Source organism: Drosophila suzukii, assembly GCF_043229965.1.
Source record: "Drosophila suzukii chromosome Y unlocalized genomic scaffold, CBGP_Dsuzu_IsoJpt1.0 scf_Y1, whole genome shotgun sequence".
In the NCBI taxonomy this organism is placed as follows: domain Eukaryota; kingdom Metazoa; phylum Arthropoda; class Insecta; order Diptera; family Drosophilidae; genus Drosophila; species Drosophila suzukii.
The window spans coordinates 517,503-805,860 of NW_027255895.1; the positions used below are offsets into that span (position 1 = coordinate 517,503).

At 43.9% G+C, this 288,358-nt stretch overlaps 10 protein-coding genes and 5 pseudogenes across 11 annotated transcripts; 6 read left to right on the top strand and 9 right to left on the bottom strand.

Annotated features, from left to right (window-relative positions):
- Positions 1-13,199: 13,199 nt before the first annotated feature.
- LOC139353931 (eukaryotic translation initiation factor 3 subunit J-like) lies at positions 13,200-23,669 on the bottom strand (annotated as a pseudogene).
- Positions 23,670-24,081: 412 nt separating this feature from the next.
- LOC139353914 (eukaryotic translation initiation factor 3 subunit J-like) lies at positions 24,082-24,822 on the bottom strand (annotated as a pseudogene).
- A 9,812-nt stretch (positions 24,823-34,634) lies between these two features.
- Positions 34,635-35,081, bottom strand: LOC139353932 (eukaryotic translation initiation factor 3 subunit J-like). Its single transcript, XM_070998136.1, has one exon. The coding sequence runs from the start codon at positions 35,064-35,066 to the stop codon at positions 34,635-34,637; it is 432 nt and encodes a 143-aa protein (XP_070854237.1). The 5' UTR covers positions 35,067-35,081.
- Positions 35,082-43,295: 8,214 nt separating this feature from the next.
- Positions 43,296-43,742, top strand: LOC139353933 (eukaryotic translation initiation factor 3 subunit J-like). The gene has a single exon (XM_070998137.1). The coding sequence runs from the start codon at positions 43,311-43,313 to the stop codon at positions 43,740-43,742; it is 432 nt and encodes a 143-aa protein (XP_070854238.1). The 5' UTR covers positions 43,296-43,310.
- A 14,982-nt stretch (positions 43,743-58,724) lies between these two features.
- On the bottom strand, positions 58,725-70,963 carry LOC139353934 (eukaryotic translation initiation factor 3 subunit J-like; annotated as a pseudogene).
- Positions 70,964-77,152: 6,189 nt separating this feature from the next.
- LOC118879578 (eukaryotic translation initiation factor 3 subunit J-like) lies at positions 77,153-77,980 on the bottom strand (annotated as a pseudogene).
- Positions 77,981-88,399: 10,419 nt separating this feature from the next.
- LOC139353935 (uncharacterized) lies at positions 88,400-89,262 on the top strand. Its single transcript, XM_070998138.1, has 4 exons — positions 88,400-88,416; positions 88,715-88,923; positions 88,989-89,115; positions 89,207-89,262. Exons 1-4 carry the CDS (start codon positions 88,401-88,403, stop codon positions 89,260-89,262), a joined length of 408 nt encoding a protein of 135 aa, XP_070854239.1. The 5' UTR covers position 88,400.
- A 928-nt stretch (positions 89,263-90,190) lies between these two features.
- Positions 90,191-90,911, bottom strand: LOC139353900 (uncharacterized). Its single transcript, XM_070998116.1, has 2 exons — positions 90,681-90,911; positions 90,191-90,621 (listed from the first exon to the last, which is right to left on the bottom strand). The coding sequence occupies exons 1-2, from the start codon at positions 90,702-90,704 to the stop codon at positions 90,223-90,225; spliced, it is 423 nt and encodes a 140-aa protein (XP_070854217.1). The 5' UTR covers positions 90,705-90,911; the 3' UTR covers positions 90,191-90,222.
- A 22-nt stretch (positions 90,912-90,933) lies between these two features.
- Positions 90,934-93,029, top strand: LOC139353899 (uncharacterized). The gene is made up of 5 exons (XM_070998115.1): positions 90,934-91,327; positions 91,388-91,420; positions 91,719-91,927; positions 91,993-92,149; positions 92,211-93,029. Exons 2-5 carry the CDS (start codon positions 91,405-91,407, stop codon positions 92,264-92,266), a joined length of 438 nt encoding a protein of 145 aa, XP_070854216.1. The 5' UTR covers positions 90,934-91,327; positions 91,388-91,404; the 3' UTR covers positions 92,267-93,029.
- A 165-nt stretch (positions 93,030-93,194) lies between these two features.
- LOC139353966 (uncharacterized) lies at positions 93,195-93,918 on the bottom strand. Its single transcript, XM_070998158.1, has 2 exons — positions 93,685-93,918; positions 93,195-93,625 (listed from the first exon to the last, which is right to left on the bottom strand). The coding sequence occupies exons 1-2, from the start codon at positions 93,706-93,708 to the stop codon at positions 93,227-93,229; spliced, it is 423 nt and encodes a 140-aa protein (XP_070854259.1). The 5' UTR covers positions 93,709-93,918; the 3' UTR covers positions 93,195-93,226.
- Positions 93,919-93,937: 19 nt separating this feature from the next.
- Positions 93,938-95,270, top strand: LOC139353936 (uncharacterized). Its single transcript, XM_070998139.1, has 5 exons — positions 93,938-94,331; positions 94,392-94,424; positions 94,723-94,931; positions 94,997-95,153; positions 95,215-95,270. Exons 2-5 carry the CDS (start codon positions 94,409-94,411, stop codon positions 95,268-95,270), a joined length of 438 nt encoding a protein of 145 aa, XP_070854240.1. The 5' UTR covers positions 93,938-94,331; positions 94,392-94,408.
- Positions 95,271-111,328: 16,058 nt separating this feature from the next.
- Positions 111,329-217,183, top strand: PRY (polycystine-related-Y). Of its 2 annotated transcripts, XM_070998130.1 has the most exons (6): positions 113,354-113,493; positions 113,681-113,931; positions 113,984-114,135; positions 114,187-114,400; positions 114,457-115,091; positions 214,687-217,183. In XM_070998130.1, the coding sequence occupies exons 2-6, from the start codon at positions 113,880-113,882 to the stop codon at positions 217,171-217,173; spliced, it is 3,540 nt and encodes a 1,179-aa protein (XP_070854231.1). In that variant the 5' UTR covers positions 113,354-113,493; positions 113,681-113,879; the 3' UTR covers positions 217,174-217,183. The 2 variants fall into 2 exon arrangements, with proteins under 2 accessions (XP_070854230.1, XP_070854231.1); XM_070998129.1 differs by having other exon boundaries at positions 111,329-113,931.
- An 18,925-nt stretch (positions 217,184-236,108) lies between these two features.
- Positions 236,109-240,988, bottom strand: LOC139353937 (uncharacterized). Its single transcript, XM_070998140.1, has 6 exons — positions 240,199-240,988; positions 239,480-239,907; positions 238,538-239,336; positions 237,667-238,310; positions 236,609-237,582; positions 236,109-236,511 (listed from the first exon to the last, which is right to left on the bottom strand). The coding sequence occupies exons 1-6, from the start codon at positions 240,986-240,988 to the stop codon at positions 236,109-236,111; spliced, it is 4,038 nt and encodes a 1,345-aa protein (XP_070854241.1).
- Positions 240,989-246,187: 5,199 nt separating this feature from the next.
- On the bottom strand, positions 246,188-247,051 carry LOC139353938 (uncharacterized). The gene has a single exon (XM_070998141.1). It carries the CDS (start codon positions 247,049-247,051, stop codon positions 246,188-246,190), a length of 864 nt encoding a protein of 287 aa, XP_070854242.1.
- A 1,970-nt stretch (positions 247,052-249,021) lies between these two features.
- On the top strand, positions 249,022-253,381 carry LOC139353905 (uncharacterized; annotated as a pseudogene).
- The last annotated feature ends 34,977 nt before the right edge of the window (positions 253,382-288,358 follow it).

Here is a 288,358-nt window from a genome sequence, read left to right on the forward strand (position 1 = left end):
GTTTGCGTAGAAACGGACGGTCAGAGGGACAGACGGACATAGCTAGATCGACTCGTCTAGTGATGCTGATCAAGAATATGTCAGGGGCTGAGACATTTGCTGGTTTTTGCAGATGCGCAGTGAGTCGCGGTCAACGTCTTCTCCGTTCAGATATCAAAAGCAAAGTGAAGTCGGCTTCCTTCTGCCGGCTTCTTCTGACACACGTCAAAATGACAAAAGTCATCCGAGTGCAAATTCCTTTCTTTTCCTCTCTCTCTAATTTGCAATTCCTTTTTGGTCCTTCTCTCACTCAGAGTCCTTGACCTTGACCATGACCGCGCCACACTCGGCTGAGACGACACTCTCTCTCGTTCTCAATCCACGCTCTCAGCAATTGTGCAAATGAAAGGAACCACAAATAACATATAGGTTATCCTGCAGGATCGGTATCTCCTCATCCAGACGACGACCTTCCGCACCTTAAACGCTTATATCAGACAGTAAACAATGTTCTTGGAGAGACTGATCCCACCAATACATGGCAGGACGGCACCAAAGGGTGCTTCAACGAGGAACAGTTCTCATCATATAGGTGCATATAAACGATCTTGCAACTCTACACATTAATCGAAGGCCTGCAATTCGTCAACGCGTTGAATTGATACCATGCCTGGCTATCGATAGAGCAGTGTGCATTAGGACTTTAAAGAGTAAGTTTATTTGTATACTTATTAATATTTCTTGACGTTGGGGACATTTTTTTTGTATATCGATCATTTAAGGGCTTTTGCTGATTTTAGGGACAGTCCTAAAAATTTTCTGACATATAGCGTCTATTTCTGGAACATTTTAATATATGCAGTGAATTCTAACCATTTTGGTAAATTTATTTACTGTTATAAAAAGAGCTCTTTTAGCTACAAAGATTTAATAACCTGTTCTTATATATACTCATTTTAAATAATTGTTTTTATTATTTAAGTTGACATATTATAGGTTTATGATTGATTGACTTATGATAAAAGTGCGTTCAATGCAATGACTATAAATGTGGAGAGTTTAAATTTATGTAAATGTGATTTTTGTTCACCATTTCGATGAAAACATGTTAAAAATACTTAACTTAAGACTATATTTAAAAAATTGTATATAATTTTTTTCTGAAAGGTGGAATCTCTGTGTTATATATATGCATATCGTATCAATGTCTCGTTTGGGGACTTTACAAATAATTAAATTATATGAAGTAATCTTTAATGGCGACCAAAAGAAAAAGATAGTCGGCGTAGTTTTCCCCCATTGTATTTAAAAAAAAAAATTTTTTTTAATTTTTTTAGGTTTATTTAGATACAACCAATTTCCAACAAAGGGTTTTTTTTAATAAGCAATTTTAAAAATAAAGTCCATTAAAAAAAATTTTATTTTATCCAGTTCCTGATTAATGTGTTTACTTATGTATCGAATAGTATACGAGACATAGCAAATAAAAAATGTTAAAAATAATATTATTTTCTTAAAGAGTGATCTTGAAGTAATACAGTTTCTGAATTATAATCATATCGATATTATGCTACTGGTAAAGACGCACCTCACAAACAAACGCAACTTTTAAATAAGCGGCTACACAGCCATCCAGATGGAAAAGCCCACGGCGGAACCGGCATCCTAATCAGGGAACGCATCAGGCACTACTTTCACCAAAGGTTTGCAATTAATTACTTGCAAGCCATGTCTATCAAAGTGCAGTCAGGCAACGGAAACCTTCCACAATTTTCTTGGAGATCGTACAAACACAATCACACGCACTGGGGATCACGCCTTGTGACTTCCAATGCAATAATAAAACCGAACAACTAATTAGACTATGTTTCCCCTGGCAGCCCTACGTACTGGCCAACAGACTCCAGGAAAGTTCCAGACCTAATAAACTTTGTGGTGACAAAAAACCTTCCCCGCAATATATAAAGCGCCAAAGCTCTTTCGGACCTGTCGTCAGACCATTCGCCAGTGCTAATAACTCTTCTTGGAAGCAGAAAAACTACAGATCACCCTCCCAGGCTGACGTCGCATAGAACCAACTGGTTAAAATATAAAAAGTATGTAAGCTCACACATTTAATTAACCCCACACTTCAACATCAAAGCGGACATCGGCTGCTCTACCGATGCTCTTGAAGAAGTTTTCGTGGAGGCAGCCACTATCTCAACACCACAAGGCAGGGACGTGCAAACCAAACACCTCAAAACTAATCTGCAAATTAAACGGCTAGTCCTAGAAAAGAGGTGCTTGCGAAGTGCCTGGCAAACCAACAGATCGCCGTCATCAAAACAACGTCTTAAGGATGCCACTCGCACATAAATTCGAGCTCTAAAGCAAGAAACAGAAAATGCACAGCTGCGGTACATTAAAAAACTTTCGCCAACCAGTACAAAACATCCTCTGTGGATGGCTCACACAAATCTCAGCTCTCCAATCGAAACAGTCACTCCGATAAGAAATTTATCTAACAGCTGGGTCCGCAGCGACGAAGAGAGAGCCGAAACTTTTGCTTTAGATCTCAGAAACGTCTTCCAGCCGAAACCTGCCACTGGTTCCTTTGTCCTGTCACCATTGTTTCAGCCAAAGGTCAAAGTCATTGGGGAACTGAAACCGAAAAAGGACCCTGGCGGTGACCAAATAACCCCAAAAATGTTAATTGAATTTCCAAACTCTGCCACTGAGGTTATTTGTAAGCTCTTCAATGGCATCATAACTCTCGGCTACTATCCGAAAAAATGGAAAAAATCTATTATCATTATAATACCGACGCCCGGAAAAGACCACACAATTCCATCATTCTACAGACCAATTAGTTTATTATCTACGAGCACACAATATTACCCTGCTCATCAATTTGGCTTTCTTCAAAACCAAGTTAACAGAATAACATCAGAAATAAACACAGCCTTTGAGCATCGGGAATACTGCAGCGCAATATTCCTCGGTTTAAGTCGCTCGAGGTGCGTTTACTCTCAACAAGCAAACATCCCTCCACTATCATTGAATAATACGCAGATTCCCCAAGTCAACGATGTAACTTATCTCGGCGTCCACCTTGACAGACGACTAACCTGAAAAAGACACATCGAACGCAAGAAAGTACATCTAAAACTAAAAGCCAGCAGCTTCCGCTGGATTCTTAACGCTCGTTCGCCCCTGCGTCTGGGCTACAAGGTCTTGCTCTACAACTCTACTTTCAAGCCCATGTGGACATATGGCTCTCAGCTATGGGGGACGCCAGCAGCAGCAACATAGACATTATACAGCGCGATCAATCGAAAATCCGCAACCAAAACATCCACAGGCACCTAGGCATTTTTACCGTTAAAGATGAAATAGTCAAACAAAAAGCGTGCTTCAATAAAAAACTCTCTGTGCACCCCAATCGCCTCGCAAGAGGCTTGACTTGGATTTCCAGCCAATCCCATCTACAACCAAGCCAGCAATAACTTTCGGGCCCCTTTAGCACAATATCAGTCATAAGACTATTAGTTAGATTAATTAGTTTAGGATTTGATACACTTTTTGTTAGTATTTAATTCAATAAATGAATAAATAGCAAAGAATTAAAAAAAAAACGGGGCAAAGAAGTCAGAACTTTCTAATTTACCTTTTAGTCATTTAGAAATTGTTAAAAGTCTGTTAAGCGATGCGGAAGCATGAACTCAATAAGTGAGTACTACTTCTCCTATGCGGATGTCATAAATCATAATCATATCATATATCATAAAAACGAAAAATGGCTCCAACTTTTTACAAAAACCAATTGCAACTAACTAACTGTTGCAAAAGTTAAAATTAAAAAATATATTTTTTTTGTGGGAGTAATATTTTAATAAATCATAATTTGTTTTTATTTTTAAACGTTTAAGACAAAACTTGTTTTGACCATCCTCTGCCGCTTAAGTACACTGTAAAACCCCAGTCGTACACAAAACAATACACATGCAATACACATATTGCGGTGCCATCTGGTTGTGTTTAATATAGTGCTTCCACTTACATGCTTGCTCAAACGGAAATTCGGGAACGCATTCTGAATCAAAGAGTTCTGGGACGTATCCTTTTTAAGCAAAACATCACGCATGCGAATTTACTAAGGCAAATGTGCGTGCTAGGTGCAGTCTGTTGCGGTGCCTTCTAAATATGTTTCAATATAGTACATCCAGGCTTATTTTGCTGAAAATGTACAAAAAAAAATGAAACCCAAAGGTTGAAGATGTCCGCATTTTTACGATCGTTTTTTTCCGGTACTGTTCTGTTGACAAACAAATAATAGTGACAAAAGGGAACATGCAAGGAAGCTCGCGGTTTTTCTTGTCTCTGGCATTTCTTGTCAGATGCATTTTTATACCCGTTACTCGTAGAGTAAAAGGGTATACTAGATTCGTCGGAAAGTATGTAACAGGCAGAAGGAAGCGTTTCCGACCCCATAAAGTATATATATTCTTGATCAGGATCACTAGCCGAGTCGATCTAGCCATGTCCGTCTGTCCGTCTGTCCGTCTGTCCGTCTGTCCGTCTGTCCGTCTGTCCGTCTGTCCGTCTGTCCGTCTGTCCGTCTGTCCGTCTGTCCGTCTGTCCGTATGAACGCTGAGATCTCGGAAACTATGAGAGTTACAATACTGGGATTAGGCACGCAGATTCCTGAGATTCCTGCGCAGCGCAAGTTTGTTTCAGTAGAGTGCCACGCCCACTCTAACGCCCACAAACCGCCCAAAACTGTGGCTCCTACAGTTTTGATGCTAGAATAAAAATTTTAATTGAAATGTATTGTTCTCATCAATACCTATCGATTGACCCAAAAAAATGTTTGCCACGCCCACTCTAACGCCCATAAACCGCCCACAAACTTCAAAAAATCGTAAGTATGAACGCAGATATCTCGGAAACTATCAAAGATAGAGAATTGGGATTTCAGATTTAGATTCCGTAGCCTTGTACGCAGCGCAAGTTTATTACGCGAATATGCCACGCCCACTTTAACGCCCACAAACCGCGAAAACCTGTGACGCCCACAATTTTTATGCTAGATAAAAAGTTTTAACTGAAATGTATTCGTCTCGTCATTACCTATCGATTGACTAAAAAAAAAGTTTGCCACGCCCACTTTAACGCCCACAAACCGCAAAAACCTGTGACGCCCACAATTTTCATGCTAGATAAAAAATTTTAACTGAAATGTATTGGTCTCGTCGATACCTATCGATTGATCCAAAAAAAAATTTGCCACGCCCACTCTAACGCCCATAACGCTTAAATCTGTATACCGCCGGTAGGTGGCGCATTTTAATCTCGCTTTGCTGCTTGCATATCTCCATATAGCTGAGTAACGGGTATCTGATAGTCGAGGTACTCGACTATAGCGTTCTTCCTTGTTATACCCTTTACTCGTGGAGTAAAAGGGTATACTAGGTTCGTCGGAAAGTATGTAACAGGCAGAAGGAAGCGTTTCCGACCCCATAAAGTATATATATTCTTGATCAGAATCACTAGCCGAATCGATCTAGCCATGTCCGTCTGTCTGTCCGTCCGGATGAACGCTAAGATCTCGGAAACTATAAGAGCTAGGCTGTTAAAATTTGGCGTGCAGATTCCTGATTCCTGATTCCAAGCCTGTGACGCCCACAATTTTCATGCTATATACAAAATTTTAACTGAAATGTATTGGTCTCGTCAATACCTACCTATACGCCCATAACTCTTAAATCTATCTACCGCCGGTAGGTGGCGCATTTTAATCCCGCTTTGCTGCTTGCATATCTCCATTTTCCTTTGGTCCCTTTAGCTGAGTAACGGGTATCTGATAGTCGAGGTACTCGACTATAGCGTTCTTCCTTGTTAATTCTTAAAAGTGAAGTTCGCGCCACTTGTTTTGAAAAAGTTTGTTCCTTTCTGCCACCAATTTTACATCAATATTTTAACAGCTAAGTAAAGTTGAGATAATTTAGTTCAATATGAACACAATAAAATAACATAATACAGTTATGTATTGTGCATTGTACATATGTACATTGAAGATATAAAATAAAAACAAATTTATAAAATAAAATATTAATTATTTGTATGTAAAATTGTGGCCGCCATAGGTTTGAGCGGTTTGTGGGCGTTAAATTGGGCGTTAGAGTGGGCGTGGCACTCTGCTGAAACTAACTTACGCTGCGCAGGAATCTCAGGAATCTGCGTGCCTAATCCCAGTATTGTAGCTTGTACAGTTTCCGAGATCTCAGCGTTCATACGGACAGACGGACAGACGGACATGGCTTGATCGACTCGGCTAGTGATCCTGATCAAGAACATATATACTTTATGGGGTCGGAAACGCTTCCTTCTGTCTGATACATCCTTTTTGACGAATCTATTATACCCTTTTACTCTACGAGTAACGGGTATAATAAACATTGGAAGCATTCAAACATGCATCGAAACATGAATCAATAGACAAAGTGCGAATTATGATGAACAATTAGAAAGGACGAATCTCTCCACTAGCCGTTGAAGAAGTCGCATGCCTCTGACATAATACGATATGTGGGGCTTTCATTATTTTTAAAGTATATAAGTTAAAGTATTTATTTAAATGATTAAATATGGTATGTAACAATGAGAGTATAATTAAGACCGTCGTCGCGTCGTTTTGCTTTTCACACAAGCACATCTTCTTTGGATCAGATCTCGTCAAATACTGCCTCTAATCGTCGTTCTCGTCCTATCGTCGTTGTTCTCGTCCTTTACTTCTTTTGGGTCGTCTTCTTCTTGAATGTGTGTTACTGCTCGTCGTTCTCGTTGTCTAGATCGGGATTGTTAGGGTGATTCTCGTATATATATATATTTTGTGTTTAAGTGAATTGGTATACCTAAGAACAGCCGTATTTTGGTGCAGGTATATTTATATAGATAACCAATATAATATTTTCCAGAGCCCAGGATCCGGAGCGTCGAGATCTCATCGCCCAGAACTTAAAAAGGGGGTAAGTTTGTCGGAACACGGTTCCTTTCTGATAAACATACATATGTCAGGGGCTGAGACATTTGCTGGTCTCCTTCTTGCATATTGTTGCAGATGCGCAGTGAGTCGCGGTCAACGTCTTCTCCGTTCAGATATCAAAAGCAAAGTGAAGTCGGCTTCCTTCTGCCGGCTTCTTCTGACACACGTCAAAATGACACACGTCATCTAATTGCAAATTCCTTTCTTTTCTCTCTCTCTCATTTGCAATTCCTTTTTGGTCCTTCTCTCTCTCAGAGTCCTTGACCTTGACCATGACCGCGCCACACTCGGCTGAGACGACACTCTCTCTCGTTCTCAATCCACGCTCTCAGCAATTGTGCAAATGACAGGAACCACAAATAACCTAGTGACTAGTTTATTTTATTCTTTATTCTATCTCTTTCTTAACGCTCTACAGTTTCTTTTACATTTTCTTTCTTCTTATACATCTCCGACACGGCCATCCTGACTTTCACACGTCCTCGTGTGCATACTGTAACACTAGGTTGGTATCATTCTTGCTTTATTTCTCTTTTCATCTTTCAACATCATTCTTAGCTTAATAAATAGTCTACACATACAGGCAGGCTATCTCCCTTTTTCACATCATACAGTAAGTCAAATCAAACTTGTCACACCAGTCAACCGCGCCACACGCCATGACAGAACACTTCTGGTTCCACACTTGTGCCTTCGGCTTGACCTGGTTCAACTTTCTCTCAGTAGCTCGTACTCTTCTGCGCAAACCCGACCATTTGGCTATCCTTGTTATCAAACCACAGTTACAGGCTCTTGCCGCCCCAGGCGACGCTTTGCACCTTTAGTGCCACGATCTGCTCAGATCCAAACTGCATCACACAATATCATCCATACCAGGCATGACTATTGTTGATCAAATCTAGCCCCTGTGTTTGATGTCTCACGACGAGTGTCTTTTTCACCACTGTCACTTTCCTCAATAGTCTCATCAGAGATCTGCTCGTCCGGCAGCCTTCTCAAACTCTCGTGCGAATACTTGTAGGTTCGCTTGCTAGTTAACGATTTTAACAGGTATCGATCACCTTCCAACAACTCGGCAACCACAAAAGGTCCTTTGAACTTAGGATCCAATTTGGTCTGATGCCGCTCTTCACTTCTAAGCAAGACATGATCCCCAACCTTGTGTTTTACAACTTTGCCCTTATTCTTATTGTTGGGGCGGTGCGGCTTGATCGCTGAAATAATTGAAGCCCCAATATCAAGTGGTACGCATAAATATACGCGGGTAACTTCTGGGGTTTTTACGCGACGTGCGTAGGTGTTTATTGTATCACTTTGAAACAAGAACTGCTTAAGCCTAACTTAACTTAAGCGCTCCAGAGCAGAGCGGAGACTTAGGGGAGAGATGGAGAGGGAGAGCGGACGGCAGTGCGAGCGCGCGAGATATAGAAATCTGGATAAAACTGCGGCTCGACACTGCCTCCTGAAATTAAACGCCCTTTTGGCGTGAACATTCTCCCCCCCCTTGCGAGGACACCCGTAGCAAGAACCTCAGGATAGTAGGCTCAGGAATATGTTGGAGGTGTAGATCGGTCGTCCGTATGTAGGAGAGTGTGGTGGGCCTTTCCACACTTGTGGCAGTGATGACCACTGCGGCAGGAGTCCTTGGAATGATTGTGAGCCAAGCAATTGGAGCAGTACTTCTGGATATGTACTTCCTGAAGCCGATTCTGGGGGCTTAGCCGTAGAAAGTGGTGGCACTTCCGTAGGGGATGGATCTTTTGGCAGACTCGGCATTGGTAGGATTTAATACCTCGAGTACGTCTGCCATCCAAGGCGGGGTATGGAACCCAATATTCGGATGGAGTATTCTTAGGAGGAACTTTTTGTACGGAAATTTGCGTTGAATAGGACGAAATGATGTGTGGAACTGAGGCGGATACTGGCCTTGGAGGGTCGGATGGAATCGTCGGCGTAGTAGGACCACTGTTTCGATGCAGCAATGTGTGATGCCGATCTTGGCAAGTGAGACAGTTGTGAGCGCTTGTGCAATCTTGGAATTGATGGCTACTTGCAAAGCAATTGGAGCACAACTGCTTCCTTTGGATATAGGCTAGGCGATCGTCTACCGTCATTTGTAGGAAGCGTGGACATATACGTACGGGGTGGTTCTTCTTCGAACACAGATCGCAGCCTTTGGGTATCGGAACTAGCCTTGTGTTGAAGGAATTTATTTTTGGAAATTCTGCCTCTCGATTTGTGTCTTTGGACTGGACGTGGTGGAAATTGGAAGATCGGAAGCTATCGACGGCCTCAAGAGTTAGATGGCGCTCCGTCAAATATGCATCAAGCTCAAGCCACGTAGGAATTTCGGCTTTATTTTGGATGGATTGCTCCCATAATGAGAGAGTGAGCTTTGGTAGTTTTGTCGAGCACATATAAACCAGGATAGGGTCCCAATTCTCAATATTAACACCGGAAAATTTTAAGGAAGTTAAGCAACCTTGAAAAGTGTGTTGAAGTTCCTTTAAGGCTGCTCCCGACTCCTGTGCTATGGATTGCACATTGAAAAGTGTTTTCAGGTGACTGTTTACCTGCAATCGCTTATTTTCGAAACGCTCAGTTAGGTTATTCCAGGCTGAGCGAAAGCCATCATTGGTGAGTGGGGATCTTGAAACTATAGAATGAGCTTCGCCACTTGTTTTTGAATTTAAGTGGAATAATTTTTCAACGGGCGTTAGACTCGGATTGTCTATGTATATTGCCGTGAAAAGGTCCCGGAAAGTTGGCCAGCGAAGATAGTCGCCAGAGAAAACCTCTGTGTCGATAGGAGGGAGCCGACAGCCATAAGACGTGGAATTTTGGGACGGAGTTACTGGAGCTTGAGGTATTTGGGAGGAGCCTTTTTGAATTTGTTCCATCAGCTGCGCGGCAAATATTTCGTAAGTGGAGTACGTTTGGTAATACTTGGACTTTAGTATGGATTTTGTGTCTGCGGCGCTCTCGCCTGCAGATATAATGCTGTCGGAGCATATGTCGTATGCTGCCTTTACCGTTTGCCACAAGGAATTGAGGTGATCGCGACGGATTTTATAGGCGGATAACGTTGGTGTAGAAGCACCTGGAGCGTTCACAGTGGCCTCAAAGTGGATCAGACAGTCAGCTGTGGCCATAAATCGGGTTAAAGCGGATTTTACTGATGTTGCCATGACGTTAAATAATTTAGAATTTTAATTCTGATGTAAGGAAACGGATTGGAATCAAATTGGAATTTAGGAACCAATTAAGATTGTAAATATATACGGTCACACTGTCGGATAGGCAATAAATATTTATTATATCGGATGGTCGTACTTATGTAAGGAATTACGGACTTTAATATTGTTTGTTTGAAAGGAACACTTTTTGTGAGCTCTTGACCCACTGTGCACTGGCGATATACGTATGTATGTACCCTGTACATATGTACATATGTGGGGTGCGAATAGCGGAATAACGTTGCGGGAATTGGAAACACTTCGCTTATGTTTGTATGTCGGTGCGTTTGTTTGTCAACTGCACAATTAAATTGCAAACGATTTGCTGGAGTAAATTTGTGGAATTTGTAACTTTGTTCTTAATATTGGAAGTAGTTTAGCCGTATTTGTAGGTCGAGAAAAGTAGTTGGAGTGGACTGTTGTAACGAACTGATTTTTTATTGTCTGCTCGCTACGAGATTCGTGCGGCTAGCTCAGTATATTGTGTGTTCGTCCCACCAAATTTATATTAACGTGACCGCCCAGTAGCTCAGTGAGAAAGCACAGAATTCAGGGGTTCGTATTGGGTTTTATTGCGGGTATATTATTACAAGTGTCTTAGTCGCTTGGTTGGCTTTGACTCGTTGCTGGTGACCCTCGGTGCTTCCGACGGTCCTGGATGACTCTACGACCTCTCGCCTTGATGACTCGGTGCTCCAGTCCTGTAGCTCCCTGAAGATACTCGCAGCTCCCTGAAGATCCTCGCCGCTCCCTGAAGATCCTCGCAGCTCCCTGAAGATCCTCGCAGCTCCCTGAAGATGCTCGCTCGCGGTTCACTTCTCACGCGTGACTTGGTGACTGCTGGTAACGACTCGGACTCGCGAGGGGTATCGGCCGTACGGGCTTAGGGAAGCGTCACCGTTCTCAGACTAGGGTGAACAGAAGCTGCGCTCTCCAGGATCGCTCCTTTCGACACACCGCCGCCTGTCCCTTGCTCTGTCCCGGATGGTCCCACTGGGGTTTCTGCTCAGCCCGCGCGGACAGTCAAGGCGGTAACGCCAGGAAGCTGCCTCGCGCCTTACTTCGCTTCCACGCCTAGTGTAAACGAACGTTCCACCCTAGCCTCACCCTTTTGCTTTTTGTCCGGGACGTTTCCGTGTGGCTTTTGGTACTCGGGGTTCGGGCACGCCGCTCCGGGACCTCGCAAGTCGAATCCGTAGGGCTCTCCTGGACAATTCCACTCGAGACCGTACCGATCGACCGCTCTCCCTTCTGGCTTGTTATATTTGGGGTTCGGGCACGCCGCTCCGGGACCTCGCAAGTCGAATCCGTAGGGCTCTCCTGGACAATTCCACTCGAGACCTTACTGATCGACCGCTCTCCCTTCTGGCTTGTTATACTCTTTCCAGGCGTAACGCCAGGACTTTGTGGACAGGGTTAATCGACCGCCTTGACCTAGCCGTGTGATGCCCTCTGGATCTCAGCTACCTGCGTCTCAATTCGGAGATTCCTGGTATCCCAATCCCGAACGTCTCGACGTAGCAATCTCGCTCCTTGTAGGCTCCCACGGCGCTGCTTCTCTGGCGACTCGACTTGCTGCTGCTCCCTTGTAGGTTATCTGGTTGTTTGATTGTTCACTTTGGTATCTGAGCGATCTTGACGGTTTGACTCCTTGTGATCGACTGATCCAGCTGCCAGCGCTCTGCGGCCTTATATAGGGCCTCCAAGCACCGTTATTCCCCTTTTGCGCACGGCCCGCTGGATCTCTCCACTTTGGGTCCAAAGTCCGTGCCTCCTGGATGACCCACTTGTCCTTTATGTACCGCTTCCAATGGATGTTCCGCCCACTGCTGCCGTTCCGCTGATTCCCGTGCCGCTTGTGGCACGCCTGTGTGCCGCTCCACTGCCGAGATGTGGCACTTCCTCTCCCGGTCCAAAGTTCACGGGAGAGTCCAAAGTCCAGAAGAGTTCCGTTATCCCCTTCTGCATACGGCACTCTTGCTCTGCCCGCGAAGTCTCCATTCTCTCTCGATCTCCATCCTTGGTCTCCAATCTCTCTCGCTCTCCTTCATTGGTCTCCAAACTCTCTCGCTCTCCATCCTTGGTCTCCAATCTCTCTCGCTCTCCTTCATTGGTCTCCAAACTCTCTCGCTCTCCTTCGTTGGTCTCCAAACTCTCTCGATCTCCCCGCCGCGCCGTTACTACGCGAATTCGCCGCGTATCTGGTAAGCGGCCGGCCATCTGCTGCTGCTTCTATTTGTGGGGAGTTATTCAACTCCTCACATTCCCCCCTTACTTCGGGAAACATTTTAGACTGGTTCCTACTCTCCGGCGTTTCCTTGCTTATCCTAGCCTTTGAGTCCTTGTGATTCCCGCGGCGCTCCCTCGTTGCTCCCTCGATGCTCCCTCGACGCTCCTAACTCCCTTGAGTTTCTACAGCGGGGGTCATCCTCCTCGTAGCAACTTTAAATCTCCCGCGCCGATATTTCCTGTGTTCCCACTGGGACATCGATACTCCTGGGCTATCGATCCCCAGCTCGCTGCTCATTGCTGCGTCTCACTCCATTCCGTGTCTCCTCCGCCTGGTCACACCATTCGTGCGTGATCGATATTTATTCGCTATCGACGGTGCGGCGTTGCCACCTGCTCGTTGCGATACTTCCACCTTGGCCGATATTTCCATTGTCGTGTGCCCATCGATCGCACTATCGTCCAGTGCCAATCGATCGCCTATCGAGGCGCCCCCTTCCCTGGCTCATGGTGATTTTGCAACTTTCTAGGTAAGTTTTCGCATTTCCTCACTCCTTTCTATTTCATCCTTTCTCTCTCCACACGACCTCTCTCGCCTCTCGTCTCTCTCTCTCGCCCTTCAATCGTCCTCAGCCGGCTGAGCCTGGCTTTACGCTGGCAACACTCGAACGCTGGTGCGGAGAGGACTTCGCATTTGCTTCGCTGCAGGTAAGTATTTCGGTGTCGCTTGACTGCTTCCTGTATTAACCCAGTATGATTTTCAGAATGCTGGAGCTGCCATGTATGCCCCTTACTTCTGGCCCCTGTTTCAGCTTTTCCGAGTGCAATGTCTCCACGGTCATTTCGACCCTTTTGATGTCAGCGGCGCTCAGGTTCACGCATAGGCTGCGCAACAGATCTTCGACGAACTGGGGAAAGTGCTCCGATTCCCGGAACTGGGCCACCTTCCAGCTGATCGTGGCGCCGAACTCCTTGAACTCCTCCTTGCTTTCCGGATTGAAGGCATCGAGGCCGCCGCTCGTACTCGTCACGCCGAAGGCGTCTTGGGCGTGTTTGAGGTCTGAGGCCTCCTGGATCTTTTGCAGGCGCAGCTTCTCGGCCAGTTTATCCTCGGGTGATAAGTTAGCCAGTCGTTCCGCCTCCGCTTCCTCTTCCAGCCGCGCTTGCTGCTCCAATTTGGCATTTAGTGCCTTGCTTGGCTTGGTTTTTGGCTGGGGCTTCTGTTTTCGTGGGCTTCTCCTCGTCCTTCTTACTACCCAGATCTACGGTACAGCTCTCTGCTCTGTGCCGTCTTTCCCCTTCCTTCGGCAGACTTTTGATGCGTGTTTTTCTTTTCCTCCGATCAGTCCCAATCGAGACCTTAGACGCTCTGGTTCGCTCCCTTTGTGTTCTTAACGTTCTCCTGATGTCCTTTATGTGTTTCATCGCGCCTTTGTAGATGCCCTGTAGTATCCTTGGAGGTATCCTTGGAATTTGTTAGTAGTATCCTTTGGGAATCCTTGCAGGTATCCTTGGACTCTTTCCGTAGTACCCTTTGGGAATCCTTGGACGTATCCTTTGACTCCTTTCGTAGTATCTTTTGGGCATCCTTGGAGGTATCCTTGGACTCCTCTCGTAGTATCCTTTGGGCATACTTGGAGGTATCCTAGGGATCCTTTCGTAGTGTCCTTTGGTCATCCTTGGAGGTATCCTTGGACTTTTAATGTTGTTTTGCATCTGTTGTGTCTGCTTGCTGTAGCCGCTCGCTTGTGTTTTCCGTTTGTTGCTGTTTCAGCTCGCTTACGTGGATGGTCCGCTCTTTCTTTGTGTTTATGTGTCGTATTTTGCAGATTACTGGTGACGCAAAACCTATGACTTGGTAAGGTCCGTCGTATCTTGGGGCCAATTTTGCTGCGAACCCCTCGGCCGCTTTTGATAAATGGTGTTCCTTGGCCCACACGACGTCACCCACCTTTGGCGTCCATTGCCTCCTCCTTAGGTTATAATGCCTAGCCTGGTCCTGGGATGCTTTCTCCAGGTTCCGCCTTACAATCTCGAAGATTTCCCTGAGTTTGTTAGCATTCTCTTCCGGGGTCTCTGTCGGTCGTCCGGTCCCTACGGTTTCTCTGTCGTATAGGGCGCTCGGTAGTCTTGGTTCTCTGCCTTGGGTAATGAACGACGGTGTGTAACCTGTGGATTCTGAAACGCTCGTGTTTACTGCCAGCATGATTTCTGGCCATTTTTCGTCCCAGTCTCTTTGGTTCTGCCCTGCGAACTGCGCAATCATTGTTTTCACCGTCCTATTGGCTCTCTCAGTCGGGTTCTTCTGTGGGGTGTATGGAGCTGTGAACTGTTGCCTGGCTCCCATTTCGGCCAGGAAACTCTTGAAGGTTTTGCTGGTAAACTGGACTCCGTTGTCCGTTATGACTATTTTGGGGACCCCATACCTCGCGATTATGCGTTCTTTGAAAGCTTTCATTAGGGATTCGGCCGTCGCGCTTCGCAGCGGCACCAACTCAGTCCACTTGGAAAACCTGTCTATCAATACCAGCAGCATTTGGTTGCCGTGTTTCGAACGCGGCAGGGGTCCGACGAAGTCCGCACATACCGTAGCCCATGGTTCCTCTGGCACCTGCGTAAGCATTTTCCCAGCCATTTGCATCTGATTCGGCTTGAACCTCATGCATGTCTCGCATACTCGCACGTGGGCTCGGGCGTCTCTGTGCATTCCTGGCCAGTAGTACCGGGCTGCCAGACGTGCTATTGTCTTTCGGCTTCCTACATGGCCAGCCGCCGGTGAGTCGTGGTTCTCCTTCAGCACCGTTTCCCGCAGCGCTTTCGGGACGCACATCTTCCATGTTGCAACATCTTCGCTGCCCGCTCTATGAGGTATATTCCTGTACAGGGTGTTACCCTCCATCACGTAGTCTGGATACTTTTGCGGCTGGGTCCTTATCTTTTCGCGCATTTCCAGAATCCAGCTGCATGCTGCAGAAGCTTCCGCCGCCGACGTCTCCTTGATCCCTCGAAGCGTTTCCGGCAGTGGCTGCCTTGACAAAGCGTCTGCCACCACGTTGAGTTGCCCTTTCCTGTACGCTATTTCGAAGTCGTACTGCTGCAACTCCAGGGCCCATCTGGCGATCCTCCCTGAAGGGCTCTCTATGCTGTTGAGCCACTTCAGTGCCATGTGGTCGGTTACTACTTTAAAGTGGTAACCTTCCAGATACGGCTTGAGCTTTCGGATTGCCCAGACGATTGCCAAGCACTCCTTCTCGGTTGTTGAGTAATTCTTCTCAGCGCCGTTGAGCGTTCGGCTTGAGTAAGAGATTACCTTTTCGCCTCGTTCAGTTTCCTGGGTCAAGATTGCCCCGATGCCGTAGTCGCTTGCGTCAGTTTGCAAGATGAATGGTTTGTCGAAGTCCGGGCATGCCAGTACGGGGTCTGCGACGAGTCTTGCCTTCACCTCTTCGAACGCCGTCTGATGTTCCTGTGTCCACACCCATTTATTGCCCTTGCGTAGCAGATCGTTCAGAGGTTTGACTATTTTTGCGAAGTCAGGTACAAACCGGCGGTACCATGATGCTACGCCCAGGTACTGTCGGAGCTCTCTTACTGTCGATGGTGGTTCTAGTTCGGCGATGGCTGCTACCTTTTCCGGATCCGTGCCTATTCCTTCGCTAGTCACTCGATGACCGAGATATAACAGCTCTTTCTTGAAAAATTGACACTTCTCCGGGTTTAATCTCAGATTTGCCTCCTTTAGTCGTCGGAAAACTTCCTTTAGGTTGGCCTTATGTTCTTCCAGCGAGCGCCCGATCACTATGATGTCGTCCTGGTAAGCAAATGCGTGCGGCGACATTTCTGGGCCGATCACCCGGTCCAGCACCCGTTGAAAAGTCGCAGACGCCGAATGAAGTCCGAATGGCATTACTTTCCATTGGAATAAACCTTTCCCGGGCACTGTAAATGCCGTATACTGCCTGCTGTCCGCTTTCAGTGGGATTTGCCAGTACCCATCCTTTAGGTCCAAGCTGCTGATGTACCGTGCTTCCCTCAATTGGTCGAGAATATAATTTATTCGGGGCATCGGGTAGGCATCCTTCACAGATTTAGCGTTTATTTGCCTAAAGTCGACGCACAGTCTCCATTTGCCCGTCTTTTTTTTAACCATCACGATGGGAGAACTGTATGGGCTTGTTGAGTGTTCTATGTATCCCATTTGGAGAAGCTCGTCCACCTTCGCATTGATCTCCCCTTGAACTTTCGGATTCTTGGGATAGTATCGCTGCTTTATTGGTTTGTCGTCTTTCATCGTGATCTGATGCTCTGCCATGTTTGATGTTCCCTTCATGCTGCTGAAAGTCGATAGCTCTGCCTCCAGGAATTTCGTGGTGTCGTCATCTTCGCTTGCCCGTTGTACGACTGCCACCGACAACTTTTCCTCGAGCCATCCCTTGTGACGCTTCCTGGCCGGTATTATCACTTCGTGTCCAGCGCACTTAATTTCGGTACCGACTTGTGTTAGAAAGTTCCATCCCAACACCAATGAATCCACTACTCCTGGTAGTATCAGCAGGCTCATGCTCAGTCGCTTGTTCCCGAACGCAATTTCCACCTCCAGCTGCTCATCGATTCCGCCACATCTTCCGTCTGCCAACCTAACTTGCCGTCGTATCCTCGTAATCTTTCCGAGGGCAGCCAGGTCGTCCCCCAGCTCTTTGCTTATAAAGCTTGCTGTTGCCCCGGTGTCGATTGTGGCCTTGTATGTGCCCCCACCAATCGTCACCGCTGCGGACAACTGCTGCTCCTCCTCGATCAGCTTTCCCGTTAGTTTGGAGAGGTAGCATCTTGCGACCCCCGCTCGCCTCTCTGCGGCTGAGATCGCTGGGCATTTCCCGCCTGCTGGCAGCATTCAACGCTCCTGACGCCTACTCTCCCGCACACCCAGCAGAACAACAGGCGTTGGTGCCGACATCCCCGCGCCCAGTGTCCATGACCGCCGCACTTTCGGCAGGCCTCCTGGGGGTCTGTGATGTGTGTCGTTTCACGAGGCCTTTGTGTTGTACTTGGTGGCCTCCAAACATTGTTTGCTGGTTGCATCTGTTGCTGTTGTGGTGGTGTCCATTGGCCTCCGCGTGGTGCTCCTGTTGCCTGCTGCCGTGGTACTCGGTTAGGTGGCGACCATTGGTCGTTTCCCCGCGTCTCCTGGATTCCTGTCTCTTCGCATCTTCTGCATGTTACCTGCGCTGGCGATGACGACTTGTTCTTCGAGAATTTGTTTTCTTGCGCGAACGCTTCCCGCTCCTTTTCCAGTTCTTCATACTCGTCTGCTAATATCATCAGCGTGTCCAGGTCCGACACTTTGTATGCCCTTAGGAAGATCCTTAGACTGGGGGTGCAGTTCTCTTTAATGACCCTTAACGTCTCTTTCGTAGAATAGTTAAGTGGCCTCACCATCGTCTGCATGTCGATCATGTAGTCCTTGAACGACTCGCTGAAGCCTTGCTTCCTTTGCCGGACCTGGTCCGCCAGCCTGGTGAAGAAGTCTCTTGGCAGGAAATATGTGTGGAAGCTTTCAATGAATTCTGCCCATGTTCTCCATTGCTTATTGTTGGCGATGAACCATTTCAAGGCCCTTCCTTTTAGCAACTCCGGCATTGCTCGAGGGATCATATCAAGCTCCAAACCGTACGTGTTGGCGGACCATTCTACCTGCTCCAGGAACTCGAATGGTTTTTCCGCCCCGTCGAACCTGAACGACCATTCGCGGACCTGCTTAGCGACCTTTGCATAGTCCGACTGGCTTGGTCTCGGGATCAGCGCTGCTGCTTTCTTTTCTTGGCTTGACTCTCTCCTGTGGGCCTCTTTCTGTATGTTGTCAACGCTCAGGCTTGCCACCAGGTTGTCCCCTTCAGCGTTCGTTAACGTAATGCTTGGGCCGGCTCTGTCGTAGTATGTCGCCTCTAGCTCGGCCCAGATGTCGACGAGTTGTGGATCGTTCTCTGTTTCGGAGTAGTATTCCGATAGTACCTTCCTCATGTCGTCTAGCCTGCCCTCCAGGGCGACGTTGAGCCTCTGTGCGACATGGGCGAAGTCTTCCTTCTTGAGGCGGTAAATCCACTTCTTTCCCATTTTTACTGTGCTGTTCTCACTGTTGGGACAATCACGTTGGGCGCCAGATGTAACGAACTGATTTTTATTGTCTGCTCGCTACGAGATTCGTGCGGCTAGTTCAGTATATTGTGTGTTCGTCCCACCAAATTTATATTAACGTGACCGCCCAGTAGCTCAGTGAGAAAGCACAGAATTCAGGGGTTCGTATTGGGTTTTATTGCGGGTATATTATTACAAGTGTCTTAGTCGCTTGGTTGGCTTTGACTCGTTGCTGGTGACCCTCGGTGCTTCCGACGGTCCTGGATGACTCTACGACCTCTCGCCTTGATGACTCGGTGCTCCAGTCCTGTAGCTCCCTGAAGATACTCGCAGCTCCCTGAAGATCCTCGCCGCTCCCTGAAGATCCTCGCAGCTCCCTGAAGATCCTCGCAGCTCCCTGAAGATGCTCGCTCGCGGTTCACTTCTCACGCGTGACTTGGTGACTGCTGGTAACGACTCGGACTCGCGAGGGGTATCGGCCGTACGGGCTTAGGGAAGCGTCACCGTTCTCAGACTAGGGTGAACAGAAGCTGCGCTCTCCAGGATCGCTCCTTTCGACACACCGCCGCCTGTCCCTTGCTCTGTCCCGGATGGTCCCACTGGGGTTTCTGCTCAGCCCGCGCGGACAGTCAAGGCGGTAACGCCAGGAAGCTGCCTCGCGCCTTACTTCGCTTCCACGCCTAGTGTAAACGAACGTTCCACCCTAGCCTCACCCTTTTGCTTTTTGTCCGGGACGTTTCCGTGTGGCTTTTGGTACTCGGGGTTCGGGCACGCCGCTCCGGGACCTCGCAAGTCGAATCCGGAGGGCTCTCCTGGACAATTCCACTCGAGACCGTACCGATCGACCGCTCTCCCTTCTGGCTTGTTATATTTGGGGTTCGGGCACGCCGCTCCGGGACCTCGCAAGTCGAATCCGTAGGGCTCTCCTGGACAATTCCACTCGAGACCTTACTGATCGACCGCTCTCCCTTCTGGCTTGTTATACTCTTTCCAGGCGTAACGCCAGGACTTTGTGGACAGGGTTAATCGACCGCCTTGACCTAGCCGTGTGATGCCCTCTGGATCTCAGCTACCTGCGTCTCAATTCGGAGATTCCTGGTATCCCAATCCCGAACGTCTCGACGTAGCAATCTCGCTCCTTGTAGGCTCCCACGGCGCTGCTTCTCTGGCGACTCGACTTGCTGCTGCTCCCTTGTAGGTTATCTGGTTGTTTGATTGTTCACTTTGGTATCTGAGCGATCTTGACGGTTTGACTCCTTGTGATCGACTGATCCAGCTGCCAGCGCTCTGCGGCCTTATATAGGGCCTCCAAGCACCGTTATTCCCCTTTTGCGCACGGCCCGCTGGATCTCTCCACTTTGGGTCCAAAGTCCGTGCCTCCTGGATGACCCACTTGTCCTTTATGTACCGCTTCCAATGGATGTTCCGCCCACTGCTGCCGTTCCGCTGATTCCCGTGCCGCTTGTGGCACGCCTGTGTGCCGCTCCACTGCCGAGATGTGGCACTTCCTCTCCCGGTCCAAAGTTCACGGGAGAGTCCAAAGTCCAGAGGAGTTCCGTTATCCCCTTCTGCATACGGCACTCTTGCTCTGCCCGCGAAGTCTCCATTCTCTCTCGATCTCCATCCTTGGTCTCCAATCTCTCTCGCTCTCCTTCATTGGTCTCCAAACTCTCTCGCTCTCCATCCTTGGTCTCCAATCTCTCTCGCTCTCCTTCATTGGTCTCCAAACTCTCTCGCTCTCCTTCGTTGGTCTCCAAACTCTCTCGATCTCCCCGCCGCGCCGTCCTGGGGTCCAGCGGGCTCACCCGGGGACCACACTCTTCCCAGATCCGGGGTTCTTCCGCCGCTGCCGTCTCCTCCGCGGGTCCCTCCGGCCAGGTCCAGACGACCGTCTGTTGTCGCCACCTTACCCCTTCGGCCACGAACGTCCGGGTGCTGTGGCTCACGTGGGCCGCCGGGATATCTGTCCGGATGTGTTGCTGCTGCGGTGGTGGCTGCCGCTGCGGTGGTGGCTGCTGCTGTGGTGGCTGCTGCTGCTGTGGTGGCTGCTGCTGCGGTGGTGGATGCTGCTGCGGTGGCTGCTGCTGCTGCGGTGGCTGCTGCTGCTGCGGTGGCTGCTGCTGCTGCGGTGGCTGCTGCTGCGGTGGCTGCTGCTGCGGTGGTGGCTGCTGCTGCGGTGGCTGCTGCTGCGGTGGCTGCTGCTGCGGTGGTGGCTGCTGCTGCGGTGGCTGCTGCTGCTGCGGTGGCTGCTGCTGCGGTGGTGGCTGCTGCGGTGGTGGCTGCTGCTGCGGTGGTGGCTGCTGCGGTGGTGGCTGCTGCTGCGGTGGCTGCTGCTCGTGCCTCGGCGTGGGCGGTCGCGCTGGCGTCCACCGTGGTGACCCCTCGTACCGCGGTGTGGGCGGGATTTCGGGCAGCCACCGCGGAGGCGAGGACGCCCAATCGTCTGCCACTTCTTGCGGCGTGGTGCAGGGTTCGGGCGCATACCTCGGCGTAGGTGGGTACCCCGGGTTTTCCCACAGCTGCGCCTCCTCCTCCTCGGCCATCCGTAGTTGGGCCTGCCACTCCGGCGTCTCCTCCATCTCCTTCAACCGCCGCTCCTCGTCTCGCCTTCGCGCCTCGCACTTGCGCCGAAATTCCCATGTGGCCGCTACCACAGCCTCGGCATGGCTACTGAGAGCCAGCTGGTCCTGGGGCGACTCTTCGCTGGCCCACTCTACCTCCGCCGCGCCAGTCGGGATGCGGCCGTCGGCCCTGTTGACCGCTTTGCGAAGCCGCCATCGCCGTTGCTCCACCCGTGGGTCCTCCACCAACTCGACGTCGCTGTCGGAGCTGATTACCGGATCGGGGACGCCCCGCCCGGAGATCCGCCGCGAGGTTCGGGTAGGCCGGGCTGCCGACCATCCTTGCCCCGGGCTAGATCCTCCGGACGGCTGGTGGGCAGATGTAACGAACTGATTTTTATTGTCTGCTCGCTACGAGATTCGTGCGGCTAGCTCAGTATATTGTGTGTTCGTCCCACCAAATTTATATTAACGTGACCGCCCAGTAGCTCAGTGAGAAAGCACAGAATTCAGGGGTTCGTATTGGGTTTTATTGCGGGTATATTATTACAAGTGTCTTAGTCGCTTGGTTGGCTTTGACTCGTTGCTGGTGACCCTCGGTGCTTCCGACGGTCCTGGATGACTCTACGACCTCTCGCCTTGATGACTCGGTGCTCCAGTCCTGTAGCTCCCTGAAGATACTCGCAGCTCCCTGAAGATCCTCGCCGCTCCCTGAAGATCCTCGCAGCTCCCTGAAGATCCTCGCAGCTCCCTGAAGATGCTCGCTCGCGGTTCACTTCTCACGCGTGACTTGGTGACTGCTGGTAACGACTCGGACTCGCGAGGGGTATCGGCCGTACGGGCTTAGGGAAGCGTCACCGTTCTCAGACTAGGGTGAACAGAAGCTGCGCTCTCCAGGATCGCTCCTTTCGACACACCGCCGCCTGTCCCTTGCTCTGTCCCGGATGGTCCCACTGGGGTTTCTGCTCAGCCCGCGCGGACAGTCAAGGCGGTAACGCCAGGAAGCTGCCTCGCGCCTTACTTCGCTTCCACGCCTAGTGTAAACGAACGTTCCACCCTAGCCTCACCCTTTTGCTTTTTGTCCGGGACGTTTCCGTGTGGCTTTTGGTACTCGGGGTTCGGGCACGCCGCTCCGGGACCTCGCAAGTCGAATCCGTAGGGCTCTCCTGGACAATTCCACTCGAGACCGTACCGATCGACCGCTCTCCCTTCTGGCTTGTTATATTTGGGGTTCGGGCCCGCCGCACCGGGACCTCGCAAGTCGAATCCGTAGGGCTCTCCTGGACAATTCCACTCGAGACCTTACTGATCGACCGCTCTCCCTTCTGGCTTGTTATACTCTTTCCAGGCGTAACGCCAGGACTTTGTGGACAGGGTTAATCGACCGCCTTGACCTAGCCGTGTGATGCCCTCTGGATCTCAGCTACCTGCGTCTCAATTCGGAGATTCCTGGTATCCCAATCCCGAACGTCTCGACGTAGCAATCTCGCTCCTTGTAGGCTCCCACGGCGCTGCTTCTCTGGCGACTCGACTTGCTGCTGCTCCCTTGTAGGTTATCTGGTTGTTTGATTGTTCACTTTGGTATCTGAGCGATCTTGACGGTTTGACTCCTTGTGATCGACTGATCCAGCTGCCAGCGCTCTGCGGCCTTATATAGGGCCTCCAAGCACCGTTATTCCCCTTTTGCGCACGGCCCGCTGGATCTCTCCACTTTGGGTCCAAAGTCCGTGCCTCCTGGATGACCCACTTGTCCTTTATGTACCGCTTCCAATGGATGTTCCGCCCACTGCTGCCGTTCCGCTGATTCCCGTGCCGCTTGTGGCACGCCTGTGTGCCGCTCCACTGCCGAGATGTGGCACTTCCTCTCCCGGTCCAAAGTTCACGGGAGAGTCCAAAGTCCAGAGGAGTTCCGTTATCCCCTTCTGCATACGGCACTCTTGCTCTGCCCGCGAAGTCTCCATTCTCTCTCGATCTCCATCCTTGGTCTCCAATCTCTCTCGCTCTCCTTCATTGGTCTCCAAACTCTCTCGCTCTCCATCCTTGGTCTCCAATCTCTCTCGCTCTCCTTCATTGGTCTCCAAACTCTCTCGCTCTCCTTCGTTGGTCTCCAAACTCTCTCGATCTCCCCGCCGCGCCGTTACTACGCGAATTCGCCGCGTATCTGGTAAGCGGCCGGCCATCTGCTGCTGCTTCTATTTGTGGGGAGTTATTCAACTCCTCACATTCCCCCCTTACTTCGGGAAACATTTAAGACTGGTTCCTACTCTCCGGCGTTTCCTTGCTTATCCTAGCCTTTGAGTCCTTGTGATTCCCGCGGCGCTCCCTCGTTGCTCCCTCGATGCTCCCTCGACGCTCCTAACTCCCTTGAGTTTCTACAGCGGGGGTCATCCTCCTCGTAGCAACTTTAAATCTCCCGCGCCGATATTTCCTGTGTTCCCACTGGGACATCGATACTCCTGGGCTATCGATCCCCAGCTCGCTGCTCATTGCTGCGTCTCACTCCATTCCGTGTCTCCTCCGCCTGGTCACACCATTCGTGCGTGATCGATATTTATTCGCTATCGACGGTGCGGCGTTGCCACCTGCTCGTTGCGATACTTCCACCTTGGCCGATATTTCCATTGTCGTGTGCCCATCGATCGCACTATCGTCCAGTGCCAATCGATCGCCTATCGAGGCGCCCCCTTCCCTGGCTCATGGTGATTTTGCAACTGTCTAGGTAAGTTTTCGCATTTCCTCACTCCTTTCTATTTCATCCTTTCTCTCTCCACACGACCTCTCTCGCCTCTCGTCTCTCTCTCTCGCCCTTCAATCGTCCTCAGCCGGCTGAGCCTGGCTTTACGCTGGCAACACTCGAACGCTGGTGCGGAGAGGACTTCGCATTTGCTTCGCTGCAGGTAAGTATTTCGGTGTCGCTTGACTGCTTCCTGTATTAACCCAGTATGATTTTCAGAATGCTGGAGCTGCCATGTATGCCCCTTACTTCTGGCCCCTGTTTCAGCTTTTCCGAGTGCAATGTCTCCACGGTCATTTCGACCCTTTTGATGTCAGCGGCGCTCAGGTTCACGCATAGGCTGCGCAACAGATCTTCGACGAACTGGGGAAAGTGCTCCGATTCCCGGAACTGGGCCACCTTCCAGCTGATCGTGGCGCCGAACTCCTTGAACTCCTCCTTGCTTTCCGGATTGAAGGCATCGAGGCCGCCGCTCGTACTCGTCACGCCGAAGGCGTCTTGGGCGTGTTTGAGGTCTGAGGCCTCCTGGATCTTTTGCAGGCGCAGCTTCTCGGCCAGTTTATCCTCGGGTGATAAGTTAGCCAGTCGTTCCGCCTCCGCTTCCTCTTCCAGCCGCGCTTGCTGCTCCAATTTGGCATTTAGTGCCTTGCTTGGCTTGGTTTTTGGCTGGGGCTTCTGTTTTCGTGGGCTTCTCCTCGTCCTTCTTACTACCCAGATCTACGGTACAGCTCTCTGCTCTGTGCCGTCTTCCCCCTTCCTTCGGCAGACTTTTGATGCGTGTTTTTCTTTTCCTCCGATCAGTCCCAATCGAGACCTTAGACGCTCTGGTTCGCTCCCTTTGTGTTCTTAACGTTCTCCTGATGTCCTTTATGTGTTTCATCGCGCCTTTGTAGATGCCCTGTAGTATCCTTGGAGGTATCCTTGGAATTCGTTAGTAGTATCCTTTGGGAATCCTTGCAGGTATCCTTGGACTCTTTCCGTAGTACCCTTTGGGAATCCTTGGACGTATCCTTTGACTCCTTTCGTAGTATCTTTTGGGCATCCTTGGAGGTATCCTTGGACTCCTCTCGTAGTATCCTTTGGGCATCCTTGGAGGTATCCTTGGGATCCTTTCGTAGTGTCCTTTGGTCATCCTTGGAGGTATCCTTGGACTTTTAATGTTGTTTTGCATCTGTTGTGTCTGCTTGCTGTAGCCGCTCGCTTGTGTTTTCCGTTTGTTGCTGTTTCAGCTCGCTTACGTGGATGGTCCGCTCTTTCTTTGTGTTTATGTGTCGTATTTTGCAGATTACTGGTGACGCAAAACCTATGACTTGGTAAGGTCCGTCGTATCTTGGGGCCAATTTTGCTGCGAACCCCTCGGCCGCTTTTGATAAATGGTGTTCCTTGGCCCACACGACGTCACCCACCTTTGGCGTCCATTGCCTCCTCCTTAGGTTATAATGCCTAGCCTGGTCCTGGGATGCTTTCTCCAGGTTCCGCCTTACAATCTCGAAGATTTCCCTGAGTTTTTTAGCATTCTCTTCCGGGGTCTCTGTCGGTCGTCCGGTCCCTACGGTTTCTCTGTCGTATAGGGCGCTCGGTAGTCTTGGTTCTCTGCCTTGGGTAATGAACGACGGTGTGTAACCTGTGGATTCTGAAACGCTCGTGTTTACTGCCAGCATGATTTCTGGCCATTTTTCGTCCCAGTCTCTTTGGTTCTGCCCTGCGAACTGCGCAATCATTGTTTTCACCGTCCTATTGGCTCTCTCAGTCGGGTTCTCCTGTGGGGTGTATGGAGCTGTGAACTGTTGCCTGGCTCCCATTTCGGCCAGGAAACTCTTGAAGGTTTTGCTGGTAAACTGGACTCCGTTGTCCGTTATGACTATTTTGGGGACCCCATACCTCGCGATTATGCGTTCTTTGAAAGCTTTCTTTAGGGATTCGGCCGTAGCGCTTCGCAGCGGCACCAACTCAGTCCACTTGGAGAACCTGTCTATCAATACCAGCAGCATTTGGTTGCCGTGTTTCGAACGCGGCAGGGGTCCGACGAAGTCCGCACATACCGTAGCCCATGGTTCCTCTGGCACCTGCGTAAGCATTTTCCCAGCCATTTGCATCTGATTCGGCTTGAACCTCATGCATGTCTCGCATACTCGCACGTGGGCTCGGGCGTCATCTTCGCTGCCCGCTCTATGAGGTATATTCCTGTACAGGGTGTTACCCTCCATCACGTAGTCTGGATACTTTTGCGGCTGGGTCCTTATCTTTTCGCGCATTTCCAGAATCCAGCTGCATGCTGCAGAAGCTTCCGCCGCCGACGTCTCCTTGATCCCTCGAAGCGTTTCCGGCAGTGGCTGCCTTGACAAAGCGTCTGCCACCACGTTGAGTTGCCCTTTCCTGTACGCTATTTCGAAGTCGTACTGCTGCAACTCCAGGGCCCATCTGGCGATCCTCCCTGAAGGGCTCTCTATGCTGTTGAGCCACTTCAGTGCCATGTGGTCGGTTACTACTTTAAAGTGGTAACCTTCCAGATACGGCTTGAGCTTTCGGATTGCCCAGACGATTGCCAAGCACTCCTTCTCGGTTGTTGAGTAATTCTTCTCAGCGCCGTTGAGCGTTCGGCTTGAGTAAGAGATTACCTTTTCGCCTCGTTCAGTTTCCTGGGTCAAGATTGCCCCGATGCCGTAGTCGCTTGCGTCAGTTTGCAAGATGAATGGTTTGTCGAAGTCCGGGCATGCCAGTACGGGGTCTGCGACGAGTCTTGCCTTCACCTCTTCGAACGCCGTCTGATGTTCCTGTGTCCACACCCATTTATTGCCCTTGCGTAGCAGATCGTTCAGAGGTTTGACTATTTTTGCGAAGTCAGGTACAAACCGGCGGTACCATGATGCTACGCCCAGGTACTGTCGGAGCTCTCTTACTGTCGATGGTGGTTCTAGTTCGGCGATGGCTGCTACCTTTTCCGGATCCGTGCCTATTCCTTCGCTAGTCACTCGATGACCGAGATATAACAGCTCTTTCTTGAAAAATTGACACTTCTCCGGGTTTAATCTCAGATTTGCCTCCTTTAGTCGTCGGAAAACTTCCTTTAGGTTGGCCTTATGTTCTTCCAGCGAGCGCCCGATCACTATGATGTCGTCCTGGTAAGCAAATGCGTGCGGCGACATTTCTGGGCCGATCACCCGGTCCAGCACCCGTTGAAAAGTCGCAGACGCCGAATGAAGTCCGAATGGCATTACTTTCCATTGGAATAAACCTTTCCCGGGCACTGTAAATGCCGTATACTGCCTGCTGTCCGCTTTCAGTGGGATTTGCCAGTACCCATCTTTTAGGTCCAAGCTGCTGATGTACCGTGCTTCCCTCAATTGGTCGAGAATATAATTTATTCGGGGCATCGGGTAGGCATCCTTCACAGATTTAGCGTTTATTTGCCTAAAGTCGACGCACAGTCTCCATTTGCCCGTCTTTTTTTTAACCATCACGATGGGAGAACTGTATGGGCTTGTTGAGTGTTCTATGTATCCCATTTGGAGAAGCTCGTCCACCTTCGCATTGATCTCCCCTTGAACTTTCGGATTCTTGGGATAGTATCGCTGCTTTATTGGTTTGTCGTCTTTCATCGTGATCTGATGCTCTGCCATGTTTGATGTTCCCTTCATGCTGCTGAAAGTCGATAGCTCTGCCTCCAGGAATTTCGTGGTGTCGTCATCTTCGCTTGCCCGTTGTACGACTGCCACCGACAACTTTTCCTCGAGCCATCCCTTGTGACGCTTCCTGGCCGGTATTATCACTTCGTGTCCAGCGCACTTAATTTCGGTACCGACTTGTGTTAGAAAGTTCCATCCCAACACCAATGAATCCACTACTCCTGGTAGTATCAGCAGGCTCATGCTCAGTCGCTTGTTCCCGAACGCAATTTCCACCTCCAGCTGCTCATCGATTCCGCCACATCTTCCGTCTGCCAACCTAACTTGCCGTCGTATCCTCGTAATCTTTCCGAGGGCAGCCAGGTCGTCCCCCAGCTCTTTGCTTATAAAGCTTGCTGTTGCCCCGGTGTCGATTGTGGCCTTGTATGTGCCCCCACCAATCGTCACCGCTGCGGACAACTGCTGCTCCTCCTCGATCAGCTTTCCCGTTAGTTTGGAGAGGTAGCATCTTGCGACCCCCGCTCGCCTCTCTGCGGCTGAGATCGCTGGGCATTTCCCGCCTGCTGGCAGCATTCAACGCTCCTGACGCCTACTCTCCCGCACACCCAGCAGAACAACAGGCGTTGGTGCCGACATCCCCGCGCCCAGTGTCCATGACCGCCGCACTTTCGGCAGGCCTCCTGGGGGTCTGTGATGTGTGTCGTTTCACGAGGCCTTTGTGTTGTACTTGGTGGCCTCCAAACATTGTTTGCTGGTTGCATCTGTTGCTGTTGTGGTGGTGTCCATTGGCCTCCGCGTGGTGCTCCTGTTGCCTGCTGCCGTGGTACTCGGTTAGGTGGCGACCATTGGTCGTTTCCCCGCGTCTCCTGGATTCCTGTCTCTTCGCATCTTCTGCATGTTACCTGCGCTGGCGATGACGACTTGTTCTTCGAGAATTTGTTTTCTTGCGCGAACGCTTCCCGCTCCTTTTCCAGTTCTTCATACTCGTCTGCTAATATCATCAGCGTGTCCAGGTCCGACACTTTGTATGCCCTTAGGAAGATCCTTAGACTGGGGGTGCAGTTCTCTTTAATGACCCTTAACGTCTCTTTCGTAGAATAGTTAAGTGGCCTCACCATCGTCTGCATGTCGATCATGTAGTCCTTGAACGACTCGCTGAAGCCTTGCTTCCTTTGCCGGACCTGGTCCGCCAGCCTGGTGAAGAAGTCTCTTGGCAGGAAATATGTGTGGAAGCTTTCAATGAATTCTGCCCATGTTCTCCATTGCTTATTGTTGGCGATGAACCATTTCAAGGCCCTTCCTTTTAGCAACTCCGGCATTGCTCGAGGGATCATATCAAGCTCCAAACCGTACGTGTTGGCGGACCATTCTACCTGCTCCAGGAACTCGAATGGTTTTTCCGCCCCGTCGAACCTGAACGACCATTCGCGGACCTGCTTAGCGACCTTTGCATAGTCCGACTGGCTTGGTCTCGGGATCAGCGCTGCTGCTTTCTTTTCTTGGCTTGACTCTCTCCTGTGGGCCTCTTTCTGTATGTTGTCAACGCTCAGGCTTGCCACCAGGTTGTCCCCTTCAGCGTTCGTTAACGTAATGCTTGGGCCGGCTCTGTCGTAGTATGTCGCCTCTAGCTCGGCCCAGATGTCGACGAGTTGTGGATCGTTCTCTGTTTCGGAGAAGTATTCCGATAGTGCCTTCCTCATGTCGTCTAGCCTGCCCTCCAGGGCGACGTTGAGCCTCTGTGCGACATGGGCGAAGTCTTCCTTCTTGAGGCGGTAAATCCACTTCTTTTCCATTTTTACTGTGCTGTTCTCACTGTTGGGACAATCACGTTGGGCGCCAGATGTAACGAACTGATTTTTTATTGTCTGCTCGCTACGAGATTCGTGCGGCTAGCTCAGTATATTGTGTGTTCGTCCCACCAAATTTATATTAACGTGACCGCCCAGTAGCTCAGTGAGAAAGCACAGAATTCACGGGTTCGTATTGGGTTTTATTGTGGGTATATTATTACAAGTGTCTTAGTCGCTTGGTTGGCTTTGACTCGTTGCTTGTGACCTTCGGTGCTTCCGACGGTCCTGGATGACTCTACGACCTCTCGCCTTGATGACTCGGTGCTCCCGTCCTGTAGCTCCCTGAAGATACTCGCAGCTCCCTGAAGATCCTCGCCGCTCCCTGAAGATCCTCGCAGCTCCCTGAAGATGCTCGCTCGCGGTTCACTTCTCACGCGTGACTTGGTGACTGCTGGTAACGACTCGGACTCGCGAGGGGTATCGGCCGTACGGGCTTAGGGAAGCGTCACCGTTCTCAGACTAGGGTGAACAGAAGCTGCGCTCTCCAGGATCGCTCCTTTCGACACACCGCCGCCTGTCCCTTGCTCTGTCCCGGATGGTCCCACTGGGGTTTCTGCTCAGCCCGCGCGGACAGTCAAGGCGGTAACGCCAGGAAGCTGCCTCGCGCCTTACTTCGCTTCCACGCCTAGTGTAAACGAACGTTCCACCCTAGCCTCACCCTTTTGCTTCTTGTCCGGGACGTTTCCGTGTGGCTTTTGGTACTCGGGGTTCGGGCACGCCGCTCCGGGACCTCGCAAGTCGAATCCGTAGGGCTCTCCTGGACAATTCCACTCGAGACCGTACCGATCGACCGCTCTCCCTTCTGGCTTGTTATATTTGGGGTTCGGGCACGCCGCTCCGGGACCTCGCAAGTCGAATCCGTAGGGCTCTCCTGGACAATTCCACTCGAGACCTTACTGATCGACCGCTCTCCCTTCTGGCTTGTTATACTCTTTCCAGGCGTAACGCCAGGACTTTGTGGACAGGGTTAATCGACCGCCTTGACCTAGCCGTGTGATGCCCTCTGGATCTCAGCTACCTGCGTCTCAATTCGGAGATTCCTGGTATCCCAATCCCGAACGTCTCGACGTAGCAATCTCGCTCCTTGTAGGCTCCCACGGCGCTGCTTCTCTGGCGACTCGACTTGCTGCTGCTCCCTTGTAGGTTATCTGGTTGTTTGATTGTTCACTTTGGTATCTGAGCGATCTTGACGGTTTGACTCCTTGTGATCGACTGATCCAGCTGCCAGCGCTCTGCGGCCTTATATAGGGCCTCCAAGCACCGTTATTTCCCTTTTGCGCACGGCCCGCTGGATCTCTCCACTTTGGGTCCAAAGTCCGTGCCTCCTGGACGACCCACTTGTCCTTTATGTACCGCTTCCAATGGATGTTCCGCCCACTGCTGCCGTTCCGCTGATTCCCGTGCCGCTTGTGGCACGCCTGTGTGCCGCTCCACTGCCGAGATGTGGCACTTCCTCTCCCGGTCCAAAGTTCACGGGAGAGTCCAAAGTCCAGAGGAGTTCCGTTATCCCCTTCTGCATACGGCACTCTTGCTCTGCCCGCGAAGTCTCCATTCTCTCTTGATCTCCATCCTTGGTCTCCAATCTCTCTCGCTCTCCTTCATTGGTCTCCAAACTCTCTCGCTCTCCATCCTTGGTCTCCAATCTCTCTCGCTCTCCTTCATTGGTCTCCAAACTCTCTCGCTCTCCTTCGTTGGTCTCCAAACTCTCTCGATCTCCCCGCCGCGCCGTTACTACGCGAATTCGCCGCGTATCTGGTAAGCGGCCGGCCATCTGCTGCTGCTTCTATTTGTGGGGAGTTATTCAACTCCTCACATTCCCCCCTTACTTCGGGAAACATTTAAGACTGGTTCCTACTCTCCGGCGTTTCCTTGCTTATCCTAGCCTTTGAGTCCTTGTGATTCCCGCGGCGCTCCCTCGTTGCTCCCTCGATGCTCCCTCGACGCTCCTAACTCCCTTGAGTTTCTACAGCGGGGGTCATCCTCCTCGTAGCAACTTTAAATCTCCCGCGCCGATATTTCCTGTGTTCCCACTGGGACATCGATACTCCTGGGCTATCGATCCCCAGCTCGCTGCTCATTGCTGCGTCTCACTCCTTTCCGTGTTTCCTCCGCCTGGTCACACCATTCGTGCGTGATCGATATTTATTCGCTATCGACGGTGCGGCGTTGCCACCTGCTCGTTGCGATACTTCCACCTTGGCCGATATTTCCATTGTCGTGTGCCCATCGATCGCACTATCGTCCAGTGCCAATCGATCGCCTATCGAGGCGCCCCCTTCCCTGGCTCATGGTGATTTTGCAACTTTCTAGGTAAGTTTTCGCATTTCCTCACTCCTTTCTATTTCATCCTTTCTCTCTCCACACGACCTCTCTCGCCTCTCGTCTCTCTCTCTCGCCCTTCAATCGTCCTCATCCGGCTGAGCCTGGCTTTACGCTGGCAACACTCGAACGCTGGTGCGGAGAGGACTTCGCATTTGCTTCGCTGCAGGTAAGTATTTTGGTGTCGCTTGGCTGCTTCCTGTATTAACCCCATATTGATTTCAGGACGCTGAAGCTGCCATGTATGCCCCTTACTTCTGGCCCCTGTTTCAGCCGCGTTTCCCGTTCTATGTCGGTTTTTTTTTTCCTTTTTTTTCTTTCTTTTAAACTCTGTTTTGTCGGTTTATTTAACTTTTATTTTTGCTCTTCGAACACTCTCATGCCCGCCAGCCCTAACCGGACGCGGAACGCGCGCCTCTCTCTCCACACGCGCACGCTGCGCCTGCCGCCCAGGATGCGAGCCTCCTGCACCACCGGTGTCTCCGCGATCCCTTCGGGCCACTCCGTCTCCGCGATTTCTCGCCATCGCTGTCCTTCCGGCGCCGACACCGTCCGCGACAACTTTGGCCGGGCCACCACCTCGGACACTTCGGGCGCCGAGTGCTGCCGCTTGAGCGGAGGACGGCCGTTTCTCACGGGCTCAGGCCACACCCAGGGTCCTCGCTCCAGATGCTCCGCGGTTCCTGCGCTCCCGGTAGGCGTTGGCGTCGACGGCCCTGTCCTTGGCGTTGCTGGTCCGGTGCTCGGCGTCGGTGGTGCCCACTGCTCCGGTCTGCCACGGGTCCTGGGGTCCAGCGGGCTCACCCGGTCGATCAGAAGGAGTCAAACCGTCAAGATCGCTCAGATACCAAAGTGAACAATCAAACAACCAGATAACCTACAAGGGAGCAGCAGCAAGTCGAGTCGCCAGAGAAGCAGCGCCGTGGGAGCCTACAAGGAGCGAGATTGCTACGTCGAGACGTTCGGGATTGGGATACCAGGAATCTCCGAATTGAGACGCAGGTAGCTGAGATCCAGAGGGCATCACACGGCTAGGTCAAGGCGGTCGATTAACCCTGTCCACAAAGTCCTGGCGTTACGCCTGGAAAGAGTATAACAAGCCAGAAGGGAGAGCGGTCGATCAGTAAGGTCTCGAGTGGAATTGTCCAGGAGAGCCCTACGGATTCGACTTGCGAGGTCCCGGAGCGGCGTGCCCGAACCCCAAATATAACAAGCCAGAAGGGAGAGCGGTCGATCGGTACGGTCTCGAGTGGAATTGTCCAGGAGAGCCCTACGGATTCGACTTGCGAGGTCCCGGAGCGGCGTGCCCGAACCCCGAGTACCAAAAGCCACACGGAAACGTCCCGGACAAAAAGCAAAAGGGTGAGGCTAGGGTGGAACGTTCGTTTACACTAGGCGTGGAAGCGAACTAAGGCGCGAGGCAGCTTCCTGGCGTTACCGCCTTGACTGTCCGCGCGGGCTGAGCAGAAACCCCAGTGGGACCATCCGGGACAGAGCAAGGGACAGGCGGCGGTGTGTCGAAAGGAGCGATCCTGGAGAGCGCAGCTTCTGTTCACCCTAGTCTGAGAACGGTGACGCTTCCCTAAGCCCGTACGGCCGATACCCCTCGCGAGTCCGAGTCGTTTCCAGCAGTCACCAAGTCACGCGTGAGAAGTGAACCGCGAGCGAGCATCTTCAGGGAGCTGCGAGGATCTTCAGGGAGCTGCGAGGATCTTCAGGGAGCGGCGAGGATCTTCAGGGAGCTGCGAGTATCTTCAGGGAGCTACAGGACTGGAGCACCGAGTCATCAAGGCGAGAGGTCGTAGAGTCATCCAGGACCGTCGGAAGCACCGAGGGTCACCAGCAACGAGTCAAAGCCAACCAAGCGACTAAGACACTTGTAATAATATACCCGCAATAAAACCCAATACGAACCCCTGAATTCTGTGCTTTCTCACTGAGCTACTGGGCGGTCACGTTAATATAAATTTGGTGGGACGAACACACAATATACTGAGCTAGCCGCACGAATCTCGTAGCGAGCAGACAATAAAAATCAGTTCGTTACATCTCCTTCATTGGTCTCCAAACTCTCTCGCTCTCCATCCTTGGTCTCCAATCTCTCTCGCTCTCCTTCATTGGTCTCCAAACTCTCTCGCTCTCCTTCGTTGGTCTCCAAACTCTCTCGATCTCCCCGCCGCGCCGTTACTACGCGAATTCGCCGCGTATCTGGTAAGCGGCCGGCCATCTGCTGCTGCTTCTATTTGTGGGAAACATTTAAGACTGGTTCCTACTCTCCGGCGTTTCCTTGCTTATCCTAGCCTTTGAGTCCTTGTGATTCCCGCGGCGCTCCCTCGTTGCTCCCTCGATGCTCCCTCGACGCTCCTAACTCCCTTGAGTTTCTACAGCGGGGGTCATCCTCCTCGTAGCAACTTTAAATCTCCCGCGGCGATATTTCCTGTGTTCCCACTGGGACATCGATACTCCTGGGCTATCGATCCCCAGCTCGCTGGTCATTGCTGCGTCTCACTCCATTCCGTGTCTCCTCCGCCTGGTCACACCATTCGTGCGTGATCGATATTTATTCGCTATCGACGGTGCGGCGTTGCCACCTGCTCGTTGCGATACTTCCACCTTGGCCGATATTTCCATTGTCGTGTGCCCATCGATCGCACTATCGTCCAGTGCCAATCGATCGCCTATCGAGGCGCCCCCTTCCCTGGCTCATGGTGATTTTGCAACTTTCTAGGTAAGTTTTCGCATTTCCTCACTCCTTTCTATTTCATCCTTTCTCTCTCCACACGACCTCTCTCGCCTCTCGTCTCTCTCTCTCGCCCTTCAATCGTCCTCAGCCGGCTGAGCCTGGCTTTACGCTGGCAACACTCGAACGCTGGTGCGGAGAGGACTTCGCATTTGCTTCGCTGCAGGTAAGTATTTCGGTGTCGCTTGGCTGCTTCCTGTATTAACCCAGTATGATTTTCAGAATGCTGGAGCTGCCATGTATGCCCCTTACTTCTGGCCCCTGTTTCAGCTTTTCCGAGTGCAATGTCTCCACGGTCATTTCGACCCTTTTGATGTCAGCGGCGCTCAGGTTCACGCATAGGCTGCGCAACAGATCTTCGACGAACTGGGGAAAGTGCTCCGATTCCCGGAACTGGGCCACCTTCCAGCTGATCGTGGCGCCGAACTCCTTGAACTCCTCCTTGCTTTCCGGATTGAAGGCATCGAGGCCGCCGCTCGTACTCGTCACGCCGAAGGCGTCTTGGGCGTGTTTGAGGTCTGAGGCCTCCTGGATCTTTTGCAGGCGCAGCTTCTCGGCCAGTTTATCCTCGGGTGATAAGTTAGCCAGTCGTTCCGCCTCCGCTTCCTCTTCCAGCCGCGCTTGCTGCTCCATTTTGGCATTTAGTGCCTTGCTTGGCTTGGTTTTTGGCTGGGGCTTCTGTTTTCGTGGGCTTCTCCTCGTCCTTCTTACTACCCAGATCTACGGTACAGCTCTCTGCTCTGTGCCGTCTTCCCCCTTCCTTCGGCAGACTTTTGATGCGTGTTTTTCTTTTCCTCCGATCAGTCCCAATCGAGACCTTAGACGCTCTGGTTCGCTCCCTTTGTGTTCTTAACGTTCTCCTGATGTCCTTTATGTGTTTCATCGCGCCTTTGTAGATGCCCTGTAGTATCCTTGGAGGTATCCTTGGAATTTGTTAGTAGTATCCTTTGGGAATCCTTGCAGGTATCCTTGGACTCTTTCCGTAGTACCCTTTGGGAATCCTTGGACGTATCCTTTGACTCCTTTCGTAGTATCTTTTGGGCATCCTTGGAGGTATCCTTGGACTCCTCTCGTAGTATCCTTTGGGCATCCTTGGAGGTATCCTAGGGATCCTTTCGTAGTGTCCTTTGGTCATCCTTGGAGGTATCCTTGGACTTTTAATGTTGTTTTGCATCTGTTGTGTCTGCTTGCTGTAGCCGCTCGCTTGTGTTTTCCGTTTGTTGCTGTTTCAGCTCGCTTACGTGGATGGTCCGCTCTTTCTTTGTGTTTATGTGTCGTATTTTGCAGATTACTGGTGACGCAAAACCTATGACTTGGTAAGGTCCGTCGTATCTTGGGGCCAATTTTGCTGCGAACCCCTCGGCCGCTTTTGATAAATGGTGTTCCTTGGCCCACACGACGTCACCCACCTTTGGCGTCCATTGCCTCCTCCTTAGGTTATAATGCCTAGCCTGGTCCTGGGATGCTTTCTCCAGGTTCCGCCTTACAATCTCGAAGATTTCCCTGAGTTTGTTAGCATTCTCTTCCGGGGTCTCTGTCGGTCGTCCGGTCCCTACGGTTTCTCTGTCGTATAGGGCGCTCGGTAGTCTTGGTTCTCTGCCTTGGGTAATGAACGACGGTGTGTAACCTGTGGATTCTGAAACGCTCGTGTTTACTGCCAGCATGATTTCTGGCCATTTTTCGTCCCAGTCTCTTTGGTTCTGCCCTGCGAACTGCGCAATCATTGTTTTCACCGTCCTATTGGCTCTCTCAGTCGGGTTCTCCTGTGGGGTGTATGGAGCTGTGAACTGTTGCCTGGCTCCCATTTCGGCCAGGAAACTCTTGAAGGTTTTGCTGGTAAACTGGACTCCGTTGTCCGTTATGACTATTTTGGGGACCCCATACCTCGCGATTATGCGTTCTTTGAAAGCTTTCTTTAGGGATTCGGCCGTAGCGCTTCGCAGCGGCACCAACTCAGTCCACTTGGAAAACCTGTCTATCAATACCAGCAGCATTTGGTTGCCGTGTTTCGAACGCGGCAGGGGTCCGACGAAGTCCGCACATACCGTAGCCCATGGTTCCTCTGGCACCTGCGTAAGCATTTTCCCAGCCATTTGCATCTGATTCGGCTTGAACCTCATGCATGTCTCGCATACTCGCACGTGGGCTCGGGCGTCTCTGTGCATTCCTGGCCAGTAGTACCGGGCTGCCAGACGTGCTATTGTCTTTCGGCTTCCTACATGGCCAGCCGCCGGTGAGTCGTGGTTCTCCTTCAGCACCGTTTCCCGCAGCGCTTTCGGGACGCACATCTTCCATGTTGCAACATCTTCGCTGCCCGCTCTATAAGGTATATTCCTGTACAGGGTGTTACCCTCCATCACGTAGTCTGGATACTTTTGCGGCTGGGTCCTTATCTTTTCGCGCATTTCCAGAATCCAGCTGCATGCTGCAGAAGCTTCCGCCGCCGACGTCTCCTTGATCCCTCGAAGCGTTTCCGGCAGTGGCTGCCTTGACAAAGCGTCTGCCACCACGTTGAGTTGCCCTTTCCTGTACGCTATTTCGAAGTCGTACTGCTGCAACTCCAGGGCCCATCTGGCGATCCTCCCTGAAGGGCTCTCTATGCTGTTGAGCCACTTCAGTGCCATGTGGTCGGTTACTACTTTAAAGTGGTAACCTTCCAGATACGGCTTGAGCTTTCGGATTGCCCAGACGATTGCCAAGCACTCCTTCTCGGTTGTTGAGTAATTCTTTTCAGCGCCGTTGAGCGTTCGGCTTGAGTAAGAGATTACCTTTTCGCCTCGTTCAGTTTCCTGGGTCAAGATTGCCCCGATGCCGTAGTCGCTTGCGTCAGTTTGCAAGATGAATGGTTTGTCGAAGTCCGGGCATGCCAGTACGGGGTCTGCGACGAGTCTTGCCTTCACCTCTTCGAACGCCGTCTGATGTTCCTGTGTCCACACCCATTTATTGCCCTTGCGTAGCAGATCGTTCAGAGGTTTGACTATTTTTGCGAAGTCAGGTACAAACCGGCGGTACCATGATGCTACGCCCAGGTACTGTCGGAGCTCTCTTACTGTCGATGGTGGTTCTAGTTCGGCGATGGCTGCTACCTTTTCCGGATCCGTGCCTATTCCTTCGCTAGTCACTCGATGACCGAGATATAACAGCTCTTTCTTGAAAAATTGACACTTCTCCGGGTTTAATCTCAGATTTGCCTCCTTTAGTCGTCGGAAAACTTCCTTTAGGTTGGCCTTATGTTCTTCCAGCGAGCGCCCGATCACTATGATGTCGTCCTGGTAAGCAAATGCGTGCGGCGACATTTCTGGGCCGATCACCCGGTCCAGCACCCGTTGAAAAGTCGCAGACGCCGAATGAAGTCCGAATGGCATTACTTTCCATTGGAATAAACCTTTCCCGGGCACTGTAAATGCCGTATACTGCCTGCTGTCCGCTTTCAGTGGGATTTGCCAGTACCCATCCTTTAGGTCCAAGCTGCTGATGTACCGTGCTTCCCTCAATTGGTCGAGAATATAATTTATTCGGGGCATCGGGTAGGCATCCTTCACAGATTTAGCGTTTATTTGCCTAAAGTCGACGCACAGTCTCCATTTGCCCGTCTTTTTTTTAACCATCACGATGGGAGAACTGTATGGGCTTGTTGAGTGTTCTATGTATCCCATTTGGAGAAGCTCGTCCACCTTCGCATTGATCTCCCCTTGAACTTTCGGATTCTTGGGATAGTATCGCTGCTTTATTGGTTTGTCGTCTTTCATCGTGATCTGATGCTCTGCCATGTTTGATGTTCCCTTCATGCTGCTGAAAGTCGATAGCTCTGCCTCCAGGAATTTCGTGGTGTCGTCATCTTCGCTTGCCCGTTGTACGACTGCCACCGACAACTTTTCCTCGAGCCATCCCTTGTGACGATTCCTGGCCGGTATTATCACTTCGTGTCCAGCGCACTTAATTTCGGTACCGACTTGTGTTAGAAAGTTCCATCCCAACACCAATGAATCCACTACTCCTGGTAGTATCAGCAGGCTCATGCTCAGTCGCTTGTTCCCGAACGCAATTTCCACCTCCAGCTGCTCATCGATTCCGCCACATCTTCCGTCTGCCAACCTAACTTGCCGTCGTATCCTCGTAATCTTTCCGAGGGCAGCCAGGTCGTCCGCCAGCTCTTTGCTTATAAAGCTTGCTGTTGCCCCGGTGTCGATTGTGGCCTTGTATGTGCCCCCACCAATCGTCACCGCTGCGGACAACTGCTGCGGACAACTGCTGCTCCTCCTCGATCAGCTTTCCCGTTAGTTTGGAGAGGTAGCATCTTGCGACCCCCGCTCGCCTCTCTGCGGCTGAGATCGCTGGGCATTTCCCGCCTGCTGGCAGCATTCAACGCTAGAGGCGACATACTACGACAGAGCCGGCCCAAGCATTACGTTAACGAACGCTGAAGGGGACAACCTGGTGGCAAGCCTGAGCGTTGACAACATACAGAAAGAGGCCCACAGGAGAGAGTCAAGCCAAGAAAAGAAAGCAGCAGCGCTGATCCCGAGACCAAGCCAGTCGGACTATGCAAAGGTCGCTAAGCAGGTCCGCGAATGGTCGTTCAGGTTCGACGGGGCGGAAAAACCATTCGAGTTCCTGGAGCAGGTAGAATGGTCCGCCAACACGTACGGTTTGGAGCTTGATATGATCCCTCGAGCGATGCCGGAGTTGCTAAAAGGAAGGGCCTTGAAATGGTTCATCGCCAACAATAAGCAATGGAGAACATGGGCAGAATTCATTGAAAGCTTCCACACATATTTCCTGCCAAGAGACTTCTTCACCAGGCTGGCGGACCAGGTCCGGCAAAGGAAGCAAGGCTTCAGCGAGTCGTTCAAGGACTACATGATCGACATGCAGACGATGGTGAGGCCACTTAACTATTCTACGAAAGATACGTTAAGGGTCATTAAAGAGAACTGCACCCCCAGTCTAAGGATCTTCCTAAGGGCATACAAAGTGTCGGACCTGGACACGCTGATGATATTAGCAGACGAGTATGAAGAACTGGAAAAGGAGCGGGAAGCGTTCGCGCAAGAAAACAAATTCTCGAAGAACAAGTCGTCATCGCCAGCGCAGGTAACATGCAGAAGATGCGAAGAGACAGGAATCCAGGAGACGCGGGGAAACGACCAATGGTCGCCACCTAACCGAGTACCACGGCAGCAGGCAACAGGAGCACCACGCGGAGTCCAATGGACACCACCACAACAGCAACAGATGCAACCAGCAAACAATGTTTGGAGGCCACCAAGTACAACACAAAGGCCTCGTGAAACGACACACATCACAGACCCCCAGGAGGCCTGCCGAAAGTGCGGCGGTCATGGACACTGGGCGCGGGGATGTCGGCACCAACGCCTGTTGTTCTGCTGGGTGTGCGGGAGAGTAGGCGTCAGGAGCGTTGAATGCTGCCAGCAGGCGGGAAATGCCCAGCGATCTCAGCCGCAGAGAGGCGAGCGGGGGTCGCAAGATGCTACCTCTCCAAACTAACGGGAAAGCTGATCGAGGAGGAGCAGCAGTTGTCCGCAGCGGTGACGATTGGTGGGGGCACATACAAGGCCACAATCGACACCGGGGCAACAGCAAGCTTTATAAGCAAAGAGCTGGCGGACGACCTGGCTGCCCTCGGAAAGATTACGAGGATACGACGGCAAGTTAGGTTGGCAGACGGAAGATGTGGCGGAATCGATGAGCAGCTGGAGGTGGAAATTGCGTTCGGGAACAAGCGACTGAGCATGAGCCTGCTGATACTACCAGGAGTAGTGGATTCATTGGTGTTGGGATGGAACTTTCTAACACAAGTCGGTACCGAAATTAAGTGCGCTGGTCACGAAGTGATAATACCGGCCAGGAATCGTCACAAGGGATGGCTCGAGGAAAAGTTGTCGGTGGCAGTCGTACAACGGGCAAGCGAAGATGACGACACGACGAAATTCCTGGAGGCAGAGCTATCGACTTTCAGCAGCATGAAGGGAACATCAAACATGACAGAGCATCAGATCACGATGAAAGACGACAAACCAATAAAGCAGCGATACTATCCCAAGAATCCGAAAGTTCAAGGGGAGATCAATGCGAAGGTGGACGAGCTTCTCCAAATGGGATACATAGAACACTCAACAAGCCCATACAGTTCTCCCATCGTGATGGTTAGAAAAAAGACGGGCAAATGGAGACTGTGCGTCGACTTTAGGCAAATAAACGCCAAATCTGTAAAGGATGCCTACCCGATGCCCCGATCGGGCGCTCGCTGGAAGAACATAAGGCCAACCTAAAGGAAGTTTTCCGACGACTAAAGGAGGCAAATCTGAGATTAAACCCGGAGAAGTGTCAATTTTTTAAGAAAGAGCTGTTATATCTCGGTTATCGAGTGACTAGCGAAGGAATAGGCACGGATCCGGAAAAGGTAGCAGCCATCGCCGAACTAGAACCACCATCGACAGTAAGAGAGCTCCGACAGTACCTGGGCGTAGCATCATGGTACCGCCGGTTTGTACCTGACTTCGCAAAAATAGTCAAACCTCTCAACGATCTGCTACGCAAGGGCAATAAATGGGTGTGGACACAGGAACATCAGACGGCGTTCGAAGAGGTGAAGGCAAGACTCGTCGCAGACCCCGTACTGGCATGCCCGGACTTCGACAAACCATTCATCGTGCAAACTGACGCAAGCGACTACGGCATCGGGGCAATCTTGACCCAGGAAACTGAACGAGGCGAAAAGGTAATCTCTTACTCAAGCCGAACGCTCAACGGCGCTGAGAAGAATTACTCAACAACCGAGAAGGAGTGCTTGGCAATCGTCTGGGCAATCCGAAAGCTCAAGCCGTATCTGGAAGGTTACCACTTTAAAGTAGTAACCGACCACATGGCACTGAAGTGGCTCAACAGCATAGAGAGCCCTTCAGGGAGGATCGCCAGATGGGCCCTGGAGTTGCAGCAGTACGACTTCGAAATAGCGTACAGGAAAGGGCAACTCAACGTGGTGGCAGACGCTTTGTCAAGGCAGCCACTGCCGGAAACGCTTCGAGGGATCAAGGAGACGTCGGCGGCGGAAGCTTCTGCAGCATGCAGCTGGATTCTGGAAATGCGCGAAAAGATAAGGACCCAGCCGCAAAAGTATCCAGACTACGTGATGGAGGGTAACACCCTGTACAGGAATATACCCCATAGAGCGGGCAGCGAAGATGTTGCAACATGGAAGATGTGCGTCCCGAAAGCGCTGCGGGAAACGGTGCTGAAGGAGAACCACGACTCACCGGCGGCTGGCCATGTAGGAAGCCGAAAGACAATAGCACGTCTGGCAGCCCGGTACTACTGGCCAGGAATGCACAGAGACGCCCGAGCCCACGTGCGAGTATGCGAGACATGCATGAGGTTCAAGCCGAATCAGATGCAAATGGCTGGGAAAATGCTTACGCAGGTGCCAGAGGAACCATGGGCTACGGTATGTGCGGACTTCGTCGGACCCCTGCCGCGTTCGAAACACGGCAACCAAATGCTGCTGGTATTGATAGACAGGTTTTCCAAGTGGACTGAGTTGGTGCCGCTGCGAAGCGCGACGGCCGAATCCCTAATGAAAGCTTTCAAAGAACGCATAATCGCGAGGTATGGGGTCCCCAAAATAGTCATAACGGACAACGGAGTCCAGTTTACCAGCAAAACCTTCAAGAGTTTCCTGGCCGAAATGGGAGCCAGGCAACAGTTCACAGCTCCATACACCCCACAGGAGAACCCGACTGAGAGAGCCAATAGGACGGTGAAAACAATGATTGCGCAGTTCGCAGGGCAGAACCAAAGAGACTGGGACGAAAAATGGCCAGAAATCATGCTGGCAGTAAACACGAGCGTTTCAGAATCCACAGGTTACACACCGTCGTTCATTACCCAAGGCAGAGAACCAAGACTACCGAGCGCCCTATACGACAGAGAAACCGTAGGGACCGGACGACCGACAGAGACCCCGGAAGAGAATGCTAACAAACTCAGGGAAATCTTCGAGATTGTAAGGCGGAACCTGGAGAAAGCATCCCAGGACCAGGCTAGGCATTATAACCTAAGGAGGAGGCAATGGACGCCAAAGGTGGGTGACGTCGTGTGGGCCAAGGAACACCATTTATCAAAAGCGGCCGAGGGGTTCGCAGCAAAATTGGCCCCAAGATACGACGGACCTTACCAAGTCATAGGTTTTGCGTCACCAGTAATCTGCAAAATACGACACATAAACACAAAGAAAGAGCGGACCATCCACGTAAGCGAGCTGAAACAGCAACAAACGGAAAACACAAGCGAGCGGCTACAGCAAGCAGACACAACAGATGCAAAACAACATTAAAAGTCCAAGGATACCTCCAAGGATGACCAAAGGACACTACGAAAGGATCCCTAGGATACCTCCAAGGATGCCCAAAGGATACTACGAGAGGAGTCCAAGGATACCTCCAAGGATGCCCAAAAGATACTACGAAAGGAGTCAAAGGATACGTCCAAGGATTCCCAAAGGGTACTACGGAAAGAGTCCAAGGATACCTGCAAGGATTCCCAAAGGATACTACTAACAAATTCCAAGGATACCTCCAAGGATACTACAGGGCATCTACAAAGGCGCGATGAAACACATAAAGGACATCAGGAGAACGTTAAGAACACAAAGGGAGCGAACCAGAGCGTCTAAGGTCTCGATTGGGACTGATCGGAGGAAAAGAAAAACACGCATCAAAAGTCTGCCGAAGGAAGGGGGAAGACGGCACAGAGCAGAGAGCTGTACCGTAGATCTGGGTAGTAAGAAGGACGAGGAGAAGCCCACGAAAACAGAAGCCCCAGCCAAAAACCAAGCCAAGCAAGGCACTAAATGCCAAAATGGAGCAGCAAGCGCGGCTGGAAGAGGAAGCGGAGGCGGAACGACTGGCTAACTTATCACCCGAGGATAAACTGGCCGAGAAGCTGCGCCTGCAAAAGATCCAGGAGGCCTCAGACCTCAAACACGCCCAAGACGCCTTCGGCGTGACGAGTACGAGCGGCGGCCTCGATGCCTTCAATCCGGAAAGCAAGGAGGAGTTCAAGGAGTTCGGCGCCACGATCAGCTGGAAGGTGGCCCAGTTCCGGGAATCGGAGCACTTTCCCCAGTTCGTCGAAGATCTGTTGCGCAGCCTATGCGTGAACCTGAGCGCCGCTGACATCAAAAGGGTCGAAATGACCGTGGAGACATTGCACTCGGAAAAGCTGAAACAGGGGCCAGAAGTAAGGGGCATACATGGCAGCTCCAGCATTCTGAAAATCATACTGGGTTAATACAGGAAGCAGCCAAGCGACACCGAAATACTTACCTGCAGCGAAGCAAATGCGAAGTCCTCTCCGCACCAGCGTTCGAGTGTTGCCAGCGTAAAGCCAGGCTCAGCCGGCTGAGGACGATTGAAGGGCGAGAGAGAGAGACGAGAGGCGAGAGAGGTCGTGTGGAGAGAGAAAGGATGAAATAGAAAGGAGTGAGGAAATGCGAAAACTTACCTAGAAAGTTGCAAAATCACCATGAGCCAGGGAAGGGGGCGCCTCGATAGGCGATCGATTGGCACTGGACGATAGTGCGATCGATGGGCACACGACAATGGAAATATCGGCCAAGGTGGAAGTATCGCAACGAGCAGGTGGCAACGCCGCACCGTCGATAGCGAATAAATATCGATCACGCACGAATGGTGTGACCAGGCGGAGGAGACACGGAATGGAGTGAGACGCAGCAATGAGCAGCGAGCTGGGGATCGATAGCCCAGGAGTATCGATGTCCCAGTGGGAACACAGGAAATATCGCCGCGGGAGATTTAAAGTTGCTACGAGGAGGATGACCCCCGCTGTAGAAACTCAAGGGAGTTAGGAGCGTCGAGGGAGCATCGAGGGAGCAACGAGGGAGCGCCGCGGGAATCACAAGGACTCAAAGGCTAGGATAAGCAAGGAAACGCCGGAGAGTAGGAACCAGTCTTAAATGTTTCCCACAAATAGAAGCAGCAGCAGATGGCCGGCCGCTTACCAGATACGCGGCGAATTCGCGTAGTAACGGCGCGGCGGGGAGATCGAGAGAGTTTGGAGACCAACGAAGGAGAGCGAGAGAGTTTGGAGACCAATGAAGGAGAGCGAGAGAGATTGGAGACCAAGGATGGAGAGCGAGAGAGTTTGGAGACCAATGAAGGAGATGTAACGAACTGATTTTTATTGTCTGCTCGCTACGAGATTCGTGCGGCTAGCTCAGTATATTGTGTGTTCGTCCCACCAAATTTATATTAACGTGACCGCCCAGTAGCTCAGTGAGAAAGCACAGAATTCAGGGGTTCGTATTGGGTTTTATTGCGGGTATATTATTACAAGTGTCTTAGTCGCTTGGTTGGCTTTGACTCGTTGCTGGTGACCCTCGGTGCTTCCGACGGTCCTGGATGACTCTACGACCTCTCGCCTTGATGACTCGGTGCTCCAGTCCTGTAGCTCCCTGAAGATACTCGCAGCTCCCTGAAGATCCTCGCCGCTCCCTGAAGATCCTCGCAGCTCCCTGAAGATCCTCGCAGCTCCCTGAAGATGCTCGCTCGCGGTTCACTTCTCACGCGTGACTTGGTGACTGCTGGTAACGACTCGGACTCGCGAGGGGTATCGGCCGTACGGGCTTAGGGAAGCGTCACCGTTCTCAGACTAGGGTGAACAGAAGCTGCGCTCTCCAGGATCGCTCCTTTCGACACACCGCCGCCTGTCCCTTGCTCTGTCCCGGATGGTCCCACTGGGGTTTCTGCTCAGCCCGCGCGGACAGTCAAGGCGGTAACGCCAGGAAGCTGCCTCGCGCCTTAGTTCGCTTCCACGCCTAGTGTAAACGAACGTTCCACCCTAGCCTCACCCTTTTGCTTTTTGTCCGGGACGTTTCCGTGTGGCTTTTGGTACTCGGGGTTCGGGCACGCCGCTCCGGGACCTCGCAAGTCGAATCCGTAGGGCTCTCCTGGACAATTCCACTCGAGACCGTACCGATCGACTGCTCTCCCTTCTGGCTTGTTATATTTGGGGTTCGGGCACGCCGCTCCGGGACCTCGCAAGTCGAATCCGTAGGGCTCTCCTGGACAATTCCACTCGAGACCTTACTGATCGACCGCTCTCCCTTCTGGCTTGTTATACTCTTTCCAGGCGTAACGCCAGGACTTTGTGGACAGGGTTAATCGACCGCCTTGACCTAGCCGTGTGATGCCCTCTGGATCTCAGCTACCTGCGTCTCAATTCGGAGATTCCTGGTATCCCAATCCCGAACGTCTCGACGTAGCAATCTCGCTCCTTGTAGGCTCCCACGGCGCTGCTTCTCTGGCGACTCGACTTGCTGCTGCTCCCTTGTAGGTTATCTGGTCGTTTGATTGTTCACTTTGGTATCTGAGCGATCTTGACGGTTTGACTCCTTCTGATCGACCGGGTGAGCCCGCTGGACCCCAGGACCCGTGGCAGACCGGAGCAGTGGGCACCACCGACGCCGAGCACCGGACCAGCAACGCCAAGGACAGGGCCGTCGACGCCAACGCCTACCGGGAGCGCAGGAACCGCGGAGCATCTGGAGCGAGGACCCTGGGTGTGGCCTGAGCCCGTGAGAAACGGCCGTCCTCCGCTCAAGCGGCAGCACTCGGCGCCCGAAGTGTCCGAGGTGGTGGCCCGGCCAAAGTTGTCGCGGACGGTGTCGGCGCCGGAAGGACAGCGATGGCGAGAAATCGCGGAGACGGAGTGGCCCGAAGGGATCGCGGAGACACCGGTGGTGCAGGAGGCTCGCATCCTGGGCGGCAGGCGCAGCGTGCGCGTGTGGAGAGAGAGGCGCGCGTTCCGCGTCCGGTTAGGGCTGGCGGGCATGAGAGTGTTCGAAGAGCAAAAATAAAAGTTAAATAAACCGACAAAACAGAGTTTAAAAGAAAGAAAAAAAAGGAAAAAAAAAACCGACATAGAACGGGAAACGCGGCTGAAACAGGGGCCAGAAGTAAGGGGCATACATGGCAGCTTCAGCGTCCTGAAATCAATATGGGGTTAATACAGGAAGCAGCCAAGCGACACCAAAATACTTACCTGCAGCGAAGCAAATGCGAAGTCCTCTCCGCACCAGCGTTCGAGTGTTGCCAGCGTAAAGCCAGGCTCAGCCGGATGAGGACGATTGAAGGGCGAGAGAGAGAGACGAGAGGCGAGAGAGGTCGTGTGGAGAGAGAAAGGATGAAATAGAAAGGAGTGAGGAAATGCGAAAACTTACCTAGAAAGTTGCAAAATCACCATGAGCCAGGGAAGGGGGCGCCTCGATAGGCGATCGATTGGCACTGGACGATAGTGCGATCGATGGGCACACGACAATGGAAATATCGGCCAAGGTGGAAGTATCGCAACGAGCAGGTGGCAACGCCGCACCGTCGATAGCGAATAAATATCGATCACGCACGAATGGTGTGACCAGGCGGAGGAAACACGGAAAGGAGTGAGACGCAGCAATGAGCAGCGAGCTGGGGATCGATAGCCCAGGAGTATCGATGTCCCAGTGGGAACACAGGAAATATCGGCGCGGGAGATTTAAAGTTGCTACGAGGAGGATGACCCCCGCTGTAGAAACTCAAGGGAGTTAGGAGCGTCGAGGGAGCATCGAGGGAGCAACGAGGGAGCGCCGCGGGAATCACAAGGACTCAAAGGCTAGGATAAGCAAGGAAACGCCGGAGAGTAGGAACCAGTCTTAAATGTTTCCCGAAGTAAGGGGGGAATGTGAGGAGTTGAATAACTCCCCACAAATAGAAGCAGCAGCAGATGGCCGGCCGCTTACCAGATACGCGGCGAATTCGCGTAGTAACGGCGCGGCGGGGAGATCGAGAGAGTTTGGAGACCAACGAAGGAGAGCGAGAGAGTTTGGAGACCAATGAAGGAGAGCGAGAGAGATTGGAGACCAAGGATGGAGAGCGAGAGAGTTTGGAGACCAATGAAGGAGAGCGAGAGAGATTGGAGACCAAGGATGGAGATCGAGAGAGAATGGAGACTTCGCGGGCAGAGCAAGAGTGCCGTATGCAGAAGGGGATAACGGAACTCCTCTGGACTTTGGACTCTCCCGTGAACTTTGGACCGGGAGAGGAAGTGCCACATCTCGGCAGTGGAGCGGCACACAGGCGTGCCACAAGCGGCACGGGAATCAGCGGAACGGCAGCAGTGGGCGGAACATCCATTGGAAGCGGTACATAAAGGACAAGTGGGTCGTCCAGGAGGCACGGACTTTGGACCCAAAGTGGAGAGATCCAGCGGGCCGTGCGCAAAAGGGAAATAACGGTGCTTGGAGGCCCTATATAAGGCCGCAGAGCGCTGGCAGCTGGATCAGTCGATCACAAGGAGTCAAACCGTCAAGATCGCTCAGATACCAAAGTGAACAATCAAACAACCAGATAACCTACAAGGGAGCAGCAGCAAGTCGAGTCGCCAGAGAAGCAGCGCCGTGGGAGCCTACAAGGAGCGAGATTGCTACGTCGAGACGTTCGGGATTGGGATACCAGGAATCTCCGAATTGAGACGCAGGTAGCTGAGATCCAGAGGGCATCACACGGCTAGGTCAAGGCGGTCGATTAACCCTGTCCACAAAGTCCTGGCGTTACGCCTGGAAAGAGTATAACAAGCCAGAAGGGAGAGCGGTCGATCAGTAAGGTCTCGAGTGGAATTGTCCAGGAGAGCCCTACGGATTCGACTTGCGAGGTCCCGGAGCGGCGTGCCCGAACCCCAAATATAACAAGCCAGAAGGGAGAGCGGTCGATCGGTACGGTCTCGAGTGGAATTGTCCAGGAGAGCCCTACGGATTCGACTTGCGAGGTCCCGGAGCGGCGTGCCCGAACCCCGAGTACCAAAAGCCTCACGGAAACGTCCCGGACAAGAAGCAAAAGGGTGAGGCTAGGGTGGAACGTTCGTTTACACTAGGCGTGGAAGCGAAGTAAGGCGCGAGGCAGCTTCCTGGCGTTACCGCCTTGACTGTCCGCGCGGGCTGAGCAGAAACCCCAGTGGGACCATCCGGGACAGAGCAAGGGACAGGCGGCGGTGTGTCGAAAGGAGCGATCCTGGAGAGCGCAGCTTCTGTTCACCCTAGTCTGAGAACGGTGACGCTTCCCTAAGCCCGTACGGCCGATACCCCTCGCGAGTCCGAGTCGTTACCAGCAGTCACCAAGTCACGCGTGAGAAGTGAACCGCGAGCGAGCATCTTCAGGGAGCTGCGAGGATCTTCAGGGAGCGGCGAGGATCTTCAGGGAGCTGCGAGTATCTTCAGGGAGCTACAGGACGGGAGCACCGAGTCATCAAGGCGAGAGGTCGTAGAGTCATCCAGGACCGTCGGAAGCACCGAAGGTCACAAGCAACGAGTCAAAGCCAACCAAGCGACTAAGACACTTGTAATAATATACCCACAATAAAACCCAATACGAACCCGTGAATTCTGTGCTTTCTCACTGAGCTACTGGGCGGTCACGTTAATATAAATTTGGTGGGACGAACACACAATATACTGAGCTAGCCGCACGAATCTCGTAGCGAGCAGACAATAAAAAATCAGTTCGTTACATCTGGCGCCCAACGTGATTGTCCCAACAGTGAGAACAGCACAGTAAAAATGGAAAAGAAGTGGATTTACCGCCTCAAGAAGGAAGACTTCGCCCATGTCGCACAGAGGCTCAACGTCGCCCTGGAGGGCAGGCTAGACGACATGAGGAAGGCACTATCGACATCATAGTGATCGGGCGCTCGCTGGAAGAACATAAGGCCAACCTAAAGGAAGTTTTCCGACGACTAAAGGAGGCAAATCTGAGATTAAACCCGGAGAAGTGTCAATTTTTTAAGAAAGAGCTGTTATATCTCGGTTATCGAGTGACTAGCGAAGGAATAGGCACGGATCCGGAAAAGGTAGCAGCCATCGCCGAACTAGAACCACCATCGACAGTAAGAGAGCTCCGACAGTACCTGGGCGTAGCATCATGGTACCGCCGGTTTGTACCTGACTTCGCAAAAATAGTCAAACCTCTCAACGATCTGCTACGCAAGGGCAATAAATGGGTGTGGACACAGGAACATCAGACGGCGTTCGAAGAGGTGAAGGCAAGACTCGTCGCAGACCCCGTACTGGCATGCCCGGACTTCGACAAACCATTCATCGTGCAAACTGACGCAAGCGACTACGGCATCGGGGCAATCTTGACCCAGGAAACTGAACGAGGCGAAAAGGTAATCTCTTACTCAAGCCGAACGCTCAACGGCGCTGAGAAGAATTACTCAACAACCGAGAAGGAGTGCTTGGCAATCGTCTGGGCAATCCGAAAGCTCAAGCCGTATCTGGAAGGTTACCACTTTAAAGTAGTAACCGACCACATGGCACTGAAGTGGCTCAACAGCATAGAGAGCCCTTCAGGGAGGATCGCCAGATGGGCCCTGGAGTTGCAGCAGTACGACTTCGAAATAGCGTACAGGAAAGGGCAACTCAACGTGGTGGCAGACGCTTTGTCAAGGCAGCCACTGCCGGAAACGCTTCGAGGGATCAAGGAGACGTCGGCGGCGGAAGCTTCTGCAGCATGCAGCTGGATTCTGGAAATGCGCGAAAAGATAAGGACCCAGCCGCAAAAGTATCCAGACTACGTGATGGAGGGTAACACCCTGTACAGGAATATACCCCATAGAGCGGGCAGCGAAGATGTTGCAACATGGAAGATGTGCGTCCCGAAAGCGCTGCGGGAAACGGTGCTGAAGGAGAACCACGACTCACCGGCGGCTGGCCATGTAGGAAGCCGAAAGACAATAGCACGTCTGGCAGCCCGGTACTACTGGCCAGGAATGCACAGAGACGCCCGAGCCCACGTGCGAGTATGCGAGACATGCATGAGGTTCAAGCCGAATAGATGCAAATGGCTGGGAAAATGCTTACGCAGGTGCCAGAGGAACCATGGGCTACGGTATGTGCGGACTTCGTCGGACCCCTGCCGCGTTCGAAACACGGCAACCAAATGCTGCTGGTATTGATAGACAGGTTCTCCAAGTGGACTGAGTTGGTGCCGCTGCGAAGCGCGACGGCCGAATCCCTAATGAAAGCTTTCAAAGAACGCATAATCGCGAGGTATGGGGTCCCCAAAATAGTCATAACGGACAACGAAGTCCAGTTTACCAGCAAAACCTTCAAGAGTTTCCTGGCCGAAATGGGAGCCAGGCAACAGTTCACAGCTCCATACACCCCACAGGAGAACCCGACTGAGAGAGCCAATAGGACGGTGAAAACAATGATTGCGCAGTTCGCAGGGCAGAACCAAAGAGACTGGGACGAAAAATGGCCAGAAATCATGCTGGCAGTAAACACGAGCGTTTCAGAATCCACAGGTTACACACCGTCGTTCATTACCCAAGGCAGAGAACCAAGACTACCGAGCGCCCTATACGACAGAGAAACCGTAGGGACCGGACGACCGACAGAGACCCCGGAAGAGAATGCTAACAAACTCAGGGAAATCTTCGAGATTGTAAGGATGAACCTGGAGAAAGCATCCCAGGACCAGGCTAGGCATTATAACCTAAGGAGGAGGCAATGGACGCCAAAGGTGGGTGACGTCGTGTGGGCCAAGGAACACCATTTATCAAAAGCGGCCGAGGGGTTCGCAGCAAAATTGGCCCCAAGATACGACGGACCTTACCAAGTCGTAGGTTTCGCGTCACCAGTAATCTGCAAAATAAGACACATAAACACAAAGAAAGAGCGGACCATCCACGTAAGCGAGCTGAAACAGCAACAAACGGAAAACACAGGCGAGCGGCTACAGCAAGCAGACACAACAGATGCAAAACAACATTAAAAGTCCAAGGATACCCACAAGGATGACCAAAGGATACTACGAAAGGATCCCAAGGATACCTCCAAGGATGCCCAAAGGATACTACGAAGGGTGTCCAAGAATACCTTCAAGGATGCCCAAAGGATACTACGAAGGGTGTCCAAGAATACCTTCAAGGATGCCCAAAGGATACTACGAAGAGTGTCCAAGAATACCTTCAAGGATGCCCAAAGGATACTACGAAGGGTGTCCAAGAATACCTTCAAGGATGCCCAAAGGATACTACGAAGGGTGTCCAAGAATACCTTCAAGGATGCCCAAAGGATACTACGAAGGGTGTCCAAGAATACCTTCAAGGATGCCCAAAGGATACTACGAAGGGTGTCCAAGAATACCTTCAAGGATGCCCAAAGGATACTACGAAGGGTGTCCAAGAATACCTTCAAGGATGCCCAAAGGATACTACGAAGGGTGTCCAAGAATACCTTCAAGGATGCCCAAAGGATACTACGAAGGGTGTCCAAGAATACCTTCAAGGATGCCCAAAGGATACTACGAAGGGTGTCCAAGAATACCTTCAAGGATGCCCAAAGGATACTACGAACAAATTCCAAGGATACCTCCAAGGATACTACAGGTCATCTACAAAGGCGCAATGAAACACATAAAGGACATCAGGAGAACGTTAAGAACACAAAGGAAGCGAACCAGAGCGTCTAAGGTCTCGATTGGGACTGATCGGAGGAAAAGAAAAAACACGCATCAAAAGTCTGCCGAAGGAAGAGGGAAGACGGTACAGAGCAGAGAGCTGTACCGTAGATCTGAGTAGTAAGAAGGAGAGGCCGATGGAAATAGCGGGATTGAGCAAAGAGGAAGGCTCGGAACCGAGGTGTCGTTAAAGGGAGCCCAGGCTCCAGCTGCACAATCAAAATCAACGAGCAATCATGAGCACACGTGTAACAAGAAGCGAAGCGCGCAGGATGATGGCTGCCCACCAGCCGTCCGGAGGATCTAGCCCGGGGCAAGGATGGTCGGCAGCCCGGCCTACCCGAACCTCGCGGCGGATCTCCGGGCGGGGCGTCCCCGATCCGGTAATCAGCTCCGACAGCGACGTCGAGTTGGTGGAGGACCCACGGGTGGAGCAACGGCGATGGCGGCTTCGCAAAGCGGTCAACAGGGCCGACGGCCGCATCCCGACTGGCGCGGCGGAGGTAGAGTGGGCCAGCGAAGAGTCGCCCCAGGACCAGCTGGCTCTCAGTAGCCATGCCGAGGCTGTGGTAGCGGCCACATGGGAATTTCGGCGCAAGTGCGAGGCCCGAAGGCGAGACGAGGAGCGGCGGTTGAAGGAGATGGAGGAGACGCCGGAGTGGCAGGCCCAACTACGGATGGCCGAGGAGGAGGAGGCGCAGCTGTGGGAAAACCCGGGGTACCCACCTACGCCGAGGTATGCGCCCGAACCCTGCACCACGCCGCAAGAAGTGGCAGACGATTGGGCGTCCTCGCCTCCGCGGTGGCTGCCCGAAATCCCGCCCACACCGCGGTACGAGGGGTCACCACGGTGGACGCCAGCGCGACCGCCCACGCCGAGGCACGAGCAGCAGCCACCGCAGCAGCAGCCACCACCGCAGCAGCCACCACCGCAGCAGCAGCCACCACCGCAGCAGCCACCACCGCAGCAGCAGCCACCGCAGCAGCAGCCACCGCAGCAGCAGCCACCGCAGCAGCAGCAGCCACCGCAGCAGCAGCCACCACCGCAGCAGCAGCCACCGCAGCAGCAGCCACCGCAGCAGCAGCCACCACCGCAGCAGCAGCCACCGCAGCAGCAGCCACCGCAGCAGCAGCAGCCACCGCAGCAGCAGCAGCCACCGCAGCAGCAGCCACCACCGCAGCAGCAGCCACCACAGCAGCAGCAGCCACCACAGCAGCAGCCACCACCGCAGCGGCAGCCACCACCGCAGCAGCAACACATCCGGACAGATATCCCGGCGGCCCACGTGAGCCACAGCACCCGGACGTTCGTGGCCGAAGGGGTAAGGTGGCGACAACAGACGGTCGTCTGGACCTGGCCGGAGGGACCCGCGGAGGAGACGGCAGCGGCGGAAGAACCCCGGATCTGGGAAGAGTGTGGTCCCCTGGTGAGCCCGCTGGACCCCAGGACCCGTGGCAGACCGGAGCAGTGGGCACCACCGACGCCGACGCCTACCGGGAGCGCAGGAACCGCGGAGCATCTGGAGCGAGGACCCTGGGTGTGGCCTGAGCCCGTGAGAAACGGCCGTCCTCCGCTCAAGCGGCAGCACTCGGCGCCCGAAGTGTCCGAGGTGGTGGCCCGGCCAAAGTTGTCGCGGACGGTGTCGGCGCCGGAAGGACAGCGATGGCGAGAAATCGCGGAGACGGAGTGGCCCGAAGGGATCGCGGAGACACCGGTGGTGCAGGAGACTCGCATCCTGGGCGGCAGGCGCAGCGTGCGCGTGTGGAGAGAGAGGCGCGCGTTCCGCGTCCGGTTAGGGCTGGCGGGCATGAGAGTGTTCGAAGAGCAAAAATAAAAGTTAAATAAACCGACAAAACAGAGTTTAAAAGAAAGAAAAAAAAGGAAAAAAAAAAACCGACATAGAACGGGAAACGCGGCTGAAACAGGGGCCAGAAGTAAGGGGCATACATGGCAGCTTCAGCGTCCTGAAATCAATATGGGGTTAATACAGGAAGCAGCCAAGCGACACCAAAATACTTACCTGCAGCGAAGCAAATGCGAAGTCCTCTCCGCACCAGCGTTCGAGTGTTGCCAGCGTAAAGCCAGGCTCAGCCGGATGAGGACGATTGAAGGGCGAGAGAGAGAGACGAGAGGCGAGAGAGGTCGTGTGGAGAGAGAAAGGATGAAATGGAAAGGAGTGAGGAAATGCGAAAACTTACCTAGAAAGTTGCAAAATCACCATGAGCCAGGGAAGGGGGCGCCTCGATAGGCGATCGATTGGCACTGGACGATAGTGCGATCGATGGGCACACGACAATGGAAATATCGGCCAAGGTGGAAGTATCGCAACGAGCAGGTGGCAACGCCGCACCGTCGATAGCGAATAAATATCGATCACGCACGAATGGTGTGACCAGGCGGAGGAGACACGGAATGGAGTGAGACGCAGCAATGAGCAGCGAGCTGGGGATCGATAGCCCAGGAGTATCGATGTCCCAGTGGGAACACAGGAAATATCGGCGCGGGAGATTTAAAGTTGCTACGAGGAGGATGACCCCCGCTGTAGAAACTCAAGGGAGTTAGGAGCGTCGAGGGAGCATCGAGGGAGCAACGAGGGAGCGCCGCGGGAATCACAAGGACTCAAAGGCTAGGATAAGCAAGGAAACGCCGGAGAGTAGGAACCAGTCTTAAATGTTTCCCGAAGTAAGGGGGGAATGTGAGGAGTTGAATAACTCCCCACAAATAGAAGCAGCAGCAGATGGCCGGCCGCTTACCAGATACGCGGCGAATTCGCGTAGTAACGGCGCGGCGGGGAGATCGAGAGAGTTTGGAGACCAACGAAGGAGAGCGAGAGAGTTTGGAGACCAATGAAGGAGAGCGAGAGAGATTGGAGACCAAGGATGGAGAGCGAGAGAGTTTGGAGACCAATGAAGGAGAGCGAGAGAGATTGGAGACCAAGGATGGAGATCGAGAGAGAATGGAGACTTCGCGGGCAGAGGAAGAGTGCCGTATGCAGAAGGGGATAACGGAACTCCTCTGGACTTTGGACTCTCCCGTGAACTTTGGACCGGGAGAGGAAGTGCCACATCTCGGCAGTGGAGCGGCACACAGGCGTGCCACAAGCGGCACGGGAATCAGCGGAACGGCAGCAGTGGGCGGAACATCCATTGGAAGCGGTACATAAAGGACAAGTGGGTCATCCAGGAGGCACGGACTTTGGACCCAAAGTGGAGAGATCCAGCGGGCCGTGCGCAAAAGGGGAATAACGGTGCTTGGAGGCCCTATATAAGGCCGCAGAGCGCTGGCAGCTGGATCAGTCGATCACAAGGAGTCAAACCGTCAAGATCGCTCAGATACCAAAGTGAACAATCAAACAACCAGATAACCTACAAGGGAGCAGCAGCAAGTCGAGTCGCCAGAGAAGCAGCGCCGTGGGAGCCTACAAGGAGCGAGATTGCTACGTCGAGACGTTCGGGATTGGGATACCAGGAATCTCCGAATTGAGACGCAGGTAGCTGAGATCCAGAGGGCATCACACGGCTAGGTCAAGGCGGTCGATTAACCCTGTCCACAAAGTCCTGGCGTTACGCCTGGAAAGAGTATAACAAGCCAGAAGGGAGAGCGGTCGATCGGTACGGTCTCGAGTGGAATTGTCCAGGAGAGCCCTACGGATTCGACTTGCGAGGTCCCGGAGCGGCGTGCCCGAACCCCAAATATAACAAGCCAGAAGGGAGAGCGGTCGATCGGTACGGTCTCGAGTGGAATTGTCCAGGAGAGCCCTACAGATTCGACTTGCGAGGTCCCGGAGCGGCGTGCCCGAACCCCGAGTACCAAAAGCCACACGGAAACGTCCCGGACAAAAAGCAAAAGGGTGAGGCTAGGGTGGAACGTTCGTTTACACTAGGCGTGGAAGCGAAGTAAGGCGCGAGGCAGCTTCCTGGCGTTACCGCCTTGACTGTCCGCGCGGGCTGAGCAGAAACCCCAGTGGGACCATCCGGGACAGAGCAAGGGACAGGCGGCGGTGTGTCGAAAGGAGCGATCCTGGAGAGCGCAGCTTCTGTTCACCCTAGTCTGAGAACGGTGACGCTTCCCTAAGCCCGTACGGCCGATACCCCTCGCGAGTCCGAGTCGTTACCAGCAGTCACCAAGTCACGCGTGAGAAGTGAACCGCGAGCGAGCATCTTCAGGGAGCTGCGAGGATCTTCAGGGAGCTGCGAGGATCTTCAGGGAGCGGCGAGGATCTTCAGGGAGCTGCGAGTATCTTCAGGGAGCTACAGGACTGGAGCACCGAGTCATCAAGGCGAGAGGTCGTAGAGTCATCCAGGACCGTCGGAAGCACCGAGGGTCACCAGCAACGAGTCAAAGCCAACCAAGCGACTAAGACACTTGTAATAAGTGCGCCGCCACGTTGGGCGCCAGATGTAACGAACTGATTTTTATTGTCTGCTCGCTACGAGATTCGTGCGGCTAGCTCAGTATATTGTGTGTTCGTCCCACCAAATTTATATTAACGTGACCGCCCAGTAGCTCAGTGAGAAAGCACAGAATTCAGGGGTTCGTATTGGGTTTTATTGCGGGTATATTATTACAAGTGTCTTAGTCGCTTGGTTGGCTTTGACTCGTTGCTGGTGACCCTCGGTGCTTCCCACGGTCCTGGATGACTCTACGACCTCTCGCCTTGATGACTCGGTGCTCCAGTCCTGTAGCTCCCTGAAGATACTCGCAGCTCCCTGAAGATCCTCGCCGCTCCCTGAAGATCCTCGCAGCTCCCTGAAGATCCTCGCAGCTCCCTGAAGATGCTCGCTCGCGGTTCACTTCTCACGCGTGACTTGGTGACTGCTGGTAACGACTCGGACTCGCGAGGGGTATCGGCCGTACGGGCTTAGGGAAGCGTCACCGTTCTCAGACTAGGGTGAACAGAAGCTGCGCTCTCCAGGATCGCTCCTTTCGACACACCGCCGCCTGTCCCTTGCTCTGTCCCGGATGGTCCCACTGGGGTTTCTGCTCAGCCCGCGCGGACAGTCAAGGCGGTAACGCCAGGAAGCTGCCTCGCGCCTTACTTCGCTTCCACGCCTAGTGTAAACGAACGTTCCACCCTAGCCTCACCCTTTTGCTTTTTGTCCGGGACGTTTCCGTGTGGCTTTTGGTACTCGGGGTTCGGGCACGCCGCTCCGGGATCTCGCAAGTCGAATCCGTAGGGCTCTCCTGGACAATTCCACTCGAGACCGTACCGATCGACCGCTCTCCCTTCTGGCTTTTTATATTTGGGGTTCGGGCACGCCGCTCCGGGACCTCGCAAGTCGAATCCGTAGGGCTCTCCTGGACAATTCCACTCGAGACCTTACTGATCGACCGCTCTCCCTTCTGGCTTGTTATACTCTTTCCAGGCGTAACCCCAGGACTTTGTGGACAGGGTTAATCGACCGCCTTGACCTAGCCGTGCGATGCCCTCTGGATCTCAGCTACCTGCGTCTCAATTCGGAGATTCCTGGTATCCCAATCCCGAACGTCTCGACGTAGCAATCTCGCTCCTTGTAGGCTCCCACGGCGCTGCTTCTCTGGCGACTCGACTTGCTGCTGCTCCCTTGTAGGTTATCTGGTTGTTTGATTGTTCACTTTGGTATCTGAGCGATCTTGACGGTTTGACTCCTTGTGATCGACTGATCCAGCTGCCAGCGCTCTGCGGCCTTATATAGGGCCTCCAAGCACCGTTATTTCCCTTTTGCGCACGGCCCGCTGGACCTCTCCACTTTGGGTCCAAAGTCCGTGCCTCCTGGACGACCCACTTGTCCTTTATGTACCGCTTCCAATGGATGTTCCGCCCACTGCTGCCGTTCCGCTGATTCCCGTGCCGCTTGTGGCACGACTGTGTGCCGCTCCACTGCCGAGATGTGGCACTTCCTCTCCCGGTCCAAAGTTCACGGGAGAGTCCAAAGTCCAGAGGAGTTCCGTTATCCCCTTCTGCATACGGCACTCTTGCTCTGCCCGCGAAGTCTCCATTCTCTCTCGATCTCCATCCTTGGTCTCCAATCTCTCTCGCTCTCCTTCATTGGTCTCCAAACTCTCTCGCTCTCCATCCTTGGTCTCCAATCTCTCTCGCTCTCCTTCATTGGTCTCCAAACTCTCTCGCTCTCCTTCGTTGGTCTCCAAACTCTCTCGATCTCCCCGCCGCGCCGTTACTACGCGAATTCGCCGCGTATCTGGTAAGCGGCCGGCCATCTGCTGCTGCTTCTATTTGTGGGGAGTTATTCAACTCCTCACATTCCCCCCTTACTTCGGGAAACATTTAAGACTGGTTCCTACTCTCCGGCGTTTCCTTGCTTATCCTAGCCTTTGAGTCCTTGTGATTCCCGCGGCGCTCCCTCGTTGCTCCCTCGATGCTCCCTCGACGCTCCTAACTCCCTTGAGTTTCTACAGCGGGGGTCATCCTCCTCGTAGCAACTTTAAATCTCCCGCGCCGATATTTCCTGTGTTGTGTGCCCATCGATCGCACTATCGTCCAGTGCCAATCGATCGCCTATCGAGGCGCCCCCTTCCCTGGCTCATGGTGATTTTGCAACTTTCTAGGTAAGTTTTCGCATTTCCTCACTCCTTCCTATTTCATCCTTTCTCTCTCCACACGACCTCTCTCGCCTCTCGTCTCTCTCTCTCGCCCTTCAATCGTCCTCAGCCGGCTGAGCCTGGCTTTACGCTGGCAACACTCGAACGCTGGTGCGGAGAGGACTTCGCATTTGCTTCGCTGCAGGTAAGTATTTCGGTGTCGCTTGGCTGCTTCCTGTATTAACCCAGTATGATTTTCAGAATGCTGGAGCTGCCATGTATGCCCCTTACTTCTGGCCCCTGTTTCAGCTTTTCCGAGTGCAATGTCTCCACGGTCATTTCGACCCTTTTGATGTCAGCGGCGCTCAGGTTCACGCATAGGCTGCGCAACAGATCTTCGACGAACTGGGGAAAGTGCTCCGATTCCCGGAACTGGGCCACCTTCCAGCTGATCGTGGCGCCGAACTCCTTGAACTCCTCCTTGCTTTCCGGATTGAAGGCATCGAGGCCGCCGCTCGTACTCGTCACGCCGAAGGCGTCTTGGGCGTGTTTGAGGTCTGAGGCCTCCTGGATCTTTTGCAGGCGCAGCTTCTCGGCCAGTTTATCCTCTGGTGATAAGTTAGCCAGTCGTTCCGCCTCCGCTTCCTCTTCCAGCCGCGCTTGCTGCTCCAATTTAGCATTTAGTGCCTTGCTTGGCTTGGTTTTTGGCTGGGGCTTCTGTTTTCGTGGGCTTCTCCTCGTCCTTCTTACTACCCAGATCTACGGTACAGCTCTCTGCTCTGTGCCGTCTTCCCCCTTCCTTCGGCAGACTTTTGATGCGTGTTTTTCTTTTCCTCCGATCAGTCCCAATCGAGACCTTAGACGCTCTGGTTCGCTCCCTTTGTTCTTAACGTTCTCCTGATGTCCTTTATGTGTTTCATTGCGCCTTTGTAGATGACCTGTAGTATCCTTGGAGGTATCCTTGGAATTTGTTCGTAGTATCCTTTGGGAATCCTTGCAGGTATCCTTGGACTCTTTCCGTAGTACCCTTTGGGAATCCTTGGACGTATCCTTTGACTCCTTTCGTAGTATCCTTTGGGCATCCTTGAAGGTATTCTTGGACACCCTTCGTAGTATCCTTTGGGCATCCTTGAAGGTATTCTTGGACACCCTTCGTAGTATCCTTTGGGCATCCTTGAAGGTATTCTTGGACACCCTTCGTAGTATCCTTTGGGCATCCTTGAAGGTATTCTTGGACACCCTTCGTAGTATCCTTTGGGCATCCTTGAAGGTATTCTTGGACACCCTTCGTAGTATCCTTTGGGCATCCTTGAAGGTATTCTTGGACACCCTTCGTAGTATCCTTTGGGCATCCTTGAAGGTATTCTTGGACACCCTTCGTAGTATCCTTTGGGCATCCTTGAAGGTATTCTTGGACACCCTTCGTAGTATCCTTTGGGCATCCTTGAAGGTATTCTTGGACACCCTTCGTAGTATCCTTTGGGCATCCTTGAAGGTATTCTTGGACACCCTTCGTAGTATCCTTTGGGCATCCTTGGAGGTATCCTTGGGATCCTTTCGTAGTATCCTTTGGTCATCCTTGTGGGTATCCTTGGACTTTTAATGTTGTTTTGCATCTGTTGTGTCTGCTTGCTGTAGCCGCTCGCCTGTGTTTTCCGTTTGTTGCTGTTTCAGCTCGCTTACGTGGATGGTCCGCTCTTTCTTTGTGTTTGTGTGTCTTATTTTGCAGATTACTGGTGACGCAAAACCTATGACTTGGTAAGGTCCGTCGTATCTTGGGGCCAATTTTGCTGCGAACCCCTCGGCCGCTTTTGATAAATGGTGTTCCTTGGCCCACACGACGTCACCCACCTTTGGCGTCCATTGCCTCCTCCTTAGGTTATAATGCCTAGCCTGGTCCTGGGATGCTTTCTCCAGGTTCCGCCTTACAATCTCGAAGATTTCCCTGAGTTTGTTAGCATTCTCTTCCGGGGTCTCTGTCGGTCGTCCGGTCCCTACGGTTTCTCTGTCGTATAGGGCGCTCGGTAGTCTTGGTTCTCTGCCTTGGGTAATGAACGACGGTGTGTAACCTGTGGATTCTGAAACGCTCGTGTTTACTGCCAGCATGATTTCTGGCCATTTTTCGTCCCAGTCTCTTTGGTTCTGCCCTGCGAACTGCTCAATCATTGTTTTCACCGTCCTATTGGCTCTCTCAGTCGGGTTCTCCTGTGGGGTGTATGGAGCTGTGAACTGTTGCCTGGCTCCCATTTCGGCCAGGAAACTCTTGAAGGTTTTGCTGGTAAACTGGACTCCGTTGTCCGTTATGACTATTTTGGGGACCCCATACCTCGCGATTATGCGTTCTTTGAAAGCTTTCATTAGGGATTCGGCCGTCGCGCTTCGCAGCGGCACCAACTCAGTCCACTTGGAGAACCTGTCTATCAATACCAGTAGCATTTGGTTGCCGTGTTTCGAACGCGGCAGGGGTCCGACGAAGTCCGCACATACCGTAGCCCATGGTTCCTCTGGCACCTGCGTAAGCATTTTCCCAGCCATTTGCATCTGATTCGGCTTGAACCTCATGCATGTCTCGCATACTCGCACGTGGGCTCGGGCGTCTCTGTGCATTCCTGGCCAGTAGTACCGGGCTGCCAGACGTGCTATTGTCTTTCGGCTTCCTACATGGCCAGCCGCCGGTGAGTCGTGGTTCTCCTTCAGCACCGTTTCCCGCAGCGCTTTCGGGACGCACATCTTCCATGTTGCAACATCTTCGCTGCCCGCTCTATGGGGTATATTCCTGTACAGGGTGTTACCCTCCATCACGTAGTCTGGATACTTTTGCGGCTGGGTCCTTATCTTTTCGCGCATTTCCAGAATCCAGCTGCATGCTGCAGAAGCTTCCGCCGCCGACGTCTCCTTGATCCCTCGAAGCGTTTCCGGCAGTGGCTGCCTTGACAAAGCGTCTGCCACCACGTTGAGTTGCCCTTTCCTGTACGCTATTTCGAAGTCGTACTGCTGCAACTCCAGGGCCCATCTGGCGATCCTCCCTGAAGGGCTCTCTATGCTGTTGAGCCACTTCAGTGCCATGTGGTCGGTTACTACTTTAAAGTGGTAACCTTCCAGATACGGCTTGAGCTTTCGGATTGCCCAGACGATTGCCAAGCACTCCTTCTCGGTTGTTGAGTAATTCTTCTCAGCGCCGTTGAGCGTTCGGCTTGAGTAAGAGATTACCTTTTCGCCTCGTTCAGTTTCCTGGGTCAAGATTGCCCCGATGCCGTAGTCGCTTGCGTCAGTTTGCAAGATGAATGGTTTGTCGAAGTCCGGGCATGCCAGTACGGGGTCTGCGACGAGTCTTGCCTTCACCTCTTCGAACGCCGTCTGATGTTCCTGTGTCCACACCCATTTATTGCCCTTGCGTAGCAGATCGTTGAGAGGTTTGACTATTTTTGCGAAGTCAGGTACAAACCGGCGGTACCATGATGCTACGCCCAGGTACTGTCGGAGCTCTTTTACTGTCGATGGTGGTTCTAGTTCGGCGATGGCTGCTACCTTTTCCGGATCCGTGCCTATTCCTTCGCTAGTCACTCGATGACCGAGATATAACAGCTCTTTCTTAAAAAATTGACACTTCTCCGGGTTTAATCTCAGATTTGCCTCCTTTAGTCGTCGGAAAACTTCCTTTAGGTTGGCCTTATGTTCTTCCAGCGAGCGCCCGATCACTATGATGTCGTCCTGGTAAGCAAATGCGTGCGGCGACATTTCTGGGCCGATCACCCGGTCCAGCACCCGTTGAAAAGTCGCAGACGCCGAATGAAGTCCGAATGGCATTACTTTCCATTGGAATAAACCTTTCCCCGGCACTGTAAATGCCGTATACTGCCTGCTGTCCGCTTTCAGTGGGATTTGCCAGTACCCATCCTTTAGGTCCAAGCTGCTGATGTACCGTGCTTCCCTCAGTTGGTCGAGAATATAATTTATTCGGGGCATCGGGTAGGCATCCTTTACAGATTTGGCGTTTATTTGCCTAAAGTCGACGCACAGTCTCCATTTGCCCGTCTTTTTTCTAACCATCACGATGGGAGAACTGTATGGGCTTGTTGAGTGTTCGATGTATCCCATTTGGAGAAGCTCGTCCACCTTCGCATTGATCTCCTCTTGAACTTTCGGATTCTTGGGATAGTATCGCTGCTTTATTGGTTTGTCGTCTTTCATCGTGATCTGATGCTCTGCCATGTTTGATGTTCCCTTCATGCTGCTGAAAGTCGATAGCTCTGCCTCCAGGAATTTCGTCGTGTCGTCATCTTCGCTTGCCCGTTGTACGACTGCCACCGACAACTTTTCCTCGAGCCATCCCTTGTGACGATTCCTGGCCGGTATTATCACTTCGTGTCCAGCGCACTTAATTTCGGTACCGACTTGTGTTAGAAAGTTCCATCCCAACACCAATGAATCCACTACTCCTGGTAGTATCAGCAGGCTCATGCTCAGTCGCTTGTTCCCGAACGCAATTTCCACCTCCAGCTGCTCATCGATTCCGCCACATCTTCCGTCTGCCAACCTAACTTGCCGTCGTATCCTCGTAATCTTTCCGAGGGCAGCCAGGTCGTCCGCCAGCTCTTTGCTTATAAAGCTTGCTGTTGCCCCGGTGTCGATTGTGGCCTTGTATGTGCCCCCACCAATCGTCACCGCTGCGGACAACTGCTGCTCCTCCTCGATCAGCTTTCCCGTTAGTTTGGAGAGGTAGCATCTTGCGACCCCCGCTCGCCTCTCTGCGGCTGAGATCGCTGGGCATTTCCCGCCTGCTGGCAGCATTCAACGCTCCTGACGCCTACTCTCCCGCACACCCAGCAGAACAACAGGCGTTGGTGCCGACATCCCCGCGCCCAGTGTCCATGACCGCCGCACTTTCGGCAGGCCTCCTGGGGGTCTGTGATGTGTGTCGTTTCACGAGGCCTTTGTGTTGTACTTGGTGGCCTCCAAACATTGTTTGCTGGTTGCATCTGTTGCTGTTGTGGTGGTGTCCATTGGCCTCCGCGTGGTGCTCCTGTTGCCTGCTGCCGTGGTACTCGGTTAGGTGGCGACCATTGGTCGTTTCCCCGCGTCTCCTGGATTCCTGTCTCTTCGCATCTTCTGCATGTTACCTGCGCTGGCGATGACGACTTGTTCTTCGAGAATTTGTTTTCTTGCGCGAACGCTTCCCGCTCCTTTTCCAGTTCTTCATACTCGTCTGCTAATATCATCAGCGTGTCCAGGTCCGACACTTTGTATGCCCTTAGGAAGATCCTTAGACTGGGGGTGCAGTTCTCTTTAATGACCCTTAACGTCTCTTTCGTAGAATAGTTAAGTGGCCTCACCATCGTCTGCATGTCGATCATGTAGTCCTTGAACGACTCGCTGAAGCCTTGCTTCCTTTGCCGGACCTGGTCCGCCAGCCTGGTGAAGAAGTCTCTTGGCAGGAAATATGTGTGGAAGCTTTCAATGAATTCTGCCCATGTTCTCCATTGCTTATTGTTGGCGATGAACCATTTCAAGGCCCTTCCTTTTAGCCACTCCGGCATCGCTCGAGGGATCATATCAAGCTTCAAACCGTACGTGTTGGCGGACCATTCTACCTGCTCCAGGAACTCGAATGGTTTTTCCGCCCCGTCGAACCTGAACGACCATTCGCGGACCTGCTTAGCGACCTTTGCATAGTCCGACTGGCTTGGTCTCGGGATCAGCGCTGCTGCTTTCTTTTCTTGGCTTGACTCTCTCCTGTGGGCCTCTTTCTGTATGTTGTCAACGCTCAGGCTTGCCACCAGGTTGTCCCCTTCAGCGTTCGTTAACGTAATGCTTGGGCCGGCTCTGTCGTAGTATGTCGCCTCTAGCTCGGCCCAGATGTCGACGAGTTGTGGATCGTTCTCTGTTTCGGAGTAGTATTCCGATAGTGCCTTCCTCATGTCGTCTAGCCTGCCCTCCAGGGCGACGTTGAGCCTCTGTGCGACATGGGCGAAGTCTTCCTTCTTGAGGCGGTAAATCCACTTCTTTCCCATTTTTACTGTGCTGTTCTCACTGTTGGAACAATCACGTTGGGCGCCAGATGTAACGAACTGATTTTTATTGTCTGCTCGCTACGAGATTCGTGCGGCTAGCTCAGTATATTGTGTGTTCGTCCCACCAAATTTATATTAACGTGACCGCCCAGTAGCCCAGTGAGAAAGCATAGAATTCACGGGTTCGTATTGGGTTTTATTGCGGGTATATTATTACAAGTGTCTTAGTCGCTTGGTTGGCTTTGACTCGTTGCTTGTGACCTTCGGTGCTTCCGCCGGTCCTGGATGACTCTACGACCTCTCGCCTTGATGACTCGGTGCTCCCGTCCTGTAGCTCCCTGAAGATACTCGCAGCTCCCTGAAGATCCTCGCCGCTCCCTGAAGATCCTCGCAGCTCCCTGAAGATGCTCGCTCGCGGTTCGCTTCTCACGCGTGACTTGGTGACTGCTGGTAACGACTCGGACTCGCGAGGGGCATCGGCCGTACGGGCTTAGGGAAGCGTCACCGTTCTCAGACTAATGTGAACAGAAGCTGCGCTCTCCAGGATCGCTCCTTTCGACACACCGCCGCCTGTCCCTTGCTCTGTCCCGGATGGTCCCACTGGGGTTTCTGCTCAGCCCGCGCGGACAGTCAAGGCGGTAACGCCAGGAAGCTGCCTCGCGCCTTACTTCGCTTCCACGCCTAGTGTAAACGAACGTTCCACCCTAGCCTCACCCTTTTGCTTTTTGTCCGGGACGTTCCCGTGTGGCTTATGGTGCTCGGGGTTCGGGCACGCCGCTCCGGGACCTCGCAAATCGAATCCGTAGGGCTCTCCTGGACAATTCCACTCGAGACCGTACCGATCGACCGCTCTCCCTTCTGGCTTGTTATATTCGTGGTTCGGGCACGCCGCTCCGGGACCTCGCAAGTCGAATCCGTAGGGCTCTCCTGGACAATTCCACTCGAGACCTTACTGATCGACCGCTCTCCCTTCTGGCTTGTTATACTCTTTCCAGGCGTAACGCCAGGACTGTGTGGACAGGATTAACCGACCGCCTTGACCTAGCCGTGTGATGCCCTCTGGATCTCAGCTACCTGCGTCTCAATTCGGAGATTCCTGGTATCCCAATCCCGAACGTCTCGACGTAGCAATCTCGCTCCTTGTAGGCACCCACGGCGCTGCTTCTCTGGCGACTCGACTTGCTGCTGCTCCCTTGTAGATTATCTGGTTGTTTGATTGTTCACTTTGGTATCTGAGTGATCTTGACGGTTTGACTCCTTGTGATCGACTGATCCAGCTGCCAGCGCTCTGCGGCCTTATATAGGGCCTCCAAGCACCGTTATTTCCCTTTTGCGCACGGCCCGCTGGATCTCTCCACTTTGGGTCCAAAGTCCGTGCCTCCTGGATGACCCACTTGTCCTTTATGTACCGCTTCCAATGGATGTTCCGCCCACTGCTGCCGTTCCGCTGATTCCCGTGCCGCTTGTGGCACGCCTGTGTGCCGCTCCACTGCCGAGATGTGGCACTTCCTCTCCCGGTCCAAAGTTCACGGGAGAGTCCAAAGTCCAGAGGAGTTCCGTTATCCCCTTCTGCATACGGCACTCTTGCTCTGCCCGCGAAGTCTCCATTCTCTCTCGATCTCCATCCTTGGTCTCCAATCTCTCTCGCTCTCCTTCGTTAGTCTCCAAACTCTCTCGATCTCCCCGCCGCGCCGTTACTACGCGAATTCGCCGCGTATCTGGTAAGCGGCCGGCCATCTGCTGCTGCTTCTATTTGTGGGGAGTTATTCAACTCCTCACACCATTTATTGCCCTTGCGTAGCAGATCGTTCAGAGGTTTGACTATTTTTGCGAAGTCAGGTACAAACCGGCGGTACCATGATGCTACGCCCAGGTACTGTCGGAGCTCTCTTACTGTCGATGGTGGTTCTAGTTCGGCGATGGCTGCTACCTTTTCCGGATCCGTGCCTATTCCTTCGCTAGTCACTCGATGACCGAGATATAACAGCTCTTTCTTAAAAAATTGACACTTCTCCGGGTTTAATCTCAGATTTGCCTCCTTTAGTCGTCGGAAAACTTCCTTTAGGTTGGCCTTATGTTCTTCCAGCGAGCGCCCGATCACTATGATGTCGTCCTGGTAAGCAAATGCGTGCGGCGACATTTCTGGGCCGATCACCCGGTCCAGCACCCGTTGAAAAGTCGCAGACGCCGAATGAAGTCCGAATGGCATTACTTTCCATTGGAATAAACCTTTCCCGGGCACTGTAAATGCCGTATACTGCCTGCTGTCCGCTTTCAGTGGGATTTGCCAGTACCCATCCTTTAGGTCCAAGCTGCTGATGTACCGTGCTTCCCTCAATTGGTCGAGAATATAATTTATTCGGGGCATCGGGTAGGCATCCTTCACAGATTTAGCGTTTATTTGCCTAAAGTCGACGCACAGTCTCCATTTGCCCGTCTTTTTTTTAACCATCACGATGGGAGAACTGTATGGGCTTGTTGAGTGTTCTATGTATCCCATTTGGAGAAGCTCGTCCACCTTCGCATTGATCTCCCCACGTTGGGCGCCAGCGGCGTGCCCGAACCCCGAGTACCAAAAGCCACACGGAAACGTCCCGGACAAAAAGCAAAAGGGTGAGGCTAGGGTGGAACGTTCGTTTACACTAGGCGTGGAAGCGAAGTAAGGCGCGAGGCAGCTTCCTGGCGTTACCGCCTTGACTGTCCGCGCGGGCTGAGCAGAAACCCCAGTGGGACCATCCAGGACAGAGCAAGGGACAGGCGGCGGTGTGTCGAAAGGAGCGATCCTGGAGAGCGCAGCTTCTGTTCACCCTAGTCTGAGAACGGTGACGCTTCCCTAAGCCCGTACGGCCGATACCCCTCGCGAGTCCGAGTCGTTACCAGCAGTCACCAAGTCACGCGTGAGAAGTGAACCGCGAGCGAGCATCTTCAGGGAGCTGCGAGGATCTTCAGGGAGCTGCGAGGATCTTCAGGGAGCGGCGAGGATCTTCAGGGAGCTGCGAGTATCTTCAGGGAGCTACAGGACTGGAGCACCGAGTCATCAAGGCGAGAGGTCGTAGAGTCATCCAGGACCGTCGGAAGCACCGAGGGTCACCAGCAACGAGTCAAAGCCAACCAAGCGACTAAGACACTTGTAATAATATACCCGCAATAAAACCCAATACGAACCCCTGAATTCTGTGCTTTCTCACTGAGCTACTGGGCGGTCACGTTAATATAAATTTGGTGGGACGAACACACAATATACTGAGCTAGCCGCACGAATCTCGTAGCGAGCAGACAATAAAAATCAGTTCGTTACATCTGGCGCCCAACGTGGATGTAACGAACTGATTTTTTATTGTCTGCTCGCTACGAGATTCGTGCGGCTAGCTCAGTATATTGTGTGTTCGTCCCACCAAATTTATATTAACGTGACCGCCCAGTAGCTCAGTGAGAAAGCACAGAATTCACGGGTTCGTATTGGGTTTTATTGTGGGTATATTATTACAAGTGTCTTAGTCGCTTGGTTGGCTTTGACTCGTTGCTTGTGACCTTCGGTGCTTCCGACGGTCCTGGATGACTCTACGACCTCTCGCCTTGATGACTCGGTGCTCCCGTCCTGTAGCTCCCTGAAGATACTCGCAGCTCCCTGAAGATCCTCGCCGCTCCCTGAAGATCCTCGCAGCTCCCTGAAGATGCTCGCTCGCGGTTCACTTCTCACGCGTGACTTGGTGACTGCTGGTAACGACTCGGACTCGCGAGGGGTATCGGCCGTACGGGCTTAGGGAAGCGTCACCGTTCTCAGACTAGGGTGAACAGAAGCTGCGCTCTCCAGGATCGCTCCTTTCGACACACCGCCGCCTGTCCCTTGCTCTGTCCCGGATGGTCCCACTGGGGTTTCTGCTCAGCCCGCGCGGACAGTCAAGGCGGTAACGCCAGGAAGCTGCCTCGCGCCTTACTTCGCTTCCACGCCTAGTGTAAACGAACGTTCCACCCTAGCCTCACCCTTTTGCTTCTTGTCCGGGACGTTTCCGTGTGGCTTTTGGTACTCGGGGTTCGGGCACGCCGCTCCGGGACCTCGCAAGTCGAATCCGTAGGGCTCTCCTGGACAATTCCACTCGAGACCGTACCGATCGACCGCTCTCCCTTCTGGCTTGTTATATTTGGGGTTCGGGCACGCCGCTCCGGGACCTCGCAAGTCGAATCCGTAGGGCTCTCCTGGACAATTCCACTCGAGACCTTACTGATCGACCGCTCTCCCTTCTGGCTTGTTATACTCTTTCCAGGCGTAACGCCAGGACTTTGTGGACAGGGTTAATCGACCGCCTTGACCTAGCCGTGTGATGCCCTCTGGATCTCAGCTACCTGCGTCTCAATTCGGAGATTCCTGGTATCCCAATCCCGAACGTCTCGACGTAGCAATCTCGCTCCTTGTAGGCTCCCACGGCGCTGCTTCTCTGGCGACTCGACTTGCTGCTGCTCCCTTGTAGGTTATCTGGTTGTTTGATTGTTCACTTTGGTATCTGAGCGATCTTGACGGTTTGACTCCTTGTGATCGACTGATCCAGCTGCCAGCGCTCTGCGGCCTTATATAGGGCCTCCAAGCACCGTTATTTCCCTTTTGCGCACGGCCCGCTGGATCTCTCCACTTTGGGTCCAAAGTCCGTGCCTCCTGGACGACCCACTTGTCCTTTATGTACCGCTTCCAATGGATGTTCCGCCCACTGCTGCCGTTCCGCTGATTCCCGTGCCGCTTGTGGCACGCCTGTGTGCCGCTCCACTGCCGAGATGTGGCACTTCCTCTCCCGGTCCAAAGTTCACGGGAGAGTCCAAAGTCCAGAGGAGTTCCGTTATCCCCTTCTGCATACGGCACTCTTGCTCTGCCCGCGAAGTCTCCATTCTCTCTCGATCTCCATCCTTGGTCTCCAATCTCTCTCGCTCTCCTTCATTGGTCTCCAAACTCTCTCGCTCTCCATCCTTGGTCTCCAATCTCTCTCGCTCTCCTTCATTGGTCTCCAAACTCTCTCGCTCTCCTTCGTTGGTCTCCAAACTCTCTCGATCTCCCCGCCGCGCCGTTACTACGCGAATTCGCCGCGTATCTGGTAAGCGGCCGGCCATCTGCTGCTGCTTCTATTTGTGGGGAGTTATTCAACTCCTCACATTCCCCCTTACTTCGGGAAACATTTAAGACTGGTTCCTACTCTCCGGCGTTTCCTTGCTTATCCTAGCCTTTGAGTCCTTGTGATTCCCGCGGCGCTCCCTCGTTGCTCCCTCGATGCTCCCTCGCTCTCCTTCATTGGTCTCCAAACTCTCTCGCTCTCCTTCGTTGGTCTCCAAACTCTCTCGATCTCCCCGCCGCGCCGTTACTACGAGAATTCGCCGCGTATCTGGTAAGCGGCCGGCCATCTGCTGCTGCTTCTATTTGTGGGGAGTTATTCAACTCCTCACATTCCCCCCTTACTTCGGGAAACATTTAAGACTGGTTCCTACTCTCCGGCGTTTCCTTGCTTATCCTAGCCTTTGAGTCCTTGTGATTCCCGCGGCGCTCCCTCGTTGCTCCCTCGATGCTCCCTCGACGCTCCTAACTCCCTTGAGTTTCTACAGCGGGGGTCATCCTCCTCGTAGCAACTTTAAATCTCCCGCGCCGATTTTTCCTGTGTTCCCACTGGGACATCGATACTCCTGGGCTATCGATCCCCAGCTCGCTGCTCATTGCTGCGTCTCACTCCTTTCCGTGTTTCCTCCGCCTGGTCACACCATTCGTGCGTGATCGATATTTATTCGCTATCGACGGTGCGGCGTTGCCACCTGCTCGTTGCGATACTTCCACCTTGGCCGATATTTCCATTGTCGTGTGCCCATCGATCGCACTATCGTCCAGTGCCAATCGATCGCCTATCGAGGCGCCCCCTTCCCTGGCTCATGGTGATTTTGCAACTTTCTAGGTAAGTTTTCGCATTTCCTCACTCCTTTCTATTTCATCCTTTCTCTCTCCACACGACCTCTCTCGCCTCTCGTCTCTCTCTCTCGCCCTTCAATCGTCCTCATCCGGCTGAGCCTGGCTTTACGCTGGCAACACTCGAACGCTGGTGCGGAGAGGACTTCGCATTTGCTTCGCTGCAGGTAAGTATTTTGGTGTCGCTTGGCTGCTTCCTGTATTAACCCCATATTGATTTCAGGACGCTGAAGCTGCCATGTATGCCCCTTACTTCTGGCCCCTGTTTCAGCCGCGTTTCCCGTTCTATGTCGGTTTTTTTTTTCCTTTTTTTTCTTTCTTTTAAACTCTGTTTTGTCGGTTTATTTAACTTTTATTTTTGCTCTTCGAACACTCTCATGCCCGCCAGCCCTAACCGGACGCGGAACGCGCGCCTCTCTCTCCACACGCGCACGCTGCGCCTGCCGCCCAGGATGCGAGCCTCCTGCACCACCGGTGTCTCCGCGATCCCTTCGGGCCACTCCGTCTCCGCGATTTCTCGCCATCGCTGTCATTCCGGCGCCGACACCGTCCGCGACAACTTTGGCCGGGCCACCACCTCGGACACTTCGGGCGCCGAGTGCTGCCGCTTGAGCGGAGGACGGCCGTTTCTCACGGGCTCAGGCCACACCCAGGGTCCTCGCTCCAGATGCTCCGCGGTTCCTGCGCTCCCGGTAGGCGTTGGCGTCGACGGCCCTGTCCTTGGCGTTGCTGGTCCGGTGCTCGGCGTCGGTGGTGCCCACTGCTCCGGTCTGCCACGGGTCCTGGGGTCCAGCGGGCTCACCCGGGGACCACACTCTTCCCAGATCCGGGGTTCTTCCGCCGCTGCCGTCTCCTCCGCGGGTCCCTCCGGCCAGGTCCAGACGACCGTCTGTTGTCGCCACCTTACCCCTTCGGCCACGAACGTCCGGGTGCTGTGGCTCACGTGGGCCGCCGGGATATCTGTCCGGATGTGTTGCTGCTGCGGTGGTGGCTGCCGCTGCGGTGGTGGCTGCTGCTGTGGTGGCTGCTGCTGCTGTGGTGGCTGCTGCTGCGGTGGTGGCTGCTGCTGCGGTGGCTGCTGCTGCTGCGGTGGCTGCTGCTGCTGCGGTGGCTGCTGCTGCGGTGGCTGCTGCTGCGGTGGTGGCTGCTGCTGCGGTGGCTGCTGCTGCGGTGGCTGCTGCTGCGGTGGTGGCTGCTGCTGCGGTGGCTGCTGCTGCTGCGGTGGCTGCTGCTGCGGTGGCTGCTGCTGCGGTGGCTGCTGCTGCGGTGGTGGCTGCTGCGGTGGTGGCTGCTGCTGCGGTGGTGGCTGCTGCGGTGGTGGCTGCTGCTGCGGTGGCTGCTGCTCGTGCCTCGGCGTGGGCGGTCGCGCTGGCGTCCACCGTGGTGACCCCTCGTACCGCGGTGTGGGCGGGATTTCGGGCAGCCACCGCGGAGGCGAGGACGCCCAATCGTCTGCCACTTCTTGCGGCGTGGTGCAGGGTTCGGGCGCATACCTCGGCGTAGGTGGGTACCCCGGGTTTTCCCACAGCTGCGCCTCCTCCTCCTCGGCCATCCGTAGTTGGGCCTGCCACTCCGGCGTCTCCTCCATCTCCTTCAACCGCCGCTCCTCGTCTCGCCTTCGCGCCTCGCACTTGCGCCGAAATTCCCATGTGGCCGCTACCACAGCCTCGGCATGGCTACTGAGAGCCAGCTGGTCCTGGGGCGACTCTTCGCTGGCCCACTCTACCTCCGCCGCGCCAGTCGGGATGCGGCCGTCGGCCCTGTTGACCGCTTTGCGAAGCCGCCATCGCCGTTGCTCCACCCGTGGGTCCTCCACCAACTCGACGTCGCTGTCGGAGCTGATTACCGGATCGGGGACGCCCCGCCCGGAGATCCGCCGCGAGGTTCGGGTAGGCCGGGCTGCCGACCATCCTTGCCCCGGGCTAGATCCTCCGGACGGCTGGTGGGCAGCCATCATCCTGCGCGCTTCGCTTCTTGTTACACGTGTGCTCATGATTGCTCGTTGATTTTGATTGTGCAGCTGGAGCCTGGGCTCCCTTTAACGACACCACGGTTCCGAGCCTTCCTCTTTGCTCAATCCCGCTATTTCCATCGGCCTCTCCTTCTTACTACTCAGATCTACGGTACAGCTCTCTGCTCTGTACCGTCTTCCCTCTTCCTTCGGCAGACTTTTGATGCGTGTTTTTTCTTTTCCTCCGATCAGTCCCAATTGAGACCTTAGACGCTCTGGTTCGCTTCCTTTGTGTTCTTAACGTTCTCCTGATGTCCTTTATGTGTTTCATTGCGCCTTTGTAGATGACCTGTAGTATCCTTGGAGGTATCCTTGGAATTTGTTCGTAGTATCCTTTGGGCATCCTTGAAGGTATTCTTGGACACCCTTCGTAGTATCCTTTGGGCATCCTTGAAGGTATTCTTGGACACCCTTTGTAGTATCCTTTGGGCATCCTTGAAGGTATTCTTGGACACCCTTCGTAGTATCCTTTGGGCATCCTTGAAGGTATTCTTGGACACCCTTCGTAGTATCCTTTGGGCATCCTTGAAGGTATTCTTGGACACCCTTCGTAGTATCCTTTGGGCATCCTTGAAGGTATTCTTGGACACCCTTCGTAGTATCCTTTGGGCATCCTTGAAGGTATTCTTGGACACCCTTCGTAGTATCCTTTGGGCATCCTTGAAGGTATTCTTGGACACCCTTCGTAGTATCCTTTGGGCATCCTTGAAGGTATTCTTGGACACCCTTCGTAGTATCCTTTGGGCATCCTTGAAGGTATTCTTGGACACCCTTCGTAGTATCCTTTGGGCATCCTTGAAGGTATTCTTGGACACCCTTCGTAGTATCCTTTGGGCATCCTTGGAGGTATCCTTGGGATCCTTTCGTAGTATCCTTTGGTCATCCTTGTGGGTATCCTTGGACTTTTAATGTTGTTTTGCATCTGTTGTGTCTGCTTGCTGTAGCCGCTCGCCTGTGTTTTCCGTTTGTTGCTGTTTCAGCTCGCTTACGTGGATGGTCCGCTCTTTCTTTGTGTTTATGTGTCTTATTTTGCAGATTACTGGTGACGCAAAACCTACGACTTGGTAAGGTCCGTCGTATCTTGGGGCCAATTTTGCTGCGAACCCCTCGGCCGCTTTTGATAAATGGTGTTCCTTGGCCCACACGACGTCACCCACCTTTGGCGTCCATTGCCTCCTCCTTAGGTTATAATGCCTAGCCTGGTCCTGGGATGCTTTCTCCAGGTTCCGCCTTACAATCTCGAAGATTTCCCTGAGTTTGTTAGCATTCTCTTCCGGGGTCTCTGTCGGTCGTCCGGTCCCTACGGTTTCTCTGTCGTATAGGGCGCTCGGTAGTCTTGGTTCTCTGCCTTGGGTAATGAACGACGGTGTGTAACCTGTGGATTCTGAAACGCTCGTGTTTACTGCCAGCATGATTTCTGGCCATTTTTCGTCCCAGTCTCTTTGGTTCTGCCCTGCGAACTGCGCAATCATTGTTTTCACCGTCCTATTGGCTCTCTCAGTCGGGTTCTCCTGTGGGGTGTATGGAGCTGTGAACTGTTGCCTGGCTCCCATTTCGGCCAGGAAACTCTTGAAGGTTTTGCTGGTAAACTGGACTCCGTTGTCCGTTATGACTATTTTGGGGACCCCATACCTCGCGATTATGCGTTCTTTGAAAGCTTTCTTTAGGGATTCGGCCGTCGCGCTTCGCAGCGGCACCAACTCAGTCCACTTGGAGAACCTGTCTATCAATACCAGCAGCATTTGGTTGCCGTGTTTCGAACGCGGCAGGGGTCCGACGAAGTCCGCACATACCGTAGCCCATGGTTCCTCTGGCACCTGCGTAAGCATTTTCCCAGCCATTTGCATCTGATTCGGCTTGAACCTCATGCATGTCTCGCATACTCGCACGTGGGCTCGGGCGTCTCTGTGCATTCCTGGCCAGTAGTACCGGGCTGCCAGACGTGCTATTGTCTTTCGGCTTCCTACATGGCCAGCCGCCGGTGAGTCGTGGTTCTCCTTCAGCACCGTTTCCCGCAGCGCTTTCGGGACGCACATCTTCCATGTTGCAACATCTTCGCTGCCCGCTCTATGGGGTATATTCCTGTACAGGGTGTTACCCTCCATCACGTAGTCTGGATACTTTTGCGGCTGGGTCCTTATCTTTTCGCGCATTTCCAGAATCCAGCTGCATGCTGCAGAAGCTTCCGCCGCCGACGTCTCCTTGATCCCTCGAAGCGTTTCCGGCAGTGGCTGCCTTGACAAAGCGTCTGCCACCACGTTGAGTTGCCCTTTCCTGTACGCTATCCTCCCTGAAGGGCTCTCTATGCTGTTGAGCCACTTCAGTGCCATGTGGTCGGTTACTACTTTAAAGTGGTAACCTTCCAGATTCGGCTTGAGCTTTCGGATTGCCCAGACGATTGCCAAGCACTCCTTCTCGGTTGTTGAGTAATTCTTCTCAGCGCCGTTGAGCGTTCGGCTTGAGTAAGAGATTACCTTTTCGCCTCGTTCAGTTTCCTGGGTCAAGATTGCCCCGATGCCGTAGTCGCTTGCGTCAGTTTGCAAGATGAATGGTTTGTCGAAGTCCGGGCATGCCAGTACGGGGTCTGCGACGAGTCTTGCCTTCACCTCTTCGAACGCCGTCTGATGTTCCTGTGTCCACACCCATTTATTGCCCTTGCGTAGCAGATCGTTCAGAGGTTTGACTATTTTTGCGAAGTCAGGTACAAACCGGCGGTACCATGATGCTACGCCCAGGTACTGTCGGAGCTCTCTTACTGTCGATGGTGGTTCTAGTTCGGCGATGGCTGCTACCTTTTCCGGATCCGTGCCTATTCCTTCGCTAGTCACTCGATGACCGAGATATAACAGCTCTTTCTTGAAAAATTGACACTTCTCCGGGTTTAATCTCAGATTTGCCTCCTTTAGTCGTCGGAAAACTTCCTTTAGGTTGGCCTTATGTTCTTCCAGCGAGCGCCCGATCACTATGATGTCGTCCTGGTAAGCAAATGCGTGCGGCGACATTTCTGGGGTTCGGGCACGCCGCTCCGGGACCTCGCAAGTCGAATCCGTAGGGCTCTCCTGGACAATTCCACTCGAGACCTTACTGATCGACCGCTCTCCCTTCTGGCTTGTTATACTCTTTCCAGGCGTAACGCCAGGACTTTGTGGACAGGGTTAATCGACCGCCTTGACCTAGCCGTGTGATGCCCTCTGGATCTCAGCTACCTGCGTCTCAATTCGGAGATTCCTGGTATCCCAATCCCGAACGTCTCGACGTAGCAATCTCGCTCCTTGTAGGCTCCCACGGCGCTGCTTCTCTGGCGACTCGACTTGCTGCTGCTCCCTTGTAGGTTATCTGGTTGTTTGATTGTTCACTTTGGTATCTGAGCGATCTTGACGGTTTGACTCCTTGTGATCGACTGATCCAGCTGCCAGCGCTCTGCGGCCTTATATAGGGCCTCCAAGCACCGTTATTCCCCTTTTGCGCACGGCCCGCTGGATCTCTCCACTTTGGGTCCAAAGTCCGTGCCTCCTGGATGACCCACTTGTCCTTTATGTACCGCTTCCAATGGATGTTCCGCCCACTGCTGCCGTTCCGCTGATTCCCGTGCCGCTTGTGGCACGCCTGTGTGCCGCTCCACTGCCGAGATGTGGCACTTCCTCTCCCGGTCCAAAGTTCACGGGAGAGTCCAAAGTCCAGAGGAGTTCCGTTATCCCCTTCTGCATACGGCACTCTTGCTCTGCCCGCGAAGTCTCCATTCTCTCTCGATCTCCATCCTTGGTCTCCAATCTCTCTCGCTCTCCTTCATTGGTCTCCAAACTCTCTCGCTCTCCATCCTTGGTCTCCAATCTCTCTCGCTCTCCTTCATTGGTCTCCAAACTCTCTCGCTCTCCTTCGTTGGTCTCCAAACTCTCTCGATCTCCCCGCCGCGCCGTTACTACGCGAATTCGCCGCGTATCTGGTAAGCGGCCGGCCATCTGCTGCTGCTTCTATTTGTGGGGAGTTATTCAACTCCTCACATTCCCCCCTTACTTCGGGAAACATTTAAGACTGGATCCTACTCTCCGGCGTTTCCTTGCTTATCCTAGCCTTTGAGTCCTTGTGATTCCCGCGGCGCTCCCTCGTTGCTCCCTCGATGCTCCCTCGACGCTCCTAACTCCCTTGAGTTTCTACAGCGGGGGTCATCCTCCTCGTAGCAACTTTAAATCTCCCGCGCCGATATTTCCTGTGTTCCCACTGGGACATCGATACTCCTGGGCTATCGATCCCCAGCTCGCTGCTCATTGCTGCGTCTCACTCCATTCCGTGTCTCCTCCGCCTGGTCACACCATTCGTGCGTGATCGATATTTATTCGCTATCGACGGTGCGGCGTTGCCACCTGCTCGTTGCGATACTTCCACCTTGGCCGATATTTCCATTGTCGTGTGCCCATCGATCGCACTATCGTCCAGTGCCAATCGATCGCCTATCGAGGCGCCCCCTTCCCTGGCTCGTGGTGATTTTACAACTTTCTAGGTAAGTTTTCGCATTTCCTCACTCCTTTCTATTTCATCCTTTCTCTCTCCACACGACCTCTCTCGCCTCTCGTCTCTCTCTCTCGCCCTTCAATCGTCCTCAGCCGGCTGAGCCTGGCTTTACGCTGGCAACACTCGAACGCTGGTGCGGAAAGGACTTCGCATTTGCTTCGCTGCAGGTAAGTATTTCGGTGTCGCTTGGCTGCTTCCTGTATTAACCCAGTATGATTTTCAGAATGCTGGAGCTGCCATGTATGCCCCTTACTTCTGGCCCCTGTTTCAGCTTTTCCGAGTGCAATGTCTCCACGGTCATTTCGACCCTTTTGATGTCAGCGGCGCTCAGGTTCACGCATAGGCTGCGCAACAGATCTTCGACGAACTGGGGAAAGTGCTCCGATTCCCGGAACTGGGCCACCTTCCAGCTGATCGTGGCGCCGAACTCCTTGAACTCCTCCTTGCTTTCCGGATTGAAGGCATCGAGGCCGCCGCTCGTACTCGTCACGCCGAAGGCGTCTTGGGCGTGTTTGAGGTCTGAGGCCTCCTGGATCTTTTGCAGGCGCAGCTTCTCGGCCAGTTTATCCTCGGGTGATAAGTTAGCCAGTCGTTCCGCCTCCGCTTCCTCTTCCAGCCGCGCTTGCTGCTCCAATTTGGCATTTAGTGCCTTGCTTGGCTTGGTTTTTGGCTGGGGCTTCTGTTTTCGTGGGCTTCTCCTCGTCCTTCTTACTACCCAGATCTACGGTACAGCTCTCTGCTCTGTGCCGTCTTCCCCCTTCCTTCGGCAGACTTTTGATGCGTGTTTTTCTTTTCCTCCGATCAGTCCCAATCGAGACCTTAGACGCTCTGGTTCGCTCCCTTTGTGTTCTTAACGTTCTCCTGATGTCCTTTATGTGTTTCATCGCGCCTTTGTAGATGCCCTGTAGTATCCTTGGAGGTATCCTTGGAATTTGTTAGTAGTATCCTTTGGGAATCCTTGCAGGTATCCTTGGACTCTTTCCGTAGTACCCTTTGGGAATCCTTGGACGTATCCTTTGACTCCTTTCGTAGTATCTTTTGGGCATCCTTGGAGGTATCCTTGGACTCCTCTCGTAGTATCCTTTGGGCATCCTTGGAGGTATCCTTGGGATCCTTTCGTAGTGTCCTTTGGTCATCCTTGGAGGTATCCTTGGACTTTTAATGTTGTTTTGCATCTGTTGTGTCTGCTTGCTGTAGCCGCTCGCTTGTGTTTTCCGTTTGTTGCTGTTTCAGCTCGCTTACGTGGATGGTCCGCTCTTTCTTTGTGTTTATGTGTCGTATTTTGCAGATTACTGGTGACGCAAAACCTATGACTTGGTAAGGTCCGTCGTATCTTGGGGCCAATTTTGCTGCGAACCCCTCGGCCGCTTTTGATAAATGGTGTTCCTTGGCCCACACGACGTCACCCACCTTTGGCGTCCATTGCCTCCTCCTTTGGTTATAATGCCTAGCCTGGTCCTGGGATGCTTTCTCCAGGTTCCGCCTTACAATCTCGAAGATTTCCCTGAGTTTGTTAGCATTCTCTTCCGGGGTCTCTGTCGGTCGTCCGGTCCCTACGGTTTCTCTGTCGTATAGGGCGCTCGGTAGTCTTGGTTCTCTGCCTTGGGTAATGAACGACGGTGTGTAACCTGTGGATTCTGAAACGCTCGTGTTTACTGCCAGCATGATTTCTGGCCATTTTTCGTCCCAGTCTCTTTGGTTCTGCCCTGCGAACTGCGCAATCATTGTTTTCACCGTCCTATTGGCTCTCTCAGTCGGGTTCTCCTGTGGGGTGTATGGAGCTGTGAACTGTTGCCTGGCTCCCATTTCGGCCAGGAAACTCTTGAAGGTTTTGCTGGTAAACTGGACTCCGTTGTCCGTTATGACTATTTTGGGGACCCCATACCTCGCGATTATGCGTTCTTTGAAAGCTTTCTTTAGGGATTCGGCCGTAGCGCTTCGCAGCGGCACCAACTCAGTCCACTTGGAGAACCTGTCTATCAATACCAGCAGCATTTGGTTGCCGTGTTTCGAACGCGGCAGGGGTCCGACGAAGTCCGCACATACCGTAGCCCATGGTTCCTCTGGCACCTGCGTAAGCATTTTCCCAGCCATTTGCATCTGATTCGGCTTGAACCTCATGCATGTCTCGCATACTCGCACGTGGGCTCGGGCGTCTCTGTGCATTCCTGGCCAGTAGTACCGGGCTGCCAGACGTGCTATTGTCTTTCGGCTTCCTACATGGCCAGCCGCCGGTGAGTCGTGGTTCTCCTTCAGCACCGTTTCCCGCAGCGCTTTCGGGACGCACATCTTCCATGTTGCAACATCTTCGCTGCCCGCTCTATGAGGTATATTCCTGTACAGGGTGTTACCCTCCATCACGTAGTCTGGATACTTTTGCGGCTGGGTCCTTATCTTTTCGCGCATTTCCAGAATCCAGCTGCATGCTGCAGAAGCTTCCGCCGCCGACGTCTCCTTGATCCCTCGAAGCGTTTCCGGCAGTGGCTGCCTTGACAAAGCGTCTGCCACCACGTTGAGTTGCCCTTTCCTGTACGCTATTTCGAAGTCGTACTGCTGCAACTCCAGGGCCCATCTGGCGATCCTCCCTGAAGGGCTCTCTATGCTGTTGATCCACTTCAGTGCCATGTGGTCGGTTACTACTTTAAAGTGGTAACCTTCCAGATACGGCTTGAGCTTTCGGATTGCCCAGACGATTGCCAAGCACTCCTTCTCGGTTGTTGAGTAATTCTTCTCAGCGCCGTTGAGCGTTCGGCTTGAGTAAGAGATTACCTTTTCGCCTCGTTCAGTTTCCTGGGTCAAGATTGCCCCGATGCCGTAGTCGCTTGCGTCAGTTTGCAAGATGAATGGTTTGTCGAAGTCCGGGCATGCCAGTACGGGGTCTGCGACGAGTCTTGCCTTCACCTCTTCGAACGCCGTCTGATGTTCCTGTGTCCACACCCATTTATTGCCTTGCGTAGCAGATCGTTCAGAGGTTTGACTATTTTTGCGAAGTCAGGTACAAACCGGCGGTACCATGATGCTACGCCCAAGTACTGTCGGAGCTCTCTTACTGTCGATGGTGGTTCTAGTTCGGCGATGGCTGCTACCTTTTCCGGATCCGTGCCTATTCCTTCGCTAGTCACTCGATGACCGAGATATAACAGCTCTTTCTTGAAAAATTGACACTTCTCCGGGTTTAATCTCAGATTTGCCTCCTTTAGTCGTCGGAAAACTTCCTTTAGGTTGGCATTATGTTCTTCCAGCGAGCGCCCGATCACTATGATGTCGTCCTGGTAAGCAAATGCGTGCGGCGACATTTCTGGGCCGATCACCCGGTCCAGCACCCGTTGAAAAGTCGCATACGCCGAATGAAGTCCGAATGGCATTTCTTTCCATTGGAATAAACCTTTCCCGGGCACTGTAAATGCCGTATACTGCCTGCTGTCCGCTTTCAGTGGGATTTGCCAGTACCCATCCTTTAGGTCCAAGCTGCTGATGTACCGTGCTTCCCTCAATTGGTCGAGAATATAATTTATTCGGGGCATCGGGTAGGCATCCTTCACAGATTTAGCGTTTATTTGCCTAAAGTCGACGCACAGTCTCCATTTGCCCGTCTTTTTTTTAACCATCACGATGGGAGAACTGTATGGGCTTGTTGAGTGTTCTATGTATCCCATTTGGAGAAGCTCGTCCACCTTCGCATTGATCTCCCCTTGAACTTTCGGATTCTTGGGATAGTATCGCTGCTTTATTGGTTTGTCGTCTTTCATCGTGATCTGATGCTCTGCCATGTTTGATGTTCCCTTCATGCTGCTGAAAGTCGATAGCTCTGCCTCCAGGAATTTCGTGGTGTCGTCATCTTCGCTTGCCCGTTGTACGACTGCCACCGACAACTTTTCCTCGAGCCATCCCTTGTGACGATTCCTGGCCGGTATTATCACTTCGTGTCCAGCGCACTTAATTTCGGTACCGACTTGTGTTAGAAAGTTCCATCCCAACACCAATGAATCCACTACTCCTGGTAGTATCAGCAGGCTCATGCTCAGTCGCTTGTTCCCGAACGCAATTTCCACCTCCAGCTGCTCATCGATTCCGCCACATCTTCCGTCTGCCAACCTAACTTGCCGTCGTATCCTCGTAATCTTTCCGAGGGCAGCCAGGTCGTCCGCCAGCACTTTGCTTATAAAGCTTGCTGTTGCCCCGGTGTCGATTGTGGCCTTGTATGTGCCCCCACCAATCGTCACCGCTGCGGACAACTGCTGCTCCTCCTCGATCAGCTTTCCCGTTAGTTTGGAGAGGTAGCATCTTGCGACCCCCGCTCGCCTCTCTGCGGCTGAGATCGCTGGGCATTTCCCGCCTGCTGGCAGCATTCAACGCTCCTGACGCCTACTCTCCCGCACACCCAGCAGAACAACAGGCGTTGGTGCCGACATCCCCGCGCCCAGTGTCCATGACCGCCGCACTTTCGGCAGGCCTCCTGGGGGTCTGTGATGTGTGTCGTTTCACGAGGTCTTTGTGTTGTACTTGGTGGCCTCCAAACATTGTTTGCTGGTTGCATCTGTTGCTGTTGTGATGGTGTCCACTGGCCTCCGCGTGGTGCTCCTGTTGCCTGCTGCCGTGGTACTCGGTTAGGTGGCGACCATTGGTCGTTTCCCCGCGTCTCCTGGATTCCTGTCTCTTCGCATCTTCTGCATGTTACCTGCGCTGGCGATGACGACTTGTTCTTCGAGAATTTGTTTTCTTGCGCGAACGCTTCCCGCTCCTTTTCCAGTTCTTCATACTCGTCTGCTAATATCATCAGCGTGTCCAGGTCCGACACTTTGTATGCCCTTAGGAAGATCCTTAGACTGGGGGTGCAGTTCTCTTTAATGACCCTTAACGTCTCTTTCGTAGAATAGTTAAGTGGCCTCACCATAGTCTGCATGTCGATCATGTAGTCCTTGAACGACTCGCTGAAGCCTTGCTTCCTTTGCCGGACCTGGTCCGCCAGCCTGGTGAAGAAGTCTCTTGGCAGGAAATATGTGTGGAAGCTTTCAATGAATTCTGCCCATGTTCTCCATTGCTTATTGTTGGCGATGAACCATTTCAAGGCCCTTCCTTTTAGCAACTCCGGCATTGCTCGAGGGATCATATCAAGCTCCAAACCGTACGTGTTGGCGGACCATTCTACCTGCTCCAGGAACTCGAATGGTTTTTCCGCCCCGTCGAACCTGAACGACCATTCGCGGACCTGCTTAGCGACCTTTGCATAGTCCGACTGGCTTGGTCTCGGGATCAGCGCTGCTGCTTTCTTTTCTTGGCTTGACTCTCTCCTGTGGGCCTCTTTCTGTATGTTGTCAACGCTCAGGCTTGCCACCAGGTTGTCCCCTTCAGCGTTCGTTAACGTAATGCTTGGGCCGGCTCTGTCGTAGTATGTCGCCTCTAGCTCGGCCCAGATGTCGACGAGTTGTGGATCGTTCTCTGTTTCGGAGTAGTATTCCGATAGTGCCTTCCTCATGTCGTCTAGCCTGCCCTCCAGGGCGACGTTGAGCCTCTGTGCGACAATTAGACCAATTAGTTTATTATCTAGGAGCACACAATATTACCCTGCTCATCAATTTGGCTTTCTTCAAAACCAAGTTAACAGAACAACATCAGAAATAAACACAGCCTTTGAGCATCGGGAATACTGCAGCGCAATATTCCTCGGTTTAAGTCGCTCGAGGTGCGTTTACTCTCAACAAGCAAACATATCTCTACTATCATTGAATAATACGCAGATTCCCCAAGTCAACGATGTAACTTATCTCGGCGTCCACCTTGACAGACGACTAACCTGAAAAAGACACATCGAACGCAAGAAAGTACATCTAAAACTAAAAGCCAGCAGCTTCCGCTGGATTCTTAACGCTCGTTCTCCCCTGCGTCTGGACTACAAGGTCTTGCTCTACAACTCTACAACTCTCTACAAGCCCATGCGGACATATGGCTCCCAGCTATGGGGGACGCCAGCAGCAGCAACATAGACATTATACAGCGCGTTCAATCGAAAATCCGCAACCAAAACATCCACAGGGACCTAGGCATTTTTAACGTTAAAGATGAAATAGTCAAACAAAAAGCGTGCTACAATAAAAAACTCTCTGTGCACCCCAATCGCCTCGCAAGAGGCTTGACTTGGATTTCCAGCCAATCCCATCTACAACCAAGCCAGCAATAACTTTCGGGCCCCTTTAGCACAATATCAGTCATAAGACTGTTAGTTAGATTAATTAGTTTGGGATTTGATACACTTATTGTTAGTATTTAATTCAATAAATGAATAAATAGCTAAGAATTAAAAAAAAAAAGTGACAAAGAAGTCAAAAATTTCTTTCGGTTGACAGATTTTAGCGTTATGGGCGTTAGAGTGGGGGTGGCATTTTTTTTTTGATCAATCGATAGGTATTGACGTATTTAACCCATTTTTCCGCCAACGTTTGTAGGTGTTTACCTTCCCTTCAGTTCTGCAGTAGGGACGCGGTGACATGGCTCAAGGCAAAAAGCTTTTTTGTCTTTTTTTTGTGCCTAAAACGCTGTGCCGCTGTTGACGTCAGCAGAGCAGTCGGCGCAGCCTAGAAGACTGCCTACGAAAACGGTCGTACAATAAAGAGAGGCAGATATTCGGAGCTTCCCTCTCTTTCTTGTCTTATAATCTGCCTGCACTCCGCGCTCGCAGAGACAAATTTCAGCCGGTCCGTTATTATACCCGTTACTTATTTTAACTAAAATGTATTGTTCTCATCAATACCTATCGATTGACCTAAAAAAAGTTTGCCACGCCCACTTTAACGCCCACAAATCGCGAAAACCTGTGACGACCACAAATTTTAACTAAAAGGTATTGGTCTCGTCAATACCTATCGATTGATCCAAAAAAAAATTTGCCAAAACCACTCTAACGACCATAACGCTTAAATCTGTATACCGCCGGTAGGTGGCGCATTTTAATCTCGCTTTGCTGCTTGCATATCTCTATTTAGCTGAGTAACGGGTATCTGATAGTCGAGGTACTCGACCATAGCGTTCTTCCTAGTTTTTTTTTGCATCTTTCCGTTATGTTCGGCTAGCGACTAAGATTTCGGCGGAAAAATTTTCGTGGAGCAGCGACATGTGAATGCTCTAATATTTTAGGAGCATTATTGTATATCGAAAAAAACAAATAATATTGTTTTATAAAAGTAAATTATTTGATTATAGTAAATTGAATTTACTTATAATGTTATGTTTACTTTTTATACGTTTATATTACAAAATAATTTTTTAGTTTAGTTATAGAAATTGATTTCAATATTTAAAACTATTATACAATATGTATTGTATTTTTTACTTAAGAAGTAAAAATGACGTAGTCGGATATATTTAACCTAGAAAGGGTATAAGTGCAGTGGCACGGGCCAACAGCGAAGAGAAAACAAAAGAAATGAAGTAAAGGGGTGAGAGGAAGACTTGGTGCATTTGCATTCTGTGTGAGTGATTGCAAAAGAAGCATCGGTTTGAATTGGGCGCATCAGCTTACCTAAAACGTGTCTTAAAGTTAAAATTATAAACCCAGGTAAGTGTTACGTTAAGTTCTATACGTTGTGCATTAAACTGACTTTAAAGGTACGTTAGTTTAAAAAGTATTTTATGCGTTTGACAAAATAACCTAAAAAATCGAAATCTATTGGCCGAAAGTGGATTGATCAAATAAATTACATAAAGGACCTAATTACATAATCAGGATCACTAGCCGCGTCGATCTAGCCATGTCCGTCTGTCCGTCTGTCTGTCCGTCCGGATGAACGCTGAGATCTCGGAAACTATGGGAGCTAGGCTATTGAGATTTGGCGTGCAGATTCCTGAGCTTTTTACGCAGCGCAAGTTTGTTTCAGCAGAGTGCCACGACCACCACCACTAACGCCCACAAACCGCCCAAAACTGTGGCTCCTACAGTTTTGATGCTAGAATAAAAATTTAAACTGAAATGTATTGGTCTCGTCAATACCTATCGATTGATCCAAAAATAAATTTGCCACGCCCACTCTAACGCTTAAATCTGTCTACCGCCGGTAGGTGGCGCATTTTATTCTCGCTTTGCTGCTTGCATATCTCCATTTCCCTTTGAGTAACGGGTATCTGATAGTCGAGGTACTCGACTATAGCGTTCTTCCTTGTTTTTATTTACATATTTTTAACAACAATTTGATTAAATATTTTAAATTATATAATAATATTAAAATTGAAAATTACCAATTAATATAACTAATGTTATCAATTTAATTGTATTAATTTGTTGTTTATGTAATAAAAAAAATAATTATTGGAATAAATTGTTTTATATTAAAACAAAAGTGTAATGCCATATTTTGATTTCCAGGTCTCATCTTACAAATAACTTTGTTTTTTTATCAAAATGCCAGGTTCTCGTCAGGTTAGAAAATTAATTAAAAGATAAAGGGATCAGTTGCGTGAAAGATTAAGGTTAGTTGAAGAGAATTCGAACGTACATATTGACGAAACTAGGGATCACGAGGAAATTGAAGCTAGTAGTAGGGAAAGACGGGTTATGGGACAATTAGCATATTAATGGCCCCCGGCCCCCCCTCCCCCCTCATTAACATATGCGGGTTCTGGGACAATTAGCATAATCCAATAAATTAACTGATTTTAATGGGCTTTGAAGTCATAAAAATGTCACGATCATGTCTATAAAGAGTATACTTAACTGCCCCCATCGCCCCCACATCCCCATGTGACAATATTGATCATGTATCCTTCCCCTCATTATGTGCAGTTAATAGGCAGGTGAGAAAGGTGCACGTGAGAAAGGTCGCACAACCATAGTATCCAATGGTTTTATCTTAGAGGAACATATCCGATCATGTTGGGGAAAGGTGTGATCACGTACCCTTTTGCCTCATTATCACAGGTGTTGCTGTGCACACCCAAAGTATTCAAAGATGGTTATCTTAGAGAAACATGCCCGATCATGTTGGGGAATAATGTTTCCTATGATTGTAAAACTAATTTAGAAATCAAAAGAACCCCAATAAAATAAATCTCACAAGTTAATGATTCTCAGATGTGGAATATTTTCAATTACACATTTTTGTTTCCGCCCCAGAACGTTTAACTGGTAAATTGTCTAAGATTCTCTCCTTTCCACAAATGGGTCATAAACATGTCATAAAAGGGATTCAAGCAAGAGCTACCCGAACATGCGCACCTGTCAATTACCTGACCGCAATAAAAGGGACACATGCACAACCCAGAAGGCGCACGCTCATTGACAAGATCATGGGCCTCACGCCAACGACCTCATGGCTGACTGCTAGCTCTAAGACGTTCCCATAATAGGGGTTGAAATCACGACCGCGCCACAACTCGCAAGTAGCCGACATATCTCAGTCAAGGAAATATTTTCCATTCTCCGTACCTGTAATTTTAACTCGAAATAAAAAGTCAGAAGTTTAATTTGTAGCATAATAATACATTTATTCCCCAGTGCACTGGGGAAATCCGATTGCTTCGAATCCTTTGACACACTCGTCCACTTTTTCTGGAGTAAGATAGTCCGGTGACATGAACTCGCTGGCAAACTCAAAAATGAGTGCCCGGCAAAATTCGTGGAGAATTTTGCACACAGTGTTCTGTGCAACTCCAAAAAGCCTTCCGATGGAACGATATTCCGCTGATGATCCCAAGGTGTACAAGGCTATAGCGATCCGCTTTTCAAGAGGAATGGCATTTCGCCGGTTGGTGTCCTTCTTCCGCAAAACACCAAGTCGGTATACCAAAATCGAAAAGGTCCTCTTCTCCATACGAAAGCTCTCTTTGAAGAACTCGTCGTTGTTTTCCGGTATATCCTTCTCCCAAAATGTCCCGTATCGCTTCTGTTTAATATAATTCGCACTCTTTAATCGTATTTTTAATACATTTTAAGAGCACGTACCAGCATCCACACACTTCGTGGCATTTGCTCTTTTGCAGAAAAAATGCTTTCGTACAGATCCAATTCGTCGTCATTCCACTCCTCTGAATTGGCTGCCAATAAAAGCTGATTCAACTTAAGATTTTAATGTTGTACAACAGCCAAAATAATTGGTAAATTGTTCATTTTGGTCTGGCAAAATCCACCTTAACAACTTTTGCTTGTGTTTTTATTAGTAACAGCTGAACTGACAGCTGTTGTCTAATGGTAGATGGTGGATGTGCCCTGTGAGAATCGGAGTTTCACGTTTGTCAAAAATCCCAACCGTTTCTAACGCATGGACTGAATGGGAAAGGGGTATAAGTATGCTCACCTATATGAAATGTATACAAGATTTCATTCTAGTTACTATAATCGTGAATCACAACCATTTTTGACACTAAATTAATTTAAATTGAAGACCCCTATTGTTGTGCTTGATCTTTCACATCAAAATGAATCAGTAAAAATTGGTACTATTCATGTGAGAATTTCAATAGAACTAAAGACACCAAGTCATGAAAATACCCAAGCTTACTGTCTCCTCATACAAGACCGTTTAGTTGAATATAACCCACTAAACGGACTAGAACAACGAGTTGTTTAACATTAGAAAAATGTTGAAAGATACTGTTTCAATTGATGTTCAAGGTTTCTTTGATAATAATAATAATTTTATTCTAAAGGAAATTGGAATTGTATTCGAAAAAGATCCAAACTTGAATAATAGTTATACCCGTTACTCGTAGAGTAAAAGGGTATACTAGATTCGTCGGAAAGTATGTAACAGGCAGAAGGAAGCGTTTCTGACCCCATAAAGTATATATATTCTTGATCAGGATCACTAGCCGAGTCGATCTAGCCATGTCCGTCTGTCCGTCTGTCTGTCCGGATGAACGCTGAGATCTCGGAAACTATGGGAGCTAGGCTATTGAGATTTGCAGATTCCTGAGTCTTCTTACGCAGCGCCAGTTTGTTTCAGTTAATGCCACGCCTCCTCTAACGCCCACAAACCTCCAAAAACTGTGGCTCCTAAAGTTTTGATGCTAGAATAAAAATTTTAACTGAAATGTAATGTTCTCATCGATACCTATCGATTGACCCAAAAAAAGTTTGCCACGCCCACCCTAACGCCCATAAACCACCCACAAACTTCAAAAAATCTTAGATATGAACGTGGATATCTCGGAAACTATCAAAGATAGATTCAGATTTAGATTCCGTAACCTTATACGCAGCGCAAGTTTGTTACGCGAATTTGCCACACCCACTCTAACGCCCATAACGCTTAAATCTTTATACCGCTGGTAGGTGGCGCATTTTAATCTCGCTTTGCTACTTGTTTATCTCTACTTAACTGAGTAACGGGTATCTGATAGTCGAGGTACTCGACTTGTTTTTTACAGAAACCCCATCGGTCTCTAGTGAGTTAATAAATTTGTGTTACTGTGAAATTTTCTAATTTTTCATATATTTTTTAAAAGATTCAACCTAACGGCAAATGGCAGAGTTGAAAGGTATGTTTTATAACCCTACACTAAAAATAGTAATCGCCCTGATTTTTAGTAATTTGTCGTCAATGGCGATTTATTATATAAATTTAAAGTACGATAAATACGAATACTATTTAATATTTTGACTGATACTTACACTAAAAATAGTATTCGGCCGTTTTGCTTGAAAATGTATCGTACTCTAAATTTATAAAAAAAATCGCCATTGACGACAAATTTCTAAAAATCAGTGCGATTACTATTTTTAGTCTATTTTGATGTTTTATTTATTTTTTGTAATATATACAAATTAAAATTGCAGAAGAGGTTCGCCAAACCCGCAGGGAGATCTCTGTAATATCGCAGAAGCTCGACATTTTGGCGGACAAAGTGGCGGAAGTCACCGCGATTTGGAAGGCATCGTTCACTCCAGACAAGGAGATTACGGGCGCGGTACCGTTTCCGTTAAAAACGGAAAAGGAACTAGATGCGTTCGAAAATTCCTTGACCCCGGAGCTCATCGGTTTTTACGTAAGTATCGAGCAAGGCCGACTTGTTTTTGCATTTCTATGTTTCTTTTTTATTCCTATTTGCAGACAAAGAAAATATCCAAAATAATTGGTAACAAACCGCTGTCAAAAAGGTTCAAGCTGGTCATAGCCGAAGAAATGATTAATAACTACAATTTGGACGGGTCCAACGGGAAGAAGTCCCTCCGATCCCGTATATGATTTCAGTTTTTAGTTCTTAAAGGTAAATATACAAATAAACAAGTAAAACGCATTTCTAAACATATGCCATTACATTTTTTCAGGAGCGTTGGCCAAGGACTCCAAGGACCCGGACAAATGTTTGCGAAAAGCTAAGTAGTAAAGAAACGCGGATTCTGGGACAATTAGCATATTAATGGCCCCCGGCCCCCCTCCCCCCTCATTAACGTATGCGGGTTCTGGGACAATTAGCATAATCCAATAAATTAACTGATTTTAATGGGCTTTAAAGTCATAAAAATGTCACGATCATGTCCATAAAGAGTAAAATTAATTGCCCCCCTCGCCACCACATCCCCATGTGACAATATTGATCATGTATCCTTCCCCTTATTATGTGCAATTAATAGTCAGGTGAGAAAGGTGCACGTGAGAAAGGTCGCACAACCATAGTATACAAAGGTTGTTATCTTAGAGGAACATATCCGATCTTGTTGGGGAAAGGTGTGATCACGTACCCTTTTGCCTCATTATCACAGGTGTTGCTGTGCACGTGTGAAAGGTCGCACACCCAAAGTATTCAAAGATGGTTATCTTAGAGGAACATGTCCGATCATGTTGGGGAATAATGTTTCCTATGATTGTAAAACTAATTTAGAAATCAAAAGAACCCCAATAAAATAAATCTCACTAGTTAATGATTCTCAGATGTGGAATATTTTCAATTACACATTTTTGTTTCCGCCCCAGAACGTTTAACTGGTAAATTGTCTAAGATTCTCTCCTTTCCACAAATGGGTCATAAGCATGTCATAAAAGGGATTCAAGCAAGAGCTACCCGAACATGCGCACCTGTCAATTACCTGACCGCAATAAAAGGGACACATGCACAACCCAGAAGGCGCACGCTCATTGACAAGATCATGGGCCTCACGCCAACGACCTCATGGCTGACTGCTAGCTCTAAGACGTTCCCATAATAGGGGTTGAAATCACGACCGCGCCACAACTCGCAAGTATCCGACATATCTCAGTCAAGGAAATATTTTCCATTCTCCGTACCTGTAATTTTAACTCGAAATAAAAAGTCAGAAGTTTAATTTGTAGCATAATAATACATTTATTCCCCAGTGCACTGGGGAAATCCGATTGCTTCGAATCCTTTGACACACTCGTCCACTTTTTCTGGAGTAAGATAGTCCGGTGACATGAACTCGCTGGCAAACTCAAAAATGAGTGCCCGGCAAAATTCGTGGAGAATTTTGCACACAGTGTTCTGTGCAACTCCAAAAAGCCTTCCGATGGAACGATATTCCGCTGATGATCCCAAGGTGTACAAGGCTATAGCGATCCGCTTTTCAAGAGGAATGGCATTTCGCCGGTTGGTGTCCTTCTTCCGCAAAACACCAAGTCGGTATACCAAAATCGAAAAGGTCCTCTTCTCCATACGAAAGCTCTCTTTGAAGAACTCGTCGTTGTTTTCCGGTATATCCTTCTCCCAAAATGTCCCGTATCGCTTCTGTTTAATATAATTCGCACTCTTTAATCGTATTTTTAATACATTTTAAGAGCACGTACCAGCATCCACACACTTCGTGGCATTTGCTCTTTTGCAGAAAAAATGCTTTCGTACAGATCCAATTCGTCGTCATTCCACTCCTCTGAATTGGCTGCCAATAAAAGCTGATTCAACTTAAGATTTTAATGTTGTACAACAGCCAAAATAATTGGTAAATTGTTCATTTTGGTCTGGCAAAATCCACCTTAACAACTTTTGCTTGTGTTTTTATTAGTAACAGCTGAACTGACAGCTGTTGTCTAATGGTAGATGGTGGATGTGCCCTGTGAGAATCGGAGTTTCACGTTTGTCAAAAATCCCAACCGTTTCTAACGCATGGACTGAATGGGAAAGGGGTATAAGTATGCTCACCTATATGAAATGTATACAAGATTTCATTCTAGTTACTATAATCGTGAATCACAACCATTTTTGACACTAAATTAATTTAAATTGAAGACCCCTATTGTTGTGCTTGATCTTTCACATCAAAATGAATCAGTAAAAATTGGTACTATTCATGTGAGAATTTCAATAGAACTAAAGACACCAAGTCATGAAAATACCCAAGCTTACTGTCTCCTCATACAAGACCGTTTATCTGATAGTCGAGGTACTCGACTATAGCGTTCTTCCTTGTTTTTTAAAGAAACCCCATCGGTCTCTAGTGAGTTAATAAATTTGTGTTACTGTGTAATTTTCTAATTTTTCATATATTTTTTAAAAGATTCAACTGAACGGCAAATGGCAGAGTTGAAAGGTATGTTTTATAACCCTACACTAAAAATAGTAATCGCCCTGATTTTTAGTAATTTGTCGTCAATGGCGATTTATTATATAAATTTAAAGTACGATAAATACGAATACTATTTAATATTTTGACTGATACTTACACTAAAAATAGTATTCGGCCGTTTTGCTTGAAAATGTATCGTACTCTAAATTTATAAAAAAAATCGCCATTGACGACAAATTTCTAAAAATCAGTGCGATTACTATTTTTAGTCTATTTTGATGTTTTATTTATTTTTTGTAATATATACAAATTAAAATTGCAGAAGAGGTTCGCCAAACCCGCAGGGAGATCTCTGTAATATCGCAGAAGCTCGACATTTTGGCGGACAAAGTGGCGGAAGTCACCGCGATTTGGAAGGCATCGTTCACTCCAGACAAGGAGATTACGGGCGCGGTACCGTTTCCGTTAAAAACGGAAAAGGAACTAGATGCGTTCGAAAATTCCTTGACCCCGGAGCTCATCGGTTTTTACGTAAGTATCGAGCAAGGCCGACTTGTTTTTGCATTTCTATGTTTCTTTTTTATTCCTATTTGCAGACAAAGAAAATATCCAAAATAATTGGTAACAAACCGCTGTCAAAAAGGTTCAAGCTGGTCATAGCCGAAGAAATGATTAATAACTACAATTTGGACGGGTCCAACGGGAAGAAGTCCCTCCGATCCCGTATATGGTTTCAGTTTTTAGTTCTTAAAGGTAAATATACAAATAAACAAGTAAAACGCATTTCTAAACATATGCCATTACATTTTTTCAGGAGCGTTGGCCAAGGACTCCAAGGACCCGGACAAATGTTTGCGAAAAGCTAAGTAGTAAAGAAACGCGGATTCTGGGACAATTAGCATATTAATGGCCCCCGGCCCCCCTCCCCCCTCATTAACGTATGCGGGTTCTGGGACAATTAGCATAATCCAATAAATTAACTGATTTTAATGGGCTTTAAAGTCATAAAAATGTCACGATCATGTCCATAAAGAGTAAAATTAATTGCCCCCCTCGCCACCACATCCCCATGTGACAATATTGATCATGTATCCTTCCCCTTATTATGTGCAATTAATAGTCAGGTGAGAAAGGTGCACGTGAGAAAGGTCGCACAACCATAGTATACAAAGGTTGTTATCTTAGAGGAACATATCCGATCTTGTTGGGGAAAGGTGTGATCACGTACCCTTTTGCCTCATTATCACAGGTGTTGCTGTGCACGTGTGAAAGGTCGCACACCCAAAGTATTCAAAGATGGTTATCTTAGAGGAACATGTCCGATCATGTTGGGGAATAATGTTTCCTATGATTGTAAAACTAATTTAGAAATCAAAAGAACCCCAATAAAATAAATCTCACTAGTTAATGATTCTCAGATGTGGAATATTTTCAATTACACATTTTTGTTTCCGCCCCAGAACGTTTAACTGGTAAATTGTCTAAGATTCTCTCCTTTCCACAAATGGGTCATAAGCATGTCATAAAAGGGATTCAAGCAAGAGCTACCCGAACATGCGCACCTGTCAATTACCTGACCGCAATAAAAGGGACACATGCACAACCCAGAAGGCGCACGCTCATTGACAAGATCATGGGCCTCACGCCAACGACCTCATGGCTGACTGCTAGCTCTAAGACGTTCCCATAATAGGGGTTGAAATCACGACCGCGCCACAACTCGCAAGTATCCGACATATCTCAGTCAAGGAAATATTTTCCATTCTCCGTACCTGTAATTTTAACTCGAAATAAAAAGTCAGAAGTTTAATTTGTAGCATAATAATACATTTATTCCCCAGTGCACTGGGGAAATCCGATTGCTTCGAATCCTTTGACACACTCGTCCACTTTTTCTGGAGTAAGATAGTCCGGTGACATGAACTCGCTGGCAAACTCAAAAATGAGTGCCCGGCAAAATTCGTGGAGAATTTTGCACACAGTGTTCTGTGCAACTCCAAAAAGCCTTCCGATGGAACGATATTCCGCTGATGATCCCAAGGTGTACAAGGCTATAGCGATCCGCTTTTCAAGAGGAATGGCATTTCGCCGGTTGGTGTCCTTCTTCCGCAAAACACCAAGTCGGTATACCAAAATCGAAAAGGTCCTCTTCTCCATACGAAAGCTCTCTTTGAAGAACTCGTCGTTGTTTTCCGGTATATCCTTCTCCCAAAATGTCCCGTATCGCTTCTGTTTAATATAATTCGCACTCTTTAATCGTATTTTTAATACATTTTAAGAGCACGTACCAGCATCCACACACTTCGTGGCATTTGCTCTTTTGCAGAAAAAATGCTTTCGTACAGATCCAATTCGTCGTCATTCCACTCCTCTGAATTGGCTGCCAATAAAAGCTGATTCAACTTAAGATTTTAATGTTGTACAACAGCCAAAATAATTGGTAAATTGTTCATTTTGGTCTGGCAAAATCCACCTTAACAACTTTTGCTTGTGTTTTTATTAGTAACAGCTGAACTGACAGCTGTTGTCTAATGGTAGATGGTGGATGTGCCCTGTGAGAATCGGAGTTTCACGTTTGTCAAAAATCCCAACCGTTTCTAACGCATGGACTGAATGGGAAAGGGGTATAAGTATGCTCACCTATATGAAATGTATACAAGATTTCATTCTAGTTACTATAATCGTGAATCACAACCATTTTTGACACTAAATTAATTTAAATTGAAGACCCCTATTGTTGTGCTTGATCTTTCACATCAAAATGAATCAGTAAAAATTGGTACTATTCATGTGAGAATTTCAATAGAACTAAAGACACCAAGTCATGAAAATACCCAAGCTTACTGTCTCCTCATACAAGACCGTTTATCTGATAGTCGAGGTACTCGACTATAGCGTTCTTCCTTGTTTTTTAAAGAAACCCCATCGGTCTCTAGTGAGTTAATAAATTTGTGTTACTGTGTAATTTTCTAATTTTTCATATATTTTTTAAAAGATTCAACTGAACGGCAAATGGCAGAGTTGAAAGGTATGTTTTATAACCCTACACTAAAAATAGTAATCGCCCTGATTTTTAGTAATTTGTCGTCAATGGCGATTTATTATATAAATTTAAAGTACGATAAATACGAATACTATTTAATATTTTGACTGATACTTACACTAAAAATAGTATTCGGCCGTTTTGCTTGAAAATGTATCGTACTCTAAATTTATAAAAAAAATCGCCATTGACGACAAATTTCTAAAAATCAGTGCGATTACTATTTTTAGTCTATTTTGATGTTTTATTTATTTTTTGTAATATATACAAATTAAAATTGCAGAAGAGGTTCGCCAAACCCGCAGGGAGATCTCTGTAATATCGCAGAAGCTCGACATTTTGGCGGACAAAGTGGCGGAAGTCACCGCGATTTGGAAGGCATCGTTCACTCCAGACAAGGAGATTACGGGCGCGGTACCGTTTCCGTTAAAAACGGAAAAGGAACTAGATGCGTTCGAAAATTCCTTGACCCCGGAGCTCATCGGTTTTTACGTAAGTATCGAGCAAGGCCGACTTGTTTTTGCATTTCTATGTTTCTTTTTTATTCCTATTTGCAGACAAAGAAAATATCCAAAATAATTGGTAACAAACCGCTGTCAAAAAGGTTCAAGCTGGTCATAGCCGAAGAAATGATTAATAACTACAATTTTGACGGGTCCAACGGGAAGAAGTCCCTCCGATCCCGTATATGGTTTCAGTTTTTAGTTCTTAAAGGTAAATATACAAATAAACAAGTAAAACGCATTTCTAAACATATGCCATTACATTTTTTCAGGAGCGTTGGCCAAGGACTCCAAGGACCCGGACAAATGTTTGCGAAAAGCTAAGTAGTAAAGAAACGCGGATTCTGGGACAATTAGCATATTAATGGCCCCCGGCCCCCCTCCCCCCTCATTAACGTATGCGGGTTCTGGGACAATTAGCATAATCCAATAAATTAACTGATTTTAATGGGCTTTAAAGTCATAAAAATGTCACGATCATGTCCATAAAGAGTAAAATTAATTGCCCCCCTCGCCACCACATCCCCATGTAACAATTTTTTTTTTTTTTTTTTTTTTTTTTTTTTTTTTTTGGACGTTGATGCACTATGGTCAGTACAAACAAGTGGCCCTACGACACCAAGCAAAGCTTGTTACGCGCGGAGCCCATCACCGTTTTGGGCGATTAAACATAATCGCGGACAAAGAAAAAGACAATGTAACAATAGACAATTAAAAATACAGGTCAATATACGAATAGACAAAATACATCAAGTAAAACTAATTAGTTACTAGGGAGGATAGTATTATTGATTTAAAGATAGGAAGTGAGTCAGTAGTAGATATTAGATGATATAGTCTATTATAATCATTGCAAAGTACTCTAAAAGGTTCATGCATTGCGTAATTAGAGATACAGTGATTTAATACTAAAGGAATATAGTTTCTAGTGAATCTATTTGGCACATTAAAATGTAGGCGACCCAGTAACTCGGGACTCTCTACATCACCATGAATAAGATTTCTAATAAACGTAATACCAAGCATAGTTCTACGGTTAGCTAACGATGGTAAGTTAATTAGAAGTAGTCTACTAGAGTAGGATGGTAGTATTAGGCTTGTATCCCAGTTAAGTCTCCGTAAGGCAAATATTAAGAAGTTTTTTTGCACAGACTCAATCCGGTCTAACAAACAGGAGCGCAGTACTCAAGAATTGGTCGGACTAATGAAATAAACAAGGTCTTTGTGACATAGGGATCATCGAATTCCTTCGACCACCTTTTGATAAATGCAAGCACGCCCCTGGCTTTATTTACCATAGTAGTAATGTGATCGGAAAATTTAAGTCTAGGATCCATGTAGACTCCAAGGTCGTCAGCATGCGTTATCCTATCTAACGCACAACCACTCAAAGTATACGTTGAGTAGTGGGGGCTGACACGAAAAAAGGTCATTAGTTTACACTTAGAACCATTTAAATTCAATTCATTATCCATGCACCATGTTTGAAATGCATTTAGATCCGATTGTAAAGCTAAACTTTGTGCGGGGTCATTATATTGCAGGCACAACTTAACGTCATCTGCGTACATAAGAACCCGTGACTTCGTTAAGACTAATGGAAGGTCATTTATAAATAATGTAAACAGGAGCGGACCGAGATGACTTCCTTGTGGTACACCGGAAGTAACTCGGATTAGGGATGACAAAGAGTTTTTAAAAATGACCCTTTGAGTCCTATCATTCAAATAACTTAAAATTCACCTAAGAAGATCACCTGAAAACCCTAAGAGGTCCAATTTCCGGACTAAAATCGGGTGACTTACAGAATCAAACGCCTTACTAAAATCAGTGTAGACCACATCAGTCTGACGATTCTTTCTAAAACCTCCTATAACAAATGAAGTAAACTCCAAAAGGTTGGTTGTCGTTGACCTACGTTTTATAAATCCGTGTTGACAAGAGGAAATAAGGGACCTACAACTGTGTTGTAAATGAGGCGTAATAATGTTCTCAAAGAGCTTCGGTATAGCTGATAGCTTTGAAATACCTCTGTAATTACATGCGTTCAATATACTCCCTTTTTTATGAAGCGGGATAACAAACGATTCCTTCCATCTGTGTGGGAAATCGGATGTTTCTAAAGACAAAGTAAACAGTTTGTGCAATGGTCTACACAAAGTCTCAGCGCAATACCTAAGCACACATCCAGGGACTCCGTCAGGACCCGGAGAGTAGACTGGTTTGACCCTTTGCAATTCTAAAAGAAGTGAGCTTTTACTTATAACAGGACAACAAATAAAGTTTGATTTAGGAATGACATATGGGTAAGACTGATCTGGAGGACTTGATGTTGAATAGGTGGTTTGAAAAAACTGTGCAAAAAGATCGGCTATAGCTTGATCAGTGCTAGCAGCCGAATTTTCAAATTTAAGTGATGATGGGTAACTAGAAGATTTACGCTTTGTGTTAACAAAATTATAAAACTGTTTTGGATCCAGTGTAAACTGGGTCTTGCAACGAGCTAAATAGTTTTTATAACACTGGGCGTTAAGCACGGTGAAATCAGACCGAGCACTTAAGTATCGGGAAAAGGCAGCTTGTGAACCTGAAGCTCTAAACTTTTTGTAGAGTCTAGACTTTACATTTTTAAGTCGTGCCAGCTCTTTGTTAAACCACGGAGGTTGGTTTGAAATTTTAGGACAATACGTAGGAACGCATGTATCAAAAACTTCGTTTAATATGTTATAAAATATATTAACCGCTTCATTTATATTAGTACTTAAGTACAGATTGGACCAATCCGAGCAAGCTATAAGGCTATTAATGAGTGCAAAGTTCGCTTTACGAAAGCAGGGGATGCGTTTAGCTATTTTTTCAGATACTTCATACACTTTTGTACCCGTGTCAATAGTCAGCTCTAGCGTTGGGTGATAAGGGTCTTCTGGTAAAGTAATTGCAGAGGTTCTAGCTATGCAGACACAATCTGGACTGGAAACAAAGCATAGATCCAGTAATCGTCCTAAGAAATTTAATACATGATTTACTTGAGACAATGAAATATCAAGCAAACCGTCAAGAAAATCATGCTGCGTTGAAGGTAACAATATATTTGAGGTTTCGACGGTGGACCATGTCGCCCTAGGTATATTGAAGTCACCTAAAACTATTAACTGATCCCTATCTGATAGTTTACTTGAAATAAACTGGATAGCGGACAGATGATTCGCATATGTCGGGAATTCCGATGATGGCGGAATATATGAACATGTTATGTATATAGAAATACCCGGAAGGGATAGTTTTATACACAGAAATTCAATGTCATTTATTTCGTCGGACGTTATTACTTCAGACGTTAATTCTGAGTCAACTGCAATTAAAACTCCACCTCCACGTCGGGACGGACGATCAAGCCTGTAAGTTGTGTACTTACTTGGAAAAACTTCGGAACTTAGAACTTCCGGTTTTAACCAGGTTTCAGTAAAAACAATAACATGGGAAGACAAGGAAAAACTATCAGTATACAATTTGGTCAACTTACTTTGTAAACCTCTTGTATTCTGATAATAAAGCTGAAGAAAAGAATCTAGTTTTTTGAGATAGATGAGGATGTAGATGTGGATGGCTCTTTAAAGGGATTTCCAACTTCCTTTGAACGAATTTTCTTTTTTTTAGCTTCGTACTCTTTAACAAAAATGCCAACAGGCCAAAAATTGGCTGAGCACATAGTTGCAAAATGAGCACAGGGAACACCGATCTTAAAAGATGATACTTCCCTAGCATATGGAAAATTAAATCGTTCAACCTTTAGATCATCAATCTGAACTTTGTTACGGATATAGGCCGTAATGTCCAGCGATGAAAGGTCAGGATTTAGCCTAGAAACAAAAATTTGTTTCCGCTGCGGTACACAGGTGACTGTTTTAGGTACCACGCATGTGACAGGTTTAGGTACTACGGCATTTACGGCTGCACTACCAGTTTCATTCGGTACTCCGGACGTTAAGTCAACATGCGGCGTTGGAATTATTAAAGTACTGTTTATAGCAGTATCGCGTCCTTTGCATTCGGAAACCGAATCTTTTTTAGCTTTCGATCTCAGTACCATTTGTGCGGCGGCTGAGATCGACTGCTGTGCTGCAGTCCCCGGATCGCCAGAGAGAGTTACACTAGCGGCTTCCGTGGGTTGTCTATCGACCGCGATCTTTTTACGCTTAGGAGAATCGGGCTCAGATAGCATACGGCTAGTGAGCTGCGACTCAAGCGCCACAAGCAGATCCGTATTTTTACGGCTGTTCCGGATTAATTCCGTAACAGTGCTTTTTGTAAGCCGCCTTATAGAGAGTGCCTGGGTTTCATAAGCAATGCATTCATCACAATAGTAGCGCAAGCCACTTCTCATGTCGATTGCATCGCGTACCAGGCCCGAATAGCCAAGGCATTTTGCATGAAAAATATTCTCACACGAATGGCACGGAATGCTCTGTTGTCCAGCCGAAATTAACGACTTGCATTTCTTTAAGTTGCAGACAGCCATTATCGCGATTTTCCGAACCACAGTGCCAAGAGAATAAAGCTACGCAAGTAAAAGAGAGAGTTAGAGAGCGGGATAGAATGAGCGGGAGTAAGTAAGCTGGGGGAGCGTAAGTTTTAGATGTTCCAAAAACAAAGTTATAAGCGGGAGTGCGGGAGAGCGGGTAACTACCGTTTAGACACTTACCGCTCCAAACAGCGTTTGGAAGAAAAGAAGAAGGCAATTAGAAAAAAACAATAACAACAAACACTGCACAGAGATTAGACGTGCAAACTAATTTTGTTAATTTAAACACAAAACAATCACTATGCACTCGCGAAGCGAACGGATGTTGTTAGGGACATAAAAAGTTATATAGACGTATGAAAATATAAATTAAACCCCGATGGTTTATGGACAAAAAGAACAAAAATTCGGAGCGCAAGACAAAAACACGACCGTTCACTAAAAGTTCTCTTAGTTCAATTATTATTGATCATGTAATGTTTCCTATGATTATAAAACTAATTTAGAAATAAAAAACAACCCCAATAAAATAAATCTCACAAGTTAATGATTCTCAGATGTGGAATATTTTCAAATGCACATTTTTGTTTCCGCCCCAGAATGTTTAACTGGTGAATTGTCTAGGATTCTCTCCTTTCCACAAGTCGGTCATAAACATGTCATAAAAGGGATTCAAGCAAGAGCTACCCGAACATGCGCACCTGTCAATTACCTGACCGCAATAAAAGGGACACATGTACAACCCAGAAGGCGCACGCTTATTTACAAGATCAGGGGCCTCACGCCAACGACCTCAACGACCGCGCAAAAACTCGCAAGTAGCCGACATATCTCAGACAAGGAAATATTTTATATTCTCCGTACCTGTAATTTTAATTCGAAATAAAAAGTCTGAAGTTTATTTTGTAGCATAATAATACATTTATTCATTTATTTTGGTATTGCGAACATTTTTGTTATATATAGAAATTAATTTTCTGCTTTGATTCCGGCGATTTGCATAGAAGAAGCAGGCGCACGTTTCCGACGTCATTTCTGGATTACAACATGTAAAGCGTTCACCATAATTCGTAGTTTTGAGATCATGTCCACCTCGATTCATGAACATAGTTTTTGTGTTTAGAAGGTATTGAAAATGCTGACCAATTATATCTCCTTTAAATTGTTCAATAAATTGGTCAATTTCCTCATGAAATTTCATTTTGTTAATTTCATTTTCTTGTAGGTCCTTACACGTCTAGTCACAACTTTAGAATGATGTATAACAATTATTTTATTGTTTTGGAGCTACTTTTAAAAAATGTCAAAATAATGTATGCATTGTTTAGAGCACAAACCCCGCCCTTAAGGTGTGTTTCACAATAGGGAAACCGGTTTCCTTTAAACCTGTTTAATGACGGACAGCCCATTTCCTTAATGAGCTGACGACTCCCAAAAAACTTGTGATGTGTATTGGTTAACCAAATTGCAGTCTTTCGAGATTTTGTGTTTAACAAAGTAAAATCATATGGTGGTTCTATTAAAAAACTATTATTCAAGTTTGGATCTTTTTCGAATACAATTCCAATTTCTTTTAGAATAAAATTATTAATATTATCAAAGAAACCTTGAACATCAATCGAAACAGTATCTTTCAACATTTTTCTAACGTTAAACAACTCGTTGTACTAGTCCGTTTAATGGGTTATATTCAACTAAACGGTCATGTATGAGGAGACAGTAAGCTTGGGTATTTTCATGACTTGGTGTCTTCAGTTCTATTGAAATTCTCACATCAATAGGACCAGTTTTCACTGATTCGTTTTGATATGAAAGATCAACCACAATAATAGGGGCCTTCAATTTAAATTCATTTGGGGTCAAAAATGGTTGTGACTCACGATTATAGTAACTAGATTGAAATCTTGTATACATTTCATATAGGTACTGATTCTTACTAAAATCAACATTCACATTATCATATGGATCTGACTCAGAATTCAAGTGAACTTTCAAGTTTGATAAGTTATTTGTGACAAGTTCTCCATTTAGTGTAAATCCAATTATGGCACATCTTGGTTTTTCGCGGTTAGCCGACAATTTCACATTCCAGCTGTGTTGACTTTCATACCACACCACTTTTAATAATATCGTACATTTTAATTTTTGCAAAATTGCTCGGAGTTACATGGGGAATTTTCAAGGTTATATTCGTCATTTCCAACTTAAAAGTTTGTTCATTTCTGGTTTGATCAAACACATCACCAAGGTTCTTAGTTAGCATCAACACTAGTTCGTGTTTACAATTTAACAAAACTTTTTTATAATCCTCAGCAAATCCCAATAAATTTTTTAATGGTACAGAAAAGTTAAGGTGGGGTCCCGTAGAAATTTCGTCCCCACTGCTCCATCCGGAATTTAATAGATTTTGACTTTGAAGATTATCCAGAGATTTATATTTTTTTAGGGTTGTAGTCATACCGACAAATCGTGTTTTATCAATCTCACATCCATTTATTTCGTACTTAATTTCACCCAAAAAGTAAGCCATACAATTATTTTAAAAAAAAGTGGAAACATTATCAGTTGTATGTCCATTCGGTGAATCTATTCTAATAATTCCTTGAAAATTAAGGTAACTTTCGTGAGGAAGCACGTACAAGTCTTGATTTTGAATAGTAATTCGAATTTCATCGTTTGGTTTAAATGTTTGATTATATGATGAATAAGTATGAAACTCTTTCTTCGAAATACTCTCATCTGAGTAAACCTTTTCTCGAACATTTAAAATTTCGTTCATTGTTTTCCTTTCCACCTTTTATATTATACTCGAAGCTTCATGCGTAACGACTTCAAAAATAGTTTATTTTTCAAAGTAAGTGAGCTTCTTTTTAGTGTCGATCCTCTTTCTATAGCTTTACAATTAGTAATGCTTGGCTGAGGACTTAAGCTACGTCTTTTATTTAAAAAAAATCATTCTATTAACCGAATGTGCATGCGAATAGAAACGTTTTCACCACGTAAATTCACCAAATCACCGTTTTGATCAACAATGCGTATAGATAGTGTGCTTATTTCGTCACAGTTGATTGGTAAATAAATTAGGTTGTGTGGTGTCACTGTCATTTTATACCCAGGCGGAACATTAATGCCAAACTCATGTAATGTATGATTTGGTGTATTATCTATGAACCGCTGATTATATTACATTCCAAACGAATTGTATTAATTTTAAATATGTTCACGGTCTGATCTGATCGATAGGTTTTTGTAGGATGTGGTTCTAGTACTTTTTGATGGAAACCAAACAGTTGTCCAACCGATCTTTCCTTATTAAAGTAAACTGACTCTCGTATGGTAGTTATTTCAACTTGAAGTGTATTATTATTACTTTGAATTTTAAATGTATTTTCAAGGTTATAGTCTTTTAGTTTATTGTAAATGAAATCGGTGATATCATTCAATTCATATGATCCAGTTTGAATTGTAATGACCTTGTCACCGATGTGGAAGAGGTTTTTTTTTCATCAATATTTGAAATCGAATTATACATATTAAAATCGATAAGAGCGCACTCATATCGACCATTCAATTCGATAGGTGGACAAAAGTTTTTATTATAATCCATTCAAGGATAATGCAAGTGATCTAGACATATTGAAATCTCTTGATAAACTGTGGGATTGCAAGTATCTAACCAAGCTTTATATTGAAATGACTCTTTAAATCATAATAAATTGATCAAATCCTTTTCTGTATCTTCCGTTATCCATTTCGTTATCCTTGCTAATTAATAGGAATCCGTGCTTGCCCTCCCAACATTTTTGACCAATTTTCACAAATGTTTCACAATTTATATCAGTGTTAACATGGTCCCGATATATATACCGCATATTTAAATCATCTTGCTTAAACATTATAATAAAGTTCGCATTGTCACGAATCAGATGTTTAGGTATATGACTATACGTTTGACATAAATAAAAAGAGTCGATATTTTTATGTCGACCCATACAAAAATAAGATCTTATGTTATCTTGTTTTTCACAAGCTACGTCATCGAATATCATAATGGAATTGTTTTTAGCTTCACTGGGGTCTAGTACACCCTCATTATGGGAGAATGTATGATATTCCATTCCTTTAATCGGTTTGATTATTTTTTTCTAAAAGTACTCAAATTTAGGTTGATATAACCTTTTTTAAAGTATATAAACATTTTCGAATTTTAAGCCAATAGGACTCTTTATTAGACATATTATTAGTTTTACCACAATTCGAAGGCCCAACAATTAGAGTCCTTATTGTGTTCGGTAAGAGAGCACTATGTCGTGGCAGTAGATTATTCTCTTCAACAATATTAGTGATTGCAGTAATACAACTCCTTTTCCTACGGAATGCAGATTGTTTTTCATTTTAATTTCAAAGACTTTTGACAGGAAAGGTAATATTGAAAAAGGTCTATAGTCATCGTTTAGCTTAGGAATGTGGAAAATGTTGGTATTGTTGGAAATGAAGATGTGGTAATAGCCGTGTTAAAATTATAAGTAACGTGGGGCAACATTAAGGGGAGCAACAGTTTAACAAATTTCGGACTCATATTATCGAGACCTACAGCAAAGGACTTGACATTCAGAATACTAGCTAGGACATCATTTTGGGTTACACATATAACTCTAAAACAAGGAAAAACGCTATAGTAGAGTACCTCAACTATCAGATACCCGTCACTCAGTTAAAGAGACCAAAGGGAAATGGAGATATGCAAGCAGCAAAGCGAAATTAAAATGCGCCACCTACCGGCGGTAGACATATTTAAGCGCTATGGGCGTTAGAGTGGGCGTGTCAAATTTTTTTTGGATCAATCGATAGGTATTGACGAGACCAATACATTTCAGTTAAAATTTTTTATCTAGCATGAAAATTGTGGGCGTCACGGGTTTGGGCGGTTTGTGGGCGCTAAAGTGGGTGTGGCAAAAATTTTGTCTAAACTATCAATCGATAGGTACTGATGAGAACAATACATTTCAGTTCAATTCAGTTTATTCTAGCATTAAAACTGTAGGAGCCACAGGTTTGTGGGCGTTAGAGTGAGCGTGACACTCTGCTGAAACAAACTTGCGCTGCGTAAGAAGCTCAGGAATCTGCACTCCAAATCTCAATAGCCTAGCTCCCATAGTTTACGAGATCTCAGCGTTCATCTGGACAGACGCACAGACGGACAGACGGAATCTAGTATCCCCTTTTACTCTACGAGTAACGGGTATAACTATTATCACAGAGGGGATGAGTATTCAGGTACGGATTGCATGTTGCTTCAGGTACATCTATTTCTAATTTCAGCTGTTTACGTTTTCCAATGCCTTACCGTTTTAGTTGGTTCCAAATGTTTTTTAAGTTAACACAGTTATTAAAGTGTATATTATAATGCTCCCTCTTTGCTGATTTTATTTTTTTGTTTACTTTTACACAAGGCTCTTTTTATTGTTTGCGAAATTTATCAGTTTTGTATCGCATCAACCGGAGGTAAGCAACATCTCGCTGTCAGGTTAGGTTTTTAAAATCACTACTGAACCACGGTCTTTGCATTGGCTTAATCACCTTGGTCCTTAGGGGCACAAACTTGTTAAACAAATAATGGATATTGTTGGTTAAAGCCTCTAATTAACAATCTATATGACAAAGATGGTAAATATATGAAAAGTCACAACAGAAAAATTTCTTTTTTTATTTATTATAGTTTAAATATTTGTAAACTCTATACGTAAAAGAATTCATATTGCTGTCGAAGGTGAAGTCGTATGTTAAAAATATTAAGTCATGTCTGGAGAAGGCTGGTACAGAAACCTGGTCAAAGTGTATGATTTTGCTAGGGTAGTTGATAAAAAACATGGATGAACGCTATAGTTGAGTACCTGGACTATCAGATACCCGTTACTCAGGTAAGGGGACCAAAGAAAAATGGAGATGTACAAGAAGCAAAGCGAGATTGAAATGCGCCACCTACCCCTGATCTCAAAATATGGTTATGTGGGCGGTAAACAGATTTATGAGTAAGAGTGGGCGTGGCAAACTATTTTTGGGTCAATCGATTTTTTTGACAGTTAAAATATTTTTCTAGCATGGAAATTGTGGGCGCCACAGGTTTAGGCGGTTTGCGGTCGTTAGAGTGGATCAATCGCTACGTATTGACGAGAATAATACATTTCAGTTAACATTTTTTATCTAGCATGAAAATTGTGGGCGCCACTGGCTTGGCGTAAAGGAGTCGAAATTTGAAATTCCATCTCTCTATCTTTTTTTTCCGAGATAACCGCACTCATATTTAAAATTTTTTGAAGTTTGTGGGCGGTTTTTGGGCGTAAAAGTGGGCGTGGCACTCTGCTGAAACGAACTTTCGCTGCGCAGTAATCTGTATGCCTAATCCCAGTATTGAAGCTCATATAGTTTCCGAGATCTCAGCGTTCATACGGACAGACTAACAAACGACATGGCTAGATCGACTCGGCTAGTGATCCTGATCAAGAATATATGTACTTTATGGGGTCGGAAACGTTTCCTTCTGCCTGTTACATATTTTTCGACGATTCTGGTATACCCATTTACTTTGCGAGTAACGGGTCTAATATTTCAAGTAATGTATCACAGTGGCTGCTATAGTGCGTGGGGATCGTTTCGTTTACGGAATGCAGACCTAGGGATTTAATGTTATCCACGAGATGGCTCTCTTACAATAAGTTGCTGTTGAAATTGCCTGCATTTATGTCGGTGCATTCCAACGAAATGTCTGAAACAACATTAAGTAATGACCCGTAGTCAATTGTCCAATTCGGTCTATATATGCAACCCAGAAGGGCTCTTCCCATCACATTGTGGCGGTTCTGTAGTTTATATTTTTTTAAAAAGTTTTTTAAAAAGTTTTTCATATACTATAAACCACCGTTAGTATGATTTTATTATATTAAGACCAATTCAGCACTGAAAATTTAAATAAAAGTTAACTGTACCTGTTACCCTTAGAGTAAGAAACAGGTAGAAGGAAGCGTACCCGACCATATAAAGTATATTTTTTTTGATCAGGATCACTAGTTATACGTTCGTCCGTATAAACAATGAAATCTCAGAAACTATAAAAGCTAGTCAGTTTGGATAAAGCAAATTGATTCTAGGGCCTCATAAGCAGTACAAGTTTGTTAAAGCAGGGTGCTACTATTATGCCCATGACGCTAAGGACCATCCGGCGCCCACATTGTAATTTGTTTTATTGATCAATACCTATATTCTTTCCAATAATGGTATCCATCGCAATTTAATTTAAAAACTTTTAAATTACAAAGTTAACAAGTGAAAATGACTTTCATTCAACTTAAGATTTGGTTTTGGTACCGCTCCCATCCGCTGTGTGGATTCTTAATCTGGACCGCCATAGTGACGACGTTTCGATGTTATGAATCGGACTTTTCCTTCTCGTAGGTTCGTGGTTTGCCACAGCTTCCCTTTGGAAGTCCAGTTGAGCATCACTTTTAAGTATGAAAGCCGATTTTATTCTGTCAACAGACACTTCTACTTCTTTTCCGTTGATGTTTAACGTAAACACTCGGTCATTATTGCGGTATACAACTTTAAATGGACCAGTGTATGGTGTCTGTTCCTTTAAGACAGAAAATTGTTTTGTTGCTGTGGTGTGCAGCTTGAGCTGGAAATATTTTTCACAGCTGGAAAGATCTGCCTGCATCTAGTTCTTCAAAAAATTCATTCGCCAAGCCGTTTGCCAGCCGATGAGTTGAGATCCTCCTTAAAGCACGTTTGAAGTCCTAGCAAGACGACAGGTAACCGTTTTGGCCAAGGAGTGTTTGGGTAACATATCATCGCAGCCTTAAAAGACCTGTGCCATCTTTCGATCATGCCGTTTGCCTGCGGGTGTTACGCAGTCGTATGGATGTGTTTACTTCCCATGAGTTGAGCCAGTTCTTTGAAGAGCGCAGACACAAACTGAGTGCCATGATCGGTCGTTATGGTTTTAGGTGTTCCAAAACGCGCAACATATTGAGCAATAGCTTCGGGCCAACGGGTGAATCTGTCTATCATGGTGAGACAGTATCGAAAGACTTGATGGAACGGCATGTTTACGATGTTCAGATGCACGTTGTTGAATCTGTTTTTGGGAATTGTAATCATCTCTGCAGTCAGATGACTGTGCCGGTTGATTTTAGCACGTTAGTATAGCAGGCAGGTCCTGCTCCAATCAATAATATTTTTCGCATTTAATTTAATTATATTTTCAATATTAAATATAATTACATTTTATATCCCAGCGCTACAAGTGCACACTAATAATTATCGCGCTATTCACATTGAGTTGATGTTTTTAAATTATTATTATTTTTAAATTATTAAAACAATTTTTCTCACTTTTCTTATTAATATTAATGAGTAACATCGATTTTGGTGGTTTCTTGCTAACTATTATTTTTGTTTTTAATATTTTTTTTTTATTTTATTTTATTTTATTTATATATTTATACCCGTTACTCGTAGAGTAAAAGGGTATACTAGATTCGTCGGAAAGTATGTAACAGGCAGAAGGAAGCGTTTCCGACCCCATAAAGTATATATGTTCTTGATCAGGATCACTAGCCGAGTCGATCTAGCCATGTCCGTCTGTCCGTCTGTCCGTCTGACCGTCTGTCCGTCTGTCCGTCTGTCTGTCCGAATGAACGCTGAGATTTCGGAAACTATGAGAGCTAGGCTATTAAAATTTGGCGTACAGATTCCTGAGCTTCTTACGCAGCGCAAGTTTGTTTCAGTAGACTGCCACGCCCACTCTAACGCCCACAAATCGCCCAAAACTGTAACTCATACAGTTTTGATGCTAGACAGAACATTTTAACTGAAATGTATTGTTCTCATCAATACCTATCGATTGACCCAAAAAAAAGTTTGCCACGCCCACTTAAACGCCCTCAAACTGCGAAAACCTGTGACGCCCACAATTTGCATGCTAGATAAAAATTTTAACTGAAATGTATTGGTGTCGTCAATACCTGTCGATTGATCCAAAAATAAATTTGCCACGCCCACTCTAACGCCCATAACGCTTAAATCTGTCTACCGCCGGTAGTTGTCGCATTTTAATTTCGCTTTGCTGCTTGCATATTTCCATTTCCCTTTGAGTAACGGGTATCTGATAGTCGAGGTACTCGACTATAGCGTTCTTCCTTGTTTTTATTTTATTTTTTTTTGTACTTACAGTTGCGGTCATGTGTATGTATATTTATTGGGATTTTAAGACATCTTTAACTTTATTATAAAATTGCGGTACATTGTTCCATAACCAAATACCATTTATGAAAAATTGCCTTCTCGAACAAAGTGTTTGTATTCGAGGGCATATGTAAGTTTTGGTTCTTACAGATGTGGCTGGGGTAAGTTTATTGAAAAGATATTTTGGTTCTCCACTCGTCCCTATTTTGTGAAAGAATATTAAAGTTCTAACATCGAGCCAGGAGGTTAAATTAAGGTCAAGTATATTATATGTCAGTTGTGATACATGGTCAAAACGTCTTGAGCTAAACAAATTTTCTTTTTACCAATTACCAAAGATTTCTTAGGATTTATAGGCAAGCAGGCAAGCAGGCAGGTATGTATTTCAATTTCGTGTCTACTAACATATATTTGGACATTGTCAGCATATAAATGTACTTCAGACTCAGACAGATCATTGACATATATATAAAACAATAAAGGGCCCAGCACAGATGCCTGTGGCATTTCCCTGGATAAGTTCCGTAGAGAAGAAACTTGCGTCCCAGAGACGACTTCTTAATACCTTTTCGTTAAATACGACCTAATAAGCTTGTTATTATTATTTATATTATTATTATTTAATAATATATTATTATTATTTAATAATATTTTATTTATTATTTATTATTTAACAATAATAAATTATTATTATTATTATTGTTATTATTATTATTATTATTTTTTTTATTATTTTTATACCCGTTACTCGTAGAGTAAAAGGGTATACTAGATTCGTCGGAAAGTATGTAACAGGCAGAAGGAAGCGTTTCCGACCCCATAAAGTATATATATTCTTGATCAGGATCACTAGCCGAGTCGATCTAGCCATGTCCGTCTGTCCGTCTGTCCGTCTGTCCGTCCGTCCGGATGAACGCTGAGATCTCGGAAACTATGAGAGCTAGGCTATTGAGATTTGGCGTACAGATTCCTGAGCTTCTTACGCAGCGCAAGTTTGTTTCAGTAGACTGCCACGCCCACTCTAACGCCCACAAACCGCCCAAAACTGTAACTCCTACAGTTTTGATGCTAGATAGAAAATTTTAACTGAAATGTATTGTTCTCATCAATACCTATCGATTGACCTAAAAAAAAGTTTGCCACGCCCACTTAAACGCCCACAAACCGCGAAAACCTGTGACGCCCACAATTTGCATGCTAGATAAAAAATTTTAACTGAAATGTATTGGTGTCGTCAATACCTATCGATTGATCCAAAAATAATTTTGCCACGCCCACTCTAACGCCCATAACGCTTAAATCTGTCTACCGCCGGTAGGTGGCGCATTTTAATCTCGCTTTGCTACTTGCATATCTCTATTTAGCTGAGTAACGGGTATCTGATAGTCGAGGTACTCGACTATAGCGTTCTTCCTTGTTATTATTATTATTATTATTATTATTATTATTATTATTATTATTATTATTATTATTATTATTATTATTATTATTATTATTATTATTATTATTATTATTATTATTATTATTATTATTATTATTATTATTATTATTATTATTATTATTATTATTATTATTATTATTATTATTATTATTATTATTATTATTATTATTAATATTATTATTATTATTCTTGTTATTATTATTATTATTATTATTATTATTATAACATATTATGATTCACAGAATCAAAAGCCTTACTGTGGTCAAGGAGCGTTAAAAACGTTACGCAGTTCCTGTCCAGTTTTTTTCCGTATATCCTCAACAATTTTAGTGATTGCAGTAATACAACACCTATTCTTACGGAATCAAAATTGTTTTTCACTGAGTAGAGAATTATAAGCTTAGTATCTGTGAGGTTTTCAAAGATTTTCAATAGAAAAGGTAATATTGAAATAGGCCTATAGTTATTTTATGGGAGAATTTTGGAGTTTTTCCATATAGTCGAAATTAAGATGTGGTAATAGCCGTATTAAAAGTATATGTAACATGGGTCAACATTAAGGGGAGCAAAAGGCAAAAAAATTTTGGACTCATATTATCGAGACCTGCAGCATCGGACTTGACATGCAGACTTTTAGCTAGGACATCACTTTGGTTGGTTTAAATCTAGTGAGCATAGGGAAGTGTTCTGCCCATCCTCATCTCGCTCACGTATAACGTACATGTTCGTATGTCTTCGGCATGAGTCTTCGGGTCATTATACCCGTTACTCATAGAGTAAAAGGGTATACTAGATTCGTCGGAAAGTATGTAACAGGCAGAAGGAAGCGTTTCCGACCCCACAAAGTATATATATTCTTGATCAGGATCACTAGCCGAGTCGATCTAGCCATGTCCGTCTGTCCGTCTGTCCGTCTGTCCGTCTGTCCGTCTGTCTGTCCGTCCGGATGAACCCTGAGATCTCGGAAACTATGGGAGCTAGGCTATTGAGATTTGGCGTGCAGATTCCTGAGCTTCTTACGCAGCGCAAGTTTGTTTCGGCACAGTGCCACGCCCACTCTAACGCCCACAAACCGCCCAAAACTGTGGCTCCTACAGTTTTGATGCTAGAATAAAAATTTTAATTGAAATGTATTGTTCTCATCAATACCTATCGATTGACCCAAAAAAAAGTTTGCCACGCCCACTTTAACGCCCACAAACCGCGAAAACCTGTGACGCCCACAATTTTCATGCTAGATAAAAAATTTTAACTGAAATGTATTGGTCTCGTCGATACCTATCGATTGATCCAAAAAAAAATTTGCCACGCCCACTCTAACGCCCATAACTCTTAAATCTGTATACCGCCGGTAGGTGGCGCATTTTAATCTCGCTTTGCTGCCTGCATATCTCCATATAGCTGAGTAACGGGTATCTGATAGTCGAGGTACTCGACTATAGCGTTCTTCCTTGTTTTTTTTGTCAACTTCGGCGCGCTTTTTTGTTGCTGCGGCAAAGGATCTCAGTGCAAAGCAGAGAAACGTCTCGCTTCAGCACGCCGCGCGCAAACTTCGTGTTTGTTACACTCATGGTGATGGTATGTGTGTGCCGACCACTGGTTTAAAGCTAAAGCTAGTATCACAGAGGTGTTGAGTATTCAGGTACGGATTGCACGTTGCTTCAGGAACATCTATTTCCAAAAACTTTTTGTTTATTAATTCAACGTGGATATTGTTCCTCTAATTGACAATCTACATGACGAAGGTGGTAAATATATAACCAGTCACAACAGAAAAATTTGTAATCTCTATACGTAAAAGAATTGATTTTGCTGCCAAAGGTCAAGTCGGAAGTTAAAAATATATAGTCATGTCTGAACAAGGCTGGTACAGAAAACTGTTCATAATGTAATGTATCTATAGTGCTTGGGGATCGTTTCATTTACGGAATACAGATCTAGAGATTTAAAGTTATCCACGAGATGGCTTTCTGACACGAGAATGCTGTTGAAATCGCCTGCCCATATGATGTCGGTGTACTCCAACGAAATGTCTGAAACAACATTTAGTAATGACCCGTCCTCAATTGTCCGATTCGGTCTATATATGCAACCTAGAAGGGTTCTTCCATGGGATTTCTTGGGAATTTCTATTAGAACGTACTCAATAGTACTGTCACTTGGCTGTTTAAGTACCACTTTACATTTCAGCTTCACATTCACATATATAGCAACACCTCCTGCATGAAAAACATTAAAGCCTTCATAAACAATAGACGAATCACATTGATCATTTACAAACCACGCCTCAGACACACATATCACATCGACATTCGACTGGGTGAAAAACAATCTAAGCTCATCAATCTTCTTTAAGCGACTGTGCATTTAAATGAACGACACGAGCATCCATTTGATTTGATTTAAAGTTAGGTTTATTGGTCGGTTGTGTTTGTATTGTATCTTTCAGACTTAATCTTTAAGTCAAACTTCCTTATCGACAATAGTAAATAAGTGCCCTATCGGCTGATGGGGCAACCTTTTCTCTCTTGCACTCCGAAGCTGCTCCCGCACAGATTATCTCTCACTGAAGGTGCACGCACAACCGCACTTGTTGTTCAGCAAGAATTTATTTTCTGATTTACAGAGTCACTTTGTTTATTAGCACTATATTGTGTTGTTTGCGGATAGAGCTGGTTGTCTCTTAGGCGGTTATAGACTTTCTTGAATTTTATAAATGTTATTATCGTTTATTATATAGAACGTTCAACAAAGCGACTGCACACGAGACATTGTATATTCCTAATTTAATCCAAAATGTATATAAAATTGATCCAAAATGTTATAATATTGATACCAAAATGTTTTGAAAAACAGAACAAAATAACTTATTTTTATACCATACCTAAGATCAAGACCAAAATCAATTTGAATATGGAACTATATCAACTGATTTCCCTTTTTTAGTTCCTCCATTTCGGTATTAATTTCGTTATTAATTAAGAACAATCAGCTAAAAATAATAACATTTGCACTTACGCGGTTTTTAAGAACAAATGATTTCAAATAAAGCACAATTTACTTGGTTTTTTTTTTCTCTGTGTAGACAGCCAGCCTAGTGTTCATATTAGCTAAGGACTTTCAAACAAAGTAGGATATTTCAAATAAATCAAATAAAGGTGTAAATAAATTTTGGCTTTATAATGTGGAAAACAGTAAAACTAATTAACTTTTTACATGTTTATGTTCTTGCAACGAACCTTTACGTGTTTACTAACCGTTCTCATGGATTTGGGAATGGCCGAGTTATTATTACGTTGCAGACATTACATCATGAATGGTTTACAACTAAGGTCACTTTAAACGGTATGATTTTGGTTGATTATTTTCAGACAAACACAAGCGAGCGACAGGAAGCTTTGCTTTGGTACAAAACCTCTAATTTGGGGAAAACACTGTCTTTTTTTGGAGTTAGTGTAGATATGGAATTGCCCTATAAAAAGTGTTACTTTCATATATCTGGAGTTAATTTTTTTTCCAATGGTTTCTTTAGTGTTGTTGCTTTAATAACTAGTGACGGATTATATGGAAACGAAGTTAAAGCAAGGACTTATACTTTTGTTAAGACTTTTATACATATATCTTGTGAACCAAAATTTTATATACCTCGTTGCCACGACTCAAATCGTCCATTACATTATGAAACATCTAAGGCAGTAGTTCTACGGGCGATTTTTACTCAACACTGTCCAATGGACAACTTCATACAGTATTATTGGACTCTTCATGATAGCACGGAGTCAGGTAAGGTTTTTTGATCCACTTAATATTAACAATAATTTTTTCTTATTCACAGAATTGTTTGATTTTTTGGGGGCGACAGTAAGACCTGAACTGAAGATAACAAGATATCGCCTTAATTTGAGACAACAGTCACCTCTTAATAGAATGGTATTAGTTCGAGTTAATGCAAAAATAGTAGGACGACGTGTACCTCTCGTTGCCAGGGTAATTTTTTAACAAAATATTTATGTTAGTATAACAAATATAGATTTTTAGTGTTATTTGGCACTGGCTTCTCAACGTTTGTTCGCTTATATTCGAGGTGGAAATTACCGAAAAGTATTTCGCGGAAAAAGTATATCTATTAGTGCCGGTCCCAGTAGAGACCTATCGTTGACTAGAGCCAGTTCGCAACATTTGGGATATAAATGGTCATGTACCTCAATCTTCAAACAAAATACAAAAATGTGTCAACAAAATATGGGCACATGTAAGTTGTTATTTCTGAATACAAAAATACATATCTAAATGCTTTAATTTCCATAGGCAATCGGTTGATTATACCTGCATATAGTCAACCAAATAATCAGACCTTACGCGTTATGTTATTAATACGGTCCGCGTTCGATCCTCTTCGAACAGCAACCACTAAGCAAACTATAGTGTTTTCTTCATCTCATCACCTGATAAATGTAAATATTGCATGTGTTAGCAACTGTAATGGTAATAAATACACTATACAGCTGCCGATTCACCTTAAAGGACAGTGCTTGCGTTGCCGAAACAAAAAAATTACAAAATGGCAGTGGCGCGTGGAGTCCTTAGCTGTGGAAGGAGCATCAAAAAGACTTATTTTTGATGTAAAGGAAACCAGAAAGCGCTTGCTTGGTGTACACCTTGATGTGGAGGCAGTAAATCGTTTTAAACCTAAATTTATTTATTATGGGACATCTTGGGTGTTCTTGGAAAAAAACATGGGTCCAGCGGATACTACTTGTACAATAAGCCCAAAAGTGGGTTACGCTCATGAGACACAATTTATATTGCATTGTAATCAAAGCCAAGCGAGGTTTAAGCCACTACAGTACTGCATAGGAGTTGAGAATTTTCTTATCGATGAATGCAAGACCGATGAAGAAATACGAGTCCGACTTCCCCCAACGGAACACGTTAGTATTATGGTAAGTAACATAAAGGTTATCCCTTTTTCAGTTCTATCATATAAGACAACATTGACTAAACAATTAGGAAAAACATAAGAAAACGTTATAGTTACTCAGATAAAGGGAGTGCGCGAGGGATGGACACATCTAGCCTATACCGCAACCAAGTCCATAGCGTCACCTATCCTACACGCAACTTAGCCTATAGCGTCACCGAGCCTACGGCGCAACCTAGACTATGAAGCCAAGTAGCTTACTGCGTCCCTATACTCAGAAAAAAGTGTAGTAATACGAACTTGAGTCAAGTTGGCGCCATAAGTGGCACCCTGCTTAAACAAACTTCCGCTGTCCAGGATTCCAAAGAATCTACATGCTTCCTTCCACCTGTTACTAACTTTACGACGATTTTAGTAAATTAAATTTTTATAAAATGTAAAAAATGTTGGCGCTGAACGGCATTTAGAATTATAGTCTGCGTTAAAGTGGGCGTGGCACCCTACTGAATAAAACGTACGCTGATTAGGAAGCCCAAGAATCCGCATGTCAATTCCCAACATTCCATCTCTCATAGTTTCAAAGAGCGTGTAGCTTTTAAAATTCACAAGGTACGTGCGAACGAAATTAAGCTTTTTGTAGATGTTTTTCCTCCAAACTAATTAATTTTTTCATAATTTTTAAACGATGGTATTAAGACAAATCATGTTAAAAAGGCGTACATGCAGCGTTCAACTCGAATCCTACCGGTTCTCAAGTCGCCACTCGGTATGCTGGTCGTAGAGGTCGTGCACTTCTAGCGATATTCTGCGCTATGCTCGTTGGACTGGCGTGGGTTCTTTTACTTCCGCTATATTACGACATAAAACAAGAAAATAAGTGCACTATCTTAAACTATTAAGATGTAACTAAATTGTTGTAATCGGCTGTACCTACTGCTTAGTTACGCCAACAGGAACAGATCTCCAATCGATCAAGAGTTAGGGAAACTTGGACTTTGTTTGCCCTCTATTCTTTACCCACCATTCCATGGTAACCTTGACATCTATTAGATTACCCCTTACCTGACATCAGATTATATTCTAATACCCCTCCAACATTATGTAGCTCCGGTGACGATCCATTCAAAAAAAAAGAATTTACACGATCATTTCGTGGCGTTTACAAAGAATTCATAGTTTCCATTTATTGCATAAGTTTACGCGCGGTACGCTCTAATATACCCTTCAAAGGTCGTTTTAGATAATCTAAGCACAGGCTGCCGCAGTTTACTTATTGGCTGTACTCCAAGATTTACATCCCTAATAAATTATATACAAAATTGCAAGTTCAAAGCGGTACGTAATTCAAGTTAACTATTTAAATCCTTGTTTTGCATTGGCATCGACAATAATTAAGGCTCAAACATTTTCATACATTATTCATTAAGGGTTTACTCACGATCGGTACTTTATAGGAAAATCCATCGAAGCGTTCGTTGGGCCCAATGAAGCTATCGTTGATTCCTTGAGGGTATATTAGAACATGATGTATATGTATATGTGTGATGTTTACAACCTTAACTCGATGTACTTCCCCTTTACATACGAAGCTTTTTACCTAACGGACGTATTTAAAACTACCGTTAGAAATTTCGTACAAGTACGTTTATGCAAAAACTACTCAAATACAGGGAATAGAAAAAGGGGGGTGGGTTCTGAAACAAAACACTTCCGATATTATATGACCGGTCCTCGAGAAAAATTATGACTGATACTCACCTCAGAGTATGGTTTTGCACTATTCACATTAGCTATTACTGTACAGGTTGCACCTTGCCACACTTCGGTACCGTTTGTCGGTCAGTTTTCACGTGGACTTGTTTCGAATTATATCTTGACTGTTGGTTTTGGCGCACGTCAGCTGGCCTTAGCCAGAGAAACTCAAGTGCTCTAGCTGTGCACAGAAGTTGGCCTACGTGGCTGACTTCGCTTCCAGGAATCTAAGTAGGGAGCGCAGAGACCGAAAATAACGGCGTTATGGCGTGATATTTTCCGTCGTCTCGTCGCTCATACTGATTTTCGCCAGATGTTCAGTCGCCGCTGCGCAGATCGTGCGAGCGAGATGGCAGACGTACAGTACAGAGAGGCGGTCCAGCAAATTCGGGAATTATGTTGCTATTTACGTTTTTGTTCATGCGAGCGAGGAACAACTTACAGCCAAAACTTTAGCCCTTATGCGTGCGTGCGTGCATTGTACCCTACATACACAGTATTTCAAAATACCTTTCTAACGAAATATATCACAAGCCTGTAGCTTTAGTAGTTCACAAGTTACTGGTGTACGAAATTTAGCTATTTGAAGCTATTTTCCTGCCAAGCCAGAGATTTTTTCCAAAAGTGTTAGAACTTAAGTTTCTTATATTAAACTGTTTAACATCATATACAATTTTTAAAATCCTAAAATAAAGTTTTGGGACAAACTGACAAACAAAACCAAACTTTTATTTTGAGAATTCCCCAAAAATATTGTTCTACGTATAACTTTGAACGGAGCATCGGATCTTAACAAGTTAGGTGTCATTCGACGCGTATGAGAATACAACTAAACTTATGAGCTTGCGCATTTATCCCCAACGGCCCCAAAAGATCAAATTTTATGATTTTAACCTTTAACACTTACACCGCTCTTTTTCCCAAAGTAATTGTCTTTTTAAAGTCTTGGAATTAAAAACTTTTAGTTTTTGCGATACCTTTCGATTGACTAGTTACGATCAGACTATCACAGGAGATTTTCTTTTTTTCGTGTATATATAGTAGTCGCCTTCGCACCCTCTCCTGGATTGCCGTCCACAGTGACACTTTTTTAAAAGCCAAAAACTATTAAAATCGGTCCAGTCATTAAAAAGTTATAAGTAAATAACAATCAAAATATGGCTATTCAATCGAGATTAACCACCACATGCAGCAAATAAGCTGTTTTCACTAAGGCATCACCAAGCCGCTGGAGGCGCTACAAGCTAGTTGGCGCTGTAGGCCAGCGGAGCTAAAGAAGAAGATATAGGTTAGTTGTGTTAGTGAAGGCCATCGACTATAGCGTTTTGTCTTGTTCCCATTAAACTTGTGTGATGAAAGTGGTGAACAGCGAGAGAGATTTCATAGAGATATCTTCACATTTGAAAAACATTATGACGGTTTTTGGGACCATGGATTGATGAGATACTACCGTTGGATGCAACTCTGGGTCTTTCAAATGTGAAACGGCTTCTGTTTCCAAAGAGGTTATCCGAAATGCTCATGTGCCGCATGCAGGCTTGGAAGACCATTGCTTATCTACACATTTCGGCTTGAAACCAAAGTACTGTTGAAAGGCGCATCATAAAGATCCCCATTTCTTCAGCTAAACTAAACTTCCGCATACATAAATAAAATTTATTAATCGAGTGCTACCGCATCTTATTTTCTTTAAAATGGAAAAAAAGATTCCAAAAAACGATGACTTTTAAGGGAACTTTATCCTTTCACTGCTTTATACCAAATACCAAAAATTACCTTTAGCCATCGCAACTAAAATCTGGATATCTTAAAATATATGCAAAAGTAATATAGTAAATATTAAAAAAAACGTACAAAAACTAATTAAATTAATTGTTTAATACATTTTTATAGACATAGTTAAATAAATACTCTTTTGTTCTTAAATAAGTATATTTGTTTCCGTTTCAAATCAAACGCTTTAATATTTTCATCTTGTGTTCTTTTGATGTTCTCTCTGGCAAAAAATTATATAAAATGCTGACTTTCATAGCTCAACTTTGCTAGCATATGAACGACGATATTGTGAAGTCTTTCAACTTGGCCATTTCCTCGTGGTACACCTGTCGCTATAAGCAGATGCTGTATGTGACTGAGATGGTGATGTCTGTCGGCTCATGTATTGGACTGGATGGAAAGTACTGTCTACGGGGTCCTTCTGTGTGGATTTCCGTTTGTAAGTTAGGATTATACAACTTTAGGAATGGTTCGGTAATTAGAGCAGTCTTCAGCTTTTCAAATGCAAATTGTTGTTTTTCTCCAAATTCATACTTGGAATCGACTCTCAGTAAATCCGACAAGGGCCTGGCAATGGGTGCGTTATAAACGTTTTTTTGTCATGTGGTATGGGAAACTCTTTTACAGTTTGAGTCTTTTCTGGACCTGGGGTGACGGTTCCACTTTGAATGATGTATCCCAGGAACTACTCAAAGAGTACGTGGACGTGCCTGGGTGGATTTCCATTTGTAAATTAGGGCTATACAAATGTAGGACTGGTTCGGTAATAAGAGCAGTCTTCAGCTTTTAAAACGCAGATTTTTGTTTCTCTCCAAATTCATACTTGAGAGAATGAGAATCTCTTTTGGAGCTCTCTTCCAAACCTGGGTTGATGGTTCCACTTTGAATAATGTATCCTAGGAACTGCCTTTAGCTGTGCAACACTTTGAATCTCGTGAAAACATAAAGGAGTTCTAATTGTCCAGATTGGGTCACAAATGATCGTGGAAGAAGCCGTTTGTTAGATCCATTAAGTTTTCGGTAGTCACAGCACCGTCCCTTCTTTCCGTTTTTCTGGGACACCAAATCTACCGGCGATACGTATTCTGATGGTTGGATGATATTCTCTGTTTTCACAGACAGGTAAACGACGAGGATGCTGATAGACAGGTATTTCATCCTTCAAAATAATTTGCATTTGTATCGGAGCATTTGCGTTGCTCGAGTGTATCCTTTTCAATCAAACTTATGATAGCAGACAATGATTGATTTAAATGGGACAAATCAATGTGAACGGGAACTGCTACCTGTTCTGCACACATGCCCCTAAAGTCTTGCAGAAACTTGTACCCGAAATTGATAAGTTTATCTTCGTTACTATTTGATTTATTCCGCCTTCATGTGCATTTAGTCAACAGGTATAATCTCCCAAAAGTTAGAACTTAACTCTCGCCTATTCTCGTCAAAAACTTTTCTTTTACGGTAAGAGTTTCGTTTCCAAGCCGAGTGCTGTAAACTGTTCCTGCGCATTAGGCATAGATCTGCACCTGTGTCGACGAGTCCTTTGAATTGAGCTTAGGAAGATTTTATAATTTTTAGTTCCAAGCCGGATGCCGTAAACTCGCTTTTTTGCTTAGTAGCTGCGTTCTCCACGTGAACGGCATTAGCATTGCTCTCCTGTTTCATCTCAACCTCGATTTTGCAGTATGCAGCACGATGACCTGGCTGTCTGCACCGATAACAATTGTTGTTATCCTTCTTCTTGCAATCTTTCTTTAAATGGGGCAGATCCCCGCATTTAAAACATTTACGTACAAACTCTTGTTTTAAGTTGAAGCTTTTGGATTCATCTGCCACAGCAACACGCGCGAAGTGCGTGAAACACTGCCATCTGCATCTTTAACTGTAAAAAAAGATCGGCGTATAGGGGCTGCCTGCACTGGACAATCGAGAGCGGTAGCCGCAGATTCGACGCCATCCGAGTCGTTGCTATTATTATCGTCCTGAATACCGAAGTGAGCCAGGAGTCTATCCTGTAAATCGCGCTTTCTACCGGCTGTCGATAAAGTTAGTTCTGGTAGCCTTGCGCGCATATCGTCGCACCGCAACAACGTTATCTCTTCGAGTTGCGTTTTGAAAAGAAATTTTCTTACAATGTATTGATATCAGCTGAACAATAACAATATATAATTAAAACAAGGAAGAACGCTATAGTCGAGTACCTCGACTATCAGATACCCGTTACTCAAAGGGAAATGGAGATATGCAAGCAGCAAAGCGAGATTAAAATGCGCCACCTACCGGCGGTAGACAGATTTAAGCGTTATGGGCGTTAGAGTGGGCGTGGAAAATTTATTTTTGGATCAATCGATAGGTATTGACGACACCAATACATTTCAGTTAAAATTTTTTATCTAGCATGCAAATTGTGGGCGTCACAGGTTTTCGCGGTTTGTGGGCGTTTAAGTGGGCGTGGCAAACTTTTGGTCAATCGATAGGTATTGATGAGAACAATACATTTCAGTTTAAATTTTCTATCTAGCATTAAAACTGTAGGAGTTACAGTTTTGGGCGGTTTGTGGGCGTTAAAGTGGGCGTGGCAGTCTACTGAAACAAACTTGCGCTGCGTAAGAAGCTCAGGAATCTGTAAGCCAAATCTCAATAGCCTAGCTCTCATAGTTTCCGAGATCTCAGCGTTCATCCGGACAGACAGACGGACAGACGGACATGGCTAGATCGACTCGGCTAGTGATCCTGATCAAGAATATATATACTTTATGGGGTCGGAATCGCTTCCTTCTGCCTGTTACATACTTTCCGACGAATCTAGTATACCCTTTTACTCTACGAGCAACGGGTATAACTATAAGACTATATGTTTATATAACGATTATATGAATAACTTTTCACTTTGGTTTTACACATAAAGTCTTCTTTCATTTCTTGTGAGCGGCTTTTAATTTGATTGGGTCAGCTTTCTGATTATCCCCCCTTTCGATGTACTGCTTCTCGAGACTGCTTGCCTGCCAATTGGATATTCTTCTGGGCTATATAACTTGAAAAGTTTTTGCCATTGCTTGTCCGCTGACGTCGTTGCCTTCCACCAAGATCTGCTACTCCAGACTCCGTGCTGCTCTTCATGAAAATCTTGCCCTCCAGATTCCGTCAACCCTCATTTGCTCCAGGGCTCGCTGAGCCTTCCTGACTCGCTTCGCTCGCTTCTGTCTATCGCTGCTCCTAACGCCTTCCACAGATCGGCCTCTGCAAGTTATCAGTTCACCGTGGCTGCCTGCTGAAACAAGCTTTCACTCCGCAGGAAGCCCAAGAAGCTGCATGCCAGTTCCCGACGGTCTAGCTCTTATAGTTTCTGAGATCCCATCGTTCATGCGGACAGACGGACATGGCTATATCGACTCGGCTAGTGATCCTGATCAAGAATATATATACTTTATGGGGTCGGAAACGCTTCCTTCTGCCTGTTACATACTTTCCGACGAATCTAGTATACCCTTTTATTCTACGAGTAACGGGTATAAACAGGGCAAATTTTTTAAATTGGTATTTATTCAAAAGAAAAGAAAAACTTGGGAACGCTTTGTGCTCTTTCTTAGTGCCGGCAGCGCTTTTCGCTCTCATTTTTCTGCACGTGCCTTTCTGGCAGCGCCAAGAGATATTAAAGTACATGTGTTTGCTAAACATTAACTATCTAAAAGATTATTTTATGCCTACACCTTAACATAAATGTTTGCATTCTTTGTTTAGTAAAACAGCTTTTTTTGAAAGTGTTACATATATTTGCCTCGCAATTTGGCTTAATACTTGTTTGTGCCTAACCGAAGTAACTCTGCTTCTGATTTAAAATAAAGAATATTAAAATAAGTAAAAGATGTCTTTGCATTACATGGCGACCGTGACTTTGGTCCAACTGGAAATGGACCTGGAATAACCTCACACACAGCAACAACGGCAACAACGGCAACAACAGCAACAACAGCAACCACAGCACCGACTGCAACAACGGCAGCAATAACAAGAACAACAACAAGAAACGCAGTGAACAGAGTGTGATGTGTGTCAAACGTAGTGGCGTACTGAAAAGATTAAAAGCCAGAAAGGCTGAACTACTGAAGCTGCTGAACAGCGGCAATGCAATAAGTTAGAACAACTCGGTTGAACACATACAAAATTTGCTAACAGTACGTAAAAATCAAATCACAACCACACACACATCCACCTACTTTGTAATTAAAAATCTTGCCAAAACTATAAAAACACTGCCTCCACCAGAAAAAATTGAGATTCCCAAGCTGAGGAAGACATGCCCGAATGACTGCGAGGGACCACTGTGTTCACCCCATTGCGAGTACACCTGTGCAGCCAGCACCGGTGCCCCACCAGAGAAGTAACAACCTGTGCAGCCAGCACCGGTGCCCCACCATAGACGTACAGCCTGTGCAGCCAGCACCGGCACCGTCGGGCGCACCAAGCCTTACCAAGGAAAAGTGAACCGACAGCGCTGCCGAGGGCGCATAATTTTTGTTTTCTCTGCACTGCGTTGCAAAATTTTTTTTAGTTGCACTGCAGTGCAAAGTTTAAAATTGAGCGACATAACATTTGCCCGATAAGAGTATGGCCTGAATACCATACACAAAAATAGGCAGGAGATTATATGTAAAATATAATAATAATTGGTCCAAACAGTCAAATCTAAATTATTCAAATCGAACTAGTTGTTAATGAATAACATTAACAAAACTTACGAATCAATTCAAAACTCTAAAACATTTGACAGACTAAGATACATATTAAGAATACCAACCCCAAAGATGGGTTTAATAGACACAAAAACAGTGGATTCCACGGCAAACGTTATTAATAAAGTAGAGACTTAGAGTTATTACATACATTGTTAACAATAATTGTTGTTATAATGTGCGCATCAAATCAAATTTTAAAATTTAAGAAAATGAAATAAAATAAAAATAAATAAATAAAAATATATTAACTAAAAATGGCTACATTAAAGGCAATTAGAGATACATATGATAGGGACCCTCATTTTAAAGAAAAAACTGTGAAATTAGTTTCAGCAACTTCAGTAAGCATTAATGATTTAGAAAATTTATATATTGAAACATTTAATTTAGATGCTTCTCCACTAATACATTGCACAAGCACCAAAAAGGGAATTGTATTATCCACCATTCCAGGTGTACAAGTTAGATCAGTAGTAGACGAACACCCAGAGCAAATGTAATGATGGTCTTTAAGAAATAATTCATATCCATAATATAATGGAATGGAATGAATTATATAAGCAAATAAATAACATAAAAGTTGATTTTGATAAATCATATAAGTCAAAAAAATACTATTAAAAAACATGTGGAAATACTAGTAAAATGAAGCACGAATACTAATACATAGCCAGAGGGAAAAATTAAATCAAGATCATTGGTCCCAAGTATCTGAATTTTTGATCAGGCTACGATCTAATTTAATATCAATTAAACAAAAGTTCAATTTAGACATATCAGTACCGACTATACTTAACACTTCTCTAACAGTTTAAACTGGTGACGAACCGGAATCAACAAAACAAACTGACTTTGAGCAAATAGAATCAGAAGACGTTACAGAAACAAACCCTAAAATAGAATAGCTAGATTTAAATGATCTATTATTCCAGCTGTTTTAATGTCAGATCTGGATAATTCTACAGATTCTGATGATATTTCAAGCATAATAGAAAATAAAATAAGAAACAATATCACAATGGCACAATCCAATATTGATTTTATTAATACAGCATCCACGCTTATACCAGATTTCGATGGTAAAGCTGAAAGCTTAACAAGTTTTATTGATGCATTACAAATAATAGAATCAATAAAAGGCGAGCACGAACAATTAGCAGTTTCCATAATAAAAACGAGGAAGAACGCTATAGTCGAGTACCTCGACTATCAGATACCCGTTACTCAGATATGTTACTCCGGATATTAGTTTGCAATTTTTTACACCCACACACATGCATTTTCTGGCTCTAGTGTCCAGGCTTGTCTTAACTACCTTGGTTTGAGGGCATTGGACTGAAAACGGGAAAGTTTTTTGGGAAAATCTATAGGTATTTATTAAACTAATACATATTCATTGAAAGCGATAAATAAAGATTTACAGATCTTTAATGGTTTTTGCCCGTCAATGGGACAAATGGATAAATTGTTAATTATGCAATAGAATAAGTTAGCCGCGCACTTTGCTCTCTCTGAGCGCCGGCAGTGCTTTTTTTTTTTGCCGCTAAGTTCGGCCGGCAACTACCCTTCAGTTCCAAAAAAAAACGTTTCACTTGTGAATCACCTTGGGAATCACCTGGGACATGTCCTCGTGCACAAGTGAAGAACAAGTTACGCTCCATATAGAAAATTGTATGGGATGTCCGCATTTTCACAAGTGAAAATTAAAATGAAAATTTTTTGAAGTCCTACGGGATTTCACTTGTTCCTTATACTCATTTTTCGTATGGCCTGTCACGTGCCGGTGACTCGTGCCAAGTGAATCACTTGGGAAAATCAGAATTTTTCCTTAAGTTTTCACTTGTGAAATCACTTGCAAGGGACACGTCCCAAGTGAATCACTTGTGAAAATCAGAGTTCTTCCTTGAGTTTTCAATTATAACAAGGAAGAACGCTATAGTCGAGTGCCTCGACTATCAGATACCCGTTACTCAGCTATATGGAGATATGCAAGCAGCAAAGAGAGATTAAAATGCGCCACCTACCGGCGGTATACAGATTTAAGCGTTATGGGCGTTAGAGTGGGCGTGGCAGTCTACTGAAACAAACTTGCGCTGCGTAAGAAGCTCAGGAATCTGCACGCCAAATCTCAATAGCCTAGCTCCCATAGTTTCCGAGATCTCAGCGTTCATCCGGACAGACGGACAGACGGACAGACAGACAGACGGACAGACGGACAGACGGACAGACGGACATGGCTAGATCGACTCGGCTAGTGATCCTGATCAAGAATATATATACTTTGTGGGGTCGGAAACGCTTCCTTCTGCCTGTTACATACTTTCCGACGAATCTAGTATACCCTTTTACTCTACGAGTAACGGGTATAAAAATATAAAATTTAAAATACATACATATTTAATTTCATTTTCATTTTCATTTTAATTATATGGTATTATTTATATTTTCAAAAATTGTACAATTATTGTTTATGTTTTTATGCTTCGTAAGCTTATTTTTAACGTTAGTCATCGCCGTTCTTAAACCTTTGTCCGGGTCCTCTGAATCCTTGGCCAACGCTCCTGATAAAATTTATGGTCATGTGCTTAAAAAATGCGTTTTATTTGTTTATTTGCATATATACCTTTTAGAGCTGTGTTTGCACCCTTTGCAGGATTTTTATTGGCACAAAACATTTCGTCATCCACTTTCGGCTAACGGAACCCATTGAATACCTTCAAAATTTACGTACTTTAAACTAAGATCAATGCACAACATCTTAAACTTAATGTAGCACTTACCTGACTTTATTATATTAACTAAGCGATTAAAGTAACTCTGCTGGCGCGTGCCACTGCACCTATACCCTTTCTAAAGTGAATTATATATCCGACTATATAGTTTTTACTTCTTGAGTAAAAAATACAATACGATTTTTTTTTTAAATGTTAATACTTAAATGTTTTAAATACTTAAATCAATTTTAACGGACTAAATTTCTATAACTTAACTAAAAAACAAGGAAGAACGCTATAGTCGAGTACCTCGACTATAAGATACCCGTTACTCAGCTATATGGAGATATGCAAGCAGCAAAGCGAGATTAAAATGCGCCACCTACCGGCGGTATACAGATTTAAGCGTTATGGGCGTTAGAGTGGGCGTGGCAAATTTTTTTTTGGATCAATCGATAGGTATTGACGAGATCAATACATTTCAGTTAAAATTTTTTATCTAGCATGAAAATTGTGGGCGTCACAGGTTTTCGCGGTTTGTGGGCGTTAATGTGGGCGTGGCAAACTTTTTTTTGGGTCAATCGATAGGTATTGATGAGAACAATACATTTCAGTTAAAATTTTTATTCTAGCATCCAAACTGTAGGAGCCACAGTTTTGGGCGGTTTGTGGGCGTTAGAGTGGGCGTGGCAGTCTACTGAAACAAACTTGCGCTGCGTAAGAAGCTCAGGAATCTGCACGCCAAATCTCAATAGCCTAGCTCCCATAGTTTCCGAGATCTCAGCGTTCATCCGGACAGACGGACAGACGGACAGACAGACAGACGGACAGACGGACAGACGGACATGGCTAGATCGACTCGGCTAGTGATCCTGATCAAGAATATATATACTTTGTGGGGTCGGAAACGCTTCCTTCTGCCTGTTACATACTTTCCGACGAATCTAGTATACCCTTTTACTCTACGAGTAACGGGTATAAAAATATAAAATTTAAAATACATACATATTTAATTTCATTTTCATTTTAATTATATGGTATTATTTATATTTTCAAAAATTGTACAATTATTGTTTATGTTTTTATGCTTCGTAAGCTTATTTTTAACGTTAGTCATCGCCGTTCTTAAACCTTTGTCCGGGTCCTCTGAATCCTTGGCCAACGCTCCTGATAAAATTTATGGTCATGTGCTTAAAAAATGCGTTTTATTTGTTTATTTGCATATATACCTTTTAGAGCTGTGTTTGCACCCTTTGCAGGATTTTTATTGGCACAAAACATTTCGTCATCCACTTTCGGCTAACGGAACCCATTGAATACCTTCAAAATTTACGTACTTTAAACTAAGATCAATGCACAACATCTTAAACTTAATGTAGCACTTACCTGACTTTATTATATTAACTAAGCGATTAAAGTAACTCTGCTGGCGCGTGCCACTGCACCTATACCCTTTCTAAAGTGAATTATATATCCGACTATATAGTTTTTACTTCTTGAGTAAAAAATACAATACGATTTTTTTTTTAAATGTTAATACTTAAATGTTTTAAATACTTAAATCAATTTTAACGGACTAAATTTCTATAACTTAACTAAAAAACAAGGAAGAACGCTATAGTCGAGTACCTCGACTATAAGATACCCGTTACTCAGCTATATGGAGATATGCAAGCAGCAAAGCGAGATTAAAATGCGCCACCTACCGGCGGTATACAGATTTAAGCGTTATGGGCGTTAGAGTGGGCGTGGCAAATTTTTTTTTGGATCAATCGATAGGTATTGACGAGATCAATACATTTCAGTTAAAATTTTTTATCTAGCATGAAAATTGTGGGCGTCACAGGTTTTCGCGGTTTGTGGGCGTTAATGTGGGCGTGGCAAACTTTTTTTGGGTCAATCGATAGGTATTGATGAGAACAATACATTTCAGTTAAAATTTTTATTCTAGCATCCAAACTGTAGGAGCCACAGTTTTGGGCGGTTTGTGGGCGTTAGAGTGGGCGTGGCAGTCTACTGAAACAAACTTGCGCTGCGTAAGAAGCTCAGGAATCTGTACGCCAAATCTCAATAGCCTAGCTCTCATAGTTTCCGAGATCTCAGCGTTCATCCGGACAGACAGACGGACAGACGGACAGACGGACAGACGGACAGACGGACATGGCTAGATCGACTCGGCTAGTGATCCTGATCAAGAATATATATACTTTATGGGGTCGGAAACGCTTCCTTCTGCCTGTTACATACTTTCCGACGAATCTAGTATACCCTTTTACTCTACGAGTAACGGGTATAATTATATTGTAATAAAAATGTATAATAAGTAAATATAACATTATAAGTAAATTCAATATACTAAATTTTACTATAATCAAATAGTTTACTTTTATAAAACAATATTAGTTGTTTTTTTCGATACACAATAATGCTCCTAAAATATTAGGGCATTCACATGTCGCTGCTCCACGAAAATTTTTTCCGCCGAAATATTAGTCGCTAGCCGAACATAACGGAGAGACGCAAAAAAAAATAACGGACCAGCCGAAATTTGTCTCTGCGAGCGCGGAGTGCAGGCAGATTATAAGACAAGAAAGAGAGGGAAATATCCGAATATCTGCCTCTCTTTGTTGCACGATCGTTTTCGTGGGCAGTCTTCAACGCTGCGTCGACTGCTCTGCTGACGTCAACAGCGGCACAGCGTTTTAGGCACAAAAAAAAACAAAAAAAGCTTTTTGCCTTGAGCCATGTCACCGCGTCCCTACTGCAGAACTGAAGGGTATTTACATACACACACATACACGCGTAAAAACATTTCGCATTGTCTGGCTCTGACGTCACAGCTTTTTTTCTTGGGAGGTTTGTGGGCGTTAGAGTGGGCGTAGCAAAATTTATTTTCAAATTTCAGTTTAAATTTTCTATCTAGCATCCAAACTGTAGGAGTTACAGTTTCGGGCGGTTTTTGGGCGTGGCAGTCTACTGAAACAAACTTGCGCTGCGTAAGAAGCTCAGGAATATGCATACCAAATCTCAATAGCCTAAAAAAAAAATTATTCTTTTAAGAAAAATATACTTATAAAAAAACTTCATAATATTACGTTATTTTTCAAAAGGAGGGAGATATAGTATGCACATATATTGAACGTCTACTGTACCAAGAGTACTTGAAGCAAACACACTGTAACACTTTGTTGCAGTGTTTACATAAACAAAGGCCCGGTCAAAAACCTAAACTGCAAGCAGGCCGCTCAACCGAAGTACATGCATACATGCATATACCTTCGCGCTCCAGCTATAGAGAGCATAATTAAATACACATAATATATATAAGATATACATAGCCGTCTCTCTGCCATCCAACTGTAGGCAGCGCAGCTACGAGACTTAGGCTTACTTAGAACCTAAGGAGAATTGTCAAGTCAGAAACAACTTGACGTTGGAAGCGGAACTAATGCTGCTCCAGATTTTAAATAAAGATTTTAAATAAAGATTTACAATAACAAATAAAAGATGTCTACTCTATATGGGGACAGGATTTTAAATAAAGAATTACAATAACAAATAAAAGATGACATAACTCTACAGCAGTCTTTCGAGATTTTGTATTTAGCAAAGTAAAATCATATGGTGGTTCTATTAAAAAACTATTATTTAAGTTTGGATCTTTTTCGAATACAATTCCAATTTCCTTTAGAATAAAATTATTATTATTATCAAAGAAACCTTGAACATCAATCGAAACAGTATCTTTCAACATTTTTCTAATGTTAATCAACTCGTTGTACTAGTCCGTTTAATGGGTTATATTCAACTAAACGGTCTTGTATGAGGAGACAGTAAGCTTTGGTATTTTCATGACTTGGTGTCTTTAGTCTTTATGTGAAATTCTCACATCAGACCAGTTTTCACTGATTCATTTTGATATGAAAGATCAACCACAATAATAGGGGTCTTCAATTTAAATTCATTTGGGGTTAAAAATGGTTGTGATTCACGATTATAGTAACTAGATTGAGATCTTGTATACATTTCATATAGGTGAGCATACTGATTCTTACTGAAATCAACATTCAGTTTATTATATGGTTCAGAATTCAAATGATCTTTCAAGTTTGATAAATTATTTATGATAACTTCTCCATTTAGTGTAAATCCAATTATTACAAATCTTGGTTTTTTCGCGGTTAGCCGACAATTTCTCATAACCGCTGATTCTCTCCAGCTTACGTATTTATCTTCTTTATCTTTATATTTCATAACAAATTTGATGATCTCACAAGATGTGTCGCATTAATATTAATATTCCTTAACCTTTTTTGTTTTGTGAGAAATAATAACAAATACTTTCCTTATTATATTTTTTATGACCTCTTTTTTGAAGGGATAATATTCCATTTTTCCATTACCTTGACCTTTGCGCCTGCGTCGAGGCATTTTAGCAATCCTTTACACCACCACCTGTGACTCTGGGGTTACGGCACGGTTAGCAATGGGTGGTTTGCTTAATGGGATTTAAATTATCGGTATATAGGTATTGATAAGAACCGCCACATCTTTGGGCAGTTTGTGGGCGTTAGAGTGGGCGTGGCACTCTACCGAAACAAACTTGCGCTGCGCAGGAATCTCAGGAATCTGCGTGCCTAATCCCAGTGTTGTAACTCTCATAGTTTCCGAGATCTCAGCGTTCATACGGACAGACGGACAGACGGACATGGCTAGATCGACTTGGCTAGTGATCCTGATCAAGAATATATATACTTTATGGGGTCGGAAACGCTTCCTTCTGCCTGTTACATACTTTCCGACGAGTCTAGTATACTCTTTTACTCTACGAGTAACGGGTATAAAAATATATATAATATATATTTAATTATGAATTAAATGAAATATGTTTACAGTAATAAAATAAATAAAACAAGGAAGAACGCTATAGTCGAGTACCTCGACTATCAGATACCCGTTACTCAGCTATATGGAGATATGCAAGCAGCAAAGAGAGATTACAATGCGCCACCTACCGGCGGTATACAGATTTAAGCGTTATGGGCGTTAGAGTGGGCGTGGAAAACTTTTTTTTTGGATCAATCGATAGGTATCGACGAGACCAATACATTTCAGTTAAAATTTTTTATCTAGCATGAAAATTGTGGGCGTCACAGGTTTTCGCGGTTTGTGGGCGTTAAAGTGGGCGTGGCAAACTTTTTTTTGGGTCAATCGATAGGTATTGATGAGAACAATACATTTCAGTTAAAATTTTTATTCTAGCATCAAAACTGTAGGCGGTTTTGGGCGGTTTGTGGGCGTTAGAGTGGGCGTGGCACTGTGCTGAAACAAACTTGCGCTGCGTAAGAAGCTCAGGAATCTGCACGCCAAATCTCAATAGCCTAGCTCCCATAGTTTCCGAGATCTCAGCGTTCATCCGGACAGACGGACAGACGGACAGACGGACAGACGGGCATGGCTAGATCGACTCGGCTAGTGATCCTGATCAAGAATATATATACTTTGTGGGGTCGGAAACGCTTCCTTCTGCCTGTTACATACTTTCCGACGAATCTAGTATACCCTTTTACTCTACGAGTAACGGGTATAATAAAACAAGGAAGAACGCTATAGTCGAGTACCTCGACTATCAGATACCCGTTACTCAGCTAAATGGAGATATGCAAGCAGCAAAGCGCCACCTACCGGCGGTATACAGATTTAAGCGTTATGGGCGTTAGAGTGGGCGTGGCAAATTTTTTTGGATCAATCGATAGGTATTGACGAGACCAATACATTTCAGTTAAAATTTTTTATCTAGCATGAAAATTGTGGGCGTCACAGGGTTTTGCGGTTTGTGGGCGTTAAAGTGGGCGTGGCAAACTTTTTTTTGGGTCAATCGATAGGTATTGATGAGAACATTACATTTCAGTTAAAATTTTCTATCTAGCATCAAAACTGTGGGAGCCACAGTTTTGGGCGGTTTGTGGGCGTTAGAGTGGGCGTGGCAGTCTACTGAAACAAACTTGCGCTGCGTAGGAAGCTCAGGAATCTGCACGCCAAATCTCAATAGCCTAGCTCCCATAGTTTCCGAGATCTCAGCGTTCATCCGGACAGACGGACAGACGGACAGACGGACAGTCGGACAGACGGACAGACGGACAGACGGACAGACGGACATGGCTAGATCGACTCGGCTAGTGATCCTGATCAAGAATATATATACTTTATGGGGTCGGAAACGCTTCCTTCTGCCTGTTACATACTTTCCGACGAATCTAGTATACCCTTTTACTCTACGAGTAACGGGTATAACAAGGAAGAACGCTATAGTCGAGTACCTCGACTATCAGATACCCGTTACTCAGCTATATGGAGATATGCAAGCAGCAAAGAGAGATTACAATGCGCCACCTACCGGCGGTATACAGATTTAAGCGTTATGGGCGTTAGAGTGGGCGTGGAAAACTTTTTTTTTGGATCAATCGATAGGTATCGACGAGACCAATACATTTCAGTTAAAATTTTTTATCTAGCATGAAAATTGTGGGCGTCACAGGTTTTCGCGGTTTGTGGGCGTTAAAGTGGGCGTGGCAAACTTTTTTTTGGGTCAATCGATAGGTATTGATGAGAACAATACATTTCAGTTAAAATTTTTATTCTAGCATCAAAACTGTAGGCGGTTTTGGGCGGTTTGTGGGCGTTAGAGTGGGCGTGGCACTGTGCTGAAACAAACTTGCGCTGCGTAAGAAGCTCAGGAATCTGCACGCCAAATCTCAATAGCCTAGCTCCCATAGTTTCCGAGATCTCAGCGTTCATCCGGACAGACGGACAGACGGACAGACGGACAGACGGGCATGGCTAGATCGACTCGGCTAGTGATCCTGATCAAGAATATATATACTTTGTGGGGTCGGAAACGCTTCCTTCTGCCTGTTACATACTTTCCGACGAATCTAGTATACCCTTTTACTCTACGAGTAACGGGTATAATAAAACAAGGAAGAACGCTATAGTCGAGTACCTCGACTATCAGATACCCGTTACTCAGCTAAATGGAGATATGCAAGCAGCAAAGCGCCACCTACCGGCGGTATACAGATTTAAGCGTTATGGGCGTTAGAGTGGGCGTGGCAAATTTTTTTGGATCAATCGATAGGTATTGACGAGACCAATACATTTCAGTTAAAATTTTTTATCTAGCATGAAAATTGTGGGCGTCACAGGGTTTTGCGGTTTGTGGGCGTTAAAGTGGGCGTGGCAAACTTTGTTTTGGGTCAATCGATAGGTATTGATGAGAACATTACATTTCAGTTAAAATTTTCTATCTAGCATCAAAACTGTGGGAGCCACAGTTTTGGGCGGTTTGTGGGCGTTAGAGTGGGCGTGGCAGTCTACTGAAACAAACTTGCGCTGCGTAGGAAGCTCAGGAATCTGCACGCCAAATCTCAATAGCCTAGCTCCCATAGTTTCCGAGATCTCAGCGTTCATCCGGACAGACGGACAGACGGACAGACGGACAGACGGACAGTCGGACAGACGGACAGACGGACAGACGGACAGACGGACATGGCTAGATCGACTCGGCTAGTGATCCTGATCAAGAATATATATACTTTATGGGGTCGGAAACGCTTCCTTCTGCCTGTTACATACTTTCCGACGAATCTAGTATACCCTTTTACTCTACGAGTAACGGGTATAATTAAATGATCCTACAAAATTTCTTTCTGACTGTAATTAAAACTACAAGTACGGATGAAGGGAAAGTATTTTGTTCAATGAGGTACGTCGGCTACTTGTGAGTTGGTGCACGGTCGGAACATCATCCCTTATCAATGGTCTTGAGATGTATGATTTTATCAGACGGCCTACTCCTTAGGTCTTGGGCATGTGACTTTAATGATGGTCAGGTAATTATAGTTCACGGTAAGTTGGTTTGTATGCTTTGATAATTTTTAACCAGAAACTATAACAAGTACTTTACAGATACCATACACAAAGTATCCATCCCAAAAACAAGACTAAAGAGAAAGTAAGCATCAAAGTACTGCTAGGTAACAACTAAATACAACGTGTCCAGTGTGTCAAGTCCACGTCCATCAATATGAGTACTACCCTAAAATATTTTATATCTCTGGATACTCTTCAAAGTAAATTTCTATTAAATTCTGGATGGAGCAGTGGAGACGAAATTTCTACGGGACCCCATTTTGTTGAGATTTGCTGAGGATTATAAAAAAGTTTTGTTTAAATGTAAACATGAACTAGTGTTGATGCTAACTAAGAATCTTGACGAACATAGCCTGGAAAATTTTCCATGTACCTCCCACCGATTTTGCAAATTTTAAGATATATGATATTATTAAAAGTGGTGTAAGCCTACCAATAGCATTCCCGAGTTGGTATTCATATGCTAACCCAAAATAGGGGTATGGGAGTGAACACAGCTGAAAAAACCAAGATTTGTAATAATTGGATTTACACTAAATGGAGAAGTTATCACAAATAATTTATCAATCTTGAAAGATCATTTGAATTCTGAACCAAATAATAAACTGAATGTTGATTTTAGTAAGAACCAGTATGCTCACCTATATGAAATGTATACAAGATCTCAATCTAGTTACTATAATCGTGAATCACAACCATTTTTGACCCCAAATGAATTTAAATTGAAGACCCCTATTATTGTGGTTGATCTTTCATATCAAAATGAATTAGTGAAAACTGGTCCTATTGATGTGAGAATTTCAATAGAACTAAAGACACCAAGTCATGAAAATACCCAAGCTTACTGTCTCCTCGTACAAGACCGTTTAGTTAAATATATCCCATTAAACGGACTAGTACAACGAGTTGTTTAACATTAGAAAAATGTTGAAAGATACTGTTTCGATTGATGTTCAAGGTTTCTTTGATAATAATAATAATTTTATTCTAAAGGAAATTGGAATTGTATTCGAAAAAGATCCAAACTTGAATAATAGTTTTTTAATAGAACCACCATATGATTTTACTTTGCTAAATACAAAATCTCGAAAGACTGCAATTTGGTTAACCAATACACATCACAAAATTTTTTGGAACGATGGAGAAAATAGTTTTCCACAAACTCGAAAGTATCTAAGGACAATTACAAGCGGAAAACAAATTATTTGTAAAGGTGTGGAAAAGAAACGATTTCTACAGACGTTTTTTGGGAGTCGTCAGCTCATTAATGTCGAGGAAATGGGCTGTCCGTCATTAAACAGGTTTAAAGGAAACCGGTTTCCCTATTGTGAAACACACCTTAAGGGTGGGGTTTGTGCTCTAAACAATGCATACATTATTTTGACATTTTTTAAAAGTAGCTTCAAAACAATAAAATAATTTTTATACATTATTTTAAAGTTGAGACTAGATGTGTAAGGATGTGCAAGAAAACAAAATTAACAAAATTAAGTTTCATGAGGAAATTGACCAATTTATTGAACAATTTAAAGGAGAGATAATTGGTCAACATTTTCAATACCTTCTAAACACAAAAACTATGTTCATGAATAGAGGTGGACATGACCTCAAAACTACGAATTATGGTGAACACTTTACATTTTGTAATCCAGAAATGACGTCGGAAACGTGCGCCTGCTTCTTCTATGCAAATCGCCACTATCATAGCAGAAAATTAATTTCTATATATAAAAAAAAAATGTTCGCAATACCAAAATAAATAAATGTAAATGAATAAATGTATTATTATGGTACAAAATAAACTTCTGACATTTTATTTCGAGTTAAAATTACAGGTACGGAGAATGGAAAATATTTCCTTGACTGAGATATGTCGGCTACTTGCGAGTTGTTGCGCGGTCGTGATTTCAACCCCTATTATGGGAACGTATTAGAGCTCGCACTTAGCCGTGAGGTCGTTGGCGTGAGGCTCATGATTTTGTCAATGGGCGTGCGCCTTCAGACTTGTGCATGTGTCCCTTTTATTCCGGTCAGGTAATAGACAGGTGCGCATGTTCGGGTAGCTCTTGCTTGAATCCCTTTTATGATATGTTTATGACCCGTTTGTAGAAAGAAGAGATCTTGAAAAAATTTACCAGTTAAACATTCTGGGGCGAAAAAAAAGTCTGTTTGAAAATATTCGACATCTGAGAATCATTAACTTGTGGGATTTATTTTATTTGGGGTTCTTTTGATTTCTAAATTAGTTTTACAATCATAGGAAACGTTATTCCCCAACATGATCGGACATGTCCCTCTAAGGCAACCAGCTTTAGATGTTTTGGGTTTGCGACCTTTCTCACGTGCACAGCAAGACCTGCTGAATGTTAATTGCTGATAATGAGGAAAAGGATACATGATCAATATTGTCACATGGGGATGTGGGGAAAGTGTGCGACCTTTCTCCCGTGTATAGCAACACCTGCTGAATATTAATTGCTGATAATGAGGCAAAAAGGTCACGTGATCAGTATTGTCACATGGTGGTGTGGGGTTGGGGGGCAACTTAGTATACTCTTTATGGATATGATCGTGACATTTTTATGAGATCTAAACCTTTTAAAATCAGATAATTTATGGATTATGCTAATTGTCCCAGAACCCGCATTCATTAATGAAGAGGCGGGGGCCATTAATATGTTAATTAGTGAGAGGCGGGGGTCATTAATATGCTAATTAGTAAGGGGGCGGGGGCCATTAATATGCTAATTGTCCCAGAACCCGTCTTTCCCTACTACTCACTTGGTAGTTTTTTCGATTCCTGGATGTAATAGTTCTTTATGTTTTTTAAAAATTGTTTCTTTAAAGTCTGTATATGTCAATATGTCTCCGAGTCTGGCTGTATTAATTACTAATTTTGTTAAATGGTTTGTATTTATGATTTCTACGTAGGCTTTTTGGAATGTGAGGAAATCTGAGTCGTTATGGAAATAAACTGCGCTCTTTTTTGTGCATAAATATTCTTTAATTATTTCCTTCGCTGAAGTTTCTGTCATTTCTTTATAAATAATTTTGATTTTTAATTTATGGAAATAGTGTCTTATTTCTGTTGTATCTTCATTTCCTTTAATTAGTTCGATCTGTCGGGAGGAGTAGTTAAACATAACATAATTTCTTCTATTTTGGTTCTAGAAAGTGTGTCGGCTACATAATTCTCTTTCCCTGGCAAATATTTAATTTGATAATCGTATTCATTTAGTTTTATCTTCCATCTTTGTAATTTCATATTCGGTTCTTTAATATTGTTTAACCAAACTAAAGGTTTGTGATCACTTAATATTTCAAAAGGTCTGCCGAATAAATATGACCTGAAATATGTGGTGGCCCATAAAATTGCTAAGAGTTCTTTTCTTATGGTGGAATAATTTATTTCGTGTTTGTTAAGGGTTCTGCTGGCATAACAAATGGGTTTATGATTTTGAGATAATACTGCTCCTATCGCCATGTTGCTTGCGTCTGTTGTCAAAGAGAATGATTTACTAAAGTCGGGGTAAATTAGTAGTAGGGAAAGACGGGTTCTGGGACAATTAGCATATTAATGGCCCCCGGCCCCCCCCCTCCCCCCTCATTAACGTACAATTAGCATAATCCAATAAATTAACTGATTTTAATGGGCTTTGAAGTCATAAAAATGTCACGATCATGTCTATAAAGAGTATACTTAATTGCCCCCATCGCCCCCACATCCCCATGTGACAATATTGATCATATATCCTTCCCCTCATTATGTGCAATTAATAGTCAGGTGAGAAAGGTGCACGTGAGAAAGGTCGCACAACCATAGTATCCAAAGGTTGTTATCTTAGAGGAACATATCCGATCATGTTGGGGAAAGGTGTGATCACGTACCATTTTGCCTCATTATCACAGGTGTTGCTGTGCACGTGTGAAAGGTCGCACACCCAAAGTATTCAAAGATCGTTATCTTAGAGGAACATGTCCGATCATGTTGGGGAATAATGTTTCCTATGATTGTAAAACTAATTTAGAAATCAAAAGAACCCCAATAAAATAAATCTCACAAGTTAATGATTCTCAGATGTGGAATATTTTCAAATACACATTTTTGTTTCCGCCCCAGAACGTTTAACTGGTAAATTGTCTAAGATTCTCTCCTTTCCACAAATGGGTCATAAACATGTCATAAAAGGGATTCAAGCAAGAGCTACCCGAACATGCGCACCTGTCAATTACCTGACCGCAATAAAAGGGACACAAGCACAACCCAGAAGGCGCACGCTCATTCACAAGATCATGGGCCTCACGCCAACGACCTCATACGAGCTCATACGACGTTCCCATAATAGGGGTTGAAATCACGACCGCGCAACAACTCGCAAGTAGCCGACATATCTCAGTCAAGGAAATATTTTCCATTCTCCGTACCTGTAATTTTAACTCGAAATAAAAAGTCAGAAGTTTATTTTGTAGCATAATAATACATTTATTCATTTATTTTGGTATTGCGAACATTTTTGTTATACATAGAAATTAATTTTCTGCTTTAATTCCGGAGATTTGCATAGAAGAAACAGGCGCACGTTTCCGACGTCATTTCTGGATTACAAAATGTAAAGTGTTCACCATAATTCGTAGTTTTGAGGTCATGTCCACCTCGATTCATGAACATAGATTTTGTGTTTAGAAGATATTGAAAATGCTGACCAGTTATCTCTCCTTTAAATTGTTCAATAAATTGGTCAATTTCCTCATGAAATTTCATTTTGTTAATTCTATTTTCTTGTAGGTCTTTAAACATCTAGTCTCAACTTTAAAATGACGTATAACAATTATTTTATTGTTTTGGAGCTACTTTTAAAAAATGTCAAAATAATGTATGCATTGTTTAGAGCACAAACCCCGCCCTTAAGGTGTGTTTCACAATAGGGAAACCGGTTTCCTTTAAACCTGTTTAATGACGGACAGCCCATTTCCTCGACATTAATGAGCTGACGACTCCCAAAAAACGTCTGTAGAAATCGTTACTTTTCCACACCTTTACAAATAATTTGTTTTCCGCTTGTAATTGTCCTTAGATACTTTCGAGTTTGTGGAAAACTATTTTCTCCATCGTTACAAAAAATTTTGTCATGTGTATTGGTTAACCAAATTGCAGTCTTTCGAGATTTTGTATTTAGCAAAGTAAAATCATATGGTGGTTCTATTAAAAAACTATTATTCAAGTTTGAATCTTTTTCGAATACAATTCCAATTTCCTTTAGAATAAAATTATTATTATTATCAAAGAAACCTTGAACATCAATCGAAACAGTATCTTTCAACATTTTTCTAATGTTAAACAACTCGTTGTACTAGTCCGTTTAATGGGATATATTTAACTAAACGGTCTTGTACGAGGAGACAGTAAGCTTGGGTATTTTCATGACTTGGTGTCTTTAGTTCTATTGAAATTCTCACATCAATAGGACCAGTTTTCACTAATTCATTTTGATATGAAAGATCAACCACAATAATAGGGGTCTTCAATTTAAATTCATTTGGGGTCAAAAATGGTTGTGATTCACGATTATAGTAACTAGATTGAGATCTTGTATACATTTCATATAGGTGAGCATACTGGTTCTTACTAAAATCAACATTCAGTTTATTATTTGGTTCAGAATTCAAATGATCTTTCAAGATTGATAAATTATTTGTGATAACTTCTCCATTTAGTGTAAATCCAATTATTACAAATCTTGGTTTTTTCAGCTGTGTTCACTCCCATACCCCTATTTTGGGTTAGCATATGAATACCAACTCGGGAATGCTATTGGTAGGCTTACACCACTTTTAATAATATCATATATCTTAAAATTTGCAAAATCGGTGGGAGGTACATGGAAAATTTTCCAGGCTATGTTCGTCATTTCCAGTCTAAAAGTTTGTTCATTTCTGCTTCGTTCTAACACATCGCCAAGATTCTTAGTTAGCATCAACACTAGTTCATGTTTACATTTAAACAAAACTTTTTTATAATCCTCAGCAAATCTCAACAAAATGGGGTCCCGTAGAAATTTCGTCTCCACTGCTCCATCCAGAATTTAATAGAAATTTACTTTGAAGAGTATCCAGAGATATAAAATATTTTAGGGTAGTACTCATATTGATGGACGTGGACTTGACACACTGGACACGTTGTATTTAGTTGTTACCTAGCAGTACTTTGATGCTTACTTTCTCTTTAGTCTTGTTTTTGGGATGGATACTTTGTGTATGGTATCTGTAAAGTACTTGTTATAGTTTCTGGTTAAAAATTATCAAAGCATACAAACCAACTTACCGTGAACTATAATTACCTGACCATCATTAAAGTCACATGCCCAAGACCTAAGGAGTAGGCCGTCTGATAAAATCATACATCTCAAGACCATTGATAAGGGATGATGTTCCGACCGTGCACCAACTCACAAGTAGCCGACGTACCTCATTGAACAAAATACTTTCCCTTCATCCGTACTTGTAGTTTTAATTACAGTCAGAAAGAAATTTTGTAGGATCATTTAATTATACCCGTTACTCGTAGAGTAAAAGGGTATACTAGATTCGTCGGAAAGTATGTAACAGGCAGAAGGAAGCGTTTCCGACCCCATAAAGTATATATATTCTTGATCAGGATCACTAGCCGAGTCGATCTAGCCATGTCCGTCTGTCCGTCTGTCCGTCTGTCCGTCTGTCCGTCTGTCCGTCTGTCCGACTGTCCGTCTGTCCGTCTGTCCGTCTGTCCGTCTGTCCGGATGAACGCTGAGATCTCGGAAACTATGGGAGCTAGGCTATTGAGATTTGGCGTGCAGATTCCTGAGCTTCCTACGCAGCGCAAGTTTGTTTCAGTAGACTGCCACGCCCACTCTAACGCCCACAAACCGCCCAAAACTGTGGCTCCCACAGTTTTGATGCTAGATAGAAAATTTTAACTGAAATGTAATGTTCTCATCAATACCTATCGATTGACCCAAAAAAAAGTTTGCCACGCCCACTTTAACGCCCACAAACCGCAAAACCCTGTGACGCCCACAATTTTCATGCTAGATAAAAAATTTTAACTGAAATGTATTGGTCTCGTCAATACCTATCGATTGATCCAAAAAAATTTGCCACGCCCACTCTAACGCCCATAACGCTTAAATCTGTATACCGCCGGTAGGTGGCGCTTTGCTGCTTGCATATCTCCATTTAGCTGAGTAACGGGTATCTGATAGTCGAGGTACTCGACTATAGCGTTCTTCCTTGTTTTATTATACCCGTTACTCGTAGAGTAAAAGGGTATACTAGATTCGTCGGAAAGTATGTAACAGGCAGAAGGAAGCGTTTCCGACCCCACAAAGTATATATATTCTTGATCAGGATCACTAGCCGAGTCGATCTAGCCATGCCCGTCTGTCCGTCTGTCCGTCTGTCCGGATGAACGCTGAGATCTCGGAAACTATGGGAGCTAGGCTATTGAGATTTGGCGTGCAGATTCCTGAGCTTCTTACGCAGCGCAAGTTTGTTTCAGCACAGTGCCACGCCCACTCTAACGCCCACAAACCGCCCAAAACTGTGGCTCCTACAGTTTTGATGCTAGAATAAAAATTTTAACTGAAATGTATTGTTCTCATCAATACCTATCGATTGACCCAAAAAAAAGTTTGCCACGCCCACTTTAACGCCCACAAACCGCGAAAACCTGTGACGCCCACAATTTTCATGCTAGATAAAAAATTTTAACTGAAATGTATTGGTCTCGTCGATACCTATCGATTGATCCAAAAAAAAAGTTTTCCACGCCCACTCTAACGCCCATAACGCTTAAATCTGTATACCGCCGGTAGGTGGCGCATTGTAATCTCTCTTTGCTGCTTGCATATCTCCATATAGCTGAGTAACGGGTATCTGATAGTCGAGGTACTCGACTATAGCGTTCTTCCTTGTTTTATTTATTTTATTACTGTAAACATATTTCATTTAATTCATAATTAAATATATATTATATATATTTTTATACCCGTTACTCGTAGAGTAAAAGAGTATACTAGACTCGTCGGAAAGTATGTAACAGGCAGAAGGAAGCGTTTCCGACCCCATAAAGTATATATATTCTTGATCAGGATCACTAGCCAAGTCGATCTAGCCATGTCCGTCTGTCCGTCTGTCCGTATGAACGCTGAGATCTCGGAAACTATGAGAGTTACAACACTGGGATTAGGCACGCAGATTCCTGAGATTCCTGCGCAGCGCAAGTTTGTTTCGGTAGAGTGCCACGCCCACTCTAACGCCCACAAACCGCCCAAAGCTGTGGCGGTTCTTATCAATACCTATATACCGATAATTTAAATCCCATTAAGCAAACCACCCATTGCTAACCGTGCCGTAACCCCAGAGTCACAGGTGGTGGTGTAAAGGATTGCTAAAATGCCTCGACGCAGGCGCAAAGGTCAAGGTAATGGAAAAATGGAATATTATCCCTTCAAAAAGAGGTCATAAAAAATATAATAAGGAAAGTATTTGTTATTATTTCTCACAAAACAAAAAAGGTTAAGGAATATTAATATTAATGCGACACATCTTGTGAGATCATCAAATTTGTTATGAAATATAAAGATAAAGAAGATAAATACGTATCGGCTAACCGCGAAAAAACCAAGATTTGTAATAATTGGATTTACACTAAATGGAGAAGTTATCATAAATAATTTATCAAACTTGAAAGATCATTTGAATTCTGAACCATATAATAAACTGAATGTTGATTTCAGTAAGAATCAGTATGCTCACCTATATGAAATGTATACAAGATCTCAATCTAGTTACTATAATCGTGAATCACAACCATTTTTAACCCCAAATGAATTTAAATTGAAGACCCCTATTATTGTGGTTGATCTTTCATATCAAAATGAATCAGTGAAAACTGGTCTGATGTGAGAATTTCACATAAAGACTAAAGACACCAAGTCATGAAAATACCAAAGCTTACTGTCTCCTCATACAAGACCGTTTAGTTGAATATAACCCATTAAACGGACTAGTACAACGAGTTGATTAACATTAGAAAAATGTTGAAAGATACTGTTTCGATTGATGTTCAAGGTTTCTTTGATAATAATAATAATTTTATTCTAAAGGAAATTGGAATTGTATTCGAAAAAGATCCAAACTTAAATAATAGTTTTTTAATAGAACCACCATATGATTTTACTTTGCTAAATACAAAATCTCGAAAGACTGCTGTAGAGTTATGTCATCTTTTATTTGTTATTGTAATTCTTTATTTAAAATCCTGTCCCCATATAGAGTAGACATCTTTTATTTGTTATTGTAAATCTTTATTTAAAATCTTTATTTAAAATCTGGAGCAGCATTAGTTCCGCTTCCAACGTCAAGTTGTTTCTGACTTGACAATTCTCCTTAGGTTCTAAGTAAGCCTAAGTCTCGTAGCTGCGCTGCCTACAGTTGGATGGCAGAGAGACGGCTATGTATATCTTATATATATTATGTGTATTTAATTATGCTCTCTATAGCTGGAGCGCGAAGGTATATGCATGTATGCATGTACTTCGGTTGAGCGGCCTGCTTGCAGTTTAGGTTTTTGACCGGGCCTTTGTTTATGTAAACACTGCAACAAAGTGTTACAGTGTGTTTGCTTCAAGTACTCTTGGTACAGTAGACGTTCAATATATGTGCATACTATATCTCCCTCCTTTTGAAAAATAACGTAATATTATGAAGTTTTTTTATAAGTATATTTTTCTTAAAAGAATAATTTTTTTTTTAGGCTATTGAGATTTGGTATGCATATTCCTGAGCTTCTTACGCAGCGCAAGTTTGTTTCAGTAGACTGCCACGCCCAAAAACCGCCCGAAACTGTAACTCCTACAGTTTGGATGCTAGATAGAAAATTTTAACTGAAATTTGAAAATAAAATTTGCTACGCCCACTCTAACGCCCACAAACCTCCCAAGAAAAAAAGCTGTGACGTCAGAGCCAGACAATGCGAAATGTTTTTACGCGTGTATGTGTGTGTATGTAAATACCCTTCAGTTCTGCAGTAGGGACGCGGTGACATGGCTCAAGGCAAAAAGCTTTTTTTGTTTTTTTTTTGTGCCTAAAACGCTGTGCCGCTGTTGACGTCAGCAGAGCAGTCGACGCAGCGTAGAAGACTGCCCACGAAAACGATCGTGCAACAAAGAGAGGCAGATATTCGGATATTTCCCTCTCTTTCTTGTCTTATAATCTGCCTGCACTCCGCGCTCGCAGAGACAAATTTCGGCTGGTCCGTTATTTTTTTTTGCGTCTCTCCGTTATGTTCGGCTAGCGACTAATATTTCGGCGGAAAAATTTTCGTGGAGCAGCGACATGTGAATGCCCTAATATTTTAGGAGCATTATTGTGTATCGAAAAAAACAACTAATATTGTTTTATAAAAGTAAACTATTTGATTATAGTAAAATTTAGTATATTGAATTTACTTATAATGTTATATTTACTTATTATGCATTTTTATTACAATATAATTTTTTAGTTAAGTTATAGAAATTTAGTCCGTTAAAATTGATTTAAGTATTTAAAACATTTAAGTTTTAACATTTAAAAAAAAAATCGTATTGTATTTTTTACTCAAGAAGTAAAAACTATGTAGTCGGATATATAATTCACTTTAGAAAGGGTATAGGTGCAGTGGCACGCGCCAACAGCGAAGAGAAAACAAAAGAAATCTAGTAAAGGGGTGAGAAGACTTGGTGCATTCTGTTTGAGTGATTGAAAGGGAAGCATCCATTTTAATGGTGCGCAGCAGAGTTACTTTAATCGCTTAGTTAATATAATAAAGTCAGGTAAGTGCTACATTAAGTTTAAGATGTTGTGCATTGATCTTAGTTTAAAGTACGTAAATTTTGAAGGTATTCAATGGGTTCCGTTAGCCGAAAATGGATGACGAAATGTTTTGTGCCAATAAAAATCCTGCAAAGGGTGCAAACACAGCTCTAAAAGGTATATATGCAAATAAACAAATAAAACGCATTTTTTAAGCACATGACCATAAATTTTATCAGGAGCGTTGGCCAAGGATTCAGAGGACCCGGACAAAGGTTTAAGAACGGCGATGACTAACGTTAAAAATAAGCTTACGAAGCATAAAAACAGAAACAATAATTGTACAATTTTTGAAAATATAAATAATACCATATAATTAAAATGAATTAAAATGAAATTAAATATGTATGTATTTTAAATTTTATATTTTTATAATTGAAAACTCAAGGAAAAATTCTGATTTTCACAAGTTATTCACTTGGGACGTGTCCCTCGCAAGTGATTTCACAAGTGAAAACTTAAGGAAAAATTCTGATTTTCCCAAGTGATTCACTTGGGACGAGTCACCGGCACGTGACAGGCCATACGAAAAATGAGTATAAGGAACAAGTGAAATCCCGTAGGACTTCAAAAAAGTTTCATTTTAATTTTCACTTGTGAAAATGCGGACATCCCATACAATTTTCTATATGGAGCGTAACTTGTTCTTCACTTGTGCACGAGGACATGTCCCAGGTGATTCCCAAGGTGATTCACAAGTGAAACGTTTTTTTTTGGAACTGAAGGGTAGTTGCCGGCCGAACTTAGCGGCAAAGAAAAAAGCACTGCCGGCGCTCAGAGAGAGCAAAGTGCGCGGCTAACTTATTCTATTGAATAATTAACAATTTATCCATTTGTCCCATTGACGGGCAAAAACCATTAAAGATCTGTAAATCTTTATTTATCGCTTTCAATGAATATGTATTAGTTTAATAAATACCTATAGATTTTCCCAAAAAACTTTCCCGTTTTCAGTCCAATGCCCTCAAACCAAGGTAGTTAAGACAAGCCTTGACACTAGAGCCAGAAAATGACATACATACATACACATGTATTTATGCATGTGTGTGGGTGTAAAAAATTGCAAACTAATATCCGGAGTAACATATCTGAGTAACGGGTATCTGATAGTCGAGGTACTCGACTATAGCGTTCTTCCTCGTTTTTATTATGGAAACTGCTAATTGTTCGTGCTCGCCTTTTATTGATTCTATTATTTGTAATGCATCAATAAAACTTGTTAAGTTTTCAGCTTTACCATCGAAATCTGGTATAAGCGTGGATGCTGTATTAATAAAATCAATATTGGATTGTGCCATTGTGATATTGTTTCTTATTTTATTTTCTATTATGCTTGAAATATCATCAGAATCTGTAGAATTATGCAGATCTGACATTAAAACAGCTGGAATAATAGATCATTTAAATCTAGCTATTCTATTTTAGGGTTTGTTTCTGTAACGTCTTCTGATTCTATTTGCTCAAAGTCAGTTTGTTTTGTTGATTCCGGTTCGTCACCAGTTTAAACTGTTAGAGAAGTGTTAAGTATAGTCGGTACTGATATGTCTAAATTGAACTTTTGTTTAATTGATATTAAATTAGATCGTAGCCTGATCAAAAATTCAGATACTTGGGACCAATGATCTTGATTTAATTTTTCCCTCTGGCCATGTATTAGTATTCGTGCTTCATTTTACTAGTATTTCCACATGTTTTTTAATAGTATTTTTTTGACTTATATGATTTATCAAAATCAACTTTTATGTTATTTATCTGCTTATATAATTTATTCCATTCCATTATATTGTGGAGATGAATTATTTCTTAAAGACCATCATTACTATTGTTCTACCTAGTATTGGGTGTTCGTCTACTACTGATCTAACTTGTACCCCTGGGATGGTGGGTGCTTGTGCAATGAATTAGTGAAGAGGCATCTAAATTAAATGTTTCAATATATAAATTTTCTAAACCATAAATGCTTACTGAATTTGGTGGAACTAATTGCAGAATTCTTTCTTTGAAATGAATGTCCCTATCATATGTGTCTCTAATTGCTTTTAGAGTAGCCATTTTTAATTAATTTATTTTTATTTTATTCCATTTTCTTTAATTTTTAAAATTTGAATATAGCAATATTTTTATATTAATGTTGTTTGTGCCAAAATTTTTAAATTTTGTCCAGATTATTTGCATGGCTCATATAATTTTTCTTAAGACATTTATTATGCAATTTATAAAGTTTATAGAAACAGTTTGCGCACATTATAACAACAATTATTATTAGCAATGTATGAATTAATTCTAAGTCAATGGTGTTTGACTCTACCTTATTAATAACATTTGCAGTGGAATCCACTGTTTTTGTATCTATTAAACCCATCTTTGGGGTTGGTATTCTTAATATATATCTTGGTCTGTCAAATACTTTAGATTTTTGAATTAATGCGTAAATGTTGTTAATGTTATTCATTAACAACTAGTTTGGTATGATTAATTTTGATTAGACTTTTTTTTTCTGGCCAATTATTATTATATTTGACATATAATTTCCTGCCTATTTTGTGTATGGTTTTCAGGCCATACTCTAATCGGGAAACTTTTATGTCGCTCAATTTTAACATTTGTTTTTATAAAATAAATGCCTTAAATGCAGTACCTTAAATGCAGTGAGCGCTAAAAATAAATAGCAGTTGGTGATTGCGGAAATTTACATATAAGGCGCAAAATCAGCTATACGTAGAAGCGTACATAGCCAAGTAACGGGCTGTTATTCCCTCGTTTGCTTTGCGCTCATCTTCCCTCTGAAGACGATTTTCGGGCATTTCGTCTGCTGTTGTTGTAGCCATGCCTACGGGTACTTTTAGAGATGTTACAGCTAATGCAAACGGCAATATTTTTAAAGCGCAAGGCAACGGCTTTATGTAACAGAGTGGAGCGTTTAGTGGATTCCCTATCAAGTGCGGCGTTAACTTCATGCGACGAATCCGGTCTTCATGTGAGGTTAGAGTTGATTGATGAGCTTCAAGAGTCATTTAAGAAGGTGCTCGGTGAGATCGAAGAATTGGATTTCGGAGAAATTGAAAGTGATTTAAGTGAGAAATTTGATGACATTCTCGCGATGAAAAAGCGCGCCCCACAGCTTATTTCGCACTCAACTTTTGCTGACGGCATCACTCGGGGAGTTTTCGGCCCCCAGCAGCGTCAGCCTCGACATAGGGCAGCATTGCTGCCCCCACTGGAGCTTCCAAAATTCGCTGGAGGTTATGCAAATTGGTCTGACTTTTGTTCTATGTGTACCACGATCATAGATAGTCATCCGGACCTCACCAACGTAGAAAAGCTGCAGCATCTACGACCATGCCTGATGGCAACTACCAAATTTCTTTAGATTTGCTGCAAAATAGATTTAATAATCGACGTTTGGCTTTTCAGGCACACATTACTGAGATCCTGGGACTTAAGGCGGTGCAGAGTGGTTCCGTCTCGACACTTCGGGAGCTGTCCGATAAATTCAACGCTCATATTCGTGCTCTGGGCACAACGGAACAAATCGCAGGATGTATCATCGTCCAAGTCCTGTTCCAAAAGTTGGATCCGGAAAGTCAGGCAATGTAGGAAGAGCATTTAGAAGACCCTACCTTCGTCAATTTAATTCCTACGTGGGCGTAAATGGCATCATTTCTGGAGCAGCGATGCAGGACGTTGGAGACTATGGATTTCGCCATGGCAAGCAATGCGCCGGGCAATCAGGTGGGAAGTAACAGTCTTAAGGTTGGTCATCAAGTTCGGCAATGCAACTCGAGAAGTACCACACCCTGCTTCACCTGGAAAGCTCACTTTTCTTTCCTTCACAAGATCACAGCTTCAGGAAGAACTTCCCTCTTCCTCACCCTCTGCACCGCCTTCCACTTCGACTGCTCTTATTGTACAGGAGTTTAGTAATGATAATGTGCTCTTAGCAACGGCTAGCGTTTAGTAAAAAACCGTTCCGGGGCTTTCGTTTCCTGTCGAGCTCTATTCGATTCGGGCTCCCAACTGCGTTTAGTAACGTCCCGATTCGCAAATCAGCTTCAAGTAAAGAAAATAAAATCCTCAGCATCTGTAACTGGAATATCCTGGAATATCATCCAATTATATAAAAACGAGTCATTCGGTTACTATTGCCATTATTACTCACTTTTATGAACGCAACGTGCACACTGGTCCCAATATTGGCCTACTGGGGGGAGGAAGACGGTTATGAAGGCCGTAAACAAATGTATTAGATGCTTTAGAATGAAGCCTCGAGTAGTGGGGCATATCATGGCGGATCTTCCACAGGAGCGACTTGATGGGTCTCATGCGTTCGAAGTCACTGGCATTGACTTTTACGAGCCATTTTTCTACAAGTCAGAGGCGCGAAGCAAGCCTCCAGTATAATGCTACGTTTGTGTCTTCATTTGTTTCGCCACGAAGGCTATTCATTTGGAGTTAGTCAAGGATCTCTCTACAATATCGTTTTTACATAGCCTCAAACGATTTATATGCACTAGAAGAAGGCCGCGGAAGGTTTGGTCTGATAATGCAACCAACTTTGTTGGCGCTCGCAATGAGCTGCTCGAACTAAGGCGCCTGTTCCTCATAGTGATCACCATAGAGCTACGTTGGACTTTTGCCTAGATCGGTGTTTCATTCCTCCTAGGTCGCCACACTTAGGCGGTCTTTGGGAAGCGGCTGTGAAGATCGCAAAGCATCATTTCTACCGCGTTCAAACAGCAGATGCAGCAGGATATGATGCAGTTTTCCAATGGTCGTATCAGGTGCCGTGAAAGGAGATACTAAGAATACCAGCAAGTAAGACTCCGCCAGTAACTCGCTCGCAAGCAAATCAAGAGGAGAAATTGGAAAACATGTCGGCACCCAAAGGCATGGAGTCGCTAAGGAGACAGAATCCTGATGGAATGGCAAGCGGAAGTCCAGGAGAAGCGAGTGGTCATCAGTCGGTAGGCGGAACCGGTGCCATACCAAAGTCTCTGACATCTAAAATAAAGTCAGGGGTTAATGCAGCACTGGTTCAAGCACAACAGACGTACCAGGTGGGAATATCGACGGAATATGAAGCGTTCTAACAGCAGATGCAACAGGATATGATGCAGTTCTCCAAAGGTCGTATTAGGTGCCGTGGAAAGAGAAGCCAAGGAATGGTACTGGATGTACGTGAGGTCGACGGGGAAGCAAGAGTAGACTTGGAGTCACCGGTCCAACTCCAAGCAAGAGTATGAGATGCGAGAACAGAAGCAGAAGCCAGGAGAAACCATTGAGGTGTACATCCAGACCATGCTAGCGCTCAGATCTCGACTAGAGATGCCGTTTTCCGACTTCGACCTGATATATATATATACCCGATATACATCACAAACCTGAATCAACTCCGACATGAATGCCACGATGCGGAAAGAATATTGGCGACTTGATGGACCCAACATCCAAGCAACCTCAAAACTCACCGGGGGTATAAGGTCCGTCCGAGGATAGATGACCTTTATCCGAAATCAGATAAGAGAAGATACCTGCAGAACAAGAGGAAGTGGTGGCATTAGCTAGACACTGGGAGAACAACAGAGAACGACAGCCACTTCAAAGCATGTGAATCGGAGGTGTTAAAGGTATTCTCTTACAAGTGTGGACTACCTGGTATGAGGAATCCGAGATGTACGCAATGTCAAACAGGAAACGGTGGGAGGAGCTTGGGCAAGAGTGAGGGACCACGCTCCACGTTTGCCACAACCAAATAAAAGCCTCGTCAAATTACATGCGGAGGAGAATAAAATTATAAAGATTCTGATAAATCTAAATAATCTATTACATAAAATTAAATGGTTCAAACCTGAACCTATAGCAGTCCGAGAAGCACACTACCAAGAGGTCAGGAACCGAATATTTGGGAAATGTGATCCAGACTGGAACATTTCGCGAAAAATTGCCAGACCCCGTAGTAGATGTCAGCAGCGGAAGGCAGAAAGAAGGATGATTTGTTCGGCCATCAGAGCTGCGGTGGAATGCGACAATAGACCATTCGCAAAGGTTAAGATAGAGGACCTGGAGGTCGTGGGTCTCTTGGATTCCGGGGCATCAGTCAGCTTGATTGGGGAAGGTTGCCTAGAAACAGTGGAAAGGTTAGGACTGAGATTAGAGAGGTCACAATCAATAATGAAATCAGCAGGAGATACGCAGCATCGAGTAGTGGAGAAGATTTAACCCAGCATCTCGTACAATGGGTTAACACATCGATTGCCTAAACTCCTTTGTTTTACCTTGCAAAAGTTGTACCTTTGTATAGATTTCTGGAGGAAATTCGAGTTGAGGTAGTGGGTGTAGAGTCCTTACACCAGGTGCACTCCGAATTTATGGCCAAAGAAGAACCGATAGAGGCACATATCCACAAGAAGCAAATGGGGGTTTTTTGAATACGAAAGTCAAGGACTAGGACTTACCAAGGTGGAAGAACACTCGATCCAGTTAGTTGAAGAAGCCGTACCCGTCAAGGAGAGATTCTTTCCAGTTTCTCCGGCGAAAAAACAACTGCTTTTCGCAGAAATCGATGAAATGTTACGGTTAGGAGTCATCGGTTGAGTGAAAGTCCCTGGAACAACCGAACGACGCTGGTACAGAAACCTGGAGAGAATAGGCTGTGCTTAGACGTAAGAAAACTGAATACACTTACAGTGAAGGATGCTTACCCGTTTCAGAATATTGAGTCGATCTTGAGCCGGGTAGATGAGAAGATTTTTTTAGCAGTATCGCTTAAAAGCACGCGTTCTGGCAAGTGGAACTCTATGAGAAAAGTCGTCCCTTCACCGCTTTCACAATACCTGGAAGACTACTTTATCAGTTTCTACGGATATTTTTGGGCAGTTCGATCTTCCTAATCACCTCAACTTTCTTCGGGCCTGTCCGCAAGGCCCCAAATATCACTGATCTTCAAATCTTCTTTCTTTCTTTTCTTGCAGTGTTCTTCGTAAATCTTGGATATCATCAATAAGTCATCCAAGTAAACAAAAACACGGCTGCGAAGACGCTGTGGGATTACTTTATCCATTACCCTACACAACCTTTGAGCCGAATTACTACGCAGCTTCTTAGGAACCGCAGGCTTGTTTCGGAGGTTTACCCTAAATTTCTCCGGTGTAAGTGCGCCGCTCACGAGCTGCCTGACGGTGCAAGCAACTACGGCAGTTGAAACGCAGAAGAAAGTACTTACCTGGGTGCCGGTATTAGCTCATCAAGATTTTGGGAAACACTTCTGGTACAGTGTGACGTCAGCTATGTAGGAATTGGGGGCATTACAAGCATTTCACTTCAACATAGGGCATCGGAAAGGGAAAGGCAACATCCCGAAGTAGAGTTCTTCGATTTTGAGACAACGGAGTTTTTGAGTCCTGAATACCTGGATAGACTAAAATTGATTGAAGAGCATGGAAAAGATAAGTTTCCAGATTTACGTGTGGAAGAAGGAAGACACACTTCAATAGAGAAGAAAGCGACGAGTTTAATGGAAACTGAGGATTCCTTTGGAAATCTTGCGCGGCAAACCTTTTGGAGCTTTCCATGTAAAGTACCTTAAGCAATAGTGCCCGGCTAGCAAACCACACTCACCAGGCATTAATCTCAGGGTTGTGGGCAGTGGCTTACGTTGAGCAGTACAACCAGCAACACACGCACATCCTTTACTCCTGTGCTTGTTATGTGCTAAATTACAAAATAACACACAAATTACAAATTCGGCAAAGTGGTTTACGTTGGGCCAGATAACGGATAACGATAGGCATAAATTCGATATGCGACTATTGACGACCCGTGAATCCAGGGAGTCGGGCAGCTGAGTCCAATTATGGAACTGGTTCCTTAGACCGGATAACTCCTAAATGAACCGAGGCTTAAATCCGAAAAATTTGAGTGGTTTTTGGTGAAGAGAGACCAAGAAAATCTGAACGAGCAAGGTTAATTAAAGGCCGAAAATCAGTGGTCGCAGACGGTTTTATTGGCGAAAGTTAATATTAAAAAAATCAAGTTTCTACCCAGGCTAAAAAAAAAAAAAATTGTTGTCAGTGTAGTTAAAATTTAAATTCTTGTATGGATCAGGAATAAAAGATTTGTATAAGGGCAGACCAAGACCAGCCACCAGGAGGAGAACGAATTTTCAGCAAAAAAATTGGCCACTCATCTCCAAGTGGCCACAGGTTATTATTATTATATTTGCCAACAAAAATTAAATAGAACAACTACCCGTCCCGAATACTGCGATCGGCAAAATGATAGCAAGCTGAAAGTTATAAAAACGAGACTGATAAAATGATTTATTTATGTAAGCCAATTTATTAATTTTTTCCAATTTATATCTATTTAAATCTATGTTTATTTAACTTATTTATTTATGCAAACAAAAAAGTACTGAAATATTTTTTATTATTATTGATTTATTTATATATATATATATATATATATGTGTTCCATGTGACAGTCCTTCGGTTCCGTAGTTAGGCCTAGTATTGAAATACAATGTGCTAGCGAAATGAGTTCGTATGAGTAGAAATTCGTGTTGGGGGATGAGATGATTTAGGCGATTTAGTACGACCCACAAAACAGACTTGGGAGATGTGTCCGAGTGATGCTAAAGGATGCACTCATGGTTGGGAGGAACTCCAGGACTACGATTAGAGATGTTCCAAAAATCCGTCGTAAAGATTGCCGTTGCCCAAATTTGAAATTCCGTTTTGTTTGTGTTGTGTCTGCTGCGTAGATAAAATGTTTGGTTGCTTTCCTCCCTGAGACATTCGACGACTAGCCGGCCAATACACTGCGCGAAAAGCAGGACACGACAAAAATCAAAGTTCTTTAAATTCTTAAAAAATGTCCCGAAAAAGTGTCTACAGGTTAACAACATCGAGATCTAAAACGATCACCAACCTCTTTCATTCTCATCTCAAAAATCCAAATGTCCAAATGAAAAGGTGGTATTCCTTTATTCACCCAAAATTATTTATAAGCCAGGAGCAACAAATGTTATTGCGGACGATGAAGTATTATTATTTAATAGTCGGAAAGCGAACCGATGGGATTTTTGGGTATGGAAACCGAATGGGCCAAGTTTAGTTCCGCTCCAGCCACCCGAGGTGGAGGCCATAGAGGAAAATACTAGAAAATTAGAAGAAATATCGATCATGCAAGGAAAAGACCGGTGAGTATCGGTGCAGTGAAGCAAAAGACCGAGTAACATCGCAAGGCGTTTGTAAACAAAAAGCGTTTATACAATTTAAGCTCGAAGAAGGGTGACAGTGAATAAAAACAAGTTAATTATATATATACTCAAAACGACACAGGATGGTCTCACTGTTTATTATTTTTACACCCACGCACCCTTTTCCACAAGTGACTTAGGTTGTCGATGGCCGGCAATCCGGCTGAGCGAGGTAGAGGTATTCACGCAATATCCATATATATTCCCCCCAACTTTCCGTTAATCCATATGTGCAGTGAGGTGGCAGATCCCCTCGCTCTCCCACTAACGCTCTACGGCGAAGAGGCAGAACCCTTCGTGTCCCACTAACTTCTTCGGTGAGGAGGCCGATCTCCTCACCCGTCCCACCAATCCTACATCTTAACGGGACGGCAGATCCTCCCGTCACAATTAAGCAAACTTGCCTTCAGCCGCCCAATCACGATAAAATCCGGCTGCGGCCTCAGTAGTAGGGAAAGACGGGTTCTGGGACAATTAGCATATTAATGGCCCCCGCCCCCTTACTAATTAGCATATTAATGACCCCCGCCTCTCACTAATTAACATATTAATGACCCCCGCCTCTTCATTAATGTATGCGGGTTCTGGGACAATTAACATAATCCATAAATTATCTGATTTTAAGGGGTTTAGATGTCATAAAAATGTCACGATCATATCCATAAAGAGTATACTAAATTGCCCCCCAACCCCACACCACCATGTGACAATACTGATCACGTGACCTTTTTGCCTCATTATCAGCAATTAATATTCAGCAGGTGTTGCTGTACACGGGAGAAAGGTCGCACACTTTCCCCACATCTCCATGTGACAATATTGATCACGTATCCTTTTCCTCATTATCAGCAATTAATATTCAGCAGGTGTTGCTGTGCACGTGAGAAAGGTCGCAAACCCAAAACATCTAAAGCTGGTTGCCTTAGAGGGACATGTCCGATCATGTTGGGGAATAACGTTTCCTATGATTGTAAAACTAATTTAGAAATCAAAAGAACCCCAAATAAAATAAATCCCACAAGTTAATGATTCTCAGATGTCGAATATTTTCAAACAGACTTTTTTTTCGCCCCAGAATGTTTAACTGGTAAATTTTTTCAATATCTCTCCTTTCTACAAACGGGTCATAAACATATCATAAAAGGGATTCAAGCAAGAGCTACCCGAACATGCGCACCTGTCTATTACCTGACCGGAATAAAAGGGACACATGCACAAGTCTGAAGGCGCACGCCCATTGACAAAATCATGAGCCTCACGCCAACGACCTCACGGCTAAGTGCGAGCTCTAATACGTTCCCATAATAGGGGTTGAAGTCACGACCGCGCAACAACTCGCAAGTAGCCGACATATCTCACTCAAGGAAATATTTTCCATTCTCCGTACCTGTAATTTTAACTCGAAATAAAATGTCAGAAGTTTATTTTGTACCATAAAAATACATTTATTCATTTACATTTATTTATTTTGGTATTGCGAACATTTTTTTTTTATATATAGAAATTTATTTTCTGCTATGATTCCGGCGATTTGCATAGAAGAAGCAGGCGCACGTTTCCGACGTCATTTCTGGATTACAAAATGTAAAGTGTTCACCATAATTCGTAGTTTTGAGGTCATGTCCACCTCGATTCATGAACATAGTTTTTGTGTTTAGAAGGTATTGAAAATGCTGACCAATTATCTCTCCTTTAAATTGTTCAATAAATTGGTCAATTTCCTCATGAAACTTAATTTGGTTAATTTTGTTTTCTTGCACATCCTTACACATCTAGTCTCAACTTTAAAATAATGTATAAAAATTATTTTATTGTTTTGAAGCTACTTTTAAAAAATGTCAAAATAATGTATGCATTGTTTAGAGCACAAACCCCGCCCTTAAGGTGTGTTTCACAATAGGGAAACCGGTTTCCTTTAAACCTGTTTAATGACGGACAGCCCATTTCCTCGACATTAATGAGCTGACGACTCCCAAAAAACGTCTGTAGAAATCGTTTCTTTTCCACACCTTTACAAATAATTTGATTTCCGATTGTAATTGTCCTTAGATACTTTCGAGTTTGTGGAAAACTATTTTCTCCATCGTTCCAAAAAATTTTGTGATGTGTATTGGTTAACCAAATTGCAGTCTTTCGAGATTTTGTATTTAGCAAAGTAAAATCATATGGTGGTTCTATTAAAAAACTATTATTCAAGTTTGGATCTTTTTCGAATAAAATTCCAATTTCCTTTAGAATAAAATTATTATTATTATCAAAGAAACCTTGAACATCAATCGAAACAGTATCTTTCAACATTTTTCTAATGTTAAACAACTCGTTGTACTAGTCCGTTTAGTGGGTTATATTCAACTAAACGGTCTTGTATGAGGAGACAATAATCTTGGGTATTTTCATGACTTGGTGTCTTTAGTTCTATTGAAATTCTCACATCAATAGGACCAATTTTACTGATTCATTTTGATATGAAAGATCAACCACAATAATAGGGGTCTTCAATTTAAATTCATTTGGGGTCAAAAATGGTTGTGATTCACGATTAACTAGATTGAAATCTTGTATACATTTCATATAGGTGAGCATACTAATTCTTACTAAAATCAACATTCAGATTATCACATGGATATGACTCAGAATTCAAGTGAACTTTCAAGTTTGATAAGTTATTTGTGATAAGTTCTCCATTTAGTGTAAATCCAATTATGGCAAATCTTGGTTTTTTGCGGTTAGCCGACAATTTCACATTCCAGCTGTGTTGACTTCCATACCCCAATTTGGCGTTAACATATGAATCCCAACTCCGGAATGCGATTGGTAGGTTTACACCACTTTTAATAATATCGTACATCTTAATTTTTTGCAAAATCGCTCAGAGTTACATGGGGAATTTTCCAGATTTTATTCGTAATTTCCAACTTAAAAGTTTGTTCATTTCTGGTTTGCTCAAACACATCACCAAGATTCTTAGTTAGCATCAACACTAGTTCATGCTTACAATTTAACAAAACTTTTTTATAATCCTCAGTCAATCCCAACAAATTTTTTAATGGTACAGAAAAATTTTAATTGGGGATCCCGTAGAAATTTCGTCTCCACTGCTCCATCCAGAATTTAATAGGTATTGACTTTGAAGATTATCCAGAGATATACAATTTTTAGGGTAGTAGCCATACCGACATAGACTTGACACGTTGGACTCGTTGTATTTAGTTGTTACCTAGCAGTATTTTGATGGTTACTTTCTTTTTAGTCTTGCTTTTGGATGGTTACTTTTTGTATAGTACCTGTACAGTACTTGATTTTGGATGGTTACTATCTGTATAGTATCTGTAAAGTACTTGGTTTTAGATGATAACTAAATGTTAACAAGTATTATGAGTCGCTATAGTCTCTTATTAAGAACTATCAAAGTACACAAGTTAAAGTTTCTAAGATGTGTTAGCCAAACACACTTGCAGTGAACTATCATTACCTGACCGTCATCAAAGTCACATGCCAAAGACCCAAGGACACTGAATAAAATACTTCCCCTTCATTTGTACCTGGAGTTTTAATTACAGTCAGATACAAAATTTGTAGGATTATTCAATATTTCTTTATATATTTTATTATTGTAAACATATTTCATTAAATTCATAATTAATTATATTTTATGTATATTTGTATATAATTAATTTTCTTACTTCAGCCCTCTGTAAGAAACATGTCGCTTATTAATCTTCGTTCCAAGCGTAGATTTTCGCTTGGTTCCCATAGATAGATGTAAAATAGTTCTCACAATGTAATCTTTCTCAGATGCTGAATTATTTTTAAAGCATTCATTTGTTCCATCCCATAATAATATTGTTACATATTTCGAAGGCATCATTAGCTAGCATAGGAGCGCCTATCAATTTAATTTTTGATTGAAGTTTATGATAGAGGTGTTGGGACCTGGTAATATCGGTTTTTGTTGTCAACTATTTTTCTAGTTCTAGTTTTCTAATTCTATTCTATTTGTATACTATTTGTATGAGTAAGGCATCATTGTCTAAGATTCTGAATAAGTTTAATAAACTCTTTAATTACAATACTGATTAGCTGATTCCTATATATTTAGTAGATGTATACAAGTTGTTTAGTATCTGGTTTGATATGTTTAATAGATGTATACAAGTTGTTTACTAGATGTATACAAGTTGTTTACTAGCTGTTTAGTATCTGGCTACTATATATTTAGTAGATGTATACAAGTTGTTTAGTATCTGGTTACTATATATTTAGTAGATGTATACAAGTTGTTTAGTATCTGGTTTCTATATGTTTAATAGATGTATACAAGTTTTTTACTAGATGTATACAAGTTGTTTACTAGCTATTTAGTATCTGGTTACTATATATTTAGTAGATGTATACAAGTTGTTTAGTTCTGGTTACAATATATTTAGTAGATGTATGCAAGTTGTTTAGTATCTATGTTTAGTAGATGTATATAAGTTGTTTACTAGATGTATACAAGTTGTTTACTAGCTGTTTAGTATCTGGTTTCTATATGATTAGTATATGTATACAAGGTGTTTAATAGATGTATACAAGTTGCTTACTAGCTGTTTAGTAACTGGTTTATATATCTTTAATGTCTGTTTACTTGATGTTTACTATTTATTAGCTGGTTACTACTTGTTATTAACGTCTACGAGCTTTTATAGTCTTTTGTTAAGAATGATCAAAAATTCTTGATCACTAGACGACTTTCGATGTGAAGTAAAAACTTACAATCTGATTTTCAGTGTGTTTGCTATGTACGTAAGAAAGAATGCAAAGCCAAAATAGCTCAAGATTGATATATAAATCTTAGAGGAACATGTCCGATTATGTTGGGGGAAGATGTATCCTGTGATTGTAAAACTAATTAAGATATAAATTGTTCACAAGTTGTCTAAAAGCTGTGTAGAAGCTGCTTTGATAAACAATTTTGATTCATAATTACAGATATTAAGAATATATAATAATATCATCCACTTTAACTAGTATATTGTTAAAATAAAACATTTCCATTTTTCATATTCTTTCATCTTATGTAGGTATAATAAATGTAATCTTAACTACGATAGCTAGCCTTACATCCCATAACTATAGTTATTAGCTACAATAAAATGTCTAGAAAGAACAAAATATATGAATGTCCAAAAACCATTTAAAACTAACTATAATTGGGAAAGTAATTGAAATCGCTCCGGCGTAATACAGTAAAAAACAAAAAACACTGTGATTATCCCATTTTCTATCACCATAACAAATATGTATACCCACACCTAAATGACCAATTATATCCTTTGTCCAAAAATGTCTGTGACTTTCACTTATAAATTTGTCACCGATAATTCAAATCCCATTAAGCAAACCACCCATTGCTAACCGTACCATAACCCCAGAGTCAAGTTGGTTACCTACAATAAACATAGGTGGTGGTGTAAAGGATTGCTAAAATGCCTCGACGCAGGCGCAAATGTCATAAAAAATGATCATAAAAATATAATTAGGAAAGTATTTTTTATTTGGGAACCATTTATAACTGTTACCAACAACACAAATAGTTATGTTACAAAGGATTTGCTTCAATGCCTCGACGCAGGCGCAAAGGTCAAGGTATTGGAAAAAAATTCATGGAATATTATCCCTTCATAAAAGAGGTCATATAATATATAATTAGGAAAGTATTTTTTATTTGCGAACAATTTATAAATGTTACCAACAACACAAATAGTTGTTACAAAGTATTGCTAAAATACCTTGATGCAGGCGCAAAGGTCAAGGTATTGGAAAAAAATTCATGGAATATTATCCCTTCATAAAAGAGGTCATAAAATATATAATTAGGAAAGTATTTTTTATTTGCGAACAATTTATAAATGTTACCAACAACACAAATAGTTGTTACAAAGGATTGCTAAAATACCTTGATGCAGGCGCAAAGGTCAAGGTAATGGAAAAATTCATGGAATATTATCCCTTGACCAAAAACGAAAGTTTCTTCTATTTGGATAATAAAAAAATATATATTAATTCAATACTTTGATTTTTCCATCAAAATGCTTGATAAATCTAGTTGTTTGATATTCTCTAACTAATTGAGTAATATGTTTTCATGTGCCTATTTAATTTACCAAAAACAGTATTAGTCTTCTCTCATAAAATCCCTCTAATTCCCCACCGGTGAAATATATGTTCCTCATATTTAATAATGATGGTTTGTCATAGATGGGTACTTGTAATTCATATTTAAGATACTTACATCCTTCTCTAACTAATATCTTTTTATCCATCATGTAAACAGGTTTAGAATTGTATTGCGTGCTTCAACCCCTAGCCACACCCACCACTGTAACAGATTTCACTTTTCCAATGGCTGCCCCAGCTACCTAAACTGTACATTTCTTTTGATTTTCTCTTTTCCTTTCTAAGCAATGTACACAATTTTTAAACTGGTTCTGACCTCCCTCTTTAATGGCATCCTCTACTTTATTTTCGTTATATTTCTGATCTTTTCCTAACAGTAGGTTGTTAAACTTTTATTAGTTTATGGGATTATTGAGCACCCGAAATCCCTGATATTAAGTCATAACATGTAACTAGCAGAATATAGTAAAAGACATCAGACTCTAAAAAGACTAGATTTACCTACAATTCAATTTACCATCTACAATCCCTGGAGAAGAGCTTAGTATATGCAGTTTAATTTTCAAATTTATTGATTTCACAGATTCCCGCTGGTAAATACCAATTTTTAACAAATGGCTGCCAACTCCATACCATTCAGACACTGATTTACAACCTCATAGAACTGACTCTCAAGGTATCTGTAATGCACAATATATTTCTGTCTCTTTTCTTCTAATCAATATTAAAAAATTTTATAAACTGGTTTTGGAGTTCATTTTATTCTTAGAATTATATTATTAAAAATTATTAGGCCAACAGAGATAATAATGATTTTGTGATAGTATCCCGTTAATAATACATACATAATTCTTATTTGTATATTTTCAAATTTTTTTATTTTAGAAAATTATTCATTAATCACATTCAAATAATATTCATAATATATCTTACAATTTTTTAAATTTATCAATAATGTTTCCCAATTATTAATATTAAATGCAATTGCATCATATCTATTTTTAAGATTAAATATTAAGAATAAAAATTCTTTTCCACTCCTCCTACTTAACGTTGACCATTATAAAATTATAATTGTCAACAACTATTATATTAAATACAATTAAATGTATGCGTACTCATATAACAACAGTTCCCAATATCGATATATGCTGGCCTACAATCTTACTTTGCCTTTGATTTCCGGTTTCTTATGTATTCTTCTTCGCTTGGCGCTTGGTGGATTTGCAGAGCGAAAACAATAACGATTCCCATCTCTTTGATATTGAGAACGTGGAAAATCGAATCACCGAGCTGATGATGGAGACAACCAAGTTTCAACAGCAAATTGATCTTCACGATGCGGAAATCGAAAATAATCCGCTGTCACGACTGCTCCTGGAAGTTAAGGAGATGATTTTTCGTATAAGGGATTCAATATCAGACTTAGAGTATCTTAAATTTAAAGGTGAGGCAGAGCAATGTGAGTTGGTCAGCGCTATGTCTCGCGAGGACGACCCCATCTTAATATTTAATCTTAAAAATAGATATGATGCAATTGCATTTAATATTAATAATTGGGAAACATTATTGATAAATTTAAAAAATTGTAAGATATATTATGAATATTATTTGAATGTGATTAATGAATAATTTTCTAAAATAAAAAAATTTGAAAATATACAAATAAGAATTATGTATGTATTATTAACGGGATACTATCACAAAATCATTATTATCTCTGTTGGCCTAATAATTTTTAATAATATAATTCTAAGAATAAAATGAACTCCAAAACCAGTTTATAAAATTTTTTAATATTGATTAGAAGAAAAGAGACAGAAATATATTGTGCATTACAGATACCTTGAGAGTCAGTTCTATGAGGTTGTAAACCAGTGTCTGAATGGTATGGAGTTGGCAGCCATTTGTTAAAAATTGGTATTTACCAGCGGGAATCTGTGAAATCAATAAATTTGAAAATTAAACTGCATATACTAAGCTCTTCTCCAGGGATTGTAGATGGTAAATTGAATTGTAGGTAAATCTAGTCTTTTTAGAGTCTGATGTCTTTTACTATATTCTGCTAGTTACATGTTATGACTTAATATCAGGGATTTCGGGTGCTCAATAATCCCATAAACTAATAAAAGTTTAACAACCTACTGTTAGGAAAAGATCAGAAATATAACGAAAATAAAGTAGAGGATGCCATTAAAGAGGGAGGTCAGAACCAGTTTAAAAATTGTGTACATTGCTTAGAAAGGAAAAGAGAAAATCAAAAGAAATGTACAGTTTAGGTAGCTGGGGCAGCCATTGGAAAAGTGAAATCTGTTACAGTGGTGGGTGTGGCTAGGGGTTGAAGCACGCAATACAATTCTAAACCTGTTTACATGATGGATAAAAAGATATTAGTTAGAGAAGGATGTAAGTATCTTAAATATGAATTACAAGTACCCATCTATGACAAACCATCATTATTAAATATGAGGAACATATATTTCACCGGTGGGGAATTAGAGGGATTTTATGAGAGAAGACTAATACTGTTTTTGGTAAATTAAATAGGCACATGAAAACATATTACTCAATTAGTTAGAGAATATCAAACAACTAGATTTATCAAGCATTTTGATGGAAAAATCAAAGTATTGAATTAATATATATTTTTTTATTATCCAAATAGAAGAAACTTTCGTTTTTGGTCAAGGGATAATATTCCATGAATTTTTCCATTACCTTGACCTTTGCGCCTGCATCAAGGTATTTTAGCAATCCTTTGTAACAACTATTTGTGTTGTTGGTAACATTTATAAATTGTTCGCAAATAAAAAATACTTTCCTAATTATATATTTTATGACCTCTTTTATGAAGGGATAATATTCCAGGAATTTTTTTCCAATACCTTGACCTTTGCGCCTGCATCAAGGTATTTTAGCAATACTTTGTAACAACTATTTGTGTTGTTGGTAACATTTATAAATTGTTCGCAAATAAAAAATACTTTCCTAATTATATATTATATGACCTCTTTTATGAAGGGATAATATTCCATGAATTTTTTTCCAATACCTTGACCTTTGCGCCTGCGTCGAGGCATTGAAGCAAATCCTTTGTAACATAACTATTTGTGTTGTTGGTAACAGTTATAAATGGTTCGCAAATAAAAAATACTTTCCTAATTATATTTTTATGATCATTTTTTATGACATTTGCGCCTGCGTCGAGGCATTTTAGCAATCCTTTACACCACCACCAATGTTTATTGTAGGTAACAAACTTGACTCTGGGATTATGGTACGGTTAGCAATGGGTGGTTTGCTTAATGGGATTTAAATTATCGGTGACAAATTTATAACTGAAAGTCACAGACATTTTTGGACAAAGGATACAATTGGTCATTTAGGTGTGGGTATACACATTTGTAATGGTGATAGAAAATGGGATAATCACAGTGTGTTTTGTTTTTTACTGTATTACGCCGGAGCGATTTCAATTACTTTCCCAATTATGGTACGGTTAACAATGGGTGGTTTGCTTAATGGGATTTAAATTATCGGTGACAAATTTATAAGTGAAAGTCACAGACATTTTTGGACAAAGGATATAATTGGGCATTTAGGTGTGGGTATACATATTTGTTATGGTGATAGAAAATGGGATAATCACAGTGTTTTTTGTTTTTTACTGTATTACGCCGGAGCGATTTCAATTACTTTCCCAATTATAGTTTGTTTTAAATGGTTTTTGGACATTCATATATTTTGTTCTTTCTAGACATTTTATTGTAGCTAATAACTATAGTTATGGGATGTAAGGCTAGCTATCGTAGTTAAGATTACATTTATTATACCTACATAAGATGAAAGAATATGAAAAATGGAAATGTTTTATTTTAACAATATACTAGTTAAAGTGGATGCTATTATTATATATTCTTAATATCTGTAATTATGAATCAAAATTGTTTATCAAAGCAGCTTCTACACAGCTTTTAGACAACTTGTGAACAATTTATATCTTAATTAGTTTTACAATCACAGGATACATCTTCCCCCAACATAATCGGACATGTTCCTCTAAGATTTATATATCAATCTTGAGCTATTTTGGCTTTGCATTCTTTCTTACGTACATAGCAAACACACTGAAAATCAGATTGTAAGTTTTTACTTCACATCGAAAGTCGTCTAGTGATCAAGAATTTTTGATCATTCTTAACAAAAGACTATAAAAGCTCGTAGACGTTAATAACAAGTAGTACCCAGCTAATAAATAGTAAACATCAAGTAAACAGATATTAAAGATATATAAACCAGTTACTAAACAGCTAGTAAGCAACTTGTATAAATCTATTAAACACCTTGTATACATATACTAATCATATAGAAACCAGATACTAAACAGCTAGTAAACAACTTGTATACATCTAGTAAACAACTTATATACATCTACTAAACATAGATACTAAACAACTTGCATACATCTACTAAATATATTGTAACCAGAACTAAACAACTTGTATACATCTACTAAATATATAGTAACCAGATACTAAATAGCTAGTAAACAACTTGTATACATCTAGTAAACAACTTGTATACATCTATTAAACATATAGAAACCAGATACTAAACAACTTGTATACATCTACTAAATATATAGTAACCAGATACTAAACAACTTGTATACATCTACTAAATATATAGTAGCCAGATACTAAACAGCTAGTAAACAACTTGTATACATCTAGTAAACAACTTGTATACATCTATTAAACATATCAAACCAGATACTAAACAACTTGTATACATCTACTAAATATATAGGAATCAGCTAATCAGTATTGTAATTAAAGAGTTTATTAAACTTATTCAGAATCTTAGACAATGATGCCTTACTCATACAAATAGTATACAAATAGAATAGAATTAGAAAACTAGAACTAGAAAAATAGTTGACAACAAAAACCGATATTACCAGGTCCCAACACCTCTATCATAAACTTCAATCAAAAATTAAATTGATAGGCGCTCCTATGCTAGCTAATGATGCCTTCGAAATATGTAACAATATTATTATGGGATGGAACAAATGAATGCTTTAAAAATAATTCAGCATCTGAGAAAGATTACATTGTGAGAACTATTTTACATCTATCTATGGGAACCAAGCGAAAATCTACGCTTGGAACGAAGATTAATAAGCGACATGTTTCTTACAGAGGGCTGAAGTAAGAAAATTAATTATATACAAATATACATAAAATATAATTAATTATGAATTTAATGAAATATGTTTACAATAATAAAATATATAAAGAAATATTGAATAATCCTACAAATTTTGTATCTGACTGTAATTAAAACTCCAGGTACAAATGAAGGGGAAGTATTTTATTCAGTGTCCTTGGGTCTTGGGCATGTGACTTTGATGACGGCCAGGTAATGATAGTTCACTGCAAGTCTGTTTGGCTAGCACATCTTAGAAACTTTAACTTGTGTACTTTGATAGTTCTTAATAAGAGACTATAGCGACTCATAATACTTGTTAACATTTAGTTACCATCTAAAACCAAGTACTTTACATATACTATACAGATAGTAACCATCCAAAATCAAGTACTGTACAGGTACTATACAAAAAGTAACCATCCAAAAGCAAGACTAAAAAGAAAGTAACCATCAAAATACTGCTAGGTAACAACTAAATACAACGAGTCCAACGTGTCAAGTCTATGTCGGTATGGCTACTACCCTAAAAATTGTATATCTCTGGATAATCTTCAAAGTCAATACCTATTAAATTCTGGATGGAGCAGTGGAGACGAAATTTCTACGGGATCCCCAATTAAAATTTTTCTGTACCATTAAAAAATTTGTTGGGATTGACTGAGGATTATAAAAAAGTTTTGTTAAATTGTAAGCATGAACTAGTGTTGATGCTAACTAAGAATCTTGGTGATGTGTTTGAGCAAACCAGAAATGAACAAACTTTTAAGTTGGAAATTACGAATAAAATCTGGAAAATTCCCCATGTAACTCTGAGCGATTTTGCAAAAAATTAAGATGTACGATATTATTAAAAGTGGTGTAAACCTTCCAATCGCATTCCGGAGTTGGGATTCATATGTTAACGCCAAATTGGGGTATGGAAGTCAACACAGCTGGAATGTGAAATTGTCGGCTAACCGCAAAAAACCAAGATTTGCCATAATTGGATTTACACTAAATGGAGAACTTATCACAAATAACTTATCAAACTTGAAAGTTCACTTGAATTCTGAGTCATATCCATGTGATAATCTGAATGTTGATTTTAGTAAGAATTAGTATGCTCACCTATATGAAATGTATACAAGATTTCAATCTAGTTAATCGTGAATCACAACCATTTTTGACCCCAAATGAATTTAAATTGAAGACCCCTATTATTGTGGTTGATCTTTCATATCAAAATGAATCAGTAAAATTGGTTCTATTGATGTGAGAATTTCAATAGAACTAAAGTCATGAAAATACCCAAGATTATTGTCTCCTCATACAAGACCGTTTAGTTGAATATAACCCACTAAACGGACTAGTACAACGAGTTGTTTAACATTAGAAAAATGTTGAAAGATACTGTTTCGATTGATGTTCAAGGTTTCTTTGATAATAATAATAATTTTATTCTAAAGGAAATTGGAATTGTATTCGAAAAAGATCCAAACTTGAATAATAGTTTTTTAATAGAACCACCATATGATTTTACTTTGCTAAATACAAAATCTCGAAAGACTGCAATTTGGTTAACCAATACACATCACAAAATTTTTTGGAACGATGGAGAAATAGTTTTCCACAAACTCGAAAGTATCTAAGGACAATTACAATCGGAAAACAAATTATTTGTAAAGGTGTGGAAAAGAAACGATTTCTACAGACGTTTTTTGGGAGTCGTCAGCTCATTAATGTCGAGGAAATGGGCTGTCCGTCATTAAACAGGTTTAAAGGAAACCGGTTTCCCTATTGTGAAACACACCTTAAGGGCGGGGTTTGTGCTCTAAACAATGCATACATTATTTTGACATTTTTTAAAAGTAGCTTCAAAACAATAAAATAATTTTTATACATTATTTTAAAGTTGAGACTAGATGTGTAAGGATGTGCAAGAAAACAAAATTAACCAAATTAAGTTTCATGAGGAAATTGACCAATTTATTGAACAATTTAAAGGACAGCATTTTCAATACCTTCTAAACACAAAAACTATGTTCATGAATCGAGGTGGACATGACCTCAAAACTACGAATTATGGTGAACACTTTACATTTTGTAATCCAGAAATGACGTCGGAAACGTGCGCCTGCTTCTTCTATGCAAATCGCCGGAATCATAGCAGAAAATAAATTTCTATATATAAAAAAAAAATGTTCGCAATACCAAAATAAATAAATGTAAATGAATAAATGTATTTTTATGGTACAAAATAAACTTCTGACATTTTATTTCGAGTTAAAATTACAGGTACGGAGAATGGAAAATATTTCCTTGAGTGAGATATGTCGGCTACTTGCGAGTTGTTGCGCGGTCGTGACTTCAACCCCTATTATGGGAACGTATTAGAGCTCGCACTTAGCCGTGAGGTCGTTGGCGTGAGGCTCATGATTTTGTCAATGGGCGTGCGCCTTCAGACTTGTGCATGTGTCCCTTTTATTCCGGTCAGGTAATAGACAGGTGCGCATGTTCGGGTAGCTCTTGCTTGAATCCCTTTTATGATATGTTTATGACCCGTTTGTAGAAAGGAGAGATCTTGAAAAAATTTACCAGTTAAACATTCTGGGGCGAAAAAAAAAGTCTGTTTGAAAATATTCGACATCTGAGAATCATTAACTTGTGGGATTTATTTTATTTGGGGTTCTTTTGATTTCTAAATTAGTTTTACAATCATAGGAAACGTTATTCCCCAACATGATCGGACATGTCCCTCTAAGGCAACCAGCTTTAGATGTTTTGGGTTTGCGACCTTTCTCACGTGCACAGCAACACCTGCTGAATATTAATTGCTGATAATGAGGAAAAGGATACGTGATCAATATTGTCACATGGAGATGTGGGGAAAGTGTGCGACCTTTCTCCCGTGTACAGCAACACCTGCTGAATATTAATTGCTGATAATGAGGCAAAAAGGTCACGTGATCAGTATTGTCACATGGTGGTGTGGGGTTGGGGGGCAATTTAGTATACTCTTTATGGATATGATCGTGACATTTTTATGACATCTAAACCCCTTAAAATCAGATAATTTATGGATTATGTTAATTGTCCCAGAACCCGCATACATTAATGAAGAGGCGGGGGTCATTAATATGTTAATTAGTGAGAGGCGGGGGTCATTAATATGCTAATTAGTAAGGGGGCGGGGGCCATTAATATGCTAATTGTCCCAGAACCCGTCTTTCCCTACTACTGGCCTCGCCCGAAGGTCATGCTCGCATGATTTTCAGAACCCACGAAGCTCGCCTCGTACCTCGAACATTCACGAGAAGATTCGGCTGCGGCCTCGCCCGAAGGTCAAGCCCGTAGGATTTTCAGTCCCCACGACACTCGCCCCGCACTTCGACCATCCAGCCCGTAGTCCAGCCCGTAGTTTTTCAGTCCCCACGACGTTCGCCCGAAAGTCCAGCCCGTAGTTTTTCAGTCCCCACGACGCTCGCCTCGCACTTCGGCCATCCACGAGAAGATTCGGCTGCGGCCTCGCCCGAAGGTCCAGCCCATAGGATTTTCAGTCCCCGCGATCCTCGACTTGCATCTCTGCCACTTACAATAAGATCCGGTTGCGGCCTCGCCCGAGGGTCCAGACCGTGGAATTTTCCATCACAAAAGGACTTAGCGTTCCGAAATAATCATAACCCCGAATGTCTTTCGAGAATTGCAAATCTTACACCCACCTAAAACCTCCCCATCGAGCGGTTAGGTACAAATCTCCTGCATTCTTAAGCGCAGCGGCAAACCACTCCAACTAAAGAGAGAGTCAGAAACACTCATTTCTAAGCGGCTTCTCTTATCTCTCTAATAATTGGAGTACAAGTACCCATCTATGACAAACCTTCATTATTAAATATGAGGAACATATATTTCACCGGTGGGGAATTAAAGGGATCCAAAAGATCAATTTTATGAGAGAAAACTAGTACTGTTTTTTGGTAAATTAAATAGGCACATGAAAACATATTACTCAATTAGTTAGATATCAAACAACTAGATTTATCAAGCATTTTGATGGAAAAATCAAAGTATTGAATTAATATATATTTTTTTATTATCCAAATAGAAGCAATTTTCGTTTTTGGTCAAGGGATAATATTCCATGAATTTTTCCATTACCTTGACCTTTGCGCCTGCATCAAGGTATTTTAAAATCCTTTGTTAAAACTATTTGTGTTGTTGGTAACATTTATAAATTGTTCGCAATTAAAAAATACTTTCCTAAATATATATTTTATGACCTCTTTTATGAAGGGATAAAATTCCATGAATTTTTTTCCAATACCTTGACCTTTGCGCCTGCGTCGAGGCATTTAAGCAAATCCTTTGTAACATAACTATTTGTGTTGTTGGTAACAGTTATAAATGGTTCGCAAATAAAAAATACTTTCCAAATTATAATTTTTTGATCATTTTTCATGACATTTGAGCCTGCGTCGAGGCATTTTAGCAATCCTTTACACCACCACCAATGTTTATTGTAGGTAACAAACTTGACTCTGGGATTATGGTACGCTTAGCAATGGGTGGTTTGCTTAATGGGATTTAAATTATCGGTGACAAATTTATAACTGAAAGTCACAGACATTTTTGGACAAAGGATACAATTGGTCATTTAGGTGTGGGTATACACATTTGTAATGGTGATAGAAAATGGGATAATCACAGTGTGTTTTGTTTTTTACTGTATTACGCCGGAGCGATTTCAATTACTTTCCCAATTATGGTACGGTTAACAATGGGTGGTTTGCTTAATGGGATTTAAATTATCGGTGACAAATTTATAAGTGAAAGTCACAGATATTTTGGACAAAGGATATGGTTTTTACTGTATTACGGCGGAGCGATTTCAATTACTTCTATTTGTGTTGTTGGTAACAGTTATAAATGATTTGCAAATAAAAAATACTTTCCTTATTATATTTTTTATGACCTCTTTTTGAAGGGATAATATTCCATGAATTTGTTCCATTACCTTGCCCTTTGCGCCTGCGTCGAAGCATTTTAGCAATCCTTTACACCACCACCTGTGTTTATTGTAGGTAACCAACTTTACTCTGGGGTTATGGCACGGTTAGCAATGGGTGGTTTGCTTAATGGGATTTAAATTATCGGTGACAAATTTATAACTGAAAGTCACAAACATTTTTGGACAAAGGATACAATTGGTCATTTAGGTGTGAGTATACTCATTTGTTATGGTTATAGAAAATGGGATAGTCACAGTGTTTTTTGATTTTTACTGTATTACGCCGGAGCGATTTCAATTACTTTCCCAATTATAGTTAGTTTTAAATCGTTTTTTGACATTCATATATTTTGTTCTTTCTAGACATTTTATTGTAGCTAATAACTATAGTTATGGGATCTAAGGCTAGCTATCGTAGTTAAGATTACATTTATTATACCTACATAAGATGAAAGAACATGATAAATGGAAATGTTTTATTTTAACAATATACTAGTTAAAGTGGATGATATTATTATATTTTCTTAATATCTGTAATTATGAATCAAAATTGTTTATCAAAGCAGCTTCTACACAGATTTTAGACAACTTGTGAACAATTTATATCTTAATTAGTTTTACAATCACAGGATACATCTTCCCCCAACATAATCGGACATGTTCCTCTAAGATTTATATATCAATCTTGAGCTATTTTGGCTTTGCATTCTTTCTTACGTACATAGCAAACACATTGAAAATCAGAGTGTACGTTTTTACTTCACATTGAAAGTAGTCTAGTGATCAAGATTTTTTGATCATTCTTAACAAAAGATTATAAAAGCTCGTAGACGTTAATAACAACTTGTAACCAGCTAATAATAAATAGTAAACATCAAGTAAACAGATATTAAAGATATATAAACCAGATACTAAACAGCTAGTAAACAGATATTAAAGATATATAAACCAGATACTAAACAGCTAGTAAACAACTTGTATACACCTAGTAAACAACTTGTATACATCTACTAAACATATAGAAACCAGATACTAAACAACTTGCATACATCTACTAAACATATTGTAACCAGATACTAAACAACTTTTATACATCTACTAAATATATAGTAACCAGATGCTAAACAGCTAGTAAACAACTTGTATACATCTAGTAAACAACTTGTATACATCTATTAAACGTATAGAAACCAGATACTGAACAACTTGTATACATCTACTAAATATATAGTAACCAGATACTAAACAAGTTGTATACATCTACTAAATATATAGTAGCCAGATACTAAACAGCTAGTTAACAACTAGTATACATCTAATAAACAACTTGTATACATCTATTAAATTGAAAGACGCTCCTATGAGTAGTAGGGAAAGACGGGTTCTGGGACAATTAGCATATTAATGGCCCCCGGCCCCCCTCCCCCCTCATTAACGTATGCGGGTTCTGGGACAATTAGCATAATCCAATAAATTAACTGATTTTAATGGGCTTTGAAGTCATAAAAATGTCACGATCATGTCTATAAAGAGTATACTTAATTGCCCCCATCGCCCCCACATCCCCATGTGACAATATTGATCATGTATCCTTCCCCTCATTATGTGCAATTAATAGTCAGGTGAAAAACGTGTACGTGAGAAAGGTCGCACAACCTAGTATCCAAAGGTTGTTATCTTAGAGAAACATATCCGATCATGTTGGGGAAAGGTGTGATCACGTACCCTTTTGCCTCATTATCACAGGTGTTGCTGTGCACGTGAGAAAGGTCGCAAACCCAAAACATCTAAAGCTGGTTGCCTTAGAGGGACATGTCCGATCATGTTGGGGAATAACGTTTCCTGTGATTGTAAAACTAATTTAGAAATCAAAAGAATCCCAATAAAATAAATCCCACAAGTTAATGATTCTCAGATGTCGAATATTTTCAAACAGACTTTTTTTTTCGCCCCAGAATGTTTAATTGGTAAATTTTTTCAAGATCTCTCCTTTCTACAAACGGGTCATAAACATATCATAAAAGGGATTCAAGCAAGAGCTACCCGAACATGCGCACCTGTCTATTACCTGACCGGAATAAAAGGGACACATGCACAAGTCTGAAGGCGCACGCCCATTGACAAAATCATGAGCCTCACGCCAACGACCTCACGGCTAAGTGCGAGCTCTAATACGTTCCCATAATAGGGGTTGAAATCACGACCGCGCAACAGCTCGCAAGTAGCCGACATATCTCAGTCAAGGAAATATTTTCCATTCTCCGTACCTGTAATTTTAACTCGAAATAAAATGCCAGAAGTTTATTTTGTACCATAATAATACATTTATTTATTTTGGTATTGCGAACATTTTTTTTTATATATAGAAATGAATTTTCTGCTATGATTCCGGCGATTTGCATAGAAGAAGCAGGCGCACGTTTCCGACGTCATTTCTGGTTTACAAAATGAAAAGTGTTCAGCATAATTCGTAGTTTTGAGATCAAGTCCACCTCGATTCATGAACATATTTTTTTGTGTTTAGAAGGTATTGAAAATGCTGACCAATTATCTCTCCTTTAAATTGTTCAATAAATTGGTCAATTTCCTCATGAAACTTAATTTGGTTAATTTTATTTTCTTGAATGGTGTTGTTACGTACGCCCTTCCCCATACCAAGATTAACCCCGGCAAAACAACTGCCATTAGTTGAGGGTAGGGGCCGTAATGACTAACCACACTGCGATTGATAAAAGCAAAACAGCAAAAACAATTCGACAACTCATGGGTGTCGCGTGGCCAGAACAACGACCACGATCGACCTGATCGTAACCGTAATCCAGTAAGGTGGCAAAGTGCACCAGCCGGCCATTGACTCCTAAAATAGGGGAAATGGAGAAACCGTACCCCTAGGTGAGAACACCTAGTTAATTCATCCAATATGGGGGCTAGCGAAAGCTCTAGTCCGGTATAAAAGACCCCAGCCAAATGGAGAAAGACAGAAATTGTTCTGATCTCTCCATGACGGTGGTCTAGAAGTGCAACTCCCATCAACACAGACCACGACTGGAAGAAGGCTGGTGTCCAGAAGAATGTCTTGACGTTTCCCTAGAATCAACTTCACCCAGGAGAAAGTCCCGATAACCGGTCCTGCGATCGACCACAATCTGGAGGAAGTCAACCAGGACGAAGGACGAAATAACTAGTGAACCAAGTGAATGGCCTAAGGACCCCAAGATGGGTAGCAAAACGTATAAAGTGACCGGCAGCACCGCCAATGTGATTAACACAGTAGAGATAGTTGACCACCAAGATGATAATCAGGATGTCAACAAGACCATGAAGCTCATCGTTGGACTACTCCTGGTTATAGTGCTCCTTAAGGTTGTAAAGATCTACAAGCGCTCTGTCCAGAGACGCCGCGACCAACATCATGCCCTGGAGAAAGTGGTGACCCACATTGGAGCATAAGCCGAGCCGATACAGTGAAGTGGAACCACCAAAAAGACAATAAAAGCAGCAAAAAGACAATAGAAAACAATACAAATAATAATAAATAAATTGCACTCCAATATGGTAAACCAAAAAGTGAATCGCCAGTAACAATCACAAACAATTTGCGAGTACATGCATTTCTGAATGCAAGTGTAAACAGAACCCCCGATTACATACGCTGAACAAGAAATTGGAGCTGCACCGACCAGCCCCCAGCTCGAGCATTTGGAACTGACGTGTGCCTCAGTGGAACTCTCATACAATGCATACATACATACATATCTATACAGCGATAGTGTTATTTTTTTTGTGTAACGTAATTATTGTGTTTTGTTTTTGTAAGCCACCATCAAATCTTGCACGTATATATATGTATAAACCAATTCGAAAATCTCCCAAAGCCCAGGATCCGGAGCGTAGAGATCTCATCGCCCAGGATTAAAAAGAGGGTAAGTTTGTCGGAACACGGTTTCTTTTCTCATACATACATATATATATATATATATCCGTGCACCATGATTACATCAGAAGCTTTAGCAAAAACAATAGACACTGATCCACAATTTAACGTAAGAATTTTATACTTGTTATCAAAAGCGACCCTACCAATAACAGTGAATGAATTGGAATACTTATATATTGAGACCTTCCGTCTAGATTTTTCTCCACTTGCCCACTGTAATAAGACCGAAAAAGCTATCATTATCTCTACCGTTCCAACGGCCATTGTTCTTTCCCGTCTGGATAAGAATTTGTTTTTGGACAATGTTAATACTTTCCTAGTTAAGACAAAGAATTAATCTGTTAGGAATACATGTAATAATATATAATATCCACATATAATAATTGTTTCATTTATGTAATCATTTAGATGTACTTTAATTTTTATACCTTTTTTTATACATAATAATTAAATGTTAATTTTTCAGCGGCGAGTATCAGCCTTGTAATTGTATGACAATTGCAAGAGCCCTCTGAGCGACGCTTGCAGTCGTAAATAGTCAGCATTTTGCTGATGTGTGCACCTTCACAGGTGGTCAAATCGATAATCTCCGCTAATACAATAATTGTCAATTAATTTAATCCCTATATGAATTAACTAATATTATGTTATTCAACACCGGCACACGCCGACATAAATATTATTTAATAAATTTATAATGTGAAAAAGAATTCGAAGCCATGGTGTGCTAGAACTCTAACAAAGGGGGTGTGCTGACGCGAGGAGTGGAGTAGGTCAAGAACAATGACATAACTTTCGACGGACAACCTTGACAATAGGGGATCGTATTGCGCGGCCCGCGACGATCCATTGGCACACGAATGTGTGAAGGGGAGGGAATATGGCCAAAACACAGCCCGATCGTATTGCGATCAAGCGACAGCTAAGCTTGCTGGGCAGTGTGGACTGATGACTGACGAACTTTGTGACTAATATTATTTTCCAGGCACTTTTAATATTTATTCTCGTTATGTTGGAGAGGAGAGATGCTTACCAAGATCCCACGACCCGAATACGACGTAGCTTATGCCGGCAAATGGTGCCTGAACATCAGACGCCTCTCCCTCGGCCCAAGTCCTTGTCAGGACTCGGGCACTAATATGCCCACGTAACAGTGTGTTTCACAATAGGGAAACCGGTTTCCTTTAAACCTGTTTAATGACGGACAGCCCATTTCCTCGACATTAATGAACTGACGACTCCCAAAAAACGTCTGTAGAAATCGTTTCTTTTCCACTCCTTTACAAATAAATTGTTTTCCGCTTGTAATTGTCCTTAGATACTTTCGAGTTTGTGGAAAACTATTTTCTCCATCGTTCCAAAAAATGTTGTGATGTGTATTGGCTAACCAAATTGCAGTCTTTCGAGATTTTGTATTTAGCAAAGTAAAATCATATGGTGGTTCTATTAAAAAACTATTATTCAAGTTTGGATCTTTTTCGAATACAATTCCAATTACCTTTAGAATAAAATTATTATTATTATCAAAGAAACCTTGAACATCAATCGAAACAGTATCTTTCAACATTTTTCTAATGTTAAACAACTCGTTGTACTAGTCCGTTTAGTGGGTTATATTCAACTAAGCGGTCTTGTATGAGGAGACAGTAAGCTTGGGTATTTTCATGACTTGGTGTCTTTAGTTCTATTGAAATTCTCACATCAATAGGACCAATTTTTACTGATTCATTTTGATATGAAAGATCAACCACAATAATAGAGGTCTTCAATTTAAATTCATTTGGGGTCAAAAATGGTTGTGATTCACGATTATAGTAACTAGAGTGAGCATACTAATTCTTACTAAAATCAACATTCAGATTATCATATGGATATGACTCAGAATTCAAGTGAACTTTCAAGTTTGATAAGTTATTTGTGACAAGTTCTCCATTTAGTGTAAATCCAATTATGGCAAATCTTGGGTTTTCGCGGTAAGCCGACAATTTCACATTCCAGCTGTGTTGACTTCCATACCCCAATTTGGGGTTAACATATGAATCCCAACTCCGGAATGCGATTGGTAGGTTTACACCACTCTTAATAATGTCGTACATCTTAATTTTTGCAAAATCGCTCAGAGTTACATGGGGAATTTTCCAGATTTTTTTCGTAATTTCCAACTTAAAAGTTTGTTCATTTCTGGTTTGTTCAAACACATCACCAAGATTCTTAGTTAGCATCAACACTTGTTCATGTTTACAATTTACCAAAACTCGTTTATAATCATCAGCCAATCCCAACAATTTTTTTAATGGTACAGAAAAATTTTAAGTGGGGATCCCGTAGAAATTTCGTCTCCACTGCTCCATCCAGAATTTAATAGGTATTGACTTTGAATATTATCCAGAGATATACAATTTTTTAGGGTAGTAGCCATACCGACATAGACTTGACACGTTGGACTCGTTGTATTTAGTTGTTACCTAGCAGTATTTTGATGGTTACTTTCTTTTCAGTCTTGCTTTTGGATGGTTACTTTTTGTATAGTACCTGTACAGTACTTGATTTTGGATGGTTACTATCTGTATAGTATATGTAAAGTACTTGGTTTTAGATGGTAACTAAATGTTAACAAGTATTATGAGTCGCTATAGTCTCTTATTAAGAACTATCAAAGTACACAAGTTAAAGTTTCTAAGATGTGCTAGCCAAACAGACTTGCAGTGAACTATCATTACCTGGCCGTCATCAAAGTCACATGCCCAAGACCCAAGGACATTGAATAAAATACTTCCCCTTCATTTGTACCTGGAGTTTTAATTACAGTCAGATACAAAATTTGTAGGATCATTCAATATTTCTTTATATATTTTATTATTGCAAACATATTTCATTAAATTCATAATTAATTATATTTTATGTATATTTGTATATAATTAATTTTCTTACTCCATCCCTCTGTAAGAAACATGTCGCTTATTAATCTTCGTTCCAAGCGCAGATTTTCGCTTGGTTCCCATAGATAGATGTAAAATAGTTCTCACAATGTAATCTTTCTCAGATGTTGAATTATTTTTAAAGCATTAATTTGTTCCATCCCATAACATATTGTAACATATTGTAACATATTTCGAAAGCATCATTAGCTAGCATAGGAGCGACTATCAATTTAATTTCTGATTCAAGTTTATGATAAAGGTGTTGGGACCTGGTAATATCGGTTTTTGTTGTCAACTATTTTTATACCCGTTACTCGTAGAGTAAAAGGGTATACTAGATTCGTCGGAAAGTATGTAACAGGCAGAAGGAAGCGTTTCCGACCACATAAAGTATATATATTCTTGATCAGGATCACTAGCCGAGTCGATCTAGCCATGTCCGTCTGTCCTTCTGTCCGTCTGTCTGTCCGGTTGAACGCTGAGATCTCGGAAACTATGAGAGCTAGGCTATTGAGATTTGGCGTACAGATTCCTGAGCTTCTTACGCAGCGCAAGTTTGTTTCAGTAGACTGCCACGCCCACTCTAACGCCCACAAACCGCCCAAAACTGTAACTCCTACAGTTTTGATGCTAGATAGAAAATTTTAACTGAAATGTATTGTTCTCATCAAAACCTATCGATTGACCTAAAAAAAAGTTTGCCACGCCCACTTAAACGCCCACAAACCACGAAAACCTGTGAGGCCCACAATTTGCATGCTAGATAAAAAAATTTAACTGAAATGTATTGGTGTCGTCAATACCTATCGATTGATCCAAAAATAAATTTGCCACGCCCACTCTAACGCCCATAACGCTTAAATCTGTCTACCGCCGGTAGGTGGCGCATTTTAATCTCGCTTTGCTGCTTGCATATCTCCATTTCCCTTTGAGTAACGGGTATCTGATAGTCGAGGTACTCGACTATAGCGTTCTTCCTTGTTCTAGTTATAGTTTTCTAATTCTATTCTATTTGTATACTATTTGTATGAGTAAGGCATCATTGTCTAAGATTCTGAATAAGTTTAATAAACTCTTTAATTACAATACTGATTAGCTGGTTACTATCTATTTAGTAGATGTATACAAGTTGTTTAGTATCTGGTTTCTATATGTTTAATAGATGTATACAAGTTTATTACTAGATGTATACAAGTTGTTTACTAGCTGTTTAGTATCTGGCTTCTATATATTTAGTAGATGTATACAAGTTGTATAGAGATGTATACAAGTTGTTTACTAGCTGTTTAGTATCTGGTTTATATATGTTTAGTATCTGTTTACTTGATGTTTACCAATTATTATTAGCTGGTTACTAGTTGTTATTAACGTCTACGAGCTTTTACAGTCTTTTGTTAAGAATGATCAAAAATTCTTGATCACTAGACAATTTTCCATGTGATGTAAGAACTTACACTCTGATTTTCATCGTGTTTGCTATGTACGTAAGAAAGAATGCAAAGCCAAAATATCTCAAGATTGATATATAAATCTTAGAGGAACATGTCCGATTATGTTGGGGGAAGATGTATCCTGTGATTGTAAAACTAATTAAGATATAAATTGTTCACAAGTTGTCTAAAAGCTGTGTAGAAGCTGCTTTGATAAACAATTTTGATTCATAATTACAGATATTAAGAAAATATAATAATATCATCCACTTTAACTAGTATATTGTTAAAATAAAACATTTCCATTTATCATATTCTTTCATCTTATGTAGGTATAATAAATGTAATCTTAACTACGATAGCTAGCCTTACATCCCATAACTATAGTTATTAGCTACAATAAAATGTCTAGAAAGAACAAAATATATGAATGTTAAAAAACGATTTAAAACTAACTATAATTGGGAAAGTAATTGAAATCGCTCCGGCGTAATACAGTAAAAAACAAAACACACTGTGATTATCCCATTTTCTATCACCATTACAAATGTGTATACCCACACCCAAATGACCAATTGTATCCTTTGTCCAAAAATGTCTGTGACTTTCAGTTATAAATTTGTCACCGATAATTTAAATCCCAATAAGCAAACCACCCATTGCTAACCGTACCATAACCCCAGAGTCAAGTTGGTTACCTACAATAAACATAGGTGGTGGTGTAAAGGATTGCTAAAATGCCTCGACGCAGGCGCAAATGTCATAAAAAATGATCATAAAAATATAATTAGGAAAGTATTTTTTACTTGCGAACCATTTATAACTGTTACCAACAACACAAAAAGTTATGTTACAAAGGATTTGCTTAAATGCCTCGACGCAGGCGCAAAGGTCAAGGTATTGGAAAAAAATTCATGGAATATTATCCCTTCATAAAAGAGGTCATATAATATATAATTAGGAAAGTATTTTTTATTTGCGAACAATTTATAAATGTTACCAACAACACAAATAGTTGTTACAAAGTATTGCTAAAATACCTTGATGCAGGCGCAAAGGTCAAGGTATTGGAAAAAAATTCATGGAATATTATCCCTTCATAAAAGAGGTCATAAAATATATAATTAGGAAAGTATTTTTTATTTGCGAACAATTTATAAATGTTACCAACAACACAAATAGTTGTTACAAAGGATTGCTAAAATACCTTGATGCAGGCGCAAAGGTCAAGGTAATGGAAAAATTCATGGAATATTATCCCTTGACCAAAAACGAAAGTTTCTTCTATTTGGATAATAAAAAAATATATATTAATTCAATACTTTGATTTTTCCATCAAAATGCTTGATAAATCTAGTTGTTTGATATTCTCTAACTAATTGAGTAATATGTTTTCATGTGCCTATTTAATTTACCAAAAACAGTATTAGTCTTCTCTCATAAAATCCCTCTAATTCCCCACCGGTGAAATATATGTTCCTCATACTTAATAATGATGGTTTGTCATAGATGGGTACTTGTAATTCATATTTAAGATACTTACATCCTTCTCTAACTAATATCTTTTTATCCATCATGTAAACAGGTTTAGAATTGTATTGCGTGCTTCAACCCCTAGCCACACCCACCACTGTAACAGATTTCACTTTTCCAATGGCTGCCCCAGCTACCTAAACTGTACATTTCTTTTGATTTTCTCTTTTCCTTTCTAAGCAATGTACACAATTTTTAAACTGGTTCTGACCTCCCTCTTTAATGGCATCCTCTACTTTATTTTCGTTATATTTCTGATCTTTTCCTAACAGTAGGTTGTTAAACTTTTATTAGTTTATGGGATTATTGAGCACCCGAAATCCCTGATATTAAGTCATAACATGTAACTAGCAGAATATAGTAAAAGACATCAGACTCTAAAAAGACTAGATTTACCTACAATTCAATTTACCATCTACAATCCCTGGAGAAGAGCTTAGTATATGCAGTTTAATTTTCAAATTTATTGATTTCACAGATTCCCGCTGGTAAATACCAATTTTTAACAAATGGCTGCCAACTCCATACCATTCAGACACTGGTTTACAACCTCATAGAACTGACTCTCAAGGTATCTGTAATGCACAATATATTTCTGTCTCTTTTCTTCTAATCAATATTAAAAAATTTTATAAACTGGTTTTGGAGTTCATTTTATTCTTAGAATTATATTATTAAAAATTATTAGGCCAACAGAGATAATAATGATTTTGTGATAGTATCCCGTTAATAATACATACATAATTCTTATTTGCATATTTTCAAATTTTTTTATTTTAGAAAATTATTCATTAATCACATTCAAATAATATTCATAATATATCTTACAATTTTTTAAATTTATCAATAATGTTTCCCAATTATTAATATTAAATGCAATTGCATCATATCTATTTTTAAGATTAAATATTAAGATGGGGTCGTCCTCGCGAGACATAGCGCTGACCAACTCACATTGCTCTGCCTCACCTTTAAATTTAAGATACTCTAAGTCTGATATTGAATCCCTTATACGAAAAATCATCTCCTTAACTTCCAGGAGCAGTCGTGACAGCGGATTATTTTCGATTTCCGCATCGTGAAGATCAATTTGCTGTTGAAACTTGGTTGTCTCCATCATCAGCTCGGTGATTCGATTTTCCACGTTCTCAATATCAAAGAGATGGGAATCGTTATTGTTTTCGCTCTGCAAATCCACCAAGCGCCATTTCAGGATGTCCAACTCTTCTATAGTATCATAATAGATACTACCGAATTCTCGCCGCGACTCTTTGGAAACCTTTAAAATTTCCTTGAAGATTCCTATCTCAACCAACAAATCTTCATTTATTTTAAAATCACAATGGTTGATTTGCTTGTTGATTTCAGTCATTTTATGTCCTTCGATTCAAATTTTGTACTGTTTTAGGTTTTGTAATCTCATCTTCCAGGAAAAGACAGAACGTAGAATCGAGCAGGTACTTTATATCCAAGGATCAAACCCCCTCCCCCAAGAATCAAACCACCATCCTATGCGATTGGCTTAAGTAAAACCATTCCATACTGTGTCAAAGTGAGAAGAAGAATACATAAGAAACCGGAAATCAAAGGCAAAGTAAGATTGTAGGCCAGCATATATCGATATTGGGAACTGTTGTTATATGAGTACGCATACATTTAATTGTATTTAATATAATAGTTGTTGACAATTATAATTTTATAATGGTCATCGTTAAGTAGGAGGAGTGGAAAAGAATTTTTATTCTTAATATTTAATCTTAAAAATAGATATGATGCAATTGCATTTAATATTAATAATTGGGAAACATTATTGATAAATTTAAAAAATTGTAAGATATATTATGAATATTATTTGAATGTGATTAATGAATAATTTTCTAAAATAAAAAAATTTGAAAATATACAAATAAGAATTATGTATGTATTATTAACGGGATACTATCACAAAATCATTATTATCTCTGTTGGCCTAATAATTTTTAATAATATAATTCTAAGAATAAAATGAACTCCAAAACCAGTTTATAAAATTTTTTAATATTGATTAGAAGAAAAGAGACAGAAATATATTGTGCATTACAGATACCTTGAGAGTCAGTTCTATGAGGTTGTAAACCAGTGTCTGAATGGTATGGAGTTGGCAGCCATTTGTTAAAAATTGGTATTTACCAGCGGGAATCTGTGAAATCAATAAATTTGAAAATTAAACTGCATATACTAAGCTCTTCTCCAGGGATTGTAGATGGTAAATTGAATTGTAGGTAAATCTAGTCTTTTTAGAGTCTGATGTCTTTTACTATATTCTGCTAGTTACATGTTATGACTTAATATCAGGGATTTCGGGTGCTCAATAATCCCATAAACTAATAAAAGTTTAACAACCTACTGTTAGGAAAAGATCAGAAATATAACGAAAATAAAGTAGAGGATGCCATTAAAGAGGGAGGTCAGAACCAGTTTAAAAATTGTGTACATTGCTTAGAAAGGAAAAGAGAAAATCAAAAGAAATGTACAGTTTAGGTAGCTGGGGTAGCCATTGAAAAAGTGAAATCTGTTACAGTGGTGGGTGTGGCTAGGGGTTGAAGCACGCAATACAACTCTAAACCTGTTTACATGATGGATAAAAGGATATTAGTTAGAGAAGGATGTAAGTATCTTAAATATGAATTACAAGTACCCATCTATGACAAACCATCATTATTAAATATGAGGAACATATATTTCACCGGTGGGGAATTAAAGGGATCCAAAAGATCAATTTTATGAGAGAAGACTAATACTGTTTTTGGTAAATTAAATAGGCACTTGAAAACATATTACTCAATTAGTTAGAGAATATCAAACAACTAGATTTATCAAGCATTTTGATGGAAAAATCAAAGTATTGAATTAATATATATTTTTTTATTATCCAAATAGAAGAAATTTTCGTTTTTGGTCAAGGGATAATATTCCATGAATTTTTCCATTACCTTGACCTTTGCGCCTGCATCAAGGAATTTTAGCAATCCTTTGTAACAACTATTTGTGTTGTTGGTAACATTTATAAATTGTTCGCAAATAAAAAGTACTTTCCTAATTATATATTTTATGACCTCATTTATGAAGGGATAATATTCCATGAATTTTTCCATTACCTTGACCTTTTGCGCCTGCATCAAGGTATTTTAGCAAGCCTTTGTAACAACTATTTGTGTTGTTGGTAACATTTATAAATTGTTCGCAAATAAAAAATACTTTCCTAATTATATATTTTATGACCTCTTTTATGAAGGGATAATATTCCATGAATTTTTTTCCAATACCTTGACCTTTGCGCCTGCGTCGAGGCATTGAAGCAAATCCTTTGTAACATAACTTTTTGTGTTGTTGGTAACAGTTATAAATGGTTCGCAAGTAAAAAATACTTTCCTAATTATATTTTTATGATCATTTTTTATGACATTTGCGCCTGCGTCGAGGCATTTTAGCAATCCTTTACACCACCACCTATGTTTATTGTAGGTAACCAACTTGACTCTGGGGTTATGGTACGGTTAGCAATGGGTGGTTTGCTTAATGGGATTTAAATTATCGGTGACAAATTTATAACTGAAAGTCACAGACATTTTTGGACAAAGGATACAATTGGTCAAAATGGGATAATCACAGTGTGTTTTGTTTTTTACTGTATTACGCCGGAGCGATTTCAATTACTTTCCCAATTATAGTTAGTTTTAAATCGTTTTTTAACATTCATATATTTTGTTCTTTCTAAACATTTTATTGTAGCTAATAACTATAGTTATGGGATGTAAGGCTAGCTATCGTAGTTAAGATTACATTTATTATACCTACATAAGATGAAAGAATATGAAAAATGGAAATGTTTTATTTTAACAATATACTAGTTAAAGTGGATGATATTATTATATTTTCTTAATATCTGTAATTATGAATCAAAATTTTTTATCAAAGCAGCTTCTACACAGCTTTTAGACAACTTGTGAACAATTTATATCTTAATTAGTTTTACAATCACAGGATACATCTTCCCCCAACATAATCGGACATGTTCCTCTAAGATTTATATATCAATCTTGAGCTATTTTGGCTTTGCATTCTTTCTTACGTACATAGCAAACACGATGAAAATCAGAGTGTAAGTTCTTACATCACATGGAAAATTGTCTAGTGATCAAGAATTTTTGATCATTCTTAACAAAAGACTGTAAAAGCTCGTAGACGTTAATAACAACTAGTAACCAGCTAATAATAGTTGGTAAACATCAAGTAAACAGATACTAAACATATATAAACCAGATACTAAACAGCTAGTAAACAACTTGTATACATCTCTATACAACTTGTATACATCTACTAAACATATAGAAACCAGATACTAAACAGCTAGTAAACAACTTGTGTACATCTAGTAAACAACTTGTATACATCTACTAAACATATAGAAACCAGATACTAAGCAACTTGTATACATCTACTAAATATATAGTAACCAGATACTAAACAGCTAGTAAACAATTTGTATATATCTAGTAAACAACTTGTATACATCTATTTAACATATAGAAACCAGATACTAAACAACTTGTATACATCTACTAAATAGATAGTAACCAGCTAATCAGTATTGTAATTAAAGAGTTTATTAAACTTATTCAGAATCTTAGACAATGATGCCTTACTCATACAAATAGTATACAAATAGAATAGAATTAGAAAACTAGAACTAGAAAAATAGTTGACAACAAAAACCAGGTCCCAACACCTCTATCATAAACTTGAATCAGAAATTAAATTGATATTCGCTCCTATGCTAGCTAATGATGCTTTCGAAATATGTTACAATATTATTATGGGATGGAACAAATTAATGCTTTAAAAATAATTCAACATCTGAGAAATATTAAATTGTAAGAATTATTTTACATCTATCTATGGGAACCAAGCGAAAATCTGCGCTTGGAACGAAGATTAATAAGCGACATGTTTCTTACAGAGGGATGGAGTAAGAAAATTAATTATATACAAATATACATAAAATATAATTAGTTATGAATTTAATGAAATATGTTTACAATAATAAAATATATAAAGAAATATTGAATGATCCTACAAATTTTGTATCTGACTGTAATTAAAACTCCAGGTACAAATGAAGGGGAAGTATTTTATTCAATGTCCTTGGGTCTTGGGCATGTGACTTTGATGACGGTCAGGTAATGATAGTTCACTGCAAGTCTGTTTGGCTAACACATCTTAGAAACTTTAACTTGTGTACTTTGATAGTTCTTAATAAGAGACTATAGCGACTCATAATACTTGTTAACATTTAGTTACCATCTAAAACCAAATACTTTACAGATACTATACAGATAGTAACCATCCAAAATCAAGTACTGTACAGGTACTATACAAAAAGTAACCATCCAAAAGCAAGACTAAAAAGAAAGTAACCATCAAAATACTGCTAGGTAACAACTAAATACAACGAGTCCAACGTGTCAAGTCTATGTCGGTATGGCTACTACCCTAAAAAATTGTATATCTCTGGATAATCTTCAAAGTCAATACCTATTAAATTCTGGATGGAGCAGTGGAGACGAAATTTCTACGGGATACCCACTTAAAATTTTTCTGTACCATTAAAAAATTTGTTGGGATTGGCTGAGGATTATAAAAAAGTTTTGGTAAATTGTAAACATGAACAAGTGTTGATGCTAACTAAGAATCTTGGTGATGTGTTTGAACAAACCAGAAATGAACAAACTTTTAAGTTGGAAATTACGAATAAAATCTGGAAAATTCCCCATGTAACTCTGAGCGATTTTGCAAAAATTAAGATGTACGATATTATTAAGAGTGGTGTAAACCTACCAATCGCATTCCGGAGTTGGGATTCATATGTTAACCCCAAATTGGGGTATGGAAGTCAACACAGCTGGAATGTGAAATTGTCGGCTAACCGCGAAAAACCAAGATTTGCCGTAATTGGATTTACACTAAATGGAGAACTTATCACAAATAACTTATCAAACTTGAAAGTTCACTTGAATTCTGAGTCATATCCATATGATATTCTGAATGTTGATTTTAGTAAGAATTAGTATGCTCACTCTAGTTACTATAATCGTGAATCACAACCAGTTTTGACCCCAAATGAATTTAAATTGAAGACCCCTATTATTGTGGTTGATCTTTCATATCAAAATGAATCAGTAAAAATTGGTCCTATTGATGTGAGAATTTCAATAGAACTAAAGACACCAAGTCATGAAAATACCCAAGCTTACTGTCTCCTCATACAAGACCGAGAACCACCATATGATTTTACTTTGCTAAATACAAAATCTCGAAAGACTGCAATTTGGTTAGCCAATACACATCACAACATTTTTTGGAACGATGGAGAAAATAGTTTTCCACAAACTCGAAAGTATCTAAGGACAATTAGAAGCGGAAAACAAATTATTTGTAAAGGTGTGGAAAAGAAATGACTTCTACAGAAGTTTTTTGGGAGTCGTCAGCTCATTAATATCGAGGAAATGGGCTGTCCGTCATTAAACAGGTTTAAAGGAAACCGGTTTCCCTATTGTGAAACACACCTTAAGGGCGGGGTTTGTGCTCTAAACAATGCATACATTATTTTGACATTTTTTAAAAGTAGCTCCAAAACAATAAAATAATTGTTATACATCATTCTAAAGTTGTGACTAGACGTGTAAGGACCTACAAGAAAATGAAATTAACAAAATGAAATTTCATGAGGAAATTGACCAATTTATTGAACAATTTAAAGGAGATATAATTGGTCAGCATTTTCAATACCTTCTAAACACAAAAACTATGTTCATGAATCGAGGTGGACATGATCTCAAAACTACGAATTATGGTGAACACTTTACATTTTGTAATCCAGAAATGACGTCGGAAACGCGCGCCTGCTTCTTCTATGCAAATCGCCGTAATCAAAGCAGAAAATTCATTTCTATATATAACAAAAATGTTCGCAATACCAAAATAAATGAATAAATGTATTATTATGCTACAAAATAAACTTCTGACTTTTTATTTCGAGTTAAAATTACAGGTACGGAGAATGGAAAATATTTCCTTGACTGAGATATGTCGGCTACTTGCGAGTTGTTGCGCGGTCGTGATTTCAACCCCTATTATGGGAACGTCGTTGGCGTGAGGCCCATGATCTTGTCAATGAGCGTGCGCCTTCTGGGTTGTGCATGTGTCCCTTTTATTGCGGTCAGGTAATTGGCAGGTGCGCATGTTCGGGTAGCTCTTGCTTGAATCCCTTCCATTTGTGGAAAGGAGAGAATCTTAGACAATTTACCAGTTAAACGTTCTGGGGCGGAAACAAAAATGTGTATTTGAAAATATTCCACATCTGAGAATCATTAACTTGTGAGCTTTATTTTATTGGGGTTCTTTTGATTTCTAAATTAGTTTTACAATCATAGGAAACACTATTCCCCAACATGATCGGACATGTTCCTCTAAGATAACCATCTTTGAATACTTTGGGTGTGCTAAATGTCCCAGAACCCGTATTTCCCTACTACTCAGATGATGACAAGGAGAAGTTCGGCGATGGCAGCTGTATGACCAAAACTCTTGGTCTTGCATGGGATTTGGCAATAGACGAGCTTCTGTTCTCTTTATAGTCTCTAGATCTCGGCTCCAAGGCCAAGATTCCCAAGATTTTCGCTTCTTTCAGAAACTGATGTTGAAACTCATGGATTCTGCGATGCTACCGAGGAAGCTCACGCAGCTTGCATATATGTGTTACGAATGCGTCTTCATCTGCTTTACAAGCAAAGCTGTGCACTTAGAGTTTGTCAAGGATCTAACAACTGCATCGTTTTTAACTGCTTTAAAAAGATTCATGTCTGCACGTGGAAGGCCCAGTCAAATTTGTTCGGGCAATGCTACCAACTTTGTAGTAAAACAATATGCAGTCTATTTATCAAGCTTGATTGACGGAGGGAATCGACTGGCATTTTATTCCCCCTCCCTCACCACTCTTTGGCGGGTTGTGTGAGGCAGCAGTGAAGACGGCAAAACACCATTTCTACCGCTCTGTTGGCCGCCAAATGCTTAGTTTTGATGAGCTTCGCACTTTGGTTTGTCAGATTGCGTCAATCATTAATTCCCGCCCCTTGCTATTAATTTCAGAGAATCCAGATGATCTCGATGTTTTGACACCTGCCCACCCACTTTTTGGTGGCCCTCCTACTACTATCATTTAGCCCCATCTAACCAAGCTCAATTATAAGCGGCTGGATGGCTGGCAGCGACTATTCTGGTCCAGATGGCAGAACAACAACGCACCAAATGGCGGTCTCCTGAACGAAGGCTAAAGGTCAACGACGTTGTTATGATACAGGATGAAAATCTACCTCCCAAGCGTTGGCCCTTAGCTGGGGTGAGCGCTCTTATTCCTCATTTCACTCATTTCTAAGCGCCTCCTTTTATCTCTCTATTTATTGGAGTACACAGTCTGATCCCGCCTCTCCACGCCTATGGTCCGTCGCCAGCGCATACGTTTGGTTTTGTTGTTGAAACTTGCAAGCTGCGGTGTTCGCAAAGCCCGTAAATAAACGTTAATAAACTGAAGTATTGAACTTATCTCGCCTTGTGATTTGTTTTTTAAATAGCTAACAAAAGAGCTTGTTAGCTCAACCGGGATAATTAGATAAAAATCATCTTTCGCCCTGCGGACATTACTCTCTAGCCCATTGTCTTAGTGATTTTACAAATTTCTTGTAAAAGGACCTCTGTATCCGACTGAGAGTAGTATCCCGGCCAGAGAGCATCCTTACAAGTGGGTTGAGGCTAACTAAAGCAACACCAAGCGGCTTAAAGACCCAGAAAGTAGAACCGAACCCCTGGAAGGATTTTTCTTGTACTACAATAAACCAAGCCTGATACGAAGGAGTCCGACGGCGAGTACGAAGAAGCCGATTTGATGAAACCCGGGCGTAGGAGTAAGATGGATTCATGCCCGCCGTAAATTCAGCGCCGAGGGCACCGTAGCAGAAACGCAGAAGGTATTTGCTGCACTTGTGAGTACAGGATCGTTTCCAGAGTCGGTGTGGAAACGGCTCGCTTAGCTACAGCAGCGACGAAGGGTTCACGCCGGGAGCCAAAACGAAGAAAATTTTGGATGGTAGGGCAGCATGATGGTTCCGCACGAGCCTCTCACAGAGGGCTACGTGGGCAGAATTTCGGGCCGAATTCTTGATTTTCTTCTTGCCCCCACTTTACTTCGAGCGACTGGAGGACGAGTTCCGGAAGTGCCGGGCAGGTATTCCCAGGTCGGGGACACGCCTGAACTGTTGTTGGGATTGCTGTCGTAGGAACATATTGACCGCCGATTGTTGTCGCCGACACGCCCCGGGAAACGAACAACGTCTTCGCCGATGTGCGGGAGCAGCGGAGATGGGCGAAGTATCAGCCCGATACCGAGAAACCCACCTTTAAGGATAAACAACGGCCTGATCACCGTTACCGTGCCGATCGGAGGCAGGTGGGTGGACGCCACGGGAGCATCGAGGAGTTTTTCGAGCGTATCCTTCGCTCGCATGGTAACAAGGCCTGAGGAGAATCAATAGATCATCACTACAATAGCAATAGCTGATCGGTCAAGTCTAGCAGTGAAGAAGTTGTGGCGTACTCGTGTGGAATGATCGACCAATTACCCCTTTCAGGAGAAGGAGTCTCTGGCCATCATATGGGCCATTAGGAAAATGCGGTGTCACTTGGAAGGTTATCGGTTCGAAGTGGTTACCGATCACCTAGCCCTCAAGTGGTTGAACTCCATCGAAAGCCCCTCTGGTCTGTGGAGACACCCTGTATGAAAGTTAAGATAAGAGAATGCCCCGAACAGTTCTCAGATTACGTAGTGGAGAACGGACCACTCTACCGGAATCTAGGACGCAAAGCTGATGACGAGGACTACTTCCCGTCGAAACTGTGCGTCCCTAGCCCAGGCAGAGTCCGAGTCCTACGAGAATGCCACGACGCGCCCACGTCTGGGCATCTGGGGGTCCGGAAGACTGTATTTCTAGACTGTATTAAAGGTATTTCTGGACCATTTCCGGACCAAACAAAAGCCGCGGGCAAAATGTTAGCCCGCGTAACAAACGAACCGTTCGACATATTATGCGCGAAATTTGTTGACCCGCTACCCCGATCGAAACACGGAAACACCGTGCTCCTCGTATTTCACGACATCTTTTCCCGTTACGAAAAGTTACTGCCGCCCCGGTCCAGAAGGCTTTCTTGAAACGTATACTAGGTCGAGTCGGCATCCCTCGGAAGTTCGTCTGCGATAACGGCACTCAATTTACCAGTCGCGTTTTGAGAAAGTACTTCCATACGCTGGGGGTAGAGGTCCAATATACGGCTTCATACTGTCCACAGGAGAACCCTACCGAGAGGACAAATCGGACTGTCAAGACGATTATAGCCCAACTCACCAAAGTTCCTGGGATGAGCTAATGCCGGAAATAGCACCCGCCATCAACGCAAGCGTATCGGACTCTGCGGGATCAGCCCCACCTTTCAGACGCAAGGACGCGAGCCCCGACTTCCTACCATGTTGTACGACAAGGTCACCCCCGGATCAGCGGTGATAGCTAAGGACCCCGAAGGTAAAGCGCTCCAGCTTAGAGGAATCTTTGATATTTTCAGGTCCAATTTCCAACGTGCATCCCAAGAACAAACACGGCATTACAGCCTTCGACGCCGTGAGTGGAGACTGAAGCTCGGGGACAAAGTGTGGTTACGCCAACATTCTCTCTCGAAGACGGCCGAAGATTTCGCCACCAAATTGGCCCCCAAATATGACGGCCCCTATACCGTAACGAGGTTCACATCCCTTAACCTCGTCCTTTTACTTTGCCCTGGAGAAAGACGCTCGCGCTCCGCTCCCAGCTGAAACCCTACTACTCGGAAGACGTTGAGAATGAAGCTGCAGAAGAAGGTGACGAGACTATCCAAGGAGATGACACGAGAGATCAAGCAGGGTTAAAAATTCACACGGTAATTGTTAAGTTAAATTGTACTCTGTTGTTATCTAAGTATTCTTAGTCGAGGTTTTACTGCACCGATAGGTAGGAAGCCTAAACAATGAGGGTCTCGTATCAATAAGATTAGTCTTCGCTTTCAGATGGAAGATGTAATCGAGTTGACGGATAGAACCGACGAGACAGAAAGTTTCCACCACGACCTTTCCGAACACGACGAGTGGGTCGCAGAACGACGGAGGAGACTCGGAGACATCGGAAGGAGATGGGATCGAGGAGGACCACGTCACCGACGATGGCGGCCAAGATGAAGAGGAGACGTACGACGGCGCAGAGTTTTCCGACGACCAGGAGATGGAAGGCACAGGCGGTTCAGACATGCCCGATCGCTGCTACCCAAACCTCCACGCCATCACTCGACGACTCCCCCGACGGGACCGATCGACCCGACGCTAAACGCTACCATGAACGCACACCCTTAGGCCCACCGATTCAAATGCTTCACGGAGCGCGTGTTGGCGGCCGGTAGCGAGGTCGGGGTAGAAGTTCGTCCCCTTTTCCGTCGGGTGTTCCCGAGCTCAACGACGTCCAAGGCCAGTACGTCGGGTCCCAGCCCAGGCAGCGAGACCGAGGAAGACGGTGTTACGACTCAATCCGCGTCACAACGGCGTCAATCTATGCCCCGTCAGACGCGCTGTTGACCGAGTGGGAGGATAGGGTCCTCGATCAGGTGTTGACCGAGATCCAGAGAAACGGTTGGGACGGGTCGTTCATGGACCAATTCCATGGAGGAATTGACCTCGTCCGCATTAGCAGGAGAAGACGCGACCTCTTCGGTATCTCCGGACGAGCTAGGTCCGTTACCAGAAGGCTGGGCCGGGGCGGGGAAACTACGCCTACTGCCAGCATCGATAATTCGTCTGATCGCCGGGAGGGCGGGAGTTACGTATAACCCCACTTCACTTCCCACATATGTCCAAAACCCAATTTCTTCTTTACCACCTCTTAATAATAAAGTACAAGAATTGCTTAACTCATTAAATGCTAAATAAACAATATATTAAAGTAATACAGCAAACAGGAAATGCACAGGTTAACGATCTGGCACATGCCAACCAAAATAAGTTCTAAGAAAATATAAAATTCAAATAAGCAATATAACACAGTAAACAGGAAATGCATAGTTCATCGATCGTTATTAAATTCAGGCTAACTAGAGGCCAACGATCTTACACATGTCGACCAGAATAATTCGTAAGAAAACCTAATAAGCACTTCTGTAAACCTAAATTAAGTTTTCTTTAAAACATTATCAATAAAGAATATTCAGTTGATTTTTGCCCACCAAACCCGCTTGACGTGTTTTACTTACAAATAATTTATTTTTTTTAAAACTTCGCAACTCCCTAAACAAAATTGGCGCAGTCGGTAGGATCCTTTTTAATTAAAGAGGGTCCAGTGATTATTCAAATCGAACTTAACGTGAAGAAAAAAAATATAACAAAAATTTTTTGTGATAAATAAAAAATACAAAAAGTCAGCGAACAGAAGAGAACTAAAAATCAGTCCGCTAAGTGAACGTGGTGCAGTGCATAGAAAAGTGCATTGATCAAAGCAAAACCAGACCAAGCAGCGCAACAGCATTAAATCCAACTAAAAATCAGTGGATTAATGCCTGTAGAGATCGAACTAAAATCGACTTAGACAGCGCTAAGAAGGAAATCAACTCAACCTGGATATAAGAAGGCTGCGAAGGATCGCTTCATACGACAATAGCAGGAACAACAACCAGAATACCAATCAACAATATAATCAGCAAAACAATACAATGCAAAATGTACATCAAAATTATCAGAGCAACAATTCAGGACAAGTTAGACAGAACAATACCCCTCAGAATTTTAGAGGCAATAACTCCGGACAAAGTAGACGATATCAAAATAATCAGTGGAATCAACAAGCAGGATCACATCAGTCTAGGCAAAATAGGCCAGCGAATGTGGTACCTATGGAGGTAGATAACATAGAAGCCAACCAACACCAAAACAATACCGACCAAAGCAGAAAATGACAACTACAACAGTGACCATAACTCGAACAGTAAACACGATAATAATCAAATGGAAAACTATCCACAGGCAGAATTCAATAATACGGTTTTTTTTACGAAGCCGCCTTAACATAGACAAACAGAAATACGTGGCCTTAATAGACACAGGAGCCACCTTGAGTTTAGTTTGCGACCAGATTAACGGTTACAGAAAAATGAGACTAAATACGCGCATACCATACACTACAATTAACAGCAAAGACGTGATAGCGTACGAAATTCATACCACAGCCCCAAAAGAATTTAACTTACCAAATAACGCAAGAGTACGATGGAAATTAGCCCCGCTTAAGGGAAGAAAATACAATTTTATCATAGGGATAGACCTCCTACATTTTTTGAATGCATTTATAAACATTGAGAGGAAGGTTTTAATTTTAAATCAAAAAGAAAACGTAATTATAAACAATCCATATCAATACGAAGAAGTTTCCGTATTAGAAAGTAGCAGTAAAAACTTAGAGAATTTAAAACTCGACCACTTAAATGAAGAAGAAGTCAGACAAATTAAAATCATTGTACAACGATTTAGCAAACTTTTTTTTAAGGAGGGAGACCAACTAACTAGTACGACAGAAATTGAACACGAAATACGGACCAATACAGAGGAACAGTTAAACTCAAAACTTTATAGATACCCACCACAACACGAGGAAGAAGTTCGGAAACAAATAAAAGAAATGGAAGAACAGGGTATAATTAGAAAGAGTAATTCAAGATACTCTAGCCCACTTATAGTAATCCCGAAGAAGATCGACCACTCGGGAAAGAAAAAGTTTAGGATAGTAATAGACTACAGGAAGTTAAATGAAATAACCATAGACGACAAATTTCCGATTCCGAACATTAATTCTTTTTTGGATAAACTAGGAAGAGCTCAATACTTCACTATAATAGATTTAGCCAAAGGCTACCATCAGATCTTAGTCCGAGAATCAGACAGAAAAAAAACGGCATTCGTAACGCCACATGGACTATATGAGTTTATAAGAATGCCATTTGGGTTGAAAAATGCCCCTGCCACATTCCAAAGACTTATGAATGAAATACTTAGGGATCACATTAATAAAAAATGCGTCGTGTATCTAGACGATATACTTATTTTCAGCACCTCATTAAAAGAACATATTCAAGCTATTAACGAAATATTCCAAATATTAGAAAAGAAAAATTTAAAAATACAGATTGACAAGTGTAACTTCATGAAAAAGGAAACTGAATTTCTAGGACATATCCTTACAAAAGAGGGCATTAAGCCAAATCCAAATAAGATCGCAATCATAGAAAAATTACTGTTACCACGAACAGAGAAGCAAATAAAAAGCTTCTTAGGTATAACAGGTTATTACAGAAAATTTATAAAAGATTATGCTAAAGTAGCACAGCCAATAACCAAGTATTTGAAAAAAAATGTTAAAATAAATCTAAAAGACCCCACCTATGTCGAAGCATTTGAAAAATTAAAACATTTAATCAGTTCTCACCCAATTTTAAGATATCCCAATTTTGAAAAAAAATTTACATTAACTACAGATGCATCAAATTATGCAATTGGATCTGTCCTATCTCAAGACGGTCATCCAATCTGCTTTGCATCAAGAACGCTAAACAATCATGAAAAAAATTACTCAGCAACAGACAAAGAATTTCTAGCAATACTATGGAGCGCCAATTATTTCAGACCATACCTTTACGGGAATAAATTCAAAATATTAACTGACCACCAGCCAATAAAATTCTTACACTCAAAACATAAAGATAAAGATATTTCACCCAGACACCAGAGATGGTTACTAAAATTAGGAGAATATCAATTTGAGATAGATTACTTGAAAGGAAAAGAGAACAGAGTGGCAGATTTTCTTAGCAGACTGGAAGACACCGACCTCACGAACAAAACCGAAAACGAAAGAGACAATGAATACGAAGATAATATTTCAGACAAAAACATGATAGCAAACATTGAAGATAATCTCTCAACATCAACAGTACACTCAGCCGAAGAAAATTTACACAATCATTTTTATATAAAAGAGGAAATAGTTAACAAATATAAAACACAAATAATTATTACAGACAGTAAAACAGACGAGTATAAAACATGGAAAATCAATAATATTTATAGCAAAACATGACTTTCCAATAATGGGAGATATTTTCAGGAAATATATACACAAAGGAAAAGTCGGAATCTATTCAGAATTATCGTATCAAGAGTATAACATAGTACAAGAAAAACTAATAGAAATGTTTTCAGACAACAAACAATTAGAATTCATAAAATGCACACTCAGAGCTCAAGATATTGAACATGAAACAGAAGCAGTAAGACAAATTTCGTTTTATCATGTAAGAGAAAGTATGGACTCAGGAATTCAGGAAACATATAACCAATTGAAAAACAAGATTTACTTTCCAAAATTGTTAGAGTTGGTGCAAATGGTTATAAATCAATGCGATTTTTGTAAAGAAATAAAATATGATAGAAATCCTATTAAAAATAAATTCAGTAAAACGGAAACCCCATCAGATAAAAATCAGATAATACACTTGGATACATATGTAATAAAAGATACACATTTCTTAACGACCATAGATAAATTTTCAAAGTTCGCAGCAGTATACCCATTAAATGATAGAAATCATATCACTATAGTAGAACAATTGGAGGAACATTTTACGAAAATAGGCAAACCAGGTAAAATAATAGCTGATAACGAATTTGAGTCATTCAGGATTAAGGAACTACTAAGACAAGAAGGGGTAGAATTACACTTAACAAAACCGAATAGTCACACTAGCAATTCAGATGTAGAAAGACTACACAATTCACTAGCAGAAAAGTTTAGAATAACATATAAAACGGAAGCGTCGAATATGTCAGTAAAACAAATTATGCAGAGAGCAGTGAGAAATTACAATGAAAGATATCACTCCACAATCAAATGTACCCCCAGCGAAGCCCACAACAATAAGATAGAATTGACAAAAATAAAAGAAAATATAGATAGCGCTAAACAAAAAGTGTTAGAAAAGCACAACGGCAACAGGGAGCATTATGAAGAAAAACGAGAAGAGGGTTTTATAAAGAACTACAAGGCAGTCAGACACAAAGAAGCTCCGAAATTCAAAAAAGCAAATCTCGGTAATATTGACCCAATAAATATTAAACGCCCTTATAAATTTACAGAAAATACTAACGACGACTATGTTGCTGACGACAATACTAATGACAATGGCAATAACAACAACAGCGGGAACACTAACGATTCAAGAAATACCTGATCAGGACGGGTATGCGCAAATAGAGATGAAAAATCAAGATATAATTATCACAACAGATATAGTAGTACATATAATAAACTTAAAAGATATTGACAATATTTTGAACGAAATAGGAAAAAACATAGAAATGACAAACAATGACAACAAACACATATTACAATCGGAACTAACTGAAACAAAAAACAAATTGTATACCCTATTTGGAAACCACAATCGCGAAAGAAGAGGATTAATTAATGTAGTAGGTAGTTCAGCAAAATGGTTGTTTGGAACAATGGACGATGAAGACAGGAAAGAAGTTGAGAATCATATCTCTACATTTAAAGAAAACATGCAGGAAACAGATGAAGCATTAAACAAGCAAATTTACATAAATACGTATTTCAATGATACAATAAAATACATTGAACAAATAGTTAAATCAGATAGAGAGGCAATAGAGAGACAATTGAATGCAATTAGCAAATTCGAAAATAACAGATACCAGGAGAACTTATATTACGACCAACAGATAAAAATTCAGTTAATAAAAAATAAGATTGAACATTTGCAGGATAACGTTGCTTCTGCTAGATACAATATATTACATCCCAGCATATTAACAGATCACGAAATAAAAAATACAATATCGATTTCAACAAACTAAACCATATAAAGTTAGCTACGGCTATGTTCAGAAATAATCTTTTAGTATTCGCAATAGAAATACCAAAAAACTTTATAACAGTAAAAATACAACAGATAATACCGATGCCTAATGAAGAAAACTTTGAAATAGATCAGGAATCAGACCTGATATTTAACTATAAAAATTCAACATACACCTATAAAACAAATAAAAAATTAAAAGAAATGCGAAAAAGTAAACATTGTGTATTTAAGAAAAATTGCAAACTGATACAAAGAAATGAAATGCAAATATTAGAACTAGACGAAGAAACCGTAGTAATTAAGAATGCTAAAAATGAAACATTATATCAAAATTGTAACAGCAATGAAATTAAAATGAAAAAAATATTCTAATACACTTTACAAATTGAACAATAGGTACAGAAAATAATTATTTTACAAATTCATACGAATTAGATAAGAAAATAATTTTATATGAGAAATCAAACCAAACTCAAAATTTTACTAAACAAATCACTTTTGAGAAAATATTGGAAAATAATAAGATTAACTGGTCGAACATAAGAAAATTAAAAACACATAAAGACATAAATTATTTTTTTAATGCAACCATACTTTTGTCAATAATTGTATTAATTGCTTACATTGTTTTAAAACACAAGAAAATTAAAATTCAGCTCAATAATAATAGAATTCAGGAGAATTCTTATCTAAAAGGGGGAGAAGTTACGTATAACCCCACTTCACTTCCCACATATGTCCAAAACCCAATTTCTTCTTTACCACCTCTTAATAATAAAGTACAAGAATTGCTTAACTCATTAAATGCTAAATAAACAATATATTAAAGTAATACAGCAAACAGGAAATGCACAGGTTAACGATCTGGCACATGCCAACCAAAATAAGTTCTAAGAAAATATAAAATCCAAATAAGCAATATAACACAAAGAATATTCAGTTGATTTTTGCCCACCAAACCCGCTTGACGTGTTTTACTTACAAATAATTTATTTTTTTTAAAACTTCGCAACACCTTAAACAAAATTCGGGCGAACAAGCCGGACGAGGACATCGCGTTCGCTTCGCCGAGACTAACGTCTCGTAATCAGCCCCCGGTAGAAAAGGGGCGGTGTGACGATCCTGCCTGACGGCTGTGCCGACACAATACTTGTACGAACTCGTTATTTAAGCTTAATATTATTATAATCATTAGTCTGTAAGAGAAAAGAAATGAAGTATTATTATTTAATAGTAGGAAAGCGAACAGGGGATTTTTGGGTATGTAACTAGATTAGGCCAAGTTTAGTTCCGCACCATCCGCCCGAAGTGGCAACCATAGAGGAAAATACTAGAAAATCCCGTCAAACCGGCTGCGCGAGTTAGAGGTATTCACGCTATATCCATATATAGCTGGATTTTCAGACCCCACGACGCTCGCCTCGCACCTCGACCATCCGCGAGAAGATCCAGCTGCGGCCTTGCCCGAAGGTCCAGCCCGTAGGATTTTCAGTCCCCACGACGCTCGCCTTGCACCTCGACCATCCACGAGAAGATCAGTCCCCGCGATCCTCGACTCGCATCTCCGCCACTTACAATAAGATCCGGCTGCGGCCAGCCCGTGAAATTTTGCGTCACGAAAGGACAGCGTTCCGAAATCACCATAGCCCCGAAGGTCCTTCGAGAATTTCAAGTCCTACATCCACCTGTTATATCTAATGAATCGGAACTCTCATCATCATCTCAAATCAGTCAAACTCAAATACCAGTTACGTTAATATTAGTCATATTCACACTTATATTTATACCCGTTACTCGTAGAGTAAAAGGGTATACTAGATTCGTCGGAAAGTATGTAACAGGCAGAAGGAAGCGTTTCCGACCCCATAAGGTATATATATTCTTGATCAGGATCACTAGCCGAGTCGATCTAGCCATGTCCGTCTGTCCGTCTGTCTGTCCGTCCGGATGAACGCTGAGATCTCGGAAACTATGAGAGCTAGGCTATTGAGATTTGGCGTGCAGATTCCTGAGCTTCTTACGAAGCGCAAGTTTGTTTCAGTGGAGTGCCACGCCCACGCTAACGCCCACACACCGCTCAAAACTGTTGCTCCTACTGTTTTGATGCTAGAATAAAAATTTTAGCTGAAATGTAATGTTCTCATCAATACCTATCGATTGACCCAACAAAAAGTTTGCCACGCCCACTTTAACGCCCACAAACCGCGAAAACCTGTGACGCCCACATTTTTCATGCTCGATGAAAAATTTTAACTCAAATGTATTGGTCTCGTCAATACCTATCGATTGATCCAAAAACAAATTTGCCACGCCCACTCTAACGCCCATAACGCTTAAATCTGTATACCGCCGGTAGGTGGCGCATTCGCTTTGCTGCTTGCATATCTCTCTTTAGCTGAGTAACGGGTATCTGATAGTCGAGGTACTCGACTATAGCGTTCTTCCTTGTTTTAATTATTATGGTTATAATCAAATATAGAAAATTTGTAATATTCAAACCATGGCAAATTCATATAGAAATTAAAGCAGATAGCAAAATTTCCGATAATAAAATAAATAATATCCCCGACAATGAAAATACCCTAGAAGAAAATATCATTGTCGAATTTACATTCAATATACCCATCAGTTTCAATGATTCGGGACGAGTGAATTTAGAACGGGGGGAGTAATAGTTTATTTAGGGGCTCTTATCCATGGTCAGCTATTTCTGTCAACTACGCCTACAAATTATTCCCCGCCCAGATCATGCTGTAAACATCCAAGCCGATATTGTAAACATCGGAGCCACAAAGCGAGCTCTGAGTCCGCTAGCGTAAACAAAAAGATGCCAAAGGCGATCCCTAAAGTCCGCTAATGTAAACACCAATTTCCGGCCGAATTTTGATTTCAAATTTAATTGGCAAATTGCATCATCCTATTTTCCGACTCTCTTCAGTCATTCTCTTTATCAATTTTTGATGATAAATCTCTTAAGCCGAGCTTTGATTATCGATCAATGAACACGAGGCAGGGTAGTCCATTTTTGGGGTCCGAATAGAGCAGTTGAATAAATCGAGTGAAAGTAAAGGAGCAGTAAATAAAATTAGTTCAAGTTATTATCAAATTCACGAGTAAGTAAATTAATTGGCGGTCCGTGCGAAAAAAAAGGTTTTAAAATAAATTTTTAAAAAGTTTTAAGGTGAAAAGGGCTTAAAAATTAAAAGGTTTGTGCTGATAAAAAAACCTAAGGTGGAAAATAATAAATGTAATAATCCCCTTAAAATTTCAAAATACAAAATAGTGATCGTAAGAATAAATTCACTGCTCTGACAATATAAAAACCAAAAAGTGCCAAAAAAATCATTGAAACATATAAACACATAAAAAAAACATTATCAGAAAACAGGCTGGAGGGCAATCCCTTGCCAAAAATAATCATTGAAAAAGAAGGAAGACCCCAAGCAAAAATCTGAAAACCAAAATAGAAGGGCGACCCCAAGCAGGATCATCAATCAAGAGAAGAACGACCACAACAGGGTCAGCAAACAACGTGAAGAATAATAAGGAGGACGATTCGTGAGCGATACTACCTTTTTTTATTATTATTATAAAACATATTTGTAAAAATGAAATATAAAAATATATATATCAAATATTTTTTTATATTCATAAAAATTATAACCAACGAGAGTAATACGCCGAGCGTAAGCAGTGTAGTGGAGATATTTTAAATTATATGATGGACGTTGATGCACTACGAGCAGTACAAACAAGTGGCCCAACGACACCATCGTGGCAAATTTAGGGGATAATAATTTCTTGTTAGTCTAACAGGAACATTGAAAGTTAGACGGTTTACAAGTTCTATAGAATCAATATCACCTCTTATGAGATTTTGCATAAAAATAGTACCAAGCATTGTTCTACGATTTGCAAGGGTAGGTAAATTAAGCAATAGTAATCTACTCTGATAGGAAGGTAGCCTTATGTTTTGATCCCAGTTCAAACTACGAAGGGCAAAAAGAAGAAATTTTTTTTGTACCGACTCAATACGGTCAATATGCACTTGATATTGTGGACTCCAAACCGAAGAACAATATTCCAAAATAGGACGGACAAGGGAGGTAAATAATAATTTGGTTGTATAAGGGTCATCAAATTCTTTTGACCAACGCTTTATAAACCCAAGAACACTCATGGCCTTGCTGACAGTGGACATTATGTGGCAGTCAAATTTAAGTTTTGGGTCCAGAAGAACGCCTAAGTCATTAACTGAATATATTCGGTCGAGTGGGGTATTTTGAAGAGAGTAACTAACAAAAGTAGGAGTACCCCTATGAAAAGTCATAACGTTGCATTTAAGGCAGTTCAAATTTAAAAGGTTATACTCACACCATCCCTGAAAACAATCAATATCTGACTGTAAGTTGAAACCCGACGCTACATCATTATGTGATAAACAAAGCTTAACATCATCAGCATACATTAGTACACGAGAGTGTGTTATGATAGAGGGAAGATCGTTAATAAACAAAGTAAACAGCAAAGGGCCCAAATGACTACCCTGAGGCACTCCAGATGTCACATAGATCAGTTTTGAGGCAGCGTTCTTGAATATAACCCTCTGAGTCCTACCATTCAAATAACTTGAAATCCAAGTTAATAGATTACATGGAAACCCAAGCTGATTTAATTTGAATAAGAGAAGAGAGTGGTTGACAGAGTCAAAGGCCTTACTAAAATCAGTGTATATAACGTCAGTCTGCATTTTATTCTTAAATCCATTTATTACAATAGATGACAATTCCAGAAGGTTGGTGGTGGTCGATCTTCGCTTAACAAAACCATGCTGACACGGTGATATTAGCGAGGAACATAAATGTTGCAAATGAGAAGTAATAATACGTTCAAATGCTTTAGGAATTGCCGACAATTTAGAAATACCTCTGTAATTCTGGGCATCCCCCTTCGCACCCTTTTTGTGAAGTGGAATGATAAAAGAGTCCTTCCAGATAGTAGGAAAAACTGACGATGAAATAGACAAATTAAAAAGTTTAAGAATCGGTACACATATGGTTGACGCACAAAACTTAAGCACACACCCGGGGAGTCCATCAGGACCGGGAGAATAAGTTGGCGTTGTTTTTTCTAAGTCTCTTACGAGAGAAATTTCCGTAATTTCAGGGGTAAAGATACAATTTCCCTTATTTAAGGGATTAGGGTAGTTAGAATTTGACCAAGCAGCCGAACTATAAGTAGTTTGGAAAAACTCGGCAAATAAATCAGCAATTTCAGAATCCGTCGATGCCTCCATTGAGTTAAAACGTACCGATGAAGGCAATGCTGACGACTCACGCTTGGCATTGACAAAGTTATAAAACTGCTTCGGATCATTTGAAAATTCAAATTTACATCGACTTAAATACATAGAATAGCAATGACTATTGAGAACATTAAAATCCGATCGAGCCACCACATATTTCGAAAAATCAGATGACTTACCCGATTTCTTATACTTTTTATAAGTGTTTGTCTTAAGGTTTTTAAGTCTTTGAAGCGCATTGGTAAACCAAGGTGGCCTGTTTGTCTTTGAAGGAAACCTATCAGGAACGCATTCATTAAAAAAGGTATTTAACACTATATAGAAGTGTTCAGTGGCACTTTCAATATCCATACAATTGTACAATTCTGTCCAATTATATTGAGAAATCATGTCGTTAAGTTTTTTATAGTTGCATTTTCGGAAACATCTCACTTTAGTTTGAGAAACTAAAGGAGAGAGGGTATCAACGCATGGTAGGCAGATTGCCAATTCCATTGTTGGATGATATCGGTCTTCAGGTACAACAAGAGCGTCAATTCTAGATACCGTGACTTCAGACAGGTCTGAAACAAACACAAGATCTAGTTGTCTACTTAATGAATTCCGTATAAAGCTTACTTGCTTTAACGATAATTCTAGAAGACCATCAACAAAATCATGGGCGGATAGAGGTATAGCGACTAGTGAGTCAGTAGGAGGAGACCAAGAAATATCAGGGAGATTAAAGTCACCCAAAACAATCAAAAGGTCACTGTTAGAAAGAAGGGATAGAACAGATTTTATCGCAGACAGGTGGTGCTCATAAATTATTAAATCAGAGCCAGGTGGATTTTAGGAACATGTAACAAATATTGAGAATGATTGCAAGGAAACTTTCACACTAACAAATTCAATTTCATTAGGAGTATCAGAGAGAATTCTCTCGGATGTTAGGGGGTGAGGGGCGATCGGTCCTATAGGCACTAAAATTGTTTGACAGAACTTCATTGTCAGACATCTCTGGTTTCAGCCAAGTTTCCGTAAAAGCCAAAATATCAGCAGTAAATGCAGAGGAGTCAGCATAAAGCTTGGGTAGCTTCATATTTAGTCCCTTAACATTTTGATAAGCCAAAAATAAACTTTTTAGTTTTTTGGCGCAGTGGAAGGTCTGTTATTTGTTCTCGGTTTATTGGGAACAAATTCTTTTATTACTAAATCATCATTAAGCCAAAAGCTTTCAGAAAGTAGTACCTTAAACACATCAGGCGGATCAAATATTTTAAACGACGATATACTACGAGCATATGAAAATCTAAATTGTTCCACTGAAATATTCTGGGATGGGAATTTTTTACGAATAAATTCCAAAACATCCTCAGATGTGGTCTCTGGGGTGAATCTCGAAACAAATAATTGTTTTCTATGTGGAACAACTGATAATTTCTTACGTCCCCCAGTAGCAGATTGCACCTCACTAAGCTGAGAGCCAGAAACGGTAACTTCTGTACCTATAGGTACGGTCGGCACCGTAGCCGGCACTGAATGTTTTTTTACCACCCGACTTCGAGAAGCAGTGACTTCACCTAAAACAGCTGTATCCATAGGCGCAGTGGGTTCACTTACCACAGTGTCAACAGAGACTGCTGCAGCCACCAAGTTCGGATTTGGGGTGGATACCGTGACCGTATTAACTGCCGCTAAGCTGGTTTTTTTACGTTTAGGCGACTCAGTTAGTAATTTTTTATTATTAAATTGGGCACAAACGGTATTGAACCCCTCATTGAGCTGTCTAAAAGCACCAGAGAGATTCAAAAGGCTGTCTCGAGTCTGCTTCATAAAGCCGCTCATCTCAACAACCATTTCCTTGCATGATCCACATGACCACATGAGTCCAGAATTCTGATCAATGAAGTCTTTGACTCTACCAGTAAATCTTGCACATTTAACGTGCATTATCGACTCGCAGAGCCAGCAGAAAATAAAAGGGTCTTTAGTTGAAGACGAAAGATTACAATTTTTCTTTGAGCAGACAAGAGCCATTTTAAGGAAGTTAAATAAAATAAAATAATATATGAAAATACCTCGAGTAAATTTGGCACTGGGATCAAATTCCAAAACCACAAAGGCACAAAACACGAAAAAAAATAAGAGCGCGAGATCGCGTAATAATTTAAATGTAAGAGAGCACGAGAGAAAAAATCTTCTATCGATTGAGCGTTGCTTGTGGGACACTGACAACTTTACGCAGGAACAGTTACAATGTAAAGCAAGCAAGAGAGAGAGAGAGAGAGACAAGAGAATAGCACACCAAAAGTCTACCAAAAATTTGGCAGGTTCAGAGAGAGTTTAAGTTACAGTTGTAATATAGAGCGGGAGAGAGAGTGAGAATCAAAGAGTTTTAGCAAGTTTAGTGAGTATAAGAATTACACTAACAAAGCTAGGAGATTAAACAAATCTAATATAAATGTTAAAATAACTATAATCACTGGGAGATCTAGTAAAAAACACTAAACACACTAACCCAGCGGTTAGACTAAGCTTTGTTAATAAACAAACACAAAACACTCGAAAAAATCACAGAATAGACAAAAATTCAGAGCACAAGAGTAAACACAACCGTTCACAAGCGACGCTAAATCGATCTTATGAGTTAAATAAATTTAAAGAATTATATTATTCTAAGGGTGGCGCACGCCAAGCTCAAGCACCAACAAAAACGACAAACGACAAGCAACGCTTGCACTCTCCATAGTGAATTTTATAAAAAATATTATTTTTATTTTTTATAATCACTCATTCTATATTTTCATTCTATATTACAATTTTCAATAGATCGATTCACGATCAATAATCAAACCTCGGCTTAAGAGATTTAAGGCTCGCTTTGGAACTCTGATGTCTACAATATCGGCTTTTCCTAATGTCTTTTTCATTCATTGGAAACTGATTAAATCCGAAGGGTCCTGTATTGGATATCTATCAGGAATAGTATTTTCATTAAGTTTTTTATAATCTATTACGAGTCTGAGCTTTGGAGTTCCATCTTTATTGAAACTCTTTTTTGGGACCACTAGTACAGGGGAATTATAAGGACTTCTACTTGGCCTTATAATTTCTTCTTTTAGCATAAGGGTATTGTTTGCTGTAAATGGCCCTGTCATTAACGGTTTTTCTTTCACGGTATTATATCTGTCCTAAAAGGAATTTGCATATTTATTTTTGAATGCTCTTCATTGATAATATTTCATATTTCCTTCTCCACATCTTTTCTTTGTCGGCAGACGATATTTGTATGTTGTTTATTTATTGATTGTCGGATAATTCAACGACGGCGTGCTCAGGATTTAGAATTCCCAAACTTTTGAACGACGGCGTGTTCAGGATTTGTATATCCCAAACTAAATTACCCATTTCAGATTCGGATCTGACTTGAGCCTTTTCGTCAAAGTATTTTTTAATATAAATTCTTTTAATGCAAGGAAGTTGGTTTAAAATTTTTCCGTTATCATTATTTAATTTTTCTTCTTTACCATTACATTTAATTAAACCCTCAGCTATATCATTTACAGCTCCTATTTTTTTCAAAAGTCTGTAGCCGACCAGTAAATCTGAGTCCAGCCCTTCTATTTCATAAAAAGTATATCGCGTACTAAAAATAGTTCTCATTTGATAATATTTAATTATTGTATATCCATTTGTTCTGGCTATAAATTTTATTTTGATATTTATTATTTTGATATTTTATTTTGTGAGAAAGTTCCGATCTTAAGTTTACGATCTCCTCCTTTAATGGATTTAACTCAAAATTTTCAATTTGTTATATTAAATCTCCTACATTTAACATTGTATTGTTTGTTACCGCCTAATGGTTTGTAAGTTATTGAGGCGGATTTATATGGAGTCTATTATTTTCTCCAGCCAGGGTTGGTTGAAGGTTCTGACATTTTGAGAATTTTTTCGAAATCAGAAAATAGTTCTTCTACTTTGTTTTTATATTTCATTTTTACAAATATATTTTATAATAATAATAAAAAAAGGTAGTATCGCGCACAAAACGTCCTCCTTATTATTCTTCACGTTGTTTGCTGATCCTGTTGTGGAAGGAAATGGAAGAGTTAGAAAACTAACAAGATAGATGTATGAGGGGTACAGAGCGAACGCAAAGATATTTAAAAAAGGTCGATTCTCAATTCTCCTAAGTAAGCACATTGAAAATGCTTTGCTTTTTCAAAATCAAGTCGAAGTGAAAGATATAGATGTTACGTACCGCGAAGAGTTAGAAGACACCGCCATAATACCAAAATCGTTGCTAATTTGCATAATTGCAGAAACAAGGCGTAAAAGCGTTGACAAATCCGCTCCGCTGACAACACTCACAACCCAATGCCGTTTGCCAAGCGTCGCTCCTCCAACCTTCAACGGAAAGCATTCCGAATTTAAAAATGTTATCCTTTTCGAAACGTTTGTTGACAAAGATGACACGCTGCATGATATCGAAAAATTTAACCATTTAATGTCGTGTTTGGCTGGAGACGCCCTATCTAGCCTAAGGTGGGTGTACGAAAGTGCTTGTTTAATTTTCATTGACAATATATTGACGCTTTTTAATTTGCCAGAAATTTCCCATTCATCGCCACAATATATTGACCCTTTTTAATTTGCCAGAAATTTCCCATTCATCGCCTACCGCCTTGAGAAACCTAATCGACACAATCACAGCGATGTACGATTCCCTTTTGTCCATTGGGGATGACAAACGTATCTCGAATGCCATCCTTATCCGTTTAGTAATGGGCAAAGTCGATGCAGGAACTTAAAGAAAGTGGGAAGAACAGCTAGAACTCACATCGCTTCTTCTTTGGAGCCAGTGGGAGTCGGCCCTGAAGAAGCGTGCAAGCCGATATTGTTCAGCAGAGCCAGGCTTATCCTATGAAGAATGGATACAGGAGTTCGCGGTCGCACCGCTTGGTGGTGAACTTGGATGACTCCGACTGGAGTTGGCTACGGGGATTCCGCCGGGCCTGAACGGCGGGGTTTATCTACTCCGGGTGAACGGGTGAACCTACACTCCGGATATTCTCGGAGTCTACGGGGTTTCTACACTCCGGATGTTCTCGGAACCTACGAGGATTCTACACTCCGGATATTCTCGGAGACTACTGGGATTCTATTCTCCGGATATTCTCGGAGTCTACTCGGGTTCTACACTCCGGATGTTCTCGGAGTCTATGAGGATTCTACAGTGGGAGCTCTCGGCCTAGATGCGCCGCGTGGACGGGAAACCAAAACACGCGCCGTTGATCTGGGTCGAGAAAAAGTAGGAGAAGGGAGGGGGTGTAGGGGTAGAAAAAAACACACGGGGTTTTTAAGTTTCAGGTTTGTATTCGCAGTTGATAAGAATAGGGGGCCCTGGCTGCTGCCCTCACAATGGGTATGCTTTCTTACGTGTATTTTGGTGCGCTGGTCGGTGTTGCGCAGATCGACAAGAGCCTAAAACACTAAACGAAAAGGTGCGGCGTCGGGCGCGGGTTCGGAGACGCAAGGCTGACTTGAGTCCCCGGCGGATCAGCTCGTATCTTGTCACGTGTGTTGTCGGTTGTGGCGTGCCGGAGGGATGCTCGGACACTCGTCCACTCTCGGCGAAAAGTCAAAACGGAAGAGGCCGCGCTTAGCAATCAGAGATCGCAGAGGTGCGGGTGTAGGCTCCTTCCGTCGAAATCGCTGCTCGGTGTTCTCCTCGTCGTCGCTGGGCTCCGACTCCCACTCCATTGCTTTGCCCGTAGGGCAGCGCGGGGGACTGGGCTCATCCTTCGTGGTGGATGTCCCGAGGGAGAGTGTCGTGGACGGTCCACGAGAGAGCGCGGTGGGCGGCCCCGGTCCCATCTCTTCATCCTGCGTGTAAGACTCCTAGGACCTCGGCTACCTCGGTCTCATCGGGCCCCATGATCTACAGGCGTGCGGAGGACGGCGGGAAGGTCACTATCGGGTCATCGGGTGGCCGATACGGTTCTTCTATCTGGATCATTTCCCAGCTCGTCTTGATGAGGTACATCCAGGACCCCCGGTGGTACCCGTAACGGTCCTCGCCCCTGTGTACATAGTGTGCCGCGCCTTCCTGGGGATCATCGTCGTACTCCCGGCTGCTCATCGAGTACGCTGGCGTCCTTGATATAGGGCGCCTGTTCGTCGCGTCCTTCCTCGTCGTCGCTGGCGTCTTTAACATAGAGCGCCTGGTGATCCTGGTCGTCGTCGTTGCGCCCGAAAAGGTTGTACTCCCGGCTGCTCATCGATGAGGGTGAGGAGTGAGGTCGCTCTTCCAGAGCCTCCCGGCTGTCGCTTACCCGTCGGGCATGACCGGGTGGATCTCTCGGCGTTCCCGGACGTAGCCGAGGGTCTCGTGTGGTCGTCGACTGGCGGTTACCCGGGGAACTGGGTTTAGACTCTCCATCGCTGTCGCCGGACGACAGTATTATCGTCTCCATGTCCGCCCGTTCGATCTGTGGAAGAAGTAATTAAACTAGCTTAGTTCTATTGATACTTAGCAATAGCGATAAATGGGCAGAATCTCCTAACTTCATTCTTAAACTCTTAATGGTTTACATCGAATTTAAACTAAGCGGGGACACGAAGGGAGATTGGGGTACTTACCCCCCGTTGCTAGTGTCTGGGCGGTCATCGCCTTGACTGTGCGATTTGTCGGATTCTCCCGTGGGCAGTATGGGGCGGTGAATTGGGGTTCCACTCCCGTTTCCTTAAGGAAGTCCTTGAACGTCTTGCTGCTGAACTGTGAACCGTTATCGCACACCAGTTTCCTCGGGGCTCCAAAGTGGCTGATGATCCGTTCGCGGAAGGCTCGTATCAGAGTCGCCGTGGTTGCCTTTCGTAGAGGTATCAGCTCGACCCACTTGGTGAAGGTGCGAAAAAGACGAGGAGCCTGGTATTCGCGACCTGTCTCGTTAGCATCTTTCCGGCTTGTTGTCGCTGTTCTGACTTGTATGTCTGGCACGGGATACATTGACGTACGTATCGACGCACATCGCGAGACATCCCTAGCCAGTAGTACTTCTGCGAGATTCTTATGATTCGTGTAGGACTCGAGCTCGATGTTCGGCTGCTACGCAGAGCTTCCACGATACGTAGTCCTGGTCATCTGGGCGGTGCCCGAGCCGGCGATATAGTTCTCCGTTTTCAATGATGAAGTCGGGGAACTTCATCTTTCGTTGCAGCCACTTGCACTGGTGCTCGCCTTGCGTAAGTCTCTGTAAGTGTTCCAGAGTTTGTCGGCGGTAATGAACGTCGTGTTGATATTGCTGGAGCTTCTGGCAATCCTTCTTTTCTATTTGGTCAAGCCATTTCAGGGCCAGGTGGTCGGTGATTACGTCGAACCTATAGGCTTCGAGGTAGCATCGCAATTTCCGTATTCCCCAGACAATGGCCAAGTACTCTTTTTCCGTGGGTGAATATTTCAGCTCCGCGGCATCGAGCTTGCGGCTGACGTAGGCAATTACTCGTTCCTGGCCGTCGATCTCCTGTGTTAGCACTCCCCCAAGTCCGTAGTTGCTGGCGTCAGTCTGGAGTGTCATCTTGACGGAGAAATCTGGACATGCCAGCACGGGTGCGTCTGTCAGTACACTTTTCAGGAGATCGAAAGCACTCTGTTGCTCCGGCTCCCTCTTCCACAGTTGGTTCTTCTTCAGCAGGTTCGTCATGGGCTGGACCACTGAGGAGAAGTAGGGCACGAATCGCCGGTACCATGAGGCCATCCCGAGGCATCTCCTCAGCTCCCGTAAGCTCGTGGGAGGGCTCAGGTTTCTTACGGCGGCTACCTTGTCCGGATCGTTGTGGATGCCCTGGTCACTGGTCACATGTCCGAGGTAGGCCAGTTTCCTCTTGAAAAATGAGCACTTTTCCTGGCTGATGCGCAGGTTGGCTCTCCTCAATCGTTCAAAGACTGCGCAGATTGTCCTTGTGTTCTCCTAGGCTGGCTCCCATGACAATAATGTCATCGAGGTAGGCGAGCCCGTGTGGGTCGAGGTCTGGCCCGATCACGCTATCTAGAGCACGCTGAAATGACTCGCCACTGAAATAGGCCTCGTCCGGGTACCGTAAATGCGGTACATGCCCGGCTGTCTTTGGCCATGGATATCTGCCAATATCCATTGCGTAGATCCAGGGTCGAAATGTACTTTCCGTTTCTCAGTCGCTCTAAGATGTGGTTGATACGCGGCAACGGCTATGCGGGATGGATTTTGCGTTTACATGCGCCACAGGCCGCGGCTGAGTGGTCTTCGGGGTCGAGGTTGTGGTTCCGATTGATTGCCGTGCTCCGTTTCATTAAATGTGATCGTCTTCCGTTCTCCGGGTCTTCGTCGAGACAGCGTGAGGCTTGCTGTACCACATCTGAGGGTAGTGCCGATGGAAGCGAGAAAATCCATCCCTAGGATTAAAGGTTCCAGCATAGCGGGCATTACCAGAAGGGAACCTGAATCGACTTCCGGGCGAGCGTCACGTTCGCAAGGAGTAACCTCGTTACTTCGACCCTTCGACGTGTCGGCGAGATTAGTCTAAGTGCGAATCTCCCTAAACTGGTGTGGCTGACCGACTACGTCGGCGATGTCCTGGCTAATGAAACTCCTAGATGCCCCGGTGTCGATGGTGACTAAACGCACGTGTCCGCCAAGGTCGACCTCAGCGGCGATCCATCCTCTCTCTATCCTGCTTGTTTGGAACCACTTGTCCGCTCTGCTCTTCAGAAGCTCTGCCATGGCTCGAGGAAGGAGTTCAAGGTCGACCCCGTAGGACAAGGCCCGGCCTGCGACCTAGGGGGTCTGAATATCCATCGAATTTACGATTTCGTTCGGAGACGCAAAGAACCTCGCGGCGGTTCCGGTCGTGGCTCGGCTCCATAAAAGATTCTCGGTTAGTTATCCCCGGAGAGGGGCCAGTAATAGTGAAGCTAGGGCTGGTTCGAGGCTGGCCTACGGCGGAGACGCCGGGGCTTGATCCGGCGCTTATGTTCGCGGCGGGGCCGCTAAGGCCAGGTTTGTTTTCCCCCAAAGGTACGGGGATCGGGGCACGTAAGGTAAATTGCCTTCCTAGGTCGGCGAGTCGAGCCCACACCTCTTGGGTTTTTCCAGAGTCCCTAACTAAGGTGACAAAGTTTCTCCGCAAGTCTTCGACGACTCCTTCGGCGGAGAACCCGAATTCGTTAGCAAAGGCTAGTAATTCGGCCTTCAAGCGGGAATAAATCCACCGCGAGGGGACCCCAGGATTTTTAAGCAAGCGTGGAACAGACTCTCCGGAAATTTTCTGGTCGGGGTCCATGCTTGCAGCGTGTCTTTGATGTGTTGTCGTCTTGGAATAAGGTCTTCGTTGGTTGGAGTCTTTACGGGACTTCTTGGGCTATATGTTTGTACTTTCACAGACAATCGATCGCGTGGACTAAACGGGATCGCGAGTAATCTCGTGGGCTTGATACCGGGCGCGTTTAGGTTTAGGTTATGTCACTCGTCCTGGGGCTACACACTCCCATACAGGTGGTAATTTTCGTGGTCTTTCTCACTATCAGGTCCCTGTTCGGGCGCCACTTGTCACGTAGTTCCCTGGTCGGGGTAAAACCTCAGTCTGGCCAAAGAACCTATACAAGAAATTTATATAGAAGGGTGGAACCTGTAGTAGGAATTTGTATGGGAGGTGGCAGCACGAGGTACTGAGGGGGACGATCGCCCTGCTTGGTGGGAACTTGTTGGGGTCCCGCTGAGAACGCTTTCTGGTGGCAGAGCGAGGTACTGAGAGGTCGATCACACCGCTTGGTAGTGAACTTGGATGACTCCGACTGGGAGGTGGCAGCACGAGGTACTGAGAGGGCGATCGCACTGCTTGGTGGGGAACTTTGGGGGTCCCGCTGAGAACGCTCTCTGGTGGCAGATCGAGGTACTGAGAGGGCTATCGCACCGCTTGGTGGCGAACTTGGATGACTCCGACTGGAGTAAGCTACGGGGATTCCGCTGGGCGTGAACGGCGGGGTTTATCTACTCCGGGTGAACTGAGAGTCTACGGGGGGTCCTACACTCTGGATATTCTCGAAGTCTACTCGGTTTCTACACTCCGGATGTTCTCGGAGTCTATGGGGTTTCTACACTCCGGATGTACTCGGAGCCTACGAGGCTTCTACACTCTGGATATTCTCGGAGACTAAGACGTAACTAAAACCCTTCGCGTGGTTTTGTTGCCTGGTAAAGATTACTTTTAAATTCGGTTGGATGACTCTTTCCTGGATCTTCGTGCGACTAAACGAAACATAAATTTCGGTTACTGCCCCTCTTTTCGATCCGCTTGGCCTATTGTGTCCTCTAGTGACAAGGACAAAAATGTTGTTGCAGGAACTGTGGCTTCGAAAGTTAGACTGGGACGAGTCGCTGCCGATTCAACTGCAGACATCTTGGGAAGCTCTCAAGGGAATGCTGTTGCAGCTGCCCAAGATCAAGGTATCGCGATTCGTTCATACGGACGCCAAAATCCCGTCAGAAAAACATAGTTTCGCTGACGCGTCCATGCGAGCATATGGAAGGTGCATCTACGTTCGCACTAGTACCGCTAAAGGTTTAACAGTATCTTTATTGACAGCAAAATCCAAAGTACCTCCCCTCAAGACGAAAACTTTGCCTCGCCTTGAGTTGTGCGCAGCTCACCTTCTAGCGAATCTTTACAATTGTGTAAGACCATTGCCTACTTTTCCGATTACAAAAGTGTTTCTATGGACGGACTCGGAGATCACTCAGCATTAGATTAAATCGCATCCGTAGTCATTGTCAGTTTTTGCCTCAAACCGAATCTCAAACCGCTTTTATAGTTTCCGAGATCTCAGCGTTCATACGGACAGACTGACAGACGGAGAAGGCTAGATCGGCTCGACTAGGGATCCTGATTAATAATATATACACTTTATGGGGTCGGGAACGCTTCCTTCTTCTTACTTTCCGACGAATCTAGTATATACGTGTACTATACGAGTAACGAAAAGTGTCAATATATTCTCATGTTGCCATGGTTACCTGACCGATGCGCCGTTCGTCGGCACACTGATTCGTGGGTTTCTTTCGTTTCTTTTATGCTTGGAAACTGGAAGAGTGTAGTCGAAATTGATTAAATCGTAATATAAAATACAAAATCGATAATTAATTTCTAATAACGTGATTAATTTAGTGCTATGGCCGAAAGGTATGTTTAAAAGTCTCTAAAGCAAAAACAATTATCAGCCAATTATTTAAGCCAGCGCAGAACGGTTTGTCTGCAACCCTTTAATGAAACCTTTTACGAGCCGCTTCTAGTAATTATTTCAACTCGGCTTAATGGCGTTAAAATATCCTCGCAAGAGATATTACGAAAGGCTCGAAAACGATCCGTATTCGAACTATAGAAAGTAAGTAAGTTCGTTTTCTTATTGTTTTCGGATACGAAACGATACTCGATGCACGTTGACAAATTTGAGGTAAATAATTTGTTGTACCCGTTACTCATAGAGTTAAAGGGTACACTAGATTCGTCGGAAAGTATGTAAGAGGTAGAAGAAAACATTTCCGACCCCGTAAAGTATACATATTCTTCAGGATCACTAACCGAGTCGATCTAGCCATGTCCGTCTGTCAGTCTGTCCGTCTGTCCGTACGTCCGGATGAACGCAGATCTCTGCGGAAACTATAAGAACTATTGTGATTTGGCTTCCAGTTTGTTTCAGCAGGGTGCCACGCCCACTCTAACGCCCACAAACCGCCCAAAACTGTGGCTCCTACAGTTTTGATGCTAGAATAATTGATCCAAAAAAAAGTTTGCCACGCCACCCTAACCCCCACAAACCGCCAAAGCCTGTGGCGCCCACAATTTTCATGCTGGAATAAATGTTTAACTGAAATATACTAGTTTATATATATTGACCCAAAAGAGTTTCCCACGCCCACACGAACGGGTTGTTATATAATTGTTTTTATATAATTTTTTTTCTTTAATAGATATGTGATCATTTTTATGTATGTGACGATGTTATAGTTACTGTTGACGTCCGCCGATTAGAAATAAAAGACAATGATGGTACTATAGCAAATGCCTTGTCTCGAGCTCGTCATTGGCTAGAGTATGCAGACTGGCAAAGAGGCTTTTTATTATTATATCAGGTGGCTAAGTTAATTAAATCAAAAGAACGACTTATTAAATTTATTGACACCCTTTATGTATACCAACCCCAAACAACAGTCCATCTTGCTCATCTAGTGCGCCTTACAAAACGAGTAGTTCTGTCGCTGGAACCACTTGATGACATGGACGTCAATGTTGTAGCAAGAATGCTACATTTAATTTCTTCCACCTTTAAATTAATTATTGTCGGTAATGAACTTAACACCTTAATGGACAATTACTACGAAACAATGGTTAATGAACTATGTGATATTCTCAACAAGTTTAATTCTGAGTGGGAATATATACCCAAATCTCAGTGCAGAGCGGAGTCTGAATCTTGTCTAAACATAGACAACTTTAGAAACAGACTGGAGCAAATGTCCACTCTCAGACCTCAGGGCTTAGAACATATTAATAATTGGTTACATGCGCATTGGAAGTTAAGTAGTTGCCTGTTTTATATGGGAATGGGTACTGCACGCCGCCTTCATCCTGAGGAAGGACCGAAGCTTATTGAACGATCTACTTTTAATATGAGAATGGAGAGTTTTGACTTAGATCTAGATAGAAGTATAGAATTTGAATCCGCCGACTCGATGCATACGCTGGTTTTCACCGAAAAACTTCTTGAAGAATTAAGGCGACGACTTCGAACTGACGAAGTTCTTATTTCTGTTCGAAGTCATAAGCAGAGCCAATATTGGTGGTATCCAGAACAAGAGTCGCAGACTCAAGTGCTCGTAGTTAATGCATATTCAACAAGTAGTATATGGAAAAAGTCTCAAGAGATTTCCGAACCATTTCAATATATCTCAAAACTAAAAATGAATTTTTCGGCGGGTGACTCCGTTAATGATGATGTATCTGCCCGAGCTTTTCAACGTGGAATTGACTTTGATGACCCCGAGGAAGATGTTGAGAACGTCATACACGATAGTGTGTATACTCCATTCGAAATTCGAATGTATCGAACGGAGCTATATGGCCATTCAGTTCTCGGCGTCACATTTACTCAAGCCGATATAGACTATTGTGTACTAATTCGCATGACCAACATACCAAAATTGGAGGATATTGAGATTCAAACTTCTACTTGTAGAGTAAGAACTGGAGTGCTCCAACCAACTACTTTACTTTTAAGGAATCGGTGCGAAAAATCACAACCTGTATATATTTACCTTCGCGCTGCCAATTCATCTGAACCTTGGGATAATTTCTATCATTCAGGAGCCTTTTTTGCATTTTCAACTGAAATAAGGAGCTGCCGAATATGGAATTATGCTCGACCCGAGCCAGGTTGGCAAAATTTTGCATGCATGCCTGAAATGAACAAAAGTATATATTTTGGTATTCATTGCCGTTGTAATTTTATAAGTGACTTTGATGCAGATGCTATGCCAATAATTGCAGTCCCAATGAATTTAAAATGCCACTTGGAACGGCCAATTGTGTCCCATAATTATCAAATGATACTTTTCTTTTTTTCGATAACTTTATGTGGAATAATATATATATTTTTTTACATGAAAACAATTCCTGATTGGGATAAAAGATTATACGTTGAAACATATCCAAAAAGTGACATTTGTTACCGTGGTGATCTTGTTATAACCTGCACCTTTGGAGGGAGATATAACGCTGGTACGTCAGCAAATATTATATTTTCATTTAATTTTTTTAACCAAATAACACACGTAATGGTATATCAAGACCCCCTTTTTCGAACATTTAAAAGAAATAGTACAATTTCTTTTCGTCTAAAAAGGCAACTCTTACGAATACCAACAGGACTTTCGATTGGTCATGATAACTCCGGAATTTATCCTCACTTCTTTTGTAGAAATGTTGTTGTGTATGATATAATCACTGACGAGATGCAAAATTTCTTGATTCAGCAGTGGATACGACGCTTTAGTACAGTTGCTGAATATAAAACCGCTAAGACCTTTTATCGCGCAACAACTTTGGAAAAAGAGATGCGCCCATGGAAGCTTCGATTTTTACACGCAATGGAAAACTATATGGGGAACTGGTATTTGTTTCAACCAATTATTGGACCCTGGCGTTTTGGAACAGAAAGGACCGCGTTTTGTAGATGGGAAAGAAGCTGTATATTTATAGCTAAAATTTTTATTTCCATAAGCTTAGTCGTTGTATTTTTTGGACGCACTGAACCGACAGTATGCGACCCTAGCCCAAAAAAATATAATGACGTCGATGTTGTGATTCGCCTTTGTCTAATATGCTTTACAGTTAGCTGTTTTGTACAGTCTACTTTGGAAATGATATTTAAAACAATTGGAGTTTACGATTTTATTTAAATATACTGTGCTGATCGACTTTTGTAGTATATAAATATTTATTTAGATTGACGTTTCCCTCCGGTCTTCCACCTAATCTAGCAGAACGCATTATCTTAATCTTATGCTAGTCTCCTGAACAAGACAAGTTACAACTGTGCCGGATCTTGTATCTCAATAAAATACAGATAAATCTGTTAATGATAATTCTGTAAAAGAGAAAGTAGATAAGAAAGACGGATTCAAGCAAAAAAAGCATATTAATGGCCCGCCTATTACTTATTAGCATATTAATGCCACCGCCCCTTTCATTAATGTATTTGTGTTTTGGGGAAACTAGCATAATCAATAAATTAACTGATTTTAATGGGTTTAGGGATAAAAATAGTCTCTAGACTATACTTAAATGCCACCATCCCTCCGAACCCCCATGTGACTAAACTGATCACTTGACCATTTTCCTCATAATATGTAAATAATATTCTACAGGTGTTGTTGTGTACTTGAGAATGGTCTCACTCCCAAAATTTCCAAAGACTGTTACCACAGAGGAACATATGCGACTGTGTTAAGGAGAAACTTGTTTTGCAAGATGAATCTCAGTGTTCATGTCAAACAAGGCATAGTGCAACATCGCTTTGTTGGTATCACTGGTCGATGTTTTCGAACCGGTTAAAAACCGCTCTCTCTTTTCCTAGTAGAAACACGAAGTGAAACACAAAGCAAGGAAAATCAACCCCTCTGTTTTATTTTTTTGGAGAAAACTTGGACAATTTTTGGCACGGAAGCGCCCTATCATTTGATAAATATTTAATTATCTACACAAAAATTTTCCTTTATAGCGTGCCGAATACATAAATTTAATATAGTTTATATGTTTTCTCGAATGTAATATCATTTTTCGTCACAATTGTTGATATCAGAAATTTTTGTTAAAGGCGCTTTCGCCACTACTTTTTACCTCGTTATGAGGTGTTTTTGTTTGATATCAGAAGTTTTTTTTGCATAAGAGTTTAAGTACCCCAATACCATGACTAGGAGTCGTCCCCATATGGCTTGGCTATTGAAAAACCAAACATACAGATTCGACCCCTAATCTTAGCTGAACGCCACCTTAAATTAGGCAGTGTAGCGTCATTACCAGTCGAGGATGGTTAAGTATGGGGATTTTTGTCAACCAAAACAAATGTAAATATTTTATGCGATAACTTAAATTATGTTTACTACACATTCTACTTCTGTGTAACTATAGAGCATAACTTTAAAGACTTACTTCTCCTCATAAAAAGGTATATAAATATCTTTGGTGTTCCGGGGCTAAGAAGATTTAGTTATTGTTGCGTCATCGGCTTTGTATAGATTTCCATCATTTCGTAAAATAGATGTATAATGTCCTTCGTTAAAACCTTGACCATGATGAAATATTGCACCTTTTAAACAGTATCTCTTATTTTTAAATCTTAACTCACTTTGTGAGGTGTTTATTAAATTAAAATTGGTTATCTTTGTATGCGCCTGATCGACTAAACTAAGTGAGAACACAAGTATTCAACCTGGATTTTCAATAAGGGACTGACGTTGAAGATGACTGGCGCAATGCGTACTATTGCTGCTTTCAATAGTTCGCCACGAACCATAATTATAGCTTATTAATTCTTTTATTGTACATTTAATAAATTCGGGAATATGAAGTTGAGCAACTAAGTTTTCATCTATTTGTCTGTTTCTTCCATAATCACAGTTAGAGCACTTTATAATTTGTAAGTATAAAAAATGGTTTAATTTGTTGCAGGGCAGGACTTTCCAAAAGCTGCCTGAAAAAATCTCCACTGTCTTGTTGTTCAATATTATTGAATATTTCGAACGTAAATCGGAAATGTCTACATTTTTTCCTGCTCCTCTCTCCTCCTCCTATTCTGATCAATCAATACTGATTCCTTGATAAACCTAATATTTACTGCAAAACCGAATTCGCATAACAAGCCTTATTTGGGTTTTCCATACCACGTATATTGTGTAAAATAACTTTATTTTTTTTTTTTTTTTTTTTTTTTTTGGACGTTGATGCACTATGGTCAGTACAAACAAGTGGCCCTACGACACCAAGCAAAGCTTGTTACGCGCGGAGCCCATCACCGTTTTGGGCGAGTAAACATAATCGCGGACAAAGAAAAAGACAATGTAACAATAGACAATTAAAAACAAGGAAGAACGCTATAGTCGAGTACCTCGACTATCAGATACCCGTTACTCAAAGGGAAATGGAGATATGCAAGCAGCAAAGCGAGATTAAAATGCGCCATCTACCGGCGGTAGACAGATTTAAGCGTTATGGGCGTTAGAGTGGGCGTGGCAAATTTATTTTTGGATCAATCGATAGGTATTGACGACACCAATACATTTCAGTTAAAATTTTTTATCTAGCATGCAAATTGCGGGCGTCACAGGTTTTCGCGGTTTGTGGGCGTGTAAGTGGGCGTGGCAAACTTTTTTTTAGGTCAATCGATTGGTATTGATGAGAACAATACATTTCAGTTAAAATTTTCTATCTAGCATCGAAACTGTAGGAGTTACAGTTTTAGGCGGTTTGTGGGCGTTAGAGTGGGCGTGGCAGTCTACTGAAACAAACTTGCGCTGCGTAAGAAGCTCAGGAATCTGTACGCCAAATCTCAATAGCCTAGCTCTCATAGTTTCCGAGATCTCAGCGTTCATCCGGACAGACAGACGGACAGACGGACAGACGGACATGGCTAGATCGACTCGGCTAGTGATCCTGATCAAGAATATATATACTTTATGGGGTCGGAAACGCTTCCTTCTGCCTGTTACATACTTTCCGACGAATCTAGTATACCCTTTTACTCTACGAGTAACGGGTATAATAAAGGTCAATATACGAATAGACATAATACATCAAGTAAAACTAATTAGTTACTAGGGAGGATAGTATTATTGATTTAAGGATAGGAAGTGAGTCAGTAGTAGATATTAGATGATATAGTCTATTATAATCATTGCAAAGTACTCTAAAAGGTTCATGCATTGCGTAATTAGAGATTCTAGAGTTAGAGATTATTAGAGTTTCTAGTGAATCTATTTGGCACATTAAAATGCAGGCGACCCAGTAACTCGGGACTCTCTACATCACCATGAATAAGATTTCTAATAAACGTAATACCAAGCATAGTTCTACGGTTAGTTAACGATGGTAAGTTAATTAGAAGTAGTCTACTAGAGTAGGATGGTAGTATTAGGCTTGTATCCCAGTTAAGTCTCCGTAAGGCAAATATTAAGAAGTTTTTTTGCACAAACTAAATCCGGTCTATATGCACCCCATATTGGGGACTCCAAACTGGCGTTACTGGCGTTTTTTTTTGCTGCTTACATTTGTAACTACAATAGTACTGTTGGCTCAATGATAGCCGTTGTTTGAAGTAACAAATGTATATATTTTTATCAGAAATATTTTTATTTTTTTTATTATTACCAACAAGATGTTGCAAATCTCTTCTATATAAACTTCTTAATCTATTGTATTCTAATATAGCCCAATTATTTGTCTTATTACTGCCACTACGTGTACTGCCGTCCGCAGTGACATATTCAGCACACAACCCCGTTCCTCAAATTTGGCAGCCCTTTTGTTTGAAAAAATATACATATCTATATATGTAGTTCAGACGTATGAGTTCTGAATTTCGAAAGCCCACAACACTTGTGGCATATTCCGCGCAATTTAACAAAATTAAAACACAAAAAATTAAATAAAATTCTAATTTACATATATACATACATACACATACACACACACAAACATACATGCAAGACCCAATTTAAATTACCACAAACGGGACAAACGGGAAACAAACACTTTGCCGGTAGCCATCCGCCGTGCAAAGATCCCGTTTTTTAAAACTTTTTTTTTAATTTAAACACACAAAACCATATGAAATCCGGCTTACGCATTTCGCTGCAACACCACCTACTTTGCACTTTTGTCGGACCGACGATCAGTTTTTTTTTCTCCGCGGCATCCCGTATGGAAAACAGAACCCAATAATCATTTAGCAGATCTTGCAGTAGGTTTTTTAATTATTGGGTGGCTGTTTTCGTATATTTACATTGACCACTGGTATGTGTGCCGTCTGCAACGCGTCGCATACAGTCTAAGACAGGCCGTTTACACTGCACTGCGTTTGGGACGTCGGTAACAAGAATTACAATTAACTTTCCAAACTTAACAAGGAAGAACGCTATAGTCGAGTACCTCGACTATCAGATACACTTAACTCAGCTTAAGGGACCAAAGGGACCAGCATGCAGCAATGCGCCACCTACCGGCGGTAGACAGATTCAAGCGTTATGGGCGTTAGAGTAGGCGTGGCATATTATTTTTTGGATCAATCGATAGGTATTGACGAGACCAATACATTTCAGTTAATTTTTAGCATGAAAATTGTGGGCGTCACCGGATTTCGCGGTTTGTGGGCGGTAAAACTTTTCTTTGTGTCAATCGATAGGTATTGATGAGGACTATACATTTAATTATTTTATTTATTTATTTATTTATTCTAGTATCAAAAATGTAGGAGCCACAGTTTTGGGCGGTTTGTGAGCGTTAGAGTGGGCGTGGCACTCTGCTGAAACAAACTTGCGCTGCGTAAGAAGCTCAGGAATCTGCACGACCAATCTCAATAGCCTAGCTCCCACAGTTTCCGAGATCTCAGCGTTCATCCGGACGGACAGACAGACGGACAGACGGACAGACGGACATAGCTAGATCGACTCGCCTAGAGAAGAATATATATACTTTATGGGGTCGGAAACGCTTCCTTCTTCCTGTTACATACTTTCCGACGAATCTAGTATACCCTTTTACTCTACGAGTAACGGGTATAAAAATAAAAATAAATTGAATTATTTCGAAGTGTTTCAGCCAAAATTGAATTAAAAGCTAAAAGCAGCATTCCGATTCCACGCACTACATTCCAGCAAAATAATATATCGTATCCCCTTACATATTTGTATTAATATATTTTTTTTATTCTGTGATATATAAAATGTCTTTAAATTGAATTATGTCGAACTGTTCCCTTAAAAAAAAAAAGGAACACCTTAAGCTGACATCCATTTCTTATATTCTCCAAGATATACATCCATTTCACAGTCCAGCCTTTAAGTATCGTACCCACTTATATATTTGTGTTATTATATTGACCCTTGGTTCTCTGACCAACTTCCAAGTCGTTAAGCCGAAACGCATTAAACAGCAACAGCATCCACGTCCCTAGTCTTTTCCCGTCAGTATAATTTCAGGCTCCTGCTCGAGTCTACTATGCCAATTGGTGAAGGTGAGGAACCAAAAGTTCAGTTAACCGTCCCAACAGCTGGAACATTTAGCCGGGCCAGAGCCAAATCGAGTCGTCACCGCCCAGCCAAAAGGCAGGACCTAGTAAATGCTTAACTTCATCCATAAAGATCAGCGTAAAGTCCTTAACGCTTTTAAAACCCTTGAGAACGGCTGCGTCACAGCTAGTTTTATGCCTGCAAGTCACGAGATCAACTACGAAAATGGCTGAGGCTGAAGCTAAAACTGCTTTGACAAAATTTGTGACTGTAACCGATAGGGTTAGTCAATTCGAAGCCAGGGTCAATACCCCAGCAGACCCACCTCCGTCTGTCCACACTAATAAGGCCAGACTTCAGCAGATACAGGCTCTCTGGGACAAGGTAGAGAAAGAGTAAGAGACGTTCTCTGAGGTTCTATTTGTATTAAATAGTACTGACACGAAGACAGTCATGCAAGCCAAGAATGACTACTGTTACTCTGTCTTTGAACGACGCGCTGCAACACTAAGCGAAACAATTGCAAGAGCTAGTGTTCAACCGATTTCAGAACCTTCCACACCAGTGCCTCTTCCTAGTAGATGCGGCGTACTTCAATTGACTGTGAAATTTTTAGAGGCGACTATGTTCGTTGGTCAACGTTTCGAGACTTTTTTAACCATCTAAGACCAAAATCCGAGGCTTCCAAGAGTTGAAAACTCGAAAACGAGCGGAGAGGCAAAGTCTATTGTATTATCATTATCACCGTTGACTAACGAAGGGTTTGAGTCCGCATGGGGAAATCTGCGGACTCGTTTTGAAAACCAGCGACTGCTCGTCAACAGCCAGCTAAAGATCCTATTCAATCTTCCCTCTGTTTTTCAAGAGAGAGGCAATTCCCTAAAGCACCTGGAGAGCACTATCCAAGGTTGTTCGACAGCTTTGAAAATAGCTAAAGTAGATATAACAAATTGGGATTGTCTTATCGTCTTCCTGTGCTTCTCAAAGCTGCCGAAGCTGACGTTGGCCCTGTGGTAGCAGTCCCTCCGCAAACCATCCGACATTCCAGGGTGGGAAGAATTCAAGACCTTCTTAAAAGGTCGTCATAGAATCCAGAGCGTCCTGAAAGTGGACCGCGGATTATCCATATCTTTGAAAATAGGCTCACCGTAAATCCACAGTCGTGTAAACTTTGTCCAAGGGAGATATATCCTATCCGTCTGTATCCCCAGTTCGTAAATTTGTCGGTTACCGACCGGGTAAAGTGTATTAAGCAACAGAAACTCTGTCTGAACTGTTTTGCAAGAAGCCACATGTTGAGAGACTGCAAAAGTACGCACAATTCTTACACGTGCAAAAGTCGCCAAAATGCTCTCTGCAACGTGGCGGCCCTTTACAACTTCAGTCAGCATCCGTACCTGACCTCCAACCAGAGATTCAGTCCACTCCGTCGAACGTCCAAACGTACCTCGCCGTGAATACGCAATGGGTCCTCCTATGAGTACGGTGCTCATAGAGATCTGACACTTGGACATTAGGTACTCAGAACATGCCTTAATTGACTCCGGATCCGAGGAGACCTTTAGGTTATTCAACCTTGTTAAGTTCCCCTATGAATCCATACAAGCGCAAGTTTCGGCAGTACACCAAACTATTCCTGCTCAGCCTCGTGAGCGCTGACAATTCCATATAGGCTCCCCCTATCCACAAATTCAAATCGAAGCCTCCGCAAATGTTTTACCACATTTAGCCGGAAATCTCCCATCCTATACGATACCCGAAGAGTCGTCCCCCTCTACAATCTACAATTAGCAGATCCGAATTTCTAGCCAAGTTCGCAAATTGACGTGCTCATAGGCGCCGATATCCTTTCGTCGATTATTTTAGGCGGATTCCATTCAAATTTTTGTGAAACACTCCTTGGCCAAGATACCATATTCGGGTAGATTCTTTGCGGCCCAAGGGCGAAGAATCCCACTTACAGAATATATTCCTTCTCCGCACGGTTGTCTGTCACCGAATCTCAACTAGACGGCATCCATACCCATTTCTGGGAAATGGTGGATGTTTCAGTGAAGCCGGATAAGGAGCCCATTACGGTGTGTGAAAATTCCTTCCAGCAAACCACCACATGGGATAAAAAAGGGAGGTGTTGGGGCGTTGCGGCTTGATCGATGAAATAATTGAAGCCCCAAGATTGAGTGGTACGCATAAAAATACGCGGGTACTTTTGGGTTTTTACGCGACGTGCGTAGGTGAAACATGAAGCCTAACTTAACTTAAGCGCTCCAGAGCAGAGCGGAGACTTAGGGGAGAGATGGAAAGGGAGAGCGGGCGGCAGTGCGAGCGCGCGAGATGTAGACATCTGGATAAAACTGCAGCTCGACACTGCCTCCTGAAATTAAACGCCCTTTTGGCGTGAACAGGAGGTAAGTTTTTTCTTTGCCCTTCAAATAACCTAACAAAATAGACCTTGGAATTTTAAGGTCCATCGCACTGGCGCAAGTCCTTAGGAAATTCCAATGGATGTGCCCCGTTCTGGCCATACGCGTGCTTCAACAACTGGCCCAGCAGGTAAGCAGCAAGTGAAATAATTTCTAACTTTATGTATGTCGATGATGTTCTTGTTGGCGACCACACGCAGAAGTCCGCTTATTCAGCCATCAAAGAGCTCCGCGGAGCCATAGAGAGTGCAGTAGAAGAACCTTTTACACGGTATTCCAAAAGAACACCTTTGTTTGTGCCTAACCGAAGTAGACACTTCCGGGTCACACCGCGGGACAAGGGGGTAATGAGCACTTGTCGCTGGCACGGGGACGCTTTGATGGCAGGACGATCGCGTCGCGGCAATGGTAACGATGGTTACTACGATGCCGGACCACAGGCGATGCTGGAGCTGCGCTGAGGGTGAGCTAACGTGGTTAGCTGCTAGTTGAGATAGTGTATTACGAGCCCTATTCCCAGATGTAGGAAGTAGAACCTCGGAGTTAAGAGGTGTGTTGATAACTGATTTATTCTTCATTTGGTACATGTTTATATACTACTTGGAACACGGAAGTTTAGTGTAATGATTAGTGAAGTAGGCTATATTCTAAAGTAGGTCAGGGAATTATGATTATGGTAGCAGTTTGCGTAGTTGACTTTGCGTAGTTGGCTGACACTGCAAAATGTGCTGACTGCATTGGGGGGTCAGTGTGCCGTTGAGTCGGTGAGACGGTGAGTTAGTGAGACATATAATATGCTGATCAGCCATTCTCATATGCAGTGGGTGCTACTGGTACTGTTCCCAACTTGGCTACTGCTTGATTTGTTGGGTGTGGTCATGTTGAGTACCTTTGGGTACGAACATTCTCCCCCCCATTGAGGGGTACCCTCAATTAAGTCGTGATGTCGGTCAGCCCTTGACCGAATTGTATAGGAAGAACCTAACAAATCATTGACCAAGGTGGATCTTTCCTTCAACTGCGGTTCCTGTTTGTGATTCAGGTCCTTCACATCTTCTTGATGCTGCTTAACACTCCCCTTTGCGATGAAATTGACATTATCGTGGGGACTGAAATTGTGCTCTCGTAGATCTTGATCATTTGGCACGTCTATGGTATGTGGACATTCTGCAACAAAACTAATATATTTCTTGGTTAGGTTTAGAAATGTTGAACCAAAGTCAGCCTTCTTGTAGGTTTTAAATTGATGAGAAGTCGGTTCTATATTCATCGGATTTTTATCTTTTGTTGGCTCATAAGCAGCGTTCGGTCCTGCAAAATCACCTCTGCCTTCTACCAGAATAGGGTTGATTTCCGTATCAGATGAGGTTTCCTTATTGAGATAACCTGTGATTACATAACCAAGCCTAGTGCCTTGTGCCAAAGGTTTATTAGGTCCTAGTTCAAGAAGTTCACCGGTTATTACACGAGAATACACCTCAGACCCTAGGGTTAGGTCAATGGGTCCAGGTTGCCGAAAGTCCGGATCTGCTAACGGCAGTCCCTCGGGAATATTAAGATCGGTTGTAATCGGTACTGACGGTTGGTCTGTAATGACTGTGGGCATAATAAATACCTCTAATAGTTTTTCAAACCCTGATGTACATGATGAGAGCTTTAGTGTTGATCTAATTGCTGTAGATATCTTTCCTCCGATTCCAGATATTTCAATCGGTGACCTTTCCTTAAGAGATAGCAGATCTGCCATTCTCCTTGAGATAAGATTCACCTGTGATCCACCATCTATTACAGCGCGACATGTTTGTAATTGACCGTTTGGCCCTTGTAATGAGACCTTGGCAGTCGCGAGCAGAGTATATCCTCCTACGTTGTCGTAGCCTGCAATGGTTACTGCGCCGGCCACTGGATTGCTAGTCGGTCCTTTGTGTAACAGTGAATGATGCCGTTGCTGGCAGACTCGACAATTGGTCGGTGATCCACAGTTTTCAACCATATGAGCTGTAGACAAACAATTTGTGCATGCTCCTATTTGAATAATGGCTTGGCGCCGTGTTTTGGGGTCCATTTCCTGGAAACGGCTACATGCTCTAAGATTATGTGGTCCTAGGTGACAAATCTTACAGCTCTCTTCGTTGTAAACTGACTGATGGCGTAGTGTTGCTGTAGGTTGAGCGCTTATCGTCTCCAGCATGCAAGCGCGCCGTTCAATAAACGTTAGTACACTCCTTAACGTTGGAATTTCCGTTGGTGCATCCGCTGAATTTTCTAGAGCAGCTAGAGACTGCTGGTCTAGTTTTCTTCTGATAAGAAAACACAAGATTGGATCCCAGGATTTTGTGCTGATATCAAGGTTTTGAAGAGTACTTATTGAGTTTTTTATAGTGTCATGTAATGCCCTTAGTTGGCGCGAGGAACCGTCTATGGGCGTATGGTCAATAATTTTTGCTATGGCGGCGAATACTAGTATTTTGCCGTTCTGGTACCTGGCCTTCAACCGCAACCAGGTGTCGTCATAGCCACCCTGTGAGAAGGCTGTGTCTGTCAAGACGTTCCTCGCTTCCCCACGAAGCGAACTCTGTAGAATATGTAGTTTTTGACTGGCCGAATATGGTTTGTTATGTACCAATTCCACAAAGAGATCATGGAACCGTGGCCAGTCTAGATACTCGCCGTTGAACTCCGGAATGCTAATTGGCGGAAGTGCCAAGTTTAGGCTCATTGGCGCGTCGTTTTCTCGTAGCAGGCTCATTTCGTATTCCTCGTATAATGTGTGGAATTGGGCTAGCTCTGCTTCTGCCAGAGCTGCGGCCCCAGGTGTGCTATCCAATTCGTCGTGGGCTTGCCTCAGTAACGCCCAATGGAGATCCAGGTGCCTTTGTAAGGCTGGGGTGACAGTTGGGGCGTTCGAGGCTAATGTTAATGATGACTCCAATTCGTTGCATCTTCTCTGCAACTGTCGGATCACCGTGTCAATTGCGGAATCTCCTTTGACTTGATCTTTTGTTGTGAGCTTGATGTTGGCCGAAGTTCGTCTGGGGGCCTTCGGAAGCCCGCTTCCAGTCGGCATGTTGTCCAGAAAGATATTCTGATATTTTTCGACCAGCTCTTTAAGTGCTACTAATCGTGAAGAGTACTCACTTCCAGTGGGTAATGCCGCTTGCTGAACTTCTTCATCTAGGTCGCATAACTGCTGCCAGAGATCGTTTAACTGATTTAGCTTACCGGAATAATAGCCGTCTCGGTGGCGTCGGTCGGCAGAATCCTTGCCATAATTCTTAATGAGCTGTTGGATTTTCCCTTGCAGCTCGTTTTGGGTGTCTAGTAATCGATTGTGTAAATCGATTCTTGTGTGACTTGTTTCCTCAATGAATGAAGTAGACATATTGTGTGTCTTGGAAACAAAGAATCTTGTGAAGCTGGATGAAGCTGAGTATCCTGTGAAGCTGGATGAAGCTGAGTATCCTGTGAAGCTGGATGAAGCTGAAGTTCCTGTGACGCTGGAAGAAGAAGCGTATCCTGTGAAGCTGGATGAAGCTGAAGTTCCTGTGACGCTGGAAGAAGAAGCGTATCCTGTGAAGCTGGATTAAGCGGAAGTTCCTGTGACGCTGGAAGAAGAAGCGTATCCTGTGAAGCTGGATTAAGCTGAAGTTCCTGTGACGCTGGAAGACGAAGCGTATCCTGTGAAGCTGGATTAAGCTGAAGTTCCTGTGACGCTGGAAGAAGAAGCGTATCCTGTGAAGCTGGATTAAGCTGAAGTTCCTGTGACGCTGGAAGAAGAAGCGTATCCTGTGAAGCTGGATTAAGCTGAAGTTCCTGTGACGCTGGAAGAAGAAGCGTATCCTGTGAAGCTGGATTAAGCTGAAGTTCCTGTGACGCTGGAAGACGAAGCGTATCCTGTGAAGCTGGATTAAGCTGAAGTTCCTGTGACGCTGGAAGAAGAAGCGTATCCTGTGAAGCTGGATAAAGCTGTGAGTCCTTTAGTGGGAAGGGGGTTGCTTGAGTGTGATCCTTTGTTGTTAAAGGATCACGTCGGGGTCACCAATGTTTGTGCCTAACCGAAGTAGACACTTCCGGGTCACACCGCGGGACAAGGGGGTAATGAGCACTTGTCGCTGGCACGGGGACGCTTTGATGGCAGGACGATCGCGTCGCGGCAATGGTAACGATGGTTACTACGATGCCGGACCACAGGCGATGCTGGAGCTGCGCTGAGGGTGAGCTAACGTGGTTAGCTGCTAGTTGAGATAGTGTATTACGAGCCCTATTCCCAGATGTAGGAAGTAGAACCTCGGAGTTAAGAGGTGTGTTGATAACTGATTTATTCTTCATTTGGTACATGTTTATATACTACTTGGAACACGGAAGTTTAGTGTAATGATTAGTGAAGTAGGCTATATTCTAAAGTAGGTCAGGGAATTATGATTATGGTAGCAGTTTGCGTAGTTGACTTTGCGTAGTTGGCTGACACTGCAAAATGTGCTGACTGCATTGGGGGGTCAGTGTGCCGTTGAGTCGGTGAGACGGTGAGTTAGTGAGACATATAATATGCTGATCAGCCATTCTCATATGCAGTGGGTGCTACTGAGCGCCTGGTACTGTTCCCAACTTGGCTACTGCTTGATTTGTTGGGTGTGGTCATGTTGAGTACCTTTGGGTACGAACAACCTTATTAGGGCCGCCTTTCTGGAGTTGGAAGACGCCAGTATGGCAAAAACTCTGGAAATCCGTTGGCACGCGACGTCTGAAAGTTTTCTTTTTTTGCCGATAGATATTTCTCTCCAAACAAATTACACCAATAGAGATATTTTGTCCCAGATAGCCAAACTGTTTGATCCAGCAGGATAATCCAGTCTCTTCCTACTGATCTCGTCACAAAGTGGCGTGACTTTCTTGAGGGGTATCCAACCCTGAAAGAAGTTAGCATTCCAAGATGGGTAATATTTCATCCAGCGGCAAAACTGAAGTACCATGGGACTTACGATGCATCCCAGAGCGCCTTTGGTGCTGCCATCGTTGTTCGCGTCAAAGCGACTGATGGCTGCTTCACCCCCTTGCTTTCGCCCAAAACCCGAGTTGCTTTAGTAAAGTCTCTTACCATACCGCGTTTAGAACTGTGTGGTGCGGTGCTTCTCTCCAAACTCGCTGCAACAATTCTCTCCGAAATGCCTCCTTCTCAGTATAATACATATTGTTCAGGCCCACTGTCCGGCGAATCTGGACTGGCCCCGCTATCCAGCTGCACCAGCTGCACCGCTCTACCGCTCTCCCGCTCTCTCGCGCTCCCGCTCTCCTGCGCTGTTCCTAGCTCCCTCCATGAAGTCTCGGCTGCGCTTTGGAGCGCGGAGCGGAGCTTAGACTAAGTCAGTTCGATTTCTGGAGTTCACCTGAATAAACCGCGGTCGTACCCCCGCCTACTTTCGAAATTCACTTTTTTCTCGAGTTCTTATTTTCGATTAAGGGGCAAACGCGTTCGAGTGGTTTCTCCCCTACAGCTTCCGCAGCACCAGCAGCAAGCCACCGAAGCCCAGCGAAGCAGCCCGCCGACGCCGCTAGTTTTCCCGCCGTCGCCTCCCACGCCATTCCGCCATCACACCACGGTACCCCGCTACCCCCCGGCGTACATTTTGGTCCTTCGAGCCGGATAAGATAAGTAAAGCTTTTCGTCTTATTAATTGCCGGTCTGCAGTCAGACACTCGAAAATATAATTCGTTTGACTTTCTGTACGATTTGTCCAAAACCCTAGTCCGATTAAATCCGACAACGGTAATTAAAAACAAGGAAGAACGCTATAGTCGAGTACCTCGACTATCAGATACCCGTTACTCAAAGGGAAATGGAGATATGCAAGCAGCAAAGCGAAATTAAAATGCGCCACCTACCGGCGGTAGACAGATTTAAGCGTTATGGGCGTTAGAGTGGGCGTGGCAAAATTATTTTTGGATCAATCGATAGGTACTGATGAGAACAATACATTTCAGTTAAAATTTTCTATCTAGCATCAAAACTGTAGGAGTTACAGTTTTGGGCGGTTTGTGGGCGTTAGAGTGGGCGTGGCAGTCTACTGAAACAAACTTGCGCTGTGTAAGAAGCTCAGGAATCTTTACGCCAAATCTCAATAGCCTAGCTCTCATAGTTTCCGAGATCTCAGCGTTCATCCGGACAGACAGACGGACAGACGGACAGACGGTCAGACGGACAGACGGACAGACGGACAGACGGACATGGCTAGATCGACTCGGCTAGTGATCCTGATCAAGAATATATATACTTTATGGGGTCGGAAACGCTTCCTTCTGCCTGTTACATACTTTCCGACGAATCTAGTATACCCTTTTACTCTACGAGTAACGGGTATAACAAGGGAGAACGCTATAGTCGAGTACCTCGACTATCAGATACCCGTTACTCAGCTAAATGGAGATATGCAAGCAGCAAAGCGAGATTAAAATGCGCCACCTACCGGCGGTATACAGATTTAAGCGTTATGGGCGTTAGAGTGGGCGTGGCAAATTTTTTTTTGGATCAATCGATAGGTATTGACGAGACCAATACATTTCAGTTAAAATTTTTTATCTACAATAGCATGAAAATTGTGGGCGTCACAGGTTTTTGCGGTTTGTGGGCGTTAAAGTGGGCGTGGCAAACTTTTTTTTGGTCAATCGATAGGTATTGATGAGAACATTACATTTCAGTTAAAATTTTCTATCTAGCATCAAAACTGTAGGAGCCACAGTTCTGGGCGGTTTGTGGGCGTTAGAGTGGGCGTGGCAGTCTACTGAAACAAACTTGCGCTGCGTAAGAAGCTCAGGAATCTGCACGCCAAATCTCAATAGCCTAGCTCTCATAGTTTCCGAGATCTCAGCGTTCATCCGGACAGACGGACAGACGGACAGACAGACAGACGGACATGGCTAGATCGACTCGGCTAGTGATCCTGATCAGGAATATATATACTTTATGGGGTCGGAAACGCTTCCTTCTGCCTGTTACATACTTTCCGACGAATCTAGTATACCCTCTTACTCTACGAGTAACGGGTATAACAAGGGAGAACGCTATAGTCGAGTACCTCGACTATCAGATACCCGTTACTCAGCTAAATGGAGATATGCAAGCAGCAAAGCGAGATTAAAATGCGCCACCTACCGGCGGTATACAGATTTAAGCGTTATGGGCGTTAGAGTGGGCGTGGCAAATTTTTTTTTTGGATCAATCGATAGGTATTGACGAGACCAATACATTTCAGTTAAAATTTTTTATCTAGCATGAAAATTGTGGGCGTCACAGGTTTTTGCGGTTTGTGGGCGTTAAAGTGGGCGTGGCAAACTTTTTTTTGGTCAATCGATAGGTATTGATGAGAACATTACATTTCAGTTAAAATTTTCTATCTAGCATCAAAACTGTAGGAGCCACAGTTTTGGGCGGTTTGTGGGCGTTAGAGTGGGCGTGGCAGTCTACTGAAACAAACTTGCGCTGCGTAAGAAGCTCAGGAATCTGCACGCCAAATCTCAATAGCCTAGCTCTCATAGTTTCCGAGATCTCAGCGTTCATCCGGACAGACGGACAGACGGACTGACGGACAGACGGACAGACGGACAGACAGACAGACGGACATGGCTAGATCGACTCGGCTAGTGACCCTGATCAAGAATATATATACTTTATGGGGTCGGAAACGCTTCCTTCTGCCTGTTACATACTTTCTGACGAATCTAGTATACCCTTTTACTCTACGAGTAACGGGTATAACAAGGAAGAACGCTATAGTCGAGTACCTCGACTATCAGATACCCGTTACTCAGATAACAAAATTTAAAATAAGTTAGCCGAGCACTTTGTTCTCTCTCCCTTGCTCTCATTTCTCGGCGCACTTTGCTCTCTCTGAGCGCCGGCAGGGCTTTTTTCTTTGCCGCTAAGTTCGGCCGGCAACTATTTACATACGCACACATACACGCCGAAAAACATTTCGCATTGTCTGGCTCTGACGTCATAGCTTTTTTCTTTTGAGGTTTGTGGGCGTTAGAGTGGGCGTAGCATAATTTTTTTTTGGTCAATCAATAGGTATTGACAAGACTAATACATTTCAGTTAAAATTTTCTATCTAGCATCAAAACTGTAGGAGTTACATTTTAGGGCGGTTTGTGGGCGTTAGAGTGGGCGTGGCAGTCTACTGAAACAAACTTGCGCTGCGTAAGAAGCTCAGGAATCTGTACGCCTAATCTCAATAGCCTAGCTCTCATAGTTTCCGAGATCTCAGCGTTCATCCGGACAGACGGACAGACGGACAGACGGACATGGCTAGATCGACTCGGCTAGTGATCCTGATCAAGAATATATATACTTTATGGGGTCGGAAACGCTTCCTTCTGCCTGTTACATACTTTCCGACGAATCTAGTATACCCTTTTACTCTACGAGTAACGGGTATAATTACTTCGCCATTTTTTTCTTCGATTTTCCTTTTGCTACGTGCGGCCATATTGCCAATTTTTTCCGACTCCTTTTTTATACCCGTTACCCAGTTCTGCAGTAGGGACGCGGTGACATGGCTCAAGGCAAAAACCTTTTTTTGTTTTTTTTTTATGCCTAAAACGCTGTGCCGCTGTTGACGTCAGCAGAGCAGTCGGCGCAGCGTAGAAGACTGCCCACGAAAACGATCGTGCAACAAAAAGAGGCATATATTCGGATATTTCCCTCTCTTTCTTGTCTTATAATCTGCCTGCACTCCGCGCTCGCAGAGACAAATTTCGGCTGGTCCGTTATTTTTTTTTGCGTCTCTCCGTTATGTTCGGCTAGCGACTAATATTTTGGCGGAAAAATTTTCGTGGAGAAGCGACATGTGAATGCCCTAATATTTTAGGAGCATTATTGTGTATCGAAAAAAACAACTAATATTGTTTTATAAAAGTAAACTATTTGATTATAGTAAAATTTAGTAAATTGAATTTACTTATAATGTTATATTTACTTATTATACATTCTTATTACAATAAAATTATACCCGTTACTCGTAAAGTAAAAGGGTATACTAGATTCGTCGGAAAGTATGTAACAGGCAGAAGGAAGCGTTTCCGACCCCATAAAGTATATATATTCTTGATCAGGATCACGAGCCGAGTCGATCTAGCCATGTCCGTCTGTCCGTGTGAACGCTGAGATCTCGGAAACTATGAGAGTAACAATACTGGGATTAGGCACGCAGATTTCTGAGATTCCTGCGCAGCGCAAGTTTTTTTCAGTAGAGTGCCACGCCCACTCTAACGCCCACAAACCGCCCAAAACTGTGGGTCCTACAGTTTTGATGCTAGAATAAAAATTGTAACTGAAATGTAATGTTCTCATCAATACCTATCGATTGACCCAAAAAAAAGTTTGCCACGCCCACTTTAACGCCCACAAACCGCGAAAACCTGTGATGCCCAAAATTTTCATGCTAGATAAAAAATTTTAACTGAAATGTATTGGTCTCGTCAATACCTATCGATTGACCTAAAAAAAAAGTTTGCCACGCCCACTTAAACGCCCACAAACCGCGAAAACCTGTGACGCCCACAATTTGCATGCTAGATAAAAAATTTTAACTGAAATGTATTGGTGTCGTCAATACCTATCAATTGATCCAAAAATAAATTTGCCACGCCCACTCTAACGCCCATAACGCTTAAATCTGTCTACCGCCGGTAGGTGGCGCATTTTAATCTAGCTTTGCTGCTTGCATATCTCCATTTCCCTTTGAGTAACGGGTATCTGATAGTCGAGGTACTCGACTATAGCTTTCTTCCTTGTTTTTTAGTTAAGTTATAGAAATTTAGTCCGTTAAAATTGATTTAAGTATTTAAAACATTTAAGTATTAACATTTAAAAAAAAATCGTATTGTATTTTTTACTCAAGAAGTAAAAACTATATAGTCGGATATATTTCACTTTAGAAAGGGTATAGGTGCAGTGGCACGCGCCAACAGCGAAGAGAAAACAAAAGAAATCTAGTAAAGGGGTGAGAAGACTTGGTGCATTCTGTTTGAGTGATTGAAAGGGAAGCATCCATTTTAATGGTGCGCAGCAGAGTTACTTTAATCGTTTAGTTAATATAATAAAGTCAGGTAAGTGCTACATTAAGTTTAAGATGTTGTGCATTGATCTTAGTTTAAAGTACGTAAATTTTGAAGGTATTCAATGGGTTCCATTAGCCGAAAGTGGATGACGAAATGTTTTGTGCCAATAAAAATTCTGCAACAAGCTATAAAAGGTAAATATACAATTAAACAAATAAAACGCGTTTTTTAAACATATGTTTTTTCAGGAGCGTTGGCCAAGGATTCAGAGGACCCGGACAAAGGTTTTAGAACGGCGATGTCTAACGTTAAAAATAAACTTACGAAGCAAAAAAACAGAAACAATAATTGTACAATTTTTGAAAATCTAAATAGTACCATATAATTAAAATGAATTAAATTCTATATTTTTTTAATTGAAAACTCAAGGAAAAATTCTGATTTTCACAAGTGATTCACTTGGGACGTGTCCCTTGCAAGTGATTTCACAAGTGAAAACTCAAGGAAAATTTCTGATTTTCCCAAGTGTTTCACTTGGGACGTGTCCCTTGCAAGTGATTTCACAAGTGAAAACTCAAGGAAAAATTTTGATTTTCCCATGTGATTCACTTGGGACGAGTCACCGGCACGTGACAGGCCATACGAAAAATGAGTATAAGGGATTTCCCGTAGGACTTCAAAAAATTTTCATTTGAATTTTCACTTGTGAAAATGCGGACATCCCATACAGTTTTCTATATGGAACGTCACTTGTTCTTCACTTGTGCACGAGGACATGTCCCAGGTGATTCCCAAGGTGATTCAAAAGTGAAACTTTTTTTTTTGGAACTTACATACACATATACAGAATCGAGAAAAAAAATTCAAAGCTTAGAAAAAATGTTGTGTTAAGCTAAGCATACTGATGAAGAATAAAAACGTTTTATTTCCCAATTTGAGTGGACTGTATTTCAATGATTAAATTTGTCACATTTCTTGTGTGTCCGATGCTTTCCGCTGTAGTCTTAACACTAAGTCCTAATAAATCTCTAAAGTGTGACGCAGCACCAAAATACATTAAAAAATGCGAAAGTTAGTATTTCATATACCAAAGAGAATAAGATTCAAAATTAAATAACGGCTGCAATGCGTTCATCAACATCCCGGGCCGCCCTGAAACAATGTTTCAGAATTAGGCAGTACAGCTAACTTGGTGATGGGTCGGGTCATCTCTCCAGTAGACGTCTTAAGTTTTACAGCGCGTACAAGTCCATCTGGTCCAGGATGAGCTTCCACTACACGGGCTAGTATCCAAGCTGCTGGAGGGTGATTTGAGTCCTTGACGAGGACTATATTGTCTACTGCGATGTTGCGTTCCTTGTTGCTCCACTTTTGACGTTGCTGTAGGGAAGTCAAATACTCTTGGTGCCAGCGTTTCCAAAACCCTTGATACATCGATTGCAAGTGCTGCCAATAGTCCAGACGATTGATCGGTAGATTAGTCAGATCTCCCTCTGGAACAGTTGTAAATGGGCGTCCAATTAAAAACTGCACTGATCTGAGCGATCAGAGTTTGCATTTGTTCAAATGTTAGAGCAGTTTTTCCCATAACTCGACGCAGATGCAATTTAACAGAACGTACTGATGACTCCCACTTTCCTCCCCAATGTGGCGAATGGGGAGGTATAAAACTGCATTTGATTCCATCATCGGCCAGAGATTGTGCTAGATTGCGTTGATGCTCCTGCGAAGATAAAAGTTGCTGCATCTCATCTAATGCCCGTTTGGCACCAACAAAATTCGTCCCGTTGTCGCTGAAGATCTGTGAGCCTTTTCCTCGAAGGGACATGAAACGCCGAAGACATGCCAGGAATGTGTCTGTGCTAAGATCGGTGGCCAGTTCCAAATGTATGGCTGATGTTACAAGGCAAACAAAGAGGCTTATGTAACCCTCAGTTTTTCGGGGATTGCGCCCTCTCCTTTCCTTCAGTATAAATGGACCAGCGTAGTCACAGCCTGAGTGCTGGAAGGGTAAAGCTTCTGTTATACGGATGCCTGGTAGATCGGCCATGAATTGGTGCTCCGTGAGTTTACGTTGGCGCAAACATTTGATGCAGTTGTGAACCAGCTTTCTTATCAGGTTGCGCGCACCAAAGATCCAGTACTTTTGACGAACAATTACAAAAAGTGCAGAAACTCCTGGATGAAGATTTGTTGTATGCTCGTGTTCAAAAATCATTCTTGTGATGCGGTTCGACTTCGGAAGCAGTATAGGGTGTTTTACATCAGCTGGTAATTGTGAGTTGTCCAGTCGTCCACCAACTCGAAGAAGGCCATCCTTGCAGATAATCGGCGAGAGCTTTACCAACTGGGAGCGGCTGTGAAGTGGCTTGTTTTCCGTCAGTAGTTTGCGGTCTTCCATGAAACACTTCTGAGCCTCCTGCAGGCAAAGAATGCGAGCAGCCTGAATCTCCTCAAAGGTGAGCATCTTTCCATTTGCCAGCGGTGCAGATTTAGTGGCCTTGGTCTTTTGGATGAAGCGAAGGGCGTAAGCTACAACGCGTACCACCTTTTTCCAGGACGAGACGCGTTGAGTCAAAGCTTCGATTGGTGACAATGAGGAGGTTTCCTGCGGTTAATGCGTTGGTCTTCACTTCCTCTTTTCCATGGTTTTCTAAAGGGAAGAACAGAACTTTTTAGAGGTCAACTTTACCGCAAGCATTTCTGCATCTTGCAGCCATGAAGGTCCCATCCACCATAAGTCAAAATGGAGAAGGTCTGAAGCAAGCATTCCTCGTGTGGCGCAGTCCGCCGGTTTCTCCTTTGTGTTTACATGATGCCATGCATTGCGCGGTAAGGCTTCGAGTATTTCTGAGGTTCTATTGGCTACAAATGTTTTAAGATTCGATGGTGGATGTGAAAGCCAGGCCAAGACTATGGTTGAGTCGCACCATGCATGTACTTCAATGTCGTTGTGTTGTAGTGCAGCCTTGACTGATAAGAACAGTCGGCTTAGTAGCAAAGCGCCACACAGTTCGAGACGCGGTAGAGACTGCTGCTTCAGCGGAGCAACTCTGGTTTTTCCTGCTATGAGTGAAACAGATACGGTGCCATCTGCTCGCACCACTCTACTGTAGATGACTGCGGAATATGCCTTGATGGAGGAATCTGAAAATCCATGCAGTTCTATGTGATCTTCATTGTTTTGGACAAACCGTGGCAGGCGTAGGTCGCGAAGGATGTGAAGGTCGTCACGGCATTTATTCCACCAGTCCGCAATTTTCGGAGGAAGCTCCGTGTCCCAGCCGCGATCGAGTAGCCACAATTCTTGGAACAGAATATTAAACTGCACTACCACTGGTGACAGAATACCCAGCGGGTCAAGATGCGTGCCACATCTGACAGCACTTGGCGTTTGGTGTTGTGCGGATTTGTTGTGAGGCAAACCTTGTAAGATAACATATCCTCTTCTGGATCCCAATGAATGCCAAGAACCTTTGCTGTAGAATTGGATCCTTTGCCTTGTACTTCGGTTGTAGCGAGAGATCTGTCAGCGACAAGTGATGAATTGGAAACCCATTTACCAAGTTCCATGCCTGCACATTTCATCAACTGGATCAACTCATTTTGATTGCGAATGAGCTCATCCTCGGTGTGTGCTCCGGTCAGTACGTCGTCCACATAAAACTGCTCCTTCAAGATTTTTGCAGCGGTAGGAAAATCGTGTTGATGGTCGTGGGCTAACTGATCCAGGACCCTCACTGCCAAAAATGGTGCGCAGGATGTGCCGTATGTTACCGTGGATAGTTCATAGTGTTTAATAGGAGTCGTTTCATCTTCTCTCCAAACGATACGCTGATAGCCACAATGGTTGGCAGCCACCCAGATTTGTCGATACATTTTGACAATATCTGCTGAGAAGACGCACTTGAACATTCTGAAACGCATGCAAATCGAGAAAAGGTTTCGTAGAATGCTGGGTCCAATGTGCAGAGCTTCGTTTAAAGACCGTCCATTCGTGTCCTTGAATGAGCCGTCAAATACGACGCGTAATTTTTGGGTAATTACAGGATGATGTGGCAAGTAAAAGCTCGGCTTTTTGTCAATGTCTTCTGCCGATAGTTCTCGCATGTGGCCCAATTGAAGATACTCACGCATAAATTGCACGTACTGTGAATGCAGAATGGGGTCTTTCTTTAGGCGGCGCTCTACACCCCTGAATCTTGTTAGCGCTCCCTGTAAAGTATCCGAAAACTGTTCCTTGGAGTTTTTGAACGGAAGCTCGACGATGTAACGCCCCTTAGAGTCCCGAGTGTGCGTCTTCACAAAGTGCTGTTCAACTTCATCGTCCTCCGGTTTCCCATGGAATTCCAAACGTAGTCGCTGCCCAGGAGTATATCAACTGGCGCCAACGACTGATAGTCAGAATCCGCAAGCTCAAAGCCAGCGAATGCCTTGAGTGCTGAGGCGGCGATATCATGTCTTGCCAACGTGGAGGTAATTTTGCTGAGTACGTGAGCACGCACCTTCATGGTGTGATCTGAGATCCTTGACTGCAAGTCCAGTGTTGTGCAGCCTCTAGTTGTCTCAGCCTTGATTGACGAGATTCCGGTCACCAAAATTCGTGACGGTGAGCGTGCCAGTCCGAGTGCCTTTACGCACCGCTCGGAGATGTACGACAGTTCCGAACCACTGTCCAATCGCACCCGGCAGGTAGTGTGCGATCCTGTTGCGTTTCTAACAAACACTAGAGCTGTTGGCAATGCACTTTTTCGTAGCCCTTGTGGCTGTGTTGCGGTTGTTGATCCGTTGCAGAAGGATTCAGCTGTGGAAGCCACTTGTGCCCGTGCGATATGGCTGATGATGACCGTAGCATCTTCGGGAGTGCTTGGGATGTGTCTTTCATCATCTCGTGAGTGTGTCGAAGCGACAGCGGCTTGCGAACCAAGAATTTCTGCATGTAGCAGAGAGTGGTGACGATTGTGGCAAAACTTGAATGTGAATTTAGATTCACACTTTCGCGACACATGCCCAGGCTTAAGGCAGTTAAAGCACAGTGATTTTGCCTTAACAAATGTGCGTCTCTGCTCGATTGACAATTCACCAAACTTTGAGCAGGCGTAGATCTTGTGCTCCTTGGAGTTACACTTCCCACAAGTGTTTGCTTCCATCGATACTTAAGCGTGTGACGACCGCTTTGCCTTGCCATGTTGTGGGCCAACCTTGGAGTCTATGTCTGACTCACTTTTGCTGAGCTCGAATTCCTCGCAACGTCGGTCTAAAATCTTGAGTAGATCATCCACAGACGGAGATTCCAGTTCCCGGCTTCCTTCGATCCATTTGCGACGGGTTTCAGCATCGATCTTGGCCAGAATGAAGTGTATAATCCAGCAGTCCCTATTAGTTTGCCCTGCTGCATCCAGGCCGCGTACAATTTCGTTGGCTCCGTCCGTCACCTTGCGCAGAACCGTTACGTCTGCTCTGGCGGTCGAAGGTAAGTTAACAAATGTCTCTAGCAGAGTGTTAACAATGTGACGTGGTCTATTGTACCGATCAATTAGGCAAGTCCAAGCAGCCTCGTAAGCTGCATCCGTTATTGGCATTTGTCGAATCAAATCAGCTGCTTCGCCAGTGATGTACGTTTTCAAGTAGTGCAACTTTTGTATTGCTGTCAAATGCTGCTTGCTATGGATCGTACTCTCGAAGATGTTTTTAAAGGCTGGCCACTCCTTGTAGTCGCCAGTGAACAGCTTGATATGGATTTTTGGCAGTTCATTATGCATTACATTTGCTGCCGAGTTTGCCCTTAAAAGCGTTGCTTGTTGCTCAGCCAAACGCTCGTTGAGCTGCTGCTGTTGTTCCAGAAAACGAACTAGGTTTTCGTTTCCCACTCCTGATGCCATTGGTGCGGCCACTTGTATTTCATCAAGCTCCCATTTTGATCCCGCACGTGGATCTTGAGACGCCGTTAGCAAACGCGTAATGCTTGCCTTCGCACGACTTCTAGCTGCCTTCAAAAGTTCAAACTGATCCATGTTAATCAGGCTCGAAGGACCAAAGATATGATGAAGAATAAAAACGTTTTATTTCCCAATTTGAGTGGACTGTACTTCAATGATTAAATTTGTCACATTTCTTGTGTGTCCGATGCTTTCCGTTGTAGTCTTAACACTAAGTCCTAATAAATCTCTAAAGTGTTACGCAGCACCAAAATACATTAAAAAAGGCGAAAGTTAGTATTTCATATACCAAAGAGAATAAGATTCAAAATTAAATAACGGCTGCAATGCGTTCATCAACACATACAGGGAGAATTATTAAATTTCTAGTGTTCTGCCAATTCAGGCCCCCAAAACTTTTCAAGATTTTTCTCTCTGTATATCCGCAGCCGCTAAAATACTTGCACATATTTTTTCGTTTTTCCAAATTATAGTCCACACACAATAAATCGAAAACTTCCACAACAACACATACCCCGCCGGCAATAATTATTTAATAAATTTAAAACCGGCGAAAATTACATACATGCAAATTACATACATGCAAATATCTACATACATACAAATATCTACATCCATACAAATATCTACACATATACAAATATCTACATCCATACAAATATCTACATCCATACAAATATCTACATATATACAAATATCTACACATATAATTTTAAACTCCACCATTCCGTTCCGACTAATTAAAGTTTTCCGTCGGCCATCCGGTAAAAAATAATAAAATAAAAAATTACACCAACCAAACTTTTTAGTATTTTTTGGTATTTGGTATTTACTCCGTAAAATTTATTTTATTTAAACGGGAAAAATACCAGCACTCCACTGCATGCATAGCATCTTCCGTCCACCAATTTTTTTTGGTATATTTTTAGTATTTTTCCCTCGGAATATTAAATCAAATTAAAGCAATACTCCAATATTAAATAATCAACCGATCGCATCCTCCGGCCAACAAATTTTGGTATTTTTTCTTCATTCAGAAGTTTAAGTAAAGGCGAAAATGTTACAATTACTCCACCGGGGACTATATATACACATAGTTGGTATTTTTCCCTCTAAATTTATCCAAACGCAAAAAATACCAGCAAAAATATACCAAACTTGATCCCAATCATAATACACATACCAAAAGGGTTAAATATTATAGTATTACTTCTCAACGGGTGATATTCGAACTCATCACTCACTGTTCCTAATCCGTATTATTGGGTTTAATTCCGCAAAGTAACCAGGTCGTTACTTGCTTCCAATTTCTATTTCTCCGATCCACTACTTTTTTTGTCGACACCTCGTTCCGCTGTTCCAGAAGTGGGCCAGGTTTCCTATTTATCCGACATAAACAAAGGCGAACAGATTTAGACCCAAATAAAGGTCATTTCTCTTTAAATGTCCGCTGGAAGTGATAACAAAAAGTTGTCTATTCCACCTGCCGTAGTCCCAGGCATATCCGTATGCCTCCGTGCGATACCGAGGTTTTCACCGGAGATTATCTGCGGTGGCCGACCTTTAGGAATCTGTTTACGGCCATTTACATAAACAATCCAAGGCTGACGCCAGTCGAAAAATTGCTTCACCTAAATGCCAAGACAAGCGGCGATGCACACACGATAGTGTCAAACTCCCCCCTTACTAACGACGGCTTTCGCTCAGCTTGGGCTAACCTAACTGAGCGTTTCGAAAACAAGCGGTTGTTAGTAAATAGCCAATTGAAAATACATTTCAATGTGCAGTCCGTTAATCAGGAATCTGGGTCAGCTATCCGCGAACTTCAACGTACCATCCAGGGTTGCCTTACGGCTTTAAAAATGTCCGGAATTGAAACCGAAAATTGGGATTGCCTCCTAGTGTACATGTGCTCCTCCAAACTTCCTAAGCTCACGCTATCCTTGTGGGAACAGTCCCTGCACAATAAGGCAGAGATTCCGACGTGGCAGGAACTGAACGCCTTCCTTACGGAGCGTCACCGGACCTTAGAAGCCATAGACGACGTACGGCCGTCAGGCTCGAGTCAATCTCTGCCAAAAACATCAGCCCTCACTGCAGCGCCTCGAAGAATAAATTCTTACGAGACAAGGGTAGCACCCAAGCCAAAAGGATGTGACCTTTGTAAGAAGGAAAACCATCCTGTCCGCACATGTGCACGGTTCCTCCAGATGACGGTCGACGAGCGTTCGGCATACATAAAGAGGAAGCAGCTGTGTCTAAACTGCTTCGCACGAGGGCATCAGCTGCGTGATTGTGAGAGCACTCATAGTTGCTTTACGTGCCGCGGCCGCCATCACACCTTACTACACAGAGGCAACTCCTCCCAATCGCCTTCGAATCCCGCCCCAAGACCCAGATCAAGACCAAGTACACCAGTTGCCACCGCTTCCCGGTCCACGGACTCTGCAGTCCAAAATTACTTCGCGACGGGGTATAGATCCGTCTGGCTGGCCACCGCCATAATTGACATATGTCACCTGGGGTCGAATTTTAAAGCTCGTGCCTTGATAGATTCAGGATCAGAGGCAACCTTTATTTCTGAGCGACTGTTCAAACTAATTAAGTTGACTCGTGATCCTCAAAACGTAAAATCCGCCCTCGGTCACTCCAGATCCTCCGCGTTGTCGCAGTTCCTAAGAACCGAGCAACGCCTAAAGAGGGACTGTCAGCTGAAAGCCAAATACGACTCCGTGATTCAAGAGTATCTCGACCTCAATCACATGAAAGAAGTCCGTCCTACCCATAATTCTGCCAGTTATTACCTTCCGCATCATGCCGTGCTCAAGCCGGAAAGTACAACCACTAAGTTACGTGTGGTTTTCAATGCCTCCAGCCCGTCAGAGAATGGGGTCAGTTTAAATGATATCCTTCATGCTGGCCCAGTCTTACAGTCCGATCTAACTATCCAGATCCTGAAGTGGCGATATTTCCGATACGTCTACAGTGCCGATATCGAGAAAATGTATCGGCAGATATGGGTAGATCCGAAGCATTCCCCGTTCCAGCGCATCTTATTCCGCAACAGCGAGGGGCACATTCGAGATTTCGAATTACAGATGGTAACTTTTGGAGTCAATTGCGCGCCATTCCTGGCCATTCGAGTCCTGCAACAGTTGGCAACTGACGTGCAGCTCAGGCATCCAAGAGCGAGCATCGTCATTCGAAATCATATGTATGTAGACGATGTCCTTTCGGGAGCTGACTCCGCCGAGGACGCTAAGTCCATTGTTCGCGAGCTACAAAGTGCTCTAGATTCCGCGGGGTTTCCACTGAGAAAATGGACCTCCAACAACAAAGAAATATTAGCTCATATCCAAAGCGATCATCTTCTGACAGCCGACTTCCTCGAGATCGACACTGAGAGCACAGCCAAAACTCTCGGCGTACGATGGAAGGCGACGTCCGATGAGTTCTTTTTCGTCCCACCAGATTTAGTAACGGAAATCTCCCACACGAAACGCCAAGTCCTTTGCCAAATTGCCAAGCTATTTGATCCAGCAGGCTGGCTCGCTCCATTTGTTGTGTGTGCCAAGAGATTTGGCTTCAGGATCTAGGCTGGGACGATAAACTTCCAATTGAGCTGTGCCAAAGGTGGAACAGCTTTCTCCAGAGCTGTTCGGTCCTAGACCAGGTCAGAATACCCAGATGGGTTTCCTTCCGTCCAGAGTTCCGCGTAGAGCATCACGGATTCTGTGACGCCTCGTAAAAGGCATACGGTGCTGCGATCTATGTGCGCGTAGAAGTGGGCCATAAGACGATGGTGCACTTGCTCACGGTCAAGACGCGTGTGGCGCCAGTCAACACGGTGTCCCTTCCCAGGCTGGAGTTATATGGGGCTCTCCTTTTGTCCGAGATGGCCGAAGCCATTCTTCCAAATATGCCGAGGCTGACCTCAAAATTCCATTGTTGGACCGATTTCACGATTGTGCTAGCATGGTTAGCAAAACCAGCGTGCCATTGGACTACGTTCGTTGCCAACAGGGTGACGAAGATCACCGAGTTCACTGAGGCGGCCAATTGGTCGCACGTTCAAGCCAACAGGGTGACGAAGATCACCGAGTCCACTGATTCGGCCAATTGGTCGCACGTTCAATCCGAACATAATCCAGCTGATTTGGCTAGTCGAGGAGTTCCCCCTCAAGAGCTGGTGGAGCTTTGGTGGCATGGACCGACTTGGCTGCAACGTCCACGCGATCATTGGCCCAGCCAGGGAACCGACCTGCCGGTGACTGAGATCGAAAAGCGTGCCGTTAAAGTCCATGTGGCGTCTATGCCGTCAGAAGATTTCCTAGATCGCTTTTCCAATTTAGATAGAGCTTTGCGGGTCCTCGCGTATGTCCATCGATTTGTCCAACGATGTCGAGGACAATCACCGCCTTCCGGGGTCCGTCTAGAGGCCCAGGACGTTGCCGCCGCGGAAGAACTCATGACGATTTGCACTCAGCGCAGGTTTTTTTTCTGAAGAACACCGCTGCTTGAGTCAGAAGCGTCCTGTGCCCGTGGCGAGTTCGATTCTCTCCCTGAACCCCTTTCTAGATAAGAAAGGGGTAATCAGGGCATGCGGCCGCGTAACAGCCTCCGACAGTTTGCGGTGTGATGAACGACATCCGATAATTCTGGTCTAATTCACGCATCTCATTACGTTACATGGTGGCAACCAGTTAGTGGTGCGTCTCACTCGGTCCAGATACTGGGTTCCGAGAATAAAGAACTTGGTGAAGGCAGTGGTTAACTCCTGCAAGGTTTGCGTTATCCACAAAATGAGATTGCAAGTCCAGATGATGGGAAGTTTTCCGAAAGAGTGAGTGTCTTTTTCCCGTCCGTTCACGTACACAGGGATGGACTACGCAGGCCCGTTTGACATAAAAAATTATACCGGAAGAGCTTGTCTCATTACGAAAGGGTATGTGTTGGTTTTCGTTTGTTTTTCTACAAAGGCCATCCATCTAGAGCCTACATCCGACTTAACGACTGAAAAGTTTCTTGCCGCTTTCGCTCGTTTCGTCTCCAAGAGGGTGTCCTCGCCAAGTCCAATCCGACAATAGAAAGACCTTCGTCGGCGCCTCCATTGTGCTTTCCCCAGACTTCTTGCAAGCCGTTAAGGAGTCTGTGACTGATGCGTATAGTCATCAGCAGCTCAGCTGGCAATTCATTCCTCCTGGGGCACTCCATATGGGAGGCCTATGGGAAGCTGGTGTCAAGAGCTTCAAGACCTTGTTTTTTTGCTTCCATCTATACTAAAGCGTGTGACGACCGCTTTGCCTTGCCATGTTGTGGGCCAACCTTGGAGTCTATGTCTGACTCACTTTTGCTGAGCTCGAATTCCTCGCAACGTCGGTCTAAAATCTTGAGTAGATCATCCACAGACGGAGATTCTAGTTCCCGGCTTCCTTCGATCCATTTGCGACGGGTTTCAGCATCGATCTTGGCCAGAATGAAGTGTATAATCCAGCAGTCCCTATTAGTTTGCCCTGCTGCATCCAGGCCGCGTACAATTTCGTTGGCTCCGTCCGTCACCTTGCGCAGAACCGTTACGTCTGCTCTGGCGGTCGAAGGTAAGTTAACAAATGTCTCTAGCAGAGTGTTAACAATGTGACGTGGTCTATTGTACCGATCAATTAGGCAAGTCCAAGCAGCCTCGTAACCTGCATCCGTTATTGGCATATGTCGAATCAAATCAGCTGCTTCGTCAGTGATGTACGTTTTCAAGTAGTGCAACTTTTGTATTGCTGTCAAATGCTGCTTGCTATGGATCGTACTCTCGAAGATGTTTTTAAAGGCTGGCCACCCCTTGTAGTCGCCAGTGAACAGCTTAATATGGATTTTTGGCAGTTCATTATGCATTACATTTGCTGCCGAGTTTGCCCTTAAAACCGTTGCTTGTTGCTCAGCCAAACGCTCGTTGAGCTGCTGCTGTTGTTCCAGAAAACGAACTAGGTTTTCGTTTCCCACTCCTGATGCCATTGGTGCGTCCACTTGTATTTCATCAAGCTCCCATTTTGATCCCGCACGTGGATCTTGAGACGCCGTTAGCAAACGCGAAATGCTTGCCTTCGCACGACTTCTAGCTGCCTTCAAAAGTTCAAACTGATCCATGTTAATCAGGCTCGAAGGACCAAAGATATGATGAAGAATAAAAACGTTTTATTTCCCAATTTGAGTGGACTGTACTTCAATGATTAAATTTGTCACATTTCTTGTGTGTCCGATGCTTTCCGTTGTAGTCTTAACACTAAGTCCTAATAAATCTCTAAAGTGTGACGCAGCACCAAAATACATTAAAAAAGGCGAAAGTTAGTATTTCATATACCAAAGAGAATAAGATTCAAAATTAAATAACGGCCGCAATGCGTTCATCAACACATACAGGGAGAATTATTAAATTTCTAGTGTTCTGCCAATTCAGGCCCCCAAAACTTTTCAAGATTTTTCCCTCTGTATATCCGCAGCCGCTAAAATACTTGCACATATTTTTTCGTTTTAAAAATAAAAAAAAAAAATAAAAACGTTTTATTTCCCAATTTGAGTGGACTGTACTTCAATGATTAAATTTGTCACATTTCTTGTGTGTCCGATGCTTTCCCTTGTAGTCTTAACACTAAGTCCTAATAAATCTCTAAAGTGTGACGCAGCACCAAAATACATTAAAAAAGGCGAAAGTTAGTATTTCATATACCAAAAAGAATAAGATTCAAAATTAAATAACGGCCGCAATGCGTTCATCAACACATACAGGGAGAATTATTAAATTTCTAGTGTTCTGCCAATTCAGGCCCCCAAAACTTTTCAAGATTTTTCTCTCTGTATATCCGCAGCCGCTAAAATACTTGCACATATTTTTTCGTTTTTCCAAATTATAGTCCACACACAATAAATCGAAAACTTCCACAACAACACATATCCGCAGCCGCTAAAATACTTGCACATATTTTTTCGTTTTTCCAAATTATAGTCCACACACAATAAATCGAAAACTTCCACAACAACACATATCCCGCCGGCAATAATTATTTAATAAATTTAAAACCGGCGAAAATTACATACATGCAAATTACATACATGCAAATATCTACATACATACATATATCTACATCCATACAAATATCTACACATATACAAATATCTACATCCATACAAATATCTACATCCATACAAATATCTACATATATACAAATATCTACACATATAATTTTTAACTCCACCATCCCGTTCCGACTATTTAAAGTTTTCCGTCGGCCATCCGGTAAAAAATAATAAAATAAAAAATTACACCAACCAAACTTTTTAGTATTTTTTTGGTATTTGGTATTTACTCCGTAAAATTTATTTTATTTAAACGGGAAAAATACCAGCACTCCACTGCATGCATAGCATCCTCCGTCCACCAATTTTTTTGGTATATGTTTAGTATTTTTCCCTCGGAATATTAAATCAAATTAAAGCAATACTCCAATATTAAATAATCAACCGATCGCATCCTCCGGGCAACAAATTTTAATATTTTTTCTTCATTCAGAAGTTTAAGTAAAGGCGAAAATATTACAATTACTCCACCGGGGACTATATATATACACATAGTTGGTATTTTTCCCTCTAAATTTATCCAAACGCAAAAAATACCAGCAAAAATATACCAAACTTGATCCCAATCATAATACATATACCAAAAGGGTTAAATATTATAGTATTACTTCTCAACGGGTGATATTCGAACTCATCACTCACTGTTCCTAATCCGTATTATTGGGTTTAATTCCGCAAAGTAACCAGGTCGATACTTGCTTCCAATTTCTATTTCTCCGATCCACTACTTTTTTGTCGACACCTCGTTCCGCTGTTCCAGAAGTGGGCCAGGTTTCCTATTTATCCGACATAAACAAAGGCGAACAGATTCAGACCCAAATAAAGGTCATTTCTCTTTAAATGTCCGCTGGAAGTGATAACAAAAAGTTGTCTATTCCTCCTGCCGTAGTCCCAGGCATATCCGTATGCCTCCGTGCGATACCGAGGTTTTCACCGGAGATTATCTGCGGTGGCCGACCTTTAGGAATCTGTTTACGGCCATTTACATAAACAATCCAAGGCTGACGCCAGTCGAAAAATTGTTTCACCTAAATGCCAAGACAAGCGGCGATGCACACACGATAGTGTCAAACTCCCCCCTTACTAACGACGGCTTTCGCTCAGCTTGGGCTAACCTAACTGAGCGTTTCGAAAACAAGCGGTTGTTAGTAAATAGCCAATTGAAAATACTTTTCAATGTGCAGTCCGTTAATCAGGAATCTGGGTCAGCTATCCGCGAACTTCAACATACCATCCAGGGTTGCCTTACGGCTTTAAAAATGTCCGGAATTGAAACCGAAAATTGGGATTGCCTCCTAGTGTACATGTGCTCCTCCAAACTTCCTAAGCTCACGCTATCCTTGTGGGAACAGTCCCTGCACAATAAGGCAGAGATTCCGACGTGGCAGGAACTGAACGCCTTCCTTACGGAGCGTCACCGGACCTTAGAAGCCATAGACGACGTACGGCCGTCAGGCGCGAGTCAATCTCTGCCAAAAACATCCGCCCTCACTGCAGCGCCTCGAAGAATAAATTCTTACGAGACAAGGGTAGCACCCAAGCCAAAAGGATGTGACCTTTGTAAGAAGGAAAACCATCCTGTCCGCACATGTGCACGGTTCCTCCAGATGACGGTCGACGAGCGTTCGGCATACATAAAGAGGAAGCAGCTGTGTCTAAACTGCTTCGCACGAGGGCATCAGCTGCGTGATTGTGAGAGCACTCATAGTTGCTTTACGTGCCGCGGCCGCCTTCACACCTTACTACACAGAGGCAACTCCTCCCAATCGCCTTCGAATCCCGCCCCAAGACCCAGATCAAGACCAAGTACACCAGTTGCCACCGCTTCCCGGTCCACGGACTCTGCAGTCCAAAATTACTTCGCGACGGGGTATAGATCCGTCTTGCTGGCCACCGCCATAATTGACATATGTCACCTGGGGTCGAATTTTAAAGCTCGTGCCTTGATAGATTCAGGATCAGAGGCAACCTTTATTTCTGAGCGACTGTTCAAACTAATTAAGTTGCCTCACCAGGTAATCCGAGCCCAAGTATCAGGCTTAAACCAGACAGTATCCGCTGAATCCAAAAAGCTCTGTCAGTTTACCATCCGTTCTCCGACCAGGCCTGGCTTGCAAATAAACACGACGGCCTATGTTCTTCCTCAATTAGCTGGAAACCTTCCCGAACTGTCACTAGCGGATCCAAAGTTCTACGAGAGTGCACAGATAGATATTCTGGTCGGGGCCGACATACTGCCATCCATTCTCCTAAGCGGCACCCGGCCGAATATTTGTGGCTCTCTCCTCGGGCAAGAAACCATTTTCGGGTGGATCCTAACAGGACCCGTTCCTGCTCCAAGGGAAAATCAGATTTTCGTTTTTTCCACACGAATCTCCCACACGTTTGACACGTCCCTGGATAGGCTTCTCACCAAATTTTGGGAGGTGGAGGATCTGCCATTAAAAGTGACAAAATCTTCCAATTTGGCTTGTGAGGAAAATTTTCTCCGAACGACTACGAGAGACGATAACGGCAGGTATGTCGTAAGTCTTCCGTTTCGTGATCCTCAAAACGTAAAATCCGCCCTCGGTCACTCCAGATCCTCCGCGTTGTCGCAGTTCCTAAGAACCGAGCAACGCCTAAAGAGGGACTGTCAGCTGAAAGCCAAATACGACTCCGTGATTCAAGAGTATCTCGACCTCAATCACATGAAAGAAGTCCGTCCTACCCATAACTCTGCCAGTTATTACCTTCCGCATCATGCCGTGCTCAAGACGGAAAGTACAACCACTAAGTTACGTGTGGTTTTCAATGCCTCCAGCCCGTCAGAGAATGGGGTCAGTTTAAATGATATCCTTCATGCTGGCCCAGTCTTACAGTCCGATCTAACTATCCAGATCCTGAAGTGGCGATATTTCCGATACGTCTACAGTGCCGATATCGAGAAAATGTATCGGCAGATATGGGTAGATCCGAAGCATTCCCCGTTCCAGCGCATCTTACTCCGCAACAGCGAGGGGCACATTCGAGATTTCGAATTACAGATGGTAACTTTTTGAGTCAATTGCGCGCCATTCGAGTCCTGCAACAGTTGGCAACTGACGTGCAGCTCAGCCATCCAAGAGCGAGCAACGTCATTCGAAATCATATGTATGTAGACGATGTCCTTTCGGGAGCTGACTCCGCCGAGGACGCTAAGTCCATTGTTCGCGAGCTACAAAGTGCTCTAGATTCCGCGGGGTTTCCACTGAGAAAATGGACCTCCAACAACAAAGAAATATTAGCTCATATCCAAAGCGATCATCTTCTGACAGCCGACTTCCTCGAGATCGACACTGAGAGCACAGCCAAAACTCTCGGCGTACGATGGAAGGCGACGTCCGATGAGTTCTTTTTCGTCCCACCAGATTTAGCAACGGAAATCTCCCACACGAAACGCCAAGTCCTTTCCCAAATTGCCAAGCTATTTGATCCAGCAGGCTGGCTCGCTCCATTTGTTGTGTGTGCCAAAATCTTTATGCAAGAGATTTGGCTTCAGGATCTAGGCTGGGACGATAAACTTCCAATTGAGCTGTGCCAAAGGTGGAACAGCTTTCTCCAGAGCTGTTCGGTCCTAGACCAGGTCAGAATACCCAGATGGGTTTCCTTCCGTCCAGAGTTCCGCGTAGAGCATCACGGATTCTGTGACGCCTCGTAAAAGGCATACGGTGCTGCGATCTATGTGCGCGTAGAAGTGGGCCATAAGACGATGGTGCACTTGCTCACGGTCAAGACGCGTGTGGCGCCAGTCAACACGGTGTCCCTTCCCAGGCTGGAGTTATATGGGGCTCTCCTTTTGTCCGAGATGGCCGAAGCCATTCTTCCAAATATGCCGAGGCTGACCTCAAAATTCCATTGTTGGACCGATTTCACGATTGTGCTAGCATGGTTAGCAAAACCAGCGTGCCATTGGACTACGTTCGTTGCCAACAGGGTGACGAAGGTCACCGAGTCCACTGAGGCGGCCAATTGGTCGCACGTTCAAGCCAACAGGGTGACGAAGATCACCGACTCCACTGATTCGGCCAATTGGTCGCACGTTCAATCCGAACATAATCCAGCTGATTTGGCTAGTCGAGGAGTTCCCCCTCAAGAGCTGGTGGAGCTTTGGTGGCATGGACCGACTTGGCTGCAACGTCCACGCGATCATTGGCCCAGCCAGGGAACCGACCTGCCGGTGACTGAGATCAAAAAGCGTGCCGTTAAAGTCCATGTGGCGTCTATGCCGTCAGAAGATTTCCTAGATCGCTTTTCCAATTTAGATAGAGCTTTGCGGGTCCTCGCGTATGTCCATCGATTTGTCCAACGATGTCGAAGACAATCACCGCCTTCCGGGGTCCGTCTAGAGGCCCAGGACGTTGCCGCCGCGGAAGAACTCATGACGATTTGCACTCAGCGCAGGTATTTTTCTGAAGAACACCGCTGCTTGAGTCAGAAGCGTCCTGTGCCCGCGGCGAGTTCGATTCTCTCCCTGAACCCCTTTCTAGTTAAGAAAGGGGTAATCAGGGCATGCGGCCGCGTAACAGCCTTCGACAGTTTGCGGTGTGATGAACGACATCCGATAATCCTGCCGTACGAATGTGCACTCTCGCGGCTTCTGGTCTAATTCACGCATCTCATTACGTTACATGGTGGCAACCAGTTAGTGGTGCGTCTCACTCGGTCCAGATACTGGGTTCCGAGAATAAAGAACTTGGTGAAGGCAGTGGTTAACTCCTGCAAGGTCTGCGTTATCCACAAAATGAGATTGCAAGTCCAGATGATGGGAAGTTTTCCGAAAGAGTGAGTGTCTTTTTCCCGTCCGCTCACGTACACAGGGATGGACTACGCAGGCCCGTTTGACATAAAAAATTATACCGGAAGAGCTTGTCTCATTACGAAAGGGTATGTGTTGGTTTTCGTTTGTTTTTCTACAAAGGCCATCCATCTAGAGCCTACATCCGACTTAACGACTGAAAAGTTTCTTGCCGCTTTCGCTCGTTTCGTCTCTAGAAGAGGGTGTCCTCGCCAAGTCCAATCCGACAATTGAAAGACCTTCGTCGGCGCCTCCATTGTGCTTTCCCCAGACTTCTTGCAAGCCGTTAAGGAGTCTGTGACTGATGCGTATAGTCATCAGCAGCTCAGCTGGCAATTCATTCCTCCTGGGGCACTCCATATGGGAGGCCTATGGGAAGCTGGTGTCAAGAGCTTCAAGACCTTGTTTTACAAGTCCACCGCTACGCGGAAGTACACCTTTGAAGAGCTGTCCACCCTCCTAGCGAGAATCGAAGCTTGTCTGAATTCCAGACCGCTATCTCCCATGTCCGAGGATCCAACTGATCTCTTAGCGTTGGCACCAGGGCACTTTCTTGTTGGTGGACCTCTTCTATCCATAGTGGAACCTGAAGTAAAGGGCGAATCCAAGTCCATTCTGAACCGGTGGCAGCACTTAAAGTCTCTCCATCAACAATTCCGCACTCGATGGAAGGATGAGTACCTTAAGGAGCTCCACAAGCGCAACAAGTGGCACACAGTCGTCATTAAGGATGACAATTTGCCCTCAAATTAGTGGCGACTCGGAAGAATAGACTCCGTTTTTCCGGGAGCCGATGGTAATGTCCGCGTAGTCGACATTCGTACGACACGCGGCATTGTCAAACGTCCAGTGACCAAGGTGGTTCTTCTTCCAAGAGAGCCGCCCAAAACTACCTCGAAACGAGCCGCGTTTCTTACACACCTTAGTCCGTAGCCATTATCCACGTCAGTGTTAATCAGCCCTGTTTGTTTTTTCCTTATCCACACTCTAAACAGGAAAATGGCTCCCCGTCCACGTAGCGCTCAGGCTCTGGATAGCAGACGCACTCGAGGTACTCAGTCCTACCGATGCCGAGTCTGCCGCGGAATCCATCCTCTTCGGAAGTGTCAGAGGTTCCTAAAGCTGAGCGCAGAGAAGCGGCTGCGGGCAGTTCTTATTAACAAGTACTGCGCGAACTGTCTCGCACACGAGCACTCCACTGGGAGCTGTCGTAGCAGTGACCGGTGCAGAACGTGCAACCGGAATTATCACACTCTGCTGCACATGCAAGACCTTGTTTCCCGGAAAAAGTCCGGCTCCAAGCAAAAGTCCCGCTCCAAGCAACAGTCCGCTTCTCCGCAGCGTTCGCGCCGGCAAGATCTGCCAACTCGCCAAACGCCTGCTCCTCCACCGCGCTCAGCATCCTCGACACCAGCTCCGTCGCTCGCCGCACTTCTCCAGCGTCATAGCGTTAATGTCCTCCCGACTGCTGTGGTGATCGTCGAGACCGGAGAGAAGAAGTTCGACACCGCCGCACTCATCGATCCGTGCACCCCTACAAGCTCCATCGATGCATCCCTGGCCGCCGCGTTGCGTTTGCCGACAACGAACGTGGGCGATGAGAGCATATGCACGGCGACGATTCGTTCGAAGGTCGACGAGGCCGTCAAGCTGGAGGTGGTCCTCAAGATCGAGCCGAACGTGCGCATCCGCACTCCCATCCGTGCGCTCAGTGAGAGCGTCGTCCAAAAATTTAAGGAGCTACCGCTCGCGGATGAGGTTTTCCACCGGCCAGCCACGATTTCATTGATCCTGGGCGCGGACGTCTACCCGAAGGTGATACAGCCGGGCTTCCACATGGTCGACGAGGGACTGCCAGTAGCCCAGAAGACGGTGTTCGGGTGGATCGTCTCCGGCGCCTGTACGCAGGCTTGAGGCGTAGGCGGCTGGCCGAAGTTCCGTCTCCTTTATTTTTTGCAACGCTAGCGATTGCAAGGGGGGCGGAATGTTCAGGCCCACTGTCCGGCGAATCTGGACTGGCCCCGCTATCCAGCTGCACCAGCTGCACCGTTCTACCGCTCTCCCGCTCTCTCGCGCTCCCGCTCTCCTGCGCTATTCCTAGCTCCCTCCATGAAGTCTCCGCTGCGCTTTGGAGCGCAGAGCGGAGCTTAGTTCGATTTCTGGAGTTCACCTGAATAAACCGCGGTCGTACCCCCGCCTACTTTTGAAGTTCACTTTTTTCTCGAGTTCTTATTTTCGATTAAGGGGCAAACGCGTTCGAGTGGTTTCTCCCCTACAGCTTCCGCAGCACCAGCAGCAAACGCACCAGCAGCAAGCCACCGAAGCCCAGCGAAGCAGCCCGCCGACGCCGCTAGTTTTCCCGCCGTCGCCTCCCACGCCATTCCGCCATCACACCACGGTACCCCGCTACCCCCCGGCGTACACATATTATTGGACAGACCCCACGATAGTGATCGCATGGCTAGGCAAGCCAGCATGCACTTGGACTACATTCGTTGCCTACAGAGTCGCGAGAATTGATCACTCACCAACAGAGAACTGTGGTTTCATGTTAAATTGGAAGGTAACCCAGCTGATCTGGCAAGCAGAGAAGTCTCAGTCCATGAGCTCAAGAATATCAAAAACTGGTGGCACGGGCCTGAGCTGCTTCACAACCAAGACCAGTGGCCACTCAATTCGTTGGTCCATCTCGAAACAGAGCTCGACCAACGCCCAATAAGAAGAAAAATCGCCTTAGCGCCCCTGAAACCTGTAATTTTAGAGCGTTTTTCAGGACTCGAGAGGGCTTTACGAGTTCTTGCTTATGTGTTCCGGTTTGCAAGAATGTGTCGCAAGCAGGATGTCAACGAAAAGGCAGAACTCATTTCAGCAGAGTTGTCTGACGTCTAAGAGAGGCTGATCGTGCTCACTCAGCTCAATGAGATTCTAATAGAATTCAAAAGATTAAGCAAAAGGCAACAATTTAAACCCTTTTGTCGACAGCCACGGTGTCTTAAGAGCAGGTGGGCGTTTTGCGAGCGTTTGAGATGCTAAGCTATGATGAGAAACATCCAGTCATCATTCCGGCAAGGTTGATTTTTTGTAAAACTTTTGTTCCTCTTTACCCATCGCATATCCTTGCATTCATCGGTCCAAGTGTTGGATCCCTAAACTGAGTAATCTCGTAAAAGACAACATTCCTTCTTGTCGAGTGTGCACCTTTTTACAAACAGAAGCTGCAAACTCAGGTGATGGGAGACTTGCCCTGTGCAAAATCTATATTTTCCAGACCATTTACCCACACTTGGCATTTATTTTACGGGACCATTTGAAAGAAAGAACAATGTCGGTCGGGGGTGTAAGATAACAAAGGGGAATTTCTGCGCTTTTTCGTGTGTTTTAGTACCCGATCTATACATCTAGAATCTACCTTTGGTAGATAGATAAACTAGATAGAAACCCAGCCTTGAAAGCCTATTCAGCATTTTTGAGGGAGTAATCGATCTAGGTCACATGTCTCTTGTAACTAAAGAACCGTCAGAAACACAATTCTTTCTGCCCCACCATTACGTACATAAGTAGGAGAGCACGAGTACGAAGCTTCGTGTCGTTTTTGATGGATCTGCTAAAACAACTTCTGGTAGATCCCTAAACGACTTACTTCTGGCAGGACCAACAATTCAACAAAAAATCTTCAATATACTGCTTCGCTTTCGATTTTTTAAAGTTGCCCTTTGTGGAGATACATGCAAGATGTACCGTTGCGTGCGTGTTTCGTACCTGGATGATTTTTTGCAATGCATCGTTTGGAGAGAGAGCTCCACGGAAGAGTTGAGTGTTTTTAAATTGAACACGGTGACTTATGGAACCAAGCCAGCTGCCTTCTTGGCTATAAGGGCCATGCATCAACTCTCTTACGATAAGGAGGAATCATTTCCTATTGGAGCACAAATTGTTCGCAGAGATTTCTACGTGGATGATTTAATATCTGGTGGGGACTCAGTTGAGGAGGTGAGAGAACTTCGTCGTCAGGTGACCAATCCGCAAATGGTGTTCGAATGAGTCAGAAGCCCTGGAAGGAGACTCTGAATGCGACAAGGAGCAGCTAATCAAATTTTACGATGGATCGGATGTCGCCAAGGCATTCAAGGCATCTGATCAACTCCCACTTAATTTTTCTCAACTTCCAACCCACTAAGCGGGTTGCATTGTCAACGATTGCCAAATTCTATGATCCACTCGGTTTAATAACTCCAATTATCACAAAATCTAAGATTTTTCTGCAATCTCTATGGAGTGCGAACGTGGATTGGGATGACGCACTGCCAGAGCCCATTCTTTTGTCATGGGGGAGTTGATCTCACAGTTATTGGTCGTAAAGAACTTAAAATTTCCACGATTCGTACTGCAACCAAGGACTTCCGTTGAGTTGCATGGATTCTGCGATGCTAGCATGTCAGCTTATGGAGCGTGTCTATACTTGCAATCGGATACCAATGAAGAATCGAAAGACCATCTGCTCTGTGCCTTAACAATTCCAAGATTATAACTTTCCGCAGCGCTTTTATTGGCTGAGCTAATCGTAAAGGCCAAGGAAGCCATAGATTTAGATTGCACCTTTCATTGCTGGTCGGATTCGTCTATTGTGTTGGCGTGGACTCGGCAACCTCCGAGGGAGTTCAACGTTTTCGTATCAAACAAAATCGCGAAAATTCAGGGGAAGACGAAAGACATGACTTGGAATCACGTTCCTACAAACTTGAATCCGGCAGACGTCGTAACGCGAGGATGTACCCCAAGAGAATTGTTGGAACATTCCCTTTGGGCTAACGGGCCTCCATTCCTTCTGCAAAGCTCGTCGAATTGGCCGTCCCTGCTAGACTCAGTAAAGGATCTTCCAGAGCGCCGTTCTGTGGCTCTAATTGGGTCCTCAACTCTTTCGATAAGTTGCAGCGCGTATTTGCATACATTTATCGGTTAATTTCAAATTGCAGAGCCAAATCTGCGCCGGTAAAAGGTCGTCTTTCGGTGGAGGAGAACTGGAACTGTACTTCTTTTGAGGAGCATCCAACAAGTTAACTTGGCGAAGGAGTATGGATCTCTTAGCCAGGGCAAGCCGTTTCCACAGAAAAGCAAGCTGGTTTCGCTTAGGCCTATACTCGGCTCCGATGGGTTACTTCGCGTGGGTGGAAGGTTTCAGAACGCAAACTTGGACTACGATACGAGACATCCGATACTGTTGCCGAAGGATCATCCAGTCACCAAGGTGATCATAGTTTATTATCATGAGAAATATTTGCATGGAGGATCGCAGGCGCTGCTTGCCGCATTACGGCAAAGTTACTGGCCGATTGGAGGCTGCAAGTTCGTCGCCAGCGTTATCAACAAATGCGTTCGGTGTTTCCGAATGAAGCCCAAATAGAGTGCAGCCCAATCCATCTTTTCATACCACAGGAGTGAACTATTGTGGGCCATTCTATCATAAGGCAGAGGCCTGAAATAAGGCACCCCACAAGTGCTATATCGCCGTTTTTGTCTGCTTTTCCACGAAGGCTGCTCCTTTGGAAGTGGTCCAAGATTTCACGACGGATTCTTTCATCGCAGCGCTGAGGAGATTCATCAGCCTTAGAGGCAGTCCGCGTACCATTTGGAGCGACAATGCTACAAACTTTGTCGGTGCAAAGAGTAAGCTTACCGAGCTGATCGATTGGAAGTTCATGCCTCCGCGATTTCCGCACTTTGGTGGTTTATGGGAGGCTGCTGTGAAGTCAGATAAATTTCACTTCTACAGAGTCGTCGGTGCATCCATCTTAGCCATCGATGAATTATGAACTCTTGCATATGACATTTCTGCTATCCTTAACTCTCATCCACTCTGTCCAATTTCAGAAAATGCTGAAAGCCTTGAGGTGCTAGCACCGGCGCATTTCCTGAAGGGTTCCAGCTACACTAAGTTTCCTGAACCTGACATTACTTCATCTTCAGCAGGTGACCCAGATGCAACGACATTTCTGGAAAAGGGTGAGCAGCGAGTATTTGTCCCTACTTCAAGAGAGGAGCCAGTGGCGCGTAGAAACGTCTAAAATCAAGGTTGGAAGCTGGTTTTGCTGAAGAACGACAACGTTCCACCCTTGAGATTGCAGCTTGGGTGCATCCAGGAAGTTATACCCGACGGGGACGGAGTCATCCGAGTAGCTATGGTCCGTACAGCTACGGGTCTGATCAAAAGAGCCGTCGCCAAACTAGCTGTTCTGCCCGTCGATTCCGAGATTGTTGGAACCTTACCTCTTCCAACGGGGGTAGTATGTTCGGAGCAGATCGCCAGCGCCTAGTCATGCGCGCATAGGTGTACGACGGCATCTGCTGCGCTCTCTGCTTATCTTTGTCGCCTTCTTTCTTATACCACTTACTATTCAGCAACTACTTTATAAGACTGCAATTGTATATATGAAGTTCTTGGAGCCGAGCTTTTACACAGTCCGTCTGCCGCTCCGAAGGTTAGGTTAGGTAGGAGTGGTTGGAGACTAGATATTAGTCCCCTCACTTAGGCCACAATGGGGCCCTTGTGATACCACATGATCTCTGAAAGATCCGTTTCCCTAGCTCATGGGTTATCTGCTTTCGCGAAGTATTCTGTTCTTCTCAAGAAACATAATAGTTTTTGAATGCTTACGTCCTGAATGGCCGTCCGGAATAGGTTATGCGCTGGGCAGAAGCATAGGAGGTGTTCGATGCTGCGGCACAAGTCGTGGTTACTTAGACCCAGCCTTATCGCATGAGTCCCTATAAGACAGTGACCCGTGAGGGCATTTAGGAGAGTGGAGATGTCCTCCCTGCTACATTGTAGGAGAGTTTTTGTTCTTTTCGTGTTGTAGTTTGGCCATGTGAGTCTAGAATTGTGGCATGTTGAGACTGAGTTCCAACGGTTGTTGGAAAGTGTATACAATCCCTGCCTGAGATGGAGCTTGCAGGTAGCCATGGGCATACCTACCGTGTCCTTATCACGAAGGATATCGGCGGTTGTCCCCTGTCTTGCTAGCTCGTCTGCTATGCAGTTGTCCTCAATGTTGCGGTGTCCAGGCACCCAGATGAGGTTGATTCTCAGATGAGTCGTCATCTCGTTAAGAGATTTGCGGCATTCAGAGATTGTTTTTGAGCTCGTTGTGTAGGAGTCGAGGGCCCTGAGGGCTGCTTGACTGTCCGAGAAGATGAAGATATCTATGTCTTGATGTACAGACGTGTTCAGGTGGGTAGTGGCTTCCTGAATTGCCATCACTTCCGCTTGGAAAACACTACAGTGGTCTGGTAGGCGGAATGAGACTTTTATGTCTAGTTCGGGGGAAAAGACTCCCCCACCTGTTTGGGAGTTAAGCTTGGAGCCGTCCGTGTATATGTTGACGGCTTTTACGAATTAATGTGGGAGGTTGTCCCAGTCTGTACGGGTGGGTATATAGATCTTGTATCTTCTTTCGAAGTTGACTATGGGTGGGACGTAGTCTGTATTACGTGGTAGGGGTGAATATTTTGATAGGATATTGGAGTGACCCGTGGCGCCTGTTGTCCATGCTGCTGCTTCACGGAGCCTCAGCGCTGTTGCAGATGCCCAGCTTTTGGCAAGTATGTCCAGGGGTTGGAGATCGAGAATTGTGTTTAGTGCCTCAGTGGCGGTAGTGCGAAGCGCCCCACTGATGCAGAGCTCTGCGCTTCCTTGGATCTTGTGAAGGATCCGGAAGTTGCAGTTCTTATCTAGGGAAGGCCACCAAACGAAGTTTCCGTAGAGGAGAATGGGCCTGACTATTGCAGTATAGTATATAGCCAGTGAACTATCATGGGGGAGAAACCCCACTTCCTCCCTATGGCTTTTTTACAAGCGAAGAGGGCTATGGCCGCTTTGCGTGTGCGATCTAGGATGATATCTGTCCAGAGGAGCTTTTTGTCAAGGATGACACCTAGGTACTTTGCTTGGTTGCTAAAGGTTAGGCGCGTTTGGTGTAGTTTTGGGGGAACTAGAGTTAGTACCTTATACTTCCTTGTAAAGAGAACTAGTTCGGTCTTTTCTGGGTTAACTCCCAGTCCACAGCCAGCCGTCCACCGGGAGAGGGTGGATAGGGCTGTCTCCATTAGATTGCAAAGGGTTTGCGGAAATTTGCCCTGCAGTAGGATAACCACGTCATCCGCGTAGGCTACCACTTTTGTGCCCGCCTCTTCTTGAAGTGATAGCAGTTTGTTGACCACTAAAACTTATAGAAGAGGTGAGAGTACGCCCCCTTGTGGGGTTCCTCTACTGACGTTCCTGGTCGAGTGGGCCGATCCCATAGTGGAGTACACTACTCTGCTGGTTAGCATGGTGTGTATGAGTCCCACTATGGGCCGCTCAATGCCCAGTTCAGTCAGAGCACCAGTAATCGCCGTTGGGGTGACGTTGTTAAAGGCGCCTTCTATGTCTAGAAACGCTGCAAGAGAGTATTCCTTATTGCGGAAGCCTCTCTCTATACTGTACACTAGAGAGTGGAGGGCAGTATCGGTTGATCTACCCTTACGGTACGCATGCTGTGCGTCAGAGAGTAGGCTATGGTCGATGGTTAGACCCTTTCCAGGGTCTTCAACAAGAAGGAAGAGAGACTAATAGGGCGGAAGTCCTTTGGGTTGGTGTGGGAGGGCTTGCCGGCTTTCGGTATAAAAATTACCTTAACGTCCAGCCACCTTGTTGGAATATGGTTTAGAGCAAGGCAGCCGTGGAAGATGGCTGTCAGCCAGGGAAGGGACATATCTAGTGTCCGTTGTAGCTGGGCCGGGAAGAACTCATCTGGGCCAGGTGATTTGAAGTGCTTAAAAGAGTTAACAGCCCACTGAATGCGGCCAGGGTTTGAAATGTTGTCAATACTCTGGTCGTCTAAATTCTCCTCTATGTGGAGGTCCTCCACTACATTGGTGTTCTTAGGGAAGTGGGTGTCTAACAGTAGTTCAAGGGTTTCCTGACTGTTTTCCGTCTAGCTTTCAGCATTGGTTTTAAGATAGCCAACGGTGGCTAGAGCTTTAGCTAGCATTCTTCTGAGGCTGGATGCCTCCGCAGTAGATTCTATGCTACTGCAGAAGTTAGCCCAAGCTCTTCGTTTTGATATTCTAATTTCCTTTTTGTATAGGCTTAGTTTTGTATGATATAAATTCCAGGAGGATTCGCTATTGTTGTATTTAGCTCTATTGAAGTAAGTTCTACACTCTCTTTTAAGGTTCGCCAGGGTTGCGTTCCACCAAGGAGGTTTGTGCTTTGTTTTGACTGTTGTGCTTGGGCAAGCCCTTTTTAAGGCCTCACCGCGGATATCAGTAAAAGTGTTAGCTAGGTTATCTAATTATTGACGGTTGCGTATGTGTGTTGGAGGAGCGTGTAGGTTCCTGTTGAGGAGATTTTTGTAGTATCCCCAGTTGGTTAATCTTAGATTAGTGATGTTCTCGGCGGGAGGACAGTCTAGACTTATTGTAAATGCTATGTACCGGTGGTCTGAGAATGAGTGTTCGATCTCCACCTTCCACGCTTCTAGCTGGTTAAGTAGGGGATCAGATATTAGAGTAATGTCTAGTACTTCCCTCCTATTTCTAGTGATGAAAGTTGGGTCATTACCCCTGTTGCAAATGAATAGATTTGATTGAAGGAGATAGTCGTAGAGTAACTCACCCATTTCGTTGGTGTTTGTACTTCCCCATTGTGTGTGGTGTGAGTTAGCGTCCCCACCCAGAATGAGTTCCTTAGATGAGTGAGTGCGTATGAGTAGTTGCGTAGTGGTGTTTGGTAGTGGCCCTTCGTAGTCGTGAGCCAGATAGAATGATAAGTGTGTTCGTTTAGCTCCAGTCTGACCGTGGTGAGGTCGCCTTCGCTAAACTGTGGAATAAGAAATGTATTAAAGTGTGTCTTTGTAAGAATGCAGGTTCTGGTTTTACCCTTATCCTTGGTGTAAAATAGCTTGTATAGGGGGGTTGATAAGCCACAGATGTTGTTACCAACAATCCATGGCTCTTGAATGATGACTACGTCTGTGTTGCCTGTTGCCAGGCGGGTGATGAGGGCAGCGGATGCTGCCTTGCTGTGGTGCAGGTTAATTTGCAGAAACTGCACCATCTTTGGAACTGGGGTCGGGCTGGGTACCCTCCGCTTCCTCCGCTATGTCCTGGAGAACAGAGCGCCCTGGTCGGGTTGTGTCCTGGGTGCACAGCTGCTTCAGGCTCTCAGTCAGCTCCGAGCTCCGATCGAACCCGTAGTTCACCCGGTGCTGTTGGGCTGCGAGGGGTTCCAAGCAGGCCTGGTTCAGGAGGATAACCACGTTCATGATGACGCGCTCGGTTTTCTCCACCTTGACCACCTTCCAACCGTCTGTTGGAAGTTTTGGGTTGAACCTGGTCAGCAGGCTGAGTATAGCCTCTGGTTCCGATGGTTCTGACGGCAGCCACACCCTCGCTCTCGGTCGAGACGGGATGTCTGCAGCCTCACAAAGTGCCAGCTTGGCCCCGGGGTAGACCTCGCCGACCTTGTTAATTGCAGCCTTGTAGAGTGCTGCCGATCTCTCGTCTTCGCAGGCGATCAACTTTACATTGCCCTGGTACCACCCTGCATCTGTGCAAATGGGTGGCGGGCCTGGGTTTTCGTCCAGCACTTTCAAGGCCACTGACGCAAGGGCCCGTCTAACCAGACCCCAATGGTTTCTTGGGATCCTACCGCCTTCATCGCTCTGGTCGATGACGAACAAACGCTATACATTTTAATATAACCTATTCGTGCGTTATTAATTATAAATATAAGGGTGGCATATTTGTTGTCTTCCCCACAAACAAGTCCGATGTATCAAAATTTGGCTTCAAGATCATTACGAGTATCTTTATAAAAATTCTCAGTTTTTATTGTATAATGTATAAATAAAACTTGCGCTGCGTATAAGGCTACGGAATCTAAATCTGAGATCCCAATTCTCTATCTTTGATAGTTTCCGAGATATCCACGTTCATATTTACGATTTTTTGAAGTTTGTGTGCGGTTTATGGGCGTTAGGGTGGGCGTGGCAAACTTTTTTTTGGGTTAATCGATAGGTATTGATGAGAACATACATTTCAGTTAAAATTTTTATTCTAGCATCAAAACTGTAGGAGCCACAACGCGGTTTGTGGGCGTTAGAGTGGGCGTGGCACTCTACTGAAACAAACTTGCGCTGCGTAAGAAGCTCAGGAATCTGTACGCCAAATCTCAATAGTCTAGCTCTCATAGTTTCCGAGATCTCAGCGTTCATCCGGACAGACAGACGGACAGAAGGACAGACGGACATGGCTAGATCGACTCGGCTAGTGATCCTGATCAAGAATATACATTCTTTTTGGGGTCGGAAACGCTTCCTTCTGCCTGTTACATACTTTCCGACGAATCTAGTATACCCGTCTACTCTACGAGTAAGGGGTATAAAAATAATGTACATTATTTCGATAGTTTTGGAAATCTTCAGCCACCTAGAGAAGTTGTGAAATACTTGGGACATAGAATGCAATACAACTACAATAGAGTTCAAGATTTTGATACATACAACTGTGTGCCTCGCTTTTCTACTTTCTTTCCTAGAAGATGTAGAACCAAAACCGGTGTATTTAATTGGTTAATTTACATTTGGGGGGTTGAAAATATAAAATGTGGACCTGCACGCGTTCAAATTCACAGTCTAAGTTTTTACTTCACATCGAACGTCATCTAGAGGACAAGAATTTTTGATCATTCTTAACAAAAACAAGGAAGAACGCTATAGTCGAGTACCTCGACTATCAGATACCCGTTACTCAAAGGGAAATGGAGATTTGCAAGCAGCAAAGCGAGATTAAAATGCGCCACCTACCGGCGGTAGACAGATTTAAGCGTTATGGGCGTTAGAGTGGGCGTGGAAAATTTATTTTTGGATAAATCGATCGGTATTGACGACACCAATACATTTCAGTTAAAATTTTGATCTAGCATGCAAATTGTGGGCGTCACAGGTTTTCGCGGTTTGTGGGCGTTTAAGTGGGCGTGGCAAACATTTTTTTAGGTCAACCGATAGGTATTGATGAGAACAATACATTTCAGTTAAAATTTTCTATCTAGCATCAAAACTGTAGGAGTTACAGTTTTGGGCGGTTTGTGGGCGTTAGAGTGGGCGTGGCAGTCTACTGAAACAAACTTGCGCTGCGTAAGAAGCTCAGGAATCTGTACGCCAAATCTCAATAGCCTAGCTCTCATAGTTTCCGAGATCTCAGCGTTCATCCGGACAGAATAATAAGAGGGCAGACAGTGCTGAACAAATTTTATCAATATTCTGCAAATGCTTAAAACCGTTGAGGACTATTTATTTAAACATGTAACAAAACCGATATCATTACCGAAAAAAACCACAATTGAGTTAGAAGGTGTCGCTGTTTAGCATATTAGAAGAATATGATTAAGCGAGAAATCTTAAATGAGTTGCACGGACCACCTCGAAAAAACTTTCAACGAAGACGAGTGATTACAAGGGGTATAAACGAACTGTGGCAAGCAAATTTGGTTTAAATGGGAGCCTTTTTAAAATATAATGATGGGTACCGATACTTGTTGACTGTTATAGACACATTTTCGAAATATGCTTGGGGTGAGGCATTAATATCAAAAAATGCAAATGATGTTTCCCAAGCCGTGGAGAGAGTATTTAAATCGGAAATCATGGAACACCAAAAAACATGCAAACTGATGATGGCACTGTATTCTTTAATTCTAAATTTAAGGTATTAGTGAAAAGTTATAGGATAAGTCATTATTCAACCTTCAGCACTCTAAAAGCATCAATAGTTGAACGTTTCAATATAACTCTTAAAGAAATAATGAAACGTGAGTTTAGTTTCAATGGAAAATGTAAGTGGATAGATATTTATAAACAATTAAATAATAAATATAATAATAGAGTGCATAGAACAACAAAAATGAGTCCAAGTAAAGTCAATTCTTCCAATAAAAACCAAATATTACAAACATCGTATAATCACCTGAAAATATTTGTTGCAAGTAAATTTCGTAAGGGGGACCACGTTCGTATCAGTAAGTATAAACATGTTTTTGAGAAAGGGTATACTTTTTACAAACTCAAATTCATTTTCATTAATATTTTCCAAAGTCTCTGTCATAATAAAACATCTCCAATTCAACTGTTTAAAAAATAGTTCTTTTTCAATATGTTCCTTTTAAAATTTAAGACTATCTAATGATTCTCTATCGTTCACATAATTATTTTGTATTTTCTCACCCAAGCAAAATTAATTTGATCCTAGCCATTCAACATTTTCTAAAATATCTTTTTCGATTAATCTCTGATGTTTTATTGATGTCGTACCATGGTTTTCATTACTTAACTTAATTGTGTTTCATCAACATTACGTTTTCTTTTGTTATCTTTGCCACAAAGAATTTTTTTATTTACTTTAACTTTAGGTATTTTGTGTGCTTTTGATCTAAACATTATTCTATTACCATATAGTGAGGTCCCAGATTATACAACGATTTTATAGTAATCAATTGTAAGATTTCGAGAACTCACTCCGTTTGCTTTATTATGTAAAGATTCAACTTGATATATTCTATAACAATATACCTTTGAGCACAGACCTACAAATTCTGTCATGAGTTTTCCGTGAAGCTCATCTTTAAAAAACACTAAACTTTTTTTTAACTCTTTTGAAATTTAATAGATTAATTCTTTCATCTGAATAGTCCGATGTATCAAATTTTGCTTCAAGATCATTACAAACATCTTTATAAAAATCCTCAGTTTTTATTTTTTAGATAAATAAATCAGTATCCATATAATTTAAGATTAACTATTCCTGAAACTTTAACTTCATATATTGATAGTGAAAATCATACATTTTCCATTTCGATAAGTCTAGTACTGCAAATCCCAAACACATTGGCTTATTAAATAGAACGGACAACCTTTTCATTTGAATTGCATAGAAATTATCATTAATTTTAGTTGCACTATGATAATTGGATTTTGAAATTAAGGATTTGGTACAATGTGCTTTTCGTCCACTCTTTGTGCTATCCGGAGCTTATCATGTACTAATAAGCTTAATATCGACCCTGCGCTCTGGATCTTCCATTGTTTTTCCGTATACAGAATTATTCATTAATTAAAAAAAATCAGTTTCAAATTTATTTTTTTGCATTTTGCCTAACTAGAGTATTTAGATCCATGTAATTCTTTAACCAAGGTTCATGTAAGAACTGAACTCCTCTATGGATCTTTTTCAGTACTAGCCCATTCTGATAATGTATTACATAATTTTTCTTATTTCCCAGGTCAGCAATTAATTTTTTTTACCTTATCCTCTTTTGAGGCCAGACAATTTGACGGACAAAACGGAAGATCGTTAAGAAGATCATGTAAACGGAACGGATATATTAAGTCCACTTCCAAAAAATAACCATATGTGCTATTAAATGGAATATTATGAATTTCAAAATTGTCTATGTCTGCAGTAGACATCCACTCAAAGTCTTTATATGGTAAAGGTTGTGACATTGCCCAACCATACAAGTTATTCGCATCCACATACATTAACAAAAAAAAAAGTTAGCTCCGGCAAGCCGAAGCATATATACCCTTGCAGCTATAATTATTAAATTTAAAAACACAAAAAATTATATTCCCAATAATATAAGATAATATGTCAAAAAACACCGAAGCTATAATTTGTTTTATATTATTTTTCTACCAATTTTCCGATCGTTCCTATGGCAGCTATATGATATAGTCGTCCAATTTTGATCAAATTTAATTCAAAATTCAGAACTAATTAAAAAATGTTATTTCCAAGCCTAGGAGGTTATATGTTAAACAAGGAAGAACGCTATAGTCGAGTACCTTGACTATCAGATACCCGTTACTCAGCTAAATAGAGATATGCAAGTAGCAAAGCCAGATTAAAATGCGCCACCTACCGGCGGTATACAGATTTAAGCGTTATGGGCGTTAAAGTGGGCGTGGCCAATTTTTTTATCTAGCATAAAAATTGTGGGCGTCACAGGTTTTCGCGATTTGTGGGCGTTAGAGTGGGCGTGGCATATTCGCGTAACAAACTTGCGCTGCGTATAAGGCTACGGAATCTAAATCTGAGATCCCAATTCTCTATCTTTGATAGTTTCCGAGATATCCACGTTCATATTTACGATTTTTTGAAGTTTGTGGGCGGTTTATGGGCGTTAGGGTGGGCGTGGCAAACTTTTTTTTGGGCCAATCGATAGGTATTGATGAGAACATTACATTTCAGTTAAAATTTATTTATTAAAATTTTATTCTAGCATCAAAACTGTAGGAGCCACAGTTTTGGGCGGTTTGTGGGCGTTAGAGTGGGCGTGGCACTCTACTGAAACAAACTTGCGCTGCGTAAGAAGCTCAGGAATCTGCACGCCAAATCTCAATAGCCTAGCTCCCATAGTTTCCGAGATCTCAGCGTTCATCCGGACAGACAGACGGACAGACGGACATGGCTAGATCGACTCGGCTAGTGATTTTGATCAAGAATATATATACTTTATGGGGTCGGAAACGCTTCCTTCTGCCTGTTACATACTTTCCGACGAATCTAGTATACCCTTTTACTCTACGAGTAACGGGTATAAAAACACCGAAGCTATAATTTGTTTCATGTTATTTTTCTACCAATTTTCCGATCGTTCCTATGGCAGCTATATGATATAGTCGTCCGATTTCGATAAAATTAAATTCGAAATTCAGAACTAATTAAAAAATGTTATTTCCAAGCGTTGGAGGTTATATGTTGAAAAACACCGAAGCTATAATTTGTTTCATATTATTTTTCCACCAATTTTCCGATCGTTCCTATGGCAGCTATATGATATAGTCGTCCGATTTCGATAGAATTTAATTCAAAATTCAAAACTAATTAAAAAATGTTATTTCCAAGCGTAGGAGGTTATATGCTAAAAGACACCAAATCTATAATTTTTTAAAATTTTTTTGTCCGATTATTCCGATGGGAGCTATAAGATATAGTTGTCCGATCCGGCTGGTTCCGACTTATATACTACCTGCAAAAGATATAAGACTTTTGGGAAAGTTTCAGCCCGATAGCTTTAAAACTGAGAGACTAGTTTGCGTAGAAACGGACGGACATGGCTAGATCGACTCTTCTAGTCATGCTGATCAAGACGATACTGTGTGTGGCGAATTTTGCAGATCACTGGAGAGACGAAATCTACAACCTGGTAAGGGCCATCGTACCTCGGGGCTAGTTTTGCAGCGAATCCTTCGGCCGCTTTGGACAGGTGATGTTCCTTGGCCCACACTATGTCGCCCACCGCTGGTGACCATTGCCTCCTTCTCAGATTGTAGTGTCTGGCTTGGTCCTGGGACGCCTTTTCCATATTTCGCCGCACGATCTCGAATACCTCTTTTAGTTTGTTGGCATTTTCCTCAGGGGTCTCCGTAGCTCGTCCAGTGCCTAGGGTTTCCTTATCATATAGGCTGCTGGGTAGACGTGGTTCCCTTCCCTGGGTAAGAAACGCCGGTGTATGGCCAGTGGATTCCGATGTGCTCGTGTTCACTGCTAGCATAATCTCCGGCCACTTCTCGTCCCAGTTTCTCTGGTCCTGCCCTGCGAACTGCGCAATCATGGTCTTTACCGTTCTGTTCGCTCGTTCGGTCGGATTTTCTTGTGGTGTGTATGGTGCAGTGAACTGTTGTCTGATACCCATCTCGGCCAGAAAGCTCTTGAAGATACGGCTTGTAAACTGCACTCCGTTGTCCGTTATGACCACCTTCGGGACCCCGTACCTTGCGATTATGCGCTCCCTAAACGCCTTCTTGAGCGACTCTGCTGTCGCACTGCGTAGGGGCACCAGTTCCGTCCATTTCGAAAACCTGTCTATCATGACCAGCAGCATTTGGTTCCCGTGCTTAGATCTTGGTAGGGGTCCAACGAAGTCTGCACATACCGTGGCCCATGGTTCCTCCGGCACTTGGGTCAACATCTTCCCAGCCGCCTGCATCTGATTGGGCTTAAACCGCATGCAAATCTCGCATTTTCGTACGTGGGCTCGGGTGTCTCTATGCATGCCTGGCCAGTAGTATCGGGCTGCCAACCGTGCAATTGTCCTTCGGCTTCCTACGTGTCCTGCAGACGGTGCGTCGTGGTTTTCCCTCAACACTGCTTCTCGTAGCGACTTCGGGACGCACATCTTCCATGACGCGACGTCTTCACTGCCTGCTCGGTGAGGTATGTTTCTGTACAGTGTCTCACCATCCATAACATAGTCCGGGTACTTCTGCGGTTGGGTCCTTATCTTTTCGCCCATGTCCTTGATCCAGCTGCACTCTCCTGAGGTTATTGTTGCCGATGCCTCTTTTATTCCTCGTAGCGTCTCTGGTAGTGGTTGTCTTGATAATGCGTCGGCCACCACGTTTAGCTGACCCTTTCTGTACGCTATCTCAAAGTCGTACTGTTGTAGCTCCAGGGCCCATCTGGCGATCCTTCCTGAAGGGCTTTCGATACTGTTGAGCCACTTCAGGGCCATGTGGTCAGTTACTACCTTAAAGTGGTAACCTTCCAGATTTGGCCTGAGCTTCCGGATCGCCCAGACGATCGCCAAGCATTCCTTCTCCGTTGTCGAGTAGTTCTTTTCCGCGCCGTTCAGTGTTCGGCTCGAGTAGGAGATTACTCTTTCGCCCTTTTCGGTGTCCTGGGTCAGTATCGCTCCGATGCCGTAGTCGCTGGCGTCTGTTTGCAGGATGAAAGTTCTACTGAAGTCCGGGCATGCTAGCACTGGATCTGCCACGAGTCTTGCCTTAACCTCCTCAAACGCCATCTGGTGCTCTGGTGTCCACTCCCACTTACTGCCTTTGCGTAGCAGGTCGTTCAGGGGTTTGACGATTCTGGAAAAATCTGGTACAAACCGGCGGTACCACGACGCTACTCCTAGGTATTGCCGGAGCTCTTTGACAGTCGATGGCGGTTCTAGTTCGGCGATGGCGGCTACTTTTTCTGGATCTGTTCCTATTCCCTCGCTAGTCTGCATGTCTGCATGTCGATCATGTAGTCCTTGAACGACTCGCTGAAGCCTTGCTTCCTTTGCCGGACCTGGTCCGCCAGCCTGGTGAAGAAGTCTCTTGGCAGGAAATATGTGTGGAAGCTTTCAATGAATTCTGCCCATGTTCTCCATTGCTTATTGTTGGCGATGAACCATTTCAAGGCCCTTCCTTTTAGCAACTCCGGCATCGCTCGAGGGATCATATCAAGCTCCAAACCGTACGTGTTGGCGGACCATTCTACCTGCTCCAGGAACTCGAATGGTTTTTCCGCCCCGTCGAACCTGAACGACCATTCGCGGACCTGCTTAGCGACCTTTGCATAGTCCGACTGGCTTGGTCTCGGGATCAGCGCTGCTGCTTTCTTTTCTTGGCTTGACTCTCTCCTGTGGGCCTCTTTCTGTATGTTGTCAACGCTCAGGCTTGCCACCAGGTTGTCCCCTTCAGCGTTCGTTAACGTAATGCTTGGGCCGGCTCTGTCGTAGTATGTCGCCTCTAGCTCGGCCCAGATGTCGACGAGTTGTGGATCGTTCTCTGTTTCGGAGTAGTATTCTGATAGTGCCTTCCTCATGTCGTCTAGCCTGCCCTCCAGGGCGACGTTGAGCCTCTGTGCGACATGGGCGAAGTCTTCCTTCTTGAGGCGGTAAATCCACTTCTTTCCCATTTTTACTGTGCTGTTCTCACTGTTGGGACAATCACGTTGGGCGCCAGATGTAACGAACTGATTTTGTATGTCTGCTCGCTACGAGATTCGTGCGGCTAGCTCAGAAGATTGTGTGTTCGTCCCATTAAATTTATATGACGTGATTGCCCGTAGATCAGTGAGAAAACAAAGTGTTCAAATGGTAACAGTGGGATTTATTCTCGTGGTATTGGTACAGCGGGTGTGTGGCTACGCTGGTTTCTGTGACTCCTTGTTCTGGTTCCGCCGGCTGCTGGTGCTCCTCCTTCTGGCTTCTCGACGCGTTGACTCGTCCTCCTCTGGATCCTGGGTCTCGGGACGCTCGTAGTGGCCGCCTCTGCTTGCTTGCCGATGCGTTGCCTCGGGGTCGCTTGTTGCGCCTTAGACCCGCAGAGAATTCGGCCTTGTGGGCTTAGGGAAGCGTCACCGTTCTCAGACTAGGGTGAACAAGCCTTGCTCTCCAGGCTGACGCCTTTCGAGGCAATACTGTCCCTTGCTCTGTCCCGGACGGTCCCACTAGGTTCTTGCTCAGTTCGCGCTGACAGTCAAGACTGCCTAGCGGTTCACTTCGCTTTACGCCTAGCGCAGACGAACGTTCCACCCGGCTTCACCCTAATGCGTGACGTCCGCGACGCTCCTGCGCTCCCCAATGAGCTCCGCGCGGCGATGGTAACGTGGCTGCCGGAAATGTCTGCTGGCGTCGCTGTCGATGTCCTCTGCGCTGTCTTCTGGCTAGTATCTCGTTGTTCTGGCGCTCGGGGAGCTGTGCGGTCGCTGCTCGGGAACTTCGCCGGTAATCGCAGGGCTCTCCAGGCTGACGCCTTTCGAAACCACAAATCGATCTACCGCTCGTCCGTCACGCCAGGTCCTGCTTGGTCGGGCAAGGTACGCTGGGACAACTTTCCTCCCCAAGCTGACGGCTCTTCGTCGTAGGACTCTTTTGCTTGTCTCTGACAGACCCGCCGGGCGACTCGCCAGGGTGTGGTCGTGACAAAGTTAGAAAACAAACGCCTTGACTTAGCCGCGTGATGCCTTTCAGAACTCAGCCACCTGTGTCTCAATTCGGAGATTCCTGATGTCCTAATCCCGAACGTCTCGACGTGGCGATCTTGCTCCTTCTATGCTTCCCACGGCGCTGCTTCCGACGACTCGCTTGGTTGTAGCTCCCTCGTAGATTACTTGCTTGACTGTTTGCTCACTTGGTACTTTGACTGATCTTGAAGGCTTGACTCCTCTTGATCGACTGATCCAGCTGCCAGCGCTCTGCGGCCTTATATAGGGCCTCCAAGCACCGTTATTTCCCTTTTGCGCACGGCCCGCTGGATCTCTCCACTCTGGGTGCCTGGAATTATCATCATATTCACTTTTATTAATTTTCTTCTTATTTTTCAACTTTGATTTATAATGAACAATCTTTCTTCCTCTATTCGTTTCCTCAAAATGTTTTTCATCTTTTTGTATACCAAACATGTTGTATGATGTCCTCGAATGGCCTGTGATCCTTGAAGGCTTTGACTAGGGCTGCTTTTGTTGGTATCCATGTGTTAAACTTCTCCTCTTCGATGACTGTCTGGTCGACAATGGTCCTCTCTATGGCTCCGTATATGATGCGGATTTGTCGAACGTCTTGAGTAGGGTATAATTGTAAAAGGTACTACACCCTGGCTATGTACCGACTTAATTCCGATGGGTTTCCATCGAAATACGGCAACTCCTTGAATTGTCCGAATAATTGATTCAAGTGAAGTCGGACAACTGTGGTAATGCTGAAGGATTTGCCATTTTTATTGTTCTTTTCAATATTTGCACTTAAAATTTTCTTTAGCGCGTATTGACCGATTTGGATTTTAATTTAGTCTACTGGTTGTGGAAATTACACACACTTTTTGTTTCTCAATATTGGCACTTTTGTTTTAGGTTTTTAAGCGCACATTGACCGAATTGGATTTCGGATCTCGATGATTGTCTTTTGTTTGTTCACGGATTTCTTTCGCTGATCGGGATAAACTAGTCGTTTAGTATTATCCTTCTAGAGTATCAGTTTTTTTATTTCATGGTAATTTTTTTCTGGCTTACTTATAGGTCGGTAATTTTCGGTTGGCTTGTTGACAATTAAATTTGGGTTCTTATTTCTTAGAGGGTGTCTCGAGGGTGAATGCGTAATGTAAGCATGTATGTGTGGGTGTGTGGACATGTACATAGGAGTATGTGGTACGATGGATATGTAACTGTATATATGTACATATATACATTTATGGATGTAACAACGTTTTAACAATGTATGTTTGTACGGCCAATTGCAATTGCCAATTTTCTTTACATCAATAAGCACACAAAAGAGTTGGAAAACAGGTAATATGGCTCCTCGTAGAAAAAAAAACTAAGAAATATGTAAATGTGAAAATTATATTGGACAAATAGTTTAGAAATGAATTAATTTTCGAGTGGCTGACTGCAGACTGTCAACCAATAAGATGAAAAAAGCATTACTTATCTGTTTAAAGATTCGGCTCGATGGTCAAAATATAGAGTGGTGTGGGGGGTGAGCTGCGGCGTCGTTGCTGAAGTGCTGCGTCGTAGACTTTACTGGGGCAGCTAAGCGCTGTGGCTGGATGTAATCGTTGTTTACATGGACGATGTAATCATACCCAGACTAGACTTTGAGGAAGGACTTGCTAAATTGAAAGATGTCTTACAAGTTGCTCTTCGGAACTGGAGTAAGTGCCAGGACCTGCATAGTAAAGATCAGTGTTTAGGAGTCAAAGTGAAACAATCACACCAGGCCATGAAAAAATTCAAGCATTGAACGAGTTTCCCATACTACCTGACAAAAAAGGCATTCAGAGATTCCCGGACCTGCCTTTAAACATCCGAAAGTTTATTAACGGGTGCGCATTCATTGCCAAGCCCTTGTCGAATTTACGCAGAGGCGACTCAAAGTATGAATTGTAAGAGAAACAAAAAATTTTATTTAAAAAGCTAAAGACTGCTCTTATAAGCAATCCTGTTGTAAAACCAAAATAAAGGGGGGCAGTCTTACTGCAGAAGGACCCCGAGACTGTGATTTCCAGTCCAATATTGAGCCGAAAGACCTCACCGTTTGTTGAAAAATACGATTCGTAGGAGCTGCAGGTAATGACAAAAAATTGGAGTTTTGGTGAAGTGGAGTGTATGTTTTGGGCATAAAGTACCCAATCGGGACTGATTGTTACTCGTTCAAGACGACGATAAGCAAAAAAGAAGTTCCTCTTCGAGTAGCTCATTAGGCTTTATCCTGGCAGGACTTTAACTACAACATCGATCATCGATCGGGAACGCAAAAGAAACATGCTGATGCACTTAGTCGAGTATCGTTTTTCGTTTTGTAAGATTCTATAACTAATCGCTTGTGAGGAGTTGAATAGCTCCCCACAAATATAAGCAGTAGCAGAAGCAGAGGGCCGGCCGCTTACCAGATACGCGGCGAATTCACGTAAAAACGGCGCGGCGAGGAGAGGAAGGAATGGAGACTTGGCGGGAAGGGCAAGAGTGCCGTGTGCAAAAGGGGATAACGGGACTCCACCGGACTTTGGACTCTCCCGTGAACTTTGGACCGGGAGAAGAAGTGCCACATCTCGGCAATGGAGCGGCACACAGGCGTGCCACAAGCATCACGGGAACCAGCGGGACGGGGGCAGTGGGCAGAACATGGGTTAGAAGTTGTGCGTAGAGGATAAGTGGGTCAACCAGGAGTCACGAACCAAGGATGGAGATCCAGAAAGTTTGGAAACCAAGGAGCGGATAATGAGAGAAGATCAGTTAAAGTACCAAGTGAACAGTCAGTCAAGCAAGTAATCTACGAGGGAGCCACAACCAAGCGAGTCGTCGGAAGCAGCGCCGTGGGAAGCATACAAGAAGCAAGATCGCCACGTCGAGACGTTCGGGATTGGGACATCAGGAATTTCCGAATTGAGACACAAGTGGCTGATTTCCGGAAGGCACCATACGGCTAAGTCAAGGCGTTTGTTTTCCAACTTTGACACGACCACACCCAGGTGAGTCGCCCGCCGGGTCTGTCAGAGACAAGTGAGAAGGGTAGCTTTTGAGTGGTGTAGGTTTTATACAGGATAGTTGTGTTGGATATAAGGTTACATATGGAAAATTATATCTATAAGTGTTCTGCACACGTTCTGCTCTGAAGTCTATCTCTGTCTCGACTACTTTACATTTTTAGGGTCTGGTAACATTATTAAAAGGGACTTATTCTACACTAATATAAGTTTGGTGTATACTATATTAGGCGCTGTTAAGAGTCGGCCTTTCCTGACTAATATCTGCGTCCTCGCAGGATTCATGGGGTTGGTCGTCTTCCAAAACGTCATCTTCATCGGGCTCCTCCGGTGGCAGCTCACTCCAGCGCTTCATCTTTTCGGACGAATACACCGACTTGTGAGAGCATTTAGTAGTACTATTTACATTGGTATTAATGCTCCACTGGATTGATCGGATATTGTCATCCCAATGCTTATCGATTTCATTGGAAGGCAACAACATTGACAAAATGATGCGATTTGTGCGCTCTGCGTGACTATTGGCTCTGGCTTTCCTTACAGCATTTAAAATGTGCTTTACATTACATCTTTTGATGTAAATGCTGTACCACGATCTGTTACTATTCGATCTGGCATTCCCAGGTAGCTGCTTACATCTTGTAGGACATCCAGGACGTGTTTAGTGGCTGTACTTTTCACCGCTCGTACAATGATGAATGGTGAATGCATCGGCTATTACCAGAATATGCTCGTTTCTGTTGGAACTCCTTGAAAATGGCCCCAGGTGGTCCATGTGAATCGTGGAAAAGGGAATCGGCTTGATGTCATCGTAGTGGTATTGACCTTCCTGACGTCAACCTGGTGTTTTATAAAACGCACCGCCCACACAGGATTTGATGTAGCTTTTGACATAGTTTCGCATTCGGGGAAACCAAAATAAGTTTAGAATCCGTGCCATAGTCTTATCCGTGCTCATATGTCCGGCCTTATCGTGTCGTTCATGTAAAATGTGGAATCTTAACTGCTTCGGCACAAATTGTTGCCATGTTTTCGAAACAAGCGATCTTGCTCGATCACATTCTCGCCGCTCTCAGATTTCTTTTTCAATTTCATGTCTGCGACAATTTTCTGTATTTTCTCGTCCTGTAGCTGTATAGAAAATAGCCAATCTTCTTCGTCGATTATCGTTTTTGCTATTTTCAGTCTTGCGGTATCCGTCTCTCGAGCATCTTCGAACGGAGCTCGACTGAGTGCATCTACGTGGTTCATCTGTGTTCCTGCTCGATGAACGATGTTTATGTCGAATTTTTTAATTCGTCAAAGGCTTCTTTTTGTGGCGCTTTGCAAGAAAACGGCTGATCCTTGCGCAATAAAATTCTCAATGGCGCTGAAATGATGGAATGTCCAGCAACGAATTTGCGGAAATAACCAGTGAGACCCAAAAACTTTCTCACATCGGTAACATTGGCTGGATTCGGGAACATTCTGATGGCGTTCGTCTTAATTTCTCCAGGACTAATTTTTTCTGCGTGTATCTGGTGACCAAGGAATGTTTTTGACTGCTTATATAACTCACATTTGTCCAGGTTTAACGTTAACCCGCACTCCTTTAAAATTTTCAGGATCCTCTCAAGCTTCTCATACATCTCACCAAATGTTTGACTACCAATAAGGATGTCGTCCATGTAGTGTATCATGTCGCCTTTCTGCACTCTCTTGTGTAACTCTGCCATGTGTCGATTGAAAACCGCAGGTGAGTTCTTCAATCCGAACGGAAGTCGCTTGAATTCGTATAATCCATCTGTGGTGATGAATGCAATAAATTTTCGGCTCTCTGGGGCTATTTCTATCTGATAGTATCCACTGTTGAGGTCGAGGGATTAGAAGTACTTAAACCTTTTCGCCTGCTGTAGACGTTCTTCGATGTTCGGCACTGGAAAATTCTCCTTCTTGATCAGTTTGCTTAGGCGGCGGTAATCGACGCATATTCGATCGCTACCATTCGGCTTCTTGATGACCACCATCGGGCTGGCGTACTCTGATGTTGACAACGTGATGATGTCCTGCTTTAGCAGCTCGTCGACCATTTTGCTTACGATTTCTTTCTTTGGCTCGGAAACTCGGAATGGGGCTTTCTACTACCTGATTGTTCTCGACGGTGATATCTGCTTTGACCACGCTTGTTTTTCCTATGCCTTCCAATCCTGTTGAGAAAACAGCGTCGAACTTCTCCAGTAAGCTGCGCATCTTCTTACTTTCTTTGTCGTTCTCAAAAGTTTCCAGCAGCTTCGCGATATTGGTGCTTACAGAGGTTGTCGGCTGATGGACTGCTAGCTTGATTTTAGAATCGCCTGACTCAAAGTTGAGCTCAAGATGAGCGGAGATGATGACGTCCTGTCCCAACAGGAAGTCCTCCTGCAATAGATCGTTGTCCGCTATATACACTTTCGCTGTAATCGTCTTCCCATGGATATCCATATCCACAGTCATCGTTTCTGTGAGGATACATGAACCTCCGCACATGCCTCTAATCTTCATAGAGCACTTGTAGCGCTGGGCGTTAATTTGCTCGGCAACCGATTGTCGGATGAGACTGGCTCGACTACCTGTGTCGATGAAGGCGCTGTAGTCGTGGGAGTGTACGCACATTTTCCTCGTGAAAAGTTTGTCCTGACTTGCGGCTCCTAAACGCATGACATTGGTGCCTTGGCAACTTCCATTTGGCTCGTGGAACTTGTTGCATTTGGTACAGCGTGACTTTTTCTTCTACTTCGGACACGAATTAGCAAAGTGTCCCCTTTCTCCGCAGTTGTAACATAATACGGGTTCCTTTGACCTTGGTGGTTTAACATCCCTGTCTGGCTTCTGCTCGAAGTTGAGTGAGGTGAGTACTCCTTCTTGCTCGTAGTTGACCGACCTCGATTAACGAAATACGATTCGGCTGCATCTCGCAGGTGTTTCATTGTGGCGAAAAGTAATTGCCGCAATACTGTTCTGCAATTCTCGATGCTGTAGACCTGAGCGAATATATCTGATGATCGCTGCCTCGCTGAGCTTGTAACGCACCAAGGGCTGACATCCTGAAACAGTACTCTCTTACCGTCTCCTTTGGTCGCCTGGTTGCATTGGCCATGTTGAAATGCACTTCTGCTGTGTCTGGATTTGCTCCGAACTCGTCCTGTATAGCTTCGGCGAAGTTTTTAAACGTAGTGTGTAGAATGGGTGATGAATCTAGCCACATTTTGGCTGGCGTTTAAGCTTTGTATAAATGGCGAGTATCAGGAACTTCTCGTACCACTGGTAGGCATCAACCACTTTGTTGACACGATCGATGAACTGGTTGACTGAAATGGCGTTGTCGTCGCTGGGATCAAATTCTGGCAAGGTGTTGGCAATTTCCTCGACTGAAGCTTGCATCACGTTGTTAGTAGCCTGAACAGGAATGCTCTCGTTGTTGATCTCGTATCAACGGTACGATACGTTACAATACGATATCGATTATTTGGTGCTGTTGCTGATTTCCTGCATGTGCTGGTGCTGCGTTTCCCATTTGAACGGTAACTAACTGAGCTAACATGTCCTTTAGTTCCTTCATCTCGTTTTGCAATTGCCGCTGACTGTGCTAACATCGTTTCTTCTTGCTGCATGTTGATACCCACTGCTGCTGTCAGTTCTCCGTCCTCCGATTGTTCAAACTCTATTAATCTTTGAACCAATTCGGCTCTGGTGCCCGAAACTGACACGTTTCTAGATCTCAGCAGGAATCTTAACACGTCGCCTTTAAGTTCTGCTATCTTCGGCATTTTAAGCGACTAGGTTGGCACTCCTCTTTGCGAGCGAGACAACTATATGTACCTCACAAAGTTCTGCATCTGCTTTCTCACTTGAACAATACACACAAAACTCTTTTTATGCATGTAAGTTATATGACACATTATTTAGGGGCTCTTACCCAATTTATAAACAACTTTGAGCCGAGAGCTAAGTTCCAAATAACTCTGACAGACCCGAGATAAATCCGTGGTCAGCTATTTCTGCCAAGCAGTCCTCCAAATCATTCCCACCCAGATCAATTTCACGCAGTCCAAATCAAACGGATGCTGTAAACATCCGAACCGATATTGTAAACAATCGGAGCCCCAAGCGAGCCCTGAGTCCGCTAACGTAAACAAAAAGATCCCCAAAGCGGTCCCTAAACTCCGCTAATGTAAACACCAATTTCCGGCCAAGATTGGACTTCGAATTTAATTGGCAAATTGCATCATCCTATTTTCCGACTCTCTTGAGTCATTATACCCGTTACTCGTAGAGTAAAAGGGTATACTAGATTCGTCGGAAAGTATGTAACAGGCAGAAGGAAGCGTTTCCGACCCCATAAAGTATATATATTCTTCATCAGGATCACTAGCCGAGTCGATCTAGCCATGTCCGTCTGTCCGTCTGTCCGTCTGTCCGTCTGTCCGTCTGTCCGTCTGTCCGTCTGACCGTCTGTCCGTCTGTCCGTCTGTCTGTCCGTCCGGATGAACGCTGAGATCTCGGAAACTATGGGAGCTAGGCTATTGAGATTTGGCGTGCAGATTCCTGAGCTTCTTACGCAGCGCAAGTTTGTTTCAGCAATGTGCCACGCCCACTCTTACGCCCACAAACCGCCCAAGACTGTGGCTCCTACAGTTTTGATGCTAGAATAAAAATTTTAACATAAGTGTATTCTTCTCATCAATACCTATCGGGTGACCCGAAAAAAAATTGCCACGCCCACTCTAACGCCCACAAAACCGCCCAAGCCTGTGGCTCCTACAGTTTTGATGCTAGAATAAAAATGTTAACTGAAATGTATTGGTCTCGTCGATACCTATCGATTGATCCAAAAAAAATTTTGCCACGCCCACTCTAACGCCCATAACGCTTAAATCTGTTTACCGCCGGTAGGTGGCGTATTTAAATCTCGATTTGCTGCTTGCATATCTCCATTTCCCTTTGGTCCCTTTAGCTAAGTAACGGGTATCTGATACTCGAGGTACTCGACTATAGCGTTCTTCCTTGTTTTTTTTATCAATTTTTGGGGAAAAAATTTCTTAAGCCGAGGTTTGATTATTGATCATTGAACTAGAGAGCAGGCAGTCCGTTTTTGAGATCCGAATCGAGCAGAACAATAATTCGAGAATAAATAGAAGAGCAGTGAATTAAATAAGTTCGACCTATTGTAAAATTGTAATAGTGAATAAGTGATTGTTAGAAATAAAAATACATTTTTTTAATAAATTCTCTAGTGAGAAACTTATTTTGTATGTGCTCCGGCTTCTAGAGAATTCTGACTTGCATCGACTTGCAAAGTTCACCAATGCTCACAACTGCTTTGTGTGTATGTGCTTTGGCTTCTCTTGAGACTTCTGCTGCTCTTGAGACTTCTGCGGCCACAGGCTCACTAAGAATCCTGATCTACCTGATATGCTTTTTTCCACGGGATAACTAAGATTCGCGATCTGCTTTGCCTGAATCCGTCTGCCACGTAGAACTAAAACACATCCGTAATTTGCAATTTTAGATGTCACATAGACCTGAACACATCCCATTGCAAACTTTCCACGCCGACGATTCTGGCTGCTTTTCTTAGAGTTCTTGGCACAACTCCTCGGCTTCACACATATCTAACCACACTGATCCCACTTCTCAACTTATGATAGTTGTGTTGAATATAAGGTTACATATGGAAAATTATAAATATAAGTGTTCTGCGCACGTTCTGCTCTGGAGTCTATCTCTGTCTCGACTACTTTACATTTTTGGAGTCTGGAAACATTGCTAAATTAAAATACGAATTTCAGGTTGCTTTAGGCTTGTTAAAAATTTATTAGCGAGAGAGAGTACAGCAGGCGAGACGAGAATGCATTTGATGTCGAGGTTAGAATTCGTACTACTTTTACAAAGGGACAGCCAGCCGAATGCTGGGCCCAAGAATGCAAGTACACAAAAAACGAGAGAGCTAGATAGAGTGAGCTACCTTTCGCGACGCAATTAATATAAGAGATCGAAATAAGTTAATTAGCTGCAGCGGCGGCGTGACCCGACATACTCCCCCCGTTGGAAGCCTGGGTTTCAACATCATCCTTAAGGGGAAGTAGACACAGCTTGTTTACTGCTCGCTTGGTCACTCCTGATGCTGTCTTCAGAACGGCAACTCGAGCAACCCCATCTCCACCGAACAGAAGCTCGATCACTCTGGCGAGGGGCCACTTCATGGGAGGCAAGTTTTCGTCCTTGAATAGAACTAAGTCATCGACAGCCAGGCCAGGTTTTGGGGTGCGCCACTTGGAGCGCTGCTGCAGTAATGTTAGGTATTCTTCCTTTTATCGGGACCAAAAGCCAACAGCGCGGTAGAAATGATGCTTAGCGATCTTCACAGCCGCTTCCCAAAGACCGCCAAAGTGTGGCGACCTAGGAGGAATGAAACACCAATCAATAGCCTCCGCTAGGCAAAAATCCAACGTAGTTCTCTGGTGATCACTGCTGAGGAATAGGCGCCTTACTTCGAGCAGCTCATTGCGAGCGCCAAAATTGGTTGCATTATCAGACCAAAGCTGCCGTGGCCTTCTGTAGAAACTATACCGTAGAGAGATCCTTGATTAACTCCAAATGAATAGTCTTCGTGGCGAAACAAATGAAGACACAAAGACTTGTAGAAAAACGGCCCGCAAAAATCAATGCCAGTGACTTCGAACGCCTTTATGACGCAATTATGAGGCAAGAAGTATCGGCACAATCCGATGTCAGCGGCAGAAACTGATGACATATGTATGTCCTAGGTCGAGGTATTCCTTTATGAATGCTGCATTTTGCGCCTTCAAGGCTGGCTGACGATTCAACTTTCTCTCTAGGGACTAGAATCTTCGATAAGTTTGCTGGTAGGACTCCCCCAAAAGATCTAGATTGAACTTGGCAGGCAGCCGATCAGAATAATCACCAGCTGGCAAACAAACGACGTGTCTTACGAAATGTGCTTCACAGTCTAATTCTTCCTTAGTAGCGCGTATAATTGGCTCAGTGCAGCTTTCCACTTCCCAAAATCGTCGAAGAAGATCATCTAACCGATCGAAACTATTTTCTCTACTAGCGAGAAGTACATCTTCAGACGACGGTAAAGCCGAGCCATTGGAAAGGCCATAACCTCCAGAAACAACCCAACCCATACGCGTCTTTTGAATTAGGGGTAATCCAGGTGAGAGCTTGATTTGGCCAACGCACATCTAGAAAAAGAGGCTGACTCCGATTAGAAGATCCACCCGCTGGGGAGGATAAAACCTTGGGTCAGCTAACTGTATATTTTTGGGACTGAATCGTAATATTGACCGAGTGACCGTCCGTCACAAAACTGGAATCTCCTATTCCAGTTACAGATGCTGAAGATTTTATTTTCTTTATTTGAAGCTGATTTGCGAATCGGGACGATATTAGATGCAGCTGGGAGCCCGAATCGAGTATAGCTTGACAGGGATCGAAAACACCAGAACGGTTTTTTACTAAAATGCTAGCCGTTGCTAAGAGTACAATATCTTTACTAAACTCCTGTGCAATAAGAGCAGTCGAAGTGGAAAGCAGTGCAGAGGGTGAGGCAGAGGGAAGTGCTTCTTGAAGCTGCGCTCCTTCTTGTGAAGGAAAGGAAGGTGAGTTTCCCAGGTGAAGCAGGGTGTTGTGCTTAGATCCGCATGCACGACAACTACTGGAGTTGTATTGCCGAACTTGATGACCAACCTTAAGACAATTTATGCACAGACCGAGCCGTTTCGAGACAGGATTTTAAAATTCTGACAACAAGAAATGGAATGCCCCGTATCATTACAGAATATACAAATCAAAGGGTTAAAATTCGAGGCAACAAATGCTGATCTACGCGCATTGGGTATTCTGTTAATTCCCACATGATTGCCCGGCGCATAGTTTGCCATGGCGAAATCCATAGTCTCCAACGTCCTGCATCGCTGCTCCAGAAATGATGCAGCAAATCTAAAGCAATTGCGTAGTTGCCATCCGAAATTTCCAATGAGCGAATAGTTTCCAACGCTGCGTCCCTCAGGCATGATCGTAGATGCTGGAGCTTTTCTACGTTGGTAAGGTCCGGATGACTATCTATGATCGTGGTAAACATAGAATAAAAGCCAGTCCAATTTGCTAACCTCCAGCGAATTTTGGAAGCTCCAGTGGGGGCAGCAATGCTGCCCTATGTCGAGGCTGACGCTGCTGGGGGCCGAAAACTCCCGGAGTGCTGCCGTCAGCAAAGGTTGAGTGCGGATCGAACCGATGACTTCAGAATTACGAGAATGTCATCAAATTTTTCACTTAAATCACTTTCAATTTCTTCGAAATCCAATTCTTCGAGCTCACCGAGCACCTTTTTAAATGACACTTGAAGCTCATCAATCAACTCCAACCTCACATGAATAGGGAATCCACTAAGCGCTCCACTCTATTAAATAAAGCCGTTGCCTTGCGCTTTAAAAATATTGCCCTGTTTGCATCAGCGGTAACATCTCCAAAAGTTCCCGTAGGCATGGCTACAACAACAACAGCAGACGAAATGCCCGAAATTGGGCTCTAGCGCAAAGCAACCGAGGGAATAACAGCCCGTTACTTGGCTATGTATACTTCTATGTAAAGCTGATTTTTCGCCTTGTATGTAAATTTCCGCAATCACCTACTGCTATTTAATTATAGCGCTCACTGCATTTAGGGCCTTATGATTGTTGCTCCGCCAATGCGCAGCAGCCTGAAGAACGAAGAAGTCAATAAATAGACTTATATGATTTGCACTTAGTATTATTTATGCACAAATCACGTTGAACTAATAAGCTTTTTTATTAGTTATTGCTAAATTAAAATACGAATTTCAGGTTGCTTGAGGCTTGTTAACAATTTATTAGCGAGAGAGAGAACAGCAGGCGAGACGAGAATGCATTTGATGTCGAGATTAGAATTCGTACTACTTTTACAAAGGGACAGCCAGCGGAATGCTGGGCCCAAGAATGCAATTACACAAAAAACGAGAGAGCTAGAGCTAGAGCTTTCGTGATGCAATTAATATAAGAGATCGAATTAATTTAATTAGCAGCTGCGGCTGCGTGACACGGCAGGACTTATTCCACACTAATATAAGTTTGGTATATACTATATTAGGTGCTGTTCACACAAGCGAAAGAGGCCTACGACGAAGAACCGTCAGCTTGGGGATGAAAGTTGTCTGAGACCCAGCGTACCTTGCCCGACCAAGCAGGACCTGGCGTAACGGACGAGAAGTGGATCCAGTGCAGACTTCGGGGGACCCCTACCAAGATCTAAGCACGGGAACCAAATGCTGCTGGTCATAATAGATAGATTTTTAAAATGGACGGAACTGGTGCCCCTGCGCAGTGCGACAGCAGAGTCGCTGAAGAAGGCGTTTGGGGAACGCATAATTGCAAGGTACGGGGTCCCGAAGGTGGTCATATCGGTCAACGGAGTGCAGTTTGCAAGCCGCATCTTTAAAGGTTTCCTGGCTGAGATGGGTATCAGTCAACAGTTCACCGCGCCATACACACCACAAGAGAATCCGACCGAACGAGCAAACAGAACGATCAAGACCATGGTTGCGCAATTCGCAGGGCAGGACCAGAGAAACTGGGACGAGAAGTGGCCGGAGATTATGATAGCAGTGAACACGAGCACATCGGAGTCCACCGGACATACACCGGCGTTTCTTACCCAGGGCAGGGAATCACGTCTACCCAGCAGCCTGTATGAAAAGGAAACCCTAGGCACTGGACGAGCTACGGAGACCCCTGAGGAAAATGCCAACAAACTGAGGGAGGTATTCGAGATCGTACGGCGAATTATGGAAAAGGCGTCCCAGGACCAAGCCAGACACTATAATCTGAGAAGGAGGCAATGGTCACCAGCGGTGGGCGACATAGTGTGGGCCAAGGAACATCACCTGTCCAAAGCGGCTGAAGGATTCGCTGCAAAACTAGCCCCGATGTACGATTGCCCTTACCAGGTTGTAGATTTCGTCTCTTCAGTGATCTGCAAAATTCGCCACATACAGTCGAAGAAAGAAAGGACAGTTCACGTTGGCAAGCTCAAGCAACAACAAAACGAGCAGACAACAGAAGTGTCAGATGTCTAACAACAGGTACGAGGCGACAGGATTAGGCGTCAAGCCGAAGCGAAAGACATCCATACGCCACACGGAAAGGACAATCAGGACAGCACAAGGACATAGATAAGGATTTCACGTTGATCCAGACTGCGAGGCCCGGATTATGCGTCAGGCCTAAGCGAGAGTCATGCACACGCCACGCAGAATGGTCAACCATGAGGATAGGTCACAAGGACATGAATAAGGATTTCACATTGATCCAGACTGCGAGGCCACAGGATTATGCGACAGGTCTAAGCGAGAGTCATCCACTCGCCACGCAGAAAGGACAGTTACAAGGATAGGTCACAAGGACGTGGATAAGGATGGATGGTGGTCCCGACCGCAAGGCAACAAGATTCAGCGTCGGGCAGTTGCCAGAGTCATCCGCGATTATGCCAGGCGGAAGGGACACTTACAAAACGGTAGAAGGATACGGGTAACGTGTAGGGATCCACCCGCAAGGCAACAGGTTTCAGCGTCGGGCGCGAGCCAGAGGCAACCGATTACGCCACTTAGAAGAGAGTATGCGCGGAGGAAGACAAGCAACACAAGTCGCGCAGTCCAGAAATACACCGTAGCATCTGTAGATTCTATACGGAATGCGCCGGATGAGCTCGTCTAGTTGTTACCCGAGGAAAATGGGAGGACGGTGCAGAATCAGATCTGCACCATAGCCAGCTAGTCACAAAAGACAGAAACACGAACCACACCAACATTTAACTAAAAAAAAAATAATGGGTTCATGGCAATTGTAGTAGTAATACAGATCAGAAACAAAAAAAAGGGCCGAAGAAACCAACACGCCATATCTGCCTTAAAACACTTTGCAGTAATTCTGACCTCAAACGGCATATGCTTACCCATAATCGGGAGACGATTCCGATGAAATTTTTTAGACATGAATTACTTGCGGCAGCAGAAGTGGCGCATTCATGGACGCAGCAATGAGCAGCGAGCTGGGGATCGGTAGCCCATGAGTATCGAGGTCCCAGTGGAATAATCGAAAATATCGGCGCGGGAGATTTTAAGTTGCTACGAGGAGGATGACCAGCGCTGTAGAAACTCAAGGGAGTTAAGTGCGTCGTGGGAGCATCGAGGGAGCAACGAGGGAGCGCCGCGGGAATCGGAAGGAGCATCACAAGGAATCGAAGGAATCGAAGGAATTGAATATGCAAGGAAACGCCAGAGTGTAGGAACAAGTTTTAAATGTTTCCCGAAGTAAGGGGGAATGTGAAGAGTTGAATAACTCCCCACATATATAAGCAGCAGCAGATGGCCGGCCGCTTACCAGATACGCGGCGAATTCGCGTAGAAACGGCGCGGCGAGGAGGGGAAGGAGCGGATAATGAGGGAATGGAGACTTTGGACTCTCCTGTGAACTTTGGACTAGGAGAATATGTGCCACAAGCATCACGGGAACCAGCGGGACGGGGGCAGTGGGCAGAACATCGGTTGGAAGCTGTGCGTAAAGGAAAAGTGGGTCAGTCAGGAGTCACGGACCATGGATGGAGATCCAGAGAGTTTGGAGACCAAAAAGCGGATAATGAGAGAATGGAGACTTGGTGGGCAGGGCGTTCCACAAGCATCACGGGAGCCAGCGGGACGGCAGCAGTGGGCAAAAAATCGGTTGGAAGCTGTGCGTAAAAGACAAGTGGGTCAACCAGGAGTCACGGACTTTGGACCCGGAGTGGAGAGATTCAGCGGGCCGTGCGCAATAGGGGAATAACGGTTCCCGGAGGCCCTATATAAGGCCGGTTAAGATCGGTTAAAGTACCAAGTGAACAGTAAGTCAACAGTACAAGGAGCAAGATCGCCGAGTCGAGACGTTCGGGATTGAGACATCAGGAATCTCCGAATTGTCAAGGCGTTTGTTTTCCAACTGTGTCACGACCACACCCTGGTGTCTGTCAGAGACAAGCGAAAGAGGCCTACGACGAAGAACCGTCAGCTTGGGGACGAAAGTTGTCTGAAACCCAGCGTACCTTTCCCGACCAAGCAGGACCTGGCGTGACGGACGAGAGGTGGATTGATTTGCGGTTTCAAGAGGCGTTCGCCTGGAGAGCCCTGCGATTACCGGCGAAGTTCCCGAACAGCTACCGCCCAACTCCTCGAGTGCCAGAACACCGGAGACAGCGCAGAGGACATCGGCAGCGACGCCAGCCGACGTCTCCCGCAGCCACGTTTCCATCGGCGCGCGGAGCTCGTTGGGGAGCGCAGGAGCGTCGCGGACGTCAAGCATTATGGTGAAGCTGGATGGAACGTTCGTCTGCGCTAGGCGTAAAGCAAATGGAACTGCTATGTTAGAGTGGTTTGAGCAAGAACCTAGCGGGACCGTCCGGGACAGAGCAAGGGACAGGTATTGCCTCGAAAGGCGTTGGCCTGGAGAGCAAAGCTTTTTCACCCTAGTCTGAGAACGGTGACGCTTCCCTAAGCCCACGAGGCCGAATTCCATGCGAGTCTAAGGCGCGACAAGCGACCCCGAGGCAGCGTGACGGCAAGCGAGCAGAGGCGGCCACTACGAGCGTCTCGAGACACAGGAGCCAGCGGACGTCGAGTCAAGA

Excerpts from the sequence above, each read along its gene's own strand:
- LOC139353932 (XM_070998136.1), bottom strand. The coding sequence starts at position 35,066 with ATGGAGCAGCAAGCGCGGCTGGAAGAGGAAGCGGAGGCGGAACGACTG.
- LOC139353933 (XM_070998137.1), top strand. The coding sequence starts at position 43,311 with ATGGAGCAGCAAGCGCGGCTGGAAGAGGAAGCGGAGGCGGAACGACTG.
- LOC139353935 (XM_070998138.1), top strand. Across the intron at positions 88,924-88,988 it reads CGGAGCTCATCGGTTTTTAC|ACAAAGAAAATATCCAAAAT; the intron begins GTAAGTATCGAG and ends TCCTATTTGCAG. Across the intron at positions 89,116-89,206 it reads GAAGAAGTCCCTCCGATCCC|GAGCGTTGGCCAAGGACTCC; the intron begins GTATATGATTTC and ends ACATTTTTTCAG.
- LOC139353900 (XM_070998116.1), bottom strand. The coding sequence starts at position 90,704 with ATGCCACGAAGTGTGTGGATGCTG. Across the intron at positions 90,622-90,680 it reads CACGAAGTGTGTGGATGCTG|AAGCGATACGGGACATTTTG; the intron begins GTACGTGCTCTT and ends TATATTAAACAG.
- LOC139353899 (XM_070998115.1), top strand. Across the intron at positions 91,928-91,992 it reads CGGAGCTCATCGGTTTTTAC|ACAAAGAAAATATCCAAAAT; the intron begins GTAAGTATCGAG and ends TCCTATTTGCAG. Across the intron at positions 92,150-92,210 it reads TCAGTTTTTAGTTCTTAAAG|GAGCGTTGGCCAAGGACTCC; the intron begins GTAAATATACAA and ends ACATTTTTTCAG.
- LOC139353966 (XM_070998158.1), bottom strand. The coding sequence starts at position 93,708 with ATGCCACGAAGTGTGTGGATGCTG. Across the intron at positions 93,626-93,684 it reads CACGAAGTGTGTGGATGCTG|AAGCGATACGGGACATTTTG; the intron begins GTACGTGCTCTT and ends TATATTAAACAG.
- LOC139353936 (XM_070998139.1), top strand. Across the intron at positions 94,932-94,996 it reads CGGAGCTCATCGGTTTTTAC|ACAAAGAAAATATCCAAAAT; the intron begins GTAAGTATCGAG and ends TCCTATTTGCAG. Across the intron at positions 95,154-95,214 it reads TCAGTTTTTAGTTCTTAAAG|GAGCGTTGGCCAAGGACTCC; the intron begins GTAAATATACAA and ends ACATTTTTTCAG.
- PRY (XM_070998129.1), top strand. The coding sequence starts at position 113,331 with ATGTGGAAAACAGTAAAACTAATTAACTTTTTACATGTTTATGTTCTT. Across the intron at positions 114,136-114,186 it reads GTGTACCTCTCGTTGCCAGG|TGTTATTTGGCACTGGCTTC; the intron begins GTAATTTTTTAA and ends ATAGATTTTTAG. Across the intron at positions 114,401-114,456 it reads TCAACAAAATATGGGCACAT|GCAATCGGTTGATTATACCT; the intron begins GTAAGTTGTTAT and ends TAATTTCCATAG.
- LOC139353937 (XM_070998140.1), bottom strand. The coding sequence starts at position 240,988 with ATGGATCAGTTTGAACTTTTGAAGGCAGCTAGAAGTCGTGCGAAGGCA. Across the intron at positions 239,908-240,198 it reads GGAATTCGAGCTCAGCAAAA|AAATTCTTGGTTCGCAAGCC; the intron begins GTGAGTCAGACA and ends TGCTACATGCAG. Across the intron at positions 236,512-236,608 it reads TCGCCACATTGGGGAGGAAA|ATCAGTGCAGTTTTTAATTG; the intron begins GTGGGAGTCATC and ends CTGATCGCTCAG.
- LOC139353938 (XM_070998141.1), bottom strand. The coding sequence starts at position 247,051 with ATGGATCAGTTTGAACTTTTGAAGGCAGCTAGAAGTCGTGCGAAGGCA.